The following is a 242,948-nucleotide window of genomic DNA, read 5'->3' as shown; positions in this document are numbered from 1 at the left end:
AAATCACTTCCAGGCCCCACATCCACCTGTGGGTCATGAGGAGACCGTGACCATGGGCCAAGGAGCCCACAGGGAGCATATCTCTGCTCCATGCCTTGGTTCCCCTGTCACTAGGTCAGGTGATATGTCTGCTTCATGCTTTGTCCTTCACAGCTGACCTGTCCAGCCCCATCCCAGCCCCACTGCTCTGAATCTCCTTCCCCAAGGCAGCATCATGGAGAGCAGAGGAGCCCCAGTAGTCAGGATACACATCCCTCAGCCAGAGGGGATCTCACTACTGCGCACTCTCTGCTGCCCAAAATACCTCTCCAGGCCATGACCCTGCTTTAGCAGGCAGCATTCTCTCCCCATCACCTCCAGCACAGGTCGACAGCTGCCTCTGCCAGGTCAGAGCCATCATGGAGGCTCCTCTTTCCCCTCTTTGGTAATGGGGGAGGCTCCTCAGCCCCGCGAGCCCGTGCCAAATCCCGCTCCAACAGCTGTATGTTCTCCAGCATGAGTCATCCCCACCCCGAGCTTTCAGCCTCTCCATAACAACATTCCTTCTCTCTGCTCTCAGATCCTGGCTGTGATCACTCCCTGCCTGGTCCTCCTTCCTCCATCCACATGGTCCCTCCTGCCCAGATTCAGTCCCCAGCCGAAGCAGCAGAGAGCAGAGAAGGCTTTGCCAGGATTACCAGAGATTCAAACAAGGATTCAGTTTCCCTCTGCCCCTAAAATCAAGAGGAGGTGCCCAGTTATCATGAGATCTAATTTTTCTCTCTTTAAAGAGAGACAATGATGTTGGTTCTTTTTCATACTGTTTTTTGTTGTTCTTCCCCATCCCAGATGTGTGTCCTGCACATGTCCTGCCCTGCCATGGGTTCTTCTCCAAAACCTCCTCCTTGAGCTGCCTCTTCTCTCCCTGCTGTCACTTTTGTCCCCAGTGGCTTCTTTTCTTCTCTTTACTCCTCTGGTCCAATGGAGAGAGATGGTCCCACAGGAGGAACCCACATCCCCATCCCAGCAGTTTCCATCTTGGGAAGGGTGGAAAATCCAGGCTGAGCTCTTCCTGCCCTGCACAGTCCAACTTTAACCCCAGGGAACCACAGGCAGCTTCCCTCTCCCCCAGCCCTGCCTCCAGTATCTCTTTCCACATTAACAGTTGACCCCTGGGGGAGACCAGCCCACTCAGTGCATCACTGGTGACCTGTGACTGGAAAACTACTGTGGAGACAGAGCCTGTGCAGGGAGGGACACTACTGGAGCATGGTGGTTTCTGCCAGCCCCATGCTATCAGACCCCTGCCCTGCCCATGCTGCCAAGCCCTGCTCCAAAAGCTGTCAGCACAGAGCTCCCACCACTTCCCTCTCTGGCTCTTTGGCCAGCACTGCCTGGCACAGGTACAGCCTCTGAATAGAAATCAAATTTTGCTCAAAAGCACTAATTTCTTCTGGATCATGGGGTACCCAGATGGGTTCCAGTGGTGGCAAAGGGAGACCTTGAATGTGTTGCTTGAGCAGCATGACAAGCCAAAGTCAAATCCCATTCTTCCCTGGGCAGTGGTGTTCCTTGCCTGGAAGGCTTGGATGAGTGAGGCATTGCTCCACTCCAGCAATGCAGCTGGCACCTTGAACCCACAGCCATAATCCCTTCCCTCAAGAAACTCCAAACATTCGCAGAAGTTGCTTTAATTGAGCCCAGCAAGGAGGCAAAGAACCGACCCTGTGCAGCATTCCCCCAGAACTGGGGATTAAATTCCCTCATCATCAACCGTCTGGATGTTGCTCCCTGCCAGAGACAGGTGAGGAACCTGGTGTCCTGCACCTCATTTTTAAGCTTTATCCTTAAAAATCTTTCCCAGGAAGTGCTCCCTGCCATAGAGACATTCAGCCAGATCCTGGGTCTGCTTCTGGACTGTGGGGTGTCAGTGGCAAAGTTACACAGGGAGTTGAGTTGTTTTGTGGCTTCCTAGGGAGAGCAGGGATCTGAGGAATGTGACCTTGGCACACTTTTAATTAAAGGCTGAGAAAGAGCCTCTGCCTTGCGGAACATCTGAGGCTCTGGGTGAGATGGGGTCCCCACAGCACTTACTGGGGTGCTGGGGTGGAAATGTGCTGGTGAAGGCTTGGATTGGCAGTTTTGGTGTGTCAGGATGTGCCCATGGTTACAGCTGTGCGATTCTGTTCATTGCCCTGTGGGGATGGGGATGTGGGCGCAGGGAGGAGGAAATGGGGGTGAGGGGATGGAGATGGGGGATGAGGATGCAGGAATAGGGGTGCTGTGCCATAATCCCTGGGGCTGACAGAGAGATCTGCTGTGTCCTTGGCAAGTTCAGAGGAGGGGAAACAAAGCCCTGCACTCTGAGCAGCTCCTTGCCGAGGGTCCTTGCACTATGCCTGTCTGGAGAAGAAAGTGCCTCTGGAATCTGCGTTAGCACCGTCTGGGGGACTGCAGCAAACACGTCCAACTGCCAGGATGGACATGGGATAATGCTTCATCCCAGCTGCTGAAATCCCTGTGCTGAAAGGGGGGAACCACTGCAGCAGCCCCAGTCCCAGTGCAGGCTGGCCTGGCTTGAAGAACTGGGATCTTCTGGTGCACTGCAGGCTGGCAGGCTGGGGGGCTTTGCTGGTGGGGTGGAGAAGGGTCTCTGAGCTCTGAGTATTTCATAGGACCAGAGAATCACGGAATAGTCTGGTTGGGAAGGGTCCTTAAAGACCATCCAGTTTCAGCCCTCCCCCTGCCGTGGGCAGGGACACCCTCCACTGGAGCATCCCCCGGCGAGGCAGGGCCCATCCTGCGGGAGGGCCTGGGGTCTCCGCTGGGCGAGGGGACCCGGGCGCGGGGCGGAGGAAGGATCCCAGCCCGGCCCCTTCCATCCCCCGCCGCCGCCGCCGGCCCCGCTCGGAGCCAGGAAAATCCCAAATCCCATCGATCCCGCACCGCGATCGCAACTTTCCCACGGCCGGGAAGCGGCCGCCGGCCCCGCGGAGCCCGGCCCGGTAGGGGCACAGGGGGGTCCCGTCCCGTCCCGTTCGCGTCCCCCCCCCCGCCCGAGCCCGCCGCGCTCCGCCCCCCGCGGGGCCGGGGCGGGACCCGGGGCCGGGCGGAACCCGCCGCCCCCCCTGCCCGCGCCCAGACGTCCCGGCGGCGGCGAGCGGGGAGCCGGGGGCTGGGATCCCGACAGCGCGCTGCCTCCTGCCGCTCCATGGCCCCGGCCGCGGCGGCGGACCCCAGCGCCCGCCGCCCCCGGGGCACCGGCCCCGGCCCCGGCGGGAGGCGCACGGCTCGGCGGCCGCCGGTGAGTGCGGGGACGGGGGGACGGCGGGGGGGACACGGGGCACCGGCTGTGCACATCCACATCCACCTCGGGCACACAGACCACGGGCGGGATGCGCCCCGGGCACTGAGCTTCCACGGGCACCCATGGACAGACACCGCGCACCCACAGGCAGGCACTGAGCACCCCTGGGCACCCATGGACAGACACTGAGCACCCACAGGCAGGCACTGAGCACCCCCGGGCACCCATGGACAGACACTGAGCACCCACAGGCAGGCACTGAGCACCCCCGGGCACCCATGGACAGACACTGAGCACCCACAGGCAGGCACTGAGCACCCCCGGGCACCCATGGACAGACACCGAGCACCCACAGGCAGGCACTGAGCAGTCCTGCACACCCATGGACAGACACTGAGCACCCACAGGCAGGCACTGAGCACCCCCGGGCACCCATGGACAGACACCGAGCACCCACAGGCACTGCGCACTGAGGGGCACCAGGCACCTATGGACATGGTGTACCCACAGATACAAATCTGCTCCCACAGACACCGAGCACACGCAGGGACACCCAGACACACACACAGACACACACCACACATACACACTCGCATGCACAACCAGCTGTGCACAGATGTGCACGCACACTCCTGTGCAAGCCCACACAGAGGCACACGCATCTTCACACAGCCAAAACCCAGGAGCTGAGCAGAACTGCCCAATGCCAGCAGTTTTTGCAATTCCCGAGGCTCCTGGCAGAGGATTGGGGTGAGGAGTAGCCCCGCAGGTCATCCCCACATAGGGTTTGATGTGGACACTCAAGAGAGAAGTGGGTGGAAATTATACCAGTAGATCCTGGAGTTTGGGATCTGGAGGGCCTGTGTACACAAGGGGCTGAGCTTTATGGCACGGAGGGGTCAGCGACCGCAGCCAGACCCATGGCTCTGTCTCACCTCTTGGTGGGTTTGGATCCTTGCTCATGAAATCAGCAAGATATATCTTTTGCAGGGTAAAGAGTAGGAGAGATAGGGGTTAAAAAGCTCGAAGTTAAGAGTGATACCAGCTGGGTTTGCAGTTGGGAACTTCATTGCTTGCAGGCCGGGTGTTATGTGGGCCTGTGGAGCGGGAGATGGGATCTGTGTGTCTGTACCCCCCTGGATAACATGGGCCGTGCCTGGGAGCAGGGAGGCAGCCTCTGGACTCCATCCTTCCATCCCGTCTCCTCCCTCCATGCTGGCAGGGATTTTTCAAAGAAGCAGCAGCAAAGGTGCCAGATTCAGAGTTTGGTCCTAATTCCCTGGAAATCTCAGCCTATGGATTTTTCTTTTACTCTCCTTCCTTTTCTCTTGCCTGCGAGGATTTGCAAGGTGCTTGCTCACAGCCTGCATCCTTGGATACCCTGCCACCCCACACCACTTCCAGAGGCAGGAATTCTCCCAGGAAGTCCCTCTGAGCCCCTCACTCCTCCCCCTCCTCCAAGCGAGCAAAGAGCTCTCTCCATTTAAATTTAGATGTCTGCATTATCTTGAATTTGGATTTATTAATTATTTGCATCTGGTTCCTATCAAAAAAGTTGGGCAATGCAGATGTCCTGATTTCAGCTTGAGGGAGAAACACCAAATGTGTGGATTTTCATTGTCTCCTTAAACAATGGCCTGTCAGACGCAGCCAGGAGTTACAATCCCGCTCCCATTGCAGGGGTCTGACATGTCAGAGTTAAGCAACATCCAAGTTGCCTGAGCTCCTCACCATGGGTGACTGCGGCTCATTTCCCAGCCATGGAGATTAGTCTAATTAGCAGAGCAAATCTGGGTAAGGCAAGCTCTGATAATTAGTAATCAGTGGGATGTTTCCACACACTTTCTTTTGCCTGAGGGTTAGAGAGGCGTTCAGAGCATGGCCCCATTTTTTAGGAGCAGGGAGGAGTTTGGGGAACTCAAGGTGAATGGAGCTGGAGCTACTGGTGGTACTGATGGCTCTCACTCCTCATGTCCCATTTGCCCATCAGGACCCTCTCGCCTGGGGTCAAGCACAGGGTGGAAAGCAAAAGGAGAGACCCATGTGTCCCCAAATCACCCCAGCACCATCTTTCCCTGGATCATATTCCAAGGAACAGTAGTGGCCTTGGTGGCTCCTGACTGCTGTCTGGGACATGTGACCTGATAAAGGGGAGCTGGCACGATGCTTCTCCACACCCCGGGCCAGGTGTGGGGATGATGCCCCTGTTGATAGGTGCTTGGTGGAGGTGGTTTTGTGTTAATCCCTCCTCCATCCCATCCTTCACCTAGGAAAACCGTGGTCTTTGTGCTGCAGAAAGGGGAATACGGGGCACTTCTGACCTTTGGGTTGTCAATCCCGGGATCTTCTGTGCTGCAGCAAAGGTGAAAATCTGTCACAACCCCAGCAAGACTCCCAGTCTAGGACCAGAAGGTGATTCCCGCTGGGAAGGGGATAATCCTTCCCATGCTGTGGTAATTAGCATTACTGAGTTCATGTGAAAGTTTCTATGAGGGAACTTAATTAATTATGGTTGATTAATGGGTGTCCCCAGCTAAAGCTGGAGCTGGAGCCACGGATTTTGTCACTGCATTTGGAACACTTGTGTCAGGTTCACACAGGGAGGTTTTATTCCTTGGGAATGAGCCCAGGGGAGGCTCTGGACTGGGAGCTGCCAGTGGATGCTGGGATGGTGACAGGGTTTGCTCCAGCTGGGAAACCCCCAGAAATGTCTGGCAGATTTTTTTCCTGCTCCCTCTCTCTCTGTGTAGCCAAGAGAGCCAAGGAGGGGATGTGTAGCCAAGGAGGGGAACTTGAAGTGAACTCGGAGAACTAGGGAAGGAGGAGGCACTGCACAGGTGGGGATATGAGGGCTCAGACCACCCTGAGTATCCAGCATGAGGGATGCACTGTGCACTGGGATCGCTGCTGCTCCCCTGCTGGCCTTGGCTTCAGTCTCCCGCAGCCAGGATGGGAGGTGGGATGGGGAAGGAGCTGGTGCCTGGGTACTGCTCCTGTGGTCGCCTCCTGCCCCGTGCTGGGGGCGGCGTTGGAAGTTGGGCTGAAAAGGAGTTATTTTTAAGCAACACATCTCAGTGCAGACTGTCATTCCCATTCTCCATACCTTCCCTGTGGGTGGGAGAGCCGGGGGGGATCCAGCAGCTTGACTCAGCCTCATTCCCAGAAGGTCTTGTCTGCCTGGGTCCCCTTTCTTTGTGGAGAGGGATTTGGGGAGCTCAGCCACCACGGGTTTGGATGTCATAGGCTCCGCAGGACTTGGATGAGGCAGAGGAGTCTGGGCTGTGCTTGCTGGTTTGGGGTCTCACCCATTACTGCAGCCTTTAGACACACTCTAGGTTTTGCTGGCTGATTTAGCAGTGAATTGCAAAACCAGTTTATTCCCAAAATCAGGAGAGCATCTTTAAAGTCATAGTACTTTAGGAAAAGAAAAAGAAAACAGAGGTATTTTCTGTTTGTTGGGCATTTCTTGGGTGTTCATTACAGCCAGGGCTGCTCCTGTGCCAGCTCCCAGGGTGATGCCCTGCACAGGACCCACAGGATCCTGCATCCAGGGTGGGATCCTGGGTGCTGAATGGGATGATGCCCTGCGGTTGGGCAGCGCAGCCTGGCATGGGGCATGGCAGCAATGGGAACACTCTCCCTAGGGGAGATGCTGGATTCTCTTCTGTGTGGTGGATTCTGTCCTGCAGCAAAGCCCTTTCCAGGTGTGAGCCAAGGAAAAGAAAAAGCTCCCGGAAGGATAACTGGCAAGAGGGATAAACCTGTGAGGAGAAGGCCCTCAGAGCTGCCTGCACTTGGCCCTTCTCCATATGGCATTTTTGCATCTCCAGCCCATCACTGAGCTGGGTGGCACCTCCTGTGGCACAGGACTGGAGTGGCACTTCCAGACACTGTTACAGCCTTTCTTCCCTCATCCAGAGGGAGATTTGGAGGCCATTTATGCTTTTTGATAGCTTTTGATGCTGGAAATTCAAGCTGGCAGTGTGGTCATGGTAGGGGCAGAGCATCCCAGGGACACCCAGGGGATTTGAGGATCTGCCTGCAGGAGGGACCTTTCTCAAATTCTGCTTTACCACCACTCAGCTCTGCCGCTGTCAGATGCATTGGGATTTAGTGTCAAATTTTAGGAGAATCAATCTGCGAAGGCGGCCAGAGAGGATTGAGGTGGGAGGGTGGAGCCAGCAATGTGCCTTCGTGATGGGAGGGATTAGAGAAATATTTGGGTTTATTTTAATGTCAGGCTTATTGTGGGGATTGGGAGCTTAACCTGGCAGCAGAGCAGTGCTCATCCCGCTCCAGAACGACATTAACAGTTCCATACTGTCATTCCTTCCCACCGGGAATGGAAACCTCAGAGCTCATCCTGGTGAGCCACAAATGCCTCCGGGCTGGACTGAGGTAGCCAGGAATGCCGAGGAGGCAGTGAGCCACTACCTGTCCCCAGCATGTGTCCGGGCTGTCCCAGCCCCGTTCCTGCGCTCCGGGCTGTGTCTGACGCCGCTGCTCCAATGTGGGATTCATCCATTCGCAGCAATGTCGGTGGCTGCAGGGCGCAGGAGGGAATGGCAGCGCTGGCTTTCGTATTTTTTTAATTTATTTTTTCTAAAAGGGTTATATAACCTTGGGGATTCTATTAATAAAAATAATGGTTTTGAACTCTGGGAACAACCAGCCCCAGCAATGAGCAGGGAAATGCTCCAAGTTCAGAACTCAGCAGTGGGCACATAAGGGACAGGCACTCTGGGCAGGAGTAGTGGCCAGGGCTACAGAGGGGATTCCCCACCTTCAACCAGATTGGTGGCATCTGCCTGTCCTTCCTGCCAGCACCTCTGTCCCTGTGCCCAGGGAAGAGGAGAGGAGGTGGGAAGGGGATTGTTTCAGCCTCAGTGTGGTCTGGACCCTGTGAATGTGGGGTGGGTGGGCACCCCTCATCTTCCTGTACCCCTTCCCAAGCAGCCTGAGATGAATTCCAGACTGTATCCAGAGCAAAACTGTGGCAAGAGCAGCCTGGTGCAGCACAGGTGAACATCACCTAGACCCAAAGCATTGTCCTGAATAGGATCCAGGGGATGTGTGGTCCTCACAGGCAGGATTTGGGAAGTGCTCATGGTCCTCACAGGCAGGACCCCAGCAAAAGCTTGTTGTCCCCACGGGAGGCTCTCTGTCCCCAGGGGTGGGACACCAGGGATGATCCTGGTCCTTGTGGAACTGGTCCTTGTGGAACTGGTCTTGATTCCACATGGGGAGGGGGGTGCTAGAGAGGTTAGAGGAATTGGAGTTAAAGAGGCATGGCTGAGGCTCCAGAATAAAACAGGAGTGTGTTCAGTGAGAGTTTGGGGTCATGAGCTGTGGGGGTTATGTTCCCTCCAGTCAATGTCCAAGAGCTTCCTCTTGCAATGTAGAGGGTTATTCTCTTCTTAATCTCTAAGTAGCCAGCAAGGCATTTAAAGGGTTTGCTATAAAAATTAAGAGAATTTGAAGCTAAGATGGCAATTAGAGAAAATTGAGACATAACCTTAATCAGGGCATTTGGAGGCAAAAAGCCCACAGTCTTTGGGATGTGTTCAAGTGTCCAGTAGTTTCCCTTTAATACCAAAATATTTAAAGCCTCATTTTTCAGGATGAACATTGCCTTGGGTTTATTGTGTTTCTCCTTTTGCCATGTGGGATTATCAACTTATTTTTCAGAAAGCCTTAACACCCCACTCAGCAGTGGCCTGGGGTTTGGTCTGGTTTGTTTGGGACTTTATTTTTTTTCCCTTTAATTCTCCCTTACTCGAATTGTCACAGCTTGACAGCCTTGTGCCAGGAACAAGCTGTCATCCTGGATCTCATATCTTTAATTCCTTCCCTCTGATGCTAATAACACCTTAAGATGATTAACTGGGAAAGAAAGTAGTATTTTTCTGCTGTTTGGATGCTGGTCACTGGCTCTCAGTACTTCATTGATCTAGGGGAGTGGAATTGGAGTGGTTATCCCTCTTCTCCTGCGGGGCTCTCCTTGGGTTTAGTTTCTGGATTTGATTTGCTGAATATCCATGATTGTGTTGTCCAAATGCTTTTCTTGACAGTTTAAGATGCAGTGGGGTGACAAGCCGCCTCCCACAGCATCCCTTGGCTGGGGGCCACCCTGTAGCTGCCCCTGCTCACATCCCCTTTGGGATGTTCCTTTGGGAATAGCCTGGGCAGCATTTCCATGCTGGCAGTGCCAGGAGACACAGGTGAATGCACGGACACCCCGTCCTGCCCCAGCCCCACTGCCAGCCATGGCTGGGCACACAGCACCACACTGTGAGGACACAGATTCCTGTCAGCATGAGCTTATTTATAGTTTTTTAAAGATGTTTTTGGTCTGGGACTTGTTCAAGGCCTGTTTTAGCTTCCCAGGGTTCCACTTATCCCAAGCACAATGGTGCCAGCCCAGCTGATGCTTCCTGCCAGGCTGGTCACCTGCTGTGTTGGGCAGCAGCTTCCACACCTTTTTGCTCATCTAGGAAATAAAGTTCTGGATAAAATGACATATCATGCGCTGTAAATCCCTAGATGTGGAGTTTTATGTTGGTGTGTGTGAGGATAGGATCCCGGGGATGCACTGAGCAGGTCAGAGGAAATAGGAGACAGAAGAAAATTGGGAAAAACACCTCTTTTAGCTTAAATTCTCTGTGGATTGGTGGGTCCTGCCATCTAATGAGTGGCTTGATGTTGGTTTAGGTTTTTAGGTCCTGCTTGGATCATCACTTACAGGGCTCTGGGTGGTGTGGCTGTGTCAGACCTTTCATTTGAGTTTCCACATGCCTCAGTTTCCCCAGCAGACGAATAAATAGCACCTTCCCTCACTGCTGTTGTGGCAGACTGGGAGCGGCACCTTCTGCAGGTATCGCAGGACTGGAGTGACCTAGGACAGGTCCCTTCGGCTGCGATGCTAGCGATGGCTCTGTGCTGGGTGTGGCACAGCAGGGTCCCCACTGTCCTCGCTTCCTGCGCAGCTCAGGGGTTTAGAGGGATGAGTTTGGGGGCTTTGGGAGCATGGTTGGAAGGGGTGCCTCAGCCCTTCACTCCTCAGTGGGGAGAGAGAAGTGACTTGAGGAAAGAGGGAAGCAATTGGGCAGAGCAAAGCTGCTTGTCTCTGCCTAGTGTAACCTGTGGGCTCGGTGTCCTTGTGATCCTGGCATCCCCATGCTCCCAGTGTCCCTGTGGAGCCTGTGCTCCAGCAGCCTGGGCACAGGGACCCCCAATGATGCCCGCTCACCTTTTTCTCCTCCCATTGTGCAGGAATTGTGGCTGAGCCAGAGACGATGACTGCAGAGAGCGCCGAATCCAACGGGCCTATGCGGGAACCAGAGCACGGAGGGCCCAAGGTGCCAGTGCCCCCCGTCCACCCGCAGCACCGGGGCCGCCGCCTGCGGCGCAAGCCCCCAACGGAGCCCCCGCTGAAAGGGCAGCTCCGCATGCGCTCACCCGCGGGGGCCTTCGTCATGGTGGGCATCTCAGTGGTCCTGGTGGGCATGACCATTGCCGTGGTGGGCTACTGGCCTCACCGGGGACATGGGGGCACCGGGGCCAGCGCGGGGAACACTAGTGTGGTGGGGGACATGAGGAGGGAGGTGGTGGCTGGGCGCCACATGCCCCACAGCGAGAAGCTGAAGCTGATCGGCCCTGTCATCATGGGCATTGGGCTCTTCATCTTCATCTGTGCCAACACAATGCTGTACGAGAACAGGGACATGGAGACCCGGCAGCTGATGCAGAAGGGGCTCTACAGCCTGGCAGTGGGGCTGCCCGGGGGGACCAGCCCCGAGGATGGGCACTGTCAGCACGGGGACAGCCAGCCCTTCCCCAAGGCCAATGCTGAGTGCATGGAGGGCTGTTACCAGGTGGACCTGTCCTGTCAGCCCTGCCCCAGCCCTGGCAGCAAGTGGTCTGACTGCTATGGCCCCAACCGGCTCCAGGCCATGGCTGAGTTCCTACAGCACCCGGCAGCTTCCCCCGCAACCTCTCTCCGCAGCCTCCGCTCCACCGAGGTCAACCTGAGCCTCCCGCGCCCGCGCCGCACTGGAGCCGAGTCCTTCCTGTCCTCGGCCATGGGGGCCTTGACATTGCCCATCATCAAACTCAACAACTGCTTGCTGGACAGGGCAGCACAGGGGACTGGTGGGAGGGCAGAGAGGGGCCCTGCTGAGCATCCTCCCAAAACATCACAGCTCTCCCGGGCTCCGCTCTCCATTGGTGACAGCACTGCACCCTGTAGCCAGGATGGTGATGGTGGTGGTGGCCACGTTGTCATCAGCATGGATGACAGCTGTCCTGGAATGGAGCCGCTTGTGGAGCTCAGCCCCGATGTGCACCTCCACACCCCAGGACACTCCAAATCCCTGGACCTTGGCCGGCCGGGAGTGCTGCTGGTGGCCCCCATCAAGGACCATAAGAACCGAAGCTGGCCCCGGCTGGACCATGTCAGCCTTGTGGGCTACGCCAAACTGGAAAGCACTGGCGAGTCCTCGGACCAGCTGCTGGAGCCCAGCGAGTCCCCAAGCCAGGGCCAGCCCCTGCCCAGCTCCTGGGTGGTGGGGATGGAGCAGGGCACACCGGTCTGATGTCCCCAGCACCTTTGGGGACTGTAACATCCCAGTCCCTCATCCTGGCCCACAGCACCCACCAGTGACCCCAAAACCCCACATCCAAGAGGGCTTTTGGGAGAGGCATTTTTAAGCCAATGCCAAGAGGAAGGTCCTGACCCTCTGCTCCTGGGTGAGGACTCGCCTAGGTGGGATGTCCTTCCAGGTGGATGCCCTTGCCCTTACAAGACCTTCTCCTGGTGGCTTTTCCAGAGGAGTCCTCACTTTGAGACCCCACACAAATTGTGGGATAGGGACATGGGGGCAGGTGAAGCCCCGCCAGCCCCCACAGCACTTTATCTCAGTAGGTTTGGGGTGGGGAGATGCTTTGGGGGGTGATGTCCCCTTGTCCAGCCTCAACCCACCAGAAAATTTGCTTGGCCAGAGCACGTAGGCCCAACAGGGCTATTAAATATTATCTGGATGCCATGTAGTCCTGCCTTGCCTCCTCCTCTTGCCTGTGGGATGCTTGGGAGGGGCAGCTCCTGTGGCAGTCTGTCCAGAGGGTCTGTGAGACCTTGTGCCCCCACCCAGACTCCACTGGAGAAGGGATGCTTCATAACCAGCTGCTCAACATTCAGAGGATGAGGTGATAAGTGCAAGGTTTGGGATTTTTATGGAGAGAAGGGATGTAAAAGGTGCCCAAGGAATTGCAGGCAGTGAGCAAGGTGCTGCTGCCCACCTGGGGTGCAGCAATTCTGAGAGTCTCTCAGTGGATCTAGGTTTGTTTGTGCTGGGTTTTGGTGGGATGGAGGATGCAGGTGGTGGGAGGAAGGATATGAAGGGGCAAAGAGGTGGGGGAGTGTCAGTGCTGGTTTTGCCAGAGTGCTGTTCTGTTATTTGGTGCCTGTTGGATGCAGAGCAGGAGCTTTATGGGATGAGGCCAAAGAGGCAGCCTCAGCACGGGGCTAGATTCCTGGAGAAAAGGGAGCTGGGGGTTCATCCCATCCCTTCTTACTCCCTCCAGCTCTCCTGGGCAGGAGGAGCCCCGGGATGCCAGGGCATGTGGAAGGATTGGAGCAATAGGACTGGGACAACTCTGCTCTCCAGGAACTCGGGAGGCTTCAAAATGGCTGTGGCAGCCTAGATGGGATCTTTGCCTTTTGCCTTCCCAAAACCAGGGCCTCTTGGGATGACTGAAATCTCTTTTATCTGTATGAAATGTTTGGGGGCAGAGGGTGGGGGGGTTATTCCTGTCCCTGCTTCTCCCTCTCTGGTCTGAAGTGAACACAGAGTGTCAGACCTTGCAAACTTTGGGAGCAACATCCTTCTCCAGATCAAAACATCCCAGTAAAATCATTTGGAAATTTCTTTTTCTACCCCAGCCCCCTCTTCTCCCAAAAAGCAGCCCCCCACAATGCTTTGATGGGGGGGATGGTGTTCTGCTTTACACGGAAAAGCTGTCTCTGTTTCCAGTTGCCAGCCCTCCCAGAGAGCTTGGGTACAACTTCCCCTGTGCAGGGACCAGAGATGGGACCCACAGCTGCAGTTTGGGCCCAGTTGCATCCCAGAGGATTCTCTGGGAGTGATAGCTGCTTAATCTCAACATTATTTAGGCACTGATTCAATGCAATAAACAGCAACAAGAAAAAGTCACCATTGGGGTCTGCCCTGGAGCAGCATCACAGAGGAAGTGCCAGAAGGTTGTTTTTGTCCAAAAATAACTTTTTACTTGGGCTTAACCATCTGCAGCCAGAGCTAATGCTGGGCCCTGGGCCATGCTTTGGGAACTGGCAGCAAGAAATTGGAGCCCAAAATGCCACAAGGAGCCACACGACAAGCTACTGGGGTGTTTTGTTTTAATTTTTCCCCTTCATTTTCTGGCTGAGGCTCAGTCTAACTGTTGGAAATGGCTGGACCACAGGGCAACCTGCGTGGACCATGTGCCTGCACCAGCATCATCCTCCTGCCCCATCCTCCTTCCCAGCTCAGCAGCATCCTCCAGGGGAGGCATTTCTGAGTCACACAGGGATTGTTTCAAAATGTAAACCAGTTTGATTAATCAATCTGGCAGGGTGAGAAACCCTGTGCCTTCTCCAGGGAAGAGCAGCATCTGTGTATCCCTCACCTTCAGCTCTGTCCGTGGACACTGTTCCCAGAGTATTTGTGGGATATTAGCAGTGCTGGTTTCAGTGGATGGATGCCATGTGTGCTGTCCTCAGTGTTCTGGGAGTGACCTGAGCAGGGTGAGGTTAGAAACAGAAAGTAAAAGTAAAAATGTACACTCTGGATGGATCCCTCCATTGACTGTTTGGCTGCAGGGTTGTGAAGTGGAACAATCCTGGAAGTCCCGGAGATGCCACATTGCACAGCCTGTGAAGGGCAGTGCTTGGAGGCACCTTCTGTCCTGCTCAGGAACAGACTAGATACGCTATGGACTAAATATCCAGCTGTTGTCACCCCCCAGGGTATCCCACCCCAGGAGGTGACCACTGCAGGAGGAGATTCCTACCAACAGAAGGGGTATTTCATCATAAACACCAGCAAGGAAAACTGGAGGATTGTTCCCAACACCAACATGTCCAGGCTGATGAGGACTGACCCTGGGGGTCCCTTGGACCAGAGGATGGAGGCTGGAGAGACCAAGGGAAATTGCAGTTATCCCCCACCACCAAGAGACCTCTCAGCTGGTGCATGGCTACAGGACAGCTTAGTTTGGGCCAAAATTTGATAAAATGGGGAAAATGGATTGAGGGAACAACTACCACAGGCTATGTGTGGGAGATGTGCCCTGGGGAGATGCAGACCCTGCTGGTGGCTGTGAGAGGGTCTCTCATGCCCGGGGACACCCCAGTAGTACCAGTGAGTCTCCAGATTTGCTGCTGGGGATACTTCTGTCCCCAGGGAGCACAACAACCACAGCTGGCGACAATCACTCACTCACTGATACTGCTCAGCCGTTGGCTGGTTTGCAGCTCTTTCTCCTCCTATTCCCGCAGTGGGGCTGGTCACAGCCATGAATCTGCTTGGCCAGAGTGCCCTTCCTAAGATTTAAGGTCTGTGGGAAGGTGAGGGCTCGGCTCCCAGCACACACTTGCAGTACAGCCAGCAGTGAGTGATCCTGGCCATAAATCTCCTGCCGAGGTGTCTGTCAGGAGGGTGATGCGTAAGGGACGGTGTGACCTGTGCTGGCTGAGTGTGGCTTTTGCCCTCCATGGCTGAAGAGCAGCGGTGTGATGGGTGCAGCTGTGCTCCCCGGGTCTGTCCCTTTTGGCAGGGGGCTGATTTCTATTTTAAGAAAGGGCAAGAGTGTAATACAAAATGCCTCTCTGCATTAGTGAGCCAGCATTGAGCCAAAGGCACCCATCCTAGTGCTTCCTGGTACCCAGGGGAGCTGGAACAGGGCTGGAGCTGGGGTGGGGTTGGGAGTAGTTGCTTAAATTTTTTTTTTTTTTTTTTTTTTCCTGTGGGTTTGGGGGTGTCCTGTATAGATTCTCTGGCACCCAAGGCTCTGCACATTAATCCTACTGTAGAAATGGGCTGAGCAATGTGGGATGGATTGCCCTGGGGCTGGTCCTGGGTCAAAAGCCAAAGTTCCCTCAGTGTTGTTAGCATCTGTGTGATGTGTCCTGACAGCTGAGCACTGGCATGGGGCTGGAGCCCAAATCTCTGGGGCTTAGGCTTGGAGCCCATCAGGGATCACTGCCCATGCTGGTGGCAAAAAGCGAAAGATGCCCATGAATCTGCAGGAGTCTGCACTGTTGCTTCCTTGGGTGGTTGGGGACAGAGCAGGGATGAATCCAAGGCCATTGACCCAGCTACTGCAGGACCTGAGGTGATTCCCCACCTGGTTTTGGCTATTCTTTTGTGCCTCAGTTTCCCCAGTAATGGAGCTCAGAGCTGAGCTCAGCATGTCCAACCTGGCCCATTGCCAACATAATTCCTCCCTTTCAATCTTGTTTATCTCAGACCCTGGGCTCTCCCAGGTGGAAGGGATGGAGTCACCCTGTTGCTGCCTGGCTCCCACAGCAATTCCCCCTGGAGCCCTGACGAACACGACTGGCTGCTGAGCCCCAAAACCAGGAGGAGCAGCCTAAAAATAGCCTGGGCTGGAATAAGCTGGTGACTTAATGGGAACTTTCTCCTCCTGATGTGACAGCTGCTTCTCCAGGTTGAGTTCTGGGATGGAGACATGAGGAAGGACCAGGGATGGGTGATGAATGAAAGCCACTTTTGTGGCTTCTTCCCAAAGGATGGGATCTCCAAGACAGTCATTGCCTTTGGTGTGGGGTCTGGGGGCTGGGGGCTGGGGTGCGTGTGGGGCCACCCAGGAGCACAGACTCAGTCTGCCAGGAACTGCTGCCTCCTGCGCAGCTGGGACGAGGGGTGGGGGTTTCATTTATTTGCATCTGGATTGTCATGGTATTTGTTTGCCTAACATTTTCCCTAGCTTGTAGCCAGGCAAAATGCCACAGGCAACATTACCACACCCCCTCCTGCTCTGGCTGTGAGGTGGATAAAGGCACCCTGGGTTTGGGACACTCACCCAGAGGGGCTTTGGGGAGCTTTAAGGAAAAGCCTTTCCAGTCTCCTGGGATGGCCCCAGACTGCTGAGCATCGAGGTGGGTGTTTGCTGTCCCTGCACTTGTACCCTGGAGAAATAAGCTGAGGACACTTTTCCCCTGGGCATTTTGGATGGGGTTCCAGTGTCACCTGTGCTGAGGTGTCCCTTCACTAGTGATGACAACACTCCTGCCCAGCAAAGCACAATGGTTTGGGTGGATAGGCAATATGGGACCGTATCCCTGGTGCCACTGACGTCCCTGCAGTGTCCAGGACAGGGATGTGCCAGAAGCCCTATGGGAACCATCAGCCCCATGTCCCCTGCCTGTGGGAGTCCCAAGGCTGATGATGGTTGTTTCTGCCAGGACACACTGGTGTAGTCCAGCACAATCCCATATTGTTGGAGCTGGTAGCTGTCGGACAGACTGGGCCCCACAGGAGCTTGACAGAGCTTGGAGCTGGTCCCCAGGTGATGCTTAACAGGGCCAAAAGTGGGAGCAGGTGATGATGTCTTGGCCATTGAGCAGGGGCTGACATCCCCAGTGCAGCTAAGCAAAGGGACAAAGCCATTTCTTGGTTGGTTGTCTGCAGCCGTGATGTTTTTGGGGCTGTGGTTCATACCCAGCCATGACTCCTCACACCAGTGCATTGTCTGAAGGTCCTGGGACCTCCCCAAGCCCCAGCTCCCTGGAACGGGGCTGTTTGCAGCATGACCCTGCTGGGCTGGGGAGGGCAGGAGCCTGGGAGATAACGGGACCTGGCTCTGCCACAGAGCTGTGAGTGAGTCATGTTGCTGTGACACTTACAGGAAAGCAGCTCCAGTGGTGGCAGGTTCCCAGCTCTCCAGGGTCAGGTTCTGAGGCTCCTTGGTAATTCTGGCTTTACAGGACACTGAGATTTAGTACTTGGAAGCAAACTGTCTGGGGTCAGGGTGGAAACTATGATGGCTGTGTCTGAAGCAACGGGAATTCAGAGCTTTTAGCAGGACATGCCACCCTTCTCTTTCTGCCTGTTAGGGAAACCAGGCCCTGGGCTGCCCCTGCCCCCAGGGAAGCTTTTCCCAGCCAATTTCCAGTCTCCAACTGCCCTAACTGGGCCATCTGGCTCTTGTTCTCTGTCAGGCCTGCAGCCAAGATGCCCTGTCAGTTTTTTGTGCCTTATTTCTGTCCCTCCTAAAGCTGCTGCAGCCAGAAAACAAATCAGATAGAACAAAAATATCGATGGATTTGACATTTCCCCCCACTCTAGCTGAGTCACACTTACTTAGGGTTGGGCAGTAGCTGCTGAGCACAGACCTCACCTGGTCTCACCACAAATTTCACAGCTCAAACGAAGGTTTTACATCAAGTGATGCTTCTTTGGGGCAAATTTGAACTCTGGGAATTGCTTCTGGCCTTTCTGGGGGCTTTGGTCCCATATGTGACCACAACGGGAACTGTTTAAAGGGTCTGAAGGCACCAAGAGCCCAGGGAAATGCTGGCCCAGGGCTGGGAGAGCTTTGGCACCATTGTAGCTACATTTGGGGGCTTTGGTTTAGGCTGGTAAAACCACGTCACCACAAAGCCAGGCTAAGGAGAGAGACCTGGAGGAAGATGAGAAGGAGGAAGAGAATTCAACACTAGGGAGAGAATTTTGTTTGAAGATTTATTGAAAAATGCAGTACAAGAAGCAATGCTGAACACTTAGGTCTGCCTAAACACTATGGCAACTTTCCCTTTGATTCACTATGAAAATCCAAAATAACAACTCCCATCACTAGTTGATCTAGAAAGTTTTGCCAACTTTAAAAGTTCCTATTTTTATAAAGAGTTGTAAATGCCTAACCCAGACAATTCACAATTGCCTTAAAAATTTTTTACAAAGCTCCTTCATCTTCTCAACTAAATCATTTTTTTTTGTTTTGCTTTTTACAAGTTTCATCTCTAAGGCTGGGACACTACCACCTCTTAAGGTAATTGTACAATTAGGAAAATCAGCAAACCACAGTTTATTAAAATCAGAAATCAGTCAGTCCTTTGCTAACACATCTCTGTTGGTCAGGGACTCCTATTGGGCAACTGGAGCTGCCATTCCAATTTAATGGAGAAGAACAAGAGCTCCTTGCCTTCCTTTCTATAAAAACATTCATTCATATATAAATAGCTTCCATATAATGCATATTATACAATCAAGACAGTCTCTGGGTGAATTTGTGGAGTGGGAAGAGCTGGGAACATTCATATAAATAGACCTTACTTAGCTGGTTTGTCCCTAGAGCTGACACAGCATGCTCAGAGCCAAGGTTTTAAATCCCACCAGAGGTAGAAGGGAAGTGGGCAGCCCCACCATGGCCTTGGCTGAGGGTGAGAGAAGCTTCTTCTGCTTTTAACTTCTTGGCTGAGGGTGAGAGAAGCTTCTTCTGCTTTTAACTTGTATCTTCTTCCCAGGCTCCTGGGCTCGGGCACTGTGTTGGCAGGAGTGGGGCTGGAAACCCCTGAGGTTAGACAGCAGGTGATGGCAAAGGGCATATGAGGCCATGACTTGTTTGAATTACTCCAGGAGAAGCAAGAACTCAGCAGGGAGAAGTGTGAAAATGGAAAACAGCCACCCAAAATCCAAGATTAAAAAAAATGGGGTTGTTCTAGTCTACAGGCCCTTTAACAAGGGACATCTGCAGCAACAGTGAGCACATCCTTTTGGGAAGGAACCACCTCTCCTGCCAGCAGGCTTCTCACCCAGAAATCCCCTGCTTGGGGTGTTTTGTCCCACTCATCGTGCTCAGGGCACATGACACCCCAAGGGAACACCCATGGACCACATTCCCCTAAACTCTCCTGACAGCCAAGTGCCTTTAAGTGCTATGGACAAACTTAATTTATTATGCTGGCTGTGCCTGGTAAAGCCCAGAACTCCTCTCAGCCACTGCTCCATGTGCCCCTTCACTCTTCAGGTGTCTGTTGCAAATGAGATGGAAGGACTGAGCGGCAAAGAACTCAATTTCCAGAAAAAGGACAGTGACTGAGGGTGCTCAGCATGATGGGTGTTTAAGGCAAGCATTACCCAACTAAGCTGAGGACAGCAGAGACACAGGGCTCTTCCACAGCCTGCGTGGCAGAATAAGGAAGGAAAGGGCTTTTCAGACATGGATAGGAAGACTTAATCTCTGCACTATAGCCCAGGACTCCCTAAATCCCCAGAGCAGGATGCCCTGAGGGAGGCAGAGTGTCCCAGGAGGGAAACCTGCACCAGAGCAGCCCAGAGGCAGCTGCTGGCACGGGAGGGCTGGAGGCTGAGCAGGACCCAGGGCCAGCAAGGCTCAAAGAGAGCCAAAATCCAGCAGCTCCAGCAGAGTCTCCAATCAATACTGACAGCTTAATTAAAATTGCACCTGAAGCTGAGAAGCTGCACCAGCCCCAATGTAGTTCCAGGGCTGGCTGCAGCTAAACAGTGGAGTCGTTGCAGCCTGAGCTAAATCCAGTGACTTCTGAAATACATTATTCAAATTTAAAACTGGAGAGTTTTTCTCTTTATTGCCATTTTTTTCCCATCCTCACCTAAGGAGCAGAGCACTCCTTGCCCTCAGCTACCACTGTGCCACACTATATATAAATATATATATATATATATATTTATACATGAAAAAAAAAATCACAGCCTCAAGTGGACTAAAGTGTTCACAAGTGTCTGGGCAGACTGTTTACAGAGCTTGGTTGGTTTTTTGCTTCTTGAATTTAAAAGGTGGAAGGACAAACCAGGCAAGAACATTCCCATGAAGCTTAGAGAGCAGAAATGGGAGCACATCCAGCCCCTGAAATCATGTTTTTGCATCACCCCCTCTGTGCTGGAAATGGCCCTGGGGGTCTGTAAGCTCAGCCTCAAGATTCAGACAATCACCTGATATTTCATTCCAGCAAGGGGGTCACGAAGCCAAATCCAGACCCACAGGCCAGTGTGGAAGAGGGAATGTCAACACTTCCCATGTGGTTTGGCTCTTTCACAATCAGCAACACCTGATAGCTCCTAAAATTCCTTGTTCAGCCTCTCCAAATACAGCTTGCAGGCCTAGGAAGAATTGTCTAAAGGAATTTAAATTAAATGCTAGTAGGATACACGCTCTGAGAAATGGGTAACGTGTTCAGCTTTAAATAGCACTGTGAGGGGAGGAAAAAAACCCAACCCATGACTTACAAAAAAAAACCAAAAAACCCCTCCGTAATTTAAAAATTATGAGCACAAACAAGTGAAAAACTATGACATTGAAAAGCTCAGTTCCTGTGAATGCTGCACAAGCCTACCTTAATAGCATCCCGAGTCCAAACACCTTAAACACACACTTCTAAGGGCTTTTTAATTTAATGGCATCTAGAAAACACAAACAGGTGGGGAGCACTCGGCAGAGACACACGGGAAGAAGGCGAGATGCTACCCTCTTAAAGCTCTAAAATTCACAGTATAAGATACTTGAAGCAAGTTCCAGTATTCCTTAAATCTAGTCAACTATTCAGATGTATGCACAGGCTACACCACAAAACCCTACTGTGATCACACATCAGGGCTGGAACCCAGTGGGGAGGGAGCTCAGAGCAGCCCAGGTGTTGCAGCGGGGCTGGAGCTCCCCAGAGCTACAAAAATAATCTAGAGGCAATTGGAAATGCTGCACAAAGTCTGACTCTTTAAACTGACTCTCCTGGAAGAAGGACCCATGGCTTTGTGAAGGCGCATACAGAGCCCACACCGGGAACATGCACGGAACAGCTCCGTTATCCCTGATGAGGCAGAGGGAATACAAGTTAAAACAGGGAGCCCTGGAGCCCTGTGAGGTGAGATTCTGTGTCTGAAGAGGCTTTGTGTGAGAGGGAATGCAAAACTGAAAACCTGTAAAAAATACTAGAAATATTTTAGAAGTTAGAAATATGGCATATTTCTGTCGCGATAGATATTAAAAAACCCAACAAAACAAAACCCTATATCCAGTAGGATCTAGTGGACTCTGGAAAAATCTCAAGTAAAATGTCAAAGCGCAACTCTTAATAAATGATATGAATGTCTCTGAGTGTCAAGTCTGAAATCCGAGGTCTTTGTGCTCCAGGTAGTTTCTTGGTAGTTTTGCTGGGTTTCTTTTTCCTGGTGTTGTCATGGGCAGGAACGTTTCCTAGCAAGAGAGGAAGACGGTAAGTTGCACCAAGAGCAGCATGCTGGAAAAGACAGGAATACGGCTCCCTGAAGTGGATGGAAATTGAAGTCAGATGAGTCACCACCAGAGGCAGGTGAAAGGTGCCTAATGGGGCTCCAGGAGAGTGACTTTGCACAAGCGTCTGGAGCAACAGGACAAGAATACCAGAGGGCAGGGTGAGATGGGATATTGGACAGGAATTTTTCTCTGGGGGGGTGGTGAGACCCTGGCACAGGATGCTCAGAGAAGCTGTGGCTGCCCCTGGATCCCTGGAAGTGTCCAAGGCCAGGCTGGACAGCGTATGGATCATCCTGGGACAGTAGAAGGTGTCCCTGCCCATGGCAGGGGTGGGACTGGATGAACTTTACAGTCCCATCCAACCCAAACCATTCCAGGATTCTGTGATCAGTGGCATGAGGCAGGATGGTGTTTAAAGCACTGAGGTACACCCAGAGCTCCTGGATTCCTTCAGCAGCTCCTTCCCAAACTTATAAAATTTGCAGAAAATGGGATTTCCAGGCAAGCTTGGGGGTTACTGGGCACTGATGTGGACAGGGGTCTATGTGCCACCTACAGCTGCTCCATGTGCTCCCAGCACATCATGGATATTTAGGAAGGCAAAGTAGCCTCATGGCAGGAGCTGTGTAGCTTTTAACCCATTTGGGCTCATTTCCACAGGATTAGTCTGTCTGTGACTGCCTCATCAGCCTCCATGGATCTAACAGGAAGAAGCATGAGCAGGACTCAGCAGAGAACAATGATCATTTTACTTCAACTCTGACCCTATTTACCCAAATCTCCTGTGCACTGAGATCAGTCACCCCCTGCCCCCACTCAAGGTGATGTCTCTACTCACACAGCCCAATTACTCCTCTGCAATCTCTGTCTCCTGGTGCACAACCACTTTGGTCACCGACATGTCTGGGTGCTGCTCCTTAGCAGCCTTGATCGCCTGTGCCAGGACCTGAGGGACAGCAGGGGAGAGCATAGGTTAGAGCACATCAGAGTGTCAGAGCATGGCACCCACCAGGGACACAAGAACCTTCTTCTAACTCCAGAGTGTAAAAAAGAAAAGTAGATGCACTTGATAGAATTATAGGAAAATTACAATTGTGAGTTGGGAGGGACCCACAGGGATCATCCAGTCCACTCCAGGCCCTGCCCAGACCCCCCAACAACCCCATCTTGGGCATCCCTGGCTCTGCTGTCCAAAGGCTCCTGGAGCTCTGGCAGCCTCCGGGCTGTGTCCATTCCCTGGGCAGCCTGGGCAGTGCCCAGCACCCTCTGAGGGAAGAACCTTGCCCTGAGCTCCAGCCTAAACCTCCTCTATCACAGGGAGCAGAGGTCGGAGCTGCCCCTCGGGAGGAGCTGCAGCCCTTGCTGAGCCTTGCCCTCAGTGTCCTCTGCTCCAGCTGAACACAGCGAGTACCCTCAGCCACCCCCTCTATGACCCTTCCTGATCCTTCACCATCTCCAGAGCTTCCTTTGGAATCTCTCTTAATTGTTTTAGGTCTTAAATTGTGGTGCCCAACACTGCCCCCAGGACTTCAGCCACACACTTTGGTGACTTTTAGTGCTATTACATTATCTCTGAAAGGAAAAGCACTACTTGAAAAATACCTCCATCTCTCCACTGCCCCATGGCAGAAGATGGATGAGAGCATTTAAGCATAACCTGCTTATTCTTCCAGCAAGTGTGACAGGCACATCTCAGACATTTTCTGGTGGAGTTAATAAACTAGATCTTGTCATAAGAATATTTTCCACCCCCATGATACTTGTGACTAAATTTAAATTCAAAGTATAATTCTCTGATGACAAAATCATCACTTCCAACACATGCAAGAGGCCAATGAGGCTGAGTCATCAGAAAGGTTTCATATAAAGCCAAAGAGATGCTACACAGGTGCTGAGTGCTCTGAAATTACTTCTGGCACTACAGAATAGCAATAGTGCTTCAAAGTTATGGGAAAAGGAATGCAGATCAGCCAGATGTCAAGGAAAATTTTTATTTCACATTTTTATGGATTTTTTAAAAAAGCCTACAACTGTCCGAAACAATTCTGGAATCAAAACTTTGCTGCTCATCAGTTTCAGAATAGAATTCAGCTTTCCTGGCTCAGATGTTTAATGTCAAAAGGAATTTATTACTGATATAGAATCATGGAATGGCTTGGTTGGAAATAGATCTAAACCCTCATCCTATTCCACCCCCTGCCATGGGCAGGGACACCTTCCACTAGACCAGGTTGCTTTAAGCCCTGTCCAACCTGCCCTTGAACATTTACAGGGATAGAGCAGCCACAATTTATAAAAATATGAACTTTCATCTCTACCCCAGTAAAATTTCCCTGGTTCATTTTTTGGTGACACTGTCTTTGAACAGGCAGCCTGACTGATTTTTGCCAGCTCTGGGAAATTCTTTTGGATCATATCCATACTCCTACCTGGTCATGGTCTACATCTGCATCTCCCGTGATGACAATCCTCTTCTCAATCCGTGTCTCTGAAATGCCACCTTTCACAGTCTAGAGCAGAAGGAAAAGCTGCTGTTAGTGTAAAAGTGCAGAGGCGTTCAAGCTCACTGGGGCTGCCTGTCTAAAGACGGTATCCAAAAATAGTGTCACTAAATTGTACCTGGCATTAGAGTCACAGGGGAAACTGCTGCTGCTCAAGGAAAAACTGTCAAAGAGTTATTTTTTATAGGTGAGCCAGGGAAGAGCTTCTCCTCACAGGACAGCTCTTCCTGCTGTCCCCCACAGGACAGTCAGAGTCCATGTCCAGACTGTGCTGCAATTAATGCACAATCCCCAGATTTACACAGGCAAAACTGAACCCTTCATGCTTTGCTCCATGTACTAATCATGTATTTGAAAGGACCTTCCAAAAACTTTTTTTTCTCTCACTCATCCCTGCTCATCTCTCCATCAGGCTGTTGGTTGAATTGGTGTTTTGTGGTGCTCCCTGGTGTTACCTTGGTGATCTGGGTGGTGGTGGTACTGCTGGTGGTTTCTGAAGTGATGGTCTGGGCAGTCAGCAGGATGCCAGGGTCTAAATCCCCATTGCCACCATCTGTCTGTGGGACACAAGAACAGGCCATCAGTCCCTGAGCAGTGGGGACAGAAGCAAAGGCTCCACATCACCAGAGCCAGACAGAGGATAACCTGAGGACAGCAGCTCCATCATGCACAAGACACAAGTCAACCTGTGCCTAGGTGCACAAGAGCTGGGCAAGTCTCTGAAAGCTCAAAGTCCCTATGCTTTAAGGCTGGAAAAGCACAGATCCTTCAGGGAGGACCTGTGACACCCCTCAGACCAGGGGCACTGGGACGTACCCAAATCTGAGCATGCTGCTGGCCCTGCAGTGCTGGTCATACCACCCATGCCTGAACCATGACAGGAGACCAACACAGACACTGATCCCAAATTCCACCTGCCTGCATCCATGGAGATCAACAAAGCCAAGAGCACAATCTTAGAAGGTAATTGTGACCCTTCCTCCTTCCTGACAAAACCTTGCACATCCCTCACTTCATGCTCTGCAGAAGCAAAGAACATCCAGACATTTGCTGAAACAGGAATAAATTTTGGAGCTGGTTCTTGGATTTCATCCTGCCTGACTCAATCACTCAAGGTCTGCCAAAAATCCCAAATGAAGTCATCCTGGCCAGCTCATCCTGGCCGCGCTGTCCATGTCCCCACTGGGCAGCGCCTTTGCTCAGCATTGGGACAATATCTGGAATTACCACAAGGTGGGACCATTTTCCACAGTGTGGAAGAGATCTCATGGCACATCACATCCTGTGCACACACGGCTGACTGATCACAGCCCTGGAGATCACTTTTCCTTTCCATTTCCCAGTTAGAGCAAAACTCCTCCATTCACCTACATACTTGCCAAAAGCCAGGGCAATGCTCACCACTATTGTCTGAATGATCTCTCTGGTGCTGCAGTTGGGAGGATGCTGAGCAGCCACAGCATTCCTTAGGAATCCCAAATTATACAATCATGAGATTCCTGCATCCATAACAACATCCCACAGCAACAGGAGAGCACAAGCTGCTGATGACAACCACAGTGATGGCAAAGCCAAGCTGACACAGGCTCCAAAATTTCAAATACATGAAGAAAGGCTGGGAGGGATGGAGGTGTTCAGCCTGGAAAAGAGAAGGCCTTGGGAGACCTTATAGCCCTTTCAGGGCCTAAAGAGGCTCCAGAAGAGCTGGAGAGGGAGTGGGGACAAGGCATGGAGGGACAGGACACTGGGAATGGCTCCCACTGCCAGAGGGCAGGGATGGATGGGATCTTGGGAAGGAACTGTTCCCTGGGAGGGTGGGCAGGCACTGGCATAGGTTGTCCAGAGAAGCTGTGGCTGCCCCTGGATCCCTGGAAGTGTCCAAGGTTGGACAGGGCTTGGAGCAGCCTGGGACAGTGAAAGGTGTCCCTGCCCACAGCAGAGGGCTAGAACTGGGTGAACTCTTAGGTTCCTTCCACCCCAAACCATCCTGCAGTCTGTGATTAAAATCTGTTTTAGACTGAGGATTAATTTTAACCTCAGTAATTAATCCATACCTGCATATCCTCTGCTTTGTAATACTGCTCTACTAAGATTTTTACTTTCCAGTCACCACATACCCACTGAGGTTGCATTTTATACAGAACATTTAGTGTTTAACAACCATTTCAGTCTTGAAACCTAAGGATGACCAAATAATTTATAAACCAAGTTCTGAAGAAGCATAAACACCCTCTTCAGATCTGGGAAAATAAGAAAAGGCATTTATTGCAGAAAAAAAGGCCAACTCAGCTTAACTTTGTACAGAGAGCCACATCCTGAAGCCACCAGTGGCTGAAGATAAACTCTGTTTGCAAGCACACCTTGAAAAAATAATTACTCTTCAGGGATAGCAAAACCACTGCTCCTCTAGAAATACCAGATGCACCTGGAAATAGTGTCCACAGCATCAGTTAATGCCTGTGCTGCACCCAGACATGCAGAGACAGGCAGGTGCTGCTGTCTTATCCTGAGGATTCAGAAACAAAATGTTTACTTGGGTTTAATTAAGCCCCTAGGAAACTCATCAGAACACACCTTACCTGTGCAGCTTCGTAGGTGATGGTCTTTGTCTCTGTGTGGACAATAGGGACTTCCTTTGTGGGAATTTCACTTTTGACGGCGCTGGACACGTCAGAGATAGTGACAGTCTGTGTCTTCACTAGCGGGGGCTGTGAGACAGGGTTAAAAACATCTTGTAAACAGCCAGTTCCCATCTCCGCATCCTGACTGGGCTGCTGGCAAGTGTTCTGACACTGATCTGATAAAAGTACTGTGGGAACCAAGGTCAGCCTGGAAATCTTTGGGTTTAAGTCTCTGGAACACCACACTGCTCCAAGGGCAGCGATCAGGCGTGAGGATTAGTCAGGCAGCAAAATCCTCCAGCCCTTCCCCACACTGTGGACTCTGGTCAGCCCAAACCAGGCATTAAGGGTTTAATGGGTGTGTCACAACACCACAGATGCTGTCTCCACTGATTCTTAACTTTCTAATTACCAGAAGCTCATTGCCAGTTGCTAGGAGAAGATGACCCTCATCTGGTGATGCCAGTGTCAGGATTATACCAGCCCTGGGCACACAAGGAATTTATCACAGTTGAGCAGCTTTATCCTGACCTCAAGAGTAACACTGCATTATGAAAAATCCTCATCAGATCTTTAACTTTTATTAAATCAATGTCAGATAAAACAGGAAGAAAAATAAGGGTGGAGAGAAATCAGTTGTTCCAACACCTGATGATTTTCCAGAAGAAGACAGAGTGAGTTCAGAGCCAGTGCTTTCCCAGAGGGCTCAATTTCTGCCACCATCCCCAACCCTGCCAGATGCCACTGTGATCATTAGCGGGGAACAGGCATCTGTTGAATCAAAAGCAACATCAACACTGGAGCAGGCAAAAATCCCTCCCACAGTGGGGCGCACAAAGGGACACACTGGACAGCACCTCAAATTTGCTCTGCTGTGCTGAGAGTCAGCTGCCAGTCCAGCTGGGGCCAGCAAAATCCTTGAAGGAGCTAAAATGACACAATTTTTGAGCCTAAATATTGCCTTTTTGTGGGAATGCCACAGGATGCTTCAATCCAAGAAGAACAAAGGGCATTGCACTGTGGCAACTGCATTTCATGCAAAGATAAATTGAGAGGGAGTCTTTTTTAATGCAAAGACAAATTGACAGTGGCTCGTATTTAATTCAAAGATAAATTGAGAAGGGCTTATTGCACTGACTGTGGGAGATTCACCGGCTCATTAGCTCCAAGCACGAGTCCAAGCCAAGCAAACCCGACTCCTGTGTGGGTCTGTGGCATCTGCTTGCTGCAGTGTTTGGGTTCCCACTCCAAACGTAGCCGGGGTGTGGGGTGCAGGAGCTGGGCTCACTACCTGGAAGCAGCGAATGAGCTCCAGCAGCCTGTTAGGAGCATCTGGGTTGGGACATTCGCCATGTGGCTTTCTAAAGTCAAAACTGTCTTCGCCATCCTCTGCCACCTCCTCCTCCTCTCCTCCCCAGGGCTGACGGGGAAGTGTGGCAGGGCTGGGGTGGGGCTCCAGCTCAGAGAGCTCCGAGTCCTTCTCCACATCCACACAAACCCCCTTTCCACATGTCAGGTCCTCCTCGCGGGCGGATCGGCTGGGAACCGCCTCCTCCTGCTCCTCCTCCTCTTTCTCCTCCTCCTTGCTGCTTAGGGAGGAAGCACCAAAGTGCCAGCTGGCAGAAGGCTGTGAGGCGGGTGGCACTGGAGTCTCACTAAAAACTACCGACTGCCTTGAGCCCTCCCACGCAAAGCCAGTGTTAAAACTGCTCCACTCTGCCACTGCAGCCACATCCTCTTGGGAGAGAAAGTCACTCATTTTCTAAAAAGAAATGGATACACAAAAAGGGCCAGAGAGAGAGAGAGAGAGGGAGAGAAAGAGAGCAGGGAGTTAAGGAGAGCAGGAGGTCAGAAGGCATCAAGGTAAAACATCAGGTTCTTATCGTATATCATATCTCCAGTAACACATGCAACAGTGGGGCTGGACCCTGGAAAATCTCTGTGTTGTACCCAGTGCATTTACTGACACAGCCTTCCTGGTACATTAATAATCCACTCTCCTAAATTCTAAGGAAGTAATATGAATATTCTCTGCACCTAGAGGAAGAGTCACCACTATGCACTTTTTGCTCAGTTTGGAATAATTTCAGCGTATCAATCAGTGTATCAAGAGGGGACTTGTACACATCCAAAACTTCCATGGGCAACAAAACCCACTAAAACCATCCTGATTCTGCTTTTAACTCCTTGAAACTGTTGCCTCACTTTCTAACAAGATTCCCTGGGCAACCAAAAATACTCCAATTTGTGCTTAAAATGTGAGGCCTGAAGCCTGTGAGTTATTTGGTATGATTCATTTTTTATACCCCAGAGGCTTTCACATTGACTGACCTCCTCCCACAGCACAGCTCAGTGGTAGGATAAGAACAGGAGCTGCTTTATGGAGGAACAAATAGATGCTTTTTTAAAGTATAACTTCAAGAAATTACTCTTCCCCCATTTCTCATGGTATTTTTCAGTTCTCTGCTTCTTTATGTTGTAGACAGGTTAGCTGTAAGATTTCTATTTATTAGAATTTCCAGCCTCTTGTGCTTGTCTTAAGTTGTTGGGATATTGCTTAGCAAAATGCATTTAATATGAATGGAGGGAGAGCAACCAGCACTGAGATAGGCAGGTCAGACTGTGCTCACAGGGAAAGGCTATTTCTGAACCAAACCCTTCCACATGTTTCTCCAAACATGGAGAAACTTGGAGACCTCAAGGCAGTTTGCAGCTTCCTCCCGAGGGGCAGCTCCCATCTCTGCTCTGGGCCAGGGACAGCAGCCAGGGCACGGCTGGAGCTGGGCCAGGGCAGCTCAGGCTGGAGCTCAGGGCAAGGTTCTTCCCCCAGAGGGTGCTGGGCACTGCCCAGGCTGCCCAGGGAATGGGCACGGCCCCGAGGCTGCCAGAGCTCCAGGGATGCCCAGGGTGGAGTTGCTGGGGGGTCTAGGCTGGGCCAGGAGCTGGACTGGTTGTTCCCTGCAGGTCCCTTCCCATTCAGGATATTCTATGATATCATATCCAGATCCCACCCTCATTTCCTAATGCAAGACTCTACATTGCAATATTCCACAAAACAGAACATGAATGGGCTGTCAGCTGTGTAGAGCCATGTCTTGTTGGTTTAAAACTTGAGTTTATATACTGCCAATATGCTGACCTTCCCTAAATTATAGATGCTAAACCTTGCAAAATATTCATGGGACCTTGAGAAGACACATCTCATCTTCTGGGGTTTAATGGAATACGCCTTAGGAGTGAGATTTCCTTATGTAAGAGCTGGAGCACTACTCAGCCAACAGAAGAATCACAGATAAAACAAAGAAGATAAAGCAGCTACACAAACACTAATGTATTTAAAAGGCAAAAATCTGTATACAGTCAAAACAACCTCCCAGTTCCCTTTCACAGACAGATATAATAATTTGCATTTGGAAGCATCTTGTATGACAGATGCAAAAAGGAAGGGAGAGCTGGAAAGGAGCCTGTGCCGCGCGTATTCTTGTCGCCAGTAGAGCCAAGTGCAGCAGCAAACATGCAAGCTGGAAAGACAGAATGAAATCCTGATAAGATCAACTGATCAGAAACACTTGCCTTCCTATTCCACTTATTATTATTAAGAAGATAAACTAATGGGAAGGTATTAATTTCTAAATAAAGTTATCTATGTAAAACTCCACCATAGGAATTTCAGCATCTGTTACAAATTCTGATCTTATCAAGATTTGTTTAAAATTGCAAATGCCAAAGCATACCTATTTAGGGCTCAGATTTGCAGAATTCCAAGCTCACCTTGAGACCCAGGAAACCTGAGAGGTGCCTGGACTGCCAACTACACATTTCCAGGGACATAGCCCCAAACCACTGAGGCCTAAATCAAGCACAAAGCAGTCAAACACAGAGTAAATTAAATACAGGACAGGATGCAATGCCCCAGAAGAAACAAACTGACCCAGACATGAACGCAACTTATGCACCAGCCTTCAATTACAAATCTTTGTGCCTCTGAAGATACGGCTGAAGCATAGCAATGAAGTGACGCACAATAATTCGGACTGGGGATAAATTAATAACAGGCTCAATTTCATGTTTTACACCAGTGGCCAAAAGGATTTCTTTTTCTCAAAAAGTGGTTTTGTATAAATTTGTTTACTTGCATTTTTTCAAGACTCTGCTGTTTTGGATCAGTATCTATTTGTATGACTCAGCTGCCCTGTGTTGTCAGAGTGGATGTTTTTTTTCATGCTGCTGCCTCTTTATGTTGAATATTCCATTATTCCCATCCCAAATCAGACTACTATCCTGCAGAAAACTTAAGGAGTGTTAAAATTATGTCAACTGCCAGTTAACATTAACTAAAACTTGCTAAAACCATGAATTTATAGTGCACAGTAACTACCTACAACCACCACATGGAAAGGCTAGGAATCCCAGCTGGTTAATACTTCCCAGTCCTGTTCTTTTCCAGCATGGCAATGGAATTGTTGACGCTGTTATTAGGTTATCCCCAAACAAGGATCCACAGAAGCTCACAGGCTCAGAGTGACTGTCTAGGGATGCACAAGGAGATGATGTTGTTTTGCAGCAAACCACACTCACCAGAGAGCGCTCCCAGATCAACTGATGCTCAATCTCACAGCTGGCAAAGCACTTGGGTAAAAAGTATTATAAAGCAGAAAACAAGAGATCCTTATTTTACAGTACCTGCCACTGCCTTACCAAACTGCTTTGCCTTAAGTTAAAAATATTCAGAAGCTGTTCAAACACCCTGGCATTGAAAAGGATGGACATTACCTATGGATTTGTGGTTTTCAGTGGATTTTCTCACTGCCATTGATCTGATCATAACATCCTGACCAGCCTACTCAGATGACAGACAGATAAAAGAGATTTTGACCAAAAGTTAAAGCAATGCTAGAAAACACACTGTGTGCCCAAACCTTCAAAAGACTAAACTCTGTCATGAACAAGAATCCAATATATTACACAACACACAGCAATTACCTCCAATCGTTGTATCAAAGTCTGGGCAACATGAAACAACCTCAAGATGAAGACTTAAATTATCAAAATGAGGTTGTTAGGCAATATGATTCCTCTGCCCACCCCCACTGGTCTCCTTCCCATCTCTTTTGTGGGACAGGTACTGCCGCATGAAGGGCTCTTTATTCCAAAATCCCTCTGCAGAGAACAAAGCAGTGGCATTGCAAGAGCTGCCTTAGTGCAGCAGCAGCAGGCAAAAAGACGGGATAAAGTCAGTGTTTATAAATGCCATCAATTTTGTGCTGCTCATTCCACTTCCCTCATTCCATAAATGAGGTGTCTTAGGTTGCAAGATGTCGCTGGGGCTGTGTGTCCTGTCCCCGTGTGTCAGAGCTGGGGCAGTTCTCTGCTGTTCTTGGGGCAGTTTTCTTGATCTCTGCCCCAGCCAATCCTCCCTGCAGGAGATCTCTGCTGTCCATGGCCACTGAGTGTCCCTGCAGGGCTGATCCAATTCCAGCATCCCATGGGGAGATGCTGCATTGCCCAGGGCAGGAGCCAAGCATTCCTACCTGGATCCAATGTGAGCCTGGCACAGCCCAGCAGCCTTTGCCCAGGGCATTGCCAGAGGAGCAGCTTCTGCTGCCCTGCATGGCCAGAGGGAGCCCAGGCCCATCTGCAGCAGCCCTGGAGCTGCAGAGGAAAACTCCCCCCTTGTGCAGGATCCCTGCTCCAGCAGAAGCACAGCTGGCACTGCAGGAGGGCTGAGCCCCCATGGGATGGGGCTGTGCCACCCCCTGACCCACAGCATGCCAGGGCTGCTCTCACTCTGGCACTGCTTTGTTTTGTATTACTGCATTTTTATTTTTATCTTTATTTTTTTAATATATAGTTTTTCTCTAATAAGGAACTGTTATTCCTAGTCCCATATCTTTGCCTGAGAGCCTCTTAATTTCAAAATTAGAATAATTTGGAGGGAGGGTGTTTACATTTCTCATTTCAAGGGATACTCCTGCCTTCCTTAACAGACACCTGTCTTTTCAAACCAAGACATGAAGTTACAGCTCTGCCTTGATGCCACTCTCATCTCAGGAATTGGCATTATGAGCAGCCAGATCTGCCTTCCTGTAATCCTGAAAAACTCGGGACTTAAAATTGACTCTTGACACAACCTGAGCTTCAACCAGAAAAAATCCACTAGAAGCTCGTGTTGTATCACTGAGCTGAGGAACGGTGGTTCATTAGGAATGTGGTTTCTTCACTTAAAAAACCCAAAAGGAGCATTTTTGTCCCCAGATTAACACACCAGGTGGGACAGAGGTTCTTGTAGCTGTGCAGAACCTGCCTCACTTCTGCTCTCAAAACAACTTTCTGCAACTGATTTTTCCTACCATACAGTCTCCAAAGCGAAGAGGGAGAAGGTGCTAGAGTGACATTAAGCACTTGGTAGAGGACTCCTGCAAACAAAGCCTGTCTTAAACCAAGCTGGATTTAATCCTCAATTGAATTATTCTGGTCAGTTTGAGATCTTAGAGCTGCAGCCTTGTGTACTCCCTCTCCCCAGGAGCACCCAGCCCACACCCAAGAGTGTCTAACAGATCCTACACTCTGAATGCCATCAGCAATGACTCAGTCTGATGGCTCCTGCTTTGAGAAAGGAATACTGAAGGTTAGTTCAAGAAGTCATTAACACAGATCATATACAGCTTTTTTGGTTAATAAGCAGTGGAAAGAAAAATCTGATTTGCAATAACATTTATTAATGGATAAATGTACATATTTACAAAGAAAAATCTGAGAAAAAATACAAAACCAAAAAGTGTTCCAAAAGAGCATTTTAGGTAAAAAAAGAAAAGTGTTTCTAGTCCCCACAGGACTAGTCTAACAAGACTGTCTACCGCTGCTAAAAGATCCCAAAGGGGCCCAAACCAAGGCCTGTCTTTCTCTCCAGCCCCACAAACCACAAGAGATGCAAACAGAGACACAAGAGGAATCACCTCTGTCGGGTTCTCCAGCATCACCCACCAATAAGTACAGACCGAGGAGCTTCTGCATGAATCTATAATGCTTTCTTGGGCTGAATTTATCCAGAAAGCTTCCTCCCTCATCCCATAGGTCAGAACAAGCACCATCAACTCATGGCAAGGAAAAAAGAAAGCCCAATAAACCAGTGAAACAATTCTCAGAGTGATAAATTACTAACACTGATGTGAAGTGAAAGACTTTGCCCATAACCATTGGGATCTGGACTTGATGATCCTCGTGGGTCCCTTCCAACCAGGGTATTTCATGATTCTATGATAACCTTCCCAGGAGCTGGTGGTACAGCCAAGCCTCATTCCTCCAAACACAAACTACTTCCCTGCGTGCTGAGGAAATCATCCTCTACTGATTATTTCAGAATAGGAGGGAGATATGGAATACCTACTCTTTAGAGTCATCACTAGTTACTGGAAAACAAGAGAGGGGAGCCAGTCTTGGCTGAACACTGCCCTGACTGAGCTGCCCATGGAGAGTCCTCAGCTCACCTTCCATCACTCCCTGAGCGAGGCAGAAGGTGGGAGGAGATGCAGGCAACACCCTTCTTTATCTGCTCCCTTTCAGCAGTCAAAAAAGAAAAGGGATGTTGTTTTACAGCAATGAAGACCTCAAGTATCATCAAACACAGAGCCCCACACCCAGCAGAGCCTCAGAGTTGAATCTGAGTTCCAAGCGATTGGCTCTGGCACATCTGCTGCTTCAGAATACTGGTTTCCACTTTCTCCTAAAGCAAGAAAGCACAAGAAACTCCTGTGTGTTTTAGGTGGTGTCCAAAAGAGGTGGAATCTGGGTAAGGAGATTCAGGAAGTGGCTATGAAGCCAACCGTCAATGTCACGATGGGAATCACTGAACACTCTACAGCTCCCAGCAGGATCCTACACACATCAAAGAGCATCAGAGAGCTGAGTGCCCACACCACAAAACACTGGACAAAACTTCTGGCAGACTTATCCTGCCTGTGTCACCAGTGTGCCAGTCACCAGAATGACATTTTCTGCAGCAGGTCACATTGAAAAACCAGGATTTCTCATGCCAGCCTGGATGAGGTTACATGCTGCAGACACTTACAGCTTCCCTGCAGGAGGGATAATTCAGCTCTCCATCACTCATAGCCTGGCACTGCACCAGCCAGGCTGAACAGAGTGCATGAATCCCCATGTCAACAGGTGCCAGTGTCGGGGCAGGCAGACAGGAGCTGCTGGCGTTCCTAGCAAGTTTGTTCCTGAGGAAAATAGGAATGAAGTTCATGTATTGGTTCTTTTATAGATCCCCTGAGATCTCAGCCTTTAAACAGCACTAGAGCCAATCAGCTCTCCCTGTGCACAGGGATGACAGCAGGACTCACAAAATCCTCCTCTCGGAGCTGCATCCTGTGCTGACATCATGGGAAAAGGGGGAAACCAGAGCACCAAGGTGTAAAAGATATGGAATGTGCACAAACGGGATACAGAATGTGCAGGAATGAGACCTTACGTGGATTGCCATGGACTGTCACTCCCTTTGCATCACAAGCAAACTGGGAAAAAAGCAGAGGAGCGCCTGGGAAAGGGTCTGTAGCCCAGTGGGCACATCCCTGGGGCATTGGACAGATGAGGTTTCTGTTCCTGCTAAGTTACAGGCCTCCTCTCTCAGGAGGGATCAGATCTACCTGGATGAATATGGATAACTGGCCTCTAAACTGCCAGAGATATAGAAAGCATTTGTTCAATTTCTTTATACTCTGCAGTGATAATTGGTATATAAATTGCAAAAATGTTCCTGAGCATTCTCAGAGTGTAAAGTTTCCAAGGTTTTTTTGCTGATGACAACCAGCCTTATCTAAAGATTTAAAAAGAGAGAAAGAGACCACTTGAATTAAAGAGTTAAAGAATTGAGTAGAGGTGACAGAGCCTATCTCTTATCCCACTGGGATGAGACACCCTGAGCACTCTGGCCTAAGGTTGCTTTGGACAAAAAGTTTTAGAATTCAGGTCCTTTGAAAGTGGGTGACAGAGCTATAGAAACCATGGCTTTGCCAAAGCCACCAATGTGGCTTCCAAGTTCTTGTCACTGGATCAGAAATGCAGGAAACTCAGCAGTGCTCACTGCAGCATCCCAGGCAGTGATCCCGAGCGATGGCTTTGGGAAGGAAGCACCTGTGTTCAAACTCCAGGAAATATGGACAGAAAATGGACAGAGAGATCCAAACAACTCCTGCTTCTTCCCTCTTCACACCAGGCTGGGGAGAACAAACAATCCCTGTTCTTCATCACAACTGTTTACCGCTTTGGGAAGGAGATGCAGGCAGGGAATGCCAACCACAAGTATCCCTTGACTTCTTCCACCCTGCATTTTCTGCACAGCACATGGCATACCAGCATCCTCCCTCACCTCTCGTCTCCAGGGCCCACCTCCATCTTCCTAAACTCCACATCAGATCTGCTGGAGTCCAAGTGCATTCCTAGGGATGCTCCAAGGATTCAGGGACACAGCCTGCCAGCACCTTCCTTCACACCAGACTACACCTGGACAACAAGCCTCAGACCTCTACACTTCCTAGTGCCAAAGGAGGAAGACTGTGTCTTAAAGGCAGTGTATTAAAAAGGGAGGAATATTTTCCAATGAAAATTCAGCATCCTCACAAAACAAAGTCCTAAAGGCACGAACTGGTGAACTAATCGGAGCAGGTTACGAGAGGAATTGGAAGGATTCCTGTGGGATTAAAACAAAGGATTTCACTAGCAACCTAAGTTTCTGAGACAGCATTTAGCACCTCAACCTGTACCTCAAGAGCAAGAGGTGGCTCAAGTGGCCCATGATACCCCATGGACCCTAAGACCAGACAGCACATGCCATGTTTACCTTATTCCTTCCAGTTTATCTGCTAGCTTCCTAAATACTACTGTTCACACAGATACAGATCTAGAAAGGGTTATAAATACAGGTATTTATATATATTCACACATTTTAGTCCATGTAATAAAGGCCTGCTCCTTTCTCTTCCATGCTGCTGTAGCAGCTGCCACCACTGGTGACACTGGGGGGTGTTCTCAGAGTGACTGTGTCCAGTCCAGTCCTCCAGTGGACACAGGAGAACACAGACTAGTGCTGAAAGGAGAAATGGGGGGCTCAGCTCAGCTCCATTGTTACTATTTACAGAAAAGAAACCCCTTAGACACGAAGTCCCACCTTCCCTCCAGTTCACAAACCAGCTCTGCTCAGTCTAGCTGGGCTGGAGCCCGCACAGCTCAGGCAGGATAACTTGGAAAAATGGGAGCATCATCCAGACACATTGTAGGCAATAAACAACGAGCGGCATGCAACAGTTTGGTTAAAGAAGTCAAAAACAATCGAGGGCTTTAACATTAGAAGTGTGTCCTGATGTGGCCAAGCCAACTTGCCAACAGAGGGAATGTTCAAACAACAGGTAACTCCATCTCTGTGACCTAAGCAAACATGCATCATTTAGTTCCACACAAATTAAATAAAACACATTCCAAGTGCACAAAGTCCTTCAGACTAAAAAAAAAAAAATTAATCTATGTTTACAATAAATATCTCCTTGCAATGAGTTTTCTCCTGAAACACTATGTATTTTCTTGGATGTGAGAATAGGGATGGAGAGGGAAGCTGGGATACCTTGTCACAGGTTTCCCCCACTAGAAAATGAAAGGCAGACCCTGTCCCTAACTCATTACCAGGAGCAGCAGTGAGAACCAGTACTTTTTATTTAAGTGTCAATCTGAGTTTCCTAGAAATTTAATGTTTATGGATTAGATTCCAATGTTCTTCCTAGAGAGTCAACCTCTTCCTAGAGAGTTGCCCACAGAGGCTGTGGATTCCCATGCCTGGAATTGTTCAAGGACAGGTTGGATGGGACTTGGAACAACCTGGTCCAGGGGAAGGTTCCCTGACCATAGCAGAGGGGGAACGAGATGATCTTTATGGGCCCTTCCAACCCCAAACCATTCCAGGATTCTGTGATTCAGCAGATTCCTGTAAAGCATACTTTAGATCATTGTCAAATGTTCTTCAGCTTGTGAATATCTTACATTTAAAACAACAAGCTTAAAAGCAATTCTCCAGCAATTCCTATGGGAAGTCTTCAGGGGCTTGGGAAACCAGACTCTACTCTCAGGATTTCCTCCACCCATCTGCTCTCCCACAGCAGATGGGAACACAATTCAAAGAATTTGCTTTTGCACCATAGGAAACTTCAGAATGGACCTGGCAATCCACGACCACTCCTGCTAGGTCCCATCACAGCCACACAAGGACATACAGTGGGATTAACACGACAGTCACGGGGTGTCCCTCCCAGGGACAGCCAAATACGGAGATCAAAAACCAGGACAAAGAAGATGCAGCAGAGACTACAGCCCAGAAATTCAGGAGCTTTGGTCTTGAGGTTTCAACATGACCCTGTTGCCACTCAGAGAAAGAGCAGCCACCAAACAGTCAGTGCTATAACCAGGAGGAAGGACATCATAAAGGGAATACGTGGAGAAGGAAAAACGCTAGAGTACAGCTGACACTTTTTGAGTGATTTCTGCTCTTCAGGGATTGCAATAGAAACCTTTGGAAGAGTTGCTTCACTTGCTGGCCGGGGAAAGGCTGTCTCAGTAGGTAGCTCCTGCTCTTTTAGTTTGTCTTCATCCTGTACTAACAGAGGCCGTTCCCGTGTCTGCTTTCATGGTAGAAGATCAAGAAAGACAGAGAGAGATGAACAAAAATGACAGATGGAAAGTGCCCAAAATGACACTTGGAGATGTGCAAAGCATTAGGGCAGCTCTTCTCAACATAAAATAAACTGCCCTGGGGAGCAGAGCTGCTGGTGGCTTGCGTCACACCAGCCCTGGAGCTATAGAACCATGTTCTCTCTGCAGAGCTCATCAACATCTGCATCAGGATCATGGGTGTTTGATGCCTGCCCTCCCAGAAAAGTGGATGCCCAAAATCTTCCAGAGTGTTTTGGAACTGGAATGGTGAGAAAAGCATTTGAAGCATTTTGAAACAGGAATGGTGCAGTACAAAATGTGGTCTCTGACAGCTATCCTAATCTACAGTGCCCATAAAACCCAGCGTTTAGAAAATCCCATGGAACAGCCAGACTGAAGAGCAGATACAAAATGCTTTTCCAAAGTTCTGACTGGAGTATCAAAATTTCAGCTGGTTTGAAAATTCTATTGAACAAGTGAAAAACTGTAAATCTTAAAAATCCCACACATGGAGCAGGCAGGGTGGCAGTAGGAGCAGTGCATACTCCTGGAATTTTGCTCTGTGTTTTAGCATATTTGTTTCTGGAGTTTAAAGAACAATAAAAACCCAGAATGAGTAAATCAGCACACAGGACCATGCAAGGGCTTCAGCACTTCTGCTGAAGAAAGGAAAGGTTGTGGGAATGTTGCTGTTCAGTAAGTCTACATCTCTTTAGTTTGCCAGCCCTGGTCAAACCTAAGTGTACTTAGGACAGGAAAAACTTGGCTCTAAGCTCCCTCAGCTGAGCCAACCTCCGCTGGTCAGTGCGGTATTTTGAGACTGGTTCTTTGCACACCCCTAAGTGGTGAGAATTCGGGAGAAAGTAGCTGGGAGACTGGGCAGCAAAATAAAATATAAGATGCAAGAGTAACATGATCATTAAAACAACAAAACAAAATAAAACAAAAAAAAAACCCAAAAAACCAAAACAAACAAACAAAAAAAAGAAAGAAAGACAACATAAAAAGAACAGGGAACAGTTAAATTTTCAGAATTGCTTTTGTCCCCGAATACACAGTTATATTGGTCATGCAGCTTTTTCGAACCAGCCATGCACCAAAATAAGCAAAAATTGAAAGCTGCAAAAGCTGCAGCAGTGCCAAAGTCCTCTGGGTGTGAGTTATGAAACTACTTCATGTAGCCAAAAAAAAAAATGTTATCCAGCAGCTGCTGTTGAGTTTTTGCTCGGTGCCATTGCAATAGCAAGTCTGGTTCAGAAGCACAGATCAGAGCAGCAGCTTTACCTCAAGCCCACCAACCTGTCTCTCAGAAGATGGGACAGTGACTTTCTTGACCTGGACACACAAAGCGTGTTAAGGTTCAGTTGTCTCATAACAAAACATACAGGAAAATAGCAGAGAAGTGGCCTCTGGCAAAAAACCCTTTGGCCACTAAGGCAGGGTGAAAGCACCATCACGAACAGGAGCAATGGCTTTGCACCATGATTTACAATCCTTAATTACCATCTGATTTATGATCCTTCAACACATGCAGGTGAGGGAAAACTTTCTCCCCGGTCAATGCCTGCAGAAGATGCATTTCTGGAGGTTCATAGCAGGATATAGCAACCTCAGAGTGAGATCATTTCAAAGAGGACCAGATTAAGAAGGAACTTCCAGAAATGCAAATCTAGGGCTGAAACCAATTCTGCAGTGCTGCAGACCCACTGCCGCCTTAGGTGGAAGAAGCCCACACCATCCAGTTATGGTAACCAGCAGCCCTCCAAGGTCTCAGTGTGGTCACCTTGCAAGAAATTCTTCATAAAAACCAAGGATAACATTCTTGAACTGCAGTTGTAGAGCTTGAGAGCCTCAGCTCTGTCTCACCCACTGGGCACTGAGCAGAGCTCTGCTGCCCACACTCCTGAGGAATCTACGCTGAGGCTCAGCCACAGAGGGTGAAGTCTATCCCTGTGTTAAACAGGGTAATCCCGATGACAGGTAACCCACAAAGGCAGTGGCTGCCCCTGGATCCCTGGAAGTGACCGAGGTTAGGCTGGATGGGGCTTGGAGGAACCTGGGACAAGCAGAAAGTGCCCCTGCCCATGGCAGGGGTGGGACTGGAGGGGCTTTAAGTTCCCTTCCAATGGAAACCATTCTGAGATTCTGTAACAACCAACCCTGAGTAAGTTCATTTTGGAGATCTCATTTTCTAGTAGGCAAAAAGCCCTTTAGCTGTCTTGGCTTTACTCCAAGCTTTGAGGAGCCTGTAGTAAACTTGGTGTTAAACCCCTTGTACATGTTACAATTACCCTCCATCTACTGAAAGATTATTCCTGATTAATAAATATCTGCCTTGTTTGAACATGAAATACTAGTTCATCTGCAGGGCTGTGGGAAGGAAGGGGAAAAACTGGGCTTTCAACCAAGAGAGTCTTCAATTACCACCATTTGCAGTCAGAATGCAATTTTTCTGTTGCAATAAAAAATTGCATTTACCACTTAAAAGACTGATTACCACAGGCACTAACTACAGTTTTACTCACAGACTCCAAATACGAGCCAGTTGCCACCAGTATGACACAGAGGTGTCTGTTAGCCAAGAAGAAACCAGCTGGTGACTGGTTTTTCCTTGAAAAATTACCTTTTAAAGGAAATTAGCAGAGTAACTGTGAGTATATGTGGTTACTAACACACAGTTCCTGGAAGAAGGGAGATTCTCATCATGTTTGAACAGCCCTGCTGTGGCCACCCAAGGAGTCTTCTCAAAGCCTCCATAGCAGATCAGCACCTGGAGTTCCTAATGCAAGTCTAAACCCAATGACATACCAGATTAACTAGAGAATAAAGTGATTTTGGAAAAATCATCCCATCACAGTGCTTCTCCGCTGGGTTATCGCCAATGTTATCTCTGAAGTAATAATTTAGGTTTTTGGATATTGGGTTTGTTAGGGTTTTTTCCACATTTTGAGGAGATCCAGGAATGACCCAGTCCCCAAACCAGCCATGGGAAGTGCTCTCTAGCATCTGACATTGACAGCAACACTAGGAAACGTAGCATCAATACCAGTTAAAGAATTCTTACATCCTTCTCTATCAAAAAATCACATTTTTAATACTATGACTAGAGTTTCGATTCTCTCAGAGAACATTCTACATGTTACAAGTCAATACTAACTATTAAAATTGAAAATAAGCAGAAGCTAAGGGGAGCCGAGTCCCACAGTGCAATGCTGCCCTTGGAACAGCCCGTGCCGAGGTACTCACTCCATCCGCTCCCGTGGGAATCTGCCCGTTGATGTTGAGGCTGCGGAAAGGGGAGTGGGTGGACAAACGTTTGTCCCACTCACTGGGCCGAGGCTCTGGGACGGACTCCATGAAGTTCTTCTTCAGCTCACTGATGTTGGCATGGTGCTTCTTTATTTCTTCCTGGGTCTTATCTAGATCCTATTAGCAAAAGGACAGGATAAGTGGAGGGACATGGAGAGACTTGGGACTGCCTAAGCTGTGCTTAGCAAAGCTGCACTCAGCAGATCTACTGACAACTTCCCAAACTGTGCTCACACTGCAAACACACAAAGGGAGCATCCTCTCTCCTCCTGTTTTTTTAATTAGGATAAACTGCAACCCCAGAACAGGGTCTTGTCCAGCAGCGGGACATGCCAGTGGTTCATCTCAAGCTACACCAAACCAGGTGACAGCTGAGCTGGAATATCATGGATTTTCCCCAAACAGGATTTTTTAAAGTTGCCAAACTATGTTTCTTTGGGTTATTTAATTTAACATATTTAAATTTTGTGGGTTTGCTTTCTTTATCCTCTGCTAGCCTGAGTATTTCCAGTTATTAATACAATTGATGATAAAGAAAATGTTTTCTCAATTTTATTTACTCGCTTCATACCTGTTTCTCTTTTTTCCTAGCAGAAATTATCTTTGTTTCCAGAATATCCCATTACCATTTTTTCCACTCCCTCTCATCTCATCCCTCCAGGAGCTATCATAGGCCATTTTAGACTTCAGAAACAAAGATGAGATAATTTTTTGGGGAAAAAAATCAAACTGAAAATTTATTTTATGCTGGATCAATCAAGAAACTCCTGTTGAAACTTTTCATCTGGAAAAAGTCAGATTTTTACTGTGTGATGCCATTTTACAGCATAAACACACATACTTCAAGGCAAGTCAACTTGTTAAAAATAGTTCTTCCTTGCAAGCAAACCAGAGGCTATAGAAAAGAAAGCTTTTGCAGACAGGAAACAACTTTTCAGGATGGGGCCAAAAAGCAGCAAGAAAAGGGGAAATCAAGGTCAGTAAAAGCATCACCAGGAAACTTCACTCTTTTTGTGCTTTTAGGTGTTACTCAGCCCATCGATTTTAGAAGATGGGACAACAAATGCATCCCTAAAGGAGGGCCCTCCCAAAAATCTCCATTCCTGTAACTCACCGAGGACACACCACCCTCCCTCCCCACAGGGCTAAACCCCAAATGCCTCTTTAACAATATTTACTTTTTTTGGCACAGTTCTGGGGGGAAAATAACAAATTTTGGCTTCTATCCCGAATGAAAGTATAAGGCAAGTGCCTCTTAGGTAGGGAAAAAAAGTAGAAATTAGTCTGCTGTGGACTCTGGGGCAAATCCCTGCCTGGTCCAAGAACCCTACAGGTGCTCCTGGCTCAGAGAAGAGAGAAGGACCACCTTGGCTTTCCACTACTGAGCAGGAACAAGGCCTGGGAGGGCTGGCAGAGGAGCCACAGCCACGAGGAGCTATCTGCAGCCGGATCTGGGAAGCACCTTGAGCAACTAGCTTGCTCAGTGCCACCCTTTTCCTTCTGTTTCACCCTTTCTGCAGAAAGCTGGTGCATGTGGAGTGTTAAAAGGCTTTCAGTAAAATCAGCAGGCAGCTTCAGGTGAGGTCTGCCAGGAAAATATCTGATCTGCCAAGTGCATGGATTAAAAAAATAAAGGGAATAAAGGGGGTGAGCTGCTGGGTCAGCCTGATTGTAGGGGAGGGCTGGAGCACCTGCAACAGAACTGTGGGAAGAGGAGTGGAGACAGAAAGGGCTTGGAGTCAAGTATTGCACTGATGGGGAAAAAAGAGGTTAGAAGCAATGACAAAGCTCTGTTTGGGGTTGGGAAATTGGAGCTGTTTGAATTGGGTGAAAAAGCAACAGGCGTGGTCTTCAGAGTGCTCGGGTGGCAGCTGAACTCTGCCTATCATGTGCAGACCCTTCACTTGTCACTCAAAGCTCTAAGTTGTAGCAGTAAAAAAAAAAAACAAACCAAAAAAAAAAAACCAAAAAAAACCCCAAACAAAACCCCCCCCCCCAAAACCAACAAACCCCAAGAAACCTACACAGAAGCTGCAATACTTTGAACATTCTGATGAGAAGGCAGTTAGTACACTCCACTTTCATGAGATACCACCAGGGAAACCCTATGAGCTGCTGGTGCTGCAAGTTTGAGTAAAAACATGTAACACAGGACCAGACTATCAGAAGTCACAAAACATCTCCCATAACAGAGTGTATTAAAGAAAATAAAATATATGATTGGCATGGTCTGTTCTGAGACTGAGCTTAGGTGAAAACAAGTGGAAAGGGCTCCCAAATCCAAAGGGAGGAGCTGTAACGTGGAAGGATAAGCCACCTGTGATCACTGAGCCTGTCTATCAGATCCAGAGGGACCTGGCACTAAGGCAGGATGGGGCCCAGGGGTGATGAGGTGATGCAAGGCCAAAAATGGCTGGGAAGAGGATGAAAAAGCTGCAAACACCACTGCAGCATCCAAAAAGATCCCTCCTGCCTGAAGCAACACGGACATTGTGGTGACCTGGACATCACAGAGATGACAATTTCACAGAATCCTGGAATGGTTTGGGATGGAACGGAACTTAAAGCCCATCCCATTCTCCCCCTGCTCTGGGCAGGGACACCTTCCACTATCCCAGCTTGCTCCACACACCATCCAACCTGGCCTTGGGACACTTCCAGGGATCCAGGGGCAACCACAGCTGCTCTAGGCAATGTGCCCCAACTTCACCAGCAGCTTATCCTGAATTTTATATTTTCACAGGCTTTTCCCCCAGGAAAATAATTTGTTTCAAGCAGTGAAAAACTGGTAAATGAGCCCAGCACTACAATCCATGACCCCTTGAGCAGCCAGCGGGTCCCAGAGCAGATCTGAGCACTGCCAATCATGTATTTTGGGAAGGTATGAGAGAATGAAAGTCAGAAGAGGAAGAAGGCCTGCACATCATCATGTTTACTGTCACCATGCAGAAGCATAATTAAAAAATCAACCAAATCAAAAGGTCTTTCATGCAAGAGCATGCAAAAACAATGGCAGCAGCAGAAGAGGAAGAAGTTCAGCGCAGATGCAGAAGGTTTAGCAAATGCAACTCAAATAAAGCTTCAAGTTCATACAAACCTCCAACATTAAATTGCTATGCCTGATATAAATGTTTTCACCATCTAGCCTCTTTGATCTCTTCTGTGAAAATGAAAGAAAAGGGGGAAACAAAACAAAACAAAAAAAGCACAAAAAATTAAAACGTTGGTCTTGTGGGATTGATAAATCGGCAAATTAAAAAGTTAACTCAGCATTGGGAGTGCAGCGCTGTGGCAGCATGGGGTGGGAATTCCCGCTGGGAATGGGGGTCTGGCTCATGGAGAATGGGAGATGTAATGAGTCCTTTAAAGAGACAGCTCCCAGGGGGCCTTGGCTCTGGCCACAAAGACACGGTTCCTGGTTTTCTGTGGAAGCCTCGCACAGTCACCTCACCACGCTCCTGAGAGATGCAGGCCCACCCCTGAGTTCGAGGCTGCACTGCCTGGGGGGACTTTTACGAGCACAACGTGCATAGCAACTGCACCTTAACCACTTTCCCATCTTGGATGTTTCCCTATTACTTAATCAATACCAAAGAGGTTTTCTCCTGATTTTTGTTTCGCATTTCCTGCAATGCAGGCTACATTTAGTTTGTAACTAAATTTGTTACAGAGAAGAAATTTCATAAATCAAAACACATGTGTTTCTTTTGAACATTCAACATGCATAATTTCAGCAATGAGCTTATCTATGGGACAAAAAGCTATTAATTTTCAGATCATGAATTTGACAGTTTAAAGAAAACCAACACCCCAACCCAAAGCCCATGAAGAAATTGGAGCACTGTCTTTTTAAACAAGTTACATATGCATGAATGATATGTCAAATTTGGTGAAAGGGTAAAATGGCTAACCTTCCTCATTCTTATCAGCTCTTCCTCTTTTTCTGCAGGCTGCTGCTGTTGGGCAGTGATAAAAAAAAAAAAAAAAAAAAGTTGTTGGTTCATTTAACTACATTGAACCTTGGGAAAAAAAAGTGAACAACCTAAACTGAATTATTAGCACAAACCTGGGGCTGGGCACCATTCGTGGTGGGGACTGTGACCTCAATGTGTGTTTTCCTCACCTACATTTAGGAAATAAATTGGTAAAAACATTTCTTGTTAGTAGATTTGTTTCAAGAAACCATTTAGTTTCAAACACAGCTGCATAAAGTTGGTTTTGAAGTGCTAGGAGAACATGCAAAAACCAACATGCAGCCCTGGGCAGGGATTAATGACACAGCAGCTCCCCAGCACTTTGTTAGTCAATGGCATGTTAAATAATTCCTCCAGCCTGAGAATTATTTGTATTTGAAAGCAATGCTCTCCAGTGCTTCTGAAGAAGGGCTTCCCACTCACAGTAGGCTGGTCAGGCAATGTTTTCAAATGGCATTTGCAGCTGGATCTCCCAGTGAAAATCCAAACAAAGCAACATGCTCAAATTAACACAGACCTTCTCAAAACCAGAAATTATTGGTTGTATCGCAGGTATTATGTTGGAGGAGGCAGTAAGAAGAGGCATAGCCACAAAACCAAGCCTAACATCACAAATTAGGTTCTTTCCTGTCCATAAGTAGAGAGCCAAGATTGTCTTAACACTCTAAGTAAAGTATTTTAGGGAAACTAGATTGCCACATACTCTGAAGGCAAAAGCATCAGTGGGTGTTAAAAGAAGTGAGCTGCAGCTCCATTGGAGAAACAGTAAATTTAGTATGTTCAAATCCACATTTTCCTCCCACATCTATGTTTAAAGGAGAAAAAAAATCTAATGTTTAAGCATTTAGGAAAAAACCTGCAATAAGTAAGATGGGATAAGTAAAATTTCCTTGTTCTCAGTGTAACATGAGGGAGGGGGAGCAGCTGGGCAGGAACAGCAGGGCAGGATCTCTGTGCTCTGACTCCCACCCCACAGGGCCAACCTGAAGTTCCCTTCAGCAGTTTCATTTAAAAATTACTGTTCACACAGGCCATGGAAGTTTTTGAAGCAAATGCCCTTTCTTCACCTCCATCTCCAAACCTTAATTAATAGGAATCTTCCCTGGAGATGCTTACACAAGACCCACTGTGTGATATGTTCAGAATTATGTGGCTCCAGCAGTGCTGAGAACAGCTAAATTTGGAGTATGTGGAAACTGTCTCAAGGCAAACACTTCCTCTGCACCACCGTAAGGTTTCAATAAGTCAGTAATATCTGCTGAATATTAAGGACACTGTAACATCAGCAATAATTTTGCACATTATTTCAACTTATTAGAACAGCACACACGTATCAACCCCAGCAAAGAACTCAGACATTTGTAGAAAGATCAAATAATAGTTAAAAGTACTGAATTTAAACAATAAACTCCCCAAGGTCTCACCAGTGCCATTTTTAACTTAAGTTTTAGTCCAATTTGCAGCACTGTATTACCAGCTCTCCCAGCAAAAGCCTACCAAGATGAAAAACATTCTGGCGCTGGGCTGCAGACCAGATCCATTATCACTGATTTCACTGGAATTCACTCCTGCTGTCGTACCAGGAATCAGGGGGCACAGCCTGGCCATGGGTGAGCTCTGAACTCTAGTTCCATGATCACATGCAGCTCTTGCCAGTGTTTTTAACCATCTATCAGCAGGCTGCACTTGCTTTGACTACAACCACCAATACCCGACTGCCCTGGAGCTCCTTCTTCTACCGAATGTCACAGCTGGGATTTCCCTGGCACCCAGACCCCTGTGCCTGCTCCCATCCGGCACTGAGGGATGAGGGATGAACCCCTCATCTCCCAGAACAGAGCTGCTGCTTTGGGGTGACTTCCTTGAGCGATGCTCCAGCCCAGCTCTTCCCAAGAGACTCCGCTCGGACCTACCTTTGAGGCATCCACTGCCTCCTCGGGTTTCTCCAGTGGAAATTCTTCACGTCTCACTTCAGATTTTGCTGTTTCCTTCCCTACTTTAGATGTGGCCACGTCCTTCACGTTGGACTTAGCTGGGCCTGGCTCTGCAGGGTGGCTCTGAGCGATGGCTGGGGCTGATGTAGGCCGGGGACTCCGCTCTGGGGTTATCACAGCCACTGCTGAGGATGGGGGACAGACAGGGATAAGGTTCAGAGCAGGTAACTTTTCAATGGATTGTGCAAAGTCTTTCCAAATTACAGTGCTGTCATTTAAAAAGAAAGGGAGAAAGAGGAGGAGTATGAAAAAAAAAGGGAAAAGAAATAAAGATGTTGAGCAAAGCAGCTTGAGCATTTGGTACAGGAGAGTTGAGATTATTTTCCTTATGGTTTAAGATAAAATCAAATAAAACCCAATACCAGATGGTTTACAAAAAGCAAGCTTGCACTCTGCCACACCAGAAGCCACACCAGAAAGGCAAATCTATTTTTGACATTGTGCCATGAATTTCTGGGTCCTTTACACACAACTGACATGGACTCCATTCCAATGCAACTAGAAAAGACACAGTGTAAGGAGTTCCGTACTCATAGGCATCTCCTCACACAGAAACAGATGGCTTCTGGAAGAAAAACACAGGCTTTCGTGTGTGTCCCCCCCCCCCCCCCGCCGCCAAAAATCAACAAGCATTGCTCCAGCAAACTTCTCAGCAACTTCCCAGTGGGTTTCAAGGCAGGCTGGGACTGTGTGTCTGAGCTGGATATCTTCAATGCAGCACAGTGGGAAGATACCCAGCACTTCCAGGCCAGTGACACTGCAGAAATGAACAGCATACTGCCAAAAGCCATCTTTTCAGAGGATGATAATTGTAAATACAAGCACTAGGTCCGCACAAAGTCAACTGCCTACTTCAGTTCCTGATTTGCCAGGTAGTTGCCCAACCCCAAGGAAATAGTCAAGCCAAAGCTGTGTGACAAAGCAAGCCCAAATTAATTTCCTAAATGCACATAGGTATATAATAAGCTATTTGGTTCTTCTGATGTTGGTTTTTAGGGATGTTTCACTAAAAAGACACCCTGTCACATAAAAGAATATCTTTGACATGATGTCACATTCCCAGAATCACAGTTTGCAGCAGGACTATACTGTGTATCATATTCCAGCCAACATGAGGTCACTCATGTCCAGCCAGTCACTCACAGAAAATTTGCTGTTAAAATAAAAATTGTAATTTCAAGCAACTTCCTTAGTAAGAATTCCTGTGGTACTGAAAAGGTAACAGCATCTCATCTGTGTCTTAATAAAACAGAGAGAATAAGGTGTCCATGTGGCCAAAAATGTACAAGGTGGAGGCTAAAAAATAATTTTTTTTTCAATTTCGGAATTTCCAGAGACTGCAATGACACTTTCAAGACAAACTCCTGGACACCACATCCTGTTGTAAACAACCTTAAAACCCACCCCACCACTGCCAGCTCCACTCTCTCCCTGCTCCTTGGCACAGCATTTCATTTCTGTGACCCAGACACTGTGTTATCCTCTTCAAAGGACAACTGGTGCTGTGTCCCAGTGTATTCATGTCACGGAAGCAGTGACAGCTGCTGGGAAGGTTGCACAGAGGTGAGATGGCAGGGATGGCTGGGATGAGGAGGATGCTGGGAGTGCAAAGCTGTCATTGCGGTGGTACCTGACTCCTTTGGCAACGGCTCTAGTTCTCTCACCACCATCATTTTCTCTTCCTCCTCCTCTTCAATTGGGCTTATCTCAATACTGCCAAGATCACGTTTGGCTAAAAAAGTTATGGATGTGTTAAAATGCCACCTTAAAGAGGAAGCAGCAAAGGAAATATTGCCACCAGTAAATCCACAGGGCCATCTCTCTAGCTGCTCTCCCAGAGTATCAAGACATGCAGGAAAAATAGTAACAGACACCAAGGTTCTCCTGTGCCATCCAACAATGAGTTCTGGGCTGCCAGAACTGTATTTTAATTACATTTTCATGATTACCAGCCTTTGACTATTTTAACACATGATTTAAACACAGTAAAAATCATTGAGATATAAAACATAGGTTGGAACTAGATGATTTTAAGGTCCCTCGCAACCCAAACCATTGCAGAATTCTATGACTGATCATCATCAGCATGGCCATCACCTCACCAACAGTCCCTACTGAGAGCAGAAAAGCCAGGATGAGGCAAAGTACAGGAGGTGGATGAGAAGGGGCAGCTACAGCAGGAGAGCCTTGGATGTGCTCAGGTCTGACACCAGCTGATGTCCCATCTGCTGCCACATATCCTGTGGAATACAGAATCGTGGAATCTGCTGCAGTGGAAAACACCCAGCGGGATCACTGAATCCAGTTCCTGGACCGGCATAGAATATCTCAACAATCCCACCCAGTGCCTGAAAGCATTGTCCAAATGTTCCTGGAGCTCTGGCAGCCTTGGGGCCATGACTGTTCTCTGGTGGTTTTCATAGCAACCAAGGAAACATGTGATGTTCCCAGCTACCTCCCTCTATGGCTTCAAACTCTTCTTCCTGCAACAAATAATCAACTCTACTTTTAATTATGATTAATATCAATCTGTCTGCAGCAGCGGTGTTGCTCTGACATCCTTCCCCAACTAGGCAAGTAGCAGCTCCCTAGTGAAGAAATACAGTGAAATATAGGTGACCTCCAGCAGTCCCAGATCTCATAACCCGATTTCCAGGCACTGCACACTCCTGCAGCTCAGGGGAACAAACCTCACAAGAAGGGACAGTATGGGAGGAGCTTTAAGAGATGCCCCCTCATTTCCACACACAGCCAGGGCATGGCACCCACTCGCTGCACCCAAAGCACGCCTGAAAAGCAGCACACAGCAAAGCCAGGAGTGATTTTAGTGCCAACAAACACCACCACAACCAGTGTAACCTCTGTCCTACAGCACTGCATCACTTCACCCAGCAGCATCAGCACAGGACCCACTGCCACCAAACACCACTGCAGCTGTACCTGACCGCGGCTGCACCAGCTCCACTGACTTTGGCTTGACAACAGGAACCTTAATGACCTCTACCTTTTCCTCCTCCTCAGCCTCCTCTGCAATGGGCTTCATTTCAAAAGTTTCAAGGGTGTGTTTGGCTAGAAAGAGGTTTGCGGGTGTTAATGAGGGTTGGGGACCCACACAAACACGCGATGGCCACCACAGCAAGGAGTGAGGAGATCCTTCTCAGTAGCTGGGAACAGCAAGGAGGTTTGCAGGCAGCTCAGTAATCATTTTCCAGCATAGAAGTGTGTGTCAGTGCTTTTTAGTGCTGTCAGACCCAACAGTGTATTGAATGAGAGGAGGAAAGAACACAAAAATAAGCTTTATGGGCTCCTTGCCCAGAAAAGGAGACATGGGACACATGAACAGTTCTTGAGCGTGGAACTAAGAAGGGCTCTGCCTGCAAAGTCTGGAGGGAGGCAAGTGCTGGCTGTCAAAATCAAGGAAAAACACATCCAGACAAAAAAGCTATCCAAAATCTAGCAGTTTTAATTAAATGTACTTGAGTGATCAACTTCAAATCTACCCAGGTGTCTGAAATTCCCCACCTTCTGCTTTTACAGCATCCGGCCTTCCCCACCAGGAGATGCTGATTAGTCGTGATTCAAGGAATGCCCATGGAGAGGAAGTTTGCCACACTTCATGAAAACTTGATCTAGATACTAGAAAAGCAGTCATGCAGTCAAAAGCAGTAAAGCAGTCAAAAAATTCTGGCTGGTAGGAGGACACCCAAAGTATTTGCGTGTGAATTATCTCCAGCCCTAACACACCACAGGTGGTCACTATCCAAGTGATGAAGACTGCAAATATTTGTAACACTGCTGCTATGATACACTTGCGAGTATTCAATCGTGCTGTTGTACCTACACACCTCTTAAGGACATTCATATTTATTAATAGTACCTATTCTAAGAGAAATATAAGCTCCACAAGGAGATTCTGGGATGAAGAATTTCAGAAGCTTCATGAGAAGTTTCAAGATCAAGACTTGAAAACTTAAAGTTTTCAAATCCATATATACAAAACTACCCACATTTAAAAAGAGAGTTCTCAAGTGCCAGCACATCCTAATCTTTTCCCCACCTCCCCACAAGAATTGCAGTTGAATAAGGTGCAAGGTAGAAATTCAAGGAGTCTTCCAGAGCCGGGCTGTGTCTCCTCTCACTGAGAAACTCTTCTTGCAAAGAAATGAAGAGAGAAAGCCACCCAATTTGGTGAAAATTGGAAATTGTCCAAGAATGAGCATGTAGAGGACAGGAAAGGCACTGCAGAGAGATTTAGCCACCACCACAGCTATACCTGGCTTCTCTCGGATCTGATCCGCAGGTTTTGGTTCAGGAACCTCAACCACCACCACCTCCTTCTGCTTCTCTTCCTCTATGGTTCTGAACTCAACCTTTTGAGTCGCATGTTTAGCTGAAGAAACGGGGCATATGTTAACGACTGCCTGCATGGCAAAGGCGCAGATGTCAAGGGGGCAGGAGTGTCACATTCCCAGGCTGCTCTTCTCCCAGCTCTGACATCCAGGTGTAGCACTGCAGCTGTGATTTCCCTACTCATCTGGGGTCACAATGGCATGGTCAATGGGAAAGCAGCAGCACTGGTTCCCTTGCTGCTGTGCACTGTGCCTGAGGAATTTCGCATGCCCAGACTGCAGGGAAGCTGCAATTTGGCTTTGCTGCCTTATGGAGCTTGAACCATCCCTTTCCTCCAGCTCCATAACATAAAACCCAGGCTCAGGATGGCATTGAGCCCAGAAGCAGGGACAGCCTGGCTGCTGCTGGCCATGGGGTGTTGAGCAGCCCTGGTTCCCCCAGGCTGCAGAACAAACTTGAAGGATCAAAGCAACACAGTCCCTACTCCATCAGGCAGGTGTCCGTGGTGCACAGGGATGCTCCTCTTTCCCTGGATCCTCACAGTGCACAGGGATGCTCCTCTTTCCCTAGCTCTTAATACCCTGTGATAGAGATCATGTGGACCAAACTTAGGCACTCCCTTTTCCATGCCTCAGCTCTTCTGCTGCTATCATTTTTCTTTTAAAAAATCTCAGGGATGAGCCCATCTGACTGACACACCTCAACTCCAACCTGAGCATTGCTTTAAGAGACTATGAAAAAGCTTCTATCCTGGCAAAAAATCTCCCCCTCACGTAAAACTAAGGAATTTAAGAAGTCATATTAAACAAAACAAACAGAATGGCTTAATTCCTGATTTTCTAAAGGAAAATGCTTTGAGATCAAATGAAGAAATATCTTTATAAGTAGAACTTAGCCATAAGCCTTCAGGACCTACCTAAATTCTTTTCATCAGTCAGTTCTACTGGGACCACCCTTAGTTTGCATTTTTGTATTGGGTCTGCCTGAGATGAAGTTAATTTACCCATAACAGACCTCACAGTGCTGTGATACTGAGATAAGGATAAAAACTGGGAGAGGTAATGAGCAAAAGTACTGAGCAATGTTAGAGAGCAGAATGATCATGGGAAATTCTTGTAATTGTGGTGATGGCAAAAGGGGTGGATTGGGTGCAAATTGTCCACTTTTGTTCTGTGTTGGGGGAATTTTTCATTTGGTTGGGCAGTTTTGTTGATGCGAATGAAGGTTGTGTGATGAATCAGAATTTTCTGAGGTGAAAGGTACCCACAAGGATCACCGAGTACAACTCAGAATCAGAGAATCACAGAATACTCTGAGTTGGAAGGGATCCATGAGGATCATAGAGTCTAACTTTCATCATTAAGTGAATGGTCAATATGGAGAACAAACCCATTCCTGTGGTGTTATCAGCACCCTGCTCTAACCAACTGAGCACCAATTCAGTCTCACTACAGGCACATAATTCCTAAACATGTAAGAGGCAGGAACAAGGTCTTGTTCTACAGCGACAAGTTAAGCCTGTGTTTTTGTACAGCAGGGAATCCAGGTGTTCCTTAAGGAGTACTTCAGCATCCTGGTGACTCCAGAAGGCAGAGAGAAGACGCAGCAGGGACTGACTCACCTCCATCAAGGCTCCTGGATGCTCTCTTGCTGGCCGTGCGCTCGAACTGGGGCGCGGGTCGGTCGATCAGGGCGCTCGCCTGCCGCGTCTGCGCCTGCGTCCGGCCGCTGTAGCGGAACTTGGAGCCCAGTGCCAGGAACCTGCTCTTCGGGATGGCCTCAGTGGAAGTCAGCCTGAAAGACACACACATTTAAAAATCATACCTCCAAAGCCAGGAAGGGGCATGTGAAAAACAATTAAAATAGAAATTAAAGGAGTCTCTTGCATTCACTTGGCCAAGGAAATGCACATACTAATGATGTCTCACATCTACATGACCCAAAGATCTCTGTCTTATGGGTCTTACAAAGCAAAACTTGCTTTAAAATTTCCTGCAAAATAAGCACCTACTGTCCCTGAAACCATTTCTCTCCCATTTTTCCAAAAAGCTAAGGAACAATGTTCATTTTCAATAGTTATATTCAAGCACTAAGTTACTTAGGGTGAGGCTACTGTTCAGAAAACCCACCTGAAGAAGGTGTGATGTTCAACACATACTTTCCAGAGCTTCTTTGCTGCCCGGTAACTTGGTAGCTTGAACCCAATTGTACTTTCATACTGTTCTTGCTGTGGAAAGCATAAGTTATTTCAGTATAGCAGGAAATAATTGTGGTAGGAACCCAGTCCGCAGCCTACCACCTTGGTCTGCTGTGGCACAAACTGCTGAACTTGCCCCATAATGTGCAGCAGGACCTCAGGTCAGAGGAAAGAGAGGGCTTGACCACTAGCCCGGGCATCCCTCAGGATGCACAGGAATTTGCAGAGCAACATGCCATGGTGGGTTTATCCCCCCTGTCATACTGCCCAGCTGTCAGCTGAGGTCAAATACTGACCTCCCTGAAAGGCTGGCTCATGGCAGTCAAAGCAGGAGAAGGAGGAAAAAGAGGAAAGAGGTGGATCCCCACTGTAGCCTCTCTCTCTGATGTAACCAGGCTGCTCCAGGGATTTCCCCACTCATGAGAGGCAGCACCAATGCATCCATTCCCTGCTTCCTGCACTTAGATGAAAAGCTAATTCTAATTTTTAATTATTTTCTTTGAATGAAAGCAGGACAAAGTGCCATTGTCTTGCCCTGTTTCCAAAAAATGAGTTAGTTCGGCCCCAATTTCATCTGTCAACCTCCCATGCTTTTCCCTGGATGCTGGGAATACCCAGTGATGCCAGGAGGTGGTGCTGGATGACACGTTGTTACATTGTCACCAGCTGGCTTGGAGCTTCAGCTGGGCTCAGACACCCCGATGACACACGTTCCTGCAGAGAAGAGCCTGACCCCGCCCCGCTCCGTTCCAGGGACACACACAATGACGATTCCAAGGAAACAGAGGATGACAGGAGCCCAGAGGAGCCAGTCGTACCTCCCCTGGCCGAATCTTTATGAAGAAGCTGCTGCGTTTGTAGGAAATCTTCAGGACTTTGGGCCATGGGAAGCGGTTGATTCTCAGTTTATCTTTGTAAACAAGAAGGCCACTGGAACAGACTCCCAGAGTGATATCCACTCCTTCCAAGTCCTGGGAATGCAGATGAGGATTTTAGCAGTGTCAGGTTTATGAGCTTCATGTCAGCAGCTGCCTTCCAAACTATCCCTCTCGTCTTCCCATAAATTCATCTCCCCACCACCCAGACTCCAGCTCCCAGTCCCATGTCCACCCTTCCTTTTCTTTCATGCTTTTCCTGACAACCTCCTCCCTCCTCCTGATCTCACCTGTTCTGCTGGTTGCCCAAAGGGCTCATCAAGAGCCCATCCTGCATTTCCTGGAGCACAGAGGCTCATATGGCAGGGAATATGTATTGTATTCTAAGTTACTCAGAGAAAAGACCTGTCTATAAGAGAAGCTTTGGAAAGTTTCCTGTGACATATAAATAGTAAGAAACCACAAACAATCACTTCTCTTGCAGGAATGCCTGAGGCTTTTCTGTTATATGTCAGTATTTCTGTACTTCCTCTCTTTCCAAAGCAGCTTCCCAAAACAGGTAAACTTGCTTCTGCAAGGGAAGGATAATCAAATTACAAAATCCACTGGTAGGTCCACACACACTGGTTCTCACCTTGGCTTGGTGAAGGTCGACTCCATACATAGACAGCTTTTTTGCATTCTCAAGAAATTCCAGATCTGCTTGGGCTGGAGTCATGGATCTGCAGAAAAAGAAAGGGATTGGTATTCTCAAAACTGTTGCTTTTAAGAGGAGACAGATCAGACTTCATGAAATCCATTAGATTTCCTTTTGCTTTTAACACAAACAAATCTGTGCCTAGATAATGAATTATGAAATCACTCTTACTGCCCAAATTTGTGCTTTGAGCAACCCAGTAACAGAGCTGCACTTTATTCCTGTGAAGCTGTAAAGGCACTAGAGAAGGAAGTGAGGAAGAGCAGTGAGGGGACAAAAGTTGATTCAGCAGAAGAAACCCAACTGAGCAAAAGGTGATAGGTCCTATTCCCCACAGACCTCCCCAAGCCCAGCTATTGTTCTCCAACCAAACACACGGACAGCTGAAACCACTCAGCAGAGATTCCAACCAGGGGACCTGATGAATGAGGGGTTTTCTGGGAACAGATGGTGCCCTGTCTGCAGGAGGGGCACAATTTAACAAAGACATCCTGATAATGGAGGCCATTATCAACGTTATTGAAGTGTCCCTGTTAATACATTTCTGGTGTATGAGGTACATTAACAGCTCTGCTGGGAGAGGATTCAGCTGCATACATTTCATTTTCTACCCTCCTTTGATGTCTTCCTTACTGAGCGCTCACGTACATCTTGTGTGTGATGTAAATAGAGGTTTGAGCGGAGGGAGACAGGGCAAAGTCCACAGTAAGGACAATCTTGTAGGAAAGCCCCAGGAGCAGTCACCATCTTGATATGTGCCTTGTAAATACAGTAGCAAGAGCCAGAGCACGGTTTAGCAGAGATTTCCCTGGAAATGTCCAAAGAACACTTGGGGACATAGTTTAGTGGTGGGCTTGGTAGTGTTGGATAGTGGCTGGACGCCATGGTCTTCAAGGTCTTTTACAACCTAAACAATTCCATGATTCTATGATTTCCACTGAAAACCCTCTGAAGTTTAATGTTCACAAAATATAGACCAGAAATTAAATGGGGATGTGTTGTCTTCTCCTGCACATGCAGACAGATTAAATATAACTACATCTTATACATTAAAGTCTCCTTCTGATGAGGCCATGAATAATTCAGCACTGTGATCCACCACTTCTAGCATAGCAAATGGCCTTTGACACCAAGTCATGAAGCTTGTCAGAGGCCCAGTTCTTATTTTCCCTCATTTCCTCTCCTCTCAGTGTAAATGGAGGGGAATCAATTTAAAATATTGATTTGCAGGCTTGAGTGAGGTGTTGAGTGGTCACAGCCACAGCCCACATCCACCCTTCCCAATGTGCTCCAGTTTTTTGCTCCCATCTGCCCGTCAGAAAGTCTTGTCTTTGCTCCATCTTTTCCTTTCTAGGAAGATATGCCCAAAATAGGATGAGGAAGAGGTTTACCCTTGAATCTGATACCAGGGAGAGTCTCAGGAGTTGCCCAACCCTACCTGAACCAGACACACCTGCCCAGGTCATGGCTGCAGTAGGAAACACTTACTGCAGGTTTGCAATTCCTGGATCACCTGGAATCCTTCCACTTCCTTCATTAGGAAATGAACGTTACTCACTAAATGAGGTAGAAGAATGCCCCAAACAGGCTGTAGGCTACAGTGTGTAAACGGAGAAACTAGATCAAACTACAATCCAAAATTACATAAATCCCAAAGAAATATATTTAAAAAAGGCAAAGGGCAAGGTTAAAACAAGTAAATTTTGCACTTGCACATGAATTAAACTTTCATGGCTATTCTGTGGGGGGAAAAAAAGCACTTGTTACTAAATAATTGCAAGACTTCCCATCTGCTTTCTAAAAACATAGTTTCTTCTTCATGCAGGAAAAAAAGAGTTCCTGCTTCTAGAAAGATTTTGTCCAAAGTATTAGATTTTTTGGTTAAAAGTTAATGTTCACAGAGTCATCATAAAATCACAGAATGGTCTGGATTGGAAGAGCCCTCAAAGATCATCTCATTCCACCCCCTGCCATAGGCAGGAACACCTTCCACTATCCCAGGTTGCTTCAAGCCTCATCCAACATGGCCTTGAACATTTCCAGGCATGGGACATCCAAAGGTTTTCCGTAGCTCACAGAGGTGGGGAAAACACCAGAAAATCCCATTATTTCCCTTATTTCATGTTGCTGTGCACAAACAAGTCCTCCAGCCACTGTGCCTTACCTGTATGTTTTATGAAGCTCCACAACCTTTTCTTCAAGCTCTTTCGTCTGGTTTGGGGCCAGTTTGAATTCACTGATGTAATCTGGGCCATGGAGATCAGGATCATAGTCTCCCAACTCTGACTGGACAGTGTAGGAACCCAGCAGAGCTAAGGTGGCAAAGGAGCAGGGCAGCCGCCCTGTAAGGATGTCCTGTCTAAGCTGCAGACACAGGTAATACCTGAGGGCAGAAAGGAAAATGCTATTCACAGAGAACAGAGAGAAATTTATTAACTTGAGGATCAGTCTCTTTTTTTTATGCCACTGATGAACATATGAAAATGCTTGTTTCCAAGTTTTACTTATTCCCAAGGTAAACAGCATGGAGGACTGGGGGATTCAAGGTCACCTCCACTCTGCAAATGGAATAAAGGACACTATGACCAGAAAATCTTGGCTTTAGGTAAAAATTTACTTTTTTATATGAACACATACATGGCAGAGTTATAAATGACACTGCTTTACACATGCACTCCAGTGGAGTGTGGGAGCATCATCACATCCACTAAAAACAAACCAAACCCCCTCCAAATGGTGAAGGTATCTGATGTCCTTCCTGAAGGAGGGAAAATCAACCAAATATGAAACATTTCTACTCCACATCCAGGAGAACATGGCAGTAGGATTCGCGGATAACTCACCTGGTGATGTCCTCTGTTAGCTGGGCAGGATCTGGTGGATAAAACTTGACATTGAAGGTAAAATCCCAGGGGCCTCCTGCAATGACAAGGGAGAGCTTGAGAGAAATAAACACACTGGGACGGCTTTGTGATGGTCAGTTGATACAAAAAACAGCTGGGAATAGCCAATCTGATCTTCAGAATTTAGCAGATGTAACACTGATTCAATACTGCTTGCTCTCACAGCTGGCAGCAGCTTAACACCTGTCTAAGTGTAAGATGTGGTTTCATTTACAGCAGGTAAGAAAAACAGGAGAAAAAAAGCAAGGCAGGGAAAATCACCTGGATTAACCACAACTTGCGGCAAAAATTAAATTAATTGCTAAGAAGCTCAATCACTGACATGTTCCTTCATTGACTGAAAAGGGATTCATGAAGATAGGTCAGGCATAGGCTATAAATTAATGAATTGGTTGGTTGACCAATTGAATGGATTGCTTTACTGCTTAAGCCAAAGTTCAAGGAAGGCTGTGCTAAGTCACTCCTCAGACTAATGCACTGGGATCAGGTGTTCAGACACAGCTTAAACTTAGCCCAACACAAGCATCAGCCTCTGGATGAAGACAGAAAGCACCAAGATAGGAAGAGCTTTTCAAGTCCAGACCTAATTGCTTAAATACACCTTGTTGCAAACCTTGTATACCACCATTACAGGCATTAACTGAGTCAGAATTCACATAAACACACACAGGATGGACATGATATGTGGTATGGACAGCCCAGATGAAACAGCTGAAGTTACCTCTTCAACTCTCTTTTCCTTGAAAACAATCCCATTTCCCAACAGAAGCTAGTCCTGAATGATTTCCATAGTTACATCTCCCCCTGCTGTGCCCTTTAACACTAGTTCAAAATAAGAATTATTTCAGAAAGAGAACTTAACTCACTCAGAAGTTTATCCCAATCTCACATAGGGAACAGGGGAAATGGAGCATTTCTGGATTTACTTCTTATGCAATGCCATAACTGGGACTAAACACAAGGCACGTTGTTTTCATCACACACAGTTCAAAACAAGTGATCCCAAGGTGACAATGAAGGGAACAGAGGTTACCTAAACCACCACACACTGGTGTCCACACTTTTGTATGTACATGCAAAATAACCTTCAAGTAAAATCAAGTAATTTGCCATTTAACCCATCCCCAGGGGACCAGATTTCACAGCAGGGTGATATTCATTACATTCACTGGATGAATTTTATGGATGTAGCACCTCCTGCCCTTCACATGCAACCTGCTACTGATTCCAAGAGAAGATGGTAGGACCAGGAGCTTTCCCTACTCCACAGCCTTGCACTGCCCCCCTAATCTGCATTTAATGACACACTCTGTCCTCGGCCTCCCACCAAAAGGATCCAGAAACCAGTATTTTCCTTCCCAGAACTTCTAAAGCAGTCAGACTTGCTCCCAAGAGAAAACAAAAGCCTCTAAAACATATTTAATTCTGACACTGCCCTCATTTTGAACTAATTCAGTGCTAGCAGACCTTAAAACACAACTTGGGAGAGCATCTGGTATTTGAACTGATATTTTTCAAGCCATTTATCATTCCAGTGCCCCTATTTGGACCCCAAAACACCCTCAGAGTCCATAAAACCTTGTTCCACCATAAAGTTCTGCCTGAGGTCTCCCAATCTCCTTTGGGATTTCAGTGGTTCCCACTGACACCCATTTTGCTATCCTCCAGCAAGGAGCACATCCCCATTTCAGCACTGCATTGACAGTGTGGTTTTGCTTCAGGCAAACACACCTCAAGCTGTTTTGCCAAGGAAATGACATTTTTTCCTAAATCTAGATTAAGAAGATCTTAAGAAGGCCAGAAAGAATGCACAGACTGCTTGAACTTGTGCTGATCCTTGCCAGACACCCTCACTTGACCTCTCTCCATCCTTGGGCTTCCTGGATGGCTCACCAAAGCCACACTGGGAGCCATGGGGGGAGAAACCACCCCCCCCCCCCCCCCCCCCCCCATACACGATAAATTAAATCTACTTACCATGAACCTGCTTTTTTATTTCTTTGGCAGGATCCAGCCATGTCTGTAAGAGGATAAAAACATTCACAGTTTACCAGACATTCTAGAAACACCACAGAAAGCTGAAAATTGCTAAAAATACAGAAAAAATTTTAAAAAAAGGACAATATTTGACACAAAGGCAGCCATGGAAACTGAAGAGATGGTGCATTCTTCACTACTTTCACTCCAGGCTGTGGTCTCCGTGGGTGTATTTCCAACCATTCACCTACCTACCAGGGATTCATAAGGGAGGCAGGAGTAACAAGAGAGGGAAAAAAAAAGCAGATTATTTAGGGCTGCAAGAACAGACTAACAGGTACAGGTACAGGTACAGCCACAGCCACATCCAGCTACCAGGGGCACTTGTACAACACCCCTTTTCTCCAGAACCCTTAAAAATAGGTAAATAGGACAGACACATTAATTTTAAGCACCCTGTCTCCTTACTTACCCTATTCAGATCAAAGATCACCAAGACTTTCTATTATTAGCTATAGTTTTCAATGACCTAATTGCTGAAATACGACTAAAAACACCCAATTCCTGAGTAAGACTGGAATTTTTTACAGGAGTGTGACATAAACTTCATGTCTTTTAATATGACTCAGATTTCTAGCATTATCTCTACTACAAATTTAGAAATATATTTTTTTCCCCTCCTCTGTAATTTGGGGTTTTGTGGGAAGGTGGTGCAATTTAAGCCTCAAAACACAGTTCCTGCTTTTTCCATGGTCTGAGCCTCTCCCTTTGCAGGAGTCAGGGCCTGTTCTGCTGCAAGCACTGAGCTAGCAACCCTCCTGGAGAGGTTACATTTAACCACCTCTTCATTTTCGCCAGCTCCAAATAGGATTTGGATGTCCAGGTCTCCTGAGGTGAAGGAATTAACTCATTGAATCCCCCAAGCTAATCTCTCCTGACTAGAAGGACACGTAACTTCATGGCAGGGAGACATCAATACTTACATTTAATCTCCTCTTTTTATATGCCTTACTCTAACATATAAAAGTGGGGATACAAAATTCATTTGAAAGGAAGATTTGCTGTCTTTTTAGGGTCACAGCTTGGAGCACAGCATCTCCATGGCTGAGCTGGTGCCACAGCTGCCCGTTACTGGGGTGAGCCCAGGGTGCAGTCATGCATCCCACCCTGCCTGATCCAACAGACAATGACGGGAACAGCAATTAACAGCACTTTTATCCCACTGGGTCATGAATTAGTTGGAAACAAGCCTCCTTTTCAGGGCAACGAGCTCCTTGCTGCTCCATGGTGCCCAGCTGCTCCAGCCACTGTCACAACCTCCTAATCCCACTGTCACCCACTGCTATGCCCATATGGGTAATTACTGGTCCTCCGAAAGTTTATTCCCTGTATATCAAGGTGGAAAATGTCACATACAACCCTTCCCTATCCAGGAATATACACATGTATCTCCACCTGCTCTACACAGTTGCAGGTGAGGTGCAGGAGCTCATCCCTGGATCCTATTAACACCATTTCACCTGTGAATCAGTAACTCTGGGGAGGTCTTGTTGGAAGATATAGCAGGAGAGCTTCAGATTTCAAAGTTCAATGAAACATAAGCAGAAAGATTAAAAAAAAAAAAAAAAAGATGGTGCTTTCACCCATCAGAGCAAACCAAACCAGCTTACTCCACACTGGAGCTGAACAACCCATGGACAGTGGCCTCATCTGCCCCAGTTTCCAGCTCTGGGACACAGATGCGACAAAACAATCTGTTTTCAGTCCCTACAGTTAAAAAGCTGCACAACCTCTCAGCCCTTGTTGGTTTGGGGGAGAAGGTACATGCTTCTGCTTCCAGAAAAATCAGTGCCAAAAGCCTGGACAAGAAGAGCAAGTCTGAGGCTCTAGGAAAACACAGAATCATTTAGGAAAGGCCCTCTAAGATCATCAAGTCCAATCATTACTCCAGCACTGCCAAGGTTAGCATGATGCAGTATCTGCAAGTGCCACACCTATAAGCTTTTTGATCACTGCCAGGGACACTTCCTAGGGCAACCTGTGCCAAGGGCTTGACAACCCTTTCTAGGAAGGAATTTTTCCTAATATCCAAATGCAGCAGTGAGCTGCCCGCAGAAGAAGTTGAGCTGCTCTAGTTACACTCTTTTTGCTCTTAATTGGATCTACAAGTACACCTACCCCTCCCTCTGCAAGAACAAAATCTGATTAAAAAGAAAATTCCTCTGATATAAAAAATATCCAGGTTATATACATGGAAACACATTTCACATCCAAGAAAATTGGAAGACACCAGAGGCTGTAAAACAAAGTAGGAGTTCTGCCTGTCTCAGTGTTATTTTTGGTTGCTATTTTGCCACTGTATAAAACAATACAAAGTATTTAATGACAGACATCTGTCAGTCAGTAACCTGGCCAGAGGGGATTGTTGAAGGTGAAGCAGAGGAAGAGTCAGAATACGGACCAACATGACTGGTCTAAAGGACACAGCATTGGGCCCTTCATTTCAATTATCTCGCTTTTGACTTCATGAAATAGACCTCGAGTAACTGTTGAGTTAAAGGGTAACCAAGGTTTCAAAAGACACTGCTTGAGTCAAATCAAACAAAGACCTTAAACTGAAACCATGAGTAGGAGCTTTGACAGAGAGTCACATCTGTTCTCCTGCAGGGCAAAGGCTCAACTCCAAATGCTCTGGATGGCTCCAACCAAACCTTCCCAATGCTGACACCAGTGCCAGGGCAGCCTGACTCCTTCAGCTTTATAACTTAATGACATCATTTTGCAGTAAACGAATATAATGACTTTTCTCCAGGTGAAGACCCAAGTTCACTAGGACTTATTGACATAGCTTTTTGACAAAAATCTACACTCCTGTAATCATTTATTCACCATTTCTTCCTGTGTCATGACCCGCAATCCATATTTAGGGAGGACACCAAAACAAGTTTGCAGAGGAGCTTCTGCCCCACCTCCTGCCCTGGGGAGATGATGCAGAAAGAGCTGGATCCCCTCGAGACCAGCAGCTGCTTACCCGGGAGGTTGGTGTGTCCCATGTGGCCAAACCAAAGTAGTCTTCTTCCAGCAGATTGAGGTGGTCACAGACTTTTTTAAGTAGATCCTGTCCCTTGGTGTGTTTCTGCAAATAGACAAAGAAATCCTGTAGGACAGAGCTGGGTTTTGCCTGTCTTTGTTTACAGGAGAGGGGAAGAAGGGAAAAGGATCAAACCACACTGTGCACTATCAGTAAGGGGAAAAAAGGTCCTGAGTAGCTCCAAATCTTACCTTCTGACTGTTTCAGAGCAAGGATTCCCTACAGGAAAGGGCATAAAAATTCCAGAGACAACTAGACATAAAAATCCCATGGAGACAACAAGAAACACAGTGTGTCTCTCTCTTTCCACCAGCTCCATGTCTGAAAATCCCCCAAAGCTGGAGTTTCCAACAGAGCTTAATAGACACCAAGGATCTGTACAGGTTTTCCCTCCCAAGGTACATCTACCGTGTTGGTATCTCCCAGATTCAGGTGTTGATCAAGAGATGAAACTGCTGCTACAACCTATTCATTTCAGGGGCAACCTGACTTTTCTTACATTCAGAAAAAAAACAAAGCCCATGATTTCCATGGCCTTTCCATCACCCTTCTCTGGTGATGAAAACCAGCTTCTCCCATCTACCTCATGTGCCCAAAGCTGCTCAGCACACAGCCCAAAGCTGCTCAGCACACAGCTTCCTACCTCCAGAAATACACTTTGAGCATTCCTATTTCCTCTTTTTCTCTTCCCCAAATCCTGCAGAAGTGAACTGGCCAAGGAACAAACATCCTTTTAGTCCAAAAGCATGAAGAAAAACATCCCTGAGGCATAAAACTATGGCAACCAGAAGCAGCTCATTCCATTGGCGGCTTTGCTAGAAGAAAGTGCAGTTCCAGTGACGCAAAATCAGCTTCACTAATGCCCGCAGCTCTCCTGTCAGCCATCTCTGCATGGCAACTGTTTCAAGACCCCTGCCTTGTTTTATTCCTTGGCTTTATTTCAGCCTTTCAGCTGTCAGGTCCTTTGTGCACACATTGTGACTCTATAGGTAACATAATGTATGTGTTAGCCTCGGTATTTCTCAAGGAATTGGCACTGATATAGAAATGAAAAAGCTTCCAGAGCTATCAGTCGAAAAGGATGCCTGAAAACACAAATTCTCCTTGGATAAAGGCATTTGTGCTGCTCTTTGCCTACACCTTTGCAATTCCTTCCCAATTAAATCTTAATAAACTCTCAAACCTCAAACTCTCAAAATTCTGCCAGAGCAGAATTACACTGGTACTAAAGCCAAGGGTGCTTCTCAAGTTAAAGAGTCTCACTGACACAGTGGTCCCCCTAAACCTCTGCAGCATTCATCACGACACTCTGGACCTACAGAGAGACATTTCTCACGTCCTGCTCAAGTCAGGCTCTCCCTGACTCTCCACGGCTCTCCCTCCAACAGCATCCATGACAGTATCCAAAGGCATTGCTGCAGCAAACAAAGGCACAAAGCTACAGCAAGCTGTCACTGGGACTTGGGGACGAGATTCCTTGGGGCTGCACACTGCCTCCCTGGCCAAGGGGAAGGTGATGGGGGCAGTGATGCTCTGAGCTGATCCCAGGCAGTACCAGCAGCGCCACCATTACACAAACACTCGGCACTGACCTGCTTGCCCAGGATCACCCAAGGTGATTGTTCCCATGAGGAGCCCTGTGCCCACACACCCGCTCCTGGCCCATTTACCAGCAGGACCGAGGGAAAACAAGCTGGTGGAAGTATGTTCCAATGGTAAGTACCCGATTCTTAATATTCCAGACAAGTACTTTGATACTAAAATAGGGCTTTCTGCTCGCTTTTTATTGCACTGACAGCACCACAGCCCTGTGAGAGAATACACAAAATAAAGGAGGAAAAAAGCTCTCAAATGAAGAAGGTTGCAGTGCTCTAAGCCAACATAATTTTAAATTGTTTACTGGAAATATATTCAACAGCAGGCTAAACACAGTGTGTTTTTCTTTACATCCAAGCACCAGGAGCTAAGTGAACCAGCAGCCTGAGAGGTAAAGGTACCTTGGGGGACTAGAAAAGCATAAATCAATTTTATACAACCCATTTTATTCAAAGCCAAGGAGGCCAAAGTTATTTAGACAATTGCAACTTACCCCAAAAACCTAAACTCTAGCCTGGGATACAAATAAGAGAGATCATGAACAGCAAGTAATATAAAGTTTGGGTTTGTTCTTTTTTTAAACTTCCCCCCACCTTTATAAAGTAAGGCACCCTGGAATTGTAGAACAATAAAATAAAGATTCCTAGTACCCAGAGGTTTTTACCACACACTAAATAAGCTGTTATAGCTTACAGCAGGCTTGTTCTGCAGTAAAACCTGTCATGTAATTCCCTAGTAGCACATTAGGCTCCTATTAAATTGTGTTTGTGGTGATTTTTCAAGAGAAGCAGAAGGGAGAGGGACGAAAGGAGACGCAGAACCAAACCCCTAAAGTACTTACATCCACAGAACACTCAAAAATGGTGTCATCCAGCAAGACAACTTTGCAGTACATGTTTCTGTGTCTTTTCACTACTTTTTGGGCAGCTTTCAAATCCTTGTCTGCTTTAGTCTCCAGAGACTCTGGCTTCAGTTCTGGCTTGGCACCCTCTTCCTTTGCTTCTCCTTCTTCCCTTTCCTCGAGGTCTCTTCCCAAAGGCTCCTGGTCGTCCCTCCTCTCTTCCTGAGCAGGCTGAAACCCCCAGTTTAGAGGTGTCAAACAAAGAAACAAACAAAGCATCACATGGAACAACCACTACAGGGCTAGGATCTCAGTCAGAATTCATTATCCCACTTCAACCTGTAACCTAGGATCTGGGGTGACCAAGGGAATGGTATTAATTTTTAAAACTCTTCCAAGTACTTTTCAAGTTTTCATTTTGTAAATTATGTAATAAAAAAGAAGTAAAAGGTTGATTAGAGAAATCAGGGCAGATTACATCATGCATTCACAGTGTTAGTGACAGCACCTTCTGGACTGGGAAGGTTTTTTCTCTCCCAGGCAGGACCCCCAGTGCTCCCACTGGCATAGCTGTTGTTCCAGTGCACTGGCCCTTGGCATGGCAAGGGGGAATTGTTTTAAACTGACGGAGCATAGATGGGATATTGGGAAGAAGTTCTTTCCATGAGGGTGGTGAGGCCCTGCCACAGGTTTCCCAGAGCACATGTGGCTGCCTCTGGATCCCTGGAAGTGTCCAAGGCCAGGCTGGACAGGGCTTGGAGCACCATGAGATAGTGGAAGGTGTCCCTGCCAATGGCAGGGGGTGAGATGACATGGCCTTTAAGGTCCCTTCCAACCCAAACCATTGTGGGATTTTATGGTAGCAGTGGCATTAAAAGGAGGGTCAGGGCTGAGGCTTCATGGCCATTGGAGCTGACCAAGCAGCTCTCTGCCACCAAAAAGGGAAGGCAGCCTCCACACCACCATCCCTTTTGCCTGGGGAAGCACTTTGCAAGCCAGTTTAATCCACTCAAATAGCAGAAAGAGATGCAGTTTGGGGACAGGAGGAGGAAGGAAGCTGTTTGTTTTTTTTTCCTCTGCTACTTCAGCAGGTTAAATGAGTTCCATTTCCAAACCCAATGGAGTGGCAGGCTGTGACGATGCTGGAAGGGGCTGAATGCAGCAGGAGCAAAGAGCTGCAGCAGAGGAAGAGCAAAACCTTGTCTGTTCAGCCCATCACATCTCATGAAATCACACCCAGGCGCAAGTGCAGAGAGGTATTTAAAAACTAAATAATGTCCACAAGCTGCTGACTTCTGTTCCAGCAGAACTGGGACAATTGGGAGCAGGGAATCAGTCAAAGCTCCTAATGCCTGTCGGTCAGCATCTATCAAACTGCAGCACCTCGCAAATGCTTTCACAGCAGAAATATCTGCCGAGTGTCACAGTTCAGAAAGGCACTGACAGTGATCTAAAATAAGAACTAAAAAAGACACAAACGTGTCGTCTAAAATGAATGACCCATGAAGAAAGGCTGGGGTGCAAATTCACATGGGCTCAGGACCAGCAAATCAGAGATAAACAGAGAAAGAAATCATGCATTAAAAAAAAAACAGAATGGTTTGGGTTGGAAGGGATCTTAAAGCCCATCTCACCTTCCACTAGACCATGCTGCTCCAAGATCCCTGCAGCCTGGCCTTAAACACTTCCAAGAACAAGTTCTTCTTGAAAATACAGTTTCTGGGCTGACATTGCCTGAAGATCTCCACCTCTTCCCCATCCTGCTAATCCCAACCCTCAGAGGAATAAAACATGAGCAGAGATCATCCCATGGTCTTCACAGGCTCAGAAATTTGGGAAAAGAAAGGAAAAGCTGTTTGTTACCTACTACCCTCTCTAAAACACTGTAATTTTAAGGAGGTGGATTTACAATTATTGCCTACTGGCAATGCTTGAATTTATAAAGTATTGCTCCAAAACTGAGCATTTGTGGGTATCTGGAGCCACTGTGAACTTAAGGCAGTGGGTAAGAAATCCAGATTTCACCCTGTCTGGCTCCGGCAATACACACAGGTTGGTTGGGATGTAAGAAATTCCCAGCTGAGGATAAGGAATACCCACCTTTTTCCACTTCAGCCTCAAGTAATAGTAGAGCTGTAACTACCCAAGAAGAAGAGAGGGCACCCAGCACCTCCAAATCAAAAACCAGCCACAGCTCAGTGAATGTTCCCTGGGGGTGTCTCTGCCTCAATTTCTGCTTTAGATTTTTAAACTTTAAATTTTGCATGAAAAATGACACTGGCTGGAAAGAGCAGACATCAGACATGTCCCAGGAGCTGGGTTCGGTGCATGTACCATGCAGAAATCCCTGTCGACATGATACATAAGCAGAAAATATTTATATTTGGCAGGCTCAGCACTAGCCCGGACCAAGCAGATGACCAAGTCCTACAATGCCATGCTTGGGCTCCTTGAAGTTGAAGAAACCCGTTCCCAAATCCAAATACTCTTGCAACGTCCACCTTGGGCCACTGACCTGCCTTGATCCTGCTCACACCAAGGATATCCTGACGATCAACCCTGGTTTGTGAACCCTCTGTGTTCTGATGTGACATCCTAAGCCTCAGCAGAGCAATGATTCAGCACAGAGCATTTTAAATTATGCTGTGGAGCATGACCCTAATTCCCAGAACAGGTACTTTGCAGGTCTGATGCAGGGATGCAAGAGTGGAAAGTACACAATTAAACACAGGGAGCTAACAAGAGCCTTTTTGGCATCCCATTACCTTTTCTGGTCAAGCTCACCACCCTGGGATATGAAGTTGTTATAGTTCTGGCTACAAAGACACATTTTAAAGCAGCAGGGAGCATGTCCCATGGAATGGGCTGTTTTACCTGTGTTTCTGCACTGCTCAAGGAATGGAGATCCAGTGATGGGTCAGTTTTGAGCTCGGGCTCAGGAGCTGCAATCGGGGCTTTCACCAAGATACCTTCATCAGGGCTGGCTCCTAATCCTGCATCTTTCTGGTCACCTCCCGCCTCTTTAGGAGCATCAGTGTCTTTGTCCTCTTCGGATACCTGAGACTTGGGCCTCCTGAGGAAGGAGGAAAAAAGGCGGGAGAGACCTCGGCCCTCAGAGGCGCGACGTTCTTTCTTGCCCTGCTCCTCGTGCGTGGGGGTATCTCCGTTGGAGGCCTTCTGCCTCTGGGACTGCCTCTCTGGTGTTGGCTGAGCCCCTTCCTCCAGGGAAGCCTCTTGCTTCTGTGTTTCAGCAGCTCCTTCCTCCTCCTTGGCTTGCTGCTGCTCTGAGTTGTCAGCGTCAGCTGCTGGGCTCTTTTCTGTCGTCATGATGATGCTGTGTGAGAGGAGCAAAAGGGCTCAATCAAGAGGTTTCCACTACCCATGTTTGACTGAGCTATTCAAACCAACCACGAGCACAGACATGCCATGTCCACCAGCCCCAACAGCCTGTCACAGAACCAGAGTGGAAGGGACCCACAGGGATCATCTAGTCCAACTCTGAATCGAATGGCCTGTAAGGGGATGAAACCCTGGCTGACTCCAGTCTACTAAGTCAGCAAAAGCAAAGTCATTCCTTTTGCTACAGTTTGCTTTGAAGACAGTCTTTAAGATTCCTTCCAACCTAAACCATTCTAGGATTCTATGATCTAAAACACACCAAGCCACACTGCTGGGAACACGACCCATCAGTGTTGAGCAATTACACTGTTCTGTACCAGACGAATAGAGTGGAGCCCAGCAGACTTTGGGATTCATAGGATATTTGTACTGCACACTGGAAAAATGTCAAATGAAAAGGTTTCCAAACAACATCTATAATGGAGAGCAGATTTCCTCAGAGCTTGTGCTATTAAGCTGATGCAATGTTTATTTCAACTTTAGCCTGTTTAGGCTGTTGACACAAAAAGATGGAAATCACATGAGAAGAATATCTATTTAAGGTATAAAGAGGACCCAAAATAATCATGCTTTAGAGGGGATAGAACTAATCTTTGCGCACCGCATCACATGTATCTGTGGCAATAAATTGTTGCTGCTTTCACTGAGCAAATAGCATATAATCCAATATGCCTCAATCCCCCAGCCCGAGCCTCAGTGTATAAATATTTGCTCAAAATACACACTTAAAATTAAGAAACATTTCAAGATGTCATCCTCTTATCCATTACTGCATTCATCAACTTCAATTTAACTCATCCTGACTGCTACAAGAACCAGAGTGCTTGAAGGAGAAAAGCCCTTCCAGCTCTTCAAAGGACTTTCCCCTTGCATTTAATGCAAACATTTCATATTATTTCTAACACCATGGTAAAATCAGCACAGCATCACAGACCTTCCCTGAATTTGCTTCTGCAGCAACACAAATTTCCTGAGGTTCAGGATTTGGTCTGGGGTTTTTTCACTTGGACTCAGCCCCAACAGCCAGTCTTGGGGATGAGCCACAGGGCTCATTTTAGCATGGTCTCCTGCAGAAGCATTAGACAGAACTACTCTCCACTCACAATCTCCCCTCTGTGAGCTGCTCTGGGTATTTCCAAACCCAGTGGAGTGGCAGAGGCCACTGAAACAGCAGCTTCCAACCTGCACTGAAGAAACTGCTACAAGGCAGAGAGGGTGCCTGAACCCAGATGTGCCCAGATGTGTTTGCGATCACTTTGCAGATGGCAGCATACGTGTGACTTGTCCCTACAGCTCTTACTTCTGCTCCCTTTCCTCCTGCAATCCCTTGCCATAGATGCTGCAGGCCCTGTTAGCAACCCCTGGATCCTACTGCAGAGAACCCCAGCCACCACGTAGCCAACTTCTGCTCTCGTCAGCTCTCTAAGAACTCCTGGAGATGCCACAAGGCAGTGAAGAGGCCAGGGACCCATCTGTTCAGCCAAACACCCATAACCCCAAATCCACTATGCCAACACCAAGGGCAAAGCTCCCAATGCCCCAGCACACACAGAATGAAAGGCATGTTCTGCAAGCCTGTCCCATCACAATCACACACCAGCAGCCAGCTCCCTCAGGCACCAGCTGTTGCAGCAGCCTGCTTTGTTGTTGCTTCCCACTGTGTTTGTTTTGAATAAATACATTTGTACAAATCGTTATCAAAACGCACAACATTGGATGAGCTGCTCTTCAAACCAAAAAGGCAGAACCAAAGCTTTAGAGATGATGTCGGTGGGGAGGGCACAGCTGAGCAGCAGCTCTTACCGGCTGCAGGAAGCCCCAGGGACAGTCCACAAAGGAACATTTCCTCTGGATGTACTTTTCTGTCTTTAAACACCAACAACTTGGAACAAGATTTGTTGACTTGTTTACATTTCAAAGCCGCAGCCATGGACCTTTCCTGGTGCAGGAAGGTGGGTCTGGCTGGCAATGAGCAAACATCTCCTTGTCTTTCCTCCCTCCCCCGAGAACCACGCTGCAGCTCAGCCAGATCCCCTCGGCAGCGCTGGGCGTGCAGAGAAGGAGCCCTATTTTTCTCAATAAACACTTCATAGCAGCCAGCACCAATAATTCACTGGGTACAGCAAACACCTTGCTGCAAGACCCGAGTGCACTGCTCCAATGTGTGGACTCCTGGCCAGCTCCCTCCCTTGGAAGTTTTATGCTCAGAAATTATTTCCCCTACATTCATTATCAAAAGCAGAGATTTGTAAGTAAGTAACACAACTGAGAGTTTGTCCATGGCAAGAGGGTGGAAGAAGATGGTCTTTAGACCTTCCAACCTAAGCCAGTCTGTGATTCTGTGATTATACACAGAAGAAAAGGGCCTTTCCTGCAAGGAGTCAGGTGCCAAATAGTGTTTTGTTTCTAACCCAGGCCACAGCAGAGCAGACACAAAGAGCGAGGTTCCCGCTCCACTGCTCTTCAACCCATCCCTTGGAGAAAGCACTGCCCACAGCCAAACCACAAGCAGGTTTTTATTTAAATTAAATTTTCTTCCCTTGCTATTCCATAAGGCGATTCTGCTGAGCCAGCAGGTGCCTCAGGAGCTCCCTGGATGCTGGAGGAAGATGCTCTGCTATTGTATGAGCACTCAAGCAGTGCTGTTAACCTTCTGCTCTGAACTGCCACATTGTTGTAAATACTTCATTTGGAGGGGCTTTCTTTGGTAGAGGCTGAAGGTTTGATGTCAGACAGCCTGTAAAAGGCAGGCTCTTCACAAGTCTGGCATGGAGAAGGTGTTAAACACTACGGAAATAAGCAAACTACAACAAAACTCAGGTATGATCCCAGAGAGAGATTTCAGAGTAATAATCTAATCAGAAAAGAGTACAAGTATGTATTTATATCTAAGGATTTTTAATCTGAAGAACATCCTCCAGATAAGGCGGCTTTGGCAACTGGAAGCAACCTGAAGAGAAAGATGTTAAATACTTCCACGGCAGAAAACAGGCTGAGTACACCTGCACCATGTGGTGACTTCCCACCCGCAACATCCCACCTCATCTGGACTGGAGCAGCCCCCCCAGGGGTGGACCTGGACCCCCTCAAGAATGTCAGTGCTTTGGTGATGAAGAGGGAGCTCCACAGATCTTCTCTCAAAAGGCATCAGAAACTCTGAACACCAAATGTCAAAGCAAAACAGTGCAGGGGCACCTCCTGAACCTGCTCTACCTGCAAAGACTCTACAGCCCCCTGATACTGGAGCCCCCCAACCTCAGTGCTTATCCTTCTTTCTGGCCAAGGGCACAGCTGTAGGAACACACAATATCTCCCTGGGCTTGGTGTAATTTGTACATACTCATCCCTCTTTCCTGCATTGAAATCCTTGAAACAAAACAAGACTTAAAAGGTGCGCAAGTGCTCACTGCTCACTGTGCTCCCAACATACATGGTTCAATGATAAAATCGTGGAATGCTTTGGGTTAAAGGGACCTTAAACTCATCTCATTCCAACCCCTTGGCACTGGCAGGGACACCTTCGACTAGACCAGGTCGCTTCAAGCCCTGTCCTCCCTGCACTAATTATCTAGTGAGCAGATGATGGTCAAATTCAGTTTCATCCCCACATGGCTCCATGGGTTCTGCTCTTGCAGACATCAGAAGACAAGCCCAATCTAAGCCAAACCATCCTCATTTTCCATGCTGCACAGACACACAGAGACTTATCTAAAAGATTTTAGAGTAGCTCAACACACTGCAACAGCTCCCTGTTGAGAAACCTTCAGTCCTCAAGAGAACGCTAAATCCCTCACTTACGGTGTCTGTGCTCTGGAAGGTTCTCATTAAGTGGTGACACCTGAGTTTCCTGGAAATGACAGTGCTGCTCATTTGGGCTGTTCCATGATGAGTTACAGAGGCTCAATGAAACAGGCAAGTTTAGATATGTCTGTCACCCTCTCCTACCTGTCAGCCCACTTCAGTCTCTTATTTAGGCACCCAGTAAGTTTAGTGATAGTAAACTGAACCTATGCTGAAGGAAGGAAGGGTTAATTAGAAATCAGGAAGAAATTCCTGCCTGTGAGGGTGGTGAGGCCCTGGCACAGGCTGGTCAGAGAAGCTGTGGCTGCCTCTGGATCCCTGGAAGTGTCCAAGGCCAGGTTGGATGGGGCTTGGGACAGTGGAAGGTGCTCCTGCCCATGGCAGGGGGTGGGATGACATGGGCTTTAAGGTTCCTTCCAACTCAAACCAGCCTGTGATGCTGTGAAAAATCTAACTTATCCTTGTTTCCAAGCCTGGAAAAATGATTTATGGCTTATGTCATAACTTACTTAATTCCCAGTGGCTTAGTTTTTCAGAGAAAGAAGAAAAAGGACTGTCCATGGGGAAGGTTCAGTTCTTGGAAACACAAACTGTCTTGCAGAGATGCCTAACACCAGATAACGGGTGGGACAAACTGTCTTGACTTTCCTACGCAAAAATATGTGCCTTCACTGAACACTGCTGCTCCAGCAAGAGCTGGAGATAATGATAAGACAGAAATTTCTGCTAAAAATAGGCAAAAATCAAATAGTTTCAGCAACAGTGTGGTGGGTTTTTTTAAAATGCGTTCCTTCCCATGTCATAATGTGTGTGAAAAGCACATAATTCACCAGGGAAACTACACAGAATGCTGCTTGAAATAGAGAGCACAGCCTGAAAATTCCGTTTTGTCAAGACCTGGTGCACGTGCAACAAAGCTGTGGGTGGGAGAGGAGGAAACTGCAGCTGCCACCAGCACGACTCACTCCACCTGTGTGTGTTATGCATCCTACATGTGATTTTTACTACAGTAAAGAAAACACTGGATAGAGCTTGAAGCAACCTCATCTAGTGGAAGGTGTGGAATGTGATGGACTTTAAGGTCTCTACCAACCCAAACCAGTCTGGGATACTATGACCATAGCAGAGAGCTGTTTGCTTGGGGATTTCAAACAAGGTAAGAAATTCAAATGCAATAAAATAAGCGTCTCTAGAGAAATTCAAACAACTTTAAAATAATCTAAAGACTCAGAACCTTTCAGAATTTATTTAATACATTTCATTAGAGGAATAATTGGTGCTGACATTTTATAAACCCTCTTACAATTAACATGCCTCGTCTTTCTGTGCTGATACTTTGGATCATGAACATAAAGGATGCTGTTGCTCAGCCTGACCTGGAGGGTAACAGGAGACTTCAGGAGCCTCATTGAATGGGGGAAAAATAAACCACCCAACACAACACAGATGGCACATTACAGCTGCCTGGATTTAATTCTCACCAGACCAGCCCTGGTAATCTACAGTATGTCAGCAGCACCGTGCCCCTCTCCCATCTCCTGCTATCGTACAGCTTTCCTATTTAAATGAGGGCAAAAATAGTAGCTCACCATCTGCTGAAAGCAAATCATTTATGTCAAATTGAAGACTGGGCTTATAAAATGACCTGACTAAATGGAGCAGTAAGTGCATTACAACCAAAGGGAGCTGAGAGCTCCTCCTCCGTATCCTCAAAAATCCTCCTGGATGGTACAGAATTCCTTACATGGAAATTCATGGGCTTTGCTCATTGGTGAAGTGCTGAAATTTAAATGAAAACATGTACTTGTCACTGGGGCCTTGTCTACGGCAATGGGTTTGGAAAGGCTGCCCGTGTGGAACCTGTCTGGAAAACTCACTTGGAGCAGTTGGACCCAGAACAGAGACATGGAGAAGGCACGTGCACCAGACTGCCAGCAAAATCAAGCTGCTCATAGACCCTCCCTCCACCCATTGCAACGCACTAGCTGGCTAAGAAGACTAACAAAAGCATCAGTAAAATACAAGTGCTGTTTCCTACTCAGTAGCAAGCAGTAACTCTTGGGCCTCCCTTCCCCTCTGCAGCAGAGGCCAGAGCAGAAACAACATGGTTTGGTCTCAAACACACAGTGCCTGACAGGGCTGCTTCTTCAGAAACAAGTCTCCAAACCCTCCTGGAGGACACAGCAGCTCAGCCTGGCAGGCAGCAGTCACTCCAAAACCATCCTTTGCTGAAAAAGCCAGTATCTGCCCGACCTGGCGGAGAGAGGGAAGGATCCATCCAAGCCCATCCCCACCCTATGAGCAGCTCAGCCCCTGTGTGGTGCAGATAACATCCTGGGGCTGCTCCCTCCACCAGCCTCCCATGGAAACAGGGAGCACAGGCACCCAGCAGGCACCAGAAATCTGTGCAAAGAAAAGCAGCAGGACGGTGCTTACAAAAGCACCATGAGCAAGCCACTCCATCACAGGGAGGCAACGGCAAGGACAGGCTCCGTCCCAGCAGGTCACTCTGTCACAGCCACTCCTGACTCTGCACCGAAGGAATACCCACGGTGGCGATGACAGCACAGCAGAGATGACAATGCCACTGCTGCGAGTGACGATCGCTCTCCCCGCAGCAGCATTCCATCTTGTTAAAGCAACAGTTCAACAGAAATAAGCAATAGCCCTCCATCAGCTGAACAGGAGGATTTTTTCCATGAATTATTCATAAGGTGGTTTTTTTCCCGACTGAACACAGATGTGTTTACTTACACTGTGCCTCATTTACACTCAAGGTTTAACATAACAAGGCTCATATTCTTTCCTTAGTTTCCCAAGAACGTGAGTAAAGCACTTTTTTGCTTTTGTTGCTCTCTCTTTGGTTGCTTCCAAACCAAAGCTATAATTAGAAGCCCCAAGGGCCCTGCACACTCCTTTGATAAAGAGCTGCTTACCAGATAAATACAACCCCTGCACACAGATACACACACACAAACAAACACAGAGGCACCTGCCAGGATGAACCATGGCTGCACCAAGAGCCAGAAGGATGTTTGATGCTAAAACCTCTTAACAGGCTCCATCACTGACTGTCCCAGTTCGCACACCTGGGCTGTTCCTCCCCTGCGTGCCAGGGACATTGCACTTAAGCGCTTCATTTGTTACTTCACGGGTGAATGCAATTTGCATTCACCCAAATGCCTCAAATTATCTGCGGCACCCTGGTACAACACCCCAAATTCATTAAAAATAACCATGATCATGCAGTTATTCAGATGCTATTAGCACACATGAAATGCACAATATGTGAACTATCTGAGGGAACCACTTACAGGAAGGGCTGGGAGAACAAGCACTAGGCTTGTTCTCTGCCGAGCCCTCATGAAAGCTGGCTGAAAAAGCTGGATGAAAACATCCTCAACCCCAGCTTTCAGCTGGGCTTACTGCTTCAAAATTGCCATCAAATATCACAGAATCCTAGAATGGTTTGGGAGGGAAGGGACCCAAAAGCCTATCTTGTTACTCCCCCTGCCATGGGCAGAGACGGCTTCCACTACCCCAGAATGCTCCAAGCCCCATCCAGCCTGGCCTTGGAAATTTTCCAGGGATCCAGGGGCAGCCACAGCTTCTCTGGGCATCCCCATGCTCCCAGCAAAGAATTTCTCCCCACTATCCCACCTAGTCCTGCCCTGAGGTCACTCCTCTTTATTCTCTCACTATCCGCCTGTGTAAAAAAGTCAATCTCCCTCTGTTTTATAAGCCCTTTTAGGCACTGGAAGGGGCTCTTAAGGTCTCCCTGGAGCTTTCTCTTCTCAAGTCCAAATACCCACAACTCCCTCAGCTTGTTAAGGATACTTAAGTTAGTCACTACACTACTCTAAGCTGATTTCAAGACCTTTTCTTCTTACAGCAACACTCCAAACATACTGAATGCAGAGGAAACATCATTCTCCCCCACAAGAGCCTGCAGTGAAAGAAATTCCCAGGACACGGTGCCTAACCCAGTGGTGTCTGGGTCTGCCCAGGGGTGCAGCAATGTAGTTTTGTGCTGTTTCAATGAGTTTTAAGAAGTTGTACCAGCTGCCAGGCTGAGTTGATTTACCTGGTTTGCCCTCACATGCTCACTGCTACCATCGAGCAGTGAAACAAGGGCTGCAAGGTAACTAAAACTACCATTACAGTAATTATCAGCCTGAACATTGCACTTTTAAAGATTAATGACCCTTACCTAGGAGTGCAGGAAGGCACTGGCCAGCTGCAGATTATTTACTAAATTCCTCAATTCTTAGTTTTCTGGCCAAGCCGCAGCCACTTACACCTGCAGAGCAACACAAGGGATGAAGAAGCTGGAGATCTCCTCAGCATCCACCAGCACAGAACAAGCCAGATCCAGCACAGACACGGATGCCAGCTGTGGTGACACAATTGGGACAGCAAAAGCTCCAAGGAGCCCAAGGGAATGAGTCAGTGAGCAGGGGGGCTGTGAAACCGCATTTCGCTGGGTGGGTACAAACACCGCAGGTATCAGCACGCAGCAGCCTGTGCTGCTCCTGAGCAGGGGGAAGGTTTTGTTTCAGGAAGACTCACCCTTTTCTGAAGTTTCCTCTTCTTTCAAGGCTCAGTATCACATGCAACAGCACAGAGAAGGAGAAGAAATCCATTCCCACCACAAACCTTGAGCTGTAAACTCCCAGTATCACAGAAAGAACCCAACCTTCAACAACTTGAAAACTCACAAGATCAGGAAGCTTGGTTTTAGAGCTCACTAAGAGCTAATTGAGGACCCCCATCAAAAGCAGCAGCAAAAGCCCACTCCAAGCTGGCTGCAGCTCCCCAAGGCACATAGCAATGAGGAATGCAAACTGGGATGCTGCTGACCTTGCCTTAAGACTGGGAACAGCAACGTATCTTCTGCGGGCACCATGCACAGGAGAGAGTTGAGGAGACACGGAGACACCTCCTCCAGAAAGCTGCCCTCTTTTTTTTTTCTCCTTTTTAAAAAAATATTGCAGGTGATAGTTAAACTCTGCACCACTCCCAGGGGAAAAACACACGGGGACGATCCTACTGCACATCTGCAGACTCCTCTCTATGCCCAAGAAGAGCAGGCAAAGATCCAAATCCCGGGTGTAACCATGTTCCCAACAGACCAGGTCCACAGGCAACAGGCAAATAACCAGTCACTGAGCTGTTCCCCCAAACACTCAGAGCCAGGAATCAGAAGCTGTTTGTAAAGCCTCAAGGTACTGACTCCGTTTGATTGGACTAGCTCCAGTGCCACCCTGGAGCCAGAAGGATGGTGCCCCAATGAATGCAGCACCAGAAGAGCACTGCATGTCCCAGGAACATGCTCGGACACTTCACGCCACCTCCATAGGGATGGTTTTCCTCCCAGCTTTCTGCTCAAGATGCTCAGTGACCACAAAGTCACCCATGACCCTTCAGTGGCTCCACAAGCCAGGCAGCAAAAGAGAAGATGGTTCCTGGAAAATCACAGCAGGTTTTGTAACACCTCCCACACAGATGTTCTCCAGAATCCCTCCAGGGATCCTGCACCACAGGGCAGGCAATGCCCACCCTGAGTAAAAAAAAAACAATGGGATATCAGTGCTTGGATTAATGAGACATCCTTGTTGGCAGTCCCCATCCCATAATAAAGTCAATCTCCTCTTAGCAAGGCTGGGGAGAAGCCCTCAGTGAGCACAGCTTCCTAATATTTCCATTGCACAATGTTCTTCATCCTCTATTGGCACAATTTGGCTTGCAAAAAGCACCTCACAGATGCCTGGAGGTTCTGCCCTGTGTCCTCACACACATCCCACAGCACCATCCAGAAAAGCCAAAGAGTTGGGGATGGGTACCAAGATGGTAGGAGACACCAGGACACCAAACTAACATGGGGTGACACAACTGTCAGCTTCCCAAGGCTGCACCCCAGCATGGCTGGCAGGGATGAAAATCCTCCCATCCCCACCAGAAACAGGAACCAAACAGAAAGGGAGTGTGAAGCAGCAATTAAATACCACCATGTACAGTCAGCAGTCAGTTATGGCATGTAGCAGAGCAGCTAAGTCCTGTCACCTCCCAGAGCTGCCCCTTTTGAGAGCACAGGGACTGCAGCAGAACTCCTCTCACCTCACCAAGATTTGGCCTCTGGCTGTTTCCACCAGTCTGTTTTTTCCATCCAGCAGTGGAATCAGGCAGCTTTAGTTTTTAATCCCCTTAATTAGGGGTGTGCAGCAGTCTTCATTCCTTAATTACATTCATTGACACATCTGATGCAACACATTTACAAACAACCATTTTCACTGAAGGTGGCTTTGAATCAAAATTGCTGTTGAATTCCCACACTGGCTGTGCAGTGTCACCAACGGGGAAAAGACACAACATGGTGTTCTGGATGCTTTAACAAGACACACAGTTTGGAAATGCTATTTTCATTAAATAGTCACCTCTTTCTTTGGCAGAGCAGATAAACCACTGGCAGTCTGAGGTTTTGGAATGGGAGCGCAGCTCTCAGAAGTTTACAGCAAAAAAGTGACCATTTCAAGCAATCCTCTCCAATACTGACCCACAGGATGGAGGGACAGCATTTCAGTACCTATCCTGATGATTTTGGTCCATCACCATTCAGTAGCTCAGTTAAAGGCAGACAATGGGGATGCTCCATTTCAGCAGCTCAGCTGTCAGGAATCCCTTTGATCCTTTGGGACAGCAAACACTCAGTGAGCACTTTATCACCCCCACTTCTGCTGCAGAATGAAAATAATGACGCTGACACCTTCTGCCTGCCCGCAGAGCCATGGCAGCATTATCCCACAGGGAGCCTGTGCTCACTCCTGTTTTGAATTACTGCCCCAGATCCCATCCTGATGCATTAATGGCTCACCAGGGCACAGCAGCTGAGCTCCAGGCAGCAGCCTGGCCTATAAGCAGTAGGAAACAGTGAACAGGATATAAACACCACCGTGGGGGAAAAGGAAAGCACCGATTTAAAGAATAGGATGAATGATAAGATGGTATTGTGAGGGTTTTTTCACCACTGGAGACCCAAGTAAGGATCCATGCTGGTTCTGGCAGCACAGTCTGCTCAGCTCCAGCATCAGCCAGAGTTGCTGCAATTATTTGCATGGAGGAAATGTACACAAGCATTGCTTTCTTCAGACTACAGAAAGGAAAAGGAAGTTGTGTTCACCCTCAATACAGCAGGGAGGGGCCAGAAATACACTTTGCACCCACATTCAGGGGCTGTTTGCTCATATTTTTGGTTGCCACCCTCCTTTCTGTGCTGGATAGGTTGGTGTGAAGGCTGGTCGTGGTTTGTGACTTCACTGAACAAACACCAGCACGGCCATGCTCTACTGGCTCTCAAGAGGTATTTTCCACCTCCTCAACGCCCACCTTTGCCTCCCAGAACACCACAGCAGGGTTAGTGCTGAGTACCACAGCGGTGCTCTTGGATGGCCCTTGTGTTTCTGAACAAAACACCACAGTACCTTCTCCAGCCACGCTTAATCCTGCTGATCCAAACACTGCTCCACCCAGAAGCTCCATGGACAACATGCACTAAAAGGATCTCTCCTACCTTCCTGTCTGGCTGTACCAGACCTGCTCTTTCTTCCATCACCCCTGCTCTTTCTTCCACCACCCCCTGATTCCCTCCAACCTTCCCCCCACTTCCCAGGGGCTGTCCAGGATGCCTTTCCTCACCTACTCACACTTTTCTCCCCAGTCCTCTCCCTTTTATACTGTTAATACAGGATATTTTATACTGTTAATACACACAACACTGAGAGAAGTTTAACACCCATGAGGGCATTAAAGGGCGTGTGGTTATGAAGTCAGGTGGGCATGTGCACTGGGGAAGCTGGGGCAGCACTTGGAAGCTGTAAAACAGCTTTCTCCACTCCCACCAGTGCCAACGCAACCCGTCATGGCACAGCCAGGACAGTGCTGGCCACCAACCAGCTGAGAAGACAACAATAAACAGCTTCCAACTGTTTTAACATTGCAATATTTTAAAATAAATGAAGAGCCAATAAAGACAAAATATATTCTTTGGTAGGGATAATGCATATGCAGGAAACAGCAGCTGGTTTAAATTTCTCCCTAATAAAATAAATTAGGGAGAATTGTACATGGGGGTAGTGGTGCTTTTTGGATAAGCTACTGGCCTTATATACACAATTTAGCATCCCATTCATACTTATTTTATGAGTTAGGTTTCAAAATAATCCTTATTCTATTCAAAGTGTGTGCTTGTGTGCATACACACAAACCCCCGACAATATAATGGTGGTAGGAACAACCACATGGGGTTTTTTTTGAAGAAGCTTTGCTTATTTTTCCCTTCTTTATATTTAAATCCTTGTTGTGCAATTGCTTCATGCACAGAGGAAGCCACACTGAGCCCAAGAGTGCTTCATCCAGCTGAAAGCTCCACAAACTCACAGGGACTCAGCGTAGCTCAGGTATTTATCAAGTATCAAAAGCAACAGCAAATTAAGACTAAGCCATATTATTCTCAGTATTTTCCAAAATACTGAGATCCAAAATCAATTGGTCTTGCCCAGTACTGAGGAATAAATGGAGAGCCTCAGCTAAAATTATGCTGCTAAAGGGCTGCAAATCCCACAGTCACAATTCCAGACAAGTGAGCCACTCTTTTCAATGTGCTGCTGACAGCAGGAGCCACACAACAATATTGCTGAAATCCACATTCATGCAGCACAAGGGAATAAAATGCCACACAGATCCTCTTTTCTGCAGGCTCTGGTGATACCATTGTTCGGGTTAAAACTGCCATGAGAAGACCCTTCAAATGAGGCCAGGGTGAAAGAGTGGAGAGAGCAAAAAGCATCAGTGAGCTCACCCAGGTGCCCCAGCCAAACCCACTCTTTGGTCCTCCAATAAATATATTCTTAAACACCTCCTTTGCACTTCCTTCAAGTTCCCTTTCTATACACACAATCTGAAGGTAAATAGTCACCCGTTCCCCTCTGAGATAAAAACAATGAACATACAAATGAGGTCTGAGCAGGTTGAGCTAGCTGGGAGGCACCTCCTTGCCAGTATAAGCTGTCAGCAGGGCAATGCAGAAAATAAAAGCAGACTAATGAGAGCCCTTGCAGTGGCAAGAAGTGTAGTTTAAGAGTAAACAGCAAAAACGAGACGGAAACAAATGCAATGAGCTGGTCTCTGGTTAGGACACCGGTGCACAGCCTGAGCTCACTCCAGCTCCCCAGCTAAACAAGCTGCAAAAGCTCTTTAGAAGTGAACTAGAACTCCAAAACACGAACATTTCATTCTCTTATTCCTAAGCATGGGAGATGTTTAAAAAGTATCTGCCTTACCAGGCTGTGTTCCCCGTTCAGCAACAAGGGAAGGAGAAGAGGACCTGCCCTGCCCTGCTCTGCAGGCTTTGGTTGACTGCCTGGGCTTCAAAGCGCCTGCGCTGAGCACGGACCTCACTGGCGTCACCGCCATGTGGATTTGCTGTTTCCCAGGTGTTTTACTTGCTGACATTACAACTGCAAGCCTGTTTGTTTTATTAAATTGTACTCCTACTCTTAAGCTACCATCCAATTACTGCTCCCAATTACTCGGCTCTTAAGAGCCAACATTAATTACAGAGTACCCTGTGAACAAGGCTGCTGTCTGCTTTACTGCACAGGGCTGAAGCATCCAGGACCAGTCTCTCCTCTGGGAGAAGAAAGAGAGATTCCTCCAGTGGTAGACTAACAGTCCTGAGCATGAAGGCCAGGTTTGGTGAAACAGACCATGAACATCACAGCCACAATGCCCAGATTTCAGCAGCCCTTTGGATCCCTCAAGTATCCACAGCAATAAATATCTGTTTTTCCCTATGGGATTCAACAAAACACCAGCTCAAGCCTGGGGATGTTAACCTAGAAATCTCTGGAATTAAAGGCACGCACCAGCAACAGCAGCCAGTGCTGTATAAATGCCCATGAGTTTTAAGCACCTTGGCAAAGCACTCAAAACCAGGAGGATGAGGAACCCAAACTCTATGGGAGAAATGCCTGTGTACCGTGGCCCTTCAAGCACAGGTAACTTTATAGCAAGAACTGTGCTGTTCAAGCATTAATAACAGCCCAGTGAGGTTAAGACCCAAAACAGCTCCCTGTGCAGAGCCTAGGGACACAGGAGTACAGCGTGAGCCTTCAGGAAGAGCACAGAATGCCCGTTTGCCTTCACACAGTGGCCTCTGCAGACAGCAGCATAACAAGCTATTGTGCAACTCACATTGCTCAGATTTAATAATCCCGTAAATTCTGGCCTCTTTTTTAGCTTTCTACAAATAGATCTTTATTGCACAATTCACTGCCACTTGCATGAAACAGTGATATGCCAGAAGGAAACAGCACTTTGCCATGATTATCTACTTATTTTTAATATTAGATTTTTTTTCTCAAAAATGTGTTTCCCTTTGCATGGCACAGTGCACTTTCAAAGTGTTTCACCAACAGCACTGCAGAACTCAGTCTTGACAACAGCAGGGAAGATCAGTGCTAGACATCCAAATACAAGAGGAAAGATAAAAAGGAGAGTAATTCTTCTCTGTGCTTCACTTCTGCTCCCAGACCTTGCCAAGCACAGCTTTAGAGAAAAATCCATGTTGTAGCACTGGGATGGGGAACACCATGGTGGCTTGAACTGCTCACACCAGGGACATGCCTGCCCTGGGGCCACAGGGAACACGTCCCACATCTGGGACAGCATCAGTCTAGTACTGTGGTGCAGGAGAACCTGCCTCTGTAACCCACAACATATTTCATATTAAGAGCAGTAATTAAATCAATTAGTGGTCACCCAGCAAGCTGCTACTTTACAGAAGTTCATTTTAAGCAGCAAAACCAACTTCCAGCACAGCTTAAAATAAGAAGGTGCCACATAATCATACAAATGCTCATGCCATTGGGAAATCAAGAATGGCTGCATAGGCTTCTGCTGCAGGTGGCTTACACCAAACACTTCATTAGTACCAGATGGGTGGATCTCAGATTCTAAATGAAACATACACATCCCCATTTACAGTGATTCAACCCAAAAAAGCGAGTCCTCCAACTAAAATGCAAGTGCCACATCCATTTTTCTCCACAGTAAGAGCAGATCACATATATGATCACTGCAAAAGTCAGAAGGGACTGTGCTGGATATCACACTAGCTAATTACTTGTGTGACGAATTATCAACTTAAAAATCAAGTATCCGCTTAGCTCCAAGCTGAATTTTTTTCCATTTTCCATTTTTTTCAGATTAAAAAAAAATATAATTCACTGCTTTGAGCAGCAAAGACACTTTTTTTTTTAAACACAGCAACAAATTTCAAGCCTATTTCTCAAAGCACATCAAAAGAGCTCATCACTGGCAATACCAAGAGGTCTGGATCTTTTCGTGTCTGGGAATCAACTCTTAAAATTAAGTTTTCACAATGCCTGTTTTCTTGTTTTTGAGAAACTTGCCCCATCCTGAGCTTTAGTGACTCATCCCCAGACATCTCTGACTTGTAGCACCTGAACTGACTGCACCCATGAAATACCTTGTGACTAGGCAAAACCACAGCCCATAGGTGGGAAAGCAGGGCAAGGAGATTAACTCGGAAAAACAGACAAAAACTGCACGTTCCCCAGTCACTGTTTCTTCTGGAGATGTGGAATTGAGCAACTGCTAGTCTTGGCTGACCTAGGCATGTTGAGATGATGGTCAATCTCATGAGGTGCAGCCGGCTGCGTGTCCTACTTCCCTAAATCCCAAACACTCTTGCTCCAATAGCAAAGCTCTGACAATCCTTTACAACAGAGAGGCTTGTTCTTTTCTCTCTCCCCTTGCTTTTTGTTTTAAAGAAATGTCTCAAAATATTTTCTATGGGAGTGTTTCTGATGTTCTGTCGTCCCCCCCCTCCCCCCCAGAAAATTTATTAGGACTAGTGTTTTAGTGAAAGAACAATGTTCTTCATCAATCCTATATTGTTTTTCTAGAGGCTAAGCTGAAGTGCTATGAAAGTTACAATTAATCAAACCTCAGTTTCAGTGTAACTCATCACTCCCTGTTCAGCCAGAGTCAGAAGTTTCAGAAGGTTAACCTGTTTCCAAAACAAGCAGAATCTATCAACAAATTTTCAGCTGATTTTGTAGTTAATACTTCAAAAGGGCAGAGTTGTTTCCTTATATTTTGTTTTCAAAGGCCAGGCAGGAGGGGGTACCTCTGCACAGCAAAACCAGAGCTGAGCGCTTTTTGCAGCTGCTCCTACCACAGGAGTGCTTTACAACTGTTTGTGCTGAGAAATCATGAGAAATGGTTAACGTACAACCACTTCCCCCAGCAAACAGAGCCAACCCTGTAACCAGGTTAGCACCCACTGAGACACTAATGAGCTCCGTGCACACCTTCCAACCTCCTGAACCCGTGTGTGATGGAGCTGCAGGCACAGGGCGCTGGCACCTCTCCTTCACCTGTGTCTGCAGAGAACCTTATCACTGGCACAGATGCAGCTGTGCATCTACCTCAAAAAAAAGGAGAAAAAAGTTTAATTCCACTGTATTTGCATATGCTGTGTATAATATAATGTATTTGATTGCCAGCCTTTGCTGTGATTAGCACTGTGCAGGTCAAACCCACCAGTGTAATAATCAAGCAATGCTCATGCTGTAAAGTCCAGCTCAATTATAAAAAAAATAAACCTGCAAGAAAAGCATCACATTGAAATACCAAATTTCTCTGTAATTGCAAGCCTCCTTGCTTTGTGAATTCATCCCTCATGTCCATTATCTACTCCCATTCCTGCCTCAGGAGGCACACAGGCAAGTAACACTAATAGATTCCGTTTCCCCGAGTGCTCCCTCTCGATTCATCATGCAACAGGGACTCTTTTTTTAATAAGCCACATGTCTGCAAAAGGAATATCGCCATACGTCATCATCAGGATAGATTAAGAGAGTCAATCATCATTTTTAAATAAGACAAGAGCAGCAGCTGCAAAACATGAAGTCACTAACACTGTCTGTGCCACTGCTGGTTTCCCCACAGGCATCCAGTAGGTAGGAGGAAGAGCACCTGAACCAAGAAGAGGGATGCTTTCTGCATTGGTAACCCAAAACTGAGGGGATGGGAGACATCAGCTACTCAAAGCATCTTGCTTCAGAACAAAACAAAGTGAAAAAACTTGCTTCAGTGTGTAAACAGAGGAAAAAAAGGTCATTTTTTGAGACGAACTTGCTTGGACACGACAAGTCCCTTGGGTTCTTGTTATCAAGGGAGTGAAGCATCCCTAACTTCACTGAAGAGATGGGCAGGGAAGGGGTCCTGCTCCGGGATGGGCACAACAGCTGCTCTGACCTCATCAACCAACCCCAGCTTTATTCCACTATTTCCGGGAGGAGCGAAGGAAAGAGCAGAGATGGGTGGGAACAAACAAACTGATACTGCTACCACCCATAAACAAAGGAAGTGTTTTTTGAAGGCAGCACCTAGACAGACCTGATGGAAGTAACAGAAGCAGCAGTTACAACGACAACAAACCCCTCCAGAAGTCTGAAGAAACTACAGCACTCACTAGAAGCAGTGCCAGAGGAATTCAGCACGTGGCAATTTCCCCCCAGTATCACCAGCATGCCCTTCCCACGTTGATGCAGTTGCTCCCACTGCAGATAAACCACATTCCCAAGGTCATCCTGACAATATTACATTTTTCAGAAAGCCCTGAAGAATGAAGCCAGCTCATGTGTGTGAGTCAGCAAACTCACACATCTGCAAGACCCCTCTTCCATCCTGTTTAAACACCTGGGGGAGCCTGGCTGCACACGAAAATCCATGGAAAAGCAATATATATGTACCCTACATTCTTCCTCTTCCAAAACAATTTCTCTTGCTAGTTGGTCCCCCTCTTCGAGAAAGTGTGGGGGTCCTTAAACCCTTTTGACTAGAAACATTTATGAACAGCTGAAAACTCGCATTTTCTCTGCAACTGAACTCTTCTCCAGGCCCCAAAAGCTTCCAGCTTTTCCTCTGAAAAGGAGAAAAAGTGATGAAAGTTATTCCCGCAGCTGGACCAGGCAGCCCACACTGAGTTTATCTTGTTGCTACTTCATGTGCGTATTCACCAAGACTCTCATGAGCTTCTCACCACACACACTCGGCTTTCAAGTTGGCAGTTGGAGATAAAAAAGCAGCGATATCAGCATCAGCCACCAGCACCAATCCCAGGAGGAATGGAGTGACATGGGAGCAGCGCTGGTACTTCCCAGGAGGAGGGATGCAGGGACACCAGGGAAGTGCCTGATACTCATCCCACCCGGTTTCCCCTGTTCAAATTGTAATAACGTGCTACCAAGGGTCCTAAAAATGCTGGTTTTTTGCATGGAATGTGACCCCTTCCTCCTACAAGCCATAGGGGTCTGCCTCCTGTCTGTGTCAGGGCATGTTTACATGATAAATGGCCTTTTTACTGCCTCTATATACTTACATGCACTCATGCAGGAGAAAGAGGGATGCTGGATAGGTGACTTCTTTTGACTTCAGACCAACAACCATCCCCACAATTTAAACACACAATTTCCATCTTGCCTGTCAATTCACTGCCAACCAATAGTTGCAAAAGGTATTAAGGCCAGAAAACTTTGGCCTAAAGCTGGATTTCAAGATTTTTTTAGATCAAATGAGCAGCTGAGTTTTCATGGTACATGAAGGACAGGAGGACTCCCTTGTACCAGGAGGATGACACCTCACCACTGCTCTTCTCCAAGGGGCTCCATCCCTGGAGGGTCCCACTGGCTTGTGTCTGACGTGCATGTCAAAGTGACACTGCCAGGATATGTGTCTTTGCCAATAGGACTAATACACTATGCAAACACAGAATCCAGTATTTGAAGGACAGATCAGCAGTTTTTGTTTGGGGATTTAAGAGAGTTTTTTGTCAGTCTGCAAAATGTTACCCTGAGCTGCCCCTGCACTGACTAAAATTTGCATTTTCCCATGAAGCCCCAGGGCATCCTGCTCTCCTCTGGCCCTCATGTTAAGAGGGGAAATCAGGAATATACATTCAGGTGGGATACCAGGAAAAGTTTCTTCCCCCAGAAGCTGGTCAGGCACTGACCAGACTCCCCAGGGAATGGTCAGAGCCCCGAACCTGCCAAGAGCTCCAGGAGCGTTTGGACAATGGATAACCCTCTCAAGGATGCACAGGGTAGGATTGTTGGCGTGTCCTATGCAGGGCCAGGAGTTGGACTTGATGATCCTTGTGGGTCCCTTCCAACTCAGGAGATTCTATGACATTGGCTATAGGGCCCTCTTATACACTGGTTCAGGAACCGGAAGGCAGCATGCAAGGCAGGGCTGCAGGAGCAAAAATATTTGCTGTTTAGGGCAGCTGAAGCTGGACCTGAAAGACTTTTATCCTTCCATGAACCAACCCCTGCCCAAAGACAAACAACTCCTAAAACTCCCCAGGAATGGTTACCAGCTGCATGTTTCTCATTTTCCAAGTGCCTGGCTCAAGGCACTGCAGGCAGCTCACAGAGGCAGAAACCAGGGCTGGAACATGAAACGTTCCATCCAGCTCCATGTCAATGGGATAAAACCAAACCACCCTTCAAGCCATCCTGGAGCATCCACACCATCTCATGAGTGAATTGCAAAGACCAGCTCATGCTTTTGATTCATTTGTACACAGGCATCACAGATGAATTTGGACGGGAATTAGTAATCCTGTCTTTGGAGCAGAGTTTGAATAACAGGGAATAAATAGAGCCTGGAGCCCTGGACACAATGGGATGAGACTGTCCCCACTTATACCCTGCTCGCTCTCATATTCAGTGATACTCAGGCCCTAGGGGTGAAAAGTCCATACGGAATCACACTCCAAGGCCACACCAGCACGGGAAGGTGAGGAGATGCTGTGGGACCAGCAGCAGCGTGCCCCATCTTCCACCTCCAAGGGTCTGGCTCTGCAATTCTACTATAAAGCCACGTGAGCAGCTTAGTTATTTATTTAACTAAAAGCTTTTAATTATCTCTCTCACACACACATATTCCATGGGGTGGGGAAGGAGCGGAATAATCAGCCTACAACCAGTGACCGGAGAGTTCAAAGGAATTGTGGTTTTCATAGAAACAGCTAACCAGCCCAATTCTTCTTCCACTGTTGCAAAGCGTACTCCCATCCCCAGGCTCCAGCCACGGTGTGTTTTGCTGTGGTTTACATCTCAGGCTGAGCTGATCCTGTAAGGAGGACTCAATTTTGACAGAGCAAAGGATCCTCCACAGGTCTGGGCTCCAGGTTTCCTGATGCAGCCACAGAGGGTTATTCCACTGTGTGACCCAGTCTGAAAGCCAGGCTGACATCCCATGGCACTCGCCCTCACCAGCAGATGGACTGGGCTGCTCCCCAAAAATACACATGGGGGAGGGAAGCACCCAACACTGTGGCCATGGCCATGCAACCAGGCAGCCATGGAGCTCTCCCACCACCTGCAAGACGAAACACTCCCCTGAGCTTCCCATCTTCCTACATCTTTTAGGCTCTGCACCGAGATCAGGGAGATACAAAATTCTCAGTCTCCTCCAAAAGCACCAGAGTTCAAGTGCTGTAAGACTTTATGAATTATAAATTATAAACCACTGCTATCAACATTTGCTCTGAGCACAGCAGCTAAAGCAAGCTGGCATGGGAATTTGTTTAAAAATCCCAGATCCAAAATGGAGCAGGGTCTGGAGGAGCATGGCCTGGAAGAGTACGATTGCTTGAACATAGCCCCGAAGCCCACATAATTTCCCTCTCTGTGGAACTGCTTCATTTAAAAAAGAAAGAAGAGAGAGAGAGAAAGATTTAGTCCATCTAAATGATCTACTTGGACAAATTAAAAGCACTGGCTTTTAATACACAATGTGAGCAGCATTATACAAGCAAAAATTCACATAAACAGAAAACAAGTGTAAACAACCAACTGAATGTAAAGAAACTAATAATATTAATCTGGATTAAGTACAAGCCATAAACATTCCTACGTAATCCATCCGATGGACAAAGATAAATCCCTGCTCTGCCGCATCTACAGTTCTTTGCAACTTAAGAAACCACAATACTGATCAAAACAGTAGTAGATTAGAAATACAAAGGGAAATCTTTACACATCGTTGCCTGCTTAGCCTACACGAGATTACAACAATAAACCAAGCACCAAGAAAGAATAATCATTGCAAAAGATCCCCAAGCCCAGACTGCAATTTCTAGTCCTGATGCAAAGGTTTATATTGAACTTCCCAGAGAAATACACAGCAGCAGGAAACACAGCTCCAAGCCTGAACAACCTGAGTATCTGATATTCCTTAACGCTCTAGGAAAACTGCACAGAAGTTAGAGGGAAGCCAACAGACCTGCAGTAGAGCTCAAAAGTACAAAGTAAAGTTTATGATGGGAAATTATTTGCATTCATAGGGCCACTGCAGAGACCCTCACACTGTCCTATTAAAGCCCTTAGATTCATCACAGCTTCCCAGGAGTGTAAAAGCAGCTCCAGCAAGTTCAGATTCTGACCCAGTGTGGCACACAGTACAGCTCAGCTCTACCTCTCCACCACAGCCCCACCCACACATTCCTCCACCCAAAGAGGGGTGGGAAGCTCCCACTACGAACAGGGACCTCTGGCCTGGATAGGTGGGGAGAGCCCAGAGCTTTCCCACCTGGCATGGACACAAGATCTCTGAGCACCACCGATTTCCAGGGCTTTTTCCAATAAATAGGTGAAATATGGGAGTAAGGGGCTGAAGAAAAATCCATCTGCAGTGACACAGGTACTGTCACGGTTCCCCCAAATGAAGAGGCTCTCAGCACATGCCCCTCATTTGGGAATACAAGAAAAGATATCTGAGAAAAAATTCCTAGTCAGATGCTGTGGATACTCAGGAACATCCAAGGATGAAGAGCCTGAGGTTCACCTGCTGACCCCAAAAATCCAGGATTCCTTTGAGATGCCAAGTAACTGCTGGTGAAAACCTAGTACAGAGCCACTGCCTTCCATCAGCAACCCTTCTGTATACACAACTTTATTCCAGCATGTTACATGCCACATTCACAACACCATTATCATCATCATTCACCTATCAATGTATCAAAGCACATGGAGCATCCCAACATCCCTGCAAGCTATCCTGGCAGAGCAGCACTTTGATCTCTAATAAATGAATTTGTGGAGGTGGCTGCTCCCTAGATAAACCACATCCTTGCCAGCCTATGTTCCATTCATTCAAATATCTGCTCAACAAGGAGTAATTGGGGCAGTAGGAGAGACATTGTTTTACCACTTTCCAATGAAAAACACCGTGGCTGCTCATGCAGAGCACATAGGCACTTGGCAGGAAGATACTGGAGCCAGGAGATGTAGGTTTGGAGTATCCTTGCCTGAAGCATTTATAGGCCTCAGGAACATACAATGTTTGGAAACAGGCCAAGAGGAGTCCTTACTCTTCAGGATTACTGCTTTCCCATGAAATGCTTTGCTTTTTATAAGATTATTTGTTTTAACTTGCAATTGTGAGATCAGACGAAAACACAGGTAATTCCTGTTCTTGTCATCTAAACTGATACAGGAAATAATGAATGTGTTTATATTAGGAAAAATCATCCTTCTCTATGTTTCATAAGGCTCTAATTGAGTTTTCAAGGTAAGGAGCACGCACTATGTTTATCCTGATATTTATCTTCCACAGCAGATTATGTTTGTCCATGGGAATCCTAGAAAATCCTTGCCTTCTTTATTAAGGCCATGGCAGCAGAGATATGCACTGCCTTTTAAATCCCACCCAATGCTCAAAATTGCCCTAGAAGTGCAAATGAAGATGCAAGATGATGTAAAATATAAACATCAAGAGTATCAGTATCACTGACATGCGACACACAACCCTTACCAGTCACCACAATGCTGCAGGAAAAACTTAAATTCATCAAAGATATTGCTGGATCAGCCATTAAAAAAGAAAAACAACCTACTTTGGATCTCCACAAAGCAACCTCTGAAGCAAAGGGAGCAGATCCTGGGGCAGTGACACAAGAGTTAGCTAACTGTGAAAGGAATTGCACTCCACCGCATCACAGCAGCAGCAGCAGCCAGGGCAGAGCCCCTCTGCATCCCTCATCCAGACCCAGCATACTCTCTGCCCCATGAGATCTTACAGGCATTATTTTTACATATCTCAACTGTGAATAAGAATCACTAATTCAAAGACCATCCCTCCAGATCCAGCAAACTAAGGCAAGAAAATCCAGCGTATTTGAAAAGCCTTCAAATCCTAAATGGAAAGAGCAAGGAAAGGCAAAAAGGGATTTGTGGTACTGTTCAAATATTAGATTTTCGTGGAATAGTTTGCAATGGAAGGGACCTATTTTGCTTCGCTTGTCCAGTATCTTAATTAAATTAACACACAGAATTATAACTGAACCAGCATAGCACCAACCCCAGAATTTGGACAATCTCTAAGAAATTTTCTCTTCACCATGCAATCATGCAATTCTTGAATTATCATTTACACAGCCACAGAGGGAAAAGCTGACAGACCCTGCCCAAAACCAGCTTCCTCAAACCAGTGCACCAAGGGTGAACTAGTTCCTTTTCCCCAAAAGACAAGGAAGTGAGGACTTGGAACACTTGCAGCTGCAGGACTCAGAGGTGTTTGAGGTGGATTTTAACTCGTTCCAGACATTCTGGAGTAATTTTCATCACAAACGGTGCCTCGCTGGAGATAGGAAATAAAAATACATCTTGGTGGAAAACCCAGTAAGAGCATCACTTCCCAGTGGTCCAAGGTGTTTTCTTGAGCTAGAATTCAGGGCAAAGCAGGATCCAGGGACAGGAAAGAGCCCTTGCCTGACTCATATCAGACCACAGCATCCACATTTGTCCCATGGGTGGGTGAGCAGGCATCGGTCTGTGGAGCCCTAAGCCCTTCCCTGCCATATCTCCCTCCCCCCTCCTGCACAATGGACTCCGGGCAGAGCTGGGGATCCCAGCTCGGCCACGACAGCCCGGGCAACCCCGCCCCAGCATAGGGGGACACTGGGTGCCAGCTCCCCTGAGCTGTGTGTCCCCATCCCGCTATCCCCATTTCCTGCCTCCTGCAAAATCTGTCTCGGGCTGAGCCTCAGCCTTTTGACTTCCAGTACTCCATGTCACACAGCCCCACGGAGCGGCGGCACACGAGCCGCGCACACACACGCTGTGCGCACACAGATGCACTGGATTCGGTCACTGCAAACACACACAGGGCAAACACAGACACGCTGCACACACCCGCACAGTACATACATACACATGGGGCACACTCACCTGATGTGCAGAGACACACAGTGCACGCACACGCACTGCGTATACGTGCAGTGCTCACACCCAGAGCTCACAGCAGTCAAACCACACACCCCGGATACAAACTACACACACGGGGTGCTTGTGCAGACCACGCGTGCACACTCCAACACCCCACGCACACACATCCTTTACACGCGCAAGCACGCCAACCGCACACACTCGCTGTGAAGATGCACCTTGCGCAGATGAGCACACGCACTCACACACCGTGCACAACCACACACGCGCACATACACGTGCCCGCCCGCACAGAGACCGCGGGCTCGCACCGACCCGCCGTGGGCGGACACGGACACACGGACACGGAGCCGCCGCGCAAAGGCCGCGCGCACTCCCCCGCGCCGCGCACCCGCTCCCGCACGCACTTACCCGGCCGCCCCCGCGCGCGGCGCCCGCCGGCCTCCCACCGGCCCCCGCAGAGCCCCCGCCGCGGTGCGGCACCCCGGGGCCGCGCCGTGCCCAGCCAGTCGCTCTGCCTCCGTTGCTCCGCGCCCGCCGCTCCGCGCCCGCAGCCGCCCGCCCGCGGCTCTACCCCCCCCCGCCCCGCCTCCTCCCCCCACAACACTGTAGTAAGTTCTCATTGGCCGAGGGCGAGGGGCGGCCTCGCCAGCGCCGCCTCGCCATTGGCTACAGGGAAACCGCGGCCGGCGGCGCGGGCGGGGGAGCGTGCGCCCCCTGCTGGCTCCCCCCCCATCCCGCTCTCTCCCGTTCCCTCCCGCGGGCCGCCCGGAGGGAGAGCCCGGAGCGCTTTCCTGAGCCCGCCACAACAACAACCCGGGCAGCGAGAGGCTGAAATAACGGGATTACCGCCTGTTCCTGCCACCACCACACCCTCCCCCGCTTAAGTGATGGTGGCGGGGGGGGGCGATAATTTGGCGCCGCACGGCCCCGGTAGGAAGGGGGTAGGAAGGGTCCTGCCCGCCTGTACCGCGGGCGGCAGCGCCGCTCCCCCTCCCTCCGTGACCCAAATTTTAAATACCGTTCGCTGCCTCCCAGAGAAAGTCGTGGCGCAGCTCTGAAGGGAAACCCGGGGTGAAGAAGCAAGGAGGAGTGTATGAAGAAAGGTGGGGGGGGGGGGGGGCGTTGGGGTTTTTTTAATGCTGTTATTATAGTCTTCAATTTTTTGAGCATAAGTCCATTCGGAATCGAACAGGTACTGCCTCAGTCTTGTGGCAAGCCAAAAAAGCGACAATTGAGGCGGTCTGGTCAACAAGAAACGCCCCCAGGAGCCCAGCACAGCCCCACCGAGGGGCCCACTCTGCCCCTGCTCTGGAATCCCGCACCTCCAGCATGGCCTGGATTTCCCTCGCTTACAGCCAAATTAGAATCAGTTATTTTTGTCAAGCAGAGCTGTCGAGCTCTCCCTGCTTTGTACATCAGAGCAAAACATGCTGCCCAGTACCTCTTGAGCACTTCCAAAGGTTACAGCAAAGCTGCTGCCAGCCTGCCCAGATCAGGAACTGAATCCCCCTTGCATATTTGCACAATTCCAAAATACTCCTGGCACTAAGGCATCTCCCTTTGTCTCCCATAGAGAATTAAGGTCTCAGGCACATTATTCTGCTTGGATTAAGAGCAACCGCCCTGCCTCTTCATCAGCAGATAATACCCAAGGCTGATACACCCTGGCTGGGATGGCTCCATCACTGATACTGACCTAGCAAGGGCCACTCACACACTGAGGGCATTTATGCTATATGAAGCTAAAAATACCCAGATTTTTAGAAAAAAATTAACACGCTTCTCACAGCTATTTACGCCTTCTCCTTTATGCGTGTATGACAGTCAGCTCTGCCAAGAAGAACGGAGCAGCTCCCCTGTGTCTCAGTGTGGAGACTACTTGCAATAAGGTCCTTAATTAGAGGGAAGACGGATATTTTTGCCTTAAATCTGGACTACTTGGTGGTTTCCTTGGACTTAGATGAGCACATCTGATTTAAAAAAAGACAGGCTGGCAAAGGTCTGGCAGCTCCAAGTTGCTGCTCCTACATTAACAGGTAGTTCCTTGGAACTACCTGTTAATGTAGGGACAGGTAGTTCCTTTGAAACATGCCCTGTAGGTTTGACTTCAGTCCCCAGTGCAATAAATTAGCACATTTTAATAGCCCAGGCAGTGCATGGAGGAGCGTCAGATGTTCAGTGCTAACCCACCACAACTGCTGCCTTTGCTACCGCTCACCCATGGGTGGGCTTAAAACACTGCCAGAAGAGAAATATCAGTCCAAAGAGCTTTGAGGAGAAAACCATGGAGCAAAGAAACCACAAGATTTGGTTGGCAACAGCTTCTTGCAACTAAGAAAAACAAGCAAACAAACCCACACTGCTTTAAGATTATGTGGAGGAGAGACCAGGGCAACAAAAACTTTGCATCAAAGCAGTGATTTAACACCACACAGTGCATCATCCACTGCGCTCAGATCACCAGATGCTCCCCAACTCCATCTGTCAGCAGCTGAGAACAGAGAGCAGCAGCTCCAGCATTCTGTATTCCCAGGTGAAGCATTTATCCACAGGGAGCACTAATGCAAGCTGCCAACGTGCTTGTGCATGAGGGCAATGGATGCTGTCACCTCTTCAGACCCCAAACAAATGGCTGAGTTTGATTGGCTAAAAAGCTAAAGGAAGACACTAAAAAGTTGAATTATCAAATACAAAAAGAGGCACTTTTTCTATGCCATGAGAGCCTGAAAAACATTCTTCTGGGGCAAGGGGATCTAAGCCTTCATAAAGCAACTTTTTATAGGGAGCAGAAAATATGTGGGAAAAAAAGGGAAAAAGAAACCCAAAACCACCACTCTCATGGAAATAAACCCATCACCACCACACTTCTGCTGGAAGCCACTGGCTTAGCTTCTAACCTTTTCCTCCCTACATAGCCCCAAACTGACCTCTGAAATCCCATAGGAAGTAATGGAAATTTCTTAAATTCTTCACTATAAGAACAGTTTTCCCTGTGCCAAGCCTGGATTGAAACTATTTAAAGAACTCTCCTGGTTACAGCTGGTTAAAGTAACTTTATGGGAGTTATTTAGAGACTGAGAATTATTTTATTAAGTCCGGATTTCTTGGTATTTGCCTGGTGGATATAGGAATAAGGACAGGAATTATATTCATTTTAGGCATGCGTTTGGGGTCGCTAAGGCAGAGGTTGTTCCTCACAAAGTGAAAGGCCACTGGGAGTGCTCAGATCCTGATGGATTGGTGTAAACCAACTGGGTCATGGAGGACAATGCCAAACCCTGCCCTCTGCCTGGGTAATGTGCAGGCACTTGCAAGCAGCTCAGTAGGACACACTGCAGCCGAGGGCGAGGGGTGGGACGCTAGGAGCATCCAGATAGCAGATTAAATCTAGCTCAAGTTAAGTTCTTCATAGAACAGATCTTTGTAAGGTGATCCAGCACTCTGTAGGCCCCACAAGATACACTCCAGGTAGGATTTGTTGCAAAACAGGGCTCCCAGTTTACACCAGTGCTGGGGAACACTGCCCAGAGCATTACTGAGACAACAATAAAAGGCACAGCGCTCTCTCCTCTTTGCCCCGAGGAGCTTCTCCAGTGAGGAATTCCCAGTCTAAACAAAGCAATTGTGCATTACACTGGTGCTGTGCTCCCTTCCCCAAAGCAAGCAGGACTTAAAGTGAAGAGAAATACTTGGGATTACACCAAGTTCCAGGGAAAAAAATTAGGCTGGGCAGATGAATCCTTTATCTATCCTGCTCTAAATGAGCTGCATTATGCACACATATGTGAACACACAACAGGCACACCACTCCATTTACCTTCTCACACTCACACACTTCGCAAACAAGCGACAGTCTCCATTGCAGCAGCAGCCATTTCACAAGAGCAAACAAGGTGGGAGGAGAGCAGGTGGCTCAGTTTTGCCAGTTCCTGGCCCTCTGCCCTTGGCTCCTCTTCCAGCTTTGCTGTCACCATCAGCAGTGCTGATTTGGCCATGAGCAGTAGACAAGAATGAGGATGAGAGGAAACCTCCTTTTGACTTCTTAAGCTTTGTCTTCCTGTAAAATGGTGATCTAGAATTAAGATATTGCAGGTAAATGATTCACCTGGAAGGAAAGAATGCTGCATTTCTCCCCTGCCCACCCCTCTCTCCAGCACAGAATTCACTGCTGAAAAAGCCTCTGAAAGGCTGAACTGCAAATTCAAGGAATTTTCACTAAGGTCTAGAACACTTGCACTGCTTTGCTACAACTCATGGTGTGCACAGTGAAGGCGACCTGAAACATCTACACTCACCTGGCTCTGTATCAAATATTTAACCAAAGATTAAATCTAGTCCAGCCCATCATAACACTCTCCAAAACCAACCATTGATTCATTGCTGAGATAGTTATTAAAGGGCCAAAAAGCACCCTCCATAGCTAAAGAGCCTGAGTGAATTAGGTATTGGAATCACCCTTGGCATCAGGGCAGTTCGCCTCCAATTTTGCTAAATCCAAACTGCTTCTGCCATCCTTTTCTTTGTGGTTTCCTTCTGAAGAATTTTCTTTTGTTGGCTGTAATTTGCAGCCTTTAAAAGCTGCTGTTGCTAAACAACAACCATGTGTTCTCCCATGGGCAGAAGAATCTCATTTTTTAGCCATTAGCTCTTTTTGGTACTGGGCTGGCTCAAATGGATCCCTTTTGGGCAGATGGCATGGCTGGGAACTAAGTCTGTACACCCAGGAATTCCCATCCCACCTGCAATCTGGTTAATTGATGCAAAAATCTCCCGTCATGAGTTTCATTGATTTGTATGAAGCGGATGTTCATTTGAGTCAGTGTCTTGCAGCACAGCAGACAAACTCCAAGTAGAAAGAGGAACAAAACAGAAGAGGAGCTTCAGTTCTCTCCAGGCAGTGTGCCAGTGCAGAAGAACGGCTCCTGGAGAGTCAGCTTTGTTTAGACTTAGGGCTTAGAGTCAGCATGTAAAGCACATTTCTGCCAAGATGCACCATTAAAGATTAGAGGAGGTCAGCTGCAGCCCTGCAGGATCGAGAGCTCATATGGTGAATGTTTCTACACTGACAGAGAAATACTTTTCCTCTCAAGTATGAGTAGGAGGTATTAAACACACAAGTGTCTGCACTGAAAGGATCTATAAAGAGCTTAACAAATCCTGGAGAATAGAATACAGGTGATGCTGTATTCTAGCAGTGAATGGGTGAATTGAATTCACTGCTTGTGAATTCAAGCAGTGCAGGCTCAGGAAAAGGCAGAGTCAGTGTGGCATGAGCCTGAGCACCAGAAACAACCTAAGAAACTGACTGAACCACGGAAAGAACCATCACAGGAGCCTCAGACTGTCCCACAGCACACTCATCTCCATCACCTCAAGAGCTCACCCTCCTTCAAAGCATTTACTAGGATTTCATTTCCCAGCAGTCACAGTAAAAAACTAAAACCAGAGGAGTGTGCTTACAGACAGCACTTGACTCCCTACCCCTCTTTCAGCAATGCTGCTGGAAACTCCTATAGTTGGGTAGCAGGAAGAAGTTCAAGCTCTTGTGTCAGCCTCCTAAGCCAAGCCCGACCAGCCAGCCTGGCCAGAGAGGCAGTTGTCCCTTCAGCGGGGGGAAAAGCTCAGCTATGCAGCCTTTCTTGAAATGCACCCAAAAATAACAGTGAGTGCCACCTAGAGACCAGAGCTCCAGCCGGGAGGCAGCCAAGCTGCACTACGAACAAAAGATGTCAGGGGCTGATTTACTCTTTGCATAGATGAGGAGTCAAACTGTAGCCAAGAGAGGCTCTGGCTTCTTTAAATAACACCAGGTAGGTGTGTTTTCAACTGCAGCTTCTCCCCAGAAAGGCACCAATTCAGTGAAGGAGATTTGACTTCGTACTGTTATGCTCTTTTTGGGCTAAGAGCCCCCTTGGCTTCAAAATGCTTAGAGTTCTTTGTTATGGGGAAGGACAGTTTCAAGATCAGGGTTTATTTAGGACTATTTAACTTTACCTAGCAGTAAGTTTGAGGCAGATACTTGGCAGAGAGCGTTCGAGTCTGCACTAACATATCCCATGTAATCCAAAGGCCGTGAACCCAACTCTAGTAAACAGACAGCAAATGGTGTTGAGGGCTAGACCTGTGCATCGGTGAGGGACACCTGGCAAAACCTAACACTTATTTAAATTAAACTTTAGCTGTGGAGAACAAATACAACTTCTAACCATTATTTTTTCCACAAATAAGAGCCAAAGCTCTGCACACCTTGGTCAGCACGGTATCCCCTCCCTGACACGTCCTTGGACCTTGCAGGATTTGTCCTGAGCTACTAAACTGGATCAGTCTTGTCACTTTGAGTCCTGCCTATGGATGTTCCCAGAACCTGATAGAGCACAGCCAAAGTCTGCCCAGAAGCATTTCTGCAGGTGCACAATGATTAATTGGTGCACATTTCCATATCACAAATTAAAAAGACCTCAGCTTGCTTGAAATGCAGTATATTAACCTCTGAAACTGGCAGTCATGGATACCAGCTTCAAAAAGATGAATATCAATAAGACAGAATCCCAGAGGATAGCATCCCACTGCTGCCAGATTTTCTGGAGCTCAAAATAAGGCATTTTGAGGCATTTTAAGGTAGTAACTTTACATGCTTATTTTATTAAGAGAACCCAAAGTGGTTCATATTAATAGACAGAATCCAAGAAATCGAGGAGGGCGAGGGGGATAAGGTAGCGAAGGAAAGCTCTGGGCATGGATGGAGAGACAGAGAGCCAAGGGCAGGAAGCATACTGCGATTGTCACGGTTAATTGCCAAGAGTCTGAAAAAGTTTGTTACTAAAATAAATAACTGTTAATTCAGGGTGTTCTGCAGGTCCACTGAGGCTGCAGAGTAACAGTGCACACAGTAAATCTCTGGAGCAGGAGATGCAGCAGCAGCTTGGAGATGCCAATCTCACCCTACACTCACTGCAGGCTGCATCAGAAAAGTTAATAATCATTAAGCTGCCATCTTTTATTTCTAATTATTTGTCTCCACAGCAGGGTTTCTCCAACCATCAAGCAAAAGGGAAGCAAGTCTCAAAGGCGTAACTGTTTTGAAGTGGGCTCACAGCTGCCACGGCATGAATGCCTCTCCAAGAACAGTAGCAACTGCTCTGCATGGCCCACGGAGCTGGGAGGGAAAGCATCTCTGTTTAGGCTGGTTTTCAATGTCGGTTTTTAGGTCAACCAAAACAGCTTTTCTTATGCAACAGAAAGCTCACTTGTTTTGGAGTTTTTGCTTTCATTTAATTAGATGGTAATTCAGAGGGCAGCACTGCTATTCTGAACACCACAATGAGAACCGTTTTCACTGCTTTACTAAGCAACAAAGTGAAAACACTGAGCTAAGCTGGCTCTAGAACTTGACACCATGTTAGAGACCATGGTCTCCTCTGACAGTGTGGGACAAGTGGAAGAGATACCTTGCTGCCACATTTCCATAGAATCATGGAATCATTTAGGTCAGAAAAGCTCTTCATGATCAAAGAGGCTAACCATTAACCCACCGCTGTCAAGCCTACCACTAACCCATGCCCCTAAGTGCCACATCTACACGGATTTTAAACCCCTCCAGGGATGGGGACTCCATCATTGCCCTGGGCAGCCTGTGCCAGTGCTTCATGACCTTTTCCATGAAGAAGCTTTTCCCTAATGTCCAACTTAAACCTCTCCCATTTTCTTTCATGCTATCCCTTGCTCCCTGACCAATCTCTTCCAGGCTGCCCCCTTCTGTCAAGGAGCTGTGGAGAGACAGAAGGTCCCTCCAAGCCTCCTTTTCTCCAGGGTGAGCCACCCCAGCTCCCCCAGTTGCTCCTGCTGCTCCAGCCCCTTCTCCAGCTCTGTTCCTTTCCCTGGATACGCTCCAGCCCCTCAATATCTTTCTTGTTATGAGGGGCCCAAAACTGACCCCAGGATTCAAGGTTTGGCCTCACCAGTGACCAGTACAGGGGGACTTCCCTAGTCTGCTGGCCACACTAGTGCTCATACAGTCCACATGCCATTTGCCTTCTTGCACACCAGGGCTCATGTTCAGGCACTGTCAACCAACAGGAGAGGCTGAAGAGGAAAATCTCACTGAAAGGTGCTGGAAACCTCATTTGTTCTTTCTCTTTGGGCTATGTGTAAACAAGAACTAAGAGAGAAACTCACAGCACAACAAGCTGTTCAAAAGCTCTGCAAAGCAGTGCCCTTCTCCGGGTCACCCATCAATTCTACGATAGAAAGAAACAACATGTATAGATAGATAACAGCACGTGGTTTCCAGCATCACCAGTACCACTGTATGGAAAGGCAGAGCCCAAACACAGCCCATGAATGGATACTCTGTACTTACCACCACAGACACAGCTCTGAATTTTTCAGCAGTGACCTCACCTTGGACTTCTTGACAGGCTTTAAATAATGGCAACATATGTGAATCTCAGCTTGAAGATCAAGAGCAAAACTCCCAGCAGAGAGGGTTTTCTAGCATTTTCAGCATTTTCCTTCACGGTTTCTGCCCCGCAGCTACTCCCAGATTCTCTCCATGGAAGCTGCTGGTGTGTTACTTTACCCAACACTTACCAGGTCAGGAGAGGAGATTACTAAATTTATATTTAATATAAATATATTACCAAAACTCCTATGCATTTTATGTTTACCTATGAGATAAGCTAGGCTTAAAGATGGAGAGGCAATCTGAGCCTGCTGTTTTCTCTGCTGAGTGAAGGTCAGGGCTGACCCTGAGCCAGTGATACTGGTACCACACCCCCTTTATCTTTGCTATCCCTAACAAGGTACCACATGGCTTTCTTGTTTGCTGACAAAGATTGACACCAATTATTCAGCAAGCAGCACATTTCATCTCATATCATGATCAAAACCTCTACAGCATGTAACAAGCAGGATCACCAAAATGCAATTCTCTCCCCTCTGTGCAATACATGCATGAAAACAGACAAAAGTAACATGGAGACTGCTCTAGGGAGAGCAAACCAGGGACAGTCCAGGTTATCAGGGTTTCACAAGGGAGAAATTCACCCTTGAACAGAGACTTGTTAACACAGATAGCCAGATAGATTGGTGACTGTCCTGAGGGCCTGCTCAAGCACTGAGCTGGAAGACTCTCTGGCCAAAGACTTGCTCCAGGTTACCCTGGCACAGCTGCTCTGCTGGTACAGCTTTGTCTCTCACTAAACCATTCCAACCATCACGCAAGTGAGCACTTGTATCTTGCTCCACATCCAAGCTCACAGCAGCTTCCAGCTGTACCTTCCACGCGGAGGAGTTTTATTCTCCATTCAAATGGCTGCTGGGTGTTTGGTGGGGTTGGAGCTCAGCACTTCTGACCAAGGCAGGTTTTCTAGTTAATTAACAATCCTGCTTTTGGAGATTTGGTAGCAAAGCTCATTCAGATAGGGAGGCAGATGCTCATCTTCCAAATATAGTGCTCACTTCTGAGTAAGAACAACAGGTTTATGCTTGGATTTGATTCATCTCTCCTGCCCTGCCATGAGGCATTGTATAATGATGTCAAGTTTAAGAATAAAGCAATCTGTTCCCAGCACCTTCCTCTGCTTTCCCTTCAAGTCTTTCATCAATGACTGGCAGCACATTAAATACTCAGGCACGGAGCAGAGCTGCTCTAAATGTGCTCAGCCCTTTCCCTTACTAGGAGAGGAGAGGGTGTTACTGGGGAAGAGGAGTGATGGAGAGGGGAAAGCTTAGCAGGAGGATAGCTTGAATTTAAAAGAAGAAAAAAAGTAAATTTGAACCTACTGAAGTTTCCAGAGAACACAACCTCGATGCAAAGGCACCACTGCACCCAGAGAAAAAGCATCACCAAGCCGATCCCTTCCTTCCCTCCACCCTGAGTACACAGACCTTGTCCTCAGAGGCTTTAATATACAAACACCACCTCACAGCCAAGTTCATGGAAGGCACCAAACCTCTGCAGGGAAACCATCAGAATCCACCCCACCAGGGCAATTTTTCCCCTATGCAAAGCAGGCGCTCCATGAACACAAACTGAAATCATCAGTGCCTAATGCTCTTCTCCAAGCTTGACATGCATTTCCCCTCCTCTCCTGCCAGAAGGGCCTCAGCCTCCTCTCCATGCCCTGCAAAGCCCCAAACACACGCGGTTTGCAAAGAGTGAGGTAGACCAGTGCCATCAGAGAGCCCCTTTCATAACCACAGTGCTGACTTGCCACCAACAGATGTCAGGAGACATCCTGGGAAGAACAGCAAGCATTGCTTTCCATTCGCAAAAATATTTTCCTTTCCATTTGCTCACTTGCTGGCACTTAAGTGTGTTTTTATCCCCAGGTCAGTGCTCCACAGCCTAGGCTGGTAGGAAAAACTACTACCGGGGGCTTTTCATATTATAAAATACAGCAATTTCCAGGCCAACTAAGTGCTTTTCAATATCCAAAATCTTGACACACACATGGACAATAAATCATGGTGTTTGACAACAACCAATGCTTCAGAGTTTAAGACAATAAATAGGTCAATTCATTATTTCAATATGTCCGATCATTAAGTCAAAGCAACTTGTTTCAACTGTTTCTGCCACTGATCTAACAAAACAGGTACTTACCCAGAGATGAGAGAGCCAGGCCAACCACACAGGCGAAGCACCAAAATCCATCGTGGGGCAATGGATAGAAGAGAAAGGAGAAGAGATACTGGTTAAAAAGCAGTTCTGGCTAAACATGAAAAACCCATGCACCCATCAGAAAAACCCGAGCCACAAAGCAAAAGCTCACACTTGTACCCACATGAGCAAGGCAACAGAGCAAACTTCAGTATCTGACTCTTCCAGAAGTGAAGGTGGAACCGGATGTTCACGGTCAGCCACTTCTTAGAAATGTAAACACCAAGTGGGGAAGGAAAAAAAAAAAACCAACCAAAAACATCAGCTCGGCATTACCTAACGCTGATTATACAGCGAGCAGTGACGTAGGCACCCCATGCCTGCCAGCCTCCGGTGAGTACCGCCTCCCGTGAGTAACCCCTCCGGTGAGTACCGCCTCCCGTGAGTACCGCCTCCCGTGAGTAACCCCTCCCGTGGGCACGGGCCGGGCTCTGCCGAGCTCCGGGCACAACCGGGCTGCAGGAGCAGCGGGCTCGGTGGAGGCTGCGGGCTGGCCCCGTGCAACTTCTGCGCCCGTCCAGCTCCTCCGGACTTACATAACTTCTCGGGTAAACTTCTGGAGGGCTGGACACAGCCCAGCGCCGCCGGTCCCGGCTCCACAGGGCTCCAACTGAGCCCTCTAGTGGGCTTCAAAAATTCCACAAAACACCAGAGCCTTAATTTAATTAACACTCGGCCAGAGGCCTCTAAACCCTAATCCTCTCAACAAAAGGATCATTAAGTAAATGAAGTGATTCAAGAGAGCAACGGTGCTCCCAGCCCCGGCAAGGCTGGCTGTGTGCTCTGGTGGGCACACACCAGCGCCTGAAATTCAGCCAGATCCCCAGACCATGCAACAGCCCCACTGAGGGCACAGGGACCTGCCTCACATAAGCACACAGTTGAGCACTCATGGCAGAAGTTGGACTCAACAGTCACCCTGCCATGCCAGAGAATCACAGAATCATGGAATGGTTTGTGTTGGAAGAGCCCTTAAAGCTCATCTCATTCCAACCCACTGCCACAGGCAGGGACATCTTCCACTAGAACAGGTGGAAATTTGGGCACAAGCCCATACCCATCCTATGGGATGCACCATGATGCCAATAGTCCTGTTGCCATCATCTCTATCAAGACTGAAAACCCTAACTACTGAACCAGGAGAGCAGCTGGAGCACCATGTATTTTTTAAGTGTTATTATCCAGCCTGGATGCAGGTAGAGAGCAGCTCTCCTTTCAAGAGGCAGCCTCAGTCCCTCAGCTGAAGGCTGGGAAAAGACTTTCATCTTGCCCAGCCTTGCAAACATGAACAGCAGGAAGCACTCTCCTCACCAAAGCAGCTAGGGTGTACCTTGCCAGAAGAATTCACGGCACACAGGGTGTAGTCAGGGAAAAGCCTTCACAGTCAAAGGTTCCTAGCCCACATACCTCACCCCAACGTGACAGTAATGGAGATCTTGCCCTTTGCAGGTGGCTCTCTTGGAAAGTCACCTCCAGCTTCAGAGCCACACAGAGGATCCAGAGCAGCTCTGAGGAGCACATCCATGAGACAGCTCATTAGTGCAGTGAACAGGAGCAGAAGAGCTTAATTACTGGGCAAGAGTCATTCCCTCTGGGTTTGGATGCCAGCAGCAGCCTCCACAGGGCCATGCTGCCCCCAGGATAGGCGTTCCTCAAAAGCACCCACAGCCAGTGTCACCTCTGCCCATGGTGAATGGGATCCCAGCTGGGGCTGCAAATGGTCTGCAGAGCCTCAGGCTCCAAATGTGAGAAAACAAAATGAGGAAGAATTCAGGTGTTGCTCACCTATAGGCACCAGTCCCCTTATTTTGGTGCTGTGTGTGAGCACCCCAGTCTCCAAAGCAGCTTTTGAAGCTCAAATCAAGCAGCTCACCAGGAACAGACACAGCAGTAGCTGCTGGTGGAGTACACCCCAGAGGCTGCCAAAACCTGGCAGGGTTTTTCGGATGACCAGGAGATGCTTTAGTGTTGGTCTCTCCTCAGACCAACACAGCCTTCCCTGGTACCTCAAGCCCTCTAGGGTGCCAGCCAAACTGGTCACAGACCCTCCATTTTTGGGACTGAATGCCGGACAGCATTCACAGAGGTTTCCATTTTTAGTCTTTGCTCCTATCTCCTTGGGATGTGCCTTCAGGATAGAGTTGACATGTCGATGCTTCCTTCTTGCCCAAAGATGCAGAACAACTGCTCCCAGAGCTAATGAGGATGTCTTGCTCTGACCCTGCGCAGTTTTCAGCATACCCAGAACAAGCAGTCCTCTCTATGTTCACCTCCTGGGAAAATCCAAAGAGCTCCCATCTCCCCAGCCTGGGAAAGAACACAGATGGTCACGGAGATTAAAGCATACAGAAAATTAACTACCCTATGCAAATGAGCTTCTTCATCCAGCCCAGCACTGCCAGGTGGTTCAAGGTCCAGCACTTGGATGTGATCATCATGGCTTGCTGAGCTCCAATAACAGCCTTGTATTGACTAGGACAGGGGTCAGGAAGCTGAGCAGGAAGAAGACAATTTGTAAGGAGGGAAGGATGCAAACTGCCAGAGCCAGGCAGCTGCCGAAGTCACTTTCACTTCATGCTACAGCAGAAGAAAAAGCAGCAGCCTCAAAAACAACCCTGGTCAGCAGCACAGATCAATTCTGCATTTGCATATCTTGTGTGTTCCCACTCAAAGGCAGCTTGTATGGACCAAGCAGTGCTACAACCACAACGTGAGCCATCTGCAACTCTGGACGCTGCTCGCACAGCACCAGGTGCCCACAGGATGGCAGAAGAAAACCCATACCAGCTCCTGCTGCCTTTCCTAGAAGGCTGAAGTCTTGGCACCCAGCTGAGGCATGGGATCTGTCAGCACAGCACACTGGGATGGGGCCACATAACCTTCCCAAGAAAGGCAGGGTTTCTCCAGGCTACCACTCAGGGAGGAGCCGCACCTCAAACCCACCAGCAACAGGTTTAGGTCTTACTTCATTTTTACTCAAAACCTTTTTACTTTAATACTTAAAAAACATTCCAACAGGAGTGGACATATTGCTCAGCCAGTGCTCAGCTGCCAGTGGATCCTCAGGGCCAAGTTTCAGGCCATGTCATGATGCAGATGACTGCATTTGCTATTAAAAGCCTCCACTCTGCACCCAAGGAAATTCTCAAGCAGTGCTGACCCCATCTGCCAGCCTGTGAGCCTCTGAGCAGCCACGGATTGGCCGAGGCCAATCCCGGCCATATGGGAGGGGTTCACCTCCACGTCAGACACGGCACCTCCAGCACAACATCAACAGAGACGCACAAAGTCACGTTATAGCTCAACGTGGCTCCGTGCCGGGCTAACGTCTGCCCTCCCTCGTTCCCACACTAAACGTTTGAGTTCACCTGGGGGCAGGGAGGCAACTCATGCTGTCCTGTCCAATAGATAACCTCAGCACAGACTAAGAGCTCCCTTCATGTACTGAAGTGCCTACAAGCAGCTTATCCATCTCCAAGGGGTTTTGGAGAGCGGATACAAAAATACAAGCCCTTGGACGGCTGGTACTATCCTGTGAGCACCGAAACCCCCACAGCAATCAGAGATCAGGTCACATACAGCATGATACACAGCTGCCTTAACACCCTGGTTTTTGAGGCACCAGTCCACCCCACTCTCCCTTACAAAGCTGAAGTCAGTGCTAACACCAAGTTTTCCAGGCCCAAAGGCTCAGAGCTCCCCCATAGCTGCCCTGCACTGCCTTGTTAAGCAACACCTACCAGATTGCTGTAATGCCACTGCAGTCAGCTCAGAAGGCTCCCAGCACGTGCCAAGCCTTATGTCCCCTCCTTAAATACAGCTCTGGTCAACTGTGGCCAGATGTAATTACCTACATAAAAGGCACTCAAAGCCACCTCTAATAAGAGGATGTATTCATACTTGTTAGGCTGAGGTTCCTCCTCTGCTGCTGCTTTCCAGGGCTCAAAAACTTGCCTCACAGTACGTGGACCAGCAAGAACTTCACCCCATTCCTTATTACAAAACCTGCCTTTCCCAGGATGGAAGGAAAAGTCGGGTTTCTCACTCATTTATCCACAAACAAGCAAAGAACATTTTAACAGGATTTCTCCATTTAATTGAATAGCACATGGGGGCTTTATTTGTGTTGGCAAAGGGCTTTGGGGTGAGCAAATGGAGGAGCAAGGGCAGGCCCCATGCCCCAAAACACTTCTCAGGGGCCAGGAAACACGTCCAGGTCGAGCCCACAGCCTTACACAGGCCAGGATGGGCCTGGGGTGGCTCCCACAGCATCAGCATCTTCCCAGAGGGGTTCCCAGCTGCCCCAAATCTCCAGGAAGTTACCACCAGGTTTGACACAGCATAACAAGACACCCCAAGTTCCCATCACGCCTCTTCTCCTAAAATCTGCCAACGAGTGGCAGTTTTGGAGCCTTCCCAGAGCCTCAGGGTCTGAGGGGTTGAGACAGCAAAAAGCTGTCCCGACACGGCATTTGTGTCCCGACACAGGCTCCAAGCCGGGAGCCCAGATGGTGGCTGTGAGCCCTGCCCACGGCGCCCCATCCTCATCTGGTAGTCCAGGCTTTTCTCAGGGGGGCATCAGGAGGGGACTAGACACAAACCATATTAATTGGATAGACAGAGAGTCCTGCAGCCCTATAAAGCTGTGAGCAGCTGCTCAGAACCTCTTGTGAACCACAAAAATAGTTTCATCTACAGAGAATGGATTAAACACCACAAACACCCTTTTCTTCCCTCTGTGCAAAGAGCATTTTCCCCCACTGTGGTCCCAAAGCAAAATCCAGCCCTGCAGATCAAACCAGGAAGTTTAGTAAACTTTGAGCATGAACAATAGCAGAAGGATTTTCCAGACCTTCAAGCTTGTTTGGCAAATCCCAGATTATGTAAAGCGCTGCTCTGCCATTGTCAGGGAAGCTGTACCCTGTGCCAGAGCCAGCTGGCACCACATTGCCCACCCAGCACTGCCTGCACCAGCAAGGGCAGCAGGGCTTGTGCAACTCCACAGACTCCTTCCCTGCATTTCCACTGCAGCAGCCACTGCCTTTCATTTTACACCTCATTGTTTTGTAATTAACCATCTTCCCAGGGTCGTGGTTTTCCAACCCATCCAGCCCAGGTGTTTGGTGGCCTGGTCTAAGACTCTCCTTTGTGTCTACAGGGTGCCCAGAGGTGAAGGATCCTTTCATTGGCTTAACTAATCCTTGGCTTTTCTGACAATTGATTCATGCCAGAGGGCTGAAGCTCTTATTGCTGTGCACACATCCTCTGGGAAAACAATACAAGAGCCTGAACATTCCACATTCAGCACCCAGCTGGAAAAACCCCTGAGGCAGGCAGGATGGTAGCCGGCATCCCTGGTACCCGGCTCCCCACTGGATCCATGTCCCCTAGCAATGGCCTCGCACAAGGTCCCAGTGCATTTACCTAATTAGGACTTAATGAAGTAGGGAGATCTATTGTGAGCCTGGCAGGGGAGCAGATGTGCCCCCTGAACCCAGCCATTGCCAAGAAAAGTGCACTGCTGTCTCCAGGGTGAATCAGCAGGAAAAGCTCAGGCCGGGATGCTCAGCCTTGCAAATTCCAGACCCCAGTGCCTTCTCAGAGCAGGGATGGAAAATGCTCTGGTCATCAGCAGCCTCTAGTGGGGAGAGATGGGCAGCCATGGTGGCTGCCTTGGCCAGACCCCAGAGCACCAGCCAGCCCACCCTGGCTGTTCCTACCAGCTCAGAATGGGATGGCATGACAAAGTCCCAATATGAGGGACCCAAACCATCATGGCCTCATTGGGATAACTGCTGTGTGAGACTGCTCATCTGCTGGGTGCTAGTCCCAGGCTAAATAGGGACAACCAACTGCAGCCCTTCCTGGGGAATCCCAGCTCAGAGCTCACACAAATCACTGCATGAAGCAAAATTCATAAAAAGGACAACAAGACATCCCCCTCCTTCACAGGCAGCTCAGTGAGAGACACCTCTGATAGGCAATTCCTCCCCCTTCCCAAATCACACCTCCAACCACAGCATCCAGCATGGCCAAGAGCCAATTATGACTCTAAACTTCCAGCCACCACAGCCTCAAGCCTCTTCCTGCAGCTGTGAACCCAAAGGTGAAACACTGCTTAGCAGAGACAGGACAATTCCTGCCCTCTGGGACAGAGACCACCTACAACTTGCCTTCCCCTCTGGGGAATAGCTGGGGAGGGAGCTCAGAAAAACCTTGCTATATATTAAATAGCGACATAACTCCAAAGTGCCGTCCTTGGAAAGCAGCTGATGTTTTGCCTTTTCTCTGAGAAATCCTTTCCCCGCCATTGGCTCTGAAAGGACCATGCCAGCCTGGTGGAAAGTGCGGTGCGGAGCAATGCGGCTGCAGGCAATTCCAGCAGCTGCCAGGCTGCGCGTCAGGAAGAGGGAGCCTCATCCCAGCAGCACCGCTGCAGATGAGAAGGCACTTTCTCTCCTCAGCAGGTTTCAAGCCCTCTCAGAAAGGCCTGAAGTTGTTCCTAAGCACGAGGAAAAGCAAAGTGAAGGGACGGGAGAGGCCCACATCCACAGAACATGTTGAGCACAACCATAGGAAGTGCAGTTTGATGCACAGATCAACTTTTTGCTTCTGCTGATTTGCCATTATCATCACCACAATCAGAAGCAGCATGTGCCCCACTTTGTCAGAGAAACTGAGGGGCTGCCAGCACCATGAGCTGGAGGAGACCCACATCTACACAGGCCCCGGAACTGGGAAAGGAACTCTACTCATGGGGGGATGCGAATTGTTCCGCAAGTTTCAGCTGCCTCTTCTCAGAGACAGGCATGGTGCAGCTGCACCACCACAGGCACAATGGCCATGAGCAGGGCAATGGCTCAGAGGCCAAACACAGAATCTCCATGTCACCCCAACTCTGGTGCAAGTTTTTCCCATGGACTAACCAGGTTACTCTGGCAGAAACAGGACTCAAAAGAGACCTGACTCTGGCTCTCTCCTACAGCTGCATTTGTGCTTCCACTAAGCCTCAGGAAGGGAGCACAGGGATGGGAACGTTCTGGGATGCACCTTGCAAGAACCCAACTTGCTCCCGTGCTCCAGGGCAACTTCTCTCCCAGGAAGCACCAGAGATTCCCCAACCTTCCCCATGCTGGCCGTTTGCTCCAGCTCAGCTGTTCCCACTGCCAGGCAGTGGCAGAGCATGTGTGACACATGACAGTGCTGGGGCCGAAGGTGCACCCCAAACCTCGGCCCTGCACATCTTGCACAGCCTGACCTCATGCAGGGCATGTGTGACTGACACCAGCCCCCATACTGTCAGACCCCTGGCTCAGCCTCACAGCCCCACCACAGCCCCCCTCCTGCTACACAAACCGCAGAGCAAGTGTTGGTTTTCCCCATGCGGGAGCCTCGGCGTAAGTCAATCCTCGGGCGAGGAGGCTGCTGCCGGCAGCGCCGAGCCAAGGCACACCCCTCCATTGCAACACAGCCCTAAAGATAGTCGCTGTCCCCTGCCATCCCACCAGCCGCTCGGACCCGCCACCGGCACAGCCAACGGCACGAACTAACGAGCAGGTTCACCAGCCTCTCGTCCCACCACGACTGCAGGAGGGCGAAATTCAGGAGAGGAAGAGATTGCAGGAACCGCCGGGCACGCCGCACACGCCTGTGGTTGCAACATCAGCGCAAAGTGTCCCCGTCGAGGAGGGGACGTGAAGACTTCGACTCCCCAAGGGGGTGGGGAAGTCGATGGGAGGCTTCAGCGCGACCCCGACCGGCGCCGGGACTGGGATCGACGGCAAGAGCAGCCCCCGCCGCCCCGCAGCTCGGCCGCTGCCGCCGGCTTTGGGAACCGTCCCGGCGGGCACAGACGGTGTCTCGGGAAGAGATCGCGGCCACCCCGAAGCCACAGGCTGAGCTGCTGCATCTCTGGCACAGCTCCAGCAACACCGAATGCTCCAAGAAACAAAGCTGGACCCAAATGCCAAAGCGGGAGCTGCCACCTCCCAGGAAGGGACACCAGTGCTGCTGCCGTGACTGTGGGGTGCAGGGGGGACCCTCCTCCCCGAGGCTGCACCTGCCTTTTCCCCTCCACTGCACCAGATGAAACAACAGCATGGGGGGAAACATCCCGGGGCTGGCCACTCCCCGTGAGGCAGGGCCCCATCCATCTCCTGAGCATGAATCCACTGTGGGTGGCCCTCCACCCCACATCCTCCCCTGCAGCCCCATTCAGAGTCTCTAGGACAGCCCTAGTGCAACCCCATTCCCCCTACACCCAGCCTGACCCTACTGGGGATCTCCCCACTCCAGAGCACCTCACTTCCCTTCTGCCCCATAGGCTTCCTGAGAGCGCTGCAGGTGCTTCCCTAGTCTCCTCCAGCCCCTGAACATCACCCATTTCTCCACAATCCCCTGCTTCACACCTCAGTCACCGTGGATCCCCCACACCTCGACTGACATCCCCAGCCCCCACCAAACCCTTGAGCACCCTAAACCACCTCACATCCAGCTTGACCTCTACGGGTGCCCCTGGTTTCTGCAGCCCCAGATCACCCCACATGCAGCCTGACCCCACCGGAGACCCCCTGCTTCATAGCACCCCATGTCCCCTGGCAACCCCTCCACTCCATAAACAGCCTGAGCCCCCATGTGCCCCCACAGCACCACAACTGTTCCTAAAACCCCGCAGCCCACGACCAGACTGACTCACCATGGGTCCCTCTAGGGAGCCCCAAATCCTCCAGAACTTGCCTGATCCCTATACCTCCCAAAGCACCCCAGGACTCCCACAGCATCCCCGCACCCCATAACTTGCCTGACCTCTACAGCCCTCACCCTCCCCTCAAAACCTCTCTCACCCCATAACAGACCTGACACCCGAGAAACTTCACCTGCCCCCGCTCACCGGGGCCGCCACTCCGCTCCGCGCTGCCTCCACCTGCACCACCGGCCCCGCCCCCGCCCCTTGACGTCACAACACGAGCCCCGCCCCCCTTGGCCGCGCCCACTGGCTGCCGCCCCCGCCCGTCAGAGCGCGGAGGGGGCGAGGCCAGCGCGCGCCGCTGCAGTGGGCGGGACCCGCAGGTGACGGGCGGGGGGTGGGGCCAAGAGATTCCTCCTGCGTCCCGTGACGTCATAGGTCCAAATAAGGAGAGGGTCCCTCCCCCCGGGTTCCCCCCGCGTCATGGCAGAACCCCAAAGCCCCCCAAACCGTCAGAATTAGGGCTTTTGTAGATATTTTTGCTTATTTTCACTATTTTCCGAAGTTTTATTAGGGAAAACCCCGTCCTTGCTGGGTGCTGGAGGAGCCGGGGGTGTCCCCATCCTGAGCGCACCGCAGGAGGCTGCAGCGTGGCCGGAGCCGGTAAGGGCGTCAGGGTCACTGCAGCGCCCCCAAACCCGACCCCATCCCTGGGGCCACGCCCGGGTTATCGATGCCGCGCAGGCGGCGGCTGCGGAGATAAGGTGGAATAGGGCCCCCGCGAGGACGGGGACGGAGGCGGCGGCCGGATGGATCTCGGCCCCAGAACCGAGGGCCTCGCTGCTGTCTCCGTTGGCTTGGCGGTGGTGGCCTTGCGATGGCACTGGGTGCCGGGACTGGGCTGCAGTACCCAGCGGGCACTCCTGGCGGGGGCTACCCGGGGTTACGCTCAGCAGCCGAGGGGCATGCCACTGTATCCTGCCCTGGGGACGGGGTGCCCACATGGGGAGGTTCCTAGTGCCATCTAATGGTCACCGCCCTGGGAACGCTGGCGAGGACCGTGTCCTTCGCTGCCTCTGCCAGGGCCTTTGCAGCCCTCAGAGGTGCACGGGCCGGAGCCCGCCCCGAGCTCAGAACCTCAACACCACGCAGCTCAGGACTGACAGGGGTTTGTTCCCCCTCCCTAGGAGCCCTAAGCCTTCCCCGGTGAGGCTGAATGTTTGGGAGCAGGAAGAGCCTCTTGGCCCTGCGGAGTGGGAGAGGGGGGAGTCCCTGCTAATGTGATGAGAGGAGGATGAATCTATAAGCTGTTAAGCCACTGCAAAGCCCCTCGCGTTCTGGCCCTGTTATCACTGACTTCTGTTCACATCTGCTCCCGGAGTTATTTTTAATCTGGTATTAAGGACTTGTGGGTTCTTCAACAGGCAGAGGGGGGCTCTGCTTGTCCCCCCTCCAAGCCATGGAGGGAGGAGCTGTGTTTCGTGGGCTGCAGAGGTGTCTGTGAAACACTAACATCAATCCTGCTGCTATTTGGGAACAGGAAAAAAAGCCCTGTCACCCCCTCCCATCCAGTACCCAGCCCTCAACTCTACAGAAGATCCCAGCACTGGGGAAAGGTAAGCAGAGGAACCAGGCAGGAGCCTCACACAAAGGGATGAGTTCAGAGATATAAAAAAATAGAGATATTTATTAGCGTTGAGTAAAGTGCAACCTCAGGATGGTTTGAGACTCAGCAACTGTATGAATGGCACGAGAGAAGCTCAGAGAGGAACAACAGCCTGAGCAGGGCTGTGCCAACAGGATCCTGGGACTGTACAAAGGCTTTAGAAACAATATCAGATAAATTATTTACAGTTCAAATTGATTACAGGAGGGTGAGGATTCATGAGCTGCTGCAGGCTGAGAGAAAGAACAGAGGCTGGGATGGAACATGGGCCCTGAGCTGGTGTGTCAGCAGTCTGCAAATTCAGGGCAACAGTTGGGGACAGCTAGGAATGTCCCTTGGCATCAGGCTCTAATTTGGGGTAGGAAGATATAGTGAGGTGAAGCCTTGCTCCTGCCTGGCTGGAACAGAAATTCTTCTTGATTTCCAATGGTGATAAGCAAGGATGGCTTAAGAACCAGTATCAGGTGCTGTACCTGGTTTTTCTGCTAAAAATCAGAAGATTTTTCCACACCTGAAAAGACCTTAGCAGTCCCACAAAGCTGCCAACGTGCTGCTGGACATACCACTGGCACTGGCTGCTGGTGGCCTTTCCTGGAGCTATGGGCTGGCAACGGGGTCCTCTCCGGGCAGAGAGAGACTCTGCCAAGTCTGTGGCCAGGAGGAAGTCCCACTGCTGGAGATACCAGTGCCAACAGCTCCCCATGGCACTGCCCTAGTAACTCCAGATGGGATCTGCTCCATTTACAAATAGGAGGATTTCTCTTGCCAGTACCTTAAAATTGCCAGGGAGACTGGAGCTGCAAAGTGTTCCTCCTACTTAAAAACATCCAGAGCAAAGACTCCAGAGCTGAAACAGTTGCAGCCTCACTGTGCATGTGTGAGCTTGTGTGGTCCAGTCCCTCTCCCACCCCAGTGCCATTTCTGACAAGATTAGGAAGAAATTCCTCCCTGTGAGGCTGGTGAGGCCCTGCCACACCAGCCCAGAGAAGCTGTGGCTGCCCCATCCCCATCCCTGGAAGTGTCCAAGGCCAGGTTGTACGGGGCTTGGGGCAGCCTGGGTTAGTGGAAAGTGTCCCTATCCATGACAGGGGGTTGGAACAAGATGAGCTTTAAAATGCCTTTCAACCCAGACCACTCCATGGTTCTATGAAATGTTCATCAAGGCACTAAAAGCTGCTCAGAGCAGCACCTTCAGGGGACACACCTTGGTCTGGCAGCCTGGTCTACCCCCAGTTAATGCTGGAAGAATTCTCAGGGTCTGAATCAGGAATTGTGCTCTGTCTGGAGACAGGCGGGAGCCACATGATCTTGAACCACTCTCTCCTCTGGCCAGCAGGAATACAGATCAAGTTTGCAGCTCAAGCCTGTTTCTGGTTCCTTCACTGACCTTTGCACACTGTGCATGGGGGTCAGGGGCTGGAGCAGCTGCGGCTCCTCCCTCGGCTCATTGGGAAAACCACAGGGACTGCTGGTGTGAATGGTGCTGCTGTGGAAGGCACAGCCCCTCACAGAAGGCGAAGAGGCTGCATTGGCCAGGACACAGCCACAAAAGCACTGCAGAGCGCTCCTGCACACCTCAGATCTGGCAAGACAGGGCTATTGCTGCTCAATCTTGACGTGGTCTCCGATCATCCAATGCTGATATGTGGCCAGGAAGATGTCGTTGTCTTGGGGACAGTCATAGTGGCAGGAGCACATCTTGATGAACATCATTTTTCTCTTGAAGAAGTCCCCCTCGGGGCAGCGGAACTCCACGTCCACCGTGCTGGTCAGGAATGGGGTGCAGCAGCGCCCGTCCGAGCAGCTGCCGCAGAACCGGGGCCGGTAGGAGCGGGTGCTGGTGCATCCTGAAAACTCGAAGTGGAGGCTCTGGCGCTGCTTTGGGGTCTGCACACACTTCTTCCCCTTCTAGGGAGAAAGCAGATGAATTACCATGGACATGACAGGAAAGATGCATTGAGGCCTGTGCTCTGACCCCATCACTGGGCAATGGGACACAGAGGAAGTGGAAGCATAGAGTCAGGATCATTCCCAAGGCTGTCCCCAGCATTTGGGGTGCTGTGTCCCCTATCTTCCAGCACCGTACCTCACCATACCTTGGTTTTCTCCATGGAGAAGTCGCAGGGCCGGACCGTGCAGAGCCGGGTCTCCTTCTCCAGGCGGCACTGGGGATTGTTGTTGGTCACACGGGTGGAGATCCCCATTCCACAGCTCCGGGAGCATGTGCTCCACTCTGTGGTCTGCACCAGGCAGTTCTCCTGCAGGTTGTTCAGCTCTGGCCTGTGAGCTGGATCCTTCCTGAAAACTGAGCCATGAGGAAGAGACACAAGGCAAGGCTTAGGGCTTTGGACAAAGAGTGGCAGCTCCATGGCTGCTCCCAACTCAGTTTAACACTTCAGGAACATCAGCAAATGTCTGGCCCATCCCATGAGATGCTTGGCCTCTCAGCAGGAAGGGGATGCAGGTGGGCAGGGGCCATTTCCTACATAGCCCGGCTCCAGACAGGTCTGCTGGGACACTTCAGGACACAGAAGCTTTCCCATAGCACCGCTGAGGTTTCACTTTGTATCGGGTCTGGCTGAGCTGGAGTTGATGTTCCCAGAGCAGCCATTCCAGTGCTGTGCTCTGCAGCAGGAGCTGGACGGGTGTTGGTAACACACCAGTGGTTTTGGCTACTGCTGGGCAGAGCTGGCACAGCATCAGTGATGTCTCTCCAACATTCTCCCCCCAATCAAGGGGCTGGGAGTGGGCAAGATCCTAGGAGTGGACACAACCAAAACAGCTGACCCAAATTCACCACAGGGATATTCCAGACTGTATGATGTCAGGTCTGATATAAAAGCTAAGAAAAGCAGGAGGAAGAGGGGGAGGGGGAAATTGCTATTCACAATGCTTGCCTTCTGGTGCAACTGTTCCATGTGCTGAAGTCCTGCTTCCTAGGAAGTGGCTGGACACCATTTGATGATGGGAAGTAAAGAATAAATCTATTCTTTTTCTCTTTGCTTGTGCACATGCAAACTTTCACTTTTCCTTTAATAAACTGCCTTATCTCAACCTACAAGTCACTTTCCATTTATTTTTTCCCCTGTTGTATTGCACTAAATAGTTATTTAGTTGTTTGCACTGGGTGTTTGGTAATTTGCACTGTTCACATGATTTGTATCCTATGACCACACGGTCTTCCTCTTTCCTCCCCAACAAGTGCCAGCCCTGGTGGTCTCTTCCCTCGTTTACGTGTCCCCTCCCCACTCCTCATCGGTATCCCACTGGTCCTCTTCCTCCGCCCCCATTCCCTGGGTATAAAAGTCTCCCACCATCAGGCAACACCCTCTTTCCCATCTTGGGGGTTGCCTGAGTCTGAGGTGTGTCCTCCAAGTCAATAAGCAGAGGACATTTGTCCCCATGTGGAGAAGAGCGCTTCCAGTCTTTTGCCTTCATCCATGTAAGCTCATGTGTGCTAAGGTCCGTAGCTAGCCGGATTGGACCCAAACAGCCCGTCCAGACACGGTTCTTACACTCCCCCTTGTCCAGCTGGGAAGGGGACTGATAGAGCAGCTGGGTGGGCTGGACCTAGTGTTTAGCTCTGGAACCCAACACTTGGTACTCACCCCCATCATGATGATGCACAAAGCCACCCCCAGCCCCAAACCAGTCAGTGCTCCAAATCAATCTACCCCTCTTCCCCAGGAAACAGCTCCCAGCCCCATCCCATGTGCCCCACTGACCTGCCGTGGCTGTTCCAAAGCGGTTATCCTCGCTGCCCTCCTCACATACCCACTCCTCACAGCACTTGTTGTGGAACTTCACCCTCCGGGGCGTGGGGCACTCTGGGGACGGCAGGCGCAGGTCATCGGAGCAGAGCAGGATGCAGCCGATGGCCCCGTCCATGCAGATGCACTGCAGCTTGCATGTGGGCTGGAAGCTCTCCCCATTGAGGTAGATCTTGCCCAGCAGGTCACATGTCGCACCCTCATGAGCTGGGGGAGGAAGAGGAGGAGAAGGAGGAGTAAGCAGAAGGCTGAAGCCCTGCCTTGGGGACACAGAGCTCCTGAGGAGGGATAGAGCCCATCCTCCCCTGCTTTGCCATCCCAGTGCTGCATATGTCATATTTGCCTCCCTGGACCCCAGGCTATTCATGACACTGATTTTTCAGAAGTGCTGGTCCTCCCAAAATTCTCTAGAAAAATTTCTTTTCCACCTGGATGAGCTACTAAGTATGATTTTGTCTTTGGTGCTTGTAAAGAGCCTGTTTCTCTGCCAGAGTTCTTCCCAACCAGCTCAGAGTGACAAGTCAGTGGTGCTGTGCAAGACGTTCCTGACATGTCATGTGAGCATGGCTTTGCTCCTCAGTACTCCTGGGATACCAATAGGCAACACTCTTCTAAGAACGTCTGGTTCCCCCATGCAAATGGTACCTACAAATGAAAATGACACTTTGGGCTGATGACCTTTTTGGCCCCTCTATGATGCACAAATCTCTTCCTCCTTTCAGTCCCAATTTTTTCCAGTTCTCTCTTTTCTGATCTCTGGATCTCTCATCACCAGACCTCCTTCCAGTCTCTGCCTCCTTCCAAATAAAACTTAAATGGGGAAAAAAAAAAGGAAACAACATCTGACACAGAGCAGGAACCTTTACTCTGCAGGCACAACAACCCTCCCAAGTTCTTATGACTGCATTAGCCAGAACTTTCGCACTGGAAGCTTTCCAGGAGAAATCTCTTAGCTGATTAAGATCAAGAATGTTTTCAAGAAGAACCAACTGAACCATTTGACATGAAAGATTTCCTTTATGCTCAAGCAAAGTACTCGTGGGATAGTATCCACAGAGGGAAGCATTTTGCTCTGGTAATTATTTTGATACTATGAAGATGAAGATTAAATATTTTGATAGAATGGAAAGGGAAAGTTTTGGCACAGCCAAATGAGTATTCTAAATAAGTCATGGAAAATTTTGAGGTTTTTAAAAAAATACTTATATATATATTTAATATCTTTTTTTTTCCTCTCAGCCTGAAATTAAATGTTGAAATCTCAGAGTTTTCACAAGTCAGAAATCTTGATTTTGGACAGTTTTCAGCAGCTGCTGTTTTCTGCAATCCTGAATCCTAAAAAAAAAAAATAAATTTAAAAATTCACGCAAACCTTTATGGGGAAGTTACCAAAAGGAAGAATTTTTGACTGCTTGTAGAGGTTTCCCAGGAAACCTGATCTGTTTTCCCCTAGGTCCTGTTTGCCCAGGGACACTGTTTCAGATAGAAAGTGTTTGAATCAAACAAGGAGTAAGAATCTCTTTCCATCCCATCCCTATCCCTTGAGGGGACACAAATCCTTCTGGACTGTTCCTATTAAGACCTGCATCTCATCTTGCAACTCTTTACAATGTCGTTGGGATAAAAATACTCCTGTGCTCCAACTTGGACATTTCAAAATCCTCACTTTATCCATCAAAGTGGAAGCCATCCATCCACCCTCCCTCTATACAACCATTCATACTTATTTTTAAACTCTCTTCCATCTCAGTGAGAAGACCATGCTATTCCCTCTCCTCCCTCCCCTCCCAAAGAATAGCAGCCTGCTCCAGGGGTTGATTTTGTTTTCCAAACTCAATCCCTCTGTTGTGCCCTTCATTGCCCTCCATGACCTCCCTTTCCCTCTGACCTGGTCCCATTAAGGCTCCGAAAAGACAGCTCCCATTAAGTGATCCAGCTCTTTATTCCCTGGCTCTGCCTGGCACCACCCACACCCAACCACCAAGCCCAGCCAAGGAGACTTTTTGCCCTTTTCCTCAGGGGATATGGCATCGCTGAAAGAGCTGCTCTGTAAAGCTCTACCAGCTCCCTGCACTCCCTATCACCTGCAGGACACCCCTGCTTTAGCGTTACTACAGGATCCTGTCTACCTTTCTGGTACTCCGAGGTCTCTGCAGGAAGGAAAGGATTCCTCTGGAATATGTGGAATGTGATAATATTACACAAATATAAAATAAGTTTCCCTCTGATGGTTCCCTTCCCATCTCTCCCAATACAGCCTACAGACTGGTCTCAACTGAGATACTTTTCTCTTGATACCTCAGCTCTTTTCTCCTAGCACATCTGCTTATTTGGATAAATTTAAGTCAAAACATTGATCCTTCCTTTCCTCTGACTCACTCCTCCAGTTTCCTTCAGTGCCTCCAAAATCCCTCCAAAATCTTCCAACAGATCCATGTGGACATCATAAAAACATCACCCAAGGATATTATGGCCCAAATCCTCAGCCCATTTTAGAAATAAATCCTGGCCTGTGTTCACTGCAGTTTTTGCTGTGAAAAGCTTAATTTCTTATTTAAAACCAGGAAGGATAGTTGTGTCTGCAAGTCTGATTTCCTCCACAGCAGGATCTGGGACTCTCACTCCAAAATGTTTGGATCAAACCTGGATGTCTGGTGAATACAAAGCACCTTTATTAGAATGATTTCAAGGCTTCACGGAGAGATTTTGAAATGGTGTCTCCCACACTCCTGAGGAAATTGTTCCTGTGATTTTGCTACCTTTTCTCCACAAACAGACACCTCATTCCCATTTGGAATGAGGCAGCATGCAGCTCACACCTGCTGGATGTCATCACACCTGTGTTTGCCTTATAAAGCTTCAATCCTCAGCTCTCAGGTGTTTCAAGGTCTGCAGAAAGTACCAGGAGCTCCAAAAACCATGGCTTCAAAAAAATTCCCCAAATTGGGGAATGAAAATGAAGCAACTTGTAAAAACTTCTTGAAGGACTAAACACCAACAAGTTAGACTCAGTTAGACAAGGGCTAGGGATAAATGGGATATTGAGAAGAAATTCTTCCCTGTGAGGCTGTTGAGGCCCTGGCACAGGGTGCCCAGAGAAGCTGTGGCTGCCCCAGTCCTGGAAGTGTCCAAGGCCAGGTTGGATAAGGCTTGGAGCAAACTGGGATAGTGTCCCCACCCATGGCAGGGGGTGGCTCAAGAAGAGCTTTAAGATCCTTTCCAAGCTAAACTGTTCCATGATACAATGATTCTGTCTCAGGCTGGTGCTGGATCATTTCCAGAGACATCCAGTGCTGTGGCCAAACATTTCCCTAAGTACTCACAATAAACTGCCAACTCTTAGGTCTTCCTGACTATTTTGAAAATCTTGAATTTAAGAAAAAAAAGTTGGCTCCTGTCAGAGATGGGGCAGAGGAGTCCAGGAGGTTGCAGAAATACCTCTGGACTCCTCTATATATATATATATTTATTTATTTATTTATTTTCCTCTATACCAAAATAATTTCTGCTTGCTTCAGAAGGAACTACTAAAAAAAAAATTTTTTTTTTTTTTCTTTTCTAGCTGAAAAGAGGTGTTGGGAGAGAAAGCAGTTTCTGCATTTGTATTACCTGGCTCTGGAATTCTCATGTTCCACAGAGACACAATGTGGTGAAGGAGCTATTCAGTTCTTCCCACCCATATGCTATGGCCAGAAATACACTGTCACAAGACACAGGAAAGTCCCACAGCCCCACTCATGCCTCGCTGGAGCTGTGAGACGCCAGCTGTGTGTGTTCCAGGGGATCTGCTGTTCCCACGCTGGCACTGATCTCCCAGCATGGCACTGGATGAAGCGCCAAGGAAATTCTGATGGGTGCTCTGGGGAGGCACCACGGAAAAAACACACAAGGACAGAACCTGCAGCTCTCACCTAAGCAGATCCCACTGCCTCTGTGGATTTTTGAGAAGTCACAGTAGAGTCCCTTGTGATGGTCACAGGGCCTGTGCAAGGAGCAGAGCTCACCCAGCTGCTGGGCACACACCTTGCAGCAGCCACAGGCATCCCACACGTGGCTGGTACCCGCAGGGCACTGTGAAGGTTGGGAGGGACACTGGCATGGGAACATGCAGGCCTGTGGTTCTACCTGGAAGGTAGAAAAAAAGCCATGGAGAGAATGAGTCTATTGCAAGGCAGCTGGATAGGGAGAGGAAAAACATGTCTCTGCTGAAAGCACAGATACCCCAGAAGAGAAGGGGACCAGCCAGAGGGGTGTATGCAGCTCCCAGGTACTCACAGGACTCATGTTTTCCTCATCCCTATTTCATCTGGAGCTCAAGGGGAAAAAAAAAATAGATGTCTCTTGGAAGCAGATCCAAACCAAACAGGACAAGCAGTAGCTCAGAGTCCCCAGCACAGCTCACCCTCTCTGGAAGCAATAAAGTAGTAATCATTAACAGCAAGGAATTCCAGCTTTTACACAGGACAACCATCAAAGCCTCAGACCCAGTGGAAGCTGAAAAAGCAATGTGCACAGCAACAGGACTTGCCCAAAGCCAGGCAGTAGGACTGTGGGGATGCTGAAAACCAGCCCAGAAGCTTGCAAGTTTCATTTTGTCCCCTGCATCTCACACTTTCTTCCTTATTACATGCGCCCTCTCCTTTTTCCAAGGAACGCAGCATAACCAACCTTCCTTGGGACCTTGTGAGTGCACAGATGCCCCCCTTTGGCAGCACTTCACTGGCCCTTGAAACACACCCTTGGCTTCATGACACTTCAGACACCAAACAGAGACCAGCTGAAGTAGGATTACCTGCTCTGGAAAACCTAGATGGGTCCAGCATCCCAGCCACTGAGTGTGTGCCATCCCTGTCCTGCATCAGCTCAGAGAAGGAACACCAGCTCAGCTCTGGCTGTGCCCAGATTTGGGCAAGATGTAACAACTTGACTGTGAACAGTGCAGAACATGTGGTCTCTAGAGATCCTCTGAAACTTCCTCAGAAACATCAGTGCCAGCTGCAGCCGGGTTTACTGTTCAGATCCTGCCCATCCAAATTCCCCCTTGCCCCGCTCCATGCACTATCCACTATTATGGACACAGCTCAGCTCCCACCCAGGGCTGACGCAACCCTGGCACATGGATGATGCCACCAAAACACTCTGGGATCCTGCACTGCTATGATCAGGGTGGAGAGGGAAGCATACAGTGAGGCAGACCCCTCACAGCTCTGCTGTCACCCCAGGAGAGCAGCAGCTGAGCTGGTAGTAGCCTTGAGGGCAGCAGGGAAGGGCACACACAACTGGAACAAGTCAAAAAATATGTCTTGTTATGGCTCTGTTTGCACTTTTCAGATCCCATCCAGCCCTCACTTGTGAAATAGCTTCCTTGAATATTGTGTCTGTCACCAATCAGAGTAGGAAAAATTTTCCAGCTATTTTTACTGTTGCTCTGACTTTAGTTCATGTGGGGTCAGAATGTGCAACCTTCTTTGTACAGCTGTGTCACCAACACAGCACTGTGGGACTGGGATTGGGCTAAATATTCCCTCAAAGTCATGGAATATCTCAAGTTGGGAGGGACCCACAAGGATCATGGAATACCACCCCTGTCCCTGCATAGACACCCCAACAATCCCACCCTGTGCCTGAGAGTGTTGTCCAAAGGCTCCTGGAGCTCTGGCAGCCTTGGGGCCGTGCCCATTCCCCGGGGAGCCTGGGCAGTGCCAGCACCCTCCAGGGGAAGAACCTTTCCTGATCTCCATCTAAACCACTCCTGAAAGAGCTCCAGCCATTCCCTCTGGTGGTCCCAAGGGGTGAGTCTTTCTAGAGTCTCCCTGCTCAACAGGAATCAGCATAATTCTCCTGGATAACTCCTAGCACTAAGTATTTTGGAAACAAGCCTCTCCAGCCTGCAGCCCAACTGTTCCCAGCCAACTGTCCTGGAGCCACTCACCAGAACCTGGCATGTCCCAGGAATCAACTGCTGAAGTGCATTAAAAGAACTAAAAATACAGAAATCTTCCCTACTTTTTCCCAGCTCCACCTGCTGGAGATGCCAAGGAACCCAGATGAGTTGGAGTGGGCGTGTGAGACCACACAAGAGACAAAGCATTCCTAATGTGGGATCTATATAAAGACTTAATCCATGCACTTAAGAAAAAATAATGATAACAAGCATTTTCCAATGCAGTGTCAGCCACAGGCCATAGAAAGAAACACTCCCAAAATAGTTCTGCTGAAATGCAAACCAAACCAAGCTCTTTGGGGATAAGAGAATGCAACAGCTTTAAACCCAACTGAGTTGTCTCACCTCTGGAAATGTCCAAGACCAGGTCAGACAGGGCTTGGAGCAACCTGGTCTAGTGGAAGGTGTCCCTGCTCATGACAAGGGGATAGAACTGGATGATCTTCAAGATCCCTTCCAACCCAAACCATTCCATGATTCCACAATTCTGTGGGTTTTTTCCCCACCCTCATTAATCATTGCTGGCACAAGTTATTTCCTTAATAACTCACGCACATAAACCAGCCCACCTGGTTTTACCTTCTGTTCACAGCAGCCTCACTTCCTCATTGTATCATAGCTGCTTTTCAGCAGGAGAACATCTGGATTCAGATCTCTGTTGCATCAGAGACCAGGTGGTGACCCTGCACCCACCTATGCTGTACCTCAGCTCCCCCAGACATCAGCTCCAAAGCCCAATTCATCATGATTTTCAGGACCCTTCTAAATACTCCCAGATACTCCCACCAGTTGGCTCAGATGTGTCTCCCTCCATTGCCCAGGAGGTGTTGGGGCTCCTGTTTGCTGGTTTTATTGCTGAGCAAAGTCAGCCCAAGCTATTTATAATTCCTGCTGCTCTCCAAGGCCTGGAAGAGGAGGGAATGAGCTAGAATGGGGTTTGGCTCACACACACCCAACAGCCAGAGCACTGAAAAACTGCCTGGCCAGGGAGGCTCTCAGATGGGAAAAAGTCGATGTTCAACCAACTTCCTTGAGCCCTCCATTACTGAATTTTCTTTCAGAGAGGCTGAATAGTGGATTATATTGGTTTTGCATGGAGCACCCTTCACCCTGCATTCTTTCCAAGGGCTGCTTCTCATTATTCTGCCCAAAGAACTACCCTAAAACTGCCCCAAAGAACTCCATAAACTGTTCCCAAGAACTGCCAGGATTGGAATTCAGGGCTTTGTTGCAGACCCAAAGGTAACACAAAGCCCAATATTTCCACATAACCTGCCACTGACCTGGGTCCAGAGGGATTCAACTCAGAGAATATTTCATTTTCTTCCATCTGTGTCACTGTCAAGTAAGAAACGACACAGACTCACCAGAAGGCTAGTTTGCACAGCACCTCACTTTACTTTGAATTCTCTCTTTTTATACACTGTTCCAGTACAGATAGATCAGATTGGTCAATAATCAATACATTTCACCTGATAGGTGTTTTGTTAATTAGCCATTCTTATAAGCAATTGTTGAGAAAAACAGGAAAACAGAGTGGGAAAACACCACCTGCAGGTTGTTTATAATAATAAGCTATCATTGTTTATCTTCAGCTCCCTAAAGTCTCACAAGCCAATTCTGGGAAAACTTATCTAGTTTTCTTACTCTTTGACCAGGCTGTCACATCCATGCCTCTGCAGAAAGGGTTGCCCCAAAACTCACTTCTGCCTTCACTGGGCATACTCTTGACTTCAAGTTCACGACAACTTTGACCTGGCTTCTGTTGAGGTTTGCAGAGCATTTCTGTGAACTCTGAGAGCAGCAGAACAAAGCTGAGATCAAGGCCATGGATTTAAGAAGGTTTTAAAGCCTGGAATGTTGGCTCTCCTGGCTTTTCTGACAGCTCTTGCATCCATCACAAACACTGTGTGTGAAGCTGTGGGACCTCCAGGACCCCTGAGTGATGGCCAAGCCACAGCAGAAGTGCCAACACTCAGACCAGAGGATTCCCCTGCTCTGCTCTACTCCATTGTGTTCTCCACCTCTGACTCCCCAGAGCTGTCTGCTCAGCTGACAAGCCACAACAAGCTCCCTCCCAACCGCCAAAATCAAACCCAGTTACCTGCAGGTAAGAAAAACTGAGAATGTTCTTCCTGCTTCATATTTACATAAAACCTCTTCCCCTGCACCTTTTTGAAGGTATGAGTGCTGCAACATGAGCTTCCACCACGGCAGCAGGTTCGTGTCACTGTCTGGATTTCTCATTCCTGACCAATGTCTACAGGAGCCCAGGGAACCAGCTAAGGGAGCCAAACCAAAGAGGATGTTTTAAAATATGTTTGGGCTCATTTTGATCCCACTGCACTCAGAGGGCAGGAAAAGGTGAATTTTGAGCTGAGCTGGGTGTTTGCAAAGAGCTTTGGGAGCCAGGGGTTAATGCTGCAAGGTAGAGGTGATATAATAAACACTCGGCTGGTTCTTTTAGTGCTCCAAGACTAAGCAGCCAAAACACAGCTATTCATCCTTCAAACTCCAAATGACTGTGGATAACCTCTGCTCTCTCTCCATCTCAGGCTCTAAAGATGCCTTCCTACAGCTGCTGCAGCACGTATAACAGCTCCTTTGGAGAGACAAGAACCAGGGACCCCCTTCACAGACAGAGCCTAGGGATACAGACACCTGCCCAGGATGAGCCTAAACACAACTCACAGTAATCCTGGAGCTACTCCCACCTCTGAACAACACAAAAGAGAGATTCAGGAGTAACAGCTCTCATTTTCTGCCTTAATCCACAAAGCATCACAGAATCATTAAGGTTAGAAAAGACATCAAAGGTCACTGAATCCAACCTATTGCTTAAAGAAAGTCAAAACTCACATTTCTGAGCATTTGACATTGAGGTTTAGGGAAAATCACCTGTCTCAGAGTGGTAACCAAGAGTCACAGTGGTGGCATTACTTGTTACTGTTTATATGAGCTACGTGGTGCTGCCACAGCTGAGCCAGAGTAAGAATCAAGATGCCCACCCTAAATGGCAGCTGTTTCCCTTAGACTGCAGCCCAGTTAGCATTCTTGGCAGGAAAAGGGCTGGCACACACTAAGTACTGCTAGGAGCAATCCAACAGACCTCACCAACCAGGAACTGATTGCCTCTCTCACCTCAACAAGCCCTGCAAGGGGCTCTGTGAACCCAGTTTCACTGAGCCAAAAAGCACTTACAGCAACTTACTGATGACAGTGACGTTCCTGATGTTGCTGACATGAGAACAACACTCAAATGTCCACAGAGGAATCAGCTGCTCTCTCAAGAACTTGTATTAACAGGAAAACAGGCAGAAATCCTGCTTTGGAGATGATGCAGTCTAATTTTCCCCTTGGGATCACTGCTTTTGGGATCACATGGGTGGATTCAGTGACAGCTGGGGAAGAGTGGTGATGGGAAGGAATTGGGATATGAGACTGTTACTCTTTGCAATGACAAACTCACTGACTTCCCCTCTCTCTGCTCTCTTCTCCCGCTTCTAGACCAGGGCCGATTTCTGGCTTCCAGGAGTAGAAGGAAACAAAACCCATTCCCACGTGCCAGGAGCTCTGAGACCCGTGGAAGACACATGTTACACGGGGGAGCCCCCAGTGTGGTTTAGGTGCCCAGGACGTTTGCATCACTGCTCCCAGCCCAGCTCACCTCGGAAACTCGGGAGCAGCTGTCAGCCGGGAAGAGTCTCTGAGCCCAAAGCCCTCGCATGCATCGAGGCAAGAAGCTGCGGTGCCCAGGCAGAGCTGCTGCAGGGCCGTACGTACCCAGCCAGGGAAGAGGAGGAGCAGGAACAGGGTCCGGGGCACTGTCCCCAAGCTGCCAGGCATCCCGAGTACTGCGAAGGGCAGGGATCCAGACTGCCGGCTATTCCCTCCCCCTCCTTCGGCGTTTCCCGTCTCTCTGGAGCAATCTGTGCATCAGCTTCTCTTTAAATATCCTCTGGAAGGGGCGGGCCCCGCGCTGAGTGACAGGCTGGAACGGAGCCCAAAAGGGTGCAACAAAAAATGCCCAAATTCCAGGGAGCACGAGTGGATTCCTGCGGCTCCGGCGGTTACGGGGCTGCCACCGCTGTCTGCAGCTTGGTTACTTTCCAAGTGGGTAAATCAAACCCCAGTAAAAGCAGGATTATTATTTTTAAATTTTTCCTCTTTCTACCTCCGATTATGAAGCTTAGCACAGCTTTCATGACACAGACCCCTTTTGTTCCTTTTTGGCTGCAAGGGCTGAGGAGTGATGAAACAGAGATTTGTGACGCTCAGAGTCTGAGCAGGAGGGAGGGATGGGTAGTTTGGTGCTGTCAGGTACACATCTGGCTGTGCATCACCTGTCAGCTCTGGGGAATGAAAGTTTCGTGATTAGAACTCCTGCATGAGGAGCTGCATATTTCATAAGGCAATGAAAAGCTTCTGGATGAAAGTTTTTCATAAAGCGCAGAGGTTCCCCAAAGTGCTTTGGGATGGATGCAGGATCACACACATCTTTATTTGGGGTCATGATGCTTTCTGTTTGCTGCTGAAATACAGCACCAGGCTTGTGCACAGCCAGCACGGCAGACCTTTAGAGCATGAAAGTTGTTTTTTGTAGTAAAGAGTCATTTTGTTTATTCCCGAAGAGCAAGCAGAGCACTGCCACGGAAGGAAGAGTGCAGCAGAGGGCACTCTTAATCCTTGCTGGCCAGAGTGGGACAGAGCAGTCAGATTTTGGACAGGAGCCTCTGTACATATGGAGTGACTTGAGAAAGATGGAGCCGTTCCTTAGGGTCAGGAAGCTTTCCTGGGGAGAAGTGGTACAAGGGATGGTACCTTCTTTGGGCCAATACAAAGCTGGGCCAGGAGCCCAGGCACTGTGCAATGCAGCCCCAGCATATCCCCGTCCCAGCTGAGTGCTGGGAAACAAGACAGAAGATGGAAAAAAACACAGGGAATACGTAGTGGGTTATTTAAATTCAGCCTCTTTCATTCCTGCCTCCAAGGTAGGGCAGTTTCCCTGGGAATCAAGCCCTGCAATTCATCTAGGTCCTTTCAGGTTCCTGTGCAACACCAGATCAGCCTCCATGCTCCCTGTGCCCCCACTACTAGAAAGAGAAAACTCTGATTCCTAATTAATTAGCATTTGGAAATCCCCTTGGGTCTGGGGCTGGAGAGCATTAGCACAGTGCAAACCACCCCAGATGCAGCTTCTCCTTTTCCATGAGATGGGGGATTTCACAATCATGTCCATGATAGCCACCTCTGCTTGTGGCACACCAGATGATTATGTCTACACAAAAAGATTTCAGGTTCTGGAGATGCCATAAACATCCACTGCCTTCAGGAACTTTGGAGCTCCAGGCAGTCTGGCTGGAGATACATTCCTTCTCCTTTTGGAGGGCCCGAACTATGTTGTCACCTAAAATTAGCTGCTCACATTTCTCAGGACATTCTCCTGCTGCTTGTAAACAAGACAGGGATAAAGTGCTGCACACTTCTGGTCTCATTTTCTCACACGGCAAGAATATAAACCCCAGCTGAATTCTGACCCCTCCAGGGCCCCTGAAGATGGGAAGATGGCATATTTGTGGCTTTTTAAAAGGACAGTGTGTAATGTGTTGCTCAATCCATTCCTCCTTCTGTTAGAATAAGACATCCCCCTTTGTGCATCGACAGGACAAGGAGGAATGGCTTTAAGCTATAAGAGGACAGGTTTAGATTAGATATTAGGAAGAAATCCTTCACTGTGAGGCTGGTGAGGCTCTGGCACAGGTTGCCCAGAGAAGCTATGGTTGCTCTATCCCTGGAAGTGTTCAAGACCAGGGGTTGGACGGGGCTTGGAGCACACTGGGACAGTGGAAGGTGTCCCTGCCCATGGCAGGGGGTGGGACTGGATGAACTTAAAAAGTTCCCTTCAAACCCAAACCATTCCATCATTCTCTGATTCTATAAGAAGCAGCAGCTGCACCTCAAACTGCGATCTTCCAAATTCTGCTTTAACATAAACCTGCTGTGTGACCTCGGATGAACTGTTCAGCCAAAATCCCAGCATTACTCACTTGTCAGGAGTTCTGTGGGGAATATTCAGCAGTAAGCCAGCATTATGATGGCTGATTAAGTTTTCAACCTACAACAAAAGTAAAGAATAATTTGATTATAAATCATCCTTTCCAAGCTTCTCATCATCATCCACCTGAATGCTTCCACCTTCCCAGGGCAGTAAAATGTACCAAGTTCAGTCTTGTTCATCCTTCAAGCCACCTCTTGGATTATAGGAGCAGGATGTGAAGAAGTATCAGCTGGAGATCCCTTGATTTTGGGAGCTCACTCCATGCATTGTGCAAGATTTTCGTAGGGCACTGGGAGAAACAAAACTACCCCTCATGCTAGAACCGAGCTGCAAACCCCTCTGGACATGCCAAGAGGTTAAAGAAGAACATGATGGTTGAGTGACTCAGAATGATCAAAGGCAGGACGCACCCAAGTTAACACCAATTTTTATTTCTTCCTTTTGCCTGAGCTGCCTCAAGTGAAGCAATAAAGATGTCAACCCTGCTTAAAATCTCCCCCAAGCAAAGAATAGTGGGTGTTTAATACACCTTGTTACATTCTTCTGGGTTCAGTCACCATGCCCAACCAGCAGCTTCTCTGGATTTATAGTTATTTGAAAAACAGATATTTAAATAATTGTTAAAAATCATGTCAGGCCAAAGAATAAAATGAAGGCAAGCATACACACAGTCTTTTGTCTCAGCAGGATCTCTACCCATGTCCCTCTACCTGCAGAAGCCAAAATAAAAGCTGCTACAAGCAGCATGGTACAGAGAATTGTGTTCACTCAGTCCTCAGTGACTTCAGAACTGTCTCCTGTCCCAGGGCTGCTGGGTCACCCCCAGAACACACTGGTGGCCTCTGGAGCCTTGCAGCAGGCTTGTGTTCTCACAGCTGGTCAGTTCTGGCAAAAGTTACCTCTGGAGTGGATGACAGGTCCTCATTCCCATTTGGGACTCCTTCGACTTGATGATATAAAACTCTTTTAACCTGATGACACCAAACACGAACCAGGTCCAGCAGAGATGGTGAGATCCATCCTACTCAATGGTCAGAAAAATGGTTCCATTTCCTTGGTCATTACCCAACTAGTGCTGCCTGCTTGATGCATCCTGCTCCCACACTCAGGCTGGTCACAAGTGACAGATCCAGGGCCATGGAGGAGTCCTTTCCCTGCTTTTTGTTCCAGTCTGAGGATACAATGCAATTTTGAAGTTGGGCTCGGCCCTTTCACTTCTCTCCTGCTGGCACAGGGCTACGGTACTCAAGTGCCACTGGTGTTTTCTCCATCTGTGGTTTATTACTTGTAACAGAACAAAATCCACCAATGTCTCTCAAGGGTCTGTGTTTATTGCAAGGCTGGGAAGGAGTTCTGCTGGTCTGTGTGTCTTGGGTCAAGACAAATAAACAGCCCTGGATATTTTTGGGGCTCAGTGGGGTTCCCAGAGAACTAACAGCTGAGAAGGGCTCTTCCAGACCTGAGTTTAAGTTAGTACTAATTCAGTGTGTCTAGAAGGATATTTAGGGTCAGATTCATGCTGTCTAATTGAGAGGAAATTAATTAAGGCATCTCCATTTGTAGCCTAATCTCTCTAGGCTCCCTTTAATAAGTGAAGAGCTGGGGCTCCTGAACAGCCTTCTGAGATCGCTGGCTCTGTTGTCCAAGTGCATCAGCTGTGGCACCACAGTAGTGGCTGTAAATTGTCAAAAGAAAGTGTCACAGAAATGCAGCACTGAGCAAAGGCTCAGTGCCTCACCTTGTCTAATTCCAACCTGGGTGCAATGGTTTCCCTTCCCTGTGGATGGAAAGGGCAGGAAAACAACCCCCTGCTCACTCCAGGACAGCCCTGCCGTGATGAAATGCTGACTGCAGGGAAACACCTGCTGGCTCAGCAGAGCTGGGATTCCCTCTTCCTAGCTTGCCAGATACACAGCCCCCAGACCACACTGCTGTGCCCATAGCAAAAGGGATGTCAGGCAGGGGACAAATTTTGTCTGTGGTTGCAGAGTTGACTTGTGAAATCCACAATTATATTAGTTCTGGGAGGAACTATTGTATTTGAGGATTTATTGTGACATTGAAGTTTATCAAGGGATGTGACACTTGGGATGGGTGCGGTGGCTGCTGATGCCCTTGTAAATATTATATATATATAAACAATCTTAACATCGTAAGTTCAGAAAGAGATGGTGCTCTGACAGAGCTGGCCAGCAAAAGCACATGTTCACTTCTAGGAAAAAAATAAATGCCACTCTGAAGCCTGATCTTGGCAGGATGCAAACCTCAGTTCTGCAGTACCAGAGTTACAGCCCAGAGCACCCAGGGGAAAGACACCAAACCCTATTTATCAAAACATGGGATCCTTGTTTCAGAACAGATGAACAGTGAGAAACTCCGCACTTCATGCCACAAGACTGCAGTATGACAGCAAGTGATCCCCTGAGACCCTTAACAACTGCAAAATTTGGATGTTTAGATACAAGTGTGAGTCACCATCATGGCCAGGCGCATTTGTACCGAGGCACGGGCTTGCGCAAAACTGCAGGAGAACAAGCCCTTGGAGGAAACAGCTGCACCCACCTGTGAAACAGATGCTTCCTCAGGTTTTTCCACTTCTTAACTTACTGAATGCTTAATTATCCCGAAGGAAAACTGCAGGGAGGGAGGGCATGTTTAAGGTGGACTTGGACAGGATCATTTAAGGAGTCTGTCAGTGCCACAGGACTCTTCTGGAGCACAGCTCTGGTGTCTGTAACCACTCTGTGTCTCGGGGGGTTTGGTCCTCAACACCTGCTCAGGCGAGGCACAGCAGGATGTGCTGGAGGTAACATTGCTTGAGAGAAAGAAGGGACAAAGGGACCTCTCTCCAGTTATGGGCTATGAAATAACATTACTGGTTCTGCCTACAAATGCTGCTTTTTCTCATCCCATTTTATGGACACTGGGATCTGACACCTCCTGAAGAAGCTGCAGCTCTGCCACAAGGACCAGGAGCCTCCTCTAGTGCCTGTGTCTACACAGCTCTATCCAAAAAGGTGCAAGGGTAAATGCTCTTCTGGATCCCATCCCTCCAAAGACCTCTAGCATCACCTAAGATCTTAGCCTTAAAATCCAGGACTCAGACAAAACAGCTCTGACATAGTTCTGTAATTCACACCAGCTGCACATCTCAGGAGCCTCAACAGGCAGCAACAAATCCCTGAGCTCTGGCAGCCTGGGAGGACCTGGAGGGATGGGTGGCCCCCAGGATTTGTGTAGTTTTCATTAGGGGTTTGAGATTCCAACAGGTGCCTGCCCACACCTTTCCCATTCAGGTTTTGGAATTATTCCAGCTCATTACATAAAATTAGTGAATAATCTAAGTTGGAAGGACCCTTGGGTCATCTGGTCCTCCTGCAGCCCAAACCCAGCCCTGAGGATAGAGAAGAGGGGTAGATTTCAGAGACCAGGAGAGACCAGCAGGTCAGTGGGGTCCCCAGCTCACCCAGCTACTGCTCTGCCAGCCTTTCCTGTACACAGGAATCAGAGCACAGGAATCCTCGATTAGCTTCCAGCCCCCCTAAAACAAAGAGCTGGCACCTTTGGAGTGGCAGGGACTTCTCGCAGCTGAAGGGATTGTTAACCATAGAATGTAACACAGACATGTCCAAAATCAGCTGCAAACCTGCTGATTAAAGAGCAGCATCTTCCTCCAAAGGACTGTGTGGAGGAATGGCTACGTGATAGGGGCCACGTTCTGGACCAAGAATTGGGAGGATGCAGCTAATCTGGGTCTCTGCACCTGCAAAACACTGTGTCCTTGAGCATGGCTGTGGTACAATAACAAGTCGTAAGAGAGACATGAGAAATAGAGATGTAATCCCTAAGGTATGAGGAAGAGCTGATATTGTAGTATAGCCAATAGATTGCTTAGCTTGCAGAATATGTATGAGCTTATTACTTGTTGTGCATAAAAGTCTGATGCTCTCTTCAATAAACGAAGCTTGCTAAATACTCATATTGAACGTCCAAGTTTCCCTCACCGCGACACGACTGCACAAGCTGAGTTACTAAACCTTAAAAATTATTTGGGAGATGTTAAGTGTGAGACTTTCACTTGCCTGTTCTTAATTCTTTTTGTTGTGGTTACATGTCGGAACTCAGTCCATCCCTCTGGGTGTCCAGAGTTGCCGAGGACCCCGCCGGGGGGCTGGAGACCCTGGCATGTAGCTCAAAACACCTAGAGATTTGATTTTGACCCCTGGAACAAGTTACCAGCTTTTTATGAGGACCTGAAAGTCACAGAGGTTTGAATAGTATAATAATAAAATTATCACAGGGTGAAAATGTAGATTTTAGGATTTTTGGTATGGGGGTTATGGGGACAAGATGGAGGAACTTGGGCGTGTCCAGCCTTTCTTCTTCTTCTTCTTGTTCTCCATTTTCTGCACTTTGGGATTGGTTTAGAGTAGAAGTGCACTGTCTAACACAGGTGATAGATATTGGGAATTAAGTGTAAATATGTTATACCTAGTTTGTAGTATAAAAAGACAACACCACCTCAGGGGCAGTCAGAGTGCTCGTGGCTGCCCTGCTGAGCAGACCTTGGCTGGGCAGAAAGAAAATTTTATAGATAAGAATTAATAAACAACCTCAGGACCAAAAACTGAAGAGTCCAGACTCGTTCTTCAGCCACACGGGCCGAAGCAGAGACATCCTACGCATCTCAGGGCAGCAATTAACAACCAGCCACCCAAGAGTTACAGACAGACATCTACGAGGCTGGTCTGGTTTTTTTCATTTGTTTCCTTACTAATAGATATTTTTGAAGTTTCACATCACAACTGTTTAAGAAAAGACCAGTTCCAAGCTCCATAAAGAGCTTTGTTATAGGAATGATGGGATTTTAAACACATTGATAACGAAATTGTCTGTGGTTGGAACCATCATTGCCTCCAGACAGACCAAACTCACACAAGCTGAGTTTGACTCTCCTCCAGAGAGGATGCTTTTCCTGCACAATTCCCTGGCTCACTTTCCCAGAAAGTTGTGTGGTGGTAGAAACCCCTATATATATTTAGAGGTGACAGTTGTAGTTATTAGTTGTAGTGGAAAGTTATTACAAATGCTGCATTTTTTCATACCATTTATGTACAACAGTGTTGCTGTTACAAAACTGCTTAAAACACTTCAAGTTCAGAACCTTTGTTTTCAGTACAGCTTTTGCCACACTGTCTTTTAAATTCCCAATCACTATAAAGCAACCACTGACACACTGCTCAAACTTTTGCAGTTTGGGCCATTTGACTTCAATATGAAATAACAGATATTTTCAAATCAGTTTTGCAAAACCTCAGTCTGTTATTTTTTTCTGCTTTAAGGAAGTTATTTGAACCAATAATTTGCATCTCTATATTTTATTTGTTTCCCCCTCAGACACATGATGTCATCTGGCAACAGAGGTGCATGAGATGGGTTTAAAGGCAGACTTTGGGCGAATAACAGTCACTTGGGTTTTTTCCAACCTGATCCCTGCAATATGGCCATGAGTCAGGTTAAAGAAAAGATGTAGCTTGTTCCATTTCTTGGCCAAGCAAATAGTCTCAAATCACCCTTACTCCAATGCCTCTTCATGCACAGTCATTTCACAATGTTCTCTCTGGTGTATTAGACTGGAAGTTGATGACCTGCCTGGCAGAGAGAGACAAGTATGCAAGGTCAAGATGCTTTGGTAAAAAAGGAAGTTTTGGGGGATTTTCAGATTTTTACAAAATTCTGCCCAAGATGGCCTAACCTCACAAAATGGGATGGGGGAGATGAAAATTGTAGGGCTGGGCTCTGTTTCAAGGACATTAGGCAAAAAGCCTTTTCCTGCCAGGGCAGCTGTTGGTCACTTGGCACTCAGCACCTTCAGAACCCACAGAAGTGTTCCTGGGTCTGGCATTAGTTAATTGCTAGGGCTCTGTATGTGTCCCCTGAAACATTCTGCCTGGACAGTGCAGCTACTGTTTTAGCTGTAGAGGAAAAACTGGTATTCTCCTGGCTTTCCCCAGGGCATGGGAGGAGGTGAAGACCTTTCTCCTGCCCTTTCCTTGCAGAATGGAGAGGCAGCCAGGATCTCTCCCTGCTATTCCAGTCCCAGATAAAGGAAATAATCATAAAAATGTGTGTATGATAGGTGAGAGGACGTGAAGGAAGGTCGGGGCTCTACAGTGGTCGCATCATCCTCCCACATCTTTTACAGGAAGACATTCACTCCATAAATACTCTAGATTGTGGCTGGGCCTGGATCTCATGCTGAGTTTAATGGACTGTGCTCAATGAGCATTGTGGATGGGGATGCACACACATGGTTCCTTTCCCTTCCCAGAGGGAAGCTGCTCTGTGCTCTCCAGAGGCAGGGATCTCTGTGGCTCTCCAAGGGCTAAATCACCACGTCAAAACAGTGCTGATGTGTTTCAGGAGGAAGAGAAAAAAAAATCATCCATTATCAGGAAATCTGGAGTTTCTTCATGGGCGCTACAGGAACCTGAGGTCTGGACAGAGCTAAAAAAACATAGATCAGAGGTAGGACCCAGGAGGGCCACACCAGTTTACACCAGTTGAGCATCTGACCTTGATTCCCTTTTGGCACTCAGGGTGATTTTGGAAACAATGCTTAGCATATATCTGCACTGCAGACCCCCAGCTACCTCCAGCTCAGCACTGGATCTCGATTCCTTCAGGCAGTTGAGCTTGTTTTGATCAAGGTCCTGCTCTGCCTGAGGGCCCTGAGCCAGCAGAGAAGCTGCTGTCAGCATTCCCAAAGCTCAGCTCTCTCATGTTAGACCATCCTGCTCTTCCACGTTCCCATGAGATGCACATGGAGCTGCTGTGCCTGTGGCAGGAGGAATCCTCAGTTACACCACAACAGGAACTGTCCCTCTGCCATTCCTCTGGCACTAATCCACACACTCCCTCCAAGGGCTCCTTCTTTGTTTACAAACTAAAGAAACACAAAATCCTGCATTACTTTATGATCAGCTCTGGGTCAAATTTTAAGAATCCTATGCTTTTCTTCCCAAGCAATAAATATTTGTTTTGCTGAAGAAAAGGGGAGTGAACCTGTTCCACTCAAATGGTTGTAAATCAGGAGTAATTCCACTGAATCCCAAAGGCCAGGAGCAGAGAAAACCCAGCATGAAGAGTGTATGCTGTCCATTTCTATGAGCATATGAAATCCACATTGCTCATTGCTTCTCTTATTCCCCATTGCTTTTGTTCTTGTCCCACCCTTGCACAGTCTCCCTGCTGGAAAGAATGTCATGACCAGGATGTCAGAGCAGTTATTAATGGAAGTTTGGGTGTTTTGGTAAATGATGTTCTCCAGATGCTAAAGATCTGAGAAGGCTTCAGATACTTGCCTCTGCTCTCTTTCACACAGCTATGAATTCCGAGTCACTCCACTTCCTTCACCAGACTCATGCCAGATGCAAGCAGAGGAACCAGATCAGCATCCAGCCTGGAGCTACTAAAAGCAAACTGGCCAATGGCATTCCCTAGGGAAAGGCTCTTCCAGTGATTAATGATAGACAAACAATAAAGGGGCCTTGGAACACATTTCTCTAAGCCACAGCAATTTTCACTTAAGGAACTGGGAAGTTTTTAGCCCAAAACAAGAGAGAAAATTATTTACTGTCTTCAGCTTACCCAGTTTATTTGTTTTTCTCTTTAAGAAGAAGTAGCCTTACGGGGAATATGAATGGAAAGATCCTGTTCACAACTTGGGCTTGACTTTGCCTGAACTAAAAGTCACTTGGGTTTAAGTCAACATGAGTCAGGCAAAAAGAATGGTTCCCGTAGTCCCAGATCAGGAATTTAAGGATTCAGGATGTCCTTTAATACAACTGCTGTTGCTCTCATGGGTTCCAGAAGTGCAGGCAGAGTCAGAGGGGTTTTTCTAAACCAGGATCAGGTGTGGCTTTGACATCTACCTGATAACATAAGAGTTTTGTTGTGTACAGTGAGGTGCAACTGCATTTTACTTCCGTTTCAGTGGGCCATTTGTAACCCTGATGGGAGTTTGGGATCTGATGAGCACTGATGGGAAAAAGTCTTGCAGGAAAGGCCTTGTGATCCTCTCAAAGGAGGGCTTAGAAGCAGATTTACATGCAGAATGTTTATTTTTGCACACTCGCTCAGGTTCTCACAATTGAAAAGTGTTTGGCCAATGCTCTCAGGCACGTGGTGTTGTTTTTGCAGCTATTCTGTGCAGAGCCAGGAGCTGGATCCATCCAACTCAGGGCATTCTATGATTCCATGAACTGCAAGATCGCTTGCACTCTTATCCTGACTAACTTAGGTTTGACACACAGTTGTCTCCTGTTTATGTCACTTCTGAAGTGAATTATAGATACTGCTGTTGGTCCAAATTTATGGACAAAGTTACTTGTTTCTTCAAATAGTTCCTAGATCCTGTTTATAAATTCTTGGATACTTTAGATCAGGTGTGTCAGCAGGAGCCAGGACACCTTTCCTTTTTCTGGTAGTGCAAAGTAGTCAAAACCTGGTTTAGCTGGCGAGTTAAAGTGGATTTACTGGTGCTTTGGAGTTGAAGCTGCTCAGAGAGTCAGAGGTACCAGTGAATACTTGTCTGCATGTGGTACATTTCAGATGGATCCTTACAAAAATGCATACTTTCCTTAGAGAGAGGTTTTTGACACTTTATGGTCTCTTCTTTCTGTAAACATAACTTGTTTTATTGAAAACAGCTGGATTTGCACCAGTGTCACAGAGATGATGGTCCGTGCTGTCTTGTCCTGACAAAACAGGTGTCAAAGAAGATCATTAAAGGACTGTTTCATTTGAAGGTATAAATTAGATGAGGGACAACCCCTGCATTTTAGACATACATTAAGTCTCTTATATCGGAGTTTCTGGGCATGTTAAAATCTTTTTCACATGCCTTAGTGTTTCCTCGTGGACAGCCCCAGTGCAGCTATTTGGCTCATTAGCTCTCAGACACAGAGAATATTTGTGCTGGGAACAGTATTTATAACCTTCAGAGACAAACCAGAGCCTAGAGATTTCAAAACACAGTTTGTACTGAAGTGATAACTCTGCTCCCAGATAGCCCATGGCAGAGTTTTCTAACCAGTTACTGGGATTACCAAAACAGCAGGGAATCCAAAGGAGAAAAAAAAAACCCAAAAAACCAGTGTATTCTAGACTTTGTAGGCCAATCTTGCTTTTGGTAAGGGTTAAGAAAGAATTACTTCCTTGAAGTGACAGATCTGTGGTGTTTCCTGGCCAAGGCAAGATAAGAAAGTTCCCATTCCTCTTTAATGAGAAGGAAATTTGTGCAGAGAGAGAATGAGGATGGACTGTTTCTAGTGCAGTCTTTTATGGAAAGAGTTTAGGGAAGGTCCATGGGGACCCGTGGGGATTTCTAAGAGATTTAAGTGCTGCAGTGTTTCATCGAATCATAGAATGTTCCAACTTGGAAGGGACCCCCAGGGATCATTTAGTCCAACACCTGCCTCTGCACAGACACCCCACGATCCCTCCCTGTGCCTGAGAGGGTGGTCCAAAGGCTGTTGGAGTTGTGGCAGCCTTAGGGCTGTGACCGTTCCCTGGGGAGCCCGGGCAGTGCCAACACCCTCTGGGGCAAGAACCTTTTCCTGATATCCAGCCTCTTGGAACCACTTAAGTCATTCAGGTCTTATCAATACAAACCTACAAAACAAGACAGAGAAGAATATTTCCTGCAGAACCACTTCCCTATATTTCCCTTGCCTTCTTTGAGATCTAGGGATTTCAAACCTCATGGCCCAAAGGAAAACTAGTTTCATATAAACAAAAAAATATCTATTTGGAGATCTCCTGGCAAGTTTTACAGTATCACAGGGTTTCTTAGGAAGTTTTTCAGTGCATATTTTCTTTCTTCCCTGCAGAAAAGCTGCAGCTATTTGACATTCCACTCCTCCAGGTGCAGTTCCTGCTGTACTAACACCATGGCTCTGAATGATGGATTGCTGTGACCAGCACATCCTAATAAAGGGACCCTCTAGGTTTTCCCAGAAATATGAAATGGTCATTTTCAGGAATGAGAAGGCTCAGAAGATAAAATAACTATGCTACAGTGAACAGGTACAGTCACTTCCATGAGATAATCCCCACTGAATATTCCTAGCTTGATTTTCAATCACATTAAACAGTCCAGTCACTTCTCCTTGGCCTTACATATTTTCCTTTTGGTGTTTCCTGGCATGTTAACTACACACATGAGTTTTTAACCCAATTGTAACTTCTCAGGATTAGTAGGAATGGTATCAGATGGGAATAGTCTGCTACTCCTTTATAAGGAGGGATGTGAGTTGCACTGAGCCTGGGACTAGAAGCCATGATGAGAATAGACAGATTATAAATTCCAACAAGGGATGCTGGAAAAGCCTCAAGAAGGAATAAAATAAGCAGAAGAGAAAAGTGGTTTGAGAAAGAGCTCCAGCTTGTTGTGTTTGTGGAGCCCATGTGTGGGTCTGTATATTTTCACGAGTCCAAGATTCATTCTGTCTTTCCAGATGCCCCATTCATAGGAAATTTCCATGCATACACAAATTCACAGCTTCATGAAAGATGCTTTGCTGTGTCCCTGGGATGCCCCTCAATGATAAAAGAAGATTTCAGAGAAATCTAGAAAATCTTATCACTTCCCAGACTGGTCTGTAGTGTTTAGGTGTAACAGGAATGATATGAATATGATATGATATTCCTGCTGAGAATTACATCCCAGGATTTTTATAGGTTTAGGCTTTGCTTAGCAAGTTCATTCTTTCCATGGGACAAGCAATTGGCAGCATTGGATATGGACAGATCTGAAAGAGGTTTCCATATTCACAGAGGGAGAAGACAACACCATGCTCTTAAATTCAAGACTCTGACAGTGATTCCCACCTTCTGCCTCACTTTGATTTTTCTGAAAGGAAGCAAGTCCATTAATCCAAAGAAACAAGTATTTATTTCTTATCTGCATGCCATGAGACTTGATAGCAATGTGCAGAAAGGAGCAGGAAGGGAGCACCTAACACAGCACAGCCTGACCTGGCTCCTCTTTTCACTCCTTGAATCCCAAATTCCCTGCTCCTTTCACACACTGGAGCCACACTCAGTTCTTCAGTCCTGGCCTTCCTAGCCCCAGCCACCTCCCACAGCCATCACTGCACCTGGACATGAGTCACCTTGTAATAATGTCCTGCTTTCATATGGGATAAAGTTAGTTTCTCCACGACACAGACCCCAAAAGCTGGGCTCACAATGCAGCAAAATGAGAGAAAAGCATTAAATATGAGAGAGGCCAAGCCTGGTCCAGTGTCACCTTGATCATACACAGCCTCTTTATCTCTTTGCAGCATTTCTCATTTTCACTGGTGGAAAAAAAATGGTCTTGTAACAAGATGAGCTTTTGGTAAGCCCCTGCTCATCTTTAAGGATGTAAAAAATTAGACCAATGTTGAATATGTACCTATTCTGAACACAGTCCCTTCCAGTTGCACCTCGCAGTTTAAAAGCCTGGCCAAGAATCCCCAGAGAAGCAGCTGTCTATCCCTGATCTCACCACGCACAGAAGGATCTACAGTGCAAAGGAGGAACTTGTTGGAGGCCACAGAGCCTGAGCATGGCCAAGCCAGAAGCATGGGGCAGTTCTGCTCAGTCTGCTGTGTTTCCATCAGCACAGACAGGACAGATCTTCCAGTGATTTCAGAGAACAGAGGGTCCTCTCTGAGCTGCCGTGTACTGCCACGTGTTTCCCTGCTGTCAGTGATTATCCATGGAATTCCCAACAAGGACCTACAGTCACTGACAACATTTGCTGCAGAGTTTCTAAAGGGAACTCAGGACAAGCTGGTTTTAGCCTCTTGTTTATTTGAACAAGTTCATTGCTTGCCAGAAAACTTCCCCTCCAAACCCCCCACACTCTCCTGAGCCAGAAGGCAAGGCCCTTCCATCCCACACAGGCTGCTGTGTCCAGCCAGCTCCTCGGGAGGCAGTTCTTCCCTTCTCCCAGCTGCTAAAAGCAGTGCTGAGCTCAGAGAGATCTCACCCACCATCTGGGCTGGGAAGCACCAGGGTGGCTGTCCAGAAGCCTGGCAAAACCAGCATCGTGCTCCTGGCAGGAACCACTTGCCCGTGGCATATCAGAGGGATGCCACATCCCCTTCCACAGATGGATCTTGCTGCCTGCGCAAGGCCTGATGCAGTACATGGATAAAGGTTTCTTTTCCATGCAGCTGAGTTCCTGCTGTCCAGTTGTGCCCCAAAACTCCCAGATACTGATTTCAGATAGAGCCAAGGTGATGTGCTCAGAGTTGAACAAGCTCTGGAGATTCCATGTGGACCAAAGAGAACAAAGACCTGGATTCAAAGATGTTGCAGGATTTTGGAAAAGCCCCAGAACAAGGATCTGCTCAAAGGGTGGATGTTCAATACCGATCACACAGGACTTGTTCTGTCCTGAGCCGTGGGATCACTGTTGTCACTCAGAGGCACTTCCAGGGCAGGATGAGGTAGTGTACTAGGCTGCCAGCCCTGTTCAGAGTCTGTGACAAGATCCAGCTCTCCTTCCACAGGGGAGTGTAGGATAAGGCTGAGGTAGAAATCAAGGAGAGCATACAACACTGAGTCTTTTTCACTCTGCTCCAAAGCTGCTCTGGTGCTCTTTGGTCTTCATTGCTGCAGTTACCAGCAATTAGTTAAATAGCAACGGAGAAAATGTAGCTAAGTGAAAAAACTCAAATGGTCATTTCATGGGTCTCAAGGAAACTCAAGAACATTGTTTCCCTCTCATCTGCTCACCAGTTTAAAGGGGATCCTTTCACCCCCACAACTAAACTCTTCTAATTCAGAGGTTTAACTGTGAGAACAGCCTATTTTGGAGATTTAGGGATGTCTTGAGGTGCTGAAGTTGACATCCAAATGTCTCCAACTCACTGAGCAAACACATGTAGTATTTGCGCAGTAATCCATAATTAGGGAGCACTGCTTTGCCCACACTCCATATGAGAAGGCTGGCTGCTGTTACATGTATTCCAGGAATATTTACAGTTCTAAGCCTTGTTACATTGGGTGGGATCTTAACTGCTATCAACACTTAAATGGGGATAAGCAACCAACAGATGGATCCAAAATCTGACCCCATAGGATCACATGCCAGAGGATTTGATGCTGCCAGTTCATTTCCAGTGACTTCCTAGTCAGTCTCAGTGACTACGGCATCAAGGCTGCCAGGCCAGGACAGGCTCCAGGGGCTGTCAGGTTCACACAGCTGTTGAGCGTGAACCAAAGGTCAGCAGCAATGTCAGGGGAAAGGAAACCTTGTTAGGGGTTGAGTTTGGTCCCAGGAGGGAGGTGAAGTTGCTCTCTCAGGCATTATGGAATCAACAAAAAGAAGGATCCAGCCTGATCACAAGGAAAGAATATCTCTGATCTCCCCCTTCCCAAGTCCTATGACCCCACACAGAGAGAGGGAGGGTGAGCAAAGCCAGAGGACAGCCTAGGCACCCCATCAAGAGAACTGGGGGTTCCAGACCAAGAGAGCAGCCCCAGGTTTGTTCACATATTTCAGGGGTACCTGACTCTGCACTGGAAACCAGAGCACTTTGTTTTCAGGGTGGCCATTCAGAGCTCGTGCTCTGCTGTGGCTGTTGTTCTGCATGACAAACACAAAGCCTACAATAAGTGAAATTACATGTTGGGCTTGTTTTTAAAAGCATTAACATTTATGGAAAACTAGAAACTCATACCAGTTCAGACTAAATCTGAACAACAGAGAAAATAAATCAGACTGGGCTTTGTCCACATACTTTTCCATGAAGAAAGTTATTTACAATACATATTACACTCCAGAATAAATCTGGGATAAACAAAGCTGAACTTTTAATCTTCTCAGTCCTTCTTCCTGTGAAAAAAAAAAAAAACCCTTTTCAAGAGAGAACCAGCCCACCATCTATTCACTCTGTCTAGTTTAACTCCTTGTGAGGATCAGTGCAGACATTGTGGAGGACAGATTGCTCCCTATCCTGTGTGTTACTTGGCTGCATGGATGTTTCTCAACACTCCTTCCCTTGCTTTGCTAGGCAAAATAACACTTTTCTCCAAAGGCAGCAGAACAGCTTACCTGTGTGCCAGCTCCAAATCCCTTCTTGCAGGCACCAAGCACCAACAACTCCAGCGGGAAGCAGGAGAAGATGGAATCATTAGTTTGCAGGAAGGGCTTAGCACATTTAAAACCAGAACTTCTATTCCCTGTGTCTGAATCCTTGTACTGCAGAGGTTTTATGAGAACACTTTTTTAAGGTCCCCAATAGCCACCAAAACGTTACCCTGATATTCCAGGGTGGAATATCAGATACATCCTATATTCCACCCTGGATGACTGATTCCTTTCCTAAATTAGCACACAGAGAGGTGCCATTTAAAGAATGAAAAGTCACACAATAATTTTTGAACTTGCAGGACTTAGAAAGTCGCACTACTGAAATGTAGAGAACCTAGTATTTTCCAAACCCTACATCACCTTTTTTTTGCCTGCAAACCCAGAGCCAGCCTGGGAGATTGCTGAGCTTTATACCCAACAAACACCAGCACTTTTACCCAGTGACCAAACACCAAAGACACAAACTGTCTCCTTTGACACAAACACCAAACCACACACATGTGCCTTGCAGCCAAGACTCACTTTGAGGTTCTTGTGTCTCAAAGAGGAGCACAAGGGAGCTCATTTTGGTTTGGTTCAGCCTCCAGTCGCACAAACTCCTATATTTCCTCTCCTTGTCACCTTCTCGCTGTCTCCACAACTGCTTTTCTGCAGATGAAATATGGATTAGGGAACTGACCTGAAATAAAAATAACCTAACAGGATGAAAAATCAAAAAGAAAGGGGATTTTGTCCTGATTTTCTTTTGGAATTGAGATAATTCCAAAAGCTAGGCCATTGCATAGCCATGCAAATGGTACAACAAGATGAGAGAGGGGAACAGTGGTGGTGTAGAAAGGATCAGCCACAGAAAGGAGAATTTGACTGGCTTCTGGAACAATCAGCCATAGCAAGGAGAACAAAGCTGAGTTCTGGAAAATCAGCTGTAACAAGGAGAACGTGACTGGGGTTTTGGAAATGCACTGCTGCTGTAAAGAAATACTTGTGAAACCAAATCCTGCCCCAGTTTGGAGCTATTTGTTTTTCACTGGAGACTTGAGATCCTGTCCATTGCTGACTGAGAGCCTGCCACAAAGACAAATCCCACTTGGCTGCCCATTAGCAACAAAGAATCATTGTCCTGCAGGACCACAACGTGCTTGAGTCCATCTCTGATACTTTGAATAAACACAACCCAAAAATCTCAGTTTAATAACTTGGTTGACAGAAGAAGAAAAACACAAATCTGTTAATGCAACCAGTGCTATTAATAACCTTTAAAGACCCAGGCTGAGAACTGGGTAAGGCCCACAGGAAGGTGAGAGATGAGCTCCAGGTCTTTGTGGTTCAGGAGAATTTCCTGTCTTGTGAGTGCACATTTCCTCTGATCCAGGGAGGGAGGGATGGTGTCCAAGGCCATTCCTTTCACTCACCGACCATGACATCAGCTGGAGGAAGGGGTGGCTGAGCAATTGTAGTGCTAATACATGGTGACTTAGGAGTTGAATGACTGGGAGAGATGAGCCAAGTTGGATTTGGGGATACTGGGGTAACTGCAGTGAGGATGTGCAGATTAACTCTGCTCCTTTCCTGAGGGAGCTGCTCCAGCAGGACCTGTCTGCACCCATCGGGATCCATCCGTTGCATGAATGACCTGGGCTGACCATTCCCCACCTGCCTCAGAGAGCCACAGTGGAGACTGCAGGGGTCACACATCACTGCTGGGAGTGGGGAAATGCTGTGGAATTGGCCAAGGCAAATGGCAGGATCCCAGTGAGAGGGAATCCTGTCATCCTTCTGTTTTCATGGCCCAGGGAAAAACACTCCCTATCATGTTCTTTTCACCAGCAGACAGACCTCTGGAAATCAGATGGCCACACATGGATTTAGGAGTCTGGGCAATCAGGTTGGTAAATGTTTAATGCAGGGTTTTTCAAAAGCAGATAAAGCATGTCCTTGTTGAAAATGCCCCCTCCAGTAGTAATGCATGCAAGGTGCTGTGGCAATGTTCCTTAATTAGTGCATACACTTTGTGAGGTGGGATTCTTTTCTTAGCCCTCTTTTATGGCTGGGAAAGGCAAGGTGCGAACCAGGCAGCATTTCCCAAGGCTCCATTGTGTGCTAGCGCCCAAACTAGAAACAGAACCTACTGCTTCTGACTCCCAGCTCCTGCTCTCATTACCAGAAAATTCTGCTCCTCTATGGCACAGCCAACTGGTTCCAATAATAAATCCAACCTATTGCAAAGATCAAGTCCATTTTTTCACTACTTAACTCAAAAAAACACTTAATTTTCAAAACACAGCTTTGGCTTTTCACTAGAGAAAGGATTTGTTTTTCATTATTCATCTGGCTTTTGATTTTTTTTTCTCTCTCTCTCTCTCTTTTTAAAAGCCAAACATTCAATCACTCTGTTCAATATAGGGTTACTAGGCCAGGAGCACTGCAACTATCATTACCCTATAAATCTTCATTATTCTTCCTAAAAATACACTTCTGTATTTTTCATTTTGTTATTTTTATGACTAAAAATGGCTCCTTTAGTAAACTTTAAAATGCTTTCCAGAATTAAGAACTCTGAATCAAATCCTGTAGTCCTGACTTCTGAGAAGAAACACTTTAAAAAAAAAAATTATAGTATTCCTTGGTTAATGTCAAAAGCAATAACATTTAACTATAGTTTTCCAACACTGCTTTAATTATGCCAGTCTGGTGGTAAAGATAATATTGTTTTACTTAGACACAGTCAGATTGTCATAATGGTATGTTACCTAATCCTATATGGGAATATTCTAAATCAGGATAAAAACCCCATATTTTTAAACTCTGCCCACTCAAGTTATGTCAGAACAAAAGATTTGTGAACAAGCTTTAATGTTAACAGGTACTTCTAGCACATACAGTAATCACTGCTGGGCTAAAAATGAATACATATGCACACAAAAATTATATTTGTCCTTTTATAAAAATAGCAGAATATTATTTCTAGCTTTTCTTTTTACATACTTGGTTTCTTAACCTGGACATTCAGATTCTGTGGAGGTTGGAAGATTTTCAGACAAGTAGAAAGTAATTGAAAATAGTTTTATCACCAAGTTTATGAGTGTAAAGACTGATATGTTGAAAGGAGAAGCAAATGTTTATTAAATCCTTAAATTCTGTTTTGCATTCCTCATTCAGCACAAATGAATAACTAATTTTGCAGAGAAAGGATGCTTTTGTTGAAGAACTGAGTCACACCAGAGTCCCATTAAATCCATCTTGTCCAAGAACCAGTAACTCACTATAAATAGGAGAACAGAGGGGGTTAAAATGTCTGAATCTATCTGGGATGGATCTTTTATCTCTGCTCCCCTCTCGAACTTCATCCCATCAGATGGGGTTGGACACAATTTTTCAGTACAACAACAGGCAACAAGGGAGGCAGGAACATTAAACTAGGTGCTTTCATGGGTGTTTTTGTTGTGTTTCCTCAGGTCCAGAGCCCTGTGCTGAGCAGGCAGGTGTAATTCTAAAAGCAACACCACTCCATGGAAAACTCAGGAGCTTTGGGGCTTCCAAACAATCAAAACCACTCAGGGAGATCAAAGTTCTTCACCCTGGGCCAGCTTCAGCATTGGTGGCCCCATTAACCTCCCTGCCACACAAAAGAAGCAAATTATTAATTTTTCTGGATGCCTTTGATAGGGACACTAATTCTCTTCCATCAAAGCCAAAGAATACCTGGAAAACCACTTCAGAGGATTTGAAATTATCTCAATATATCTTCAATCAAAGAACACTGAAATAGGAGAAGACAGGTTGAAATTTAAAAATCAAAAATCCCCCACAAAACCTTTGTTGAAAAGCCCAAGCCTCTGAAAACTTGTTGAGCTTCTAGCCTGAAAAAAAAAGAGAGGAATTCTACCTTCCCTTCAGTTTTTCAGCATTCACTAAGACAAGAGCAAGATCAAGAAAAATTGTCCCACTGTATTCCTCTCCCAGAGCCTGATGGAAACCTTGCAAGCAGAAGTAAGGAAACTACAATTTACTTTTGGAGCCTCCAGCGAAAGAGTTCAGACAGCAAGGTTTCATCCCTTTAAACTTTAGAGAAAAGTTTTCAAGATTCCCACCCTGATTCCCTGATCCATGTTTGTTGGAATCAAAGAAACAATGTAAATGTTAGACTGATTTCTCTGTTGTTTTTTTTTTTTTTTTTTCCAGTGACAAACCATCTCTAAGAAAGCAGCTCTTGATAAACTGGACTGTTGGCAACCAAGAAAATATTCAAGTATTTCTCTGTTCACTGAAGTATTCATTCAGCTGGCCTCTTTGGAGCAGAACATTCCCCCACTGACCCCCAAAATGGGTACTGCTCCATCAAATCCAGAGAGTTTCAAGGATCTATTGCATATTCTCTGCCCAGATAATCTTAGATCAGCCTTACAGACTTTATATACCCTGCAGTGTGCAAAACCCACAGGTATTCCATCCTGGAAAGAGGTGTGGGTATCATCTTATCTCCCCTCCCTTCCTCCTTCCTTAGGACTGATTGGGGTTTTTTAAATATAAGGGTTAAATCCTTAAAAAAATTCCCTTTCGATCATCTATCCAGTAATTGTAACTGTGATGGTCTCATTCACAGAAATGGTCATTTTGGGAATTTGTTCTGGTTTATTCTGTGTAGTCAGCTCCAGTGTTATTTTGTAAATGTTAAAATTCCCTGAGTCCATGGGAGATTTGCCGATGGCACTGTACATCTGGCAAGCCAGATCTTTGTGCATAGTTATATCACTCACACCCATTCAAATTCCCTGCTTCCCAATGCACTGAATCTCATCCCAAGCACAGAGGAGCAATCTTTCCTCCCTCAAAGTCATGATCCAGTTTCCACATGTATTACCTTTTTCCATATGTATTACACATATACACCATATTCAGGGAGTCTGCTATGGTAAAAAACCCACAAAAACCCCCATATGAAGCCTCCTGTCTAATACGGGAAAACCTGTAAAAACTTTCTTGAAATGTGTTTTGCTGGAAGTTCAGCACTCCCCATCCTTTCTACAGCAGTCAGAGAACAGTTCAGCCTCCTCCCTTTCATCACTGGAAGACTGTCCTTAGCAAATCCTACCCTTAATCTTCGATTTCTGGATTAAATAAATCCGGTTCCTCCAGCTTCCTCCATAGCACCAGAGTTTTAGACCTCTGGCTGTTCTTTTGGGTCTCCTTTGTTCTCCAGTGTGTCTTTCTCTCCATCAGTGCACCAAAGACTCCCAGAGAGGCACAATTAATCACCCTGTGCCTCACATGACTTTCCTGCTAATATATGCTAGGATAAAAAGTTGGGGTTTTGTTGGTTTTTTTTTCCTAAGCACCAACTGTTAAATTGTAGTCCCCTAAAAACTCCACATCAATCTCTGCTGTGTCACCACTCCACATCAATCTCTGTTGTGTCAATGGGAATGATCAAAGTCTGTTCCAGACTTACAGGAAGGAATGAACCAAAAATATATATTAATTCAACTGCACAAACTTCTGGAGAGACAAGAGATGAGGGATAGGTCTCTGAGGAGCTTTCTTGGCACATCTCCAGCCCCATCTGGACAAGGATAGATTTGTAACTGCTCCAGAAACTCAGACAGGGGTCCCTCAAGTGTAATTTTTCTGATCAGTGACCATTTGTGGGGTTGTGCAAGACCTTTCCAGCCATCTCCACTTTATGCTGTGTTTCCAGCTCAGTTTTAAGGCTGCAGGTAGAGCCAAATGTCACGTAACTGGGACCAGACCACCAAATGCTTCTGCTCTGCCACCCCATGCTCAGCTTTGCCATGGCCTAATGACATGGGTGCCACACTCTACACAGGTCCAGATTTTAACTTACAGAGTGCAAAATACACACAGTCAGTGAAGAAAAACCTGAACACTCCACACACTGCTCGGAGCTTGGTTAAACTGGAACACAGAGAAAGTGCTTTTAACTGCATTTTACAGAGGGGATTAAGAGAAAAGAGGCCTGATTTAGCTCCTTAACTCCAGGTATCTTTTTTATGTGCTTCAATTAGAGGCCTAAAGTGAAGAGCAGCCCTTCTCCACACATCCTGCACTGCTACACACTTACATGCACAGACACATGCACACAGGTGCCTACCTGAGTGTAAAGGGTGCAGCAGAGACTTGTGCTAGCTCCTGCAGTGAAAACTGATCATCTGGTACTGCCATCTTCCAGACATGCTGTTTTCAGCACAGATGCCCTGATGAATCCACTGTCTCAGCCTCCAGCTCTCCCTCTTTTTTCTGCCAGCCTTGCACTGTGCCCTTCCCTGTGCTGGCTCCATTCAAACAAGGCCCTTTCATTACTTTCTGTGTTTCCTGTTGCCTTAGAATCAATTTGAACAGACTGGGACTTGTTTTCAGCAACATCAGAACTGTTGTACTGGGCCATTAGCTGAACACTTTGGGATGTTCACTTTGGTGGGCTGGAAAAGCTCATTTATGTACTTTATCTGAAAACATCATTATCGTAAGATCCCACAGCTGACTGCATATGGACTACAAACACTCCAACAGATATCCCAAGAGCTACTCACAATCAAATATCCAGACACAGGATTAAATCTCTTCCATGGGATCCTTATGGAGGATGTAAACAAACCACCCCTGCCAGTTAGTAACTTATTCGTGTGAACATCCAGAACACTCTTATTTGACCAACTGACCTTTCCATAATTCTCTGAGGGTGAATTCCCTGTATTACCAAGGAAGAAAACACAAAACAGCCCCCTTTTTGACCCTATTCCTGGTGAATTCCATCCACAATCTGAGATGACCCTTGCTGAATCCTGGTGAGACAGAACAGACTATGATTTCATCCCTGTGGAGGCTAAATGTGGTCTCCAAAGAATTCTCTCTGAGGAGTGAGTAAGGACATCACTCAGTGAAGATATGAAGAGGATAAAAACTACAGAGGAATGGGGATTGACTGATGGTGTGGAAATAGGAATGCAAAACCAGCAAGGGGAGCACGTTTGCTCCTAGACGACAAAACTGACAACCCTGGGAATAAATTCCTCTGGCCCCCCTTACTCATGGATGTGCTCAGCTATTCCCCATACTGAACTCCTTGTCTTGTTGCTCACAGTCATCCCACTCAGGAGCCACTGAAGCTGGAAATGCATTCCTTTAAAGCAAAAAGAATGTACTGTCCTTGTCCTTCAATCTTGACTTTGTTGGGGGATCCCACAAAACCCACGGATAAATATGAGCATAGGACTTCACATAAATGACTGCACTTTTTCTTAAATAGAATGCAAGACAGGACATCAAGTTTCTCCAACTGCACCTTGATTATATACAAGAAACTGGGTCTGGATAAGAAAGCTAGCAGGCACAAACACATCAATGAGCTTTTATTAGAACATCTTTCAAATATACTACTGGCAGCTAGAAATCAATCAGAAATTATTTTTACTTGCTGTGAAATCATGACAGGAACAGTGAATCATCAATAAATAAATAAACAAATGAGATTGTCAAGCCCACAATAATTTGTAATTCTACACTGAAAAAGACCCCAGATAGATCACTTTAAGCAGCATTATATTCATCATGAAAAAATGGATTTGATCAAATTTTAAGACACACCATCTCATGCAATAATGGAAAACAGATTTCATGGCATATTTTCTTTTGGATTATTTCAATTACTTTCAGAATCTGAGAAGCTATTCCAAACTCAAAGTTTTGCTTTATGTTTTGGTTTGGTTTGGTTTATTTAATTTATTATTTCAATTATCCCTGGCCAAATTAACCCCTGATCTCAGTCCACTGCATACAGTTGCCTAAGAAAAAGGACTGACTTGCACCTGCAAGACCAACAAAGGGAAGGTTCTAACACACTAACATCCAGTACTGAGGGCACAAAACCCATTTAAGTCATTTTCATGTTCAAGCTAAAACCAGCAAATTCAAATTAAAATCTCCCAGGCCAGATTCTCAAGATCAAAACCATTAATTCTAAAAGTTGAAAGCAGTCAGGGCCTCCTCTCACGAGGTACTGAGTGACTCTTAATGCAAATCAAAGTTACCAAGAGTTGAAAGAGCTATGAAGCCTCCAGGATTGGGGCCTCCAACAGGCTACAGCTCCCAGAGACCAGTTAAACGAGGGCTCAGGGATCACCCCTCCAGTGGATTCCAGTAAACACTAGTTGGAATTTACTCAGCAGTTTTCAGGACCAAGTTTCTAGATCCAGAAATACCTGCTATCCTAGCAAAGGGAACAAGGGACACATATTCTTTGGCTGCTAACTGCTGACACTCATACTCAGGACAGAGGAATACCCACATCTTTCTTTCATGGCCTCTTTGCCAGTTCATAAATTTTTAAAGGGGAATAAACACTTTTTCGCATAATAACATGCTCCTGGCACTGTTTTTACTCTGTCACAAGGTTAAGTGCATAAACAGCAGTCACTTCAGATATAACACTGAATTTAAACTTGTCTTCTCCTGGTCCAACACAATCACATCCTTCTGCATTTTTGTTGCCCAATATCCACGTCTATGGATTATCCTAGGAAAAGCAAGTTTTGTGTTACTCAGTTGGAAGGAAAAAGCCAGAAAGGGATTATTAAGGACACTGGACTCACACTAAATGACAAAGAACTACTGGCTTTTGTAAGTAATAAAAGAGAATGAGTGACAGCTTTGTGGGCTCTGCAGAGCAGAGCTCCAAGTTAACCAGTGGATAAATTGCCATGTTGGAAACATAAAACCATTCTGGAAGCTGACATCTGAAAGGCAGACACAGCAGGGGCTTCAAAGGGGGTGAATTTGCAAGAGACCAAGTTGCCAGTGACACCAAGGCACAAAACGTGCAACTTGACAACCCAAGGTCTTTGTTCAGCTGAGTTATCAACTGTGGGTCTTGCTGCCTTTCTGATTGCATGCTAGATTTTAGATTTTAGGGAGGAGCTTGGAGGAAAATGATCCGAGGGTGCTCTAAGGACTCAGAAGTCAGAAAACATATAAACTGTTAATCTCACATCTTGCACCCCCCAAGACTTGATATTCTAGAGCAGCCAATACTGGACGTGCATGATGAGAGATGCAGATCCTGCTCAGAATAAGGATGAAGGATTCTCATTGTCTCCTGAAGGAATGTAGGAAGGATCAAACGTGCCCTGCTCTATCCACAGGGAAAAGCAAAGCAAGGAATTCTCCACTCCCCTCCCGGCGGGGAGGGTCTGGAGAGTGTGTGTGTCTGTGTGTGTGTGTATTTCTGCCCTCGGTCATGGAAGAGGGATATTGTGGGGCAAGATTTGAGCGAACGCTAACACATCACTTCGGAAGGAGTTCCAGAACTGGCTCCATCACACGAGGCTGCCCAATGACAGCACCGGAAAACCTCCACCCGACACCGGCGGGCTCTTGCTGCCCTCTCCCGGGATACGACGTACGGAGGCACCGCCCGGCTCGCCCGGAGCCTGAGCCACCGCGGCGAAAATAGCGCGGAGGCTTTGAAGTGTCCCTGTCGCCAGGAGCTGGATTTATGGCGTGCAGCAGGGCCTGCACAACCAAGCCAGGGATTCAGCTCATGCGTGGCGTTCCGTAACAGAGCAAAGGTCTTACCCGTGACGGGAGATGCCGAAATTCCAACCGGCTCTCGGGATGCCGAAAATACCAACCAGTTCTCAGGCTCACTCGTCTCTGTTCCGTCGGTAAGAGGGGGTTCATCTTCTCCAGGAATTGCCACCAACGCTGTCGAAGGCCTGCGGAAGTAAACAAGAGAAGAGGATCACACCGTACTCAATCCAACCCCGCATCTCGGGCTGATGATCCCGAGGATGGATCTCTATGGATGGATCTGTATGAAGAGGCAATTTGGCTGGGATTCGAAGCTTCTGATGCAGCTGCTGCCTCAGTGGGTGGAGGGGAGCCGAGATCATGGTCTCTCACAAACCTCTCTACAACAACAACAACAGCAACAAAACCAAAAAAAAACCCCACATGTCTTTGGCCTTTCAGCATTGTCAAAAACTGTCCAACTTTGTAAACCTTGTGCTATCTCTGACAGCAGTGGTGCCTTGAAGAGATGACCAAAGTGTTTGTCACAGCATGGAGCTGCGTCAGGGGAGGGTTAGGTCGGGTAGCAGAAAAAGGTTCTTCCCCCAGAGGGTGCTGGGACACTGAGCAGGCTCCCCGGGCAATGGCCGTAACTGCAAGGCTGCCAGAGCTCCAGGAGCGTTTGGACAATGCTCTCAGGCACAGGGTGGGATTGTTCGAATGTCCCGTGCAGGGCTAAGTGTTGGTCTCAATGATCCCGGTGTGTCCCTCCTAACTCAGCATATTCTATGAATTTTTTCCTGATATCTGAATCTCCTGTCTCAGATTAAGGCCATTTCCCCTTGCCCTCTCACTCCAGGCACTGTAGAAGAGACCGCTCCCCACCGCACTCCAGTGTCCCCCCAGGCAGCTGCAGTTGCCCCAAAGGCTCCCTAGGTTGCTCCAACCCTCCTCCCCCACCCTCTGCCCCCGATTCCCTCCCGCGGCTGTCGCTCCTCCTGCCGCCAGGGGGCGCTGCGGCGGCAGGGGCGCCGCTCTCTCCGCCCGCCGGGGCCGCGGAGGAGGCGGCGGGGCCGGCCCGGGCGGTGGCGGGAGGGACCGGGGGACGGACCGAGGGACCGGGGCACCGGGGGTGGGACGGAAGGAGGGGCGGCGGCGGCGGGGCCGGGCCGGGCCGGGTCGGGCCGGGCCGGGCCGGGCCGGGAGGTGGAACGCGCGGCCCCGCTGAACCCGCCGCGGGGCCTGCGGGAGCAGCATGGCCGCCAGCCTGTGGATGGGGGACGTGAGTGTCCGGCCGGGACCGCGTGGCTTTGTGCGGGGGCGACGGGGCTACGGGGGCACGCGGCCGGGCCGGGGGCGCGCGGGAGGCACTGACCGGCTGATACCGTCACTGACCTGCACCCGCACAATTACTGACACTCTCCCACCGACCGACTGACACCCTCTCATTGACACTCTCGCACTGACTGACACTCTCACACCAATTGATGCCGTCCCTCTGGCACCGTCACACTGGCTGTCTGACACCATTACAGCAACTGACAGCCTTACTCTGACTGACTGACGCTCTCACTCTAACGCCCACACAACAACCTACAGACTGATATCCTCACAGTTCTGACACCCTCACTCTGACTGACACCTGACACCAGCTGACCTTCTCCCTGACCGACTGACCTCTTCACACCACTGACACAGCCTCACAGCCCCTCACACACTCAGACACACCTGAACTCCCCAAGTGACACTCACGTCATACACTCCTGTGCATGCTGACATGCTCACACAGGCTGACACACACTCAGACATAAACCCCAGCTTGACAGGCTCATTTGTGAGCAGTTACACACACACACCCCCTAGAGTGACCCTCATTGCCTGCCTGCAGCCAGGTCACAGCGAGACTTACACCAGTGTCCCTGGTGGTCAGACACATGCATGGGCACCAAAAAGTCTCACACCTCCATGCTCTTAAGAGGCACTCCCATAATCACGGCGTGTACACTTGCATGCTTCAAGGATTTATCTGCTGTTTTACCTGCTCAGCTGCTATGGGCACTTACATGCTTACATTGTGCAAGGCATTTACACATACTCATGGTTGTGCTTCTAATTGTGCTTACACTTGTAGGCACACCTGTATGCACCTCACAACCTGCCACCTACATGCACACCTGTGGGTGCATTTACACCCTCATAGGATTTTGACTCCCCTACACGCACGCACATTCAAAGCATTTGCACTTCCTGCTAGGTCCTTCATTCCTGCCTGTGTGTGTACCTGTCAGAAAGACCAGCTGTGTGAAGCACACTCACAGGGGCTTCTTCACCCAAGAGTGTCTTGATGCCCACTCACGTGCACACTGTAGGTACGCTCACAATTGTGCACAGCCCACAGTGTCCCTTGTGTGCCCTTCATACACCCTCACTCTTGTGCCCCTGTGTCCTTCACACTCACTACTGAACAAACACTTTCACACACATGTGAACTCACCCCAGCATGTTGTAGTGCTCTGCCACCCAGCCGCACTGCATGTGTGTGTGTGCTCAGTGTGTTGTGGTGCCTGCATTGCTGCCACTGTGGTACACTGTGACACACACATGCTGTCCCACTGCTGCGTGCAGTGTCTTTGCTGTCTGTCACACACTTGTACACACCTGTGTGCACTCCACTATGCATGTACAATGTCACAACTTCTCTGCCACCTGTTTCTTGGACGCACATATTCCTTCAGTCCCTTTCTTGCAGCTCACACCAGCATAGTCCTGCTTGCACATAGTGTTCCTCATCTCTCACATGTGTGTGTACACACAGCTCAACACATCCCTGAGAATCCCGCTGGGTACTTCTCTCCCGCACACACACTCAGCACACCCACGATATCAGGGTGTCATCCTCTACCTGCCTCTGCTCGTGCATGGAGACTCTGTGGAGTCTGTTCTCCCTTTTCCCCACAGAGAGGTTTTCTGCCACCTCTCTATGATAAAGCCCATCTTCTTTTTCATCACTACTCTCACAAGCAGGCCGTGGCTCTTTGAGCCATATGGACATATCCAAGCAACTGGTTGTGTTTACAAATACAGCTTTCCTGTACACACACACAGCGGGATCACGCTGCATAGCACATCTGTGCAGAGTGGTGCTGCCTCTGCTCCTGGGGCAAGTCAGTTCTGCTTCACACTCACCTCCACAGGGCATCTTCTGCCTTTGACACGTGCAAGTGCAGTATGGTCACCTTCTTTCACATACTGCACAATCTGTCCCACACGCAAGTGGTGGAGCCACCTGGTCCCTGACAGATACACAAATACTTGAGGGCTGTAGGTTACCATGAGCCACCTGTCTTACACAGGTAAATACATGGAGTTATATATATTTTATACATACATTTTTCAGCTCCATGTTACTTGTCACACACACCGCTCCCCATTCTAATTTTGGTTAGTTCCCTCCTCCAGTTTCTGTTATACACAGAGGTGCCCTGTTCACTCAGACTCTTCATAGTATATTTGATCCAAATTCCAGCACCATTTCCTACTTGTCAGTACCTTACACCATGCAGACTCTTGCTCTCCAGCATGTTCACATGCACTCTTACCTGCACAGTGTGGTCCTTCCCTGTGACATGAACATGGTCAGTGCTCCCATGGGCAGGATGAAGCGTAGAGCTGCTGTGGGACGCGATTCCAGGGTTTCCCCCGAGCGTTGCCCTGGTATAACCGGGGTTGTGCGAGGCAGACACAGCTCTGCAGACCCCTACCGCAGCTCCATGGGGCAGTGTCACCTGCCACATGCCACCCGGGGTCATGCCACACTGTGTATCCACAGTGCTGGCCCAGCCTTCGCTTGCACCTGGAGAAGGAACCTGCCACCTTCTCCTCTGCTCCCTGTAGGAAATGCTCAGTTTGTTGCTGTATGTTTCTGAGTGGCTTTTGTCCTTCTGTGAAGCTCCCTTGTTCTCTGAAATTCATGCTGTCTCTTGGGTTCCACTTTGCAGACTGTTGAGCCTGGTTCATGCATGCCTGCTGGTTTTGAGTGGCATCGACCCTCTTAAATGAGTCTTCTTTTTGAAGTGTAAGGGTAAAATCCTTCTCCATAATGTTTTAACTGCTTTGAGGGACATTGACACATATATTCTCTTTTTTGTAGATGCCCTAATCTAACTTTCTTTCTCTTTTTGCTTTTATAGCTGGAGCCCTATATGGATGAAAACTTTGTTTCAAGAGCCTTTGCCACCATGGGAGAGCTTGTACTGAGTGTAAAAATCATTCGAAACAGGTTGACAGGGTAACTGTTTCTGTTTGTTCTCCGAGTGCATTTGGACTGAAGCCTCACTGTGGTCCTTCCATATCAGAGTGAATTTTCCCTTTGAGTTTCTCACCATTGCTGCCACCAATATGTGAATATTGATGAGAGCAATGGAGAGGGCACTGCTGGCTCTTCAGCCTCCCCTCAACAAACACAGTTTGGCCCGCATCCTGCAGTGCTCCAGCTCTCAGCCAGAGCAGTTGTATGTATCTCATTCCATCCCTCTGGGAATTACACCTCCCCAGGCTTTGGTTGCTAGTCTGTAGTACAGATATGTGATGCTGGCAGAGGTGGGAAGTCGGACTCAGAGCAATAAGAGAACCTTTAAAGTTCATTTGAAATAAAATGAGTGATTTATGCAGAATAAAGTAGTTTCATTCTTATGCATTATTCTTTTAAGTGTTGTAATTTCAGTTTTCAGTAGTTTAAACTTGTGCAGACAAATTGATAGTCAATGAAAGTAGGAAGTAAACTGTAAGCTAAACCATTTTCTATGTGCTTATCTACCTGACTTATGGTAAGTAGAGGCTATCTCTTGAGATCCAGCTTCTCTTTGGTAGCCAATATTTATACTTTCGAAAGAAGCTCTTCTATGTATTGCAACTATAGCAAATTTCTTACCAGTTATCTAAAATACAGCTTTCCTCATCAAATATGTTTTAAGTTTATAACTTTTGTCTCTTCTCTTCTGTGTTGTATGTTCAGAATTCCAGCAGGCTATTGCTTTGTAGAATTTGCAGATCTAGCTACTGCAGAGAAATGTTTACACAAAATCAATGGAAAACCACTTCCTGGTGCTACACCGGTAAGTAAATGGGATCAGCCAGTTGAGAACCAAAACTTGGTAGGGACAGATAGTGTAGAATGTGTATTTTTAATGATTACAGATAATTCAATGGTTAGCAAACTGGGATTCATCTTTGCTTTAGAATTGAAGTTATGACTATAAAACTGCTAATGTTCTTGCTCAGAAAATTGTTGAGAAAAACCACTGATTTCTTTGTGACTGTCTAGATAAAGTTCAAGTGTAGAAGTGTTGTGGGGTGTGATGTTTTTTTATATCTAACCATTGCTGCTGTTACCAAAGTTGGACCAATCAGAAACCTGAGAAGAACAAGGAAGAAATTAGACTGAGTATAGTGTATGTCTACATCAATTCTTCCATCTCTCTCCTTTTGTATAATCATGGAGTCACAGAGTGGTTTGGGTTGGATGGGACATTAAAGCTTATCATATTTCATCCCCTATCATGGGTAGGAACACCTTCCACTAGACCAAGTTGCTCTAAACCCTATCCAACCAGGCTTTGAACATTTTCAGGGATGAGGCAAGCTGAGAATTTAGCTGTGTGTGTAGAGGATGAACTTGCAAGTTTACACTGTCTTTTGAGTAACATTGATTGGCAAAAGAAACATGACTTTTAATTTTGCATTGTTCTTGGCCCTTAGCAAACAGAGTTTACTCAAACCTCTTTACAGTGGAGAACAAGACAGAGTATTGAATAATTGCAGTGCATAACTAGCATCTCTTCTACATAAAAGCTGGGTAGTTAGGGAGAAGAAGAGGAATAGGCAGAGAGGCTAATTTTAGGATGTTGACTTGAATATGTGGTAGATTAAAATGGGACGGCTGACACAGCTGTCTGTTGTACCCACAGGAGTTGGCTGCAGTAAGGTGGGGTGACTGATTCATAAAGCAGCTCTAAAATCACCTCACTTATGGTATGATATACAAAGTAAATGGATTCCTATTTCAGAATAGTTAATACCCAGAGGAGACTGGGAAGTCCAGATTGAGCTATTTAGTCAACATTCCAGAGAGGGTGATGTGCCCCGTTAAAAGGAGTCGATGAGAGGCCTGGAGATACCTGTTTCACATGTTTGCTCATGATTAAGGCAAGCTGATCATCCTGGATGCCTTCTATAGTCACTGGAGAGACAAAGAGAGCAAGGAGTAAGATAATAATGGAAATCTGGTTTTGGGAATACCCATCTTTCTTCACAGTTTTGTTCAAAACACAGTGCTGTGTGGAGGGATGATTTACATAACACATGGAGAGAACTACAGATGTCAGGCAGAGATCCAAAGCAGCCCAAATCAATGCACTCAGCAGGCAACTGCCCAGCTCATCCTTTGCATTTAGAGAATTTTGTTTACAGAAAACTTGAGTGCGGCTCATGCTTTTACTTATTTTTAAATACTGAATCAGTCAAGGGAATAACAGAGAGCCATGGTGCTGGTGGTGTTTCTCTTTTCCAAGCATTCGTGTTCCCAGTTCCCATCTGAGTGGAAGTACTCTCAGGTGTCTTGTTGATTTTAAACCCAGACTATTGCAATGAAGAGCAAGATCCCCGCCCCCCCCCCCCCCCCAGAAAAGATCTACGTGCTTCAAAGTGGAATCTAAATTTTGTGTTAGCTGGTAAATAATCCACAGAAGTTGTGTAGTACTGTGCTCCAGAGAATGCAAACATGCAAGGAACAGGATTATAGCCTAGAGTTAAGTCTGTGCTCTATTTCCCAAGAAGTATTTACCTGGTTTTGAGGGAAGGAAATCCATCATACGAGGACTCTTCACTGTACTGAACAAGTACCCTAATCTCTAGGGCATTTCTGATTGTGATCCGAAATCCTGATTCTAGGATCTGAAATCCTGATCCTGAGATTAGCCCCTGATGTCTAAGAGCTGATTCAAAGATCTTGGTCTCCTTAGATCTTGGTCTAAACTTAGATGTAAGTTGGATAAAAGTTGCTAAAAGTCTGGTAGGTGGGGGACAGAGAGTTCCAGATGTGCCAGAGGGCACAAATCTGGGCTGCTGCGAAACTTGTTTCAAAAATAAATTCAGATGTAAAATTTAAAGAGGGCTCCAGTGTCCAATGTAGTTCTTTCAGAACCCTTTAATTTTGAGTCTTACTAAATGTCCAGAATCAAGTATTTAGCCACACTTCCAGACTCAGTTTGATTCCCTTTTCCAGTGTGTTGGATTCTGGTCTGCTAGTGTTTGTGTTAAATCACAAAAGTCCAGTAATGGTACTGTCATTTCATTTTAAGACCTTAAAATTTGAAGAAATTTAACATTTGTTATTTCTACCTCTGTTTACATTTTGATTTTCATTATTATATCTGTACTGATGCTAAATAAAAACGTGCTTGTTACCTTAACTGGCTGGCATGAAGGCATTGAACATGTGTCAGCATTAAGTTGTATTAAATCAGCTTATTGTATTTTTCCCTAATTGCTTGAATTCACATGACAACATTTGAATGTATAGATTAATTTTTGCCTTGTTTCAGGCGAAGCGATTTAAATTGAATTATGCAACATATGGAAAACAGCCTGATAACAGGTAAGTGCTCAATATATAAATATTACTTTTTCCTGCTTAATGTCTCTCTATTAATTGCCTTGCAAAAAGTATTCAAACTATGTAAACCCAAAGTTCATCACTGCCAGTCTTTAGTAGGAGGAAGAGAACTTAGACTGCCAGTTTTGTGTTTTGCACTGTGTGTGGCGCAGCAGATTTATCCAGTGTCCTTTAAGGTATTTAAACTTTGTAGCATCAAAGTATCTAATTCATATATTACAATTTAAGATCTATATATTATATTTTAGATCTATGTATTGGAAATAGCATATCTATAAATGAGATCTTTTTTCTTGCCGTTTTAGAAATCAGAAATATCCTGTAAGTAATAAGCTTGGAAATAATCTTTAAATAAAAAGCAGTATTAAGTTGATTGGTTGTGGTGCTTCAATTAACTTGAAAAAGCAGTGTCAATCAAAATTTTAGTTAAGCAGCTTAACTAGTGGCATTTAAATTCTCCATTAAAGGGTCTTTTAGTATCACTCTTCTCTGAGTTCAGATATTTAGGCTAAATGGTAACTGTCACTTCTGCACTACTGTAAATCAGCATGTCCCTTTTTTATTTTTTTTTAATGATTGTATTTAAGATGTTTTCTTTTGATTTCTTTAGTCCAGAATATTCCCTTTTTGTTGGAGACCTGACTCCTGACGTGGATGATGGGATGCTGTATGAATTTTTTGTTAAAGTTTATCCATCGTGTAGAGGTGGAAAAGTTGTTTTGGACCAGGCAGGAGTATCCAAGTAAGTTGTCTTTTATTCACTTTTTTTTTTTTTTACTTCACATGTGGCAACAGGAAAAATAGAATACAGCAAGGGGAAAAAATTCTTTTAGCTTAGATTTTAGTAATCTTAAAATGTAGTGGTTTCGGCCATTCAGTCTGCAGTTTGCTTGAGTTTTGATAGCCACCATGTGTATTGTCACTCCTCCATCAGTGTGAGGCCCTTTGTGTGTTATTGCACTTCTTAAAATGCTGAAAAATATCTTAAGTAATCTTGAAACACTCTTTTCCTGGACTCTTGGGCGGAATTGTGCTTTACAAACTTTAGGCTATTGAGTGTATATTCCTGTGAGAGCTATATGTGTTTTCTTTCAAATAGGGTAGGGCACACAAAGCTATGATTCACTGTCAGGTTCTCAGTAGCTGCCTTGTTTGTCTTTCCTGAAAATGTCTTGCTAAAAACAGGTATCAAGAGGTCGGATCTCTTAATGTTATTAAAACATTTTCTAAATAGCATGAAATTAAGCTGCATTTTCCAGGGAAGGAGCAGTTGGTGAGCATCCTTATTTTCAAAGCAGAGCATGGCTTCAGTGAAGCACAGTTTTGTGATATAACACCTCTGAGAATGTTGGGATAAGATATAGGTTATGGCTGTAGGTCCCTCCACCTTCTCATATGTGGTTCCTTAGTCTTAGACAGGTTGGTTTGAAGGAATCTCTGGAGGTCTCTGGTCCAGCTCCTAACAGGACTGCAGCCAGCATTAGATCATATCATCCATGGATTGTGTAGCCTGGAAAACCTCCCAGGATGGAGTTAATTCAGGTTGTCTGGGCAGCCTGTTCCAGAGCTGTGCTTCTCCCCAGTCATGAAGTTCCTCTTCATGTACATCTTGAACCTCTTGCAGAGCTACTCAGTCTCTCTGGCTGTTAGGTCCTCATGCTGTCATTGCCACTTCCCCTGGGACTGACACTGCTGGGTTGGGCTCTGTGTGCCTTCTGCTCCTCCTCAGTGGAAACCCCACAGTTCCTGTTGTGCTGCACCTGCTTCAGTCTTTGTCTATAGAACAGGTGTTGGTGCTGCAGGTTGGACTATTACTTGGGTTTTGGGAGCTGTGCATAGGTGCAGACCTCAAGGAAAGGTAGCTGCTGGGTAGCTTCCCAAGCTGTGGTATCTTGGGAAGCAGGGGAGGAGCAGGGACTTAGAGTCCTGTTTCTGGGAAGAGCAAAGCTGTCTCCCCTGGCAGTGCCAGAGTGTTGGTGCCAGGGGCTTTGTTGGGACTTGTGCAAAGCTGAGGCATCTGCAGGTGTCAGTGTGATGTGAGAGAGGAGCTTAGGGCTTGTGGACATGCCCAGTGAAGCCTTGGCCCTTCCAGCCAGGGCTGGCGGATCAGGAAGGCCTCCTCCCAGCACCTCTTGTCCAGACAGGAGAGGCGCTTGGAGCATGGTGCTGTGGTGCTGTGCCTACTTCTCTGCTTTCTGCTGAGGGTATGGGTGCTGGGGCTTTCCAAACTTCAGGGGCAGGACAGAAGGTCTCCATGGAGGTCCTGGCCAGGAAGAAATTATTTCTTTCTGCACCAGTGGTTTAGCCATTAGTGTGGAAAAGCTAAATGTGTGGAAGAGTTGGAAGAATCAGTGTCTGGAAGACTTGGAAGAATCACTGTCTCCGTTGCAGCACCCAGCATCTATTCCTGTACACTGCATCCATCTCTATCTGTTTCTGTTTTGGAGCTGCCAGTCTTCCCAGTTTCTCTTACACACTCCTGGTCCCATCTGAAAATCTGGAGGAGTCTTTTGGCAGCTTAGAAACTTAGTTGGGTTTGTGTGTGAACACCTTAAACTGACTTAGAAGTTGACTTGCATTGGATTAATTTGCCATAGTCCTTTGGCAGAGGGCAAGTTAAATGAATGTGGGTCTGTGTAGAGTTTTGCTTGTGTTTAATAATCTAGTTTGTATGTAGATAAGTCTAAGCTTTGATCTGGTCTTTTTGTGAGGAGGATACATCCATACCTGTGTATATATATACATATATATTTTATATATATATATATATATACATATATATATATATATACATATATATATAAGATATTTATATATATCTTGTGTGTGGAGCTTGTTGTGCGAGGTACTGCATTTTCTGGGGCATGAACTGCTCTGAAATAGCTGCCAGTGGGGACCTCGCATGAGTAGTACATGATGCTGCTTTCAAAATAGGACATAAGCTGGTGTTTAGCAGTTCCCACAGAATAGATAATGCACTGTAAACTTACACCCTTGGTTATGGCTCGTTCTTTTCCCCATGTAGACAAGCCCTTCCCTCCCGAACTACTTCTTTTGCTTAGATGGATTCCTCTTACCCTCCCACATCTAAGTCTTTGATCTTTCTGCCGCGTTAGGCAGCCCATCCCATGATGGGATCCTGGCAGTGCCCTCTTGGATGCTGTTGCATTGCTTCTGACTCACTACAGCATCAAAATCCCACGCAAAGGACTGTTGGGGTTGGAAGGAGTTGGAGTTTTCTGTCTGGCTGACGTGCAGTGCTGCCATGTCACAATGAAGGCTTGTTGCAGAGTCCAGGGATTCTGGATTGATATAACAGTCTTTTCCAGCCAGGTCTTATAAGCTCTTGGAGATCTATATCACACCCGAGATAGCTCAGCCACCTCAGATGGCTTAAAATTAGCAGGATGGCTTCTGTGGCAGTGTTGGAAACACAAAAGTTTTAATAAAACTCAAAATAACAAAGCTCTTTACAGAGAAAATCCAAGCCAGGTGCAAGATGCTCTTGCTCCTGGTAAAACACCTTATGAAAGCTCGTAGTTCCTTTGTTGTCTTCTTTTCTACTGAATTGCTTAGGCAGGACTTTTTGGCTTCTGTCCAATTGGCTATCTTTAAGTTTGAGGTGAAGTCCCCCAGGTCCTATGAGGTGTATTTTTACCTAATTGAGGAGAGAAACTTCTGGGCTTTTTTCATTTTTAAGGAGACAAAGGATAATTTTGTCACTCCGTCAACAGGGGGCACATTCCTACACTGGATGTGCTGTCCCCCATTCCAGCTGCGCTTTTGAGATTATCAGTATCCTCCCAGCAGAGATTTGGGGCTTTACCATGTGTCAGTTCACGCATTTCAACATGGCTTGTGTCAGCTCACTTCCAGTTCCCCACAATCCACTGGCACAAGAACTACGTTACATTGACAAGCCCTTGAAACTACTGCCAGAGCTTGGACGTGTGGCTTCAGGCATTCTGGAAAAGCAACTGAAATGCAGAATAATTTCATCTCTCCCAAGAGCAGGGACAACAACCCTAATGAACGTTTTTGTTCACTGTTTCCCATACCAAATCAAACTTCACCGTAACTAATTTTTATAACGTGGCATTGCTCTTTGACATTGGTTTTATGTGAGTTTTTCTATGTCTCTGCAGAGGTTACGGGTTCGTGAAATTCACAGATGAACTGGAACAGAAGAGAGCACTGACAGAGTGTCAGGGAGCTGTGGGGTTGGGCTCTAAACCTGTACGCTTGAGTGTGGCTATACCAAAAGCGTGAGTAGAAGAACAGCTGGACATTTATATGAAAAATCACATCTGGTTTTAAATGCCTTTTAGTGCTTTGGATACTCCAGGATAGTCCAGGATGTGGCCATCACAAAATGAAAGAGTACCCATGAATATGGGGAGTATCAGAATGCCCAGGAATTCAAAGAAATTATAACATTAGCTCAAGACTAAGCATTTTACACTGTTTTGAATTGTATATATTGCTAAATCCGTACACATGTGCACACACTGTAGTTAAATATGATTGTTTTTAAAATGTATGTTCCTTTGCATTAAATTGAAATAGTTTAAATCTTCTTAATGATGTCTGGATAGCAAAACTCAACTACCTTGCTAATTCTATTATAATGTCTACTACACATAAGACTTTTGGGGCAGGGATTAACTTTTTTTTCTGTGTTTGTTCAGAACCTGATACAATGAGATCCTGGTCTGACTTGGGGCTCGTAGCACTAGGGTAATACAAATCATAGTAATTGCTCCCTATTTGAATAATATTTAGATTTTCAGTGACCTCATAAGGCTTGCGGGGGGGGAAAGGAAGAGAAAAGCAGAAAAAATGGGTGCATTGTGGTGAGAAGATTGATGTTTCCTTCTTCCTGCTTCTCACTAATTTCATCATTAGTAGAAATAGCTTTATGTGTGACATATTTTCATTTCCAAACGATATTTGTCATCTCATTATTTCAAATCTTGGTAGTTAGGTGGAATGGTGTTCCTTGGGAATGCTGCCACTTCATAAAGTGGCAAGGAATAGGAATTTTAGTCAGTTCTCAGGGTATTTAAGTTTATTTTTTGATTACTAGTAGTTTGTATTTCATGAACTTTCTCAAGTCTGTGCATTGAAGATCACCCAGTTCAGAGAGAAAGAGGACGAGTCCTTGCTTAGGTTTCTGTATGACAGTGGCAGAAGGGAAAGTTTTTTTCCATTCTTGCAAAAAAAAAGTGAGGTTTTTTGCCAGGCTTTAAGTCTTTAACTATTCAGGTAAAGCAGGACTCAGTACTTTCTCTCAGAGAGTTGCAGATCACTTAAATTAATCCTCTTTACCAGACAGAAGAAGGGACTCCCGTATCTGGATTGTGGTTCAGGATTGTTCTAAACTGAAGCTCATAGTCCTGAACTCTTCCTTTCCCAAAGCCAGGAAGTGACATCCAATTATCTCATAAAGAATGACAGTCATGTTTATTAATGTAGAGGAATATGAATACAGGAAAGGGTATTAAATTTAAACCACTTCTTTATGCAAATAATAAATATTGCTGCAGAAAATATTGAATATATTTTAAAGATTTAAATTTGCTTGTTAGACTAAGCCTTGTCTCTTTACCACATTGTATCTTAAGCTATTTCACTGCTTTTTTCATACTTGGTCTGCGCTATTTTATTGCAATGTTAAAAAATGGTTTATTGCTATTTTATTGCTATTTTTATCCCGCTTTATTTTTTGAAGTAATCGTGTGAAACCAATGGAGTACAATCAGATGTACAACTATAATTACAACCAGTATTACCAACAGTATCACAACTACTACGCTCAGTGGGGGTACGACCAGAACACGGGCAGTTACAGCTACAGCTACCCCCAGTATGGCTACACGCAGAGCACCATGCAGGTAGGGCAGCACAAAAACACCACAGAGCTTGAAAGGTGGGATGGGAACATCTCATCTTCAGTTCTGAGAATCACAGAATGTCCTGAGCTGGAAAGGACCCACAGGAATCACTGAGTCCAGCTCCTGGCCCTGCCCAGGACACCCCAACAATCCCACCCTGTGCCTAAGAGCATTGTTCAAATGCTCCTGGAGCTGAGGCAGCCTTGGGACCATGACTATTCCCTGGGGAGTCTGTTCAGTGCTCAAGCTCCTTCTGGGGGAATAATCTTTTCTGGATATCCAGCCTGACCTCCCCTGACACAGCTCCAACCATTCCCTCAGGTCATGGAGATCAGAAATCGGAGCTGTCCCTCAGGAGGAGCTGCAGACCCTAATGAGCTCTGTCCTCAGTCTGCTCTGCTCCAAACTGAACACACCAAGAGATCTTAGTATATACCTCTTAATAACAAAGTCTTAATATCACTACTATTTAGTGTTTAGCCCCTGGTGTGTCCTGTTGCATTATGGAGAGTATATTGCTGAGGTAAAAAAAAGTCTGGAGGACACAAAAGGTCTCTTAGTACAGTTGTGATGGTAGAAGAGTACAGGTAAAGGCAGTGCTCAGAGTGCCTTTGGGATACTTCATAAGCTTTGTTATAAAGGATAGAACACATCAGAACAGTCACCCCACTTCAACCCTGGAATTTCAAGAACTGCCTCTGATAGAGGTTTAGTGTAGGGTCTTGCCTGTGGAGTGTTAGGAATGGAATACAGGCTTAGGGGTGAAGAATTCTGTTGTAATAACTCCAGTATAAAAGTCAGTCTCTGACAGTACTAATCAACAAGCAATGCTTGCAAAAGAAAAGATAATTATCCACTGTTCTAAGGGGTTTGTTTTTCCTTGCAGACATATGAAGAAGTTGGTGAGGATGCATTGGAAGGTATGTTTCTCAAATTGAAGTTGTCTGTATGTTGTGCACTGCTTGGAGATAGACTTTCTCATATTGGCCCTAATTTCAATTTACAATATACCTTTATCTTTGAGTAAATCTGAGAAAATTTGTGAGTCACTATCACCTAGAACAGTTGCATCCCGGTTTTACTGTTGCTGCTCCTATTCTGAACCTGGTGAGGACTGAAACTGTTTGACTTTCCCAGCACTGAGATTTTAATCTTCTGTAGTACTGAAATTGTTATCCTTTTTTTACTAGGGTTTCTTTTTCTGATATGCTACCAAGAAAAAAGTAGATATTCTGGTTTTCTATAAAATCCTGACATTTAGAGCCCAGAATACTTCATTGTGCTTTTAGTTTACAAGTAAAAGGGAATAATATTAGTCACCACACTGATAAAATATTTCAAGCAGTTATTGCTTGAAATGGGTCACTAAACCAGATTGGGGTTTTAGATACCTGTACAAGTAGCTTTTATTTATTGATGCATGAAACTATAATTTCATGCCAGCCATTCCAGATTTCTGTCTTGAGTGCAATATGCACTATGCAGTATATCTTACTCTATTCTTAAAAAACAAAAAAATTAAAAATTGCATAGTAACAGATCTACAGGATTCACAGGTATGCGTGATGATGTGTGTGGAAGCTGTTAAAAGCATTCTAGGAGAGCTTTCCTTTTGCTGAACCAAACATACCAGGACTAGAATTGGGATATCTCTGGATATTTCTTTTCCTGGCTGATTAACTGAAAGATTCCTACTTTTGTAGGAAACTGAATTAATGTATTGTCACTGTATCATTCCTTTTCCTTAAATCTCTTCTCCTGTAATGTGTTACAACATGATGTAGCTAAAACCAAACATAGAATCCTGGAATGATTTGAGTGGGATGGAACTGCTAAAGCCATCTTTATCCACCCACTGCCATGGGCAGGGACACCTTTCACTTGACTAGGTCACTCCAAGCCCTGTCCAACCTGGCCTTGGACATTTAAAAAAATGGGGCAACCACACCTTCCCTGGGCAACCTGTGCCAGGGCCTCACCTCCCTCACAGGGAAGCTACATGTTTACAAACATTTTGTTCCTGATGTGTTTTAGAGTCTTTCCAATCCTTCAGCTTTGTACTGAGAATCATTCACTGACCTTTGTGATTGTGCTACTCTGATAATCTGAGCTTTGGGTTGCTAGTGTTGTCAGGTGAGCTTTCCACCCTACAGGGGTTTGGGGAGTCCATCACTGTGCATTCAGAGTGGCAGGATTGGACCTGCACGCTTGTTGTCCAGCTCCAAAATGCTTTCCAAACATTTGTTCCACATGTAAAATAGGGCTATGCTCACCATGATGCTGTGGTGCCACTGACACTCCCTTCATTCCTAACTGTGACCCCATCTTTGAACTGCTGGAGGCTTTGGCAGATGAGCTCTGGTGACTGCTTGCAGCAGCACAGAATGTTCCCTTCCATCCATGCATCCATCCATGCATCCATCCATCCATCCATCCATCCATCCATCCATCCATCCATCCATCCATCATTTGTGACCTCACAGTGGAGGGAGCAAAAGGGAATGAGTGTCCCTGCCTCTGTTTCTGCCCTTTTCATCAGGGCATACCCCTTCTGGCAGTGCAGGTGGCTGCACTGGGCTGTGAGGTGCAGGTGTGTGTTCCCTCCACGGGCTGTCCTGTGGGGCAATCATTGTTGTCCAAAGGGACATGTTTGGATGTAGTTATTCCTTATCTCATTGCAGAGAAATTGAGTAGGACTGATCGGGTCAGGTTTATGATTGGGCAAGTGCTGGGAATGTTTGGTGACTCACAGAATCACAGAATACTTGGGGTTGGAAGGACCTCTGGAGATAATCCAGTCCCGTTCCTGCTAATGCAGGCTTACGTAGAGTATGGGACACAGGAACACATCCAGGTGGGTTTGGAAAGTCTCCAGAGAGGGGGACTCCACACCCTCCCTGGGAAGCTGTTCCAGTGCTCTGCCACCCTCCATGAAAAGAACTTCTTGTTCATGCTGAAGTAAGTGGTTGCTCCTTGTCCTGTCAGTGGGCACCACTGAAAAGAGTCTGGCACTATCCTCTGACACCTGCCCTGGAGATATTGAGACTCCCCCCATGTTTGTTTTAATATACCAACTTGTTTACAGGGTATTTTTTTTCTGAACACCTTTGATGTGTGACATATTTTCTGTCTTTCCTCCCATAGATCCCACACCTCATTTAGATGTCCATGAAGCAAACAAGCAGTTTATGGAACAGAGTGAAGAGCTCTATGATGCCTTGATGGACTGTCATTGGCAGCCTTTGGACACTGTCTCATCAGAGATCCCAGCTGTGTTATAGCCTCGTTGCTGAGGCGTGGTGTCTGTGAGACATCCTCCCAGTGCGCTCCGGACTGTTACACTGCCCCTGGATCCTGCAGTTGTGAGGGGTGGCCCTTTCCCCACCCAGGCCGGGTACTCGGAGTACAGGAGGACTGTGGCCTTTCCTGTAGAGAACAAGTATTGTAGGAGCATCACAGTAACCTTTATTCATGGTGAAAATTAGAACTGCGACAGTTTTATTTCTTTTGTCTTGAAATGAACTCTTAATACCTACTGGGAATTGTAATTTATAAACTTTCAACAAGATGGCACAGGAGAGAGACTCTACTCCATCGTACAATAAAAAAGTTGGTCTTTTAAGTAAAATTACCCTTTGCAATTTGGTTCCTGCCCATCTTTCTGCTTTGCTGCCCATTCAACTGTCTTAAGTCATTTGACCCAACGCTTATGAATGTGTTATTTCAAAAAAGATCATTTTTAGACACCACTAAAATGTCTCAAAATCTTTCCAGTAACTGGGTAAGGTTGCTGTAACTTGAGCATGGGATGAAAGCTTATGTTGTGGTTAACTTAAGCTATGATCTTGAGCTTGCAAGTTTGATATTCTTAAGTAATCAACCCAAAGAGCACTTTGGAGAGCAAAGGCAGAAAGGAGTGTTATAAAACTTTTACCCGGTGGTATTTTGCACACCTGGCCTGCTTCTCCACCTGTGTATGAGGAAATAATTCCCCATGAATCAGCAGTTTAAAACACTTTTTCCAGCAACCATATTTAAATGTTATTTTGTGTATCATGCCTTTTTTTTTTTCATTGTGGACACACCATGATGGTCTCATTGAGATGATGAGATTTTGTAGTGTCTTCCACTGTCCAGTCAGAGTGAAACTTAAGATCTTGCAGTAAAAACGGGTCAGAGCAATTGCCTTGATATATTGTGCAACAAATGGTTGTTAACCTGGAATGTGGTTTTTTACTGGATGTTGTATAAGCTGGATGGACAAGCAATATATTTAAACTGATATGTTGCATTAGAGGTGAAAGTGAAAATAATAGCACTTATATACATGTTATAAGCCCTTTTTCAGGCTTTTGTGCCTTAAACTCTTGGAGAAATAGGAACAGAGAAACTACCTGTAATAAATGTCTATCCAAGGAATAGTTTGGTAACTGAAATTGCTACTGCAGAGCATTTCGTTGCCTCCCTGCCCATGTTGATGCAGAGATTTACCATAAAATTTAAGTACTTTGATAAAGTTACTTCTACTACACCTTTGTTTGTGTCCATAATTATGACCTATTTGTCAGTCTGTGGTCTCTTTTTTATCAACTGGAAGTGGGATGTGAGGGGAATGGTGGTGTGACTGGAGTTAGGTTATTCCTAATGAGCAACTAGAGGAACTAGAGGACTGCTGGACTCCTGCGCTCTCATCTGCTGTGAATTTTCCTCGTGCTGTGCCCCTGACTGTGCTGCTGTCTCACCTTCAGTTGCTCTGAATATAAGGAAAGGAATGTTCCCTATGTATGCCAGGAGTTTCAGAAGCAGCAGAACTAGAAGAGAGCAGAGCTTTATATCCTCTGATATATCCACTCAGCTCAAGACACCTCCTCTTCTTGGGAAGTTCAGCAGAGTGGCATTGCAAAAATGATGTAAAGAAGGGCATTTAAAACACTTTCTAGATCATTCTGTTACTGTGCTGCCCTGTGTGCCTGCCCTTCTATTTTGGAGTTGTCTTTTCCTACCCCCCATGAATTTTGGCTTTTACAATGTGTCCATCCCATTTTCCTCCAGGGGGTGAAGCTACATTTATTTATCAATATAAATTTATTCTGCTGTTCTCATCTGCCTAGCATTGCTGTCTGTGGAGTATTCCCTAATGCCTGGATAAACTCTATCTATACAAGTCTCTCTCTAGAGGAGAGAGGAGCAGGTTATCAGGGATCAGACATCAACCCTGTGGGAAAATCCTTTTGCTCTCTGCTTTTGTTTTGTGGTGGAAAGAAAAATGGTAAATATTAATCCAGCCCATCCTAACCCCTAATTCCTGGGAGAGCTGGGCATGTACAGACCCTTGTGAGGAATAATTTGGGAGTGCAGAAGCCAGCAGAGATGACCTGCTGACTCCTGTTTACTGGTGCTGCAGAGCTTAAAATAGCTCCAGCTTTTGTTTCAGGAGAGAGGTTGATGCAAGGCTCTGGGCCTCATTCCCTGGAAGTATGAGCTAGGCTTTTGGGGTTGCTTGGGGGAATCTCAGCCAAGGTTGTTTGGAGCTGTTAAACCTCTGCATTGTTTGGGTTTGTTTTGGTTTTTTTAATATCACTTACTCATCTTAATGTTCGTTTTCAGCTCCCGGCCATTATTGCTGTGTCTTATATAGTCTTATATATAAAAGGAGAGACTTATATGGAGCTAGAAAACAGCCACCTCCTGGGATTTGTAAGGTTTTCCTTTTGGAATCCCAGTTAAATAAAGTGTGGGATTTTGTTTTTCCTGGATGGCTACAGGAAAAGCCCAGATTAATTACCATTTAGTGTCACACAGGATGACAGACAAGGACTCCATGTAGTAAGGTAAATTCTCCTTTTATCTCTATGTGCTAAAGGCAAGAAGTCCAAGGCAGATGATATCACAGCTCCTGAAAATTGCATCCATATCGGCAACAGAGATCAAGAAGCCCTCTGCCCTTCAGCAGGCAGGGTTTATAGCAATTCCAAAAACAACTCAAATATTCTTATTGTGTTCTTTGATGAAGATGAGGTCATCAAATTTAGATGAAAGTGTAGGGACTCTGATACTCATTTGAGTTACACAGACTGGGAATGTTCAGCAGAGCTGGAGGAACATGTGCACAGAGAGGTGATTTCCAAAGGCTGAGCTCTGAGGCTGCAGGGAGGGCTCTTTCCATTAGTCTGTGTTTAATTAAAAGCTTGACAATACACATTGGGGTGGCCTGGGGACAATCCTGACCCACTTCCAAAGAGATGAGGAGTCTGGAAGCATTTCTTTAGCAAATGATAAGAGGACTGAAAGGGGCTGACAGTGATTTTTTTTTTTTTCCATGTGAGTCTGACAAGAGAAAATTCCTGTTACTTGGATCCGTTTCTGGAGACAGGTTCATATCCCACATACTGAGACATACACAACACCCTTAGGAATTTCTCTAAATCTCTTTTGAGGAACAGAAATAAATATTTGACTCTAATCTTCCTGTACTGGCTATCTCATTACTGGCTTGTTAATCTTCAGTTTTTGCTAAACAAGATCTGAGAGAAATTTTTACATTCCTGCCTTGCTACCTTCCAGTGATCTTATAAAGCTTACTGGATACACCCATATCTGGGTTTAACTTGGGAATTGCTTAACCATCAAACTAATTCAGTGGCAGGATGGGGTGTGAATTTGAAATGCAGTAGCAGGAACTGATAGAGCTGCTTCGGGAAATGTCACTGACAGAGCTCACTTTCCTTTTTTTCCTGGTTAGAACATTTTTTCAGAAAATATCTCTTTTTTTTTTTTTTTCTTCCTTAGAAGACTTCCTTATTCCAAGTCAAAATGTTTTTTCCAAATGCAGTCAGTTTTTTAAGTAGGTGTTTGGGGTCCTGCTCAGCACACACTCATTTTTCCCAGGCACATGGTGGGATTCTTGGGGTGTTCTGTGCAGTTCTGTTGGATTTGATGATCCATGTGAGTCCCTTCCAAATCAGGATGTCTCATGATTCTATCATTCAAAGATCATGCTGACTCTGCTGTAAAATTTCCAGGGAAAAAGCAATGGTGGATAACACAATTGGTAGAGATTGAGAGCTGACCATGGCCAAGACTTGCTTCAGCCCCTTGATGTGTTCCAGGGAGCCATAAGCACAAAACTCCACCTGGATCACTAACGCACACCCGCTGTTCCTTACTGATAGTTTTCACATCTCTGTGCATTGTCTGCTCCCATCTGTCAGGTGCTGGGAACTGCAGCCTCTTCCAGCATGTGCTCTTTGTTCTGTGCTGTGGAAGAGGCTGGTGAGAGATTCTCGGGAGGTTTCATCAGGGCTTCACTGACCATGGACATGCAGTGGGATTTTTCTCTGCCCCTCTTGGATCTCCATCCATGGCTGAGGTCTGCTGGGCATCCAGTACTTTTCATTGCTGCTCTTTGGGGATTCTCACAGTTCACCATTTGGAAGAGTCTCTTCCCAAGCAGCCTTTGCCAAGGTTTGAATTTCTGGGGAAGGTTGATGTTTTTTCCAGAGTAATCTCCCAGGCTTTACTCTGCCCTAGGATTTGACATGATTTTTAGGCTCATGTATCAGTGGCTGTGCCAAGGAGACTCCAGGGATTGCCTTGTGACTTGGCAGAGCAGCTGTGAGATCCATGTAGGAGGAGAATGGGAGCAGCTTGTACCTTGTCCCTGACAGCTTTGGCAAGGGCTGTCTTGGGGAGAGTTTGGCCACACAAAGTTTGGGGCTTGTTCCCAGACTTGGCCTTAAATGACTGAGGGTTTATTTTGTTGCTGATCTGCCATGTTTGATGGAATTACCAGCTCAAAAGGCTGAACATTGGGAATTTTTTCATCTGTTCATTTGCTCAGAACAGATTAAAACATGACCATCCATTTTGCCCTTTCTCCAGGACTTGGGCAGGTAGCACTCTCAGGCCTTTCCAGCTGATTTCCTGCTATGGCTGTGCCTTCAGCATCAGCAGCTGTTCCAGCACTTCCTTCCAGCCCATTGACAGGCGCTGCCATTTTAAATACTTTCTACGAATTATGAATCATGAACCAGGAGCCTTACAGAGGTATTGTGTTGGCAAACATACTTCTGTTTCCAAGAACCCTTCCTTCTATTCCCCGAGGGTGGAGTGTTCCCCCACCCCGTTCCAAAAGGGAGGAAGGAGAAGGGGAAATGCAGCTGCTGCTTTCAGCTTTTCAAAGAGCAGCCTCTGGTGTGGACCTTGCATGGAGAAGGAGAGAGAAATTGTACTTGTCTCACCCAGACTGGAGAGTCATTTAGGTGGGGTGGGGGTGTGCAGCTGCTCCCAGTGCTAGTGGGGGTTGTGAATCATGGGATCATGAAATAGTTTGGGTTGGGAGAAGACTGAAAGCTCATCTCATTCCACCCGCTGCCATGGGCAGGAACACCTGCCACTAGAGCAGATTGTTCGGGAGTCTCGTTTATGCTTTGGGATGGGGTGGAGTGGGAGGCCGGAAGGGGGAAAGGCGGGAGCGACGGTTGGGACTGTAGGCAGGGCTACCTACAACTCCCAGAAGCCTCTGCGGTAGAGCCCGGCACCAGCAGCCAATCGGAGCCCGCGCTGCCGCGCTATAAAAAATGGCCGCGGTTGGGTTTCCGCCTCTTTCTGCCATGGCGGCGAGCTGGGGTGGTTCTGTGGCGGCCATCGGGGACCATCCACCGCCATTCTTCGTCTCTGGGGCTCTCCTGCCACTCGGCTCCGCCGCATCGGCGCCCTGTGGGCATCGCGTCCGGCGGCGGCGCTTCGGTGCGCCTCGAAGGCTGCGAAGGGCAGCGCGGCCTTTGCCCCCGCCCTCCTCCTCAGGCCGGGCCCGGCCCCGGGTGAGTTAGGGCCCCCGAGGCTGAGCTAATGCCCTGTCCCGGGACAGGCGGCCGCGGGTGGAAGAGCCGCCCGGCCCTATCGAAGCTGCGTCTGTCGGTGCTGTGGTAGATGCAGTCAAAAAGGAGCCGAAAGCAAAGGCATTTTCCTCGACGGTCGCCGCTCAGTTGGAGCCTTCGTAACTGTCCGGCAACATTTCGGGAAAGTACATGGCCCGCCATGGGCTGGGGGGCTTACTGGTGCTGGAAGGAGGCGGCTGCCTCAAATCCCTGCCCCTGGGGTCCAAGTTGATGCACGGCGTGGGGGGAGGGGGAAGGAATGTATCCCATCTTTCTGTAGTTTTAACTTACTTCTCTCGCAATTTACTTAAAGCTCTCTTCTTCCCCAGCAGCATCCTGGCGTAGAAGGTGATCCCGGGACATGGGATGGCTCGTGACAGCCTCGGCTTTGGGCAGGTGAGATGGGCGATCCTGGTTCTGGAGTCCTCTTTTGGGAGGCTGAGAATTGGTTGGTTTTAAGGCCTCCCTGGACCAGAGTAGGAACCAGCAGCGTTTCCTGCCCCTCTGTTTTCGGGCAGTGCCAGCATGTGCTGTTCCGAGGCTGTGCATCCTCCACGGGGCTTGTCCTTGGGACTGGGCCCTGCAAACTCCCTTAGTACTTGCTCCATCCAGACGATGTATGGGTGAGATAAGGGCAATTCCTCTCTCTAGGGCCCGCTAGAGGCAGAACTGGGTGTCAACCCTGATCCCAGAGCCAGTCAATCACTCAATCACAGACTTTACCAGATAAACTCTGTTTACCTGCATGTTAATCCAAGAGCTGCGGTTCCATGCAGTAGCTGCAGGTCTCCAACAACATGCCAGAGCAATGGGAAGGTCTTTGACTGCTGGGCCTCTTCTGCCTGTGACAGTCACTCACCCCTCCAATACATTTTTTGGGAATTGGGCTGTTCCTTGCTTGGGGTTCCAGGGTGGAATGAGTCAAAGGTGTGTCCACAAAAGTCTGCAGCCTACTGCTGATATTGGGGGTATGTTGTGATGTCTTCCAGGGGTCCTGGGTGTTCCAGAGCTCAGCCATCTGATGGATAAACCCAGGTGAGAGGGTAGTACCCTTGTTGAAACTCCACAGCCCATCCCTCCAAATCCCTTTCCCACCAGATCCGAATACCGATCTTGTGGTCGAAAAAGGAGGAAGAGTAACATTCATGCTGGTCTTGGGCTCTCTGCAGGTGTCTCCTGTGCTGAGAGGGGCCACTAGGAAGACAGGCTGCACTGGCCTCACTATTTTGGGAATTCTAGTTAGGAAGGAAACTTCTGGTCAGGAGAAGGGATAAACATGGGGCACAGGGGGCATACATGCCATGAGGGTTGGGAGGCTGGAATTTGTTGGGAATATCTGAGCCGTGGATTTACAGTGACTCCTTGGCTTCAGGCACTAAACTCTGGCTCTATTTTTTCAGCAGTAACTCTGGAAAAAGATTAAAACCTGTGAGCCCTGTCCCAAGGGCTTCAGCTTGCTTTCTGTAGGACCTGAGTTGTGAGGAAGCTGCAGTGTGGAGCACGTGAGTGTTCTCTGGAGAACTCCTGGTGTTGGGATGGGCAGTAAGTGGAAACTAGATACTGGGAGGAAGTTCTGGCTGTGAGGGTGAGAAGGCCCTGGTTGCCTAGAGTAGCTGTGGCTGCCCCATTCCCTGAAGTGTCCAGGGCCAGGTTGGATGTGACTTGTCTGGTGGACAGTATCCCTGCCCGTGGCTGGCTGTGGAATGGGGTGAGCTTTTGAGGTGCCTTCTAACCCGAACCATTCTGGGATTGTGTGATCCAGAGTGGGTCTGGAGGACAGGGGACAGTTCAAGCTCGCTGTGCTGGAAGTGGCCAGTTTTTCACCTGGACTTTGCAGGTGTGAATGATCAACCTTGTTTCTGAGGCTTTTCACTGGCCAGAGTTGTGCTCTCTGGTGCAGGGTGTGGGTGAGATCAGTGGCAGTGCAGCCTGGTCCATGATGATTCCTTAGTCTGGAGACTGTTGGATGAGTCCTGCGGATATGGGGCTGAGGCCAGGCATAAGCTGCCCAAACCACAGGGCAGGGAGGGGACATCCAGGAGTTCTGGAATGTGGATGAAATCTCACACAGTGCTGAGCCTGACTGCCCATCCCTCAGCTGGATTCTTTTTTATCCCTTTTTTCAGGTCTAAGCAGAGGGTGAACCATCCCCGAGGGACTTGGTGCTGCAGTGCCAGACTGTTCTTTCCCAGCCTTCTCCTCCAGAAGTGGGAGCTCTGCAGAGCCAGATCCTAGCTCCTTCCTGAGCTATGAGCTCTGCCAAGTGGGATGATCCACTTCTGGGCTCCACTTACCTGCAGTGGAGGGAGGTAGAGCTGGTTTGGCTCCAGGTGTATCTGAAGCTGCAGTTCAGATGCTCCACATGGAAGAACAGTGTTCCATGGAGTTTTCTCAGGAGGAGGTCTGGATATTAAATATTTGATTAGAGGAGAGAGTCAGTAATGCCAAGGTGGTGGGTTTGATCCCTGTACAGGCCATTTGCTTAAGAGCTGGACTCAGTGATCCATGTGGGTCCCTTCCAGCTTGGAATATTCTCTCTGTGTGGTAGGAGTTTGAATAAATGCAATTACTTCAAATCTTTGTGGTGTCTCCAGTGTTTGAGTTGCATTGGGATGGGGTGAGGCTGGGCTTGCTCTGAACCATGGAGCCTGAGGATCCCCTTGCAGTGAAGTTCACCAGTGCTCGGAGGCAAGTTCCTGTACTTGCTGTAGCACCTGCCAGTGGGATGTCCTCCACAGGGGTCCCTAGAATGCAGAAACACCGTGGGCCTTCATGGAGGGGCTAGAGCAGCTCCTTCCAACCTCGGGATGTTCCAACACCCTCAGCTGGAGAGTTGGTGATTCTGGTTGCCTGTTTTGTCACCGTGGAGAAAAACTGGTTGTGGGGAGCCGCAGCCTCTGAGTTGGAGCCACTCTTATTTCTGTCTCTGGGTGGCTGGGCTGTGGCAAAGTCCCTGCATTGGGCTGGTGCCTCTGCCTCCTCTAGTCAACCTGCAGGTCTTGAGAGCCCCTTCCCTGTGGAGCATTTCCCAGGATCTTGGCTCCTGGGGACAGCAGGGAGTCTGCACTCACTGCCTGGTTGTCCCTGTTGTCACCAAAGCCAGGCAGTGGACACATGAGAGACTGCCAGTAGAGGTGGGCATCCAGAGCTGGCATGCGGCAACACTAAACATCCTGGCCACGGCAAATGGAGACTAAATGCCAATGTGATTAGAGCTGAAGCAGTGCTGCTGCTAAGGTTTGAAATGCTGGGCTGTTGCTCAGGTTTGTGTTTTGGAGTTTGGTGGTTGGGAAACAGGTAAATGGATAAAAATCGTTTTAAAAACAAGGGAATAAAAAAGTCAAGTAAATAAATTCAGTGGTTTTCTTAAGTGGTTAAAAGAACTATGCAGCAGCTCCAAAGCCTTTTTTGTTTGTACACCTGGGAAGAAAACTTCCTTCCTCAGTGTTACCAGGAAGGATAAGGACAGAGCTGGCAGCTGCTCCTTCCCTGGGCCAGTTTGTCTGGGTGACTGCGGGGCCAGAGCCGTCCTTGTCCCGTGGTTGGGTGGGGACAAGGGTGGAGGCCTGTCTGTCGCTGCTAGCACACGAGGAACATGGTCGGGATCTAGTCAGCTCAGCCATGGAGACAATGACAGATTCCCCCCAGGATCCTGAGCCTGAGGGACACTTCCAGTTCCGTGTCATCGTGCTGGGAGATGCAGCCGTGGGTAAGTTCCTCACTGCTGCACTGCTTCACTCATGGGCCGGGTGGGGATCCTGGTGGGGCAGCCGTGCCAGGCCCCACCGTCGGTGTTGAGTTCTAGCCGGACTATCCTGATTCCACCCACCGGCAAGGCCAATCTGCAGCTCTGGGACACGGCTGGCCAGGAGCAGTTCAGGTGAGGCGGGTATGTGGACCCCAGCACTCCACCGAGTCATCTTCCCACTCTGGGGTGTTTGTAAATCCCCAGCTGGGTGTGCAGGGGCAGACAGCAATGGCTCACTGGGATGGTGATTCTTTAGGGGCCAGTGACACCTTGTGCTGCGCTTGCAGTGACACAGTAGCTGTTCAGGGGAGCAGCCAAGGGAGCAGGGCCAGGCGCTCGTTGCTGTGTGCTGGTGGGCTGGGGCTGGATGGTTTCTTTCCTAATTGCATCAGGCTGGAGCCAGGAGCACCTGGGAGTGTGAGAGAGGCTCAAATGGGGCACGAAGGGCTGAAGATCAAAGTGCTGTGGCTGGAGCTGGGCTCCCAGGCCCTCTCCATCCCTGGGAACCTTTTGGGGACCCGAGGGTTGGCTCTGGTGGTGCCCTATTTTTGTTCAGTGCTGCCTCATCCCCACAGATCTGGGGCTTTTGCGGGGATAAACAGTACCACAGAGTCCCTGAAAACCCCACAGATCTCCTCTGGAGCCCCCCAGTCTGGGGAGAGGGATGCTGAACAGAAAACGGCAGTGTAAATGCCCAAGACAGGTCTCCCTTTCCCACTCCTGAAGTCTGACCTGTCACCCAAAAATCTCCCGAGCCCCATCCTAGGGTTGTTGGTGTTAAAGCTTCCCAGTATCCTTTGAAAACCTGCTGGGTATGCCCAGATCCATCACCAAGTCCTTCTACTGGAGCGCAGCGGGGGTGCTGCTGGTGTTTGACCTCACCAACCGGGCATCTTTTGAACACATTCCTGAGTGGTATCATGAGGCTGTGGGGGACCAGCTGCCTGCCTTTGTCCTGGTGGGGCACAAGTGTGACCTGGTGGATGAGCGAACTGTGTCAGCAGAGGAAGCTGGACACCTCGCCGCCACTCTGGGCATGGACTTCGTGGAGACCTCAGCCCACAGCAACCTCAATGTGGAGTTGGCCTTCCCGACACTGGCTGGAGGTATCCAGCAGGCACTGGGCCAGGGGATCCTTGCCCCCCACACCAGGGATGTGATGGCATCAGGCTCATCCCCAATCAGAGTCACTGCCAGCCCCTGGCAGGGAGGAAGCCCTGCAAGCACTGCCAGTGCTGATGGGGATAGGGGGACGTGGGACCTCCAGTTGTGGGGATGCTTCTCTCTCTCCACTCAGCACCTGTAGCCCTTGGGTGACCATGAGGGTTAGGTCTCTCACCTGGGCTTGGGTTTATTTCAAACCTTAATTTGGGGGCTCTGAAAAAAATAGTACTCTGCTGTAGGAGTGTTTTTAATAAACCTAAGGCTTTTCCACACTAAATAAAGGCTGTGCCAAGCACTTCATCCCAGGCAGGGGCACAGCACTCAATCCATGGCATGGGGGATTGTCTGCTTTGGGGGGCATCACTGGTGGGGCAACAGCTCCCCTTGTCTGGGACACTTTTCAGGGTGTCCTGTCCATGGGAAAATGGGAGCAGGCACCCCTGAGTGCTTCCTGCTGGAGAGAGCCAAAATAAAGGGGACAAAGGGGTTCCAAAGGGGCCACGCAGCACCAATGGTACTGGGAACGCCTCCTGGGTGGAGGAGCTCCCTGCCTGCCTGAACATGCTCCTGGTGTGGGGGTGGCAGGTCCTGGCAGGCAGCAGAAGCACCAATGGAGCCACGGTGGCAGTACCAGTTCCGGGTAATCATGCTGGGGGACTCGACAGTGGGGAAATCCTCACTGTTGCGGCGCTACACCGAAGGTGTCTTCCTGGACGCTGTCAACCAGACGGTGGGGGTGGACTTCTACGTCCAATTCGTGGAGCTGAAGCCAGGGCTGCAAGTGAAGCTGCAGTTCTGGGACACAGCCGGGCAGGAGAGGTTCAGGTAGGTCCATGGGGTCAGGAGGGGTGGTGGAGATGGGTGTCCCCCTCCAGATTTGGGGTGGAGTGTTGTGATTCCAAGCCCAAGGAGGTTGTTGATGTGGCTGTGTTCCCACTTGTCCGTTTGGGTGAGGAACCACCATGTCAAAAGCCAAGGGAAAGGAGCCCTTGGGACTGCCTTGTAAGCCCTTGCTCCAGCTCTAAAGGGGGTACAGTACTCCCCCAAGAATCCCCCTGCCACACCAGCTGCAGAGGGACTGGCGAACAGCTGGGAACCCACTGAGGGCTGGGCAAAACTTCTTCCTCAGCTGCTAGGAGCCTCACACCTCACTGTGGGGCTGTCTCCACCAGCCAGGCAGCTCCTGGGAACAGGAAAGCTTGGGAGATTTGGCTGCAGGGGATGAGAGTGGCAGATCTGGGTTTGCAGGAATGGGAAAGTTCCAGGACTGTTGCAGCAGGGATGGGAAAGTACTGGGGACATGGCAGCAGGGACAGAAGAGTTCCAGGACCATGACAGCAGGGATGGTGGAGCCCTGGGGACATGGCTGCAGACACAGGGGTACTTGGGGGCTGTGGCTGCAGGAGACAGATGAGCTTTGGCGGCTGAACATGGACAGAGCTGCCCCTGGAGTTCTTATTGACACAGCAAAAGGCTGATTCTCACTCCTCTCATGGTGCTTTGAATGCAAGATGGATGCTGCTTGCAGGAGCAGGTCCTAGCCAGGGCCACTCTGTAGGCAGGGAACATGCTGCCCGAGGTGCCACAGGAAACTCCAGGGGCCACTCACTCCCCTGCTCTTGGTGTCCCCACCCCAGGTCCGTGACTCGCTCCTACTACCGCAACTCAGCCGGGGGGATGCTGCTTTTCGACATCACCAACCGCACGTCCTTTGAGAGCATCCGGCAATGGCACCGGGAGGTGACTGACACGATCCAACCCTTCCGCATGGTCTTCCTGCTGGTGGGGCACAAGAGTGACCTGGCTGCGCAGCGCCAGGTGGGCCAGAGGGAAGCGGAGAAATTGGCGGCCTCACTGGGTGTCCAGTACGTGGAGACCTCAGCCAAAGATGCTTCCAATGTGGTCCAGGCCTTTCAGATGCTGACAGTTGCCATTTACCAAGCGCTGCAGACGGGGCAGTTGGTGGCCACTGAGGCATGGGATGGGGTGAAGAGCAGCATCCCACTGCCAGTGCTGCCCAAGGCTCAGGCAGTGGAGAAGGAGGAGAAGCGGAAGAGATGCTTGTGCTAGAGCTGAGGACACTGGCAAGGCAGGGACATGCTGGGCTCAGGAGGGGAAGTGGAGATGGAGCAGCCACTCACAGGCAGGGGGGGCATGGGAAGTGTGTTGGAAGGGTGAAGTCCCCAGGTGGAACCCCACAGGCTTGCAGAGGTCAATGTTACCCTTTCCCCTATGCTCTCTTGTACTGACTGAGATCCCTACCATAAAGCCCTAAAACTTTAAGTCTTTCCAAATAGAATTAAAAGTGACAAATTTATCGTGGAACTCAGATGATGTATCTGCCACTCCAGCTGAGTACATGCCTAGTTGAGTCCAAAGCAAAAATAACCACATACCATTCTGAGGAAATGCCCACTTTCCCTTTCAGATTAATCTTCATACAATATAATTTGAAAAAAAACCTTGTCTACAAGGCTGCAGAAAGGAGCTCCCCAGGCTCCTCATCCCACAGCGACATGAGGAGTGAGTCCAAGATGGTCATGGAATCACTTCACCCACCCTGGTTTCCCCTGCAGGTACTGGGAGCCTCCAGAGAGCTGGACAAGGAAGATGAGCCCAGCTCTGCCTAGGGCTGCAGGAGCCTTCCTGAGCCTTCCTGTCATGCAGGGGTTTGCACTGCTGTCAACTCCTGCATCCCCACAACAGCCCCTGCAGCTTCCCTGAGGTCTGAGCAGAGCAGCGGGAACAGTCAGGGCCATGTGGCCTTTTCAAAGTCCAGGCACAAACAGAATCAGGGGGACTCTGACTTCCTGCTTTGTCACAACATCCCCCTCCCAACAGTCCAAATATCCCAGCAATGGGTTGGAGGTCAAGAGGGAAATGACCTGGCCATCCTGACTGGCAGGTGAGGGACTGGCCAAATTCTTGTGGTCTAGAAGGGTCTGGAGGGGAGGAAACCTCTCAGAAGAGCAGCTGAGGGCACTTCGTTTGTTCACCCTGGAGGAAACAGGGGACACTCACCAGCATGTGCAGCTCCTCCCAAGTGACACCTCCAGTCTCTGCTCCCTGTGACCAGACAGGACCTGAGGGAACAGCTGAAGCTGTGTCAGGGGAGGCATAGACTGCATATTAGGAAACAGTTCTTCCCTCAGAGGGTGTTCCAGCAATGACCAGGCTCCCCAGGGAATAGGCACAGCCCCAAGGCTGCCACAGCTTCAGAGAGCATTGGACAGTGCTCTCAGGCATAGGGTGGGAGTGGTGGGGTGTCCTGGGCAGACCAGGAGCTGGACTCAATAATCCTTGGGGATCTTTTCCAGCTCAGGATATTCCACGATTCTGCTCCCTGTAAACTTTCAGGAGATCTCCCACAGAACAGCACCACACACAGAGCTGAGGCGACAGGGACCCTCCCCCTGCCATCCCTGTGCAATGCTGCCTGAAGAGCACAAGCTTGTACCAGCAGCCTAGAATAATTTCTTTATTCATGTAAAACAAACGCAAGTATTTATATAAACACTGACATTACAAAGTACTGGAGCAGGTAGGGGCAGGAAGGAGGAAACAAAAACCTCTACAGATGCTTCTAATACTGTCCCACACACGATCAAATGCTCTGTCCCTTGGATAATCACTTGTACAATAAACCACTTTCAAGTCACAAATAAAAGTCTGTTTGAGATATGTCGCACTTTGAGGAGGAACGAGAAGAGGGCGTAGAATGTTTTTGGCAGGTCTTCTCATCAAGTCAAGATATTGCTGCACTGTTAATAAAAAATAGATGCTTCTCTGTAAAGCATTAAAAAAATATCCCACAGGTGACATCATGGAGGCTTCAGTGGAGCGGCAGGTATCCCAAACTGCACTGGTGGTGTCTCCAGCTCTGTCCAGGGGCTATTTCTTGGTAGTTTTGCGGATCAGTGCCATTCTCTGCAACAAGAGAGGGAAAACCATGGGAAGCTGAGCAGCTCAGAGTGAGTGACTGCACAACCACCCACAGCAGAAACAAGGCATCCCAGGTGCTCCCAGGACATGGTCTGACTTGCTTCCACACAGGTCTTTCAGGTCTGTTTGAATCTTAATGGGGTTCCAGGCTGAAGAGGAGAAGGAAGTATCTGTGCTTCTCCACTTGGCAACCTGGGGCAGTGGAATCAAAGCCCATCTCAAGGCCCCCCTCTCTGCCCAGTGGGAGCTGCAGCATCACTCATGAACCCACTGCAGGGCAGTTCCTTCTAGGCTCTGACCACGGCTTAAAAACCAATGGTCCAATGCAGTTTAAAAGCAAAATTAAGGGTGTTTTCAGTTCCTTTGCACAGAGATGGAGTTGCCAGGGGCAGCTGAGAAGCACCTGTGTGCAGCTCCCAGTTGGTTTTAACCCTCCCAAGCTCCTCAGCACCAAGAGCTGCTGCTTCTCTTTGGGCAAAGCCAACATAGCTGAGGAGACAAAGCAACCTCAGCCTGCTGCACAAACAGGTCAGGAGGCTCTGGAAGTAATTTCTGGTCTGAACAACTTGGAAGAGGCCACAAATTCACAGCGTCAGGAGGCCATGACCTCCATCCTCATATCAGCCTTCCATGTGATTCCTGGTGTTGTGAGGGCTCCTTACCTGTTTGTGAGCTTCTGTAGTGCAGGCTTTTTTGTAGGGCCTGATTTCTTCAGAACCAAAGCCCGGGATCCACATGTTCCACTGGCGCTCTGGAATTCACAGAATGGTTTCAGTTGGGAGACATTAAAGCTCATCCAGTTCCAACCCCTTGTCATGGGCAGAATCTACTCACAGGCTTCCACCACAGCACCGCAGCTGAGCCCTGACTCCAGGAGGAGCTGAGAGCTGGGGGTAGAAGGGATAAAAACAGATAAGAGTCACTCACCAAGGTGCAACTGGACATCTTTGACTTCCAGAGTGTTAGACTTGCGGTGCCGTGCAAGCTGGCAGGCGGCTGTCACCACACTCTCAATGAAGTCATCGGCGATCTGTAGCAGCATCTGTGGTGGAACAAGGGCAACGATCAGTCTGGTCAGCACTGAGCAGTTGAAATTATGTGGGGAGATGAAAACAAGCCCTCAGAAGCTGGTATTTAGAATTACAGAATGTCCTGAATTGGGAGGGACCTGCAAGGATCATCCAGGCCAGCTCCCAGCCCTGCACAGGTCACACCAGCAATCTCCATCCTGTGCCTGAGAGCATTGTTCAAATGCTCTTTGAGTCTGGCTGCCTGGGGAGCCTGATCAGTGCCCTACACCCTCTGGGGGAAGAACCTTTCCCTGATCTCTAGCCTGACCCTGCTCCAGCCATTCCCTGGCTCCTGTCCCTGCCACAGGGAGCAGAGGTCGGAGCTGCATCTCGGGAGGAGCTGCAGTCCCCACTGAGCTCTGCCCTCAATCTCCTTTCCTCCAGCTGGACACACCAAGTGCCCTCAGCCGTTCCTCTTATGGTCCCTCCTGATTCTTCCCCATCTTCAGAGTCTCCTTTGGGAGCCCTCTAATAGCTTTAGATCTTTCTTATATTGTGGTGTGCAAAATTCCACTCAAAGGAGTGGATTTCATAGGTGTTTGCTGCAATTGCTGTTTTAAAAGCCTTTTTGGGACTGAGATGCAGAAAACCAGGGATGGCTGAAGGCTGCATGGGAAAACAAGTGTTACATGAACTAAATGCTCCCTCCTTGGACAAACGGCCACTGATCTGTGACAAATTACAAATTAACTCTTTCTGCAGTCCCTTCCATGGGCTGGAACCTACTTCTTCCACATCTTCATCCAGCTGCTCGTTCGGATCAACCTCACGCACCAGGTCTTGCAATTTCTTCTTGGTTAAAACCTGAGCGTGTGGGAGGAAAGGAAGGATTTACTGCCCTGCTCCTGCAAAGAAGCTGCCGGTGGAGCACAGCCACAACCACAACCACCTCCTCCCCCATGCCCCCAGGGCCGAGTCACACTGTTGACACAGTCTATCAGCTCAGGAATGGCAGAGATAAGAAATACCAGCTGTTAAGGAGTCATTTTCAAGCACCAGCGGTTGCTCTGGACAGCAACTGGAGTGCAGCAGCCAGAATAAATGTTTCCAGCATGAAAATGCGGCTGGCGAGGAGTGGAAAGGCAAAACTACAAGTGTTAAGAATCAGACAGCAAGTGCAATCAGCGTATCAGTGACTAAAGTTGTGCCTAGGGCATGAGGGAAGCATTTCCATCGAACTAGCACTTATCAGCTTTAGTGCTTCACGTGGAAAACAGAGTTGTGGGAGTGCTGGGTTATTCCAGGGCAGTCAGACACGGCAGGAGCAGAAACCACACTGGGCTGAACAACAGGATGCCGAGTCTTAAAAGATATGGATGGAAGTTGTCACCTGGGCGGGTCAACCAGATACATGGGAAATTCCTGCCCTTCCTCATTCCTTCACTGCTGTGGCTGTTTTATGCTGGGGTTTAGTGCACTTCCTAACAGTCTGGGTGCCAGCAACGCCATCAGGGAGCAATGCCGGGACATTCCCCGGGCAGCAGTTTTTTTTATGTGCATCAAAGGCTCCTGTGCCAGGTTGGGCAGGAACACCTTCCACTATCCCAGGCAGCTCCAAGACTCATGCAACCTGGCCTTGGACACTCTCAGGGATGGGGCAGCCACAGCTTCTCTGGGCAACTAGCACCTCACCACCCACTTCTCCCCATATTTTTCCCATCTAAACCCCACTTAAAAATAACTTCCCCTGTCACACTCCAATATACACTTTCCTAAGACTGGAAAAAGCTCTACACCTACGGCATCCAAACCCCATCCAGCCAGGAAGCACCTGGGAGAGAGGAACTCTGTGAGGAAGTTTTGTTCACTCAGTAACTGAGTAAATTTAACAAACATTATATTTCTGCTGGTGATTTAAAGAAGGCGAACAAAGCCACAGGCAAATCTGTGATACTTGTGATGCCCGAGCATCATCCCTGTTGTCCCAAACTCGGGATGGAATTACCTGGTTGCTTTCAGGACTGAGCCGCCCTCCTCCACTGGGTGTTCCTGGCATCTTTGCCACAGTAGTGCTGTTGGCCATGGAGCTCTGGGGGGGGGTGCTGGCTGGTTCCGGCTTGATCGAGGAGAAGTTGGAGAGGTTGATCAAGGCAGAAGGGCCAAACTGGTTCATAATCTGTTGGGCTTTAGCTTTTAGATCATAAAGCTTGTCTAGGTCCTGCTTCTTCTTGGGGTTGTGGGGATCCAAACCAATCAACTGGAAAGGGAGAGAAAAGCCATGATTAGCAAACAGAAGGAATTCAGCAGGGTGAACAGGTCTTTGTCCAAAGAAAACTGCAGTGTTCTGACAGGGCCTGCAGTTTATAGATCAAGAATGTCTGCTCACAGCATGAAGGGAGAAATGATGCTTAGTAGCAGAGAAAATCTTCCCTTGGTGTACAGAAAATTAAGTCTTCCAGCATCACAGTGGCTGCATGCTGGTGACAGCACTGACCCACCCACCCATTCATCCCTTGAGCTGAATTCCACCACATCCAACCCCACACAGCCTTCCTGAACCCAATTCCCACAAAGAACGGACCACTCAGAGCAGATTTAATTGCAGGACATGGCTTGTTCCTGCTGCAGCAGCATGGAATCCCTCATCCCCACAATCCAGAGCCTTACAGAGAAAGCAGGACCCAGTCTCCCTGGAGTCTCGCTTTTGGCAGCATCACGCTCACAGCTCGGCCTGCAGTGAGTGACCCCTCCATGTGGGACTGACAACATTGGTTCATTTTGGGTTCTGAGAACACAATCTGGTGCTCAGAGGGGGAGGAACATGCGTGTGCCCGCACTGGGCAATTGACTGCAGGAAATGGAGCGGGATTTATAGAGCTCACAATGGTGAACTACATGTGGTTTGTGTGGTTACACATATCCTCCAGGTGATGAAGTTACTCAAGTTGTTGGTCATGGGGTGAACACTGACTGGCACCTCCTCTGTTTCTGCTCTAAGCCTCAGGCTCAATGAAGTTTTGCTCTGTCTTCAGTGCTCCATGACAGGAAATTCATCCAAACCCTGCACCTTCCACTACCACAACCACCATGGGCAGCATTGATGGGTCTGTCACAGGAAAGAGAGTTTAAGGAACAGTTTTATGGCAAAGCCTCTCACGGCAGGGCCAGAGATGGCTGAGAAGCTAAGACTGATCTCAAAGAAGAGTTTGTTTAACCAGCTTTAGGGACATTCATACACAGTGTCTGCTCCCTGATCTACAAATAGACATTTCCCTTCATATTAAAGCAAGCCTAGTCAGTTTGGATTAATTAATATCAAAACCCACACAAGAAAGTACATGAGAGAATTTAGAAGCTTTAGTACTTCACTCCAATGCACACTCATGCACTTGCAGACATGGCGCCCTCTGAGGGGAATTTAGGTCCCTAACAGCCTTCTGCAGTGCCCTCGGCAAGTTTCCAGCTCCATTTTAATTGAATTAACAATGGAAAATCATTACGCTTGCACCCTAAACCCCTCAGCTGGCACTTCTGGCTGAGAAGTCCAGCACATGATCGAGAGAGACCTTCAGTCTTGGCTTTAGCTGGGGCTGATCTCAGGCTGTTCACCCCACGCCTCACTTCACAGATCCACAAAGCAGGAACTCCTACCCACTATGCAGGGAAGGAAGCACCGAAATCCTCGGACACAAAGCCCCAGTATCCTTGGGCAGAAGCACTTTAGCAGCCTAAAGTCATTTTGTTGGTTTATTCCCAGATCTTACTGCACCCTTCACATGCCACTAAGATCCCTGAACACAAAACTAATGGGAGGAGCAGATCCACAGGGTAAATCTCACATGCCAGCCCCATTTACCTACAGCTATCTGAGTGTCTAGATCTTTAATTACATCAGCAACTACTGTGAGCCCAGTGAGTGGAGAAACCATAGTCCACACCCTTCCCAGAATGTCACCAGTCAGCATTACCTACTCTGGCATCTTCCTCTCCCCATAACTCTTATTCCTACAGAAACACCAGATATTTTTTGTATCACCAATCCTATATATGATGGTTAGAGGAAACAGTTTCACAAATTGTCCTCACTACAGTGCCACAGATTGCATTGTCAGAAAAGATCACACAGTCGCTGCTGCAGAGAACATCATCCCACAGGATTCTGAAGAAAAATATGGTCAAAATCCATTTTTCTGCCAGGAAACAGAGCATCCTGGTACCTGCTGATGTGCAGGTAAGCCCATATCCTCACAGCAGCAGCTCCCTCCAGGGCAAGAGGAGGTTTGGGTGCTGCGATCAGCACCACAAATTGTTCAGTTCTGTGACAGCACAGCATTAGAGCTGTAACTAAAATCCACGTTAATGACAAACAGCACATTCACTGGAGTGCTCAGGGGGCGCCCACTTCCATTAACCATAGTGAATTTTACCAAATATCTAAATACAATCATAAGATCTCAGAATGGTTTGGGTGGGAAGAAACTTTAACGTCATCTCATTCCATCCCCTGCCATGGGCAGGGACACTTTCCACTGTCCAAAGTGGCTACAAGCCCCGTGAAACCTGGCCTTGGGCACTTCCAGGGATGAAGCAGCCACAGTCTCCCTGGGCAACCTGAGCCAGGGCCCCACCACCCTCACAGGGAGGAATTCCTTCCTAGTATCCTATCTATCCCTGCCCTCTGGCAGTGGGAAACCACTCTCCTTGTCCTTTCCCTCCAGGTCCTTGTCCAAAGTTCCTCTTCAGCTCCCCTGGAGCCCCTTCAGGCGCTGGAAGGCGCTCTAAGAATCTCCCCGGGGCCTTCTCTTCCCCAGGCAAAACTTCCCCAGCTTGAAGCGCTCACCCCACGGAGACAGCCGGGATGGGAACGAATCCCCCTCCCAGCGCAGAACGTCCCCGCCGGGAGTCGCGGGGCAGAGCGAAGGTCACTGACCGCCACCGGGACCGACTCGGCGCTCACTCTTGTGCTCCCTCCCGGATTTGCAACAGACGATGTGGAATCCCCAGGTGGTCCGCGTAGCCCCCTCGAGCCCTCCGTACCTCCCCATGACCCGCGGGCAGTCCAAGCCCCGCCGCCACCGCCGCCCGCCGACACTCGGCAAGCGCTTCCGCTTCCGGCCGTCGCCGCTGCCAATGGGGAGCGAGTCCCCTGCGCGCGCGCGCGCATCATCGCCAATCAGGAGCGCGTTCGCCTGCGCGCGCGTGCGCGCCATAGCGCTCCCTCCAAAAGCGCTCCTCCTCCCCGCGCTGCCCCAGGAAAGAGGTGTGCCCAGCATGCCCCGCGCGATTTGCATAACCCTGGCCGGCTAAAAAGCGGGGAAAACTGCGCTTTTTTGAGGGAAAACCTCAGAAATAGCGATAAGAAATGAGTTGAGGATAGATGAAAGAATAGACATACCGATCATCATGTTTAGTATCTACGGCGTCTGTCGCCCTGTCCTAGCCGGTACACCGGCGCTTTCCGGTGGTGGGTGGGGAGACGAGGGCGATTTAAAAAGGGCTTCTGCCGTGCGTGGCACGGGGAAGGTCGCGCGCCACCCCCGCGGAATCGACATCAAGAGATTTCGGAAGCACAATTTTTGTGAAGTAGGGCTGCCGGTAACCGCTTGTTCCGGCACCCCGGCATTGGTGAACGACAGGAAATGGGCTGCGAGCGGCGTTTGCAGCCGTGAGGGGCTCCTGGTGGTCCGGTGTATTGTGCCCTGTCTCAACGGGGGTGGAGCAGAGACACGGACGACGGGAAAGGTGGGACAAGGACTGTAACACTTTGGCCCGGGTGCGTAGGTTGCATCCCCGGCCAGCAGGCGGTGCAAGTCACTCCACTCCATATCTGTCTTTCTGTATATAAAGCATATATTTACATACGATTACTTTTTAAAAGCCCACTGCTAGCGCGGGGAAGGTCCTCCTTTACACGCTTTCCCCCCTGCCCAGTACCGTGCTGCTGTACTCCCCTCCTCACAAAGCTTCGTGGTACACGTGTGCGAGGGGACAGTGCCTAGGCCACCCACGGGACCCCTCAGAACAGGGGGTGCCAGTCCCCTCCACCGCAGCTGGCAGCTCCCCGGGCCGCAGGGCAGGGGTCTGGTACTGCACCGGGCAACACCCGGCAGGTCCTGTGATGATGCAAGTGTTGCGGTGCATCCCGGCAGGCTCCGGCTCACTGAATGGCATGGCGTACTCAGGCTCTGGAGGCAGTGGCTCCGCATACTCATTGTGCTTCCCTGGGACGTCGTAGTGGTTCAGGACCAGTGGTAGAGTGTAGCCCTCTTCTAAGAGTGGCTTGAAGGTGGAGGGACCTGTCTGGCTGCTGGGGTTCACCTGCACCAGGTCTGGCTCAGTGTACTCTGAAACAGGGAGGCTGCCATGTCAGAAGGGTGGGTGGTGGTGCTGCAGCAGAGGTGGGTGAGGTGGGTTGAAAAACTGAGCATGTTTGGACTTTCAGGGATAGAAAAACTGCTAAAACCCACCCAACACAGGGTACCCACATTGGGTATGGAGACCCAATGATGGAGACCCCACATTCCCTTGCCACACCACAGAGAGGGGCTCCTGCTATCCCCAGCCACCCTCCAGTGCCAACAGCTGTAATTGAGGTGGACTACTACTACTACTACTACTACTAAATAATGTGTGGTGCTATTACAATAAATGATAATAATTAATTATAATAATTAAATGGGCATGTCTAATTTATCAGGGCCTTCTTGTTGCACAGGTCCATGATGCAGGAGGGGTCCGACCAGAATGGGGAAAGAGGTACAATTGGGAAGATTCGGCTCCAGCTCTGGGCTGAGAGACCAGTTCCTGCCCTGATGTCCCTGTTACCTGGCGAATGGGTCCAGCTGAGGTCCCCTGGTGTGGGGGCCATGGGGAAGGAGGCCAGGCTGGGGGCTGGCAGGCTCTGCAGGGAGCAGACCTGGCTCGACTCCAGCTTGGGGTACCCTGGACAGAGAGAGGAAACCCTCGGTTGTCACAGACTGTCACCTGGACGTGCAGGTGGCCCTGGGGCGTGGAACAAATCCAAGCTTGGCAGCAGCATCAGTTAAACCAGCTGCACCCCATGGCACACAGACCCCTGATTCTGGGGAGGAGTTGTGAACCCTTTTACCTTTTGTGATCCCGCAGTTCAGCTCCACTGCTGACTTCCTGCCAAGGGGAGATGCAAGATGAGACAAGAGGTCCCAGCTACCCTGCACCCACCACCACCTATCTCCTCACACCCATTGCCTTAGGGGCTGAATCTGGGGAGGTGATGCTGAATCCCCCAGGGCAAAGCAGGGGACAAGGCAGGACCAACCTCTTCCTGTGGCAGAGGAAAGCCAGAAGCAGGAGGCAGGAGCAGAAGAGCACAAAGCCTCCAATAAGCAGCATCACCAGCAGTGTGGAGCCTAGGGAGGGAGGGCAGTGTCAGTGCCCTGGACCCCCATCCCACCCCTTTGCACCCATGAGTGCCAGAAGCCCACCTGGGGCCACTAGAGGAGGAAAATGTGTACCCACGGTGGGATGAAGCCCCAATGGCACCTTGAACACCAAAAGACAATGCTGCACCCCAAGGACAGCCCCTCCATGGCACCCACCTGCCTTCTCCGGGTCCAGGGCAATGCCAGGGATGGGGGTGCGGCTGGCTGGGTGGCTGGTGGCCTCAAGCACCTCCTTGGGGACACTGGGCACTACAGGACAGAGCAGGGACCGTGACTGTGGAACCACCACAGGTTGCACAGGAAGGTGAAGGTCCCAGGAGGATGTTTCAGATATGGGGGTGTGAGCTCCTGTGGAGGGTCTCACCATAGGGACGGGGTATGCGGACCCGTGCCAGCTGGCAGCCCATCAGGGCCACCTTCAGGGCAACGCGCTGGTGCCAGCTCTGCGGTGTGACACGGATGTAGCGGGCGACGATGGGGGGGATAAAGGCATTAGAGACCTCCCCTTGGCTGTCAGCATTTCCTTCAAACACCTACCGGAGAGGGTGAAGAGGCACCAGTGGCTAAATATCCACTGGCAGGGGGTCTCGGCCTGCTCAGGGATATTCTCCACATGCCCACCTTGTCCTCCTGACCACTGCTGCCTCTGTAGGGTCTCCAATTCTTCCCGTCGCGGCTAGAGGAGACATGGTAGGACGTCACGTAGTAGTCATGCTGCTCCGAGGAGCCCTTTGTGATGATGCCTGTGAATGCAGGAGGGAGTTCCCTGCTGTCAGTTAGGGGTTGCGGGGCTGGGAAAAGGCTGCCCTCTGCCCCGCTGCCCTCTTCTCCCAGCTGGAATGGCCCTTTATCTCTGAGATACTCAAGACCCAGCTGGGAAAGGACCAGTAGGGCAGGACACGTCACCTGGCAGAGGGGGATCCTTCTGACCCTGGGAGGGGATTTGGGTGGCAGATTTCAGTGTGGGACACTCTGGTCTGCCCCCACAAACTGATAACCTCCAGCCCCAGCTGCTAGCCCTGCATTCCTCCCTCCTCCAGCCTCTGTCTGGACAATGTTCCCATTTTCCTCGCTGCGGTGGCCAGTCGCTGGCACACAAAGCCCCTGCTTTTGGCAGGCTCGAGCCGCACAAAAGATGCTCACTGGCACCAGATGCAAGAGCATAATATTAACTTGTTCATCCCAGAAATGGCTGCAGATGAGGGGGCAAAGGAACAAAAGGAGGACAGGAGCAGCCGGAAGGGCTGGTGTGCTCTGCATCCCTGTTTGCACCAGTAAAACCATGGCACAATGAACTCCAGTGTATCCTGGGAGTTATGGAGGTGCAACTGCCCTGGGCATTTTTGTGGGGATCAGTCAAGCTGGCACAGCGGGAGGACAGTCATCAGGGTAGCATGGGGACACAGGCAGCTGTTGTCCCCCTTTGATGGCCAACTCTCACCTGTGACATTCCTTCGGGTGCCCAGGTCCAGCTCCAGCCAGGCAGCCTTGGCACCGGGTTCGGCTGCCCAGGAGTGGCCAGTGGTGCTAAGTGCTGCCCGTTCGGCCACCCAGGCTCGGTCCTGGCCCAGCACGTCCACCTCATGCCACCAGGACGAGGCATTGAAGGTGACCACCTCCAGCACATCATCACAGGCTGGGGACAGGAGACAGCACACTGGGAACCTGGAAACCCCAGCTAGGCACAGGGGAGTGGCAGCAGGTCTGACAGCTAAAATCCTGCCTTAATTTCAAGGGTAATGGGAAAAAAATACCTTTGTGGAATACAAGTCGCTTCTCAGAGAGAGATCCCCTGTGTGGAAGAAAGCAGGGGGAGCATCAAACAGGGTGAACAAACCCTAGGGTCTCTGAGGGGTGGCAATTTCCCAGTGTCAATGTGGGTGGGTCCTGCAGCTCCACGGGGGGTGCAGCCCCAGCCACTCCTCACCCACCTTTTGGAGCGGAGCCCATTGGCAAAGGCCGACTCATAGAGAGTGATCCCCTTCTCTCGGGACAGGGTGACCTGCCCTCCCAGCTCATCCGCAATCACCCCAGCATGCACAGCTGCCTTGCACAGCACCGATGTCTGCAAGGAGTGGGGAGTAAGGGCAGCCCCCCAGAGCAGGCCCGAGCACCCCGTGGGGCACCCCAAGGCCACACTCATCACCTCTGGGTTCCTGAGGGTGACAAGCAGTGGCCACACGTGCTGTGGGGACCATCCCCAGCAGGTGCACTATGGTGCCCACACTTACGTCCCGGTAGCCCTGGCTCGGGTTGCCCCAGATGTCCCCATGGATGTCCTTGCAGCCCGCAGGGCAGTACACACTGAAACACATGGTAGGCAGTGGGTCAGGGCTCCCTCCCATCCAAACCCCCTCTTCATACCCACTCTGCTCCCCATCCCACCGGAGCTGTACATCAGGAGAGGGATGGGGATGAAACCAGGACTGATAGGGAGCCCTGCAGCAGGGGACACCAAAATGGGACCATTCCCCACCCTGACCACTCACCTGATGTACTCCTGGGTGTAGTGAGTGCCTCGAACTAGGCAGGAGATCAGGTCTGCAAGGCAGGAACACCCCAGGGTAAGGGACCCCCACCTGCCCCACAGCACACACCCACATCTGCCTCAGGGCACTCCATTCCCCTTCCCAACTGAATCCTGCTCCTCATTTGGGTTCTGCCCTTCATGCCCCCATGTCTGGAGGGGCAGGGAGGGATGGCCCCTTGGTCCCTGCAGCCATTGGCCCCATGGCACAATCTATGCTGCCTGTGGCTCTGTCTGACATTGGGGTGCCACCTGACTTGGGGGTTCAGGGTTCTCAAAGGGGTCCCAGCTGGCTATATGGCCTGCGGGTCTCCCACATTTGCCCCCAGCCAGGGAGAACACGGAAGTTCGGGAGCTCAGGGCAACGGAAGCTCATCCTGGGGTCAGCAAGGAGCATGCTTCACATCCCTGCATGGGCCGGGACACATCCCAGGGGTGTCTCTGCATCCCAGGGGTTGCTGCCCCCATACCTGGGTGCTGTGAGGTGGCATAGGACACAAGGAGGCCTCGTCCCGAGCGGTGGCTGGTGCTGTTGAACAGGACGGTCACAGTGCTGGAGTTTGTCACCAGGAGTGGGGCAGAAGGGACGGAGTTCCTGCAGTAGGGCCCTGCCAGCAGGGATGGCACCAAGGAGAGGATTTGGTGTCCCTGGAGACACACTTCAACACTTGGACCCAAGGACTTCATCTCCTCTGGCCTGGCCCTCGCCAGGGCCAGGGGGGCTCAGGCATTTGGGCTGTGCTCAGGGTGGTCCCAGAGTTGTTCCACGTCCAGAGTGGCCTATCCCCACCAGAGTGCTGAAGGGTGGTCCCATGAAACATGGACCCATGCCAGGCTGGTCCCATCTTGAAGATGGTTTCATGTTTTGGGATAGTCCCACACCCAGGGCGGTCCCAGGCCAGGGCAAGATCATGACAGGATGGTCCCATGCCCAGGCTGGTCCCAGCCCCAGGGTGGCTCCATTGCCCTCATTGGGCACCTGCCACCACATCCCTCACTGCAGGGACTGGTACACATGGCATCACCCCTCAGGACCCCAAAATGGGAGCTGTGTCCTTGTCTCCTCCACATGCCCCCTTTCATAGGTGCTGCTGAAGCTGCCTCCTAAATTGCCCCCTCCCCCCATTTAATCCACATTAATTTGCAATTCTATCTCCCTGACTAAAACTTCGGCTTAGCAGGCAGGCGGATTCCTTAGGGACATCTCTGGTTCCAGCTGGGGACAGAATGTGGCCCCAATCCCTGGACTGCCACCACCCCCTGTCCCTCACATCGCTCTGCTCTGTATCATGCCTATCACTTGGGCCTCTGGACACACAGAGGTGTTTTGAGCAAATGCCATCGTTGTCCTGGGGACAGGGAACTGTGTGCCTGTGTTCCCCTGGGGCTGCTGGTGACACCTCCTCCTGTGCCTCAGTTTCTCCACCCTGACCCACACCCTCATCCTGCCTGGGTCATATTGAACCAGGAGGTCGATCCCAGGGGACGTGGGACACATGTGCGCGCAGAGATCTCACATATGTGATACAACTGAGGTCTGCACAATATGCAGATGAGATGCAGATAAGCCCCATGCAGATTTCCCTTCCACTGGTTGCCAGATGGCGGCGCTGCCCTGGGTCACTGGTGCCACCTCTGTAAGGATCTCGGTGATACCCTGGGAGCTGGGGACCCCTCAGCTGAGCCCCAGAGGCTGCCACCCCCATGGAGACCCTGCCACATCCCAGCAGAATCAGGCCAGGGGCCAGACACCAGCTCTGAGTCACGGAAGGAGCCCACAGCCTCTGCCTGCTCCAGCCGCTTCCCAGAAAACATCTGGAACTTCTCAAGGACCAGTGTCAGCCACGGGAGAGGGAGTGGAACCCAAACTCTGTGTCATGCTGGTATGGCTCTGGTGGCACCCAAAGGGTCTGTGGGTGCCCGGCCACCTCCCCCAGCCCCCCAGGAACATCATCTGGGAGTCCCCCCCCCTTTCCCACATTGCTGTATCTCAGCATGGGGCCAGGATGTCTCTTAGCTTTGGGGACAATTATTTCCCTGAGGCCACAGCAGAGGGGATGGGGACCAGGGACCTTGCGTGCTGTAACCCCTTTGGGGACCAGCCCAGAAAGAGTGAAAGCCCTGAAGAACAGGGAAAACTCCCCATCCCATGGATCCAAGCCAGCTCCTTTTGATCCTGTATTTCCCATTGCATCTCCTGTCCAGCCCCTGCCCCTCACCAGCGCTGCTTCTCTATCCCACCCCACTACTCGATGCTTCCCCCACCCCCAAGATGTTTTCCTCAGCATTCGTCATGTTCCCAGTGCTGCCAAATCCCTCCAAGACCATTAAATCTGTCTGGGAAAATCCTGGAAGTGTTTGGGCAGTGGCTGGGCTGACAAATTAATTATTCAGTGGCTGCATCTGGTCCCAGCTGGGCAGTTTCCCCCCAAGCTTTGCAATAATCATCTCCTTGGGTACCCACCTCCTCAGATATCCCCATTTGCAAATATTACTCTCCTTCTGTATCCTCCTCCTTGGATATTGACCCTTATCTTTGGATATCCCCACCCCCACTATTTGGGTATCCCCTTCCTTGGATATTTCTCTTCTTTGGATAACCCACTCGTCACATACCAGATACCCCTTGTCCTCTGATATTCCCCTCCTTGGATACTGCCCCATTTGTTTACCCCCCTCCTTAGATATTCTCCCTCCTCATGATGAAATCAGCTAAAACCCCAGATTTTCCTGATATTCTCCCTATCCACAACATTGTATCACCCTTGTCTCCATTCTCCCAGGACCCCCTTACCGTAGGCAGTGCCGGTCTGGGGGTCAGCGAGCAGCAAGGAGCTGTGGGCACAGTGCTCTGAGGGCTCCAGATCCACATCCCCAAATGCCAGGAGTAGGGAGGAGCCCGGGGGGGCTTGGAGCCGCCAGCAACACATGGTGTGGTTGGGATACGTGCCCGGGTAGTTCTTGGAGCTCAGGGTGCCACTGTGGGGTGTCAGCAGCGTGTGGCCACAGCCGTTTCCTGCAGACGCACCAGGGATAGTGCTCAGACAGGCTGTTCCCTGCCTCAGTTTCCCCCCTTGGTGAGGCCCCCAGAACAACCCCTGGGCACCTGCAGCCTCTTCAGATGTTTTCCTCATCCAAAGCATTATTTTCTGGTGGCTTTTCTGGATGCTCTTGGCACTGGGAACTGTCCACAGGGGGATCCAGGGATGAAGCTGCCATAGCTTCCCCCACAGCCACCAAGCATGACCCTCTACCTCCAGCTCCTCTACGTCCTCCAGCCCAGGACAACCCCAATTTGGGGGGATATAAAAGGATTCAAGGAGAGAATATCCCCACTTCATGGGGCTGTACAGCACTGAGCAGCCCCAGGAACCCCTGACTGCAGCCTTGACCTTGAGGATAACCTTGGGCAGCTGCATCCCCATTGCATCCTTCTCAGGGTGATGCCAGACCCACCACGAAAGGGGCTTTTCTCTGGGCTCACTGCCTCTGGGCATGAGGGAATATCCTTGAAATAAGCTGAAAGCATCAGGCATTGAGACCTGGCCATAATTTCTGGGCAGAATTGGGGTGCAGGGAAAGGGGGAAAGCACCACTTAGCCGCACTGTGTGGGCCAGGCGTTTGTAGGGGTCCAGTGCTCAACACCTCCTCCTCACATCCCCCAAAAGCTGTTGCTCCTGCCAAGCATAATCCTGGCACAGCCAGAAAGAAAAGGGATGGTGGGCATAGAATTGCCCAGCCTCGGCTCCCCTTGCTGTTGCTGGGAGACAACACAAAGCGCCAGCAAGGGAAAATCCTACAGGAATAAAAACCAGGGGGCTGGCAGTGAAAGATGCCAGCCCCAGCACAGAGTGCCCTCCTCCCCAGCCTGTGGGAAGGGCTTGCATCTAAACTGGGGGAGGTTTATTCTGTGGGACTGGGAGAAATCACCAATTTTTCGCCTTTCTGGGCACTGTCCACTGACAGAACAGAGCTGGGAAGGATCAGGCCCTCCAAGAGTGGGGGGTGGGGGGACAGCGGGGACCCCAGGGCTGCCAGTACAATAGCTCCCAGAAGGGATGCTCTGCTGGGGGAGACAAATTTGGGGTATTTGGGGGGAGTTTCTAGCACAGAAAGTTGAAGCCACTGGGATCTGCATGGAAAACCCTCTATGGCCAGGACAGCTGCACATGTGAGCCCAACTGGGGGGTCTTGGATGGATCCCCCCAGCTCTATATCCATACTGGTAGTGCAGAGGAGCTGAGGGGACCCATTCCGGAAAAAAACCCATCCTAGGAAAGGAAATCTTTGTTGAAAACATCCTGAGTGTGACCAGCGCGTGTCGAGAGGGAATGCCAGAGATAAACTGAGAGATGCAGCACTCCTGGGAATTTGGCTCCAAAGATGATACCGAGGGGCCAGGAAGAGCCAAGACAGAGCCACAGGGGACTTGCCCCCAGCCAGAGAAACTTTACTCCCCTCCCAAAAAATGTGAAAACTGGATTTCCGGTGGGCGAGGGTGAACTCAGCGGGGCCCCGCTGGGATCATTCCTGCCAGGGATTTGTTTGTTTTCTCACAGGATGCAAGAAAGACACAACAGGGCGATGCTCCGACAAAAGCCCGGCACATTCCTGCCTCTGAGGTCATGCTGCTGGCCCCGGGAAAGCTCCCCCGTGTCCACCAGTGGGTTGGGGATCCGGTGGAAACCCGTTGCATGATGTGCCCCAAACCACACTTTCTGAGTGGGAACGTACTGGGATTCTGCCTCCAGTGATCCCAGCCTGTTCCCGTGCCTCAGTTTCCCCTCGAGGATAATGCTTTGGATGACCCATTGTTGTTTCCTCGCTCTTGGATGAGCTGGGGACGAGTGACACCGGGAAACATGAACTTTGGGATCACGTTTGGGTGAACATTTCTTCGGGGTCGTCCTGGACCCCGCGGCTACAAATTCTCCCGGGAGCGGCATTCCCGGGATGGAGGCCACTGCCCGGCTCTGCACGTAAACCCCAGCGATCCTCTTAACCCGTGGATTAGGGGTTCCTCGGGAAAGCCCTGCAGGCGGGATGGAGCCGAACGCGGGACTCTCGGGACCCCCGGCGTAGTCGCCACCGGGGACAGGGACAGAGAGAGCTGGGGGGGCTGCGGGGAAAATGGGCTGGTGCAGGATCGGCGTGATGCGGGGGTGGTGGGAGCAGGGACAGAGCTCGTCCCCTCCGGAACCGGAGCAGAGGGATACTGGGGACCCCGTCCCGGACCAGTACCAGGACAGACGGAGGGCGGGGACCCCGTCCAGTCCGGTACCGGGACAGAGGGATGGCGAGGATCCCGTTTGGGTTCGGTACCGGAGCAAAGGGACGGCAGGGACCCTGTCCCCGGGTCGGTACCGGGACAGAGGGATGGCAGAGATCCCGTTCAGGAAAAGAACCGGGGGCAGGCGCACCACGACGACCCTGTGCCGGTGTGGTCTGCTCTGGTCACAGCGGGGAACTGTTCCCGTGAGCCCATCCTGATTCGATCCTGGTCCAGACACAGCGAAGAGCCCGTCCGGTCCCCTTTCCCAGTCCCCATACCGCACCAAGTTCCGGTCCCATCCCAGCGAGCGAAGCAGAAACTCCGACGGTACCGGTGGGAGTGGGGCTCCCGGTGCCGCGTCCCGGTGTGGGATGTCCCGCTGCCGGTGCTCCGCAATCAGCACTCACCGTCCTGTGCGCCGGCCGAGCGCAGCCCCAGAGAGCCGAGCAGGAGGCAGTGGCGGACCAGCACCAGCGCCCCCGAGGCCGCCCCGCCGCCCGCCCGCATCCTCGTCCGTCCGCCGCCACCCTGGCCCCGCCAGGGCTCCGCAGCGCCGTCGCCCCGGCCACGCCCTTCTCCGCCCTGCCACGCCCATTGGCTGTCGCCGCCCGACCCCGCGTCACCATTGGTCGGACTCGTTGTCAGTCGACCGGCACGCACGGCAGGGGCAGTGGGAGATTCGGCAGGCCGGCCGTGGGAGGTCCCGGTGGTCCCGCCGGGGCTGGCTTGGGGCGGGGCGGGAGATGCCCGGTAGTGCGTTCCACGACTCGTTGCTGTGACCAGGGGGGAGCGAACTTCGCCGTGACAGCCCCACCGGCAGCTCCTGGCTTGGGCTGGCGGGTGAAGCCGCGAAGGCGATACTGCCGGCGGCCACCAGGGAGCAGCAAAACGCCGCGTGCTTCACCGGTCGGCCCCTTTAAGGCAGGCGGCGGCCGGAAGTGCTGGCGGCCGAGGCCGCGGCGGGCACTGCGCATGCGTTGCTGCTGCCCGGCCCGCCTCCCCCCTCCCCATCCCCCCGTTCCCCCGTCCCACAGCCCCCGGTTTCGGCCGCTCGCCGACGGTAAGGCCCAGCTGGCGCCGCGCTACGGGGGCCGGGAGGGGCCATGCGGCGCGAAGGGGCGGGGCGGGAGGGGGCCTGGCCCCGCCGAGAAGGGAGGGAGGGGTCGCCGCCGTACGTGCCGCCGCCGCTGCCGCGAGGGCGGGCGTCGCGCGCGCGCCGCTCGGGGTGGGGGGGGGTGGGGGGGGGGGGAGGGCAGCGGGGGCTAGCCAGCGCCGTGGGGAGGGGGGCCGAGGCCACGCCCCCTCCCCCGGGCTGGCCACGCCCCTTCGCCGCCGTGCGCGCCGCGGGGTGGTCCCGTGGGTCCTGTGTCACGTGACCTCTCGACCCCGGCGCGGGGGAGGCTGCGACCTCCGACCCGCAGCCCGGAGACCCCGCGGGGGCCAGGGGGTTCTCTTGTGTAGCTTCCCCCTTCTCCTTTAAGGCCTCGGCGTGATCGCCGCCGCGATTTGTCCGTGTCCTATTGACCCCCCCCCCCCGCGCCAGATATCCTGGCGAAGCTCTGCCGTCTCTCGAGGGGTCCCGGGTGGCTCTGTCTGTCCCCCGGAGCGGGATGAGGTGTGGGAAACCGCGGGAGTCCCACGCCTGGAGCCGGGTGGATGCGTGGCCCCTGTGTCGGCGGCTCCCCAGGTTTGTCCTGGTGTATCCCAACCAGGGGATACTGAAACCCCCGTCACTCGCCAGGAGATCCTGACCTGAAATCTCTGAGATTTACATGGGATATTGAGAAGAAATTGTTCCCTGTGAGAGTGGTGAGGCCCTGGCATAGGTTGCCCAGAGAAGCTGGCTGCCTCTGGATCCCTGGAAGTGTCCAAGGCCAGGCTGGATGGGGCTTGGACCAACCTGGTCGAGTGAAAGGTGTCCCTGTCCATGGCCAGAGGTGGGACGAGATGAGCTTTCAAGTTCCTTCTTACCTGAAACATTCCACGATTCTGAGACTGGCTTTCCCAGCAGCTTGTAGACCTCAGGCTTGCAGGGACGATGTCCAGCCGCACACTGTAACCAAACCACCTCTGTGCCTTGTGCACAACCATAGGCACATCCCCTGGGAGTGCAGCTTCTCCGGGACCCCCTGTCAGGTCCTCCTGTGTTAACACCACACCTTGACACCAGCTTCTCCTGGGAAGGATCATCCACAGGCATGTTCCTGGTGAGGGAGCAGAGCATGCCAGGGTGGACCAGAGCATTCCAGGGGTGGCTGGAGGCACTGATGTCCAGGGCCAGTGGGAGAAGCTCTGTGTTGAAAACACACTCTTGCCAAAACCCACCAATGTGGGTCGGTTCCTTGGTGCCAGGTTGGGGGTTCAGAGCTGGAGAGAGCTGCTGGCTTGGGAGTTATGAGTGGGATGACACTGGGGGGATCTGCCTCTGGGATCTGTTCCCAACTCTTGTGATCCACAGGGAGGAGAAAACCTTGCCACGTTCATGTGAGAGATGGCGAATGCCGAGGTGAGCGTCCCTGTGGGTGATGTGGTGGTTGTACCAAGTGACGGGAATGAAGGGGAGAGCCCGGAGGATACCAAAACCCAAGTGATCTTGCAGCTCCAGCCAGTGCAGCAAGGGTGAGTAGGATGGTACTACCTGGAAGGTGGGATGGGGGGGAGCCCTGTGTGTTTTCATGGTGTGGGTACAGAGTGTGACTGTGTTTTCCAGATGTGTGTCAGTTTTGTGCCATGAAGGGGAGAGAGAAAATACAACAGATTAAATCTTTTGTGTGTATGGTTGTCATGGGGCCTCTGAGGGCTGAAATTGTCCTGCAAGGCTGTGTTGGTGCAGTGCTCCCAGATTGTGGAAGCAGAGCTGTCCCAGTCTCTCTCTTCCTTCTCCAATCCCCGGGTTGGTTTTTGCCCCACTGCAGCTGCTGGATGTGGTGGTCTGTGTGTTCAGACCTTCATGTGCCACTGTGCCAGCTCTCTCCTAAAATAATCCTCTTCTAAAATAAAGTGGGACTGGGATGTGGAGGGAATTTTGTAGCTCCCTGGCAGCTGCTGCAGAGAGTGGCTTCATCTTCACCCTGGATCAATCAGGATGGAAAAAAAAAACTGGCTCTAATTTGATAATATTTGCAGGGGCAGGATGGCTGTGGGCCTGACAGTAGCTTCCCTTTGTGGTCATCTGTGTTGCAGTGTCACATAGGGCTGGAAGAGAAATCCTAGGACACTGGGCTCTGCTTCCTGTTGTTGAGGGTGACCAAGGGCAGAGGAAAAGGCACAGGGAAGCCTGAAGAGCTGCCTCAGTGGTGCTGGCAGAGTGGAGGGTGGGATGACAGTACTGGGAATGCCTCTGCATCTATCAGCCCTTGGGATTATTAATGTTTTGTTGTATTGGCGTTCACCAAAAAATTCCAGGTGATTGCAACTGTATCAGACAAAATTAATGTCCCTTGAGGACAGGTAAAAAGAAACTTACTGATTTTTTTTAACCCTGTGCTGTGAATCCTAATTTCCCATGATTTATATAGTTTGTTTATGGATGGGTGCTTTCACCACAGGATTTACCAAGAGGGCTCCGAGGCCAGTGCCGCTGTGGTGGCCGTGGAAACCCACACCATCCACAAGCTGGAAGAAGGGATTGGTGAGTTCCCACTTGGTGTGGATGAATCCCCTCCTGTGCAGGGCTGGTTTTCTCCACTTCGCTGGGCTTCTTTATGGCTCTGCCCCTGCAGATGCTACTTCCCAGGCATGGATGTGGGTAAAGGGGCTGGGCTTACTCTGGAATAAGAGTCTGCTGTTACTGCTTGGTCTCAAAGTCCTGGTAGTGAGATCCTGGCTCTCCTTCAATGAATGGTAAGGGCTCCCATGGGGTCCAGGGGAGCCGGGATGTCACCCTAGTCCTAGTGTCCAGACACTGGCAGCAAGAATGATAGTGATGAGGATGTGGTGACTGAAGCATCAGGCTCTGGTTGTGGGGTCTTTGCTGAACCAGCCGTCCAATGGTTTGGATTGGATGTTCATAAGAACTGAGCAGGTTGGCTCCAACTGCTCTCTCCCATCCTGAGCAGTGTGTGGAAAAAGGCTCCTGTCAACGGATGCTATCAGTAGATCTTGACTCGAGTTCTGCTTTCTGTGTCATTTTGGGTCTTTTGGCAGGATTAGCAGAAACTCTGCACATGAAGAGAATATATTATCAGTAAATATCTGATATCGTTGCTAAAGAGATACCAGAGCTGCAAGAATCTGAGAGATATCTGTGCTTCAAATTTTAAACCATTTTGTTGCTACTAAGATTGTTCTCATTGACACCTCCCCCCTTACAGATGCGTTGGATTTCTGATTTCATGTTTCCTTATAGATGAGCTTCATTTGGGGCCAAATATTATACCAAAAAGCAGATGCCAGTTGCTGTTAGAGTTAATCTGAACTAACTCTGAGAAGATGGAGAGGACTGATCCTGAACTGGGATCTGCCCCTTTTTTTGGTTTCCCAAGTGCAGGTCTCATAACCTCTGAGCTTTCAGCTCCCGCCTTGTGGGATTGGAGCCTCTTGGGTGGAAAGTTTCATTTTGAGCCATTCCTCCCTCAGACCCCAGCACCCTTGAAACGAGTGAGGAAATCGAGATTGCCTATCCCATCACCTGTGGGGAGAGCAAAGCCATCCTCCTTTGGAAGAAATTTGTCTGCCCAGGAATCAATGTCAAGTGTGTGAAGGTAAAGGAGAAACTCACAGTGGATTCCTTTCTGCTCTTCCTGTGTGCTGGTTGGCCTCCACAGGAATTCCTTAGTTTTTGTGTTTCATCCTGAGTCCTTGGATTGTTGGTGCCAAAGTTGTTTTTTCATGGGGAGAAGCATGGAAAGAGTGGATTAAAGAGGGAAGGATATCACCCTCTTCATATTTCAGTGGTATTTGCCCTTGAGGAAGGATTGAAGGCAGGCAGGAGATATGTGTTGAGATCTGGCAGAGCTTTGCCTCCTCCCTTTTCCTTGGTGTCCTGGTATTCCATCTCTGTCACTTCCTTGGCTAGCAGGTTGCATTGAGAAGGGAAATCTTGATGTTACCTTTTCCCACTTGAGAGCATGGCAGTTTGACAGCCAAGCCCCTTGTGCTCCTGCCCCTCAGCAGGAGCTACTCAAGTCACTGGAGCAGGGCAGAACGGATGCTCAAGGGAAGACCTGTGTCAGCTGGATGCTGCTGGGCCATTGGATGTAACAGAAACCTCCTGTAATGATCTCCAAAATGACCCTACATGTTCATAGGAGATTATTTGGTTCATATAAACCCCTTCAGGGCTGTTTTTGGTTAGGGCTGTGAATGCCTATGGTTGGCAGGTCATCCCTACAGACATGCTTCCTGGAGCTGTGAGCATTGCTGTGCCCAGGGGATCAAAGCTGGGAGGGATCTGAGAAGCAGCTCCTCTCTCTGGGTGGAAGTAGGGGCTCAGATGAGCTGTATTGGATGTCCCAATCCTCCCTGTTTGCTGAGCCTTTGCTTGTCTTGTTGCCAGTTCAATGACCAACTGATTAGCCCGAAGCACTTTGTTCACCTGGCTGGGAAGTCTACCCTGAAGGACTGGAAGCGAGCCATTCGCCTTGGAGGAATCATGCTAAGGTATTTGACCCCTGTCCAGCTTCAGAGCTCCACCCCTGCAGCTGCAGGACCCCCAGCAGGCATTTTGTCTGCCTTGCAGTCCCCAGGAGGCCTCTTGGAGGCCCACAGTACCTGCAGCTTGCAGAGATCCTGGCTCCATGATGTGAGGGTCAGGATCCCTCACCCTGGACAGAAGTGGCGTTGCCTGGGGAACCTGGGGTGGAACAGGACTGAAACAGTGTGTGTGAAGCTGGGAGTCTCTTGTGTTTGCCATTTGAAAGCCTTGCAGGAGATTTGTTGGGTGCAGAGTGGCCTGGGGATCTCCCTTTCTCTTTCCTTCCTATGACCATAGCATTCCCAGGTGGAATACTCCCTTTTGTCTCTAGGCTGAGATTTGAACTGAGCCTGATTCTATCCCCACTCCCTGCACAGGAAGATGATGGATTCAGGGCAGATTGACTTCTACCAACATGACAAAGTTTGCACCAACACCTGTCGAAGCACCAAGTTTGATCTCCTGATCAGCAGTGCCAGAGCACCAGTACCGGGGCAGCAGAGCGTGGTGCAGACTCCAACCTCAGCCGATGGTAGGAAACCAGTTACCAATGCCATGGGAACTTTCCTCTGATGCTCCTCTCCCTCCTATATGCATTTTACACCTTCTTCCCGAGCACATCAGGGCAGTCCCACCAGGAGATTGCTCTGGTTTCTGGAAAGGAAAATGCTTCTTGTGTCTGTTTGGAGAAGTCTTGGCAGCATCTGTCAGGGGACTCTGTTCTGCGGGACAGGGAAGGTTGGAAAACAGCTGGCATCAAGAAGCTGCTTTCCAGAGAGGCAGCCTTCAGAGCCAGGAGAAGGATTGAGAGCCTTGCAGGGATCTTTGTTCTGGGATCATCATGGGAGCAAACACTTGTGAGAGCTTGCACAGCATTTTCTGATATATTTCCCATTTGTGAGTCTGTTATAAAGGCATGAATTGGTCTCAGGAGTGAATTTAGAAATGCTGTCCTCCTACAGAACATCCATGAACAGGATGTGGTGGTTGGACATGATTTGAGTGTCATTCCAGCTGTAAGTTCTGAGTGATCCTGTGCTCCAGATCAGATATTGATCTCTTTGCTGTGGTTAAGGGAGAAGACTATTCCCAACTGTACCCCACTGTTAAGCTGGGTGGGTTACATTTCTCTGCCCTTGGGTGGGTGACATGGCAGAGTTGTCCATAGGCTAAGGAGAATCTCTTGGAAAGCACCATAGCCAATTTACAGTGGCTGCACATTGGTAAGTCCCAAATTTGATCCTGAAATTTAGAATTGGGTCAGATCCATTTCCCTTTAATAAACCAGCTGCGACGCCAGCTCCATTTCATGAGGGATTAGGGGTGCAGAGTTTCCTGTGGATGATGCAAGGGGAGAAGGGTGGCTGGGCTGAGCCTTATTTGTTCCCTTCTTTACTCTGATCTCTTTCTGCTCCCTTGAGCCAGGACTCCACTGTGCAAGGCACATGATTTTCCCTCCAGAAGCTCCAGAACTTTTCACAGTCACAGTTCCAATGAGAAGCAGCAATACTTACTTTTGACTGGTTTGGTTGAAAGAAGCCAAGCACAAACCTTACCCAAAGAGTGAAAGAGAGCCTGAGGAGGGCTGAGGGGGTTGGGAAGCAAAGCAGGGATTCAGGCTGTCAGAGGGTGTTGATGGGGGCTTTCTGTCAGGGAGCATCACCCAGATTGCGCTGTCGGAGGAGAGTATGGAGGAGGGGATAGAGTGGAACTCGGCTCTGACAGCTGCCGTCACCATGGCCACTGAGGAAGGCATGAAAAAGGACACGGATGAGATTTCAGGTAAGCTTAGGCTGCTTGTTCGGTGTTTTCTTCCCCTCTCCTCCCCTGTTACATTTTTGGAAACCTAAATCTTGCAAATAAGTAAAGTTTGGGCAATGACAAAGCTGTCCCTCAGCCTCTTGGATCTTCAGGATTACCCAGGCATTCAGGCTTTCTGCCAGTGGAGCTCCTCACCACTGCAGGACTTTGGCCCTGGCCTCATGGCTGATGGATAATCCCTCAGATCAGATGTTACTGGTTGCATTGAGGGGCTTTTCTGTTTTATTCAAAGGATGTGAAACATCTGCCAGCCTGGAGCCAGGCAGGAACCAACAAAGAGTGGAGTAATGTTTGTTCTCTGTCAACTCTGTTCTGTGTCTCTCTGGCCTTCCACCCTCTTGTATCAGTATGGAAGCTTAGCTAGAATTTCCTCATATGATGATTTTAAGCTTTGCATCTTGCAAAAATGTGAAATGTTGCCTTGGAAGTCATGGACTTGCTTAAAAACCTATTCCTGATTTGCTGCCTGAGTCTATTTTACTTGGTTTGGGGTTGGTTATTTTTTTCACATGTCCTGTCCACCCCAGTAGCCAAGCTACCTTGCAAAGGTAGTCACCTTGAAAAGATACATTTGCCTTAGAGGTTTAAGGTGACCCTGTGGGAAAAATGCCAAATGCTTGTATATGTTGACTTTTCCTCCTCTTTTGTGCCAGAGGACACACTGATGTTCTGGAAAGGAATAGCTGATGTGGGGCTGATGGAAGAGGTGGTGTGCAACATCCAAAAGGAAATAGAAGAAGTCCTAAGAGGTGTGCAGCAGCGGTTGGGTCAGTCTCCCTTCCAGATGACAGGTAGGTTGTGAGGAAAAAGCCTCAAAAGGGCAGTTGCAAGCAAAAAAAAAAAAACAGTGCTAAGGGTCCATTCCACCATGTGAAGCTGGTGAGTCAGGATGCAGAGTGAGTTCCCACTCATTAGCTGAGTTGTGGGAGCATAGTCTGTGTTCTCAGCCTGCCCAGCTGTGAAGTGGCTTTGCTTCAAAGCACAAGGATACACCATTCCCTCCTGTTCCCTGAGCAAAGTGACCCTGGCAGCTTGCTCGGACCATCAGATGACTGTGTTCACAGCTCCCAGCCCTGATGGAAGCTTTCCCAGAGTCACTTGGACTGGAGTTACTGAAACACTTCTCTGTGACACTGCAGGCCTAAACAGGTCCTGCCCCCTCACTTCTTCTCTGCTTTTACTGGTGCCAGAAAACCTGTTTTGGGGGCTGAACCAAATGAGGGAAATTATCTGGGTTAAAAATAAATTCCCCTCCCCTTTTTAGGGTTATTTTTAACTTGTAACAGGCTCCCTAATCTGATTTGGCACATGCCCCTGTGAACACCTCTTGTTGATGCTCTTCCTGGGAGAACATACATGTAGCCACAAACTTCATTTTACCCAGGATATATTTTAACTTTGGGCTGGTGCATCTTTGTGTCTGATAGGTGTCAGGTTTCGGGAACTATGAGTAATTGAAGTCAGTGGATTATAACAGACATTTTGCACAGCTTTCTGCGGAGCTTGGCATGTTAATGACACTGTCAGGAGCATGGGGGTGATGGTTTGTAGGTGGAGAGCTCGTTTGTATCCCTGTGATTGCAAATTACACTTTCATTTGCAGCAATTAGGAGCTGCTTGAGTGACACAGCTCTGTCAAATTTGCTTTATCATGTGAATGGGATGATTTAATCCTGGGATGTCAGAAGGATGAGGGAGTTGAGTTTCCTTTTTTTTCAGCTAGCCTTTGTGAAAGAACAGAGAGAGTTTTAAAAAGTAGTAGAAAATATTTGGTGCAACAGGAGCATCTTTTGAGTGCCCAAATCTTAACATCCCTGTGCCCCTTCCTTGGAGATGCTGCAGTCCTGAACAACGTCGCCCATACATTTGGCCTAATGGACACAGTCAAGAAGGTCCTGGACAACAGGAAAAACCAGACAGAGCAAGGAGAGGAACAGTTTCTTTACACACTGGCAGGTAAAGGGGCCTAACAAGAGTTCACATCCTGCTGCTACTCTTGGGAATGGACATGACTTTCCTTTTCCTCAATTAATTAGGGTTAGTCTTCAGAACAGGCTGCCCCAAAACAAGTGCATCCCAGTCCTTTTCTGTCCTAGGGCTTGAATGAAATTTCCTCTCTCCCCTGTCTCGCAGAGAGCAATTGCTTGGGACTTTGGACAACTCAAAGTCTGTGCCCTTTGCTGCAGTGGGGGTGCTGCAGGCATCAGTCCAATTCCCTCAGGATTAGGGACAGGACCTGCCTGCTCAGCGCTGTGCCATGATCACCTGAGCCGTGGACAGTACTGTGCTGTACCCAAGCTAATAAGCCTCTCTGAGTATGTGGTGCTGAGCTTCTGCTTGTCTTAGCTATCAGGGCTATCTTCTTGTCTTATAGTGCTATTGGGTATCCTGCTAAGTTTTCTCTGAGCTGAAGCCACTGACTGACCTGGGATCCCCAGAGCGGCTCATTGGATGTGTCTCCCTCCTCACCATGTACTGTAGGATCTGTTGTTATCTGAGATGTCCTAGTCCCCTGCCCTGGATAAATGAGGTCACTGTGCTACTTCTGGCTCCCAGTGTTCCCACTAATAAGTGTTGAGGAGGATGTTTCATTGACCCGGCATCCTGCTGGCTGTCCCCAGTGCAGGTGCTTGGCTCCTGGGGAGGTGACCCAGCCAAGCTCAGGAAGCAATTCCAGCTGCCTGGGGGGGTTTATCCACTCTCCCTTGCAGGTGGGTTTTAGCTTGTGGGGAGGAGAAATGTCCATCTCCTTGTCAGTAGGAGTAGCCAACACGTATGGAATGTTACCTGTGTCTTACCCAGGCGCTGGCAGCTGGAACGTTGACCAGGTCTATGTAGGTGGCAGGAGAACCTAGCCTTTTCCTTCAGTGCCATTTGATCTCAAGGGAGAAGCCAAGATCAGGCTCACTGGGTGGTTGGGTGACCTCCTGTCACAAACCTGGGAATGATGGTTGGTTCTGGAGCCCCAGGAGCTCCTACTTACCCTGGCGTGACATGTTGCTCAACTATTCCCTATGCAGACCTGGAGCGGCAGCTGGAAGAACAGAAGAAACTTGCCAGGGACCAGAAGACCAAGTCTCAAACCATCCAGAATGTAGTGCTGATGCCCATGAGCACTCCCAAGCCTCCGAAGAGACCCCGTCTGCAGCGCCCAGCCTCCGCTACCATCCTCAGCCCCTCCACCCCCATCCAGCAGCCTCAGTTCACTGTCATCTCCCCCATCGCCATCGCGCCCGTTGGACAACAGTTCTCTGTGGGAAACATCCCAGTGGCAACCCTCAGCCAAGGCTCCAGCCCAGTGACTGTTCATACCTTGCCGTCTGGCTCCCAGCTCTTCCGATATGCCACCGTGGTTTCATCCTCCAAGACCAGCTCCTCGGACACCGTCACCCTGCACCCGTCCTCCAGCCTGGCACTGCTGAGCTCAGCAGCCATGCAGGACACCGGGGCCCTGGCCAATGTGGCGACCATGGTCAACCCTGTGGAACTAGTGGCCATGGAGTCTGGCATCACTTCCACCATCCAAGCTGTGGAAGGCACCTCGGACGATGGGCAGACCATCATAGAGATCGACCCGGCGCCGGATCCTGAGGCGGACACAGACGAATCAGAGGGCAAAGCTGTGATCCTGGAGACAGAGCTGAGGACTGAGGAGAAAGTGGTGGGAGATGTGGAAGACCATCAGCACCAGGTCCATAATGTGGAGATTGTGGTCTTGGAAGACTAGTGGGGAAGGCAAGCATCAGTTAGAGGAAGAGTTGGGAATTAGTTTTATTTCAGGCTTTTTTTTTAAGCATCTTTTCCAGCCACCCCGGTTGTTACCATGGATATTTTCATTGTACTATATATATATATATATATATATATATATATATATATATGTATATGTATGTAAAAAGTTTGGGTTTTTTTTGTTTTGAACAAAGCTGGAGAAACACATGAGACATGGATAAGGCTCCGTCTCTGTGGAGCACTGAACAATACCACCCATGGCAGGGTCAAGGAGAGACTGGATCTCTGCTGGACAACCCAACCAGGAGGAACTAGCCATGCCTCAGTGCTTCTGCTCCAGGGCTGCCCTGGCCTGGAGACTTTATTTGAGAGACAATAACACTTGAGTATGGATGTGGCTGTGAGAAGGGGTGACGGATTTGGGGTGGAACAGGTACCTCATTTGTATTTTTATTTTCCCCAGGAAAAGGGAATTCCGTCAGACCCTTCACTGTCACCTTAAATGGGATTTTTTATTGTTTTTCTTGCTTTGAGGAGGCCGACAGTACAATGAATTTTCTGTCCATGTTCTCCTCCTCCACACAAATTGTTTTTAAATCTCTATTTTTTTGTATTTGTTTGCTCTCTCCCTTCCCTTGTCCAGATTTCCCAGCTGCAAAGCCCTGGGACCTTCTCTCAGGGTCCCTGTATCCCAATCCCTCCTCTTCCCATGGCACTTTTCCCCCATCCCTTTCCCTGCCTGGCAAGGCTCGGTGCTGCAAATGCCACTTGAATATTCCAAGATCACTTCAGCCTTTTGTATAAGGCAAAAAATATCAACTCAAGCTCAAACTCAGTCCTCCCCCTTGGCTGCTCAGCACCCCAGGGACCCTTCAGGGTGTACAAAGCATGTTGTGCTGTTGCTTTCTGGGAGAGATGGATTTTGGATCAGGACAGCTTCTGTTTACACTGTGTGCTGAGGCTGCTCCGTGCTTGTCGCTTCTTGTTTGGTGGTTTTATTTTTGTATTACTTTTTCTTCTTTCTTCCTGTAATCTCTTGGCAGGGTTAGAACTGGCACATTGCTGAAATACGGTGCACCCCACTGTTTTCCCACTTTCCCTCTTTTTTTCTGGTGGCTGGAGATCCATTTGGGCTTTGCCACACTGGGAAAATGGAGGGGGAAAGCAACGAGTGGCTTCAGAGGTGTGGGAGATTTGGAGGAGATTTGGGAGGCTGGGAGGGTGGGAGCTGCTTGGCTGGAAATACGAAGCAAAGGAAACACACCTGGGGAGGGTGGGGGAAGGGCAGGAAGATGTGTCTGGCTATTTTTTTGCATTAAAAGGAAAAATGGAGTTAAGCTCCAATAGATTTTTTCATTGGAGAGGTGAAAGGCGGTGCCTCCACTGCCTTCGGGAGAGCAGGGGATGGGCAGGGACTCCTGAACCTCAGTTTTTGAGGGGTGGTTGCTGCTGCTCTGACATTGGCCTCTGGGAAGTGCTTCCTGGCTTGGAGTGGAGGTGGGAACAGTTGTGGGAGCCAGATCTGATGCTCAGCCTGGAGAAGAGAAGGTTCTGGGGAGACTCTTAGAGCCCCTTCCAGTGCCTAAAGGGGCTCCAAGAAAGCTGGAGGGGAACTTTGACAAAGGGTCTGGAGGAACAGAACAAAGAGTAATGGCTTCCCACTGCCAGAGGGCAGGGTTAGACGGAGTTATGGGAAAGAATTTTTCCCTGTGAGGGTGGGGAGGCTCTGGCACAGGGTGCCCAGAGAAGCTGTAGCTGCCCCTGGGTCCCTGGCAGTGTCCAGGGCCAGGTTGGATGGGGCTTGGAGCAGCCTGGGACAGTGGAAGGTGTCTCTGCCCACGGCAGGGAGTACGACAAGATGAGCTTTCAGGTCTCTTCCAGCTCAAACCAGTCTGGGATTCTGTGGTTTTGGATCAGGGATCCACCTCCTTCCACATCCAGCCAGCTTCCCTCCATTCTCCTCTGGCTTCCTCAGGCCCATGATTGAAGGGGAATGGGGACCTTTTGGGGACCCCCTTCCCCAATCCAGGCATACAGCAGATCCTGTCAGGTCCCTGCTGGAGCTGTTTGTGTCTTTTGGCCAGAAAGTGGGAGTGACTCTGCACTCCCTGATCGCTGTACACTTACCCAGCACCCAGGTAGCCCCCTTGACCTGGGTGGGGGTCCCATGGGACTGCGATGTTCCCTGGGTTCTGTGCACCCTGGAGTGCTGGACTGGGGACGGGGGGAGCTAAAATGCCGCGCGCGACAGGATGAGGTTGGGCTGAGCCCGCAGCCGGGCCCCGAATTTGCCATTTTTTGCCTTAGAACCTCAGCGAGGCCGCCTTGCCCTTTAAGAGGTCTCCCACTTCCAGTCGAATGGGGGCGCTGCTCCCCCCACCGCAGTCCTCCGCCGTCCCGGCATGCACTGCGCCCCCAACCCTCCCCCCATCCCCCCTCCCCCCCCTCCCCCCCCCCCCCCCCCCGCGCTTTCCCCCCTATTTCCCGCCATTGTGCCTGGGTACGCGCGGTGCCGCGTGACCGGGCGGGGGGAGCGCGAGGCGGCGGGCCCGGGCCATAGAGACGCGCGGCCGAGGGGGTGGGGTGGAGATGGTGGGATAGAGCGTCCCCCCGCCCTGCCGGCGGCCGCCCCGAGTCCGCCAGGGCCGCCCCGAGCCCGCCGGGCCCGGACAAAGCGCCGCCGCCTCCCGCCCCGCCCCGCCCCGCCTCGCCTGCAGCCCCGCCGCGGAGCCATGTCGGCTAGCAGCCTTCTGGAGCAGGTAGGAGTCCCCCCGCCGATACCGGGACGCCCCTGCTGGGCGAGGCCGCAGCTCTGGGCCTAACGGGTTGCGCCCCGGGCCGGGCGGCGGCTGCGGCCTCACTCCTCTCCCGTCGCATGGCCGGGCTCCATTGTGATGCGGCCGGGTCGGGCCTGTCCCCGCAGGGCTCGACCCTGCCGGGCCGGATCTCTCCCCTCCCCGGGCCGGGTCTGTCCCTGCCGGGCCTTGGCTTTCCCTGCTCTGACGGGTCTGTTTACCCACCCCAGATCTGTCCTCCCCTCTCTTGGCCGGGTCTGTTTACCCTCCCCAGCTCTGTTCTCCCCTCACTGGGCCGGGTCTGTATCCTCACCCGAGCCGGGTCTGTTCCTCTGACTCACCGCTTTCCCTTTTTCTTTCCCCACTTCGCTGCTGGCGCGCCAGAGACCCAAGGGCCAAGGCAACAAAGGTGAGATCCCGGGGGGCCGGGCGGGCCTAGTTGGGAGAGGGAGGATCCCTCTGCCGGGAGGGAAATAAACCCCGCGACCAGGCCTGGCTGCTGGGCTGGGGATAGTTTGCAGGTGATGCCTGTGCGGTGGGAAAGTGTCTGTGTGCCGTGGGCTGAGCGTGGTGTGTTAGAATTGGCAGAAGTTTATTATATTCTAGGGTTTGGCTTTAAATGCTTTAAGCCCATAATAATGGGAGCTTATTGCCTAGGTCTTTCTAACTTTACACATCTCTTCTCAGTGCAAAACGGCTCTGTGCACCAGAAAGATGGGTTGAATGATGATGACTTTGAGCCCTACCTGAGTCCCCAGGCTCGCCCGGTGAGTACCTGTTGCAGGCAGGAGGACGAAGAGCAGCAAGGTTTCCTGCTGCTCCAGTGGAGGGAAGTTTGGCCTCCTTTATGTTCCCCATCTCCACTGATTGCATTTCGATGTTTGCCAGCTGCCTGAACTAATATTCTATCCTATATCTGCATTTCTGATGGTAGAAAACATTGACTGCCCTTAGATTGTGGTGGGTGAGGTAGGAAGGTTTTTAGCAACTTTTTGAGAACTTCCTGGAGTTGGTGTCCAGCTCTTTTTTTTCAACGTGACTGTCTCAAAGTCACAATTTCTGCTCTTTCAGTTTTAGTGTTGTGACTGTGTTGGTTTCTGGTTCTTTACACCAGAGAAATGTGCTGAGTTGGGTTGTGAAGTTGCTGCACAGCAGGCTACTGCACCTTTCAGAGCATCAGATCAACCTTCTTACCTCAACACCAAGTCAACTGATGATGCCTATCAGGGGGATTTCTCTGTTTTACACAAAAAAACCCCAAACCCAGAGCCCACATGTGATACAAATGTTGAGACTTTCTGAGAAGTTGAGCCAGACAGTTTTGGAGCTTTGTGACTAGATCCTGGAAGTCAAACTTGCAGCTACTTTTCCTCTTCACTTTCTCTTCGAGTAACACCACTGTTAACTGGTGTTTGTTTTCTGTAGTGAGCTGCAGGGGAGTGACACAGAACAGATGGAGTTCAGCTGATTAGATGTACAAGTGAGTACATAGATAAACATCTGTAATAGCACTGGAGCAGACAGGTTGTTCTCTTGCCTTCTCTTTCCAGTTGTGATCAGTAAATATAAGCTGTTCTGGTTTCCCCTTGCTGTATTTTTGCATATTTTTATTTTTCAGTACATTATTTTTCTCATGTAAATGTGATGCATGTTTTATTGGAACACATGAACAGGTTACTGTGGAACACATGAACAGGTTACTGTCTCAGTTAAATTTTCAGCAAGTGTTTTCCTAGTTTGTGCCAAAGATCTGAGGATAAGTATTCTTTGTCTGTCAGCTGTTCATAATCTTCAGAATTCAGCCTGTCCATCAAGACAACTCACTGCATTCAACCCCCTGAAAAGTTACAAGCCTAAATTCAGCCTTCATAGGGTGAGAGAACGTTATTGCTTTCTCAAGTCTTGAATAAAAGCAGTTGCTTTCCTAGTAGCTGTCGTTTAATGCTGGTTTTTTCCTTTCTCAGCTATCAACATCCCTAATTCCCAGCTTCTTTCTGAATATGGATGTTCTTCATACAAACTGCAGTTTTATTTAATTTCCCAAAGACAAAAAGGGTTACTATAATTTTGAAGCAACACCGTATTTTATTCTCCTTTACATGTTTTGATGAAGTATTTCTGGATCTTTAATTTCTTTCAGTGTGTCTCAGGCTGTTAAAAATTCATTTTAAAAATAAGGAAGTGGTTGTATGTGCCCCAGGAGGCAGAAACTGAGCCAGAGAAGGTGAAACCACCAAGTTAACTTGGAGTAGAACCTTTGAGTTGAGTAAGACTTTTCCTTGTTGTGCTGTGTAGAATTCCAAAACCTCCAGAGCTCGGTCTGGAGGGAGGCAAAAATACATAGGTATCCAGGGGTAAACCTCTTTGGTGGAGATGGGAAAGGGAGTTAGAGAAACTGCTCTGAATAATTGAAGTAAATGAGTTTTGGAGTTGATTCCTGAGCTCTCCACACACCCGTGAGGGAACCATGTTGTAAAGTTTCACTGCTCCTTATTTTCCCCACCTGCTCTTTCAGGTATGACTGTTACTTTTCAGTTCCCAGGAGGTTACTGTGTATTTTAAAGCTCAGATACACAGTAAATGATTTTTAACCCTTTAAAATCCAAAGGCTCAACAGCACGGCTCACTAAGAGCCTTGGTCTGAGGTGAAGAGGAACGGTGAATTTGAGGAAATAACTGTGCGAAGAGTCTTAGTCATGGAGAGAATGAGTAGTTGGTATTGTTTTATTTGCATGGTAATCAGCAAGTGTGTCAGTTGTGTGAGGGCAGGGGAGCAGAGTGAGGTGCTGTGTTTGATAACAAAGCAGTGTTGAAGACGTTCAGGTGGACAACAGCAGTGACTGTGTCCCAAATCTGCTCTGAGCTGCCTGTGCTCAACTCTTGAACTACTCTGCTCTCTTACTACCTGTATGCAGGTGCTTAGTATTCTACAGGTCATAGCTTAATGTGCCCTGTGTTAGATATGTCAAAGTTGGACATAATTGACCAGTGGGAAAATATTTTGAGCTGGCAAGAAGAAAGATTTTTTTTTTTTTTTTTTTTAATCTGACAGTGATGTGCTTTGAGTCGTCTTGTGGAGAGAGGCTGTGCCTCAGGATTAGGGATGGGCTGGCATGTTCCTGTTTCTTTAAAGCTGAGTTCAGGAGAGAAAATATTACTCTTATCATTGAGGCAATAAACTTATGAAGTGATTTTAGTGTCTCAAAATAGTAATAGGAAGTTTAAGTTTCATTTGTCTTACAAGTTAGTGTCAGTGTTGATGCTTTTGGACATATTGAGTCCTGGGTTTAGCAGGACTGAGTTCCTCAGTTAGTAAAACCCTGGATGAGAGTGAGTTTTTTTACTAATTTGCTTTTGGGAGACGTTTGTGAAATCAAAGGTTGAACAGAGCATCTTTTGAGTTTTCAGGCAGTACCACAGAAATCTTGTCTCTGAACACATGGTGTTAAATAATTCCTATTAATTTCTGTAAAGTTGGGGGTTTGTTAGCCCCAAACCTGTTGCTCTCCTGTAAGTGGAAGGTAGTGGCAAACCAGCTATTTCTGGAGAGTGCCACAGCCATCTTGAGAGACTCCCTGGATTTCAGCGTGACATAAAATCCTCTGGGAGCTGTGCTTCACACGTGAGTACGTGATTCAACGAAAAATGGAGCAGAGCCTGCTGCAAGCCAAGCTTTTAGCTGGGAACTGAATGCACCTTTGATCTCGTCTGTACTGGGCTGGTGTCTTAGGGGCTGGGCAGGCGAGGCTGCTGCTCACAGGTTCAAATTACTCAGGATGATGCCCATTAGCAGGACTGAAACCACTCCCCAGAGGGGACCTGGGTTTGAATGGGAAATGACAGATGTTTTTCATGTAAGCAAATCTTGGGGATGTCTGAGACTTCCCTAATTGTCAAATTAGGCATTTGTTTTTTGTAACCTAAAGGCTACTTGGATGTTAAAAGGGAGATCAAGTCATGGAGGCGGTGGTTTTTTTTTTTCTTCTCTGGATTTGAAACCTGCTTGTGCTGATGCTGTCACTGTGCTGCAAAAGGCTTCTGTTGATTACTTCCCATTTTCAGGTAATTTTCAGTGTGTACCCACAGCACTGGAGGAGTTTGTGTTTTGAGGAATAGGCCTTAAATCCCCGTTTGTTTGCAATTGCTTGGAATATTGTGAAGTGTGGAACTTTAAATTGTAGGAATAAATCTGTTTTCATGGCTAGTAAGTTTAAGGAAAGCAATCAGGGACACTTGTGATTTTCACTATGTGTTTCTTCTGGATCCTTTTCTTTCTTATTCCCCTTCTCTCTGCATTCTTTCCCCAGATCCTCCCTGGAACCCCCTAATATGGGTTAAGTATGTTACACAAGCAGGAAAAATCCTTGTTGGAGGTAGCTACTAGCAGAAGATGATATTTGGGTGCAAGATACTGGATTTATAGCCTGAGCAGGAGCTCCGGGGATTCCCAGTGTCCAGTGTATGTCAGGAACACCACACACTTCCCTCTTGGCATGAGAAGCTTTGTCTTTAACCTTTCTTAGCCTTTGTCTTTAACCTTTCTGGCAATGGAACAGATTTTAGAGCCCTTCTAACAAAGGAGGTGTTCAAGGCTGGGCCTATTTATCTGCCCAGTCCTAAAGTAGGAAGGAGTAGGGCATGGGTAAGTCTAAGGCGCCTTTACTCCTGGTCCCTTAAAATTGGTTCAACTCCTTCTAACAATTCAGTGCTTATGTTTTTGTGGTTTTCTTTCAGAATAATGCATACACTGCAATGTCTGATTCCTACTTACCAAGCTACTTCAGTCCCTCCATTGGATTCTCCTACTCCTTAGGTGAAGCTGCCTGGTCCACAGGGGGAGACCCCCCCATGCCCTACCTGACCTCATATGGACAGCTAAGCAATGGGGAGCCTCACTTCCTTCCCGATGCCATGTTCGGGCAGCCAGGGGCCCTTGGCAGCACTCCATTCCTTGGGCAGCACGGCTTTAACTTCTTTCCAAGTGGGATTGACTTTTCAGCTTGGGGGAATAACAATTCTCAGGGACAATCCACTCAAAGCTCTGGCTATAGCAGCAACTATGCCTATGCTCCCAGCTCACTGGGAGGGGCCATGATCGATGGGCAGTCAGCCTTTGCCAATGAGACCCTCAACAAGGCTCCTGGCATGAACACTATTGACCAGGGCATGGCAGCCCTCAAGCTGGGCAGCACGGATGTGGCGAGCAGCGTCCCGAAAGTCATCGGCTCAGCCGTGGGGAGCGGATCTATCACCAGTAACATTGTGACGTCCAACAGTTTGCCTCCCGCAACAATTACACCACCAAAGCCGACCTCATGGGCTGACATTGCCAGCAAACCTGCCAAGCAGCAGCCCAAGCTGAAGGCCAAGAATGGCATTGCAGGGCCAAGTCTTCCGCCACCTCCCATAAAACATAACATGGATATCGGAACTTGGGATAACAAAGGGCCAGTGGCAAAAGCCCCATCACAGACCTTGGTCCAGAATCTTGCTCAGCAGCCACCACAGGTGTCTCCACAGCCCCATGGCCAACAGATCAGTAGTAGCCCACCGGTTACCCAGACTCCAGGTGGGCAGCAGCCACAGGCACTGCCACCGCCAGCCCCACTGCCTGTGCCACCGGCACAGCCTACCCGCTGGGTCGCCCCTCGGAATCGTGGCAACGGCTTCGGCCAGAATGGAGTGGATGGTAACGGAGTGGGACAGGCTCAGGCCAGTTCTGGTTCTCCTTCTGAGCCACACCCAGTCTTGGAGAAGTTGAGATCTGTTAACAACTATAACCCCAAGGATTTTGACTGGAACCCAAAGCATGGGCGGGTTTTCATCATTAAGAGTTACTCTGAGGACGATATCCACCGTTCCATTAAATACAATATCTGGTGCAGTACGGAGCATGGCAACAAGAGACTGGATGCAGCCTATCGCTCCATGAATGGGAAGGGCCCCGTATACTTACTGTTCAGTGTCAACGGTAGTGGTCACTTCTGCGGCGTAGCAGAAATGAAATCTGCTGTGGACTATAACACCTGTGCAGGTGTGTGGTCCCAGGACAAATGGAAGGGACGTTTTGATGTCAGGTGGATTTTTGTGAAGGACGTTCCCAACAGCCAGCTGCGACACATCCGCCTAGAGAACAACGAGAATAAACCAGTGACCAACTCCAGGGACACTCAGGAGGTGCCTCTGGAAAAGGCTAAGCAGGTGTTGAAAATTATTGCCACCTACAAGCACACCACCTCCATCTTTGATGACTTCTCACACTATGAGAAACGCCAAGAGGAGGAGGAAAATGTTAAAAAGGTAACATGTTTGTGTGTCTTGTCTGAGTTCTGCAGGGCAAGAGGTGGTGGGCGCTGCCTTGCACTGGACAAACTCTGGGGTGTGGACTTGCGGATATTAGCCTGCCTTTTGGCTATCTGCCTCCTCATACCTGGAACCCACACCCAAATAGTAGCCTGACTTTGCGGGGAAGTGTGTCTAGAGAAGCCACCAAGGTGATTAGAGGGATTGAGTACCTCTCCTGTGAGGAAAGACTAAGAGAATTTGGATTGTTATGCCAGGAGAAGAGAAGGCTTTGGGGTGACCTAATTGTGATCTTCTAGTGCCTGATGGAAGCTCAGGAAAGACGAAGTGAGACTATTTACGAGGGCCTGCAGAGACAGGACAAGGGGGAATGGCTTTAAATTGAGAGAATATATTTTGATTGGATATTAGAAGAAAATTGCTCCCTGCGAGGGTGGTGAGGCCCTGGCACAGGTTGCCTAGAGAACCTGTGGCTGCCCCATCCCTGGAAGTGTCCAAGGCCAGGTTGGTTGGGGCTTGGAGCTGCCTGGTCTAGCAGAGGGTGTCCTGCCCATGAGTTAGAATTAGATGATCTTTAACATCTCTTCCAATCAAAATTGTTCCATGATTCTATGAAATAGGTGCCAGCACTTGGCAGAGTGGGGTGAGAAGCCTTGCCCAGGCCCCACCTGCGATTGACAGTGTGTTGGTAATGCTGAATCTCAGCCTTTGCCAAGTGCTGTGATGTAAACAAAATGTATTTCTGTGCCATTATCAGCTCCTGGATCAGAGCAGTTTGAAGCTGGAGACCAGCAAGGCATTTGGGAAGTTGTTAGAAACCAGAGCTGGGTCTTAGAATGGCTGCTAATCCACCCCCTGGCCACAGTGGGGTCAGCATGACAGATGTCTCCCTCCACTTGTAAAACCTCCAGGAACAGCAGTTCCTGTCCCTCCCCAGGCAATCTATCCCTCTCCTTAATTATCCTTCCTGTAAGGAGGCTTTGTCTAATGCCCAACCTAAATCTCCCTCGCTGCGATTGAAGTCCATGCCTGCTTGTCCTGTGGACGTGGTCGCTGTGCTCCTCCTTGCTCTCTTTGGGGCCATGGTGGGCTGTCACCTGCATGTTGCTGCCAGCAGTGTGGTACATGAGCTGAGCTCCCAACTTGCCTTGCAGCTGCTCTCAAATCTTCCTGTCATCATCTACTCCTTAACGATGCATTAATTGAAAATCCTGCCCCAAATTCAGGAGCCAGTGGGCTTTGAATCTTACTTGGGTTCAGCTGTAAAGTCACCAGGGGCTGTCCTTTCCCTCAATGTGGATTTGGCTTATGTTTGATCAAAACGATAATTATAAAAATTAGCATTAGCACAGCTGGCTGGGAGTTTGCCAAGTTTCCTGATGATCTCTTCAGTTTGAGCAATGGGGAATTTTCCCCCCAAGACTCTTCAGTTTGAGCAATGGGGAATTTTCTCCCCAAGACAGAATCAGGAGCTGCAGCTGCTCACTGTGACAGTGAATGCAGTTTAAATTTTTTTATATATATTTTACATGGAGCATCGTATACATTGTAATAATTAAGCACAAATGTGGTTACTTGCAGTGCTTAGTGAAAGTCTGTAAGGGAGGCATAATAAATGGCAAGGTGTGAAGGTGTAAACTGGTGTTTTGTGAGGACCTGATTATTTTGTGTGATTTCACCTCCTAGAATTGTTTCACTTGTTGTCCAGCCTCTATCTTCCCTGTGAGGGTGGGGAGACTCTGGCACAGGTTGGCCCAGAGAAGCTGTGGCTGCCCCATCTGTGGATGTGTTCAAGACCAGGTTGGATGGAGTTGCCTGGTCTAGTGGAAGGTGTGCCTGCCCACAGCAAGGGGTGGAGCAGGATCATCTGTACTTTCCAACCTAAATCCTTATGGGATTCTGTGAAACCCTCCAGACCTGACTTCAGGGAGCAACAGTTAGCATTGTTAGAGAGTCAGACCTTGGCACAGTGGGAGAATGCAGGGGAAAGGGGAAAATGCTTCTTAAGGACAGGTTAGGGATGGATGGATGAAAAGACTTAATACTAGGTATGGGTAAGCAGAAGGAGGAGGAAAAGACAGAAGGCTGTGGGAAAAGCAGACAGAATGATGGGCTCTTCTGGAAGGCTGCTGCATTTGCTGTGTAAAGTCTGAAAATCAGGAATAAGGCTTAGCAGTTTTCTTAAAGCTGTAAACTATCTTTGTTCGTCTTCTCAGTTGCATTTTGAAGTCTCCTCCCCTTGCTTGCTTCTTGAGACATGCTGGTGTGGAGAGTCAAAAGCAGCAGCGATAGTCTGAGTGCCAGTGCTGCCTTTCTGAACCATGTTCTAGTGGATGCAGCAGTAGTTGATTAGGAAAGCACTCTTTCTCTGCAAAGGAACTTAGTTATAGGTTAGTTATAGGTATTTGAAATTCACAGAGGAGAAGGGAGCTGTGTAAACACAGTTGGTGTTTGCTCTTTGCTATTTACTCATCCTGTGTTTCATGCTCAGGCCTGTGTAACATCCCGCACGGAGGAGGTGACTCTCTGGGCCTTGGTCATTCTTACAGCAACAGTTTCACCTCCTCAGTCATTCACTGACACAGCCTGGAGTGTCAGTGTTCAAGGTTTCTGTAACTTCTCTTTCATGGTTTCATTGAGGAATAGTTATTTTTGGTGGAGGAGGGTTTTCTTTTTTCTTGGAGTGATTCCTACCATGGGACTAGAGGTGCCAAAAAGCCCAAACCATGCTCTGTCTTCTTGAAGCATCTCAAGTAATCACCTGAATTTAAAAAATATATGAGGAACCAAAACTGAAGCACTGGAAAGTTAAAACCCTGGTCTGGCAGTAGCTCCCTGCCTGCTTTTTGTGCTGGGAAAATTCCATTGCTCCCAGCTCTTTTATTTCTCCTACAGTGTGAGATGTTGATGCTCTGCAGTTGGATTCTTTGAAGCTTAAATGTTTCAAGGTTTGGCTTGCTTCAAACTTATCCTGAGCTGCAGTTGTTTCATTCAGCTGCAGCTTGCCCAACTCTTTGTCTCATTTGCAGTTTGATTGTGGCTTGCTGCCTGAGCAGATGGATGATCACTTGTGAAAGTCTGGATACTCTTGATTATTCTTTTATACTTCTCATTCTTAGTCACTTCTTCAGAATCCCCTAAAGCAGGTCCAAGAAATTATATGAAAAATGTATAGTGTTTATGCTGTTTCCATTGTCCAGTGAAGGGAGAGGGGTGGGTAGCTAGTTTAGTGTTGAAAACACTGAAATAATCCTCTTTCTTTTCCTGTTGTCTGTGCCCATCCTGTTCCTCTAAAGCTAATCCCCATTCCTTTTCCATGTGTTGCTTTGTTCTACTAATCCATTTTTTAAAAGGTTTGAATATTCTCCTGACCCACAATGGTGGAGCCAACTCGCAGTGCAATCCTGTCCAGAGCAGTCTTGAAACCCAGAATAGCTGCTTTTATGGTAGAGCTTGTCACTGACTTCTTCCATGTAAGAATTATTTTATCTTTGCTTTAAACAATCAAAACAACAACACAATCCCTGCCCCGTGGTCATGCACTTGGATTTCTAGGAATGCTGCGTTGACCTTGTAGTAAAGGTCTCCCATAATGATCTGCTTGGTGTGAAAGGTTGACAGCTTGTGTTTTGTGGAAATGCAATCAGTGGAAAACTCCAAGGGAAGTTTATTTGGATTCTTTCTGCCCACCCAGGCTTGAGATATTTGGCTACTCACAGGTTCCAGGGATTTTAGGAAGGCTATCATGAAAAGCAGTGCTGTGTAGAGTGTTTAGCGGTCAGATTTGCAGCTGGGAAGAGACACTGTCCACTGGGACTTCGAGTGTTGAGTCAAGCTGAGCTGTGCAGAACGGAGAGAGCTTTGGTGGGGTTTGTCATGATGAGGATCAGCCTCAAAACACAGAGGTCGGATTGGCCAGATTGGATCTGTTATTTCTGGAATTGTGCTGCTTTGTGCCTCAGCTGATGCTGTCTGCTGGTTAAGGGAGTATTAATACTGGCAAGTGTCACTGCCTCCTTGGAACATGTGATTTAAGGGAAAACTGAGGGGTGTTGTATGAGCCTGTTTGAAATGGGCAGGCTATTTTACAGTCACTGGAATACATGAATGCTTTCTGATGGATTTTACAAAGCTCTTTTTTACTTCTTCCCAATTTGTAATTTCAGAGGGGAGGAGGGAGAATATTCCCTATAGGGTGGACCAGCACTCTTTTCTCCTGCTGTTAGAGTTGTCCTGGAGAATGCTGCATTTGCTTTGGCTTTACTATGTTCCACAGGACAGTATTTCTGACTTGAAGATTCAATTCCTGGATATTCCATATCAAGGCAAAGCCAACTGTTCTCTGTGGCAGCAAGGGAACATTCCTTCCACTCACACAGTTCCTTTCATTTGGTGATCCCAGGGCTATTTGCTGTTTTCTGCTCCAGATTGTGGCCATAGTGAAATTAATTGATTGATACACCAAGACAGAATTTCTGCTATGCTGTTCAGCAATGCATATGGTTTCAGTTTATGTCCAGGCTGTTTAAATCCTGTAGGTCTGTGTCCATGCTTGTATATTTGCCCAGGAGTGGAGGAAACAAACCATCCTGCTTATTCCAGTGGCTTGGCGCTGGCTGTTTGTAAGGAATATTTTGTGCTTACGATATTTTTAAGCCAGCCCTTAACAGCACTCACAGATTTTTGCTCATGTTCTAGCTATGTCTAAAGAAAGGAGAAAACTGGAGGGAAGACTTAAATCTGTCTGATGCTCTAATCTGTGTTTTCTGCTGTGAGGCAGGGGAGCTGTGTTTCCTCATCCCTAAAACAGGAGCAGCTGGGGGGCTAGGAGCCCTTTCACTGCAATTGAAGTGGAATCAGAGCAGTGGAAGGGCAAACCACTTGCACTGGCCTTGTAGTCCTGTCTCTCACTACTAGTGTTGTGTTAGAAGTCTTTAAAATGATATTTTAATGTAATGTTAATATTATAAAATAGTATTTAAAGTTGACTTGTTGATGTTAGTTTAAGGGCCTGTTGAGATGTACTGTTTAAATTTTTCAATTGTTTTATCCCTGTCCATGGCAGAGGATTGGAACTAGAAGATTTATAAGGTCCTTTCCAACCCAGGCCATTCTAGGGTTCAAGGACTGGGATTGGTGTTGGGCCAGACAGAGTGCAGGCCATCTGCTGTGGGGTTTCTCACCTCTTAGAGATATGGCCTCAACCATGGGGAGTTTATTCCACACCCTGTTCTTGTGAACTTGTTCCCAACCTACTTCTTGCCCTCTCGGTGTGGGCAAAGCTTCATGTCCCCCCACTCCAGATTATCTTGGCTGCATGATTTCAGCTCTGAGCTGTAGAATACCCTGAACTAACTTATAAATATGTTAATTGAATTGATTATGAACATATGAATGACTTCAAATTAATGTTTTAAAACTTATAAAAACCTTTTTTTTTCCCTTCAGCAGATGAATTAAGATGGAGGAATGACCTTAAACTGAAATAGGATAGATTCAGATTAGATATTGAGGAGAAATTAATTTCTGTAAGGGTGTTGAGGTCCTGGCAGGGGTTGCCCAGAGAAGCTGTGGCTCCCCCTGGATCCCTGGAAGCATCCAAGGCCAGGCTGGACAGGGCTTGGAGCTGGCTGGTCTAGTGGAAGGTGTCCCTGTCCATGGCAGGGAGTGGAATGGGATGGGCTTTCAGGTCCCTTCCAACCCAAACCAGCCTGTGGTTTTGTGATAAATTGTGCGTGTATGGCTGGCAAATTCCCTAGAAGCACTGTGGAGGGCTTGGAATGCAGAAGGGAGTGTGTAAGCTGTCAGCAGCAGGGGTTGCTTTGGTTTTCTTCCTCTTATTTTTTCCTCCAAGAGTTCTGGATAACTTGCTGGCACCTTGGTTAAGAGCAACTTACACAGGTATGTGTTTCAGGTTATTTTATTAACATCTGCTTCCCCAGAAAAAGTTCTAATCTTCCAAGCAAGACTCTTTGCTGTCTGTTTCGTTCAGGGAAACCCCAGCGCGTGGTCTGGTTCAGTTCCCTGGATTTTTCCCTAATGCAGAAGTACAGTGGGTCACAAGACATTGCTTGAAAGCCGATTAGGATCCCAAGAAAACCCTTGAAGTGCATTGTTCTGTGAGCAGTTGATCAAGAACAGCTCCATGCACAGTGTTCCTTCCTTGTTCTTATTGAAACTGTAATTCTGCACCAGCTTTTTGCCTGAAAGAAACTGTTTTCTTTTTTTCTGTTTCAGGTTCATGAAGCTCCTTGTTTTGTGTTGTGGTCACTCTCACTACAATTAGTCCTCTCATTTTCCTGCATGTTCTGGTTTGTACCCGGTAGTAATTGTGCTGTCTTACGGCTTTGTGAGTTAATAATTAGTTCCTTAGTGGTACAAACCACTGGAGGCTTGTCAGCCAGAGCAGTGCCAGCACAGCAGTTCCTAGGGAAGTCCCTGTTAAACAAGGATGGTCATTGCCCAAATTGATGGCTAGGTTAGAAGTTATTCGTAACTCCTTCAGTGACTAGTCCCCAGTATGAGCCTTTTTAATTGACATATAACAGTGTGTTTGAGTAGTTAATAATGAACCATTTGGGGTTTGTGCAAGAACTTGGAAATTTCTGGTTCTGTATAATTAGAATTTTTTTTCTTAGAAGTACAATGCTGAGCTGCTTTTTTGTGTGGTTAACTGCAGAGCTATTGTAATGTAATCCCAGTTTGGAAGATTTAGATAAAATCTACCTAAAAGGCTTGTATTTTGTTTCTAATCTTGGGGGGAAAGGAAACCACACTCTTTGGTTTCCTTCTTTGTATCTATGCACAGTGAGGAAGGGCTCTGCTCTCTCCATCTCAGCTCTGTTATTTGTGGTACCGTCTGTAAAATACCTTCAGAGAATTTCCAAATTCCAAATCATCATTGCAAAATAAAGTTAATCGAGAAGTCTTGATCATCAGCCTTTTGGCTGTTTCAGCCTGATTTGGAGTTCAGCTGATTCCAGAGCCATGTTCTTGATACACTTAAAGGAGGGAAAAAAAAAGGTGAAATACAAAACTGTTCCAGTGAATGTGGCTTTATGTTCCCTTTCAAGTGGCTGTAAAATGACGGGACATGCTATAGGGAGTGTTGGTTCTTCTACCTGAGCTTGTGAATTCACTCTTCCTGGCTCACAGAAGCAGGCAAATAGATCTCCTCTTGTCCCCTCACAATACAGAATATTCTCAATACAGAATATTGTGGTGTCTTTTTCTTAGCACCTTTTCTTAGCGGTGATAGCATGAAGTGTCTCTGCTGTCTTGGGATGGAGGTGGTGTTTAAGCCTCAAATACCAGGACAGCTGCAGTTGGTCAGATCCAAGTCTGTGTAAGTGTGTCTCCTGTGGCTGCAGGAGCTGCATGTCTGCTGGGCACAGAGGGAGACATTGCTTGGGTATCCCTGCTCTTTCCACTTAAAGTCCTGTGTCCAGCTGGCAATAACAGTTGAGAGCAAACACCTGTGAGGACAGTACAGGCACATATTCATCTCTGAAGGTTTTCTTTCCCTTGAACAATATGTTGGCTTTGGAATTTACATTACCCCGAGGATGTATCTTTGTCTTTCTCAAATAATGACTTTTCTGTCCATGATCTCAATGAACTCCTTGAGCATCCACAGGATCTACAGTGCTTCAGCTAATTTATGTGTTGTGTGGGGAAATGTGTCCTTTTGATTTGCTTTGAGTTTACCTCATGATTCTCCCTTTTTCTTGTGTGAGAAAAGATGGTGAGCAATTATTTCACTCTCTTCTGTGCCTACTCTGCCTTTCCAGTCATCTGTCTTCCAGGCCAGAGAGTTAAAGCACAGATGCAGATGGAAATGCAGATGGAAATGCTTCTGTCCCTTGCTCATCCCTGGTTTTCTGTGACACTTTTTCAGTTCTGCTTCATGCCTGTGGAGGTGGAGATGAGCAAAGCTACACTCTGCTCAGGATAAATCCTGTCTGGGTTTGTATAACATTTGTTCAGGGTGACATTTGCTTTTCTTCAGGTTAGTCAGTTTTCTGGCATTACAGATCATGTTTCTGATGGTTAATGGTCAGTTTGGAATCTGTATTCTTAGGATTAGGGCAGGGATTTTATGCATGTGTATTGTTTAATTTTTCTCAACCAGGTAGACCAAGTGTACCTGTAAAGTTCCACAGCTTTTTCTCACAAAGTTGTCCACTTAGTCAACTGCTGTTTTTATTACTCTGAATAGCTTAATATCATCAGTAAACTTGGTCAGTCCTCTTTCTAGATGTTTTATGAGTATGTGGAGCCACAAATTCCACTGAAGCTCTGTGGGTTTTCTGTCCTTGACATTACACCTGCATGGTGTGACAGAGGGCACTGCCAAGGCTTTAACTCTAAAGCAGTGACGATTTTGAAACATTAAAGTGGAGTTCCTTCCTTTTCTGAAGAGTTTTGTGGCACTTGTGGTAAGACTTCTTGCCTGAGCGATCACTTAAGGTAACCAAAGTAATGAAATGCATTTCCCTTGTAGTGATGGGGAAGAATAAAATTCTCCCTGGTTGTTGAAGACCAGGAGAGTTTTCTTTCTTCCTAATGACTGGAAAGGACTTGTGTTATTTTTTTTGTGCTCCAAAGTCAGCCAGTCCAGTTCCAGGCTGTGTTGTGAGCCAAGCTGTCCTTCCATGGAATGCCACTGGGAATCCTCCCAGCTTGCTCTGTCTCCTTTGCTCTAAATACTCATGCATGTTCTCAGCTTTTCAAAATTCTGTTTCCTGCCCCATGGGACAAGAGTTCCTATGTGAAAGTAATTAGAAATGTTTATGGGAATTGGGCTGCTTTATTCAGGCAATTAAATGTGATGTTTAAGAGGAGGTTTGTTCTTTGCAATTGATTGAGTCAGTTTTAAAAGGTGCCTGGAAAGATTGTGGGAACAGCAGTGTGCCTGAGGATATCCAATAGCACAGACCACCTTGTGTAAACCCTCCTGTAGAGGAAAAGCCTTGGCTGTCTTCATGCCCTTCTTGTCCCAGGCTGGCTGTTCTGACATGGAAATTAGGTGTCCAAGGCCATGTCTCTTCTTGGCTCCTGCTTGTTCACTGATATGAGTTTGTTCTGTTTAGAGTTGTGTGGATATATGGGTTTGCTGTGTTGGATTTTGATCTGTAGAACAAAAGGCCTGTCCTGCTGTGACAAAGAATCACTTTTATTTGCCTCATTTCCTGTCTTCCTTGGTGGTGAGCCCCATTAAGTGAATGGGAAGTAGGATGAAGGTGTCAGGCTATAAGCAGATCACTACATGATTTTTATCCCCTTTTCTAGACAAGGATGTAGCTTTGGTAACCCTGATGGCTTTCTAATGCTGACAACTGGAAAAATCATGTTTGGTTTGAAAGTACTGGGACTTGAGACTGCTTGTGGAGCATAATATACAAGTGATACATCATCCATCATTTGTGCTGTGTCTTCCTTGAGCAGATCCTGCTGGGAGGGCCATGGGCTGCAGTAAGTCATGATTTCTGAGGCAGTGATCTAAGATGTCTGCCTTGGAGGCATGGGCACATGGAAGTCCTGCTGGGTTGTTTGGCTGGGATTGCATCGAACAGCGAAGTGCAGCATCACAGGCTGAGCGGGGCTGTTGAGGTGCTTGATGTGTGTGTGTGTGTGTGTCGGTGTGTACCAAGGCCAGAGTTTGATTACAGGCTCTCCAGGGGTTGGTCATGGGCCACAAGGCTGCCAGAGCTCCAGAAGCATTTGGACAATGCTCTCTAACATGGGGTGGGATTGGTGCTGTGTCCTGTTCAGGGCCAGGAGCTGGACTTGATGATCCTTGTGGGTCCAACTCAGGATTTTCTGATTGGGTGTCTTAGCATTTTGGGGAATGGTACTGGGAGTTCCATTGCTCCAATGAAGGAATTGCCTGCTGTTTCCTCTATGGGCGGCACTGGGTGAGTGATGCCTTTTGCTTGGAGGACTTTCTCAGGTAAAACTGAGACTGTGCCTGGCCTGGCCTGGCCTGCCCAAGGCAGGCCTGCAGCTCAGGCAGGTCCCAACAAACTAGAGTTTGTAAGCTGCACAGCTGGGAGCTGTGCCCTGGCTTCTTCTCCATGTCCTCCTTTGGCTTAGTCTGGCTATTTCCCTATCTGTGGTGTGGCAATAAAATCTTTACCTTTGCTGGGAGTGTTGATGCTGAACCTTGGTTGTCAATCAAGGTCAGAGCCTCTGAATAGATGGGCAATGTTGTCTCTCCCCTTGTCATTTTGTCAGGTGCAAACATTTGATCCTTTTGTTGTTGGCTCCCCTGCAGTGTAAATATATAAGGTGATCTCATATTGCTCAGTTGCTGTTATCAGGGCCTGGCTTGTGGCATGGCTGCAGCCCTTGGGGACAGTAGTGACAGGACTGAAGTTGCTTTGAGTGGTGTGATCAGAGAGAGCTCCTGTTTGCACACTTGCCTTGTGTGAGCTTTGTGTCAGCACAGGATTTGAGCCATGGCACAAATCAGCCATTTCCATAACATGCTGCTCTTGCCCTTCCTGAGGGGTTTGATGGATGGGGATGAGTCTGAGCAGGTGTCTTTCTTGTTTCTTCCCATATGGATCAATAAGATATGACCCAAGTTTAATGAAAGTGCAGCCAAAGGACATAAAACACTTCCTGATGGAATCCCTTTGCTTTCCAGAGATCGTATCCCAGAGCAAAGCCCAGTCTGCGTGCGCAGATGCTGCTTTGTCTTCCGGGGCTGTTGCGTAGCTGGGTGGGCTGTGACACACTGTTAATAGCCTGTGGATTTGGACAAGGATGAGCCAGGAAGGACAAACGTTTGCAATGTGGTTGAGCTTTGCTGTGTATTCTGGTAGATTTGGCTGGTGGTTGAATGATCACTGTAATGCTCCTGAGGACAAGATGTCTTGAATCTCTCTGCTCTACTCAGATGACACCTTACATGCAGTGCTGCATCCAGCTCTGGGGATTCCAGCATCAGAAGGATGTGGAGCTGCTCGAGAAAGTCCAGACTAGGCCACAGAGATGCTCCGAGAGCTGGAGCCAGGCTGGGAGAGCTGCAGGTGTTCACTTGGAGATGAGAAGGCTCCAGGGGGACCTTAGAGGCCCTTCTAATGCCCAAAGAGGCTCCAAGACAGCTGAAGAGGGACTTTGGACAAGGAATGGAGGGACAGAACACAGGGAATGGCTTCTCACTGCCAGGTGGGATATTGGGAAGGGATTGTTCCCTGGGAGTGTGGTGAGGCTCTGGCACAGGGTGCTTAGAGAAACTGTGGCTGCCCCATCCCCAGAATTGTATAAGGCCAGGTTGGACAGGGCCTGGAAGAACCTGGTCTAGTGGAAAGTGTGCCTGCCCATGGCAAGATGAGATTTCAGCTCTCTTCTAGCCCAAACCAGTTAGGTTCTGTGGTTTTGGATCAGGGATCCACCTCCTTTCATATTCAGCCACCTTTCCTCCATTCCCCTCTGGCTTGCTCCTTGAGGCAGGCTCTTGACTGAAGGGGAATGGGGACCTTTTGGGGACCCCATCCCCCAGTCCTGGTTTACAGCAGGTCTGAAGTGAAGATGTTCACTTTGGCCCCCTCTCTAGCTTGGTGACATGGGGGGACATCTGCTCTAGGCTCTGTTCTGACACATCGGTATTTAAGGGGAGGATTTTCCCTGGGGTTGGCTCCTTATTAGCTGCATGCAGGCCTTGGGAGCAGCATCATCTTCTCAGCAGGAAGAGGTGATTGATTGGAGTCCAGCTGCTCAGCTAACACGGTGATGTGTACAGCAGGAACCTTGGCCACTGTCCCAGCCCAGGACACTGGCCCTGGAGATGCACAGGGCATGATTGAACATGGCAGCCAGCTTATCCCATGTCTGCATTTGGGAAGTGGTTACATTAGCTCAGGCAGTTGCAGCTGCTTCCAAAGGGATGTGTGACATTGCCATCTGTCCCTGTGTAACATAACATGCTAGCTGCTGAACCAGGAACAGGGCTTGGCACCTTCCTTTGGATTTGTGGCTCTCCCTGCAGTGCTTCTTGTGCTCTGTGTTCAGGCCTGGCTCTGCTTCCCAATCTAGTGGTTGGATTTTGCTGTGCTGTTGTGGTGTTTTGGCAATGAAAGCACCTGCAACCGACTTGGGCAGAATTACAGGAAAAGGGGAATTTAATTGACTTACTTGGGTAACTGTTCTTGATGAGAACATGTGCCTTCGTCTGATCCCTGTCCCCAGAAGACAGCAGAGGATCATGCTGGCCTTGCTCTGCATCCTACAGAGGAATGGGAAGTAAAGCCTCTTTGCGTCTGTGGCTGAGGCTAAAGCCAGTGGTGTTCTAAGCTGGAGACCAGACCTCTGTTTTTGGGAAGGTTTCTAAGGATAGATGGCTGCACATGCTGTTGTCCCAGGATTGAAGCTGTTTGGGGATGGGGTCTCCCTGGATTCAGCAGTGGCAAAGGATGGGGTTTCCTGTAGCAGCCTGTGTGCTTGTGGCAGCGGTTGCGTGAGCTGCCAAGATGGGAAGGTGCCCCCCCATCAGCAGGTTAGCATGGGACCGTGGGAAGAAGGCAGGGGACTCTGTTGCTGCCCTTATTTCAGGTGATACGACTCCAGGCAGAGAGGGACATGCAGGGAAACGTCCTCAGCTGAACCAAAGTACTAGGTTCAGAGCCCTGACAGCATCTCCTCTCTGAGTGAAGAGGGAAAACCTGCTGTACCTGTGGGTACCTGCTGCAGGTACGGCTTTGCTGTGGAAGTGGGATGGACTTGGCACCTCTTGGACTAGATAGGTGGTGATGGGCTCACTCCACAGGAGCTGGAGCCCTGCAGTGCATGTCATGCCTAAACTACAGGGACCTGACTGTCTTCAGGGAAGAGGCAGAGCCAGGGAGAAGCATCAGCTCAGGGCCCTCTGGCTGCTGACAGGTTTCATTTTTGAGGTGGTGTCTTATGATCTGGGAATGACACTTCAAACACCTCATAACCCTTTGAGGAAGCCTGGACCTGCTTCTGTGAGAGCTTCTCCATTAAACCCAAACAGAACTCTGAAGAGATGGGCATGGAGTGCTGAGAACAGCAAAGTGGGTGGCAGCCTTTGGTGTCTAGGTGTATTTGGTGCTGTGCTGCCTCTTTGTTCTGGTGCAAGTGTTTGGACAGGGTGTTTCTACAGTGCTGGAGGAAAACCCAGGGTGATAGCAGTCAGTGGGAAATTCCTGTGAAGTTCTTGTTTTTCAAGTGAGATACCATCAAGTTGTGACAGGGGTATTGGAGAGATTTTCTGCTGGGGGGCTGGGACTGTTTCAGTCCCTGCAGATCAAGGCTGATGTCAATGCTCCTTGGGTTTGAGCTCCAGCCTACTTTGATGCCTACGTGGGAGTTCAGGTGGTATTTTTTCATAGAATCATGGAATGGTTTGGGTTGGAAGGGAACTTAAAGACCATCTCATTCCAATGCAGATATACCTTCTTCTAGACCAGGCTGCTCCAAGCCCTGTCCAACCTGACCTTGGACACTTAAAAGCATGAGGCAGCCACAGCTTCTCTGGGCACCCTGTGCCAGGGTCTCACCACCCTCACAGGGAAGAATTTCTTCCCAAGATCTCACCTAACCCTTCCCTCAGGCGGTGGGAAGCCATTCCTCCTTGCCCTGTCCCTCCAGGCTCTTGTCCAAAGTTCCTCTCCAGCTCTCTTGGAGCCCCATGAGGCACCAGAAAGGGCCTCAGAGGTCTCCCTGGATGAACACCCCCAGCCTATCTCCAGAGCAGAGGGGCTCCAGTCCTCAGAGTGTTTCTGTGGTCTCCTCTGGAGTTCCTCCAGCAGTTCCACATCCTTCTGATGTTGGAATCCCCAGAGCTGGATGCAGCTCTGCAGGTGGTGAATCACCTGAGATAAAAAAAGGAGAATAAGGAGCTGTTTGACCTCAGCAGCGTCACATCTCTGCAGTGACTGGATGCAGTAGCAGCACTTCTTTTGACAAGAACAATGCTCTTTTCCTGGCTTTGCTGGGACAGGGTCCATGGGAGAACCATGTCTTGGAATGCTGATGTGTAACAGTGGTGAATAAAACTGCTCTCAGTTAATATGATCTCTCACTTTTTTTGCAGGAACGCCAAGGCCGTGTCAAGTAAAAGGCCATTCCTCCAGCACAGATTGCTGCAGAGATTGCATCCCAGCTGTCTTTCAGAGAGAGAAAGGAGCAAGAGTATCCCAGAAAGAATTAGGACTTTTTTTTCTTAATTCCTTTGACTTCAAAAAGACTTTTACAAACTTCCAATTAAAAAAAAAAGTATTGGAATATCACAAGACATAGGACTAAAAAAACCAAAAACAACTACAAAAAAATCCCTTCTAGGTAGTGTAGAGGTAAAACCTGTCCCATTTCTTTTGGCTTTGGTTGTGATTTCAGAGCATACACTTTGTTTTTGTCTTTTTACTATGGTTTTTGGATTTTCAAGTCCATAAGTGGCATATGCCTTTTTTTTTTTGTCTAATTTTTAAATCTCATTGTTCCTCCTCTTTCCACCCTGTTGGGCCTCCTTCCCTGGTTATGATATTTGCACTTGGAGCACTGAATTATAGCATCCACCATGCAAAGTGGAGTAACTTTATTTTTTTTTTTTTCTTTCCCCGGACCAGAAGAGGAGGAATTCTGTGAGGAAGTTGGGGTTTTGGCCTAAGAAGAATTGAACAGAAAATTGTCCAAGAGGTTATGTCTTAAAGGTGGTTCATTTTTCTCTGACCCTTTGTTACTCAAAAGTCAAGTACTAGGAGTCCTAAGAAATGTTCTGTTCTTGTGCATTATATAGATTTAAAGATTAGGTCTGGATGAATTTGATTTTTTGAAAGCTGAGAACAATGGTAAAAACTTGTCTTGTTTACAGGAAAATGAATTTTGGACAATAAAAAGCCCAAAACAAACAAACCAAGGAAGAAATATTGTAAAATGTGTAGTGACTATGTTTCAGTTTCTTGTTAAGCCAATGAGGACTGGGTGTTGCCTTTCTTTTCACCATTAATCACTTCTCATTAATAAATGTGAGATCTTGTTGAGCATCACTGTTGTCTCCTGCTCCCTTCCCCTTGCTGTCAGCTCCTCAACTATTGGAAAAATACCTTAAAAAAAGGAGTGGAGACGTGTTTTCTCCTTGAGTTTGAAGTAGAGTGCTCTCACTGTGGCATCCTGGGGCTGTTCAAGCCCTTTGGGATTGTTGTGGCTCTATAGTGTCACCTGCCTCTGAATGTGAGGGGCAGTGCCCACCTGGCCTTGCTCCCAGGATTCCTTCCCATGTCATGGGTAAGTTGGGGACAATCCAAGCTCCTTCCAGGAGTGGGAAATGCAGACGCCTCACAGCCCAAATCATCTTCCCTGGGAAAAACACATTGTGAAGAAAATAATAAAAAACCTCACCTTCCCTCTTCCTCTTCTGTCATCATGGACCCTGCTGCTCAATTTTGGTGGACTCCACCTCTGTCCAGCAGCTTGTTGCTCCAGGAGGTGACCAACTAACCAGTCTGACAAGCACTGCTGTGGAACAATGTCAGGTGTCCTGGGGGCATGGCCAGTGTCAGGGCCCCCAAGTGCCAGCAGACTTGCTGAAGTAACTTGGTGAGTGAGTAAGTGAGTGAGTGATGGAATAAAACCATACTGGCTGCCTTTCCCTCCCTTAGAACTGGGGAATGAGCTATGAGGGAGCCCAGGTTAGGAGGTGATACAGAGATGGTAATTTGGGGGAGCTGAATGTCACTGGGAGAGAGTGAAGATGCAGTGGAGGAGAAGGTAGACTAAACGAGTGGTTAGGTGGGGGTCCTCCCAAAAAAGGGAGGTTTACAGCCCTTTGGGAGCTGTAAACCCCAAAATTGCCTGGAAGTTTTGGGGGTGTTTGTGCAAAAAATACAAAAAACTATACCATTTCTTATCTTTTATGAATATAAAAAAAATGACTCTTGGTAAAATTTATTTCAAAATAGAACCTTGTATCTACTGTACTATATACAGGATAGTGGAGTATTAGAAATTCTAAATACAGATATATAGGGCTTAAAAAAGCAAATACAACTTTTATGTACATAAAATAAAAAATAAAGGGCTTGAAAATGGAAGAAAATATCTCTCTGATGGCACTAGAAATATATCGAACTATTCAGAGTTTTTTCTCTCAGCATAAGACAGTCAGGTCTTGGATGGGACTGAAATTGCTGCTGCAAACCAATGTTAAGTACCAGTGGGAATGTCTACAAAGGGACACAATTTTCCATGGGAAAAAAAAGTTATTTCCCCGGGGTCTGGGGATCAGATTAAAGGTGGCCTTTGGGACACTAAGAACTTGCAGGGTCCTAGTTGCTGGCAGATTTACTTATGGAGAAATCCAGCAAAGTTTGCCAACTTCTACCTTGGCACGTCACGGTCTGCCATTCAGAGGGGTTGCGAAGCGAGGCCATTTTCCATGGGAAAAAGAAGTCATTTCCCCAGGGTCTGGGTAGCAGATGAAAGGTGGCCTTTGGGGCTCTAAGGACTTGCAGGGTCCTCGTTGATGACAGCTTTAGTTTTGGAGAAATCCTGCAAAGTTTGCCAATTTCTAGCATGGCCCTGCCATGTCAGGGCAAGTGGCCCCAAATTGAGGCCATATTGAAAAAAGAAGTCAATTCCAGAGGGTCTGGGTATCACTTGAAAGCTGGCCATGGGGCTGCAAAAGACTTTAAGGGTCCTAGTTGCTGGCAGCTTTAGTTTTGGAGAAATACAGCAAAGTTTGCCAAGTTTGAGCTTATCACCGCACTGTTGCCCAGGGTGAGTGGCCAAAAACAGAGGCCATTTTCCATGGGAAAACAAAGTCATTTCCCCATGGTCTGCGGATCAGTTTAATATTGCCCTTTGGGGCTCTAAGGACTTGCAGGGTCCTAGTTGCTGGCAGCTTTAGTTTTGGAGAAATCCAGCAAAGTTTGCTAATTTCACAATTGGCACAACCCTGTCAGTCAGGGTGAGTGGGCCGCAAACGGAGGCCATTTTCCCTGGGAAAAAGAAGTAATTTCCCCAGGTTCTGGGTATCAGTTCAAAGGTGGCCATTGGGCTGCTAAGGATTTGCAGGGTCCTAGTTACTGGCAGGTTTAGTTTTGGAAAAATCCAGCAAAGTTTGCCAATTTTGAGCTTGACATCGCCGTGTCGGCCAAGGCGAGTGACCCCAAATGAAGTCCACTTTCCATGGGAAAAAGATGTCATTTCCCTAGGGTCTGGCGGTCAGTTGAAATGCGGCCATTGGGGTTCAAACGCCTTGCAGGGTCCTACTTGCTGGGAGATTTAGTTCTTGACAAATCTAGCAAAGTCTGCCAATTTCGATCTTGGCACCACCCTGTCGGCCAGGGTGAGTGTCTGCAAACGGATGCCATTTTCCATGGGAAAAAGAAGAAATTTCCCCACAGTTTGGGTATCAGATGAAAGTTGGCCTTTAGGGCTCTAAGGACTTGCAGGATCTTTGTTGCTGGCAGCTTTAGTTGTGGAGAAAGCCAGCAAAGTATTCCAATTTCTCGCTTGGCACATCTCATTCTACCAGGGGGAGTGGCTGCAAATGGAGGCTGTATTCAATGGGAAAATTATATAATTTCCCCAGAGTCTGGGTATCAGATAAAAGGTGGTTATTGGGGCTCTTAGTATTGGAGAAGTCTTACTTTCTCGCGGTTTTAGTTTTGGAGAAATCTAGTAAAATTTGGAAATTTCTTGCATGGCACATCACAGTCTACCAGGGTGAGGGTTTGAAAAGGTAGGCCCTTTTCCATGGGAAAAAGAAGTAATTTCCCCAGGGTCTGGGTATCAGTTGAAAGGTGACTTTTAGGGCTCTATGGACTTGCAGGGTCCTTGTAACTGGCAGATTTAGTTCTGGAGAAATCCAGCAAAGCTTGCCAACTGCTAACCTGGCACCTCCCTGTTGGCCAGAGCAAGTGGCCTCAAACGGAGGCCATTTTCTGTGTCGAAAAGAAGTCCTTTCCTCAGGGCCTGGGTATCAGATGAAAGGTGACTTTTGCGGCCCTACAGCTTTGCAGGGTCCTAGTAACTGGCCAGTTAAGTTTTGGAGAAATCCAACAAGGTTTGCCCATTTCTACCTGGGCACCGCCCTGTTGGCAAGGATTGAGTTGCTGCAGAGCCCATTTTCCATGCGTAAAAGTAGTCCTCTCCCCAGGGTCTTGGTATCAGATGAATGGTGGCCTTGGGGCTCTCAGGAAGTGCAGGGTCCTACCTGGTGGCAGCTTTAGTTTTGGAGAAATCCAGCAAAGTGTGCCCTTTTCTAGCTTGGCACTGCCTTGTCGGGCAGGGCCTGTGGCTGCAAACCGAGCCCTCTTTCCGTAGGAATAGGAAGTAATTTACCACTGTCCGGATTTCAGATGAAAGGTGGCCTTTGAGGCTCTGCGACCTTGCAGGGCCCAGTTGCTGGCTTCTTTAGTTTTGGAGAAATCCAGCAAAGTTTGCCAATTTTGCCCTTTGTAGCACCCTGATGGAAGGGGCGGGTGGCCGCAAACAGAGGCATTTTTCCGTGTGGAAAAGAAGTCATTTCCTCAGGGTCTGGGTATCAGTTGAAAGGTGATTTTTCGGGCGCTAAGACTTTGCAGGGTCCTAGTTACTGGCAGATTTAGTTTGGGCGAAATCCAACAAGGTTCCCATTTCTACCTCGGCACCGCCCTGTTGGCAAGGATTGAGTTAATTCAAACAGAGTCCATTTTCCATGGAAAAAAAGAAGTCCTCTCCCCAGGGTTCTGGTATCAGATGAATGGTGGCCTTGGGGCTCTAAGGACATGCAGGGTCCTGGTAGCTGGCAGCTTTAGCTTTGGAGAAATCCATCAAAGTGTGCCCAATTCTTTCTTGGGTCCGCACTCTCGGCCAGAGCGAGATGCTGCTGATTGAGGCCATTTTCTGTGGGATAAAAAAATCCTTTCCCCAGGGCCTGGTATCACTTGGTAGTTGACTTTTTGGGCTCAAAATCTTGCGGGGTCCTAGTTGCTGGCTGCTTTAGTTTTGGAGAAATACAGCAAACTTTGCTCATTTCTTACCTGGTACTGCCCTGTCGGCCAGAGTGAGTGGCCTCAAATGCAGGCCATTTTCCACGTGGAAAGCAGTCCTTTCCTCACGGTTCAGGTATCAGTTGAAAGCTGCATTTTAGGACTATAAAACCTTTCAGGGTCCTAGTTGCTAGAAGCTTTAGTTTGGGAGAAATCCAGCAGGGTTTTCCTGTTTGGAGCATGGCACATCCCTGTTGGACAGGGTGAGTGGCTGCAAAGGGAGGCAATTTTCCATGAGAAAAAAGGAGTCATTTCCATAGAGTCTGGGTATCAGATGAAAGGTGGCCTTGGGGTCTAAGTACGTGCAGGGTCCTAGTTGTTGGAAGCTTTAGTTTTGGAGAAATCCAACAAGGTTTGCCCATTTCTACCTGGGCACTGCCCTGTTGGCAAGGATTGAGTTGCTGCAAACAGAGTCCATTTTCCATGGGTAAAAGTAGTCCTCTCCCCAGGGTCTTGGTATCAGATGAATGGTGGCCTTGGGGCTCTCAGGAAGTGCAGGGTCCTACCTGGTGGCAGCTTTAGTTTTGGAGAAATCCAGCAAAGTGTGCCCTTTTCTAGCTTGGCACTGCCTTGTCGGGCAGGGCCTGTGGCTGCAAACCGAGCCCTCTTTCCGTAGGAATAGGAAGTAATTTACCACTGTCCGGATTTCAGATGAAAGGTGGCCTTTGAGGCTCTGCGGACTTGCAGGGTCCTAGTTTCTGGCAGCTTTAATTTTGGAGAAATCCAGAAAGATTTCCAATTTCGCGCTTCGTACCACCCTGTTGGACAGGGCGAGGGGTCGCAAACAGAGGCATTTTTCCATGTGGAAAAGAAGTCATTTCCTCAGGGTCTGGGTATCAGTTGAAAGGTGGCCTTGGGGCTCTAAGGCCTTGCAGGGTCCTAGTTGCTGGCAGCTTTAATTTTGGAGAAATCCAGAAAAGTTTGCCAATCTCTTACCTGGCACTGCCCTCTCAGCCAGAGTGAGTGGCCTCAAACAGAGGCCATTTTCCATGTGGAAAAGAAGTCCTTTCGTCAGGGTCTGGGTATCAGATGAAAGGTGACTGTTAGGGCTGAAAGGCCTTGCAGGGTGCCAGTTGCTGGCTTCTTTAGGTTTGGAGAAATCCAGCAGAGTTTTCCCGTTTGGAGCATGGCACAACCCAGTTGGAAAGGGTGCGTGACCACAAACAGAGGCAATTTTCCATGGGAAGAAGGAGTCATTTCCCGAGAATCTGGGTATCAGAAGAAAGGCTGTCTTGGGGCTCTAAGGACGTGCAGGGTCCTAGTTGCTGGCTGCTTTTGTTTTGGATAAATCCAGTAAACTTTGCCAATTTCTAACATGGACGCACCCTGTCGCCCAGACTGAGTGGTCTCAAACGGAGGCCATTTTCCATGTGGAAAAGAAGTCCTTTCTTCAGGGTCTGGGTATCAGTTGAAAGGTGACTCTTAGGGCTCAAAGGCCTTGCAGGGTCCAAGTTTCTGGCAGCTTTAGTTTTGGAGAAATCCAGCAGAGTTTTCCCGTTTGGAGTATGGCACAGCCCTGTTGGACAGGGCGAGTGGCCGCAGACGGAGGCCATTTTGCATGGGAAGAAGGAGTAATTTCCACAGAGTCTGGGTATCAGAAGAAAGGTTGTCTTGGGGCTCTAAGGACTTGCAGGGTACTTCTTACTGGCAGCTTTAGATTTGGAGAAATCCAGCAAAGTTTGCAATTTTGAGCTTGGTACCGCCCTGTCGGAAGGCGCGAGTGGCTGCAGAAAGAGGAATATTTCCGTGACAAAAAGAAGTTATTTCCCCGGGGTCTGGCTATCATTTGAAAGGTGGCCTTCGAGTCCCTAGGGACATGCAGGGTCCTAGTTGCTGGCAGCTTTCGTTTTGGAAGAGTCCAGCAAAGTTTGTAAATTTCGTGCTTGCACTGCGCTGCCTGCCAGGCCACGTGGCCACAAATGAATGGGAAAAATGTCCTTTTCCCAGGGTCT

General features: G+C 48.5%; 10 protein-coding genes, 4 long non-coding RNA genes and 4 other non-coding genes across 63 annotated transcripts; 12 read left to right on the top strand and 6 right to left on the bottom strand.

The window, feature by feature from the left end:
* Nucleotides 1–2,755: 2,755 nt before the first annotated feature.
* Nucleotides 2,756–18,377, top strand: TMEM200B (transmembrane protein 200B). The gene is made up of 2 exons (XM_071453337.1): nucleotides 2,756–3,283; nucleotides 10,559–18,377. The coding sequence occupies exon 2, from the start codon at nucleotides 10,582–10,584 to the stop codon at nucleotides 11,878–11,880; it is 1,299 nt and encodes a 432-aa protein (XP_071309438.1). The 5' UTR covers nucleotides 2,756–3,283; nucleotides 10,559–10,581; the 3' UTR covers nucleotides 11,881–18,377.
* EPB41 (erythrocyte membrane protein band 4.1) lies at nucleotides 18,035–113,363 on the bottom strand. 40 transcript variants are annotated; one of them, XM_071453318.1, is made up of 25 exons: nucleotides 113,272–113,363; nucleotides 69,072–69,514; nucleotides 66,198–66,428; nucleotides 63,701–63,805; nucleotides 60,670–60,712; nucleotides 58,633–58,708; nucleotides 57,954–58,172; nucleotides 55,727–55,814; nucleotides 55,036–55,188; nucleotides 54,150–54,247; nucleotides 53,642–53,814; nucleotides 51,944–52,060; nucleotides 50,611–50,739; nucleotides 49,301–49,402; nucleotides 47,590–47,795; nucleotides 45,769–45,825; nucleotides 45,614–45,658; nucleotides 44,800–44,862; nucleotides 41,640–41,819; nucleotides 27,988–28,458; nucleotides 26,655–26,783; nucleotides 24,531–24,632; nucleotides 24,004–24,084; nucleotides 22,413–22,520; nucleotides 18,035–21,535 (listed from the first exon to the last, which is right to left on the bottom strand). In XM_071453318.1, exons 3-24 carry the CDS (start codon nucleotides 66,249–66,251, stop codon nucleotides 22,422–22,424), a joined length of 2,790 nt encoding a protein of 929 aa, XP_071309419.1. In that variant the 5' UTR covers nucleotides 66,252–66,428; nucleotides 69,072–69,514; nucleotides 113,272–113,363; the 3' UTR covers nucleotides 18,035–21,535; nucleotides 22,413–22,421. The 40 variants fall into 40 exon arrangements, with proteins under 40 accessions (XP_071309419.1, XP_071309406.1, XP_071309407.1 ...); XM_071453305.1 differs by lacking the exon at nucleotides 113,272–113,363 and adding an exon at nucleotides 104,325–104,471 and having other exon boundaries at nucleotides 69,072–69,531; XM_071453306.1 differs by lacking the exon at nucleotides 113,272–113,363 and adding an exon at nucleotides 97,536–97,735 and having other exon boundaries at nucleotides 69,072–69,531.
* Nucleotides 27,262–27,981, bottom strand: LOC139602993 (uncharacterized). Its single transcript, XR_011683537.1, has 2 exons — nucleotides 27,554–27,981; nucleotides 27,262–27,467 (listed from the first exon to the last, which is right to left on the bottom strand). It is a non-coding gene; the product is annotated as an uncharacterized lncRNA (long non-coding RNA).
* Nucleotides 113,364–113,496: 133 nt separating the features above from the next.
* LOC139602991 (uncharacterized) lies at nucleotides 113,497–117,794 on the top strand. Its single transcript, XR_011683535.1, has 2 exons — nucleotides 113,497–113,730; nucleotides 114,492–117,794. It is a non-coding gene; the product is annotated as an uncharacterized lncRNA (long non-coding RNA).
* On the bottom strand, nucleotides 114,737–128,526 carry LOC139602989 (CCN family member 2-like). Its single transcript, XM_071453346.1, has 5 exons — nucleotides 128,231–128,526; nucleotides 122,415–122,628; nucleotides 118,459–118,710; nucleotides 116,830–117,038; nucleotides 114,737–116,641 (listed from the first exon to the last, which is right to left on the bottom strand). Exons 1-5 carry the CDS (start codon nucleotides 128,291–128,293, stop codon nucleotides 116,330–116,332), a joined length of 1,050 nt encoding a protein of 349 aa, XP_071309447.1. The 5' UTR covers nucleotides 128,294–128,526; the 3' UTR covers nucleotides 114,737–116,329.
* Nucleotides 128,527–152,020: 23,494 nt separating this feature from the next.
* LOC139602992 (uncharacterized) lies at nucleotides 152,021–155,809 on the bottom strand. The gene is made up of 3 exons (XR_011683536.1): nucleotides 155,575–155,809; nucleotides 154,246–154,385; nucleotides 152,021–153,187 (listed from the first exon to the last, which is right to left on the bottom strand). It is a non-coding gene; the product is annotated as an uncharacterized lncRNA (long non-coding RNA).
* TRNAU1AP (tRNA selenocysteine 1 associated protein 1) lies at nucleotides 155,300–172,276 on the top strand. 2 transcript variants are annotated; one of them, XM_071453339.1, is made up of 10 exons: nucleotides 155,303–155,461; nucleotides 158,178–158,254; nucleotides 158,370–158,467; nucleotides 159,194–159,293; nucleotides 161,781–161,833; nucleotides 162,462–162,593; nucleotides 165,997–166,116; nucleotides 167,583–167,745; nucleotides 168,632–168,665; nucleotides 170,890–172,276. In XM_071453339.1, the coding sequence occupies exons 3-10, from the start codon at nucleotides 158,382–158,384 to the stop codon at nucleotides 171,024–171,026; spliced, it is 825 nt and encodes a 274-aa protein (XP_071309440.1). In that variant the 5' UTR covers nucleotides 155,303–155,461; nucleotides 158,178–158,254; nucleotides 158,370–158,381; the 3' UTR covers nucleotides 171,027–172,276. The 2 variants fall into 2 exon arrangements, with proteins under 2 accessions (XP_071309439.1, XP_071309440.1); XM_071453338.1 differs by lacking the exon at nucleotides 158,178–158,254 and having other exon boundaries at nucleotides 155,300–155,461.
* A 4,059-nt stretch (nucleotides 172,277–176,335) lies between these two features.
* Nucleotides 176,336–179,200, top strand: LOC139602990 (uncharacterized). Of its 2 annotated transcripts, none has more exons than XR_011683534.1 (5): nucleotides 176,336–176,567; nucleotides 176,954–177,020; nucleotides 177,614–177,659; nucleotides 178,025–178,126; nucleotides 178,751–179,200. It is a non-coding gene; the product is annotated as an uncharacterized lncRNA (long non-coding RNA). The 2 variants fall into 2 exon arrangements; XR_011683533.1 differs by having other exon boundaries at nucleotides 176,337–176,567; nucleotides 176,957–177,020.
* LOC139603113 (small nucleolar RNA SNORA16B/SNORA16A family) lies at nucleotides 176,636–176,778 on the top strand. Its single transcript, XR_011683580.1, has one exon. It is a non-coding gene; the product is annotated as a small nucleolar RNA SNORA16B/SNORA16A family (small nucleolar RNA).
* Nucleotides 177,366–177,496, top strand: LOC139603114 (small nucleolar RNA SNORA44). The gene has a single exon (XR_011683581.1). It is a non-coding gene; the product is annotated as a small nucleolar RNA SNORA44 (small nucleolar RNA).
* On the top strand, nucleotides 178,553–178,623 carry LOC139603110 (small nucleolar RNA SNORD99). Its single transcript, XR_011683578.1, has one exon. It is a non-coding gene; the product is annotated as a small nucleolar RNA SNORD99 (small nucleolar RNA).
* A 1,045-nt stretch (nucleotides 179,201–180,245) lies between the features above and the next one.
* LOC139603089 (ras-related protein Rab-42-like) lies at nucleotides 180,246–181,611 on the top strand. Its single transcript, XM_071453536.1, is given in 5 exon segments — nucleotides 180,246–180,338; nucleotides 180,340–180,425; nucleotides 180,427–180,504; nucleotides 181,195–181,513; nucleotides 181,516–181,611. Coding segments are annotated over 5 exon segments (672 nt in total).
* Nucleotides 181,612–182,146: 535 nt separating this feature from the next.
* On the top strand, nucleotides 182,147–183,776 carry LOC139602986 (ras-related protein Rab-39B-like). The gene is made up of 2 exons (XM_071453340.1): nucleotides 182,147–182,361; nucleotides 183,174–183,776. The coding sequence occupies exons 1-2, from the start codon at nucleotides 182,147–182,149 to the stop codon at nucleotides 183,604–183,606; spliced, it is 648 nt and encodes a 215-aa protein (XP_071309441.1). The 3' UTR covers nucleotides 183,607–183,776.
* A 1,224-nt stretch (nucleotides 183,777–185,000) lies between these two features.
* Nucleotides 185,001–191,656, bottom strand: TAF12 (TATA-box binding protein associated factor 12). Of its 4 annotated transcripts, none has more exons than XM_071453342.1 (6): nucleotides 191,526–191,656; nucleotides 188,494–188,745; nucleotides 187,275–187,352; nucleotides 186,406–186,520; nucleotides 186,141–186,229; nucleotides 185,001–185,463 (listed from the first exon to the last, which is right to left on the bottom strand). In XM_071453342.1, exons 2-6 carry the CDS (start codon nucleotides 188,659–188,661, stop codon nucleotides 185,428–185,430), a joined length of 486 nt encoding a protein of 161 aa, XP_071309443.1. In that variant the 5' UTR covers nucleotides 188,662–188,745; nucleotides 191,526–191,656; the 3' UTR covers nucleotides 185,001–185,427. The 4 variants fall into 4 exon arrangements, with proteins under 4 accessions (XP_071309443.1, XP_071309442.1, XP_071309445.1 ...); XM_071453341.1 differs by lacking the exon at nucleotides 191,526–191,656 and adding an exon at nucleotides 191,329–191,463; XM_071453344.1 differs by lacking the exon at nucleotides 191,526–191,656 and adding an exon at nucleotides 190,349–191,288.
* A 321-nt stretch (nucleotides 191,657–191,977) lies between these two features.
* Nucleotides 191,978–192,107, top strand: LOC139603108 (U11 spliceosomal RNA). Its single transcript, XR_011683576.1, has one exon. It is a non-coding gene; the product is annotated as a U11 spliceosomal RNA (small nuclear RNA).
* Nucleotides 192,108–192,316: 209 nt separating this feature from the next.
* LOC139602981 (discoidin, CUB and LCCL domain-containing protein 1-like) lies at nucleotides 192,317–202,683 on the bottom strand. Its single transcript, XM_071453332.1, is given in 16 exon segments — nucleotides 192,317–192,832; nucleotides 193,314–193,430; nucleotides 193,597–193,634; nucleotides 193,786–193,876; nucleotides 194,066–194,158; nucleotides 194,274–194,442; nucleotides 194,531–194,652; nucleotides 195,351–195,545; nucleotides 195,664–195,701; nucleotides 195,841–195,974; nucleotides 196,141–196,213; nucleotides 196,399–196,450; nucleotides 196,907–197,044; nucleotides 199,231–199,452; nucleotides 202,117–202,447; nucleotides 202,450–202,683. Coding segments are annotated over 16 exon segments (2,436 nt in total). The 3' UTR covers nucleotides 192,317–192,443.
* On the top strand, nucleotides 202,632–213,500 carry GMEB1 (glucocorticoid modulatory element binding protein 1). 2 transcript variants are annotated; one of them, XM_071453335.1, is made up of 10 exons: nucleotides 202,632–202,769; nucleotides 204,168–204,328; nucleotides 205,258–205,340; nucleotides 206,288–206,412; nucleotides 207,207–207,310; nucleotides 207,722–207,876; nucleotides 208,998–209,126; nucleotides 209,819–209,956; nucleotides 210,999–211,121; nucleotides 212,186–213,500. In XM_071453335.1, exons 2-10 carry the CDS (start codon nucleotides 204,201–204,203, stop codon nucleotides 212,890–212,892), a joined length of 1,692 nt encoding a protein of 563 aa, XP_071309436.1. In that variant the 5' UTR covers nucleotides 202,632–202,769; nucleotides 204,168–204,200; the 3' UTR covers nucleotides 212,893–213,500. The 2 variants fall into 2 exon arrangements, with proteins under 2 accessions (XP_071309436.1, XP_071309437.1); XM_071453336.1 differs by lacking the exon at nucleotides 202,632–202,769 and adding an exon at nucleotides 203,068–203,396.
* A 1,850-nt stretch (nucleotides 213,501–215,350) lies between these two features.
* On the top strand, nucleotides 215,351–237,009 carry YTHDF2 (YTH N6-methyladenosine RNA binding protein F2). Its single transcript, XM_071453334.1, has 5 exons — nucleotides 215,351–215,656; nucleotides 216,077–216,101; nucleotides 216,380–216,459; nucleotides 220,427–221,992; nucleotides 236,058–237,009. The coding sequence occupies exons 1-5, from the start codon at nucleotides 215,630–215,632 to the stop codon at nucleotides 236,079–236,081; spliced, it is 1,722 nt and encodes a 573-aa protein (XP_071309435.1). The 5' UTR covers nucleotides 215,351–215,629; the 3' UTR covers nucleotides 236,082–237,009.
* The last annotated feature ends 5,939 nt before the right edge of the window (nucleotides 237,010–242,948 follow it).

Source organism: Agelaius tricolor, unplaced genomic scaffold (genome assembly GCF_023055355.1).
Source record: "Agelaius tricolor isolate 1412-34295 unplaced genomic scaffold, bAgeTri1.0.p SCAF_36, whole genome shotgun sequence".
Taxonomy (NCBI): Eukaryota; Metazoa; Chordata; class Aves; order Passeriformes; family Icteridae; genus Agelaius; species Agelaius tricolor.
This window is presented reverse-complemented; position numbering and strand designations above follow the sequence as displayed.

Coding starts and splice junctions, on each gene's coding strand:
- TMEM200B (XM_071453337.1), top strand. CDS start 10,582: ATGACTGCAGAGAGCGCCGAATCCAACGGGCCTATGCGGGAACCAGAG.
- EPB41 (XM_071453327.1), bottom strand. CDS start 69,524: ATGACGACAGAAAAGAGCCCAGCAGCTGACGCTGACAACTCAGAGCAG. Junction 54,248..55,035: donor TAAAGATTCGGCCAGGGGAG/GTACGACTGGCT, acceptor TGCTTTCCACAG/CAAGAACAGTATGAAAGTAC. Junction 49,403..50,610: donor GCTGGTGCAGCCGCGGTCAG/GTACAGCTGCAG, acceptor TAACTTTTTTAG/CCAAACGTGATCTTGGCAGT.
- LOC139602989 (XM_071453346.1), bottom strand. CDS start 128,293: ATGCCTGGCAGCTTGGGGACAGTGCCCCGGACCCTGTTCCTGCTCCTC. Junction 118,711..122,414: donor AGGCAGTGGGATCTGCTTAG/GTGAGAGCTGCA, acceptor TTCCTCCCCCAG/CTCATGAGGGTGCGACATGT. Junction 117,039..118,458: donor CTTTGGAACAGCCACGGCAG/GTCAGTGGGGCA, acceptor CTCATGGCTCAG/TTTTCAGGAAGGATCCAGCT.
- TRNAU1AP (XM_071453338.1), top strand. CDS start 155,435: ATGGCCGCCAGCCTGTGGATGGGGGAC. Junction 161,834..162,461: donor GGAAAACAGCCTGATAACAG/GTAAGTGCTCAA, acceptor TGATTTCTTTAG/TCCAGAATATTCCCTTTTTG. Junction 162,594..165,996: donor GACCAGGCAGGAGTATCCAA/GTAAGTTGTCTT, acceptor ATGTCTCTGCAG/AGGTTACGGGTTCGTGAAAT.
- LOC139602986 (XM_071453340.1), top strand. CDS start 182,147: ATGGAGCCACGGTGGCAGTACCAGTTCCGGGTAATCATGCTGGGGGAC. Junction 182,362..183,173: donor GCCGGGCAGGAGAGGTTCAG/GTAGGTCCATGG, acceptor TCCCCACCCCAG/GTCCGTGACTCGCTCCTACT.
- TAF12 (XM_071453344.1), bottom strand. CDS start 190,453: ATGCTGACTGGTGACATTCTGGGAAGGGTGTGGACTATGGTTTCTCCA. Junction 187,353..188,493: donor TCAGTCCTGAAAGCAACCAG/GTAATTCCATCC, acceptor CCACACGCTCAG/GTTTTAACCAAGAAGAAATT. Junction 186,521..187,274: donor TGGATGAAGATGTGGAAGAA/GTAGGTTCCAGC, acceptor GTTCCACCACAG/ATGCTGCTACAGATCGCCGA.
- GMEB1 (XM_071453335.1), top strand. CDS start 204,201: ATGGCGAATGCCGAGGTGAGCGTCCCTGTGGGTGATGTGGTGGTTGTA. Junction 205,341..206,287: donor CAAGCTGGAAGAAGGGATTG/GTGAGTTCCCAC, acceptor TTCCTCCCTCAG/ACCCCAGCACCCTTGAAACG. Junction 207,877..208,997: donor GACTCCAACCTCAGCCGATG/GTAGGAAACCAG, acceptor GCTTTCTGTCAG/GGAGCATCACCCAGATTGCG.
- YTHDF2 (XM_071453334.1), top strand. CDS start 215,630: ATGTCGGCTAGCAGCCTTCTGGAGCAG. Junction 215,657..216,076: donor CTAGCAGCCTTCTGGAGCAG/GTAGGAGTCCCC, acceptor CTGGCGCGCCAG/AGACCCAAGGGCCAAGGCAA. Junction 216,102..216,379: donor CAAGGGCCAAGGCAACAAAG/GTGAGATCCCGG, acceptor ATCTCTTCTCAG/TGCAAAACGGCTCTGTGCAC.